General features: G+C 43.3%; 2 protein-coding genes across 2 annotated transcripts; both read right to left on the minus strand.

Moving 5' to 3' along the window:
* Positions 1 to 2,142: 2,142 nt before the first annotated feature.
* LOC126484769 (probable cytochrome P450 6a13) lies at positions 2,143 to 42,563 on the minus strand. The gene is made up of 7 exons (XM_050108366.1): positions 42,341 to 42,563; positions 37,006 to 37,244; positions 24,511 to 24,773; positions 19,893 to 20,086; positions 11,490 to 11,711; positions 3,245 to 3,496; positions 2,143 to 2,312 (listed from the first exon to the last, which is right to left on the minus strand). The coding sequence occupies exons 1-7, from the start codon at positions 42,561 to 42,563 to the stop codon at positions 2,143 to 2,145; spliced, it is 1,563 nt and encodes a 520-aa protein (XP_049964323.1).
* Positions 42,564 to 103,202: 60,639 nt separating this feature from the next.
* On the minus strand, positions 103,203 to 197,485 carry LOC126484583 (mitoguardin). Its single transcript, XM_050108146.1, has 7 exons — positions 197,292 to 197,485; positions 172,893 to 172,994; positions 125,876 to 125,988; positions 124,798 to 124,966; positions 124,475 to 124,708; positions 113,645 to 113,815; positions 103,203 to 105,596 (listed from the first exon to the last, which is right to left on the minus strand). Exons 1-7 carry the CDS (start codon positions 197,481 to 197,483, stop codon positions 105,423 to 105,425), a joined length of 1,155 nt encoding a protein of 384 aa, XP_049964103.1. The 5' UTR covers positions 197,484 to 197,485; the 3' UTR covers positions 103,203 to 105,422.
* Positions 197,486 to 288,358: the final 90,873 nt, after the last annotated feature.

Below are 288,358 nucleotides of genomic sequence, written 5' to 3' on the forward strand. Positions count from 1 at the left end.
ATGCCTGCAAAACATATGACCTGTTGATATCCATTGATCACACAGGAGGTAAAATCATTTGATTCAGGTTATAAACATGTAGAGGAATCGTCATATATGTTCGAACAAATAGTTGACCATGGTCTAGAAAAGTACGTACGGTCCCTAGCTAAATAATTAAAGATTATAGAGATTCACATGGCAACGTCACGAACGGAAGGTCAACAGACAGAGTTTATGACGGCATTGAACAGGTAACTTACTGTGTAAAAGATGACGTAAATCTAATAATCATAGAAGATCGAAGCGTTATAGTAGGAAACGGATAAAAGACAAGGATATGGAAGAATATGGGGTTGGCAGTAGGAATAAGAGAGTAGAAAGACTCCTTGAGTTCTGTAGTAAACTTCATCTAGCAGCAAAGTCGCCAGAGAAGAGGATGTAAGTGGGAAAAGCGTTAGGACACGTGAATATACCAGCTGGTTTGCATCTATGTCAGACAGAGATTCCCAAATCAGATATCGGTTTGTAAGGCGTTCACAGGAGCAGATATAAACTCTTACGACAAACCTTAGTTATGCCTGTATCTCTCTGATGACTTCTAAACTTCACGGAAGGTCTCCTGGGTAAGCCGCTGAAGTAGCAAACGTATTGAACATTTCGCTGCAGATTGAAAGATTTGCCATCAAATGAGAATGAACTCTGGTTCTAAGTATTAAAAAGAGACATCAGGGAAAAATGGTGCACATTTTTATGGAGTTGGAAGTAGAAGTTGCATGGTTCAAGGATACATTACAACAGATATTAGGACTGGCAGAACAACATACAGAAGCTGACTAATCGGACAGCATTGTACTATTGCTAGATGTTGATGGAGAAGTGAGAAAAGACCACGCCTGTTGTGAATTACAACAATTTTGGCAGTCCATTAGGCTTGTCTGATGGAGAGCCTCTATTCGAGACTTCCATTCTGGATGTTATAATGAAGTCTTTTGGTGCAGGTGGATCCTTTCGACCTGCCACCAGAAGAGCCGTCTTCCATGACACTTTCTGTTTGGTTGTCGCCAACCCTCTCGTCTTCTGGTAAATTTTACCAGCACATGTGAATGAATTAAAGTGCTACCTTCTAAAACAATGTCTAAAATATAGAGATAATTAATGTACGTGGCAAGGCGATTCTGAGGTAATCTGGTGATAATGGGCAACATAAACAAGCCATGGTTTACGTGAAGTGTAATTTCATTTTACTTATTTTCACTGAAGAAAGAAACAGAAACTCTCTGTAACTGTCGACTGAAAAAAAGAAAAATTATTAAATTTATTTATACAAGACCCAAGTGTATATCTGCTGTGCGGCACTAAAAATGTATATAATTGCTGCGCTGGCGATGAAGTTGATTGTAACTGGTGTTCCAGGCTATATCTATGTCACTGTGAATGATATTACTGTATTAAATTTTCTCATAGGTTGATCAGCAAGGCTCTACATGTTTCTTAGTTGACTTACGAGTTCAAGTTCCTCTGTGGGACCTGGAATGATTACCTCCACTCACTTAATTTAAATCTTAGACTTTAATACGCATTTTACTTGGCGGTAATTGTTACTTCTACTGCTTCGTCAATCAACAACCTTTCTTTGTGGTGATTCTGAAATAAGTTACTTCTGTTTTCTATTTCATACTGGTTTATACGCAATTCATCATCTAACAAGTAAGAGCACTGTTCGCAATTTGGTGTAACAGGGTTACATTGTATTTGATGCGCTGAAGAACATACGTTTACATACTTTTACATTACTATAAAAATAGTCCACCCAGAAAATTTAAAATCACCCATTGAAGATGTTTGTACGTCGTTGGCTGAAAATAAAATTGGTCACAGTGTGCATAACATCAAGTTTACACTTGCAGCCATATTTCATCCTACAAATCAGTCACAAAATTTTTGTGTTGTGATGAAGATAACTGTGATGTTTATTATTCACATTGTTGTAGGCATTCATTATCGACGATAGCTATATAGTTAACAATTTAAGCATTGGCGTTTAAAACCGTGAAAAACAAGCAGGATATTAATGTTTAGAGATTTATTAAGGCTATACATTGTACATTGAAGTGGAATATGTGGTCTTCTCCTAAACCTTTTTACACCGAGAATTAGTTTTCACACAGATCTCCTCTTCGCTCTGAGATGAAGACCGGTCGCCGGCATTAACACTATGGATAGCGGATCGTATTCGATAGGAATTTCAGTCTCATCACATTTCTGGAATTCGATCTTTGACATGAGGTGTGCAAGACCGATTTTCGCCTGCAAGAGACCAAGTCGCATGCCTGTGAACAAAATAGAGGTGTTTAAGTATTTCATTCTGCAATGTGTGCACAAGTTATGAGATGTGTGAGAGGTCCTATCACTGGTTAATTTTTCTTTATTTTTTTTCGTTTCGGCCGGGCCCGCAACGTAGAATACGTCACAATATGTTATTTATAAAGAACGATTCTAGGCAAGCAGCACATAATTATTTATTTCTGATTTCTGCTACCAGTTACTTTTTTATTTTATGTTTAATCCAACATAATACAACGCGTTTCGAACATGTTCTGTTCATCTTCAGGCGTTTATACATACGTACATACATATATACAGAGGAATGTTACTTAAAAATAAACAGTCTTTAACTAGATTAATCTAGAACTCTTTCTCCATTATCTAGTTTAAGGCTGATTATTTTTAAGTAACATTTCTCTGTATGTATAAACGCCTGAAGATGAACAGAACATGTTCGAAACGCGTTGTATTATGTCAGATTAACCGTAAAATAAAAAAGTGACTGGTAGCAGAAATTAGAAAGAAATAATTATCTTGCACAGTCACGGTTCACAAACAGCACATAGTTCAATTTGCTGTGCTTCTTGCTTACTACCAGCTTATTTCGCCTATAGCCCTATTCTCAATCAACGTCTAATTGGAATAGACGGCCATACGGCATCAGTGAATAACTGTTGACTGTTTGTTGCTAGATTGTTAAAAGTAACGTAATTTCTATTTGTGTAGAATTTTTTCCATGAAGCACTTTTGACAGCCAGATTGTCAGTTTATACTCGTTGATGCTTTGTATTTAAACATGTTCACATTCTTACATTTCATCACTGCACATTAAAAGAGATATTCTGTAAGGCGTTATTCACCTGCTCAGTATGTACATTATAACTGCCACAAGTAATACCAAGTAATGGAAGTGAGCACAGGAAATGCTGATACTTACCCACGCAATTGCGTGGCCCCTCACCAAACGGGAGGTACACATACGGGTGCCTCTTGGTCTTCTCCTCCTCCGAGAAGCGCTCGGGGTCAAACCGCTCCGGGTCAGGGAAGTACCTGGGGTCGTGGTGCAGCGCGTAGATCGGAACGGCCACTGCGATGTCCTTGTCGACCACGGCTTTACTGCCTGGTATCTGATACGAGCGGGTCGTCTTCCGTGGTAGTATAGTTATCGGTGGGTATTTCCTCAAAGTTTCTGCAATAAATTCGAGATGTGTGACAAATTCCTACATTATTCTCTGTGATAGTGCTACAACTAAAGCAGTAAAACGTCCAAGACGTACAGTGGTACGCAGTACAAGTGTACAGTAGGTCGCAGGTTAGTGGGATGCAGCACGCTCTTTGTATGAGCGACATTACAACTTGTAACAGAGAAGTAGGGACCAATATGTTGCAATTCACCATCAACACATACGCTACACTGGTGCCCAAGTCCACAAAACAATGTTCACTAGTGACTTAGGTACAGTCTGAAAAAGAAGATAATAGAAAGAACAAAGATAGCAGTCACTGAAACTTAGTATCAAGACTTCCCTACAAACAGGAATTGTGCTAAATGATACCTCCTTATCGACTAACAAGGTGGGACAAATAAAGGTGGCCCGGAGAACAGAGGTCTAGTGTACAAAGAAACACTGCAGAGGAAAGGAAATACAGTACTAACTTGACTATAACAGATGTTGGGCCCTGGTCAGCAAGTTTCTGGAGGCGGATCGAAGCTGGACTGCTGGAATTGCTGCAATCGCATCCGAAATGTTCTGCTGCATTTCTTGAAGGCTATGTGGGTTTTTGCGATACACCTTAGACCTGAGGGCTCCCCACACAAAGTAATCGCATATGACAGATCAGGTGATCTGGATGCCCACCTAGGGCCACGACCAGACTGTCCTCTGCCAACAGCTCTTCAGGCGTGACGACAGTGTAAATGTGCTTTAAGGTTCGGCCGGCTATATGGGCAGTTGCTCCATCCTGTTGGTGTTTTCCTTCTGATTATATGCATACGTTCACGGCCAAACGTGTCCACTCCTCCGAGGCATTTTAATTTGCCCCAACCTGTATTCTGGGTAAACTAGCAGCGGTGCCCTGACTGAGTTCTTTGGCGCCCTACGAGAGCGAACGTCTTCTGGATGGGTGCTCTGGAGACGCCGCGTCAGCGCAAAGTAAAATGTGGGGCTCGGCCGGACAGTGGTGGTCAGTTCACTAGCGGCTCGAACACGCGAAGGTTGCCCTGGACAGTGGAGAGCAACAATGTGCAAATGAAAAAGGTTTTCCTCTTTAGAGGTGGATACGTGAAGGACAGACAGAGAGCCAATGTCTTCGTTTCCTCCGTGGCATCTCCACTGCTGGTGTGGAAAATTCAGTCCGACAAAGCAACGTTATTTGCTACGGAGGCGTTGCTAGGGGACCGAGTGGCCGTTACGATAGTCAGACAACGAGTTAATGGTGAGCTCCCGTCCGCTTATTGGATAATATCTGAGTTGTCAAACGCGACTGAACTTAGTGGCCCTCGTGGGTGTTCCATCGCCCCATCACTGGTGAGTAATTTTATTTTTCTAAGGGGGTATCAGCGCTAACTTGTGTGTGTTTTGGCTGATTTAACTATGCCAAAGTGTTGCACTACCCGAGAGGTATTTTGTCGTAAATGGCGTCTGTTTGAAACTTCTCAAATTAGTATTCGCTTAAAGGCATGCTGTTTGATAAAAGAAGGTATATAATAACCTATTACTGACTGGTAAATTTATTCATGTGATTAATCGATGCTAAAGAGTCAAGGCTAATTCCTTATCTTAAATGAATCGTAATTCGACGAGTTGTAACATAGTTGTTTTTCTGCTCTAGAGCTCTAAAAACTAACTGTTTTTATTCCAACTATGAACAAATTATCGCCGGCCGCGGTGGTCTAGCGGTTCTGGCGCTGCAGTCCGGAACCGCGGGACTGCTACGGTCGCAGGTTCGAATCCTGCCTCGGGCATGGGTGTGTGTGATGTCCTTAGGTTAGTTAGGTTTAAGTAGTTCTAAGTTCTAGGGGACTTATGACCTAAGATGTTGAGTCCCATAGTGCTCAGAGCCATTTGAACCATTTTTTGAACAAATTACCGGGATGGCCTATTGGGACAAATGTCGAATGTGACACCCAATAGTCTGGGGTAAGACTCTTGGGGCGAGGCCTTGGCGTTCGTCATCTACTGGGTGAGGATTTTTGTATAAAGCAAGCAGGATCCCAATAGCACCACATGACTATCATGTGAGAATGGAATCGATGATTTCAAGAGAATCATACTCAATACCATGCCGGATCTCAGTGAACCCACAGAATTGTCGTGTGAATATGGGATCGATGAGTTCAAGAGGGTCATAGACAATGTAATGCTGGATCTCAATGGCCCCAGATGACTGTCATATGAATATGGAATCGACGCATTCAGGAGGGCCGCATCCAGTACCCTGCCGTATCCCAATGACCTCAATGGCCCCAGACGACTGTCATGTAAATGCGGGAAACAATGCCTTCAGTGGCCCCACACAATGGTCATGTGAATACGGAATTGGTGGGTTCAGGAGGTTCATACTTACTGCCATGCAGGATCTTAGTGGTCCCACACGACTGTCATCTGAACATGGAATCCAATGGCTTAGAAGGGCTGTGCAGGATCTCAATCGCCCCACACGACTTTCGTTCGCTGGGTTGTGCAGGATCGTCCAACCACATTGCTTAGATTCAGTCAAGGAATGGATTTTTTTTTTTTTTTTTTTTTGTGCAGCAAGATAGGTATCTACATGGACAGTGCGACGAGGAACGGAACTACATACACTGTCAGCATGAGAGTCATTTTTGCAGTTTCTGTTCACGTGACAGCAGAGAAGAAAGTTGTGAGCCCAACGACAACACTGAACACAAGAGTAGCACCACGTCGTCTTTTCCCTACATTTCTGCACAGCATGACTATGGACGTAGTCATGTGCCGAGGCTTCGAGAAGAACGAACGCTGCGAGATTGGGTTGATCATAGTCATAGCGACCCATTATCTAGTGTAATGGTATGGACTGGCATTGGGCAAACAACATGATCACACCTCCGCTGGACATAGCCAGTAATTTAGACAGCATGCTGTACATTTATGACGTGTTAAGCCTGGTGGCTGAGCCCTGTCTTCGAGGTCACACTGGTGTTAATCTTTCAACAATGTAATGTATGACTGCATGTTGCCCGTGCTTCCTGACCCACGATAATGAAGAAGGTGTTCGAGATTTGCCCCGGCAAGCATGTTCTTCACATCTCTCACCCACTAGAAACATCTTGTTGTGGTTTGCCCAGTGACTGACTCGCCACCATCGTCAGCCACTACAATTGATGTACTCTCATAGAGCTGAAACAGCATGGAGTGACATACCTATATCGATCATTCAAGCTCAGTTGGGCTCTATGCCCAACCAGTGTTATGACCATTGTTGTTGCCAGCGGTGAAAGACGTGTGTACTAATTTTTCTCCTTGTGTATCCTTACGTCACCTCTTAATTTGATACCTATATCGATCATTCAAGCTCAGTTGGGCTCTATGCCCAACCAGTGTTATGACCATTGTTGTTGCCAGCGGTGAAAGCCGTGTGTACTAATTTTTCTCCCTGTGTATCCTTACGTCACCTCTTAATTTGATAGTGTGTTCTTCCTAAGGAAATCTTTCTTATTTCCTATGGTTTCTGGCATTGGAATTTTAATGGCGACGACGTTATATTAATAGAAATGCTGTCTGTAAACTGAAGAGCAGCAGCGCTCGTGGTGAGGAAATAACGTTTCCCGGAAGAAGCACAGAATGTACTCGCAAGATACGAGCACCGTACCACCATATCTACACAATTTGCTGGAAACAAATGAAAATTTGTGTTGGTAGTCTCTCCCCGTTCAGGAATCACATCACTGCGACAGCACTGTGGACAGCGACAGTGGGACATATGGAAGTTTAGGACTCTCCGTGAAGTGTGCTCGGATAGCCGAAGCAGTTAAGGGGACCGCTCGAATAAACGGGAAATCCGGGTTCGAGTCCCAGTTCAGTACAAATTTTCATTTGTTCCAGTAAATTTTATAGCTGTGGTGTCACCGTATTCGCAATTTGCGAATACATTTCATACTTTAATATGGCTGTCAATCGCCAGCAGCAGTCAATCACAGACACTGCATTAATGTATCCCGTAGGAAGGTTACAACTGCTGTAGATTCACATAAGTCTAACACTGTAGTGCAAGGCAACATGATGTTTTTAGAGTCTGTTGCGGCGCGTTTCATGTGTTAGTTACACCAACTCATCGCGTTAGTTCATTGATGTGTTTGCCAGTAAAATGTGTATCTCCCTAGTAAAATCTTTGCTGGTTATGTAACATAGGGTGTTGTTATCAACAACGAGAAAAGTGCCCAAAGAGCTGTAATAAAGAACACTTTTATTCACATGCAGTCAGTAAATCCATATTTCGGTTACTATTCACCTGATTCAAAGGCATGTACCTTTAATACTTCCGCAATAGCTATGCTGTAAGGTGCTGAAAAATCTACATCATATACTTGTTCTCGATCTGCAAGCGAAAACTTCGAGACATGGTAAGAATTCCGCTTTTGAGTGTATCTCATCGTATCACACAGTGACATCCAACAATTCAAAAAAATGTAGTAATACTTTCATATTCTTAGGAATAATTGCACTGTACGGTGTGGTAAACACTAACGAAATACATCCATCCATTTGGGAGGAGATAATGCAGGTTCAGATTCATTCAGATGCATTATGTTGTACTAGAGCGTACTGAAAAGTAATGCCTCCGATTTCTTTATGCGGAAACTCTTATGGCTTTTTAAATAAAGCAAACTTTATTAACATTGTACACAGTTATTCTTCATGTTTACATATTCATTTCTCAGCATCACCCTGGCGATGAACAGATTTCTGCAAACGAGACACCGGTTTGTTGATGCCGTCACTATAGAATGTTTGATTTCTTTTGACAGACCCACAACCATACCTCTGCTCGCAGGTTCAAAAAATGGCTCTGAGCACTATGGGACTTAACAGCTGTGGTCATCAGTCCCCTAGAACTTAGAACTACTTAAACCTAACTAACCTAAAGACATCACACACATCCATGCCCGAGGCAGGATTCGAACCTGCGACCGTAGCAGTCGCGCGGTTCCGGACTGCACGCCTAGAACCGCGAGACCACCGCGGCCGGCTCTGCTCGCAGGCTTCATCACTATCAAAGTGAGGTCGTTCCTTAAGTTTTGGAAACAGATGAAACTCGTGTGGGGCCCAGTCGCCACTGGTGGACGATCAGTGACAGAGAACCTAAGGCATCTGATTGTTGTTGCACAAGTCGCAGCGATCGTGTGTGTGGTCTGCCAGAGTCGTGCTGAAGGACACGGAGCTCCACGTGTGGACGAACTCTTCGAGTTGGTACTTGCAGTTTTCTGAGGGTCACAGAGTACACGACCCAGTTGCAGACTACAATTTGGAGCCCTCTGGCGACAGGGGATTGCTGCTTGCTTCAGCATAGCGAGATAGTCGACCGAATAATATGCATGACATGTAATATCTTAGTCAATCTTGAGAACAGAATAAAAAAATTCGGAGGCATTACTTTTTCAGCCCGCCTTCGTCTGTACCCGTCAGTCCATGAAGTTCGAGGCTGGATTAATAAAAAAACAGAGAAAAATAAAAAAGTGGTTTATTGCTTCAGGTGTTCTACACAGCCTCCCCTCACTTGAGTAAAGCGCGCCGAACTTTCATGAAACCACGTTGAATTGTCAGAAAAGTATTTTTTGTGGGATGTTCAATTTGAGTATCACATTGGCTTCAATGTCCGTTACGTCGACAAAGATTTAACCTTCCACATAAATTTCTGCATTTTGTCATTTTGTGGTGGGTTCGTAATGGGAACACCAAGTCTCGTTACCCGTCGTGATATATTCCAGGGCACAATTTTCCAAATTTTGCATTTAATTAGCGTGCGCCAGGTTTCTGCGCGTTTTAGTTTCTAGTTTACGAGTCAAGGTGTGTGGGTCATACTTCTCACAAAATTTTCTCTTTTCTAAACATTCTGAAGAATGTCTTGAACAGGTGATATTTTTAGATGTTGCCCCATTGCAATTAATACTTCCTGCTCCTCGCAACTGACTGGTTGAATGTACATCTGTTATATGCAGTTGTTATTTCAAGCCGTCGCCCTCGTTCCTGAGCTGACGTTGCTTTTCTTTGGAAGAGATTTCAAAAACCCTGAGAAAATAAGATTTTCAGTCGAGCAGCAAGACACCTGCTCAACGCTTCCATTACGTCTTCATCGAAGGTGAATCGATGGGGTTCGAAACAGTCTTTAAGTGGATCAAACAAATAGAAAACCGACGGTGCGAGATCAGTACTCTATGTAAGGTGCTCCACATGCATATCGTGAAGAGTTTAGACCTTGGCGGCCTGCGATATGTAGACACGCGCTGCCATGTAAGAAAAAAAAAATAACGCTGATTGACAATAGATCTCGACGTTGTGTTTGTACTAGTTGCTAAATGCACCACGGAGCGTTGGCTGGTTACTGTTGACTCCTTTTATAGGTAATGTTCCAGAACTGACCGTTGTGAGTCCCAAAAAACTGTGATCATCGCTTTTCCTGCAAAGGATCAACTCTTTAATTCCTTTTAGGCTGGATATTCCAGAGTGTTTCCATTCCATACTCTGGGGTTTACTCTCTGTTTCCGCCAAGGCTTTCTTTCGGAAAGATTTCACCTTCATTAGCGCGATGGTGAAGTAGCTGCCAACACATTCTCACAACACTGCGCTGGCTTTCTTTGTTGAGCTGTTATGGGACCCATTCTTCGCAAATGGATGATGTCATATGCGGAACGAACCGCGCATTTGGTTTGCACTTCATCAGCAGTCACTCCTCGATTACTCAAAATCAGGTCACGGACTTGCTTAATGTTGGCATCAGTGGCGGATGGGACTTGACGTCGTGCTCCTTCCTCGTCCTTCACGCTTCTTCGGAGGCTCGTGAAACACTTCGCCCAGGTAAAACATTGCCTCCATATTGTGCTGATAGTCTTCTATGGACCTCAGCTCCTATTGCACCTTCAGACCGCAAAAAAACCGGTTATCGAATGGTGTTCTTCATTCGTGCAAACGTAGACTGAAGTGGCAGTGTTTACTTCAGAAGAGCGCAAAGCCAACTGATGTGGCTACGCCTAAAACCAGGTGAGGAGAAAGGCGTCATCTGGCCGTAGGACTTATCTGACCTTAAGAGTCACTTTAGAAAATCTCTGAAACAAATAAAGGAAAATCAGTTTTATGGGTCTGTGGTATCCTCTGTTGTCTTGTAGTCAATAAATGCTGACTGTGTCAAAACATTCAGAAGAGAAGCGGCCGATTACTTGCAGCGTGATACCGACTATCTCGACAAACGATTTGACTTTGAAGAGAGCGTGCATAAAGCTTTCAAACCATTTCCACTATCAGGGAAACAGTGCCCAGTTTCAGAATTCATAGAAGTGATTTCTCGGTATGAACTTCGTGTAGACGAGGATTCGACGTTCGAAGAATGTGTACAATTAAACAGCTCTCTCAAGGAAGAAGAGAACTTTTTTAAGCTGAAGTCAGATGATAGGTGGATAAAACTTTTTCGTAGCTATGAAAACTGTGAAAACCTATTCGCAGTTGTCTGTTCCGTGTTTTCTACCCAGCATTCCACTGCTGCTCTAGAAGAAATTTTCAACCTTATGAGTAAAACTTGGCGAGCTCAGACAAACCGTTTGCCAGTGGCTACATTAGAAATTTAACTAGCAGTGAATATGAATTACTCATTTTCGTGGCTGTAGTTTCGTTGTTTTCTCAACGGAGAAGAAGGGAAGATCATATTGAGGAGGTTGAAAAGCGAGCAGCAATATCAGTAAGGCAAAATGCAGTGCTTTCTTACGTTGTATTTCAGCCTCTTGCGTTTTGTCTAGGTTTCGTAAAAAAATGCTGATTTTGCTTAGAAAAAACCTGGCTACCCTAATCTAACGACTAGCGACGACACTAAGTCACACTGCCAACGTGAAGACTATTACAGCGAAAGTGCAGACTGACCCTTGTTAGCAGTTGAACGATACGTGATGACGATCGTTCTGCGGTGGCGTCTCAGGAGTAGAGACAAACGTGCTCCCAGCCGCCAGCACTCACCTGAGATGACCTTGTCGAGGTAGGGCATCCCCATGACGGCGTCGTACGTGAAGCGGCCGCCCGTCCTCTGCAGGGTTTCGTCCACCTCCTGGTGGAGCCGCCGCTGCACCTCCGGGTTGAGGGCCAGCTCGTACAGCGCGTAGCTCATCGTCGTCGACGACGTCTCGAAGCCCGCCGAGAAGAACAGCATAGCTTGGGCCGCCAAGTCTCCGTCGGATAGCTCTGCAAAGCCACAGGCAGATATTGAAAATAAGAAGTTGTGAAGGGATTAACCGACAGCTAAAAAAGAAAGTCTGCAGCATAGTCGAGCTTGATGGCAACAAGATATATAACTGTAGTTATACTGACAACGGAACGATTGATAGAGCTGTAATAATAGTAGGGCGACTTGGAAAAAAATGGCTCTAAGCGCTACGAGACTTAACATCTGAGGTCATCAGTCCCCTAGACTTAGAACTAAGTAAACCTAACTAACCTGAGGACATCACACACATCCATGCCCGAGGCAGGATTCGAACCTGCGAGCGTCGCAGCCTCGTGGTTACGGACTGAAGCGCCTAGAATCGCTCGGCCACAACGGCCGGCTGGCGACTTGGAGGCGAACCATCTAATCTCTAACAGTAGTCATCGAGCGTCGCAGCCTCGTGGTTACGGACTGAAGGGCCTAGAATCGCTCGGCCACAACAGCCGGCTGGCGACTTGGAGGCGAACCATCTAATCTCTAACAGTAGTCATAGTGACAAGGGAACGTTTGATTGGTTGGTAGGCTGATTGATTTGAGAGGAGGGGAGCAAACGCGGATTTGAACCGTCGCCCTCCCGAACGCAAGTCCATTATGCTAACCACTGCGCCAGGTCGTTCGATAGGAACGACTGATAGAGCTGGAATAATAGTAGGAAGACTTGGAGGGGAACCATCTTCAAACAAGGTCCGACGACGACAATAATGATGTTGATGATGATGATCATCATCATCATCATCAACAGCAGCAGCAGCGTAACTTATTCGTAATCATATGCTCCACGGAGGCCTCCCCAAGATTCCTCCATCCATGAGTCTCCACCTTCATGCATCCGTGCTGCTCGTACCTGTTTTCTCAGTTCACCCTTCAATCAGTCAGACCCCGCGCAAAATAAGGTGACTTTTGCGCAGAAACGTATTTCTGTAGTGAGCGCTGGTCGACTCCATCTCGTTGTACAAAGAGGCGGTCACCTCATTTGCCTTCGCACTTCGAGTGTTCTGCTTGATATCCGTTCAGTGTGTAGCAAGGCACTGCAGCCTCCACGCACCATAGGTGGATGGAATGTTCTTCATAATCAGGCACTTGTGATTGTAAACGAAGCGATCAAAACTTATATCGGAAGAGGAGAACGAGAAATCAAAAATCTCATTGAAAATCGCGTGGGCGATAGTTATTCCAATTACACAACAAAGAGAATAAAGAAGGAAGGGGAAAAAACAAATCCTGGAGTATCTGCCAAGGCTTCATTACCTCTGAAAGATGTGAAAGAAAGAAGAAAATTTTCTTCTAAGGAAATATTAACGAACAGGGCACTCCCACATGATTTCCACGTCACCATCGTATTTTTATTTTACACTAGCGAACCTGGAAATGCTTCACAACAGCTAAATATCAACGGGAATAGGGCATACGTTTGTCTTAATATCCTTCTCGCCCCTCTCTCTCTCTCCCTCTCCTCCTCACCCTCTCTATGTCCATTGCCTTCCACCCCTTCTCTGTCCATCTGCTCCTTCACCTCTTCCTGATCTTGAGCCTTGTTAATTGTTATTGCCAAATCATATTCCGCAGTAGTATCCTGTTCATAATGTGTAAAAATGTCGTGTGACTAGGGCCTCCCGTCGGGTAGACCGTTCGCCGGGTGCAAGTCTTTCGATTTGACGCCACTTCGGTAACTTGCGCGTCAATGGGGAGATAAAGCATAAATACAACTTTTCTGTTTACTGTGAAAACCGACTGCGAGAAAGAAATCGAAACCGCACATATTAATAGCAGGGCAAAGCGCAGTATTTTCTTTCTCACGGTAGTATCTGTCGAACAAAATTTAAAGTAAATTGGTCAATAGCTTTTCATTTTTCGTTAACAATGTTTCCCTATGACCGATCGTTTATTCGAGTAACAAGTAAAAATCTGAAGTAAGCCAGTCAAGAACTTTGAGTGATTTTGGAAACAACGTTTCTTCTTTATACGTTACATATGTACTTACATGTAATATATATGGCCTAGGTCCGTCAGAATGCCCATTAGAATATCTAGCAAAAATCTGAAGCAAATTGGACGAGTACATTTCGAGAATTTTGGTAACAACGATTCTCTTTTCTATATTAAATATGTATTTATAAATTATGAGATAGCGCTCCCTTGCGTCAAAATTTCAAAGCAATCGATGCAGATCTTACGGAGATTAAAGATTTTGTTCAAATAAATACTTACATTTTTATTTATTTAGACTGTCAATATTGTAGTAAACGATGTTGACGTCAGAGCTGCGTTTTTATCGCTTCTTGTGTTTTATGAGACTTTCCTTCGGTAGCTCTTGGTTTGAATTGTTTCGCTTTGGTCTGTCCTTTGTTTATGTGACTATTTTCGATACTATGCTTCTATTCTCTCGAGGAGTTCCTTGAAAAATTAAGCTGATTCTTGTTGTACTGTTGATTGCGTTTACTTAAACTAATGGCTTGACTTTTTTCGGGTTCATAAACAATTTATTTTTATCTGTTATTACTTTTATGTTGTAATTTCATGCACTGACACGTTCCATGACGTTGGAGATTTGACCCTCAATTTGGTCCTACGGAACTTGACGTGTAAATAAATAAATAAGAAACTATTGCCTTTCAGGGTCTATATCTGTCGAATATAATATGTCAATACGATCGTTTACAGATTCTTAATAAAGGGACATAACGCATCTGTGCATAGGCTTCAGCTGTCGAACTGCACCTTCCCTCTGACACGGTGGCCGTTACGGATGGAGGGAGCCCCCATCATTAGTCAGCACAGGATAAGATGGCTGATGCACAGTGATCAGTTTTCGTCCAAAGCGCTGAGCGAGTTCACTCGTCTGTTCAGAAGGGCGGGCCGACAGTGTTCGCCAACTTTCGCCGGTCAGCGATGACAGAATCGAGGCGCAGGCCCTGCAATCTTTCTCAAACGATTTTACAGAAACCATTCGGTAAAAAAGTTATTTGTACATTACTCATTGCTTTATTGTGTCAGCTTCATGGTGATGTGTCCATCATTTCGTTAGTGGTCACTGTCATTGTGATATTTGCGTGTAAATAAGGCACTGCTCTAAATTCGAAAAGGCGCGCCGGCCGTTGTGGCCGAGCGGTTCTAGGCGATTCAGTCCGGGACCACGCGGCTGCTACGGTCGCAGGTTCGAATCCTGCCTCGGGTATGGATGTGTGCGATGTCCTTAGGTTAGTTAGGTTTACATAGTTCTAAGTCCAGGGGACTGATGACCTCAGATGTTAAGTCCCATAGTGCTTAGATCCATTTGAACCATTCGAAAAGCCGCGCGGAGTGGCCGCGTGGTTTGAGGCGCCGTGACACGGATTACGCGGCCCCTCCCGCCAGAGTTTCGAGTCCTCCCTCGGGCATGGGTGTGTGTGTTGTTCTGAGCATAAGTTAGTTCAAGTGAATTTAACTAGCGTGTAAGTCTAGGGACCGATGACCTCAGCAGTTTGACCCCTTAGGAATTCACACACATTTGAAAATTATTGAAATTAGAAAAAAAGTTTGCAATGAGTAATTGGGGTCGCTATGATTTTGCGTTCAATGCATATAACAAACCGGTAACATGTTGCTGCGTATGAAATGTTTAACATATCGAATTTTTCGTTAGACTTGGCTGGACGTCTCTATCTATCACCAGTCTCGAGAAAATTGATCTGACGTAGCGTGATCATTTGCGATCGCACCGCCAGACCGATAAAGCCAGAGTGAAATATCCACAACATTCCTCACGTTTCATAAACAGTTTGAGGTATTCAAATAAAATTTTGTCAAATGATTGCAAGCAAAGAGCAGAGTATTTTGCTATGTGGTTATTACATTCTCTGAAAAGAACACAGACAATTTCTTTCCACTTTGTTCCCTACCCCGATCTTGTTTTCTATCTCTAGTGACCCATTCGTCGACGAGACGCAAAAACTTTCATCGTTCTTCATTCCTATTTTTCTTCCTTCGGAAAGTATTTTCGAGCTACACGAGAACTACTGATGTGTCCAGAAGACGATGTAATGAATATCATCTCAAAAAGCTGCACCTTGCGTCAGCATATGGTCCTGAGTTTTGATGTAGTACAGCAGCCCACACTGCAGGTATTACGCGAAGGTGGCAGCATAGATGCAGTGTTGTAAAATTCTACCCATCGCTCCTTGCACGATAATCACAGTGTCAGAGGGTTAAACTCTCCACAGTATCTAAGCAAAATTCACAGGAATTCCAATTTCAAGCTTTAGATAAGCCGTAGTACGAAAAACACCTAACTAGCATCATGTACGCATACACAATACGTATCAGTTCTAAGGATGTGTAGGCACTATGTTACAATATGAGGAACATACACTGAACAGCCAGAACATTATGACCACCGACTTACTATCGATTAAAGCACGTCCAGGCGATAGCAGAGTCAGCTTGCAAGGAATGGCTTCTAGTCAGACGCACGCACGGTACACGTAGTATCAGGAAGCGTTGTGTCCGTGTGTAATATGTGCCAGGGGCGCGATCTACCTTAGTCTGTCCGAGGGCAGATTGTGGTGGCCCGGAGCTCGACGGCACAAGCACTTCGGAGACTTCAGGACTTGTCGGCTGTTCGAGGAATGCTGTGGTGAGTGTCTTCAACACGTGGCGAAACCAAGGTGAAATCACGTCCAGACGTTGGGCTTAGGCTGTTTGGGGGAAAGAGACCAAACTGGCGAGGTCATCGGTCTCATCGGAATAGGGAAGCACGGGAAGGAAGTCGGCCGTGCCCTATCAAAGGAACCATCCCGGCATTTGCCTGAAGCGATTTTGGGAAATCACTGAAAACCTAAATCAGGGTGGCCGGACGCGAGATTGAACCGTCGTCTTCCCTAATACGAGTCCAGTGTGCTAACCACTGCACCACCTCGCTCGGTCACGTCCAGACGTCGTGGGGTTGGGTGGTCATCCCTCATTACAGACGTTGGACGTCGTTCGCTGTGCCGACTGGTAAAACAGGACGGGCGGTGAAGTGTTGCGGAACTAACACCAGACATTAATGCTGAGTAGAGTACAAATGTGTTTGAACACGTAGTGCACCGAACATGTCTAACGACGCAACTAGCGACCCATGCATGTGCCAGTTTTAATACCACGACATAGGAAACTACTACTGACATGGGTACGTGACCATCGGCACTGGAACATTGGCCTAGTGGCAGAGCGTTGCATGGCCTGAAAAATCCCGATACCTTCTTTTTCATGCCGATGGGAGGGCGCGAAACCGTCGTCTTCCAGGAGAACATCTGCGTACCACCTGCCCTGGCGGCGGCGCACTTTGCTCTGGAGAACATTCACGTGGACATCCACGGATCTAGTGGAGCTCTGCAAGGCGCCAATGCGGCCGAGGAGTGTCGTATACCGGTTGCAAACCACGTACACCCCTTCATGACGATCATGTTTCCCGGCAGTGACATTTTTCATCAAGACAATGCTTGTCAGAACGCCAGGAGTGTGATGGAGTGGTTCGAGGAACGCAGTGGCGAGTTTCAATTAATGTGCTGCCCTCCTCCCCCCCCCCCCCACCCCCAAAATAATTGCCGGATCTGAACCCCATCGAACACATCTGGGATGTGACTGACCATGGCGATCATCGCCCCCCTCCCCGGAATTTATGGGAATTAGGTGACTTGTGTGTGCAAATGTGGTGCCCACTTCCTCCACTGACCTACCAAGACCATGGCATGACGCGTCGCTGCCGTTATCCGTACCAAAGGTGGACAGACCAGGTATTAGGTAGCTGGCCATAATGTTCTGGCTGATTAGTTCATGTATTCAGTTTATAGTACAAGGAGTGCAAGACCACAAAATTTATTTACTGTATGTGAAATAATGTCCATAAAATCTAGAAAAGAGCAAGTATCAACATTAGAACAAGAGGGAGTGCAAGAAATCCTACAGCTTCTTCAGCAATCAACCTAAAAGTAATGTATGAATATTTATCCTTCTGCAGCTCCAGGCTGGAAATAGTATGCCGTTTATCGTTCCTCAACAAGTTTTCAGAACTGAAATTGAACTACTTTAACTGTTCATTACACAGGCCAATGATGGAAAAACTTTTTTGCTGAAAATACCTTATTCTTACGTTTTTTTGGAGTGGGAAATCCAGATATGATACTTAAAACACTATATTACCCACGATTTCTTCACATTCTACACTTAACTTTATTAAATAAAGCGATTTTTTAAAGAATGTAACAGATTTTATATAGTTAAAATAATTTAAAAAGGAGGTGTAATGAATGTAGATGACTTCGGTAGCACTGCTGAAAAACATTTGTTGACAAAGAAAAGGTCGATTCTATTTTTGTGTTAACAGATCATGTTTTGTTTACTGTCAACCTAACCTCACTTTCCCATTTCCTGAACATGCGCTCAGTACAATGTCTAATCGTGGTTGTAAAAGCTCTTCTGACAGTTTTTGTTACATTTGTGATGAATTGGTGATTAAAAAAACCCAAAGAAACATTACAGACTTTGTGAAAAAGGTTTATCTATCTTACTTTGGATCTAAACGTGGTGATCAAGATAAATCTTGGCCGCCGTATGAGGTATGTTATGTGTGTGTTGAAGATGTGAGAAAATGGTCCATAAAGGAGAAAAATGTCTTTAGATTTGCTGTTCCTATGATATGGAGGGAGGAAAGAAACCATTCCAATGATTGCTACTTTTTCAGTGTTGACGTTACTGGTAATAATTCGAAAAACAAGAAGGTAATAAGCCACCCTAACCTTCCGTCCGCCATCCGACCAGTAGGGCATGGTGTAGATTTGCCGGTTCCTGAACCACCAGATGATTTAATTTCTATTCCAACAGAAGTATTTTCAGATGTACAGTGTGATTTAGATGAACCAGATGATGAATTCCATTGTAATACAAATTGTTTACTCAGACCGAGCTTAACGATTTGGTTAGGGATCTGGGCTTAACGAATGAAAAAGCTGAATTACTGGCTCTAGGTTAAAAGAACTGAACTTATTGGCAGTTGGGACCAGCATGTATATGTATAGAAGGACATAGCTGGAATTTTCCAAGTTTTTTCAACAAGAAGGTGATTTAGAGTACTACTCAGATATTCCGAGGCTGATGAGTGAGTTTGGTATTGAATACAAAAAGGAACTGTTTATTAATTCATCTAAAACTAGTGATGGAAAAACGCTACGAAGGCCGCTGGAACACCAACATGATGGGGGATTACTGTTGGTCACTTCACCGAGAAGTTCAGCAAGCGACTCACTGTAGAAAAGGTTCACAAGAAGCTTCAAAGAAAAAAGAGAAAGAAAATACAAACCAATTCCAGCTGACAAGTGAAACCTATATTAACACATATCATTGTTTTAAGTAGCTTACTGTAAATACAAACCATGCTTATGTTGTAACAAAGCGTTTCATTAATTTCCCCGTTTACTGTATAGCATAGGATTTTTATACTATATAATAAAAAGCATACTGCTCGAAAACTATGGATGATGCAAAAAAAGCTCATAAAAATCTATAAAGATGAGCTATCAAAGTAAAAACAGTTTTTCAAAAACTTTTTTTCATTAGCCTATGTTATTAAACAACGCCCAGCTGTATAAATAAGCCGCTCTACGCCATGTCCAATCTTGCAGCGACGCTAGTTATACACGTTAAGACGAATTGCCTTTATAAACTTCAAACTTGGACAGTTTAAAGTCTTGGAACGTTGTTTCAGAAGGGAAAGTCTGGCGCACAGTTAACTGCGTCTAGAGGAATCGGCTGAAACTTTCTTACTGGACGGATACTGTGCAGCACTTGCAGTAGTTTATTACGTCTCTTTCCATTAGTTGGCTGCTACATATGATCAGTTGCTGAACTCTATAACCTGTTTAAACTTCAGTGACGGTCTTCCTTGCTTTCTGATAAGTGCTCCAGAAAATCTTACATCGCTATGCACGACTCTTGATTCTTTTCTTTGAAAGTGAACTGCGTGAACAAGGCATGACCCAGCACATGTATGGTGGGAGTTCCGTGGTTTAAGCACACGGGGGATCAGGAATAGGATCAGTTATATTATACGGATTTACTGAATTAAATTCCTAGTAGGACTGAAAGAACGTAACACTGAAGTAAAGTAACTCGCATTATTCGTTAAAAAAGACGTGAAAACTTACTCCAGTTACTGATGTCGTCATCTTGCGCCTTTGCGCTGGAAGACTTGTCATCGTCTACGAAGCCCCTGTTCTTGAGCTGTATCAGCAGGTGCATGAAGTCGTTGCGCACAACGTTGTTTCTCTCTCGGTAGCTCACTGTATCCTTCACCATGCGCTCAAAATAATGCAGAACCTCTTTCCGGCCTATAATCCTCCTGCAACATACCCAAATCACACTGACAACATTAATCAGATAAGAATGTTAGAAAATCTAAAATTTCTGGCGCAGTTGTTATCGGTGACATTCATTAACTTAATTCTGTCAAATACCTCTTTATGGCAAACTCACTTTCCATTTCCGGACATATGTTATCATGAACTCCTTTATTAATTTCCCTGTCATGAATCAACTACTAAAGTGTCTTCCCTTATTTAACATTCCCCCCGTGTAACTCCATAGGTGATCCACAGCGACCTTCTGTGAATGTTCAGCAGACGCGAAGGGGCGTACAAATCATCAGATAGGGTTAGCAGCACTCTCAAACAATTCGCTGGTGCTACTCTCGTTGATAGATGTTTGTATAGAATCTCATGACGATTTGACACTACATCTATTTATTGTCAGTTTCCTTGTGATTGATTGCATTTACAAAAAATGGTGCAAATGGCTCTGAGCACTATTGGACTTAACATCTATGGTCACCAGTCCCCTAGAACTTAGAACTACTTAAACCTAACTAACCTAAGGACAGCACACAACACCCAGACATCACGATGCAGGGAAAATCCCTGACCCCACCGAGAATCGAACCCGGGAACGCGGGTTGCATTTACAGTAACGCTGAAACCATAAGCCTAATTTTTTTTCAGCATAAGTAAAATGTCAGAAATACGGTTATAATAAACGAGTTATCGTCTGCGATAATGTGCTGGATGGACAAGGTAGCCATGGGAACATCACACGTATTCCAGCAAGACTGCACCCCTAAACACATTAGCAATTTAATGCAAACATCGTTTCGTGGTAACTACACTCTATGGCCGCAAGAGTTCATCAATCGGAATTATTGCGCCTGGGTTTCTTGATCATTGTGCGGTAAAAAAAAATGGGATTTCAGTTTGTAGCTGTTTACAACGAGAATTACTTGGTTACCTTCTTATGACGAACGAAAGATCAGCCTGAAGGCGTTCGAAACTTGTTACTGTGTTACATAATTACATACCCCACAAGACTTGATACAGTTATGGAAATTTTAGTAAATAACATCGTTACAATGAAGACGTTGTTATCAGTGACCATAAAACTGTGTTGCACACTTGTTACACCATTGAAGAATAACTAAATTCAGCAAGGCGTGTGGTCTGATAAGCCGACTATGGGGGAGTTCATAACTTGGTCAAATCTGAACATTCATTTATGCTGAAGAAATTGTAGAAAAAGCGACCCGCCAGGTTAGCCGAGCGCGCTAACGCGCTGCTTCCTGGACTCGGGTAGGCGCGCTGGCCCCGGCGGATTAACGAAGAGGGCCAGTGCGCCGACCAGCCTGGATGTGGTTTTTAGGCGGTTTTCCACATCCCCCTAGGTGAATACCAGGCTGGTCCCCACGTCCCGCCTCAGTTACACGGCTCGCAGACATCTGAACACTTTCACACTATTCCATGGTTCAAATGGTTCAAATGGCTCTGAGCACTATGGGACTCAACTGTTGTGGTCATAAGTCCCCTAGAACTTAGAAGTACTTAAACCTAACTAACCTAAGGACATCACACACATCCATGCCCGAGGCAGGATTCGAACATGCAACCGTAGCGGTCGTGCGGTTCCAGACTATAGCGCCTTTAACCGCTCGGCCACACCGGCCGGCTATTCCATGGATTACACTAATCGCAGACAGTTGGGGTACACTGATTCCTTCCCGGGGGGTACGGGGTGGCGGCAGGTAGGACATCCGGCCACCCCTTCAACTAACATTGCCACATCCGATTAATCATGCCGACCCTGCGTATCTGTGGGAAAAACGGCACAAGCAAAAGAAAGAAAGAAATTGTAGAAAAAAAGCGTTTCAATTTTAAGTATGTATTTCGTTAGACACTGAAGCTATTCGTTTTCGACACACGAGGCTAAAGAGTGTTTATGGTTAAGTCTTAGGTTAATAATACGAGGAGTGTTCAATAAGTAATGCAACACATTTCTTTTTCTCGGTCAATTTCGGTTGAAAAAATGCGGAATTTGTTGTCGAACATTGTGGAATATTTCCGCTCCAGCCCCTATAGTTTCATGAAGTTCTGATAGGTAGTGGCGCTAAATGTATCCTACAAAATGGCGTCTATAGAGGAGGTGTGTTCCAAACAGAGGGCTGTCTTTGAGTTTCTTTTGGTGGAAAACCAGAGCATCGCAGATATTCATAGGCGCTTGCAGAATGTCTACGGAGATCTGGCAGTGGACAAAAGCACGGTGAGTCGTTGGGCGAGCCGTCTGTCATTATCGCAACAAGGTCGCGCAAACCAGTCCAGTCTCTCTCGTGTCGGTCGCACACAACTGAGACTCCTGCAATATTGGAACATGCGGACACTCTCATTCGAGGTGACAGACAAATCACAATCAAACACCTCTCTGCATAAGTGGAGGCCTCTATTGTTAATACTGACACACTCGTCCAGCAGTTGGTGCACTCAAAGGTGTGAGCCTGCTGGTTTCCTCACCACATAACACATTATCATATAGGGCAATGAATGACCATCTCTGCGAAGTTGTCTGCTTGTTACGAGGCTGATCGTGATAATTCTTTGTCAAATGGGTTCATCACTTCCAATCGGAAACGAAACAGCAGTCTATAGAGTGGCGCCACAGCGCCTCTCCTCCGGATAAAATTTATAAGCTGCACCCACAGCCTCCTGAGACTCTGAAGGGGTTATTCTGTTTGATGTCCTCCCTCATGGTGCAACTATCAACTGTGAAGTGTATTTTGCTATCCTCAGGAACTTTATGAAACGACTTCAGCGTGATCGTCGCTCAAAAATGGAAACGAACTTCTCCTCCTCCATGACAAATGGCTCTGAGCACTATGGGACTTAACATCTGTGGTGTCACCGCCAGACACCACACTTGCTAGGTGGTAGCCTTTAAATCGGCCGCGGTCCGTTAGTATACGTCGGACCCGCTTGTCGCCACCGTCAGTGATCGCAGACCGAGCGCCACCACACGGCAGGTCTAGAGAGACGTACTAGCACTCGCCCCAGTTGTACAGCCGACTTTGCTAGGAAAGGTTCACTGACAACTACGCTTTCATTTGCCGAGACGATAGTTAGCATAGCCTTCAGCTACGTCATTTGCTACGACCTAGCAAGGCGCCGTATTCAATTGATATTTATTATGTGAAGCATGTATCATCAAGAGAGATGTTCTACAATTGTGGATTAAAGTTAAGTATTACATCATCTACGTACTTTAATTGAAATTCTCAAGACATTGTCCTGTTCCAGACCTCACGCCAGTCAGCGTGTAATTAAACGCGTGCATTTCGGCCTCCTCTGGGGGCACGGTGTTGGCTCTTCTGCCAACACTACAACATCCTCCTCCATGACAACGCAGGGCCTCACACAAGTGAGCTCCCTAGACGAGCTCACGAAACTTAATTGGACTGTTTTTCCTCATCCACCCTACAGCCCGGATCTCGCACCTTGTGACTTCTCTTTGTTTTTGGCCCATTGAAGTATGCACTCCGCGGGAAGCAGTACTTGGATGATGGGGGGATTATTGATTCAGTAAGTCGTTGGCTCCAACGTCGATCAGTACAGTAATATCATGCGGGCACACAGGCCCTCCAAATAAGGTGGCGTAAGGCCATCACACTGAACGGAGATTATGTTGAAAAATAGGGCTTTGTAGCCAAAAGACTGGGGAATAATACGTAGTGGTGGAATCCCAAATAAAACAAACCCGCTATTAGAAAAAAAATGTTGCATTACTTCTTGAACGTACCTCGTAGGGTAATAATATTGCTGATGAGTTAACATTGTTCCGTACTCGAGTTCGCTAACGCACGCTTGCTAGATGACGTTCGATCAGCAGGAAGCCTGTTGGATTGCTGGTGGTGTGATACATTTTCATCTTCAGTATGTGGTCTGCAATGGGACAAGAAGTGGTGGCGTAAACATCTCGTGCCAAAGTCCTGGATTAAATTCAAAATAGCTCTTCCTGATGGTGGGTCCCTCATATGGGAATTTGCAAGCAATTCAAATTGGAGGAAGGAAGGAAGATTATGGTTCACGATCCACGAATTCGATGGCGACGGATTACAAGATAGAATTGGAAAGGGCAGGGCATGAAATCGACTATCGTCTTTTCAAAGGAACAACCCAGTTGTTCGCTTTAAGTGATTCAGGGAAACTATGGCAAATCTGGACGGTTTTGAAAGGGAACTTTCTGAAAGCTGAACCTAGTTTACCTGCCATGTAGGGCACATGCATAATTCTGCTATACACCACAACGAGACCTAAACTGTAAAACAACTATAAACCGTCAAGCTAGAAGCTGCGAGCCTAAACTGAAGTAGTATTTTAAATTTCAAAGCATCATTGGGAATATCCAGCACAGACTGGTTACGGAAGGTCTTGAGATGGAGCTACTAAGACTTACCTGTAGAGCTTTGCCGTAGGGATATGGATGGCGAGTAGCAGATGTTCCACCCTGTCTGACGGGTAGAATTCGAAGATCTGGCGTCCCCACTGTCGGAATTCAGCGTCCGGGTTGCGCTGGCAGTTGCACTCGACGCCGAAGGCGACGCTCCCGATGACGTCAGTCGTGAACCTGGCCGAAACGTCGCGAACCTCTAATACTTGTCCGCTCAGCGCTGCATCGTCCAGGACTTCCACCATCTCGCGCCCACATCTGTCCATCGTCTGCAGGCAACAACATAAATTGCTACAACGTTATTATTCCATCAGTGAATTGCAGCGCGCACGAATCTAAGGAACTTCATGATGCCTGTAAATCGATATAGACTGCATAGGATATACCTGAAAAATTAAAAAAAAAGAATCCTACGAAATCTATGTAGACTTTTCGTTAAGACCCTAAAACAATTTCGCCTTTACCCTTCTGCTTTTTATTTGGAGATACATTCTGTTCTTCCTGCTCAATTTATGAAGACAGTATACCTTATTCATTGTTATACAGGGTGTAATGGATATAAGTGTTGATATTTCAGTTGGTGACAAGACGGTGTACTGAGCAACACTACACAAGTATTTAAGTCATTTTTCTGGCCAATAGTTATGGCCATTAAAAGTCTTATGTTTTTGGGTTGATTACTACATCAAAGTACATGTGGCAAGAGTAAGCCCTTAATGCTTATTTTCCCCTAGGAACCAGGTCAGGCGTTGATGTGTGGGTGTGTAGACACAATACATATAGTCTATACTGACAGGCATAGTCCACTTAGTGGTGCAATATATTTGTGCAGAAAGCATCAGGTCGCAAAATTTATATTGTGTTTACAGGGAACTGTATCACACAGAGAAGAAACAACCGACATAATGATGTGTGTAGTTATTTAGAAAACAAAAAATACTAAATTCCTCCCGAAGAGGCCATGAAGGCCCAACGGTACTGACCGGCCGCAATGTCATCCTCAGCTCATAGGCGTCACTGGACGCAGATACGGAGAGGCATGTGGTCAGCACACCGCTCTCCCGGCCGTATGTCAGTTTACGAGACCGGAGTGTAGATATTAAGGTACCGCATATGAAATGATCAGGACTTGTACCGATTATCATACTATGACCATCAATTTATTGCACATGGAGGGTCATATGCTACACGTACCAATATCTGCACTATCTTTAACATACTGTAATGGCTATTTAACAATTAAAGTGCCATTGCACAGTGTCTATAGCTGCAGCTGCTGGAGTAACATGCATTTGAGTCTGTGCATTGTAAGCTTCTGGTCTGATAGAAATCATTGTATCATAGGTGTCAGCAGCTGGTTAGTGTACCTTTGTCGGTAGACGTACATAATATTAATTTTCCACTACATTTTGTTACCAGTTATTGAAACGTCATAAACGAAAGTATTCAGAGAATATAGAATACTTTTTTTTAAATACGACTGGGAGAATGTTTAAAATACAACCGAAATCTCTTTTTTGTTTGTTCATACGACAGTACTTGAGCGAGAGCCGGAAAAAAATGTACCCTGATCGATGGACGTATGATCTGTGAAGTTTGTGATGGAACTAACACAAGTGAGCCGATTGCAACAGTTCCCCAAGGCTACAGAGGGAAGCACCTCTGATTCGGCGTACCTCGTAAGAGTCTGAAAATCGAACTTTTTGAAAACAAATTAAGGAATATTTATTTCTTCACAACGAAAACGTAATAGATACATTTATCTGTCATGTACCGCCTGGTCGGATGAATAACGTTTCTTGTTACACAAGGGCGATGGTCGAGGGTCGTGTCCGGATAAGCCGTCATCCAAACAAGCGGCTGCTCGATACGTGCGTGGACGTAGTGTTATGCCGTGGGTGTCATTCCCCTGGCGTTCTGTGGGAGCTGTGATGGCAACTGGAGGCACCGTGACAGCTGTTGACTGCGTCAACATTATTGCGGACCACCTGCGTACCTTCATGCATGAGGTCTTCCCCAACGGCGATGGAAACTTTCAGCAAGTCCGTATCAGAAGGCCAGAATCGAGTTACAGTGCGTTGAGGAGCTTGATCGGGAGCTCACGTTGGCCTCTTGGCCATCAAATTTGCCTTATCTCTACCTGATGGAGCACATCTGAGATGCCATAGGGCGCCAGTTTCGCGCATACAAACCACTGACCAGTAATTTATGGAAATTAAGTGACCTATCCGTAGACTTCTGGTGCCACATACCTGCGGAAACCTACCACTGACTTGCTGAACCTCTGCCACTGAAAATAGCTGCTGTACCGGATGTCCCAGAAGTCTTTTCCTGATTACAAACATTCATAAGGCATAAAATATGACACACAGATAAATACTTTTTACCTTGAATTGCATGTGACGTATACAAGTTTCTGTGTACATACGTACTTACAGTTACTTTGTTTGTTACGAGGCCCAGTGATGTAACAACAGCGGAATCGGACACGATTTGGAAACAACATGTACTCAAACAAGGAGAAAGCCCAGTAAGTCCTCCGGTACCACGAGACACAGTCAGCAAAAACAGTCCAGAGAAAATTCCGGGCGACATATTACAGATAGCCATTTGTTGTTAAAAGCATCAAGACGTGGTGTGCGAGGCTTAAGGAAAGAGGGAGCGTCTAAGATCTCTCTGGAACAGGCACGTCTCGACATAGTGTGCAACCTATTCACACGGTGACAGATGTCGTCGCGAGAAGCGTCAAGAAGCCAGTGGGTAAATGCTCATGTCAGCTGCAGATTACGAAGACACCAATGCACCGCACCTTACATAAACAATTTCTTTTCCGTGAGTGCGAAGTCCAGACCGTGTAGTCTCCCAAACGAACGGATTACAGTGCTCGTTATGAAATTGCTGTTGCCATGCTGGCTGAGACTGAAGAAGATGATGACTATCGACAACGTGTCTTCTTCTCACACGAGGCCACATTTTACTTGAATGGTGCTGTCAGCCCTCACATTGCTAGGATCTGGGGGTCCAAGAATCCCCAAGCTGTCTTCCAGATCGTCAGAGTCAGCCCGAAGCCCGACGTTTGGTGCGCTCTTATGCACAGTAAAGTCATAGGACCTCTTTCCCTCAGTGAAATGACAATCACAGCCAATACCTATCTTGATATTTTCCGGTCATTTGATTCACTGATTCAGGACATCCCGGACTTAATTTTCCAACAAGATGGTGCGGCACCTAATTGCTGGTTAGATGTTCGTGTCTATTTCGATGCAGCATTTCCGGGAAGATGAATCGGGCGTTGTGATCCCATCATCTGGTCTCCACGATCACCGGATATGACATCATCGGATTTCTTCTTTTGGGGTTACGTCAAGAACCAGGTTTACCGCCGGCCGGAGTGGCCGTGCGGTTCTAGGCGCTGCAGTCTGGAACCGAGCGACCGCTACGGTCGCAGGTTCGAATCCTGCCTCGGGCATGGATGTATGTTATGTCCTTAGGTTAGTTAGGTTTAATTAGTTCTAAGTTATAGGTGAATGATGACCTCAGAAGTTAAGTCGCATAATGCTCAGAGCCATTTTAACCATTTGAACCAGGTTTACCAAACTCCAGCGAACGACATCGCACCATTACAGCGCAGTATTACTAACATCATAGCACCCACTCCTCACGAAATGTTGGCCATCACATGGATGGAATTGGAATGCCACACGGATATCCTTAGCGTAACGAAAAACACGCACGTCAACATTTATTTATGGTGTATGTGTATATAAAAACCTGAGTATGTTACCTGCACTTCAAGATAATAGATATGTTTCAGTATATCCATTATGGATGACGAACTGCAGCTGTTGAAACTCGTAATTTATCTGGGTATGAATATGCAATGTGTCGCTTTTTTGGATTTTAGATGCGATTTATTTTTGTACAATTAATTAGTTTTCATGGCACTGAAGGCTCATCATCAGATGGAGGTGTTACAGGGGCATTATACCGTGGACCGTGTGTAGCTAGAAGCTGTGGCGATTGTGGTTGGCAAAAACGATGGAAATTTAGTAATCGGTAACGAAAGGTTTATGAAATGATGTTACTTTTTGGCTACTTACAGTTCACTGTATTGTGGTATCCACAGCAAATCCATTTCCATAATGTATATTATTAGAGCGTACACGCAAATATACACAGTATTTAGCTCAATTTGGTTTCACACTTATTTACAGAATGGAAACACTGCATGTAAATATAAAGAACATGTATCCAACAGACATAGAACTTCGCTACATCATGATCTTCGGCCTGAGATGCATTGTATTACAAAATAAATGTTTATAAGTACAGATAATATATTTAAGTGGATCTTGTTTGCTGCAGGTGTGTTCTTATATTGGCAATATACAAGTAACATGGATCTATTGCATAGATATTCTTTATATTTGCAGCCATTGTTTACATTCTGTGAATAAGTGTGAAACCAGGTGCAGCTAAATACTGTGTATATTTGTGTGTATACATGATAACGTACATTATGTGAACGGATCTTCTATGGATACCACAATGCAGCGCACTGTAACTACCCAAGAACGTAACATCATTTCCGTTTCATAAACGTTTCGTTACAGATTACTAAATTTCCCTCACTTTCACCAACCCTATCACCACAGCGTCTAACTACGCTTGGTCCACGATATAACATGCCTGCAACACCTCCATCTGATGATGAGTCTGCACTGCCACGAAAATTAGTTAATAGCACAAAACTAAGTCGTTATATATTCATCCCCTGATAAATCGCCAATAAAAGATTTGTGTGTGCGTGTCATATTTTCTGTTTTGTGCATATTTGTAATCAGGGAAAGAGTTCTGAGACACGCTGTATTGCGTTAAAAACGCTATTAAGCAGATACTCGTAATGTTTTGACTCTGTGATGTGAAAGATGTTACATTAAACAGCACTTCCTTTTCATTCGCCGTCTTGTTTTCTTTAGATCGCAAAATAACTTTTGAATTCTTTTCTCAGAGATATCTCGTAATCGGTATCGACAGGTCGTGCAAAAGTCTTTAAGTTATCTCTTTGTGAGGCAGCGGCAGTAGAGCGTTTCACCTTTGGTGGGTCCGCCGGTCAGCCGTTAGGCGGTTATCTTGGACCATGCAGCAGACATTAAAATTACTCTTTTGTTATGGACGTAGAGTACATGAGTTGGAAGCTGTTCAGAGGCGGCGGTTCCTGTATTACAGTTTTTGCAGTGGTTATTAATACCGAATTTTACGGGTAATGAGACGGCTCGGACTAAAAGATGCACCTTAAATTTTAAGAAATTTTTGAGAAAATAAAATTTTTTCCATTCTTATCATTAGATTGCGAAGCCAAAAAATTTTCGTTTATAAAAACGAACTGATCTTTAAAATCCTTGAAAATTGTCATCTGAACTTTCTTCTTTATCTTCATCGTCATCGTCATATATAGGACGGTCTTCACTGCCATCGAGAGCGTTACTTATGCAGCACTTCTCGAAAGATTTAAAAATAATGTCTTCTCTCACTCTAGACCACGACTGTTTTATCCACTGATACACCTGATTGATCTTATGTCGTTTTAAAGTTCACTTCGTCCTGAATTCACGTTGGGTTTCATCCATCATCCATTTGTTCCATACCTCTCTCATATACGCTTTAAATGGTTTATTTATCGAGACATCAAGAAGTTGCAATTGTGGATTACGTTCTCCCGGAATAACAGCAAGCTCTGTATTTCCATGTCTCAGTTTCTCTTTCACAGAATTTTTCAAATGACCGCTAAAGTAATCTAGCACAAGAAGAGACTTCATCTTCAGTAAAGCACCTTTACTTCTCTCCCACTCTATGTTAATTCATAATTTCATACCATCCTCGTCCATTTACGTGAACAACAGCACCTGGTGGTACTGCAAGAGGTCTTGGCATTGTTTTGCGATTGAAAATGATCATACCGTCAACACAGCATGAAAGGACAACAAAGTAGTGCATTTTTTCCATGTCCACTTGTTTTTATAGTTACAGTTTTAGCAACTACAGGGCAACAGTTGTGTTACTCGGCACATCAAATGTCAGAGGAGTGTTGTCCATGTTCGCTATTTGGCTTAGTTCCATATTGGTTTTGTTAAGATTTTGAAAAATAAAGCGATGTAAAGATAATAATCTCTCTTCATATTCTCGTCGCATTTTCTGAGATATTAGGTTTTGGTTCGCATGCTAAGTCCATGACGCTTCATAAACCAGTAGCACCAACCAGAACCACCTTTACAGTCTGTTCAGTTCCACTGTAGCACTAGCTTACGAGCGCGTATTCGAATCATTTTTGTATTGATTCCTATGCCATTTTGACAGTGTCCTTGAATACAATCCATTTCAATATGTCATGTTCTAGTTTTGGCCATTTTGCATTCTGTTCTCTATTTGCACATTTAGTCTCCCTCGTTTTTTTTTTCAGTTCGTCTTTACTAGCTCGCCAGTCGGGAATGGTTTTTTCTGTTGGTGTAGGGCCGAAATGCTGTTCAGCTGCTCTGTTTCCATGTCATTCTGCGTATGCTATTACTTCCAATTTATAGTCCGCATCATATGAATAGCTGTTTTTTTTTTCATTACAAAACTAGCTACCAAAAAATTATTGTAATGTTACCGATAACACAAATCACTTTCAGTTCAAGTTCGCTGGCATTGTAGACTGCAATAACGCATCATGCGCTAGACAGTATTCTGGGTTTGTGATGGCGGGGCCGGAGAAAGAGTGTTAGCTAGCTTGTGGATCCCCACAACTCATGTTCGTCGCATCGATGCACCGCAGCTGCCATTTGAATCCTATGTTGCCAGAAAGATAGAGATAACTTTCCCACGGCATCGAATATATGGCCATTATTAAGACTGGTGGGATTTTAAATAGAACTCTGGACATTTTTATATTAATCTCGAGTTTAAGACGGACCTAAATTTTGGAGGAAATTTTTCGAATAAACCCGTGCGTCTCATAATCCGTAAAACACGGTACGTATCGTCTAAGATATTTAACTTGGGTGATATTAGTATTTCACATTTAAATTGCTATCATTTCGCATGCTGACTTGGTGATGAGTTGCGAGTGTGGTCTTGCAATTAGTCGCGTGGTACTACAGAGGCTTCGAGATCGATCACTACTAGTCAGTTGGAAGCTAATTACAGAACCGTGTCATAATTATTCAGTCTAATGCATTGTGGACTTAGTTCCGTCATTGTCTCTCGCACTTCAGATTGTTGAATGCATTATTGGAAAACATGTACAGAAAGCTTGTGTTACTGTGATTGCTGGAAATTCATGTTCAAGTGCATTGTAAGGCCCACTTGGTGTATATTTACTGCTTGATTATTTTGACGTTAATACAGAGTATCAGTTCATTATTGTTGTTACTCGTTTATGCTCTCGTAATGTTGATACACATATTACGCGATGCCATCTTGGACACGGCTGTTAGCAACATTCCCTTTGTCAACTCAGTGATCATTTACGATACAGATCATAAAATAATTCATATACAGTCTCTCTCAAGGTTTACTGATAAATATCCCGCTGTCTGCATGTACAATGTACAGATTGCGAAAGATAAGTTTCGTCGATGACGCAGGGATGAAAATTTGCTGGGCAGATTTATATAATGTATAAATTGATATTTCCATGCAACGATTTGTTCAGGAGGGCTACAGCTTTCACAATAGTGCGTGCACAATTATTTTGTTCTTGAACTACATTATTATTCAATTGCTGGTGAGGTGTTATCTCCGCTAGACCCTTTTCAGATAAAATTTTTGTGATTACGTTCAAGGGCATCAGTCCATGGCACTGTGCATAGCCACCTGCGTACCACATTTGATATCAGTTTCACGTTGTGCGTTTTTTCTGTAAGTGTATACTGCAGTGATTAGTTCTTTTGCTTACTTCGTAGTCAGATAACATTTACAAAATTCATTATTGGACCACAAAACAAGCCATAGCTACAGTAAATTAGCACGTAGCCTATCTACTCGTGTTAGTATACCAGCTCCTAACACAGTTCTTAACATACTTACAAGTGTATGTATTGCTAATGCTAAGGAGCGAGATGAAACGGGAGGAGCACGTAAAATTAGTAACAGGTAAGCCAAATAGAAGGTCTGTGGGAAAGGACAGTTGATGCTTAAAATAAATCGCTTACAAGACGCTGACGTGGCAAATTCACAGTCCTCGTCAAACAGACACGATAGAAGAAGAAGTCGAATGAATTCAGAGACACGCCGCTGGGTTCGTATCTGGACGGTATGGTCCACAGGATAGCGCAAGGGAGGCGCTCGCATAACTTAGATGGCGGTCTAAGAGACGCTATGTTGTTCACGTGATACCTTATTGGGTAAATTTTAAGAAGACTGTACGACAGTTATGCTGCCGCTATCGTATACCTCATATACATCCAGAGAATGAGAGAAGAGAGAACAGGGCTCCTAAAGGGGCATGTAGTCATTTTTCCGTAGAATGAAACTTGAAAGCAAAAAAGCTGCTAATGGCTGCTGCGAAATTCGGCGCGCTACTCAGTGTACAGAGTGTGGGACATATGTTTAGGAACTGATTTCGATTCTGAAACTAAGAACGACGACATCCCTTCAATTGTGGGGTGACGTGTAAATCAATCAGGAATCTGCAATGAATGAAACATGGCATTTATCATAAGCAGGATGAATTAGCAGGTGGAACATTCATAGTAAGTGTCGGTATATCACCAGAACCGTCCACCTCTGTAGCGTAGCGGTGGCGTTACCGCCTACCACGCAGGGGGTCCGGGTTCGATTCTGAAGACAGCAGTTTTGGACCCAAGCAATGAAGGAATGGAACTAACCGACATCAAGTCCAAAGCAATGGCATTGTATGTCAAACGAACGTGGAGCACAATGTGTAACGATTCAGGATGTATTACAGCAAAACTATACGACATTGTCAGGACAGAAAGTAAAATACGTTTTAAACTAAAACATATTAGGGAATATTATCTTGAACTAAGCTATCTCAGCAAAAAGCTTTTAAACTCCAAAAATGTAACAGCGAAGGCGATTTTAGCTGAAAGACGGAAACACGAAAGGAAAAATAGCATAGAAACAAAATATGCTGGAATAGCATGGAATGTAGTCTGGAAAAACATCAGTAGTGATGTTCTTTCGTCTGACGTGAGAAGAGCGTGATGCAAGGTAGTCAATAACATCATCAGCACTAATGGGCGTCTCTTTGCCATCGGTTTAAGTGACACTAACCTCTGCAGCAAATGCAACCTCGTTGATAGTGAGCCTCATCGTCACACATTTGGAGATCGGATTAATAACTGGAGGTGGACCAGAGAGAAAACTGCTCAAATAACAAGAACTTCACCAAACAATGTACCGACTAACATTTTCTTCAGACCAGAAGAAAGTTACTACCCTCAGGCAAAAAATAACGCAGTGATTTGGTTAATGGGCAAATATGCAAGTAATATTTTTAACAATATTGGGAGCGATGAACATATTGAATACACGATGTATATGGAAAATGAATTCGATAAAACACTTAAGTATCAGAATCACAATAAGAAATATGGTAGCATGCTCCGAATTGTCTTCAACAGAATCGGTATAGGCTAGAAACACGTAGATTCCTCGTGGAGAGGGGATGGGTTGTGCCTCGTTCCCGACCCTAACCTCACCTGCAAGTCACACATGAAAAATAAATCAATAGTACAGCAGAATACAATAATATCACGGCGAACATCTGGGGTCTGTTATAAAGGAAGCTCTTGAACTCCCTATGGATGCGTTTGGAAGGCTGGAACTGACAAAAATAACAAGGCAGTGAAGTAGTTTGTGATGTCTCTGTTCAGGACTGCTCTTCTCTCCACGTAATTTACCCTGGAAGGAACACACATCAGCCCGCATCTCGTGGTCGTGCGGTAGCGTCCTCGCTTCCCACGCCCGGGTTCCCGGGTTCGATTCCCGGCGGGGTCAGGGATTTTCTCTGCCTCGTTATGGCTGGGTGTTGTGTGCTGTCCTTAGGTTAGTTAGGTTTAAGTAGTTCTAAGTTCTAGGGGACTGATGACCATAGATGTTAAGTCCCATAGTGCTCAGAGCCATTTGAACCATTTGAACACACATCAAGGATTTACTGAATGATTAATTTGGGTATGGGAAATGATGATGACGAACCTCAGGCTGCAGAAGAAGAAAATGTGCATGCTGAACTGCCACCAGTTGGAGGTGACAGTGAAGGTTCTAAATGTGTGCTACTGCTAAAGACTGCACATCATTCCTCATTCTTCGATTGCTGTAACTTATGACTGAATTATCTGTCACCTTATTTATATCATTTTATTGTAAGCTATCCATTTCCGTTACTGTTTTTGTGGGGAAAAAAATTCCCAGCAGGTACTGTGTGTTGTGTCCTTCTTCATCATTTTCATCCTCATTGATTGGCAAGTCGCCGATGTGGCGTCAACTAAAGAGAAATGGGGCCTCCCAGCCAACAATGCCATACGATCATTTTTTCCATACCAGAACTAATTGGAGCTAAACTGCTAAACTTTAGTAATGTGATTGTCAATCAGCTGGGCCATGGAGATTGAACACCATAAGCAATGTAATATATGCGGTTCTGTCACATTAAAGTGACCACCGTGTATGTTCGACGTCAACGTGCAATAACTACTCACAGTGTTGGCACCACCAACAGTGGAAAGCGTGTCGGGGGGAGGTGGGGGGGGGGGGGGGGGGGGGGGGGAAACAATGCAGTTGTCGTCGTAATTCGGGAACGGAGCGAATTATCTGACGTCCAAAAGGGCATAATCGTTGGCTTTGGGACAAGGATGGAAGCAATTCCAAACCGGCTAAGTCTATGAACTGTTCGCATGCCGCCATGATTTAAGTATAACTTGCATGGCAAAATGGCTCTATCCAAAATTGGGGTCGAGGCAACTGTGGTGCACCTCAGGCCATAGATGACAGGGGAGAACGACGGCTGCAGAGATGTGTAGGCGCGAATAGACGTGCAGATGGACTACCCACAGTGTCTCCTCAAAGACCGTTCAGCGAACTTTGTTGCATATGGGCCCCTGTAGCAGGCACCTGGTTCATGCACCTATGCTGACTGACGTCCTTCAGCAAAGGAGGCTGGAATTTGCACGCCAGTACCGCAACTGGACGTCCATTGAATCACGTTTTCTACTCCACAGGACAGATGGGAGTTGGCGTGTACGGTGTGAAACGTCTGAAAGCAAACAGTCTGCAACAACCGTCTGAAGGATCCATGCTGGAACAAGTGGCGTTATGATCTGGGGGATGTTTTTGTGGCATTCCTTGAGTGATCTTGTCATTCTAGAAGGGACAGTGGGTCAACGCAAGTATATATATATATATCCTTGGAGACCATGTCCACCCATACATGTAGATTGTTATTCCTCGGCACAAAACATCTACTAGCAGGACAGTGCAACTTGTCACACAGCTTCCAGTGTATGTGCGTGGCTCGAAGACCACCAGAATGAATGAGATGTTCACTCTGTAGCGGAGTTTGCGCTGATATGAAACTTTCTGGCAGATTAAAACTGTGTGCCGGACCGAGACTCGAACTCTGGACCTTTGCTTTTCTCGGGCAAGTGCTCTACCAACTGAGCTACCTAAGCACGACTCACGCCTCGTCCTCACAGCTTTACTTATATCCTTTCTTTCAGGAGTGCTAGTTCTGCAAGGTTCGCAGGAGAGGTTCTGTAAAGTCTGGAAGGTAGGAGACGAGGTACTGGCAGAAGTAAAACTGTGAAGAAGGGGCGTGAGTCGTGCTTGGGTAGCTCAGTTGGTAGAGCACTTGCTCGCGAAAGGCAAAGGTCCCGAGTTCGAGTCTCGGTCTGGCACACAGTTTTAATCTGCCAGGAAGTTTCACCACCAGAATGAGTTTACGGTGCTTCCCTGGCTACCAAACCCTCCGCATTTAAACCCAATTGAGAATCTGTGGGACCACCTCGATCGGGCTATTTACACCATGGATCCTCAACCGAGGCACCTAGTGCAGCTGATCACTGCACTGGAATCGGCTTGGTTCCACATCCCTAACGGTACCTTCCAGAACCTCAATAAGTCTCTTCCTGCACGTCTCGCAACGGCCAGGCCTGCAAAAAGTGATTACTCAAGCATCTGACAGGTGGTCACATTGATGTCAGTTGACAGTGTAATTCGAGAGGCAGTGAAGGTATTTACATTCCCCAAAAGCTTGCGAAAAGGAAAGTGCACAAATTTCAGAGTATTAAAATAAATATGCCTGTGGATTGTATGGTTCAAATCTACCCGGAATCATTCGTACTAAGAAACTTAACCCTCAGGAGAAATGGAAATTACTTAGATCGTTTGTTTGTCATTCAGTCTTACATAGTTTTACAAATTAGTTACGTTGCACAGAAATTTGTCACTGCGAAGCACTTACATTCTACATTCACCGTTTAATCACTTGAATCCGCTCACCTCGAACATCATTTTTAGCTTTCCAGAGGTGAACGCCGGGGTGAGCTTGGAGCGCAGCCTCTTCCACTTGCTGCCGTTGAGAAACAGCAGGTGCTGGTTCAGCGGCTCGCTGTCATCGAACGGTATGCACCTGTCCTGGAATGCGTCGAAGTCCTTGACCAGAATGTCGCGAATGAGATCGGGGTCCATCACCAGAAGAGCCGGCGTATGCAGCGCGTAAATGCCAAGGAAGCGCTCGTCTGTGGCAACACAAAACAGTTTTGAGAAAACGTTGAGTTGTAGTTCCCTGTACCGTGGTGATTAGACGCTGCAGGCAAGCTGTAACACTTCTTGATGTTATTTTAAACAGTCTTGTCCCAGGGGCAGCTCAGTACCAAAGTGAATCTGCGTCCCTGGCAGAATAGCGAACCCCCCCCCCCCCCCCCCCCCCGCGCCCCCCGTCCTACCACTTTCACCACCGTTCCTGTTTCCAATTTTTTCTCCGTAGATTTAGAAAATTTTATAATTTTATAAGTGAGTTTAAGAAAAATGAAGCAATAGTGCAACTGTTACTTAAACTACGTTGTGGGAAACAAATTACAAATTTTACAAACTGTCTAAAAAATTGAAGTAGCACATAATCTGTATCTTATTGTTTACTGGCTGATAACCTGGTGTTGCCTGGGTAAGTATTTTCACACATCAGAAAAGGTTTTGCATCAGAACTCATGAAGATAGGCGTTGACTGTGGATATTGTATCACAGACACAGTCCCTTTGACTATTCAGAGATGTCAGTAAAGCCGCCCAAAGATATAAACAATTATGCATGAGCAGCGCCCATTAGACGGAGGGGGTTCGACAGCCGATCAGTTCCAATCATTCCACCAGGAAGGAGGTACATGGCCCGTGTTACCTATAGTTCAACCATGCCTAGACGGTCAATACCGCGTTCGATCGCGTCCTCATTGTTACTTTGTGCCAGAAAGGGCTCTCATCAAGGGAAGTGTCCACTCGTCTTGGAGTGAACCAAAGCGATGTTGTTCGGACATGGAGGAGATACTGAGAGACAGGAACTGTCGATGACATGCCTCGCTCAGAGCGCCCAAGGGCTACTACTGCAGTGGATGACCGCTACCTACGGATTATGGCTCGGAGGAACCCTAACAGCAACACCACCATGTCGAATAATGCTTTTCGTGCACCCACAGGACGTCGTGTTACGACTCAAACTATGCGCAATAGGCTGCACGATGCGCAACACTCCCCACCTCCATGGCGAGGTCCATCTTTGCAACCACGACACCATGCAGCGCGTTACAGATAGGCCGAACAACGCGCCGAACGGACGGCTCAGGACTTGCATCACGTTCTCTTCACCGATGGGTGTCGCATATGCCTTCAACCAGACAATCGTCGGAGACGTGTTTGGAGACAACCCGGTCAGGATGAACGGCTTAAACACACTGTCCAGCGAGTGCAGCAAGGTGGAGGTTCCCTGCTGTTTTGGGGTGTCATTATGTGCGGCTGACGTACGCCGCTGGTGGTCATGGAAGGCGCCGTAACGGCTGCACGATACGTGAATGCCCTCCTCCGATCGATAGTGCAACCATATCGGCAGCATGTTGGCGTGGCATTCGTCTTCATGGACGACCGTTCGCCGCCGCCCCCCCCCCCCCCCATCCGTGCACATCTTGTGAATGACTTCCTTCAGGATAACAACATCGCTCGACTAGAGTGGCCAGCATGTTCTCCAGACATGAACCATATCGAACATGCCTGGGAGAGGTTGAAAAGGGCTGTTTATGGACGACGTGACCCACCAACCACTCTGAGGGATCTACGCCGAATCGCCGATGAGGAGTAGGACAATCTTCATGAACTTGTGAATAGTGTGCCACAATAAATACGGGCATGCATCAATGCAAGAGGATGTGCTACTGGGTATTAGAGGTACCGGTGTGTACAGCAATCTGGACCACAACCCCTAAAGGTCTCGCTGCATGGTGGTACAATATGCAATGTGGTTTTCATGAGCAATAAAAATGGCGGAAATGGTGTTTATGTTGATCTCTATTCCAATTCCGGAACTCTCGGAACCGAGGTGGTGCAAAACTTTTCTTGATGTGTGTATTTCAATTCTAGTAGACCATCTCCTCCTTCCCCCTCTCTATCTCCTCAGCCCCCCTTCATTTGGTGAACATATTGGTGCAGGATTCACGCCGATGTGCGACAGTGCATGACCCCCATCGTCACAAACTTGTGAAGTGAAGACCTTCCTAGTGGAGCACACAAACAGTCGGATGGAATGGCCCCCATATTCTCCAGACCTTATCTGCATTGAAAATGCGTGGACCATACTAAAACGAGCGACTGGCTATCGTCCTGTCACACCAGAGACTACACAGAGGCCGCTGTGGAGGGATTAGCAATAGCCCATAGGCTAATCTAGACAACTTGGTAAAGAGTATAGCTCACAGCATTCTTAAGTGTCTCCAGTTACGAGTAGTGCCAAATTATTCACAAAACAATGTGTTATGCAAGATGACAGTGAGGAGAAGCTGCAGCGTTTGCAGAGGAACCTTTGGTAAGGATTTATGAAAGGGGAAATGTTTTTATCTTCTTTATTTGTGTCCTGTTGCGATTGTATCTGATAGAACGAAACAAGTTTTGTTTCCTACTACGTCCAGTATTAACAATAAAGAAATATGCGACATTTAGTTTGATCACTGTAGGTCGCACTCTAACATGTAACTGGCCGCGGGGAGTAGCCCGCGGTCTGGGGCGCCTTGTCACGGTTCGCGCGGCTCCCCCGTCGGAGGTTCGAGTCCTCCCTCGGGGCTGTGTGTGTGTGTGTGTGTGTGTGTGTGTGTGTGTGTGTTGTCCTTAGTGTAAGTTAGTTTAAGTTAGGTTAAGAACTGTGTAAGCTTAGGGACCGATGACCTCAGCAGTTTGGTCCAATAAGATCTTAACACAAATTTCAAAATTTCTAACATGTAACTCATATCCAGAATATACAAAACAGAAACTAAAATCCTACAATGCTATTTTGACGAAACTATCTGGAACGGCATGGGGTTGTGGAGCGAGCACGTGGAGGAATTCGGCACTAGCGCTTGTCCACAGAGTGTCTGAATACTGTGTCACCAGTCTGGATGAGAAGTGCACACGTGGCTATAGTGGACGTCGAATTGAAGAAGACAATGCTGATGATCTCGGAACATTCAGGGCCACCTCCTGTGCCTGGCTCCCCGTCCTAGCAAATATTGAGCCTCCTGAAACTATGCAATCACAGATAGCCACAAGATCATACAGCAAAATCCTAGACAACACAGAACTCCCCATATACCTAGCACCTATAGAAATCCAAGTCATCTTTATGGAAAATCGTCGAAGAACTGCAAGGCTGCACTCGAAAACGGCTTGGAAAGAACTATGGGCTGTAAGTGGACACAGGAACCGAAAATTGTTGAACGACCCCAACTAGAAGGTCGATGGATATAGCCACCCGAGGAAATTGTGGACAACTCTGAATCTTGTCAGGACGAGTGTTGGTAGGCGCAAGCAACTAATGAACAAATGGAGCCTATCAGACAATCCTGAATATGAGTGGGCAGAAATCCAGTCAGAGGACCATTTACTTCTGTGTGAAGTGCATGGCTATGAGGGTGATCTGATGAACATACACAGACTCTCGGACTCAGCCACAGAGTGTCACAAGAATATTTGTAATATTATACAGCATTATAAGAATATATGTAAAGAATATTTTAACTCCGTACAGAGCTAACAGAATATTTAATTAATACATTATCTGATGAATGGCTTTCTAAATACCGAACGGGCAAGTAAGCAAATAAACCACTGTAGATGAAACATGGGTTCATCATTCTGAATCAGAGGAAAAACGCTAGAGCATGGAATGGAAATGTCTCGGAATGCCAGCCAAAATAAAATGCACGAGTCAACCCTCTACGGGAAAAATGGTGCTAACAGTTTTTTGGAATGTCCACCGAACAATTTTGGGAACACTTATTAGGAAAAAGTGTCAGGAGAAAACACCCGACCTGCAAATCGAAAAACGCACCGAGGTCTGTAGTCGAACGGCATTTTTTTCATTTATTTGGTCCAATTAAAGATGTTTTAAGAGACCATCGATTCACCTGTGATGAAGAAGTGTTTCAAAATTGATTTCATTCTTGGTGTGTGTATAAGCGACATCAGCGCAGTAACTACGGTGGCTTCTGGAATTAACAGATGTAAACAACAGATACGCATTCGACCAGTCAGTTGTGGGCAAGCAGTGTTAAGCACAGGATGTGATGTGTGGCCATAGTGTGCCAACGTTGTTGCATCACAAATCGCTGCAGAACATCTCTAAATTAAGTGTTCGAGACATCCTCCAGAACGTTCTGAAAAAGAAAAAAGCGTGTGCAAAGTTTGCACACAGACTGTGACTCCCAAACAAAAACGACAACGCGAAACCTGCTGCAACGTCATTGAAATGAAAAACGGCGGTTATAGGCGCTACATTCTGGAACCGCGCGACCGCTACGGTCGCAGGTTCGAATCCTGACTCGGGAATGGATGTGTGTGATGTCCTTAGGTTAGTTAGGTTCAAGTAGTTGTAAGTTCTAGGGGATTGATTACCTCAAAAGTTAAGTCCCATAGTGCTCAGAGTCATTTGAACCATTTTTGAAAAACGCGGACAGTTTTTTCTGGAAAATTTCATCACGGGTGAGGAAACTTGGTGTTACCAATACGAACCTACCACAAAACGACAAAGTGCTTAATGAGTCCCCGATGGTTGGCCAAAACCGAGGAAGGTGCGAATGTGACGAAAGTTGAACACCATCCCAAAGAAGAACACTTTCAACTGTTTCGGGTGGTTGTATTAAATAAGATGCAGGGGAGACTACATAGAACACCTGAAGCATTAAAACTGTCATCTTAACTTTTCTCTAGTTTTTACTAACCCAGTGTCGAATTTTTTTGGACTGATGGGATACGTGGCTCGCCATGCAACCGAAGATTTTAATTGAATGTATTGGAGAGCTTACACAACTTGGGACAAACTGCGCTGCAAAGCAGGGTTAACATGTTTATAAATGATGTTATTGTAAATTTTTCACTGTTATTGTAATGAACTAGAAAAATGTTCCGCAGATAGTCTTGATGTGTTCTCGTATACGCACACGACAGTTACAATTCATGTAGATAAACATTCATTTGAAAAGTTTATTACGAAAATTGAAAAACTTATGTAACACTTAAGTGACACTGAATTACTGTATTACAAAGCGAGAGGTGGTCGTAACCATATGTAAGGGAAAATAGTACAAAAGTTTATTACATACCTCGGTATCGTTCGTAGATTTCGTGTATTTTAAACTCTACTCGCATCTTTCCCAGAATGGTCTCCTTCCCGATACTCCCGTATGGGAAGACGGCCTCGGCGTACGGCACGCCCCTCTGTCTCCAGTAGGTGTACCAGTAGAGGAACCAGAGGTAGAACGCGGCGAACAGCACGAAAACCGCGAGCACTGCCTCGCTCCACCACGACTCCAGCAGCATTGCCATGGCGACGGCGCTAGCAGCGGCGGCCACAGGTGAAATCACCCTGGAGACCACGGCCTGAGAGTGCCAGAGACGATGTGACCATCGTGAACAGGAAACGCATTGAATCCGATCGTCTTATATATTGTTTCGTAAGATATTTCATCACACCCAACACATTAATCTTCATCTCATTCATCATAGTCATTTCAAACACGAACTGAATAAAATTAGAAATTCACCTCTCACAAAACATGTGGAACGTTACAGGATCGCACAGACCGATAATGTAGCAGATAGCAGCAAAATTTGGCTGACGACCAATGGGGGAAAACGGTGTTTCGCGAATGGTAGAAAACGTAGATACCATTCACTGACACATGATGAACCCTACTGTATGGGAAGCGCACAGCAGGTTCAGTTTCGAAAAGAAACTGTGAACGGCAAAAAAGGAAAAAATATCTGCATTACCACCAGCATATATGAAGGGTTTATTTCAATAGTGGTGCAAGTCCATTACCTCCACTTTTCTGTCTATAATTCTTCTAAAATTAATGATCCAAACAAACAGAAAGAAAGGTTCATCTCTAGCAAGAAGCCATATGCTTGATTATTTCTGGTGTCTCAAATGCAGATTGTTCAGCGCTCATTTAACTTTAGGACTCTGTATCTCAAAATGAACAAAAATGGACTTGTACCACTATTGAAATAAGCCCTTCATATGCTGACATGGTTAAGTTTAGTTTGAATGGGTGTAGCACACGAAAGATTAAGCCTCACGAAGTAGGAAAAAAATTGACTCTGAAATAAAAAGAAAACAATAGTGAAAATACACTGAGATGACAAAAATGATGGGACACCTCCTAATCTCGTTTCGGACCTCCTTTTGCCCGGCGAAGTGCAGCAGCTTGACGTGGAATGGGCTCAATAAGTCGTTGGAAGTCCCGTACAGAAAGACTGCGCCATGCTGCCTCTACAGCCGTCCATAACTGCGAAACTGTTGCTGATGCACGAGTTTGTGCAGAAAATTACCTCTCGATTATGTCTCATAAATGTTCGACAGGATTCATGTCGGGCGATCTGGATGGCCAAATCATTCAGTCGAATTGTCCGGAATGTTCTTCGAACCGCTAGTGAACAATTGTGGCCCAGTGAGATGGAGCATAGTCATTCCACCGTTGTTTGGGAACATGAAGTCCATTAATGACGGCACATGGTTTCCCAGTAACCGAACATAACCATTTCCAGTCAATGATCTGTTCAGTTGGACCAGAGGACCCGTCCATTTCATGGCAACACAGCTCGCACCACTACGGAGCCACAAGCACCTTGCACCATGCCTTGTTAATAACTTATGTCCATGGCCTCATGGGATCGGGGCTACACTCGACCCTGCAATCACCTTTTACCAACTGAAAGCTGAACTCATCTGACGAGGCCACGGTTGTCCAGTCGTCTAGGGTCTGAAAGATGTAGTCACAAGCCAAGGAGAGGTGATGGAGATGATGTCGTGCTGTTAGCAAAGGCACTCGCGTCGGTCGTCTGCTGTCACAGCCCATTAGTGCCAAATTTTGCATTACTGTCCTAACGGATACGTTCGTCGTACGTTCCACATTGATTGCTGCGGTTATTTCACGCAGTGTTGCTTGTATGTTAGCACTGACAGTTCTACCCAAACGCTGCTGCTCTCGGTCGTTAAGTGAAGGCCTTTGGTCAATGCGTTGTCCTTGGTGGGAGATAATGCCTGAAATCTGGTATTCTTGGCACACTCATTACACTGTTCATCTTGGAATATTGAATTCCGTAACGAATTCCGAAGCGGAATGTCTCATGTTTGTAGCTCCCATTACCATTCCGCGTTCAGAGTCTGTTAATTCGTGTCATGCGGCCATAATCACTTCGGAAGTGTTTTTACATGAATCACCTAAGTACAAATGACACCTCCACCAACGCAGTGACCTTTTATACCTTGTGTGGGCGATATTACCGCCATCTGTGTATGTACATATCGCCATCTTATGACTTTTGTTACCTCAGTGTAAAGGCAGTCTGTTTGAAAATTGCATATCTTTGCACATCTGTTAAATCTTAATCTTGTGCTACTTCATATTTCTTCAGGTGTAAGGCATTTGCTTGTTATGTCCTCTTTTCGTGTGCCAGTATTGGCTGCTGTTAGTTTCTAATCGATTTCTCCACCTCTTTCTTGGTGTATCTGTTGACTTCTTCCCCATTGATCGATAATCCACTATTATTTTGTGCATTCTACTTTCACTTATTCATTTGACAGGGTCACTTCATTGATTTCTATATTCCTTGATCTGTTCAGTTAATACTTTTAGGTCCTGGTTCTTGTCTGTTTGATGTAGTCTTTATACTATCAAATAATCTAGCAGGTGCTCTTCTCAAAAAACTTAGTGCCGCAGTTTGCATTCTTTGTTCATTTCCAGCTGTTATAGTCCAGTGTTCTCTATGTGGTCCCAGCAACGTAACTAAATCTTTCAATTTTCTTGGTATTTCTTTCTCGTTTGTGGAGGAGATGCCATTTCCCAAGAAGTCGAGTTCTTCTACTCTGCCTTCTAGCTGTTTATTACAGTTTTCTTTGGGGCCAGGTCTTGGCCTTTAAAAGCTGTGATTTTTGTTTCTTGAATCGAAACGATTTAGTTCTAGTTCTTGCCAGTTATATTTAATTTATAAATCGCTTCTGGAAGGCTGCCCTCAGTCAGATACAAATTTGGTCTTCGCCAAAAAGTGTTATTATCTAATTTCGTCGGTTAATGTTATAAATGTGGAAAACTTTCTTTTTTTTGCCATTGTTTCGTCACATTGTAAGTGGGCTGCTTCTGTGTTGGCAGCGTTGTGTAGCGCTTTGCATTGGATCTCTGACTGCGCTTTCTTTGTAAGAGACTCTGTGGCTTGTTGGACTCGCTGGAAGTTAGTCGCCAGCAGTGATGGAAGTACTGTTGGGCATTTGGAGGTGAACAGCCAGCAGTGATGGATGTTAGATGTGAGAAGTTAGCATGGATGGAGGGTAGAGGTCTGAAGTGTTAGCGTAGGCGGTAGTTGGTTTGCAACAAAATCTTTCCTTTGCTAACCACATGGCTTTAGTAGTTAGAATCTTTTATTTAGCTGGCAGTTTTGACGCTCGCTGTACTGCAGTAGTTCGCGCAATGAAGATTTTTGTGGGGTAAGTGCTTAATGAAATGTATACGTTGTCAGGACTGCTTCTTATTCATGGCCATTTCTTTGTATTAATTATTTGAAGTCAGGTTGTAATTTATTTATTTATTTATTTATTTTGTTTTGTTTTGAGCAGTCAGATTGCGTTGCGCTAGAATATTGTGAGTCAGTGTTGACACGATAAGAAAAAAAAGGGGAAGTAGGCTCAGCACGTTCAGTTTTACTCACCTGTTTCAGAATCAAATAACGTTGATGCACACATTTAAGTAAAGAAGTTTCAACATCATCAAGACAAAGCACTGGAGACAAACTGAATCCTTGCCGTAAGCCTAGATTTGTCATTATAACATGCTCCTTTCCGGCAATGACGATTGTTGAGTTTTGCTACATTTGTGGGATTACTCTTTTTAAATATCTAGGATTTCCCAAAACATTGTGCTCTCTACATTATTAAAGCCTTTTATGTCGTCAGTGAACTGAAGGTGTGTTTCTCTGTTAAATTCTACATGCTCTGTGATTATTTATCTAATGACAAATGTTTTTTTCTCAGCAGGACCTACTCTTCCTGAACCGAGCTTGTTCTTTCAACAAGATATTTGCGAAACTTACTGCGAATCTGTGATATTATCCTAGAAAATGTTGAACATCCAGTGTTGAGTAGAGAAGTGCCCATATAATTCTCATAGCGTTTCTGTCTCCTTTCTTAAGTATAGTCGTTACTATGGCTAATTTCCATGTGTTCGGCATGTCTTTCTTTGTCCAGAATTTGTTGATGAAGTGAAGGAATTTTGTCATTTCATTCTGTTCACACTTTATTGTTCCTTCCCTTCAGGTGTCACAAGCTGTACTCTTTCGTCCTAATTTTTTATAGTAATCCACATCTGCTAATAGTTCGCATTCAGTACCTTCTTGCTCTACCCTGAGCGTTATAATACGCTATCTGATGAAAAGTATCCGGACATTCGTGTTCAATACGGTACTGAACACTATATGTCGCGGGAGGCTGCCCGTCCGGTATAAAAGGAGGCGTAGAGTATTGTATTGTGTTGTGTTGTGTTGTCAGTACGGCAGCAGCAACAGTACAATGGTTCGTAAGGTTGAGCTCAGTCACTTAGAACGTGGAATACTCATTAGAAGTTATATGAGTAACAAATCCATCAACGACATTTCCACCCTTCTAATGCCGCCCTAGTCGACGGTTGGAAATGTGATTATTAAGTGGACACGCTAAGATACATCCACAGCCAAGACAAGAGCAGACAGACCTCACACACTGATGGACAGGGACCGTTGAACATTGCGGTGGGTGGTTGTAAAAAGCTGCATGAAGCCACGAAAAAGGAATTCGTGAGTTCCAAAGTGCTACCACCAGTCCAGCTAGCAGCAAGACTGCGTAGGGAGTCTCTGGTGTCGACACCACGAAGATGCTCCTGGCTATCTTTTTTTTTTTTGCATGTTGGTATTCCGGTTGCTATGGATTTATTGAGATACTGTCATATTTATTTCTAGTTACCTGTGCTATGTGAGTTTACATCTTGTCGTTTGGTCATTTGGAAATAGTGGATGGAGCTGTGGACGCTAGAAAATGGAGTGCGAAGTGGAGGAATTGGAACATTTGCGGCAAATTATTCTGTCTGAATTCAATAGAGCTGTGACAGCAACGGAGGAAGCCAGGAACATTAGCGCCGTGAATGGGGATAATGCATTGGACAGGACATTGCAAGTAAATACACTCCTGGAAATTGAAATAAGAACACCGTGAATTCATTGTCCCAGGAAGGGGAAACTTTATTGACACATTCCTGGGGTCAGATACATCACATGATCACACTGACAGAACCACAGGCACATAGACACAGGCAACAGAGCATGCACAATGTCGGCACTAGTACAGTGTATATCCACCTTTCGCAGCAATGCAGGCTGCTATTCTCCCATGGAGACGATCGTAGAGATGCTGGATGTAGTCCTGTGGAACGGCTTGCCATGCCATTTCCACCTGGCGCCTCAGTTGGACCAGCGTTCGTGCTGGACGTGCAGACCGCGTGAGACGACGCTTCATCCAGTCCCAAACATGCTCAATGGGGGACAGATCCGAAGATCTTGCTGGCCAGGGTAGTTGACTTACACCTTCTAGAGCACGTTGGGTGGCACGGGATACATGCGGACATGCATTGTCCTGTTGGAACAGCAAGTTCCCTTGCCGGTCTAGGAATGGTAGAACGATGGGTTCGATGACGGTTTGGATGTACCGTGCACTATTCAGTGTCCCCTCGACGATCACCAGTGGTGTACGGCCAGTGTAGGAGATCGCTCCCCACACCATGATGCCGGGTGTTGGCCCTGTGTGCCTCGGTCGTATGCAGTCCTGATTGTGGCGCTCACCTGCACGGCGCCAAACACGCATACGACCATCATTGGCACCAAGGCAGAAGCGACTCTCATCGCTGAAGACGACACGTCTCCATTCGTCCCTCCATTCACGCCTGTCGCGACACCACTGGAGGCAGGCTGCACGATGTTGGGGCGTGAGCGGAAGACGGCCTAACGGTGTGCGGGACCGTAGCCCAGCTTCATGGAGACGGTTGCGAATGGTCCTCGCCGATACCCCAGGAGCAACAGTGTCCCTAATTGGCTGGGAAGTGGCGGTGCGGTCCCCTACGGCACTGCGTAGGATCCTATGGTCTTGGCGTGCATCCGTGCGTCGCTGCGGTCCGGTCCCAGGTCGACGGGCACGTGCACCTTCCGCCGACCACTGGCGACAACATCGATGTACTGTGGAGACCTCACGCCCAACGTGTTGAGCAATTCGGCGATACGTCCACCCGGCCTCCCGCATGCCCACTATACGCCCTCGCTCAAAGTCCGCCAACTGCACATACGGTTCACGTCCACGCTGTCGCGGCATGCTACCAGTGTTAATGACTGCGATGGAGCTCCGTATGCTACGGCAAACTGGCTGACACTGACGGCGGCGGTGCACAAATGCTGCGCAGCTAGCGCCATTAGACGGCCAACACCGTGGTTCCTGGTGTGTCCGCTGTGCCGTGCGTGTGATCATTGCTTGTACAGCCCTCTCGCAGTGTCCGGAGCAAGTATGGTGGGTCTGACACACCGGCGTCAATGTGTTCTTTTTTCCATTTCCAGGAGTGTAGTTTTCTCGTTTTGAAGAGGATCGTTTTGACCTTAGCGACTCTCCACGTTCAGGAAAACGCTCGGGGTTTGATGAATATTGAATCCACACTGATCCACGTCGAGAACTGGCCAATGTGATGTACAGTTGTCATTACAACATCGTGCGACTTTTGCATGTAATATGGAAGGTTCAAAAATTGGATGTAAGGGTACTGCATACACTAAGCCAAAATTACAAAAATCAGCGTGTGGGCATATGTGCATCTGTGCTTGTTCGTCATCAATTGACACCTGAACGACACTGTCCATTCTTATCCTGTATCGTTAATGGAGACATGAAAGTGTTCTTATGCTAACATAGGAAGAAGAGAGGAATGGTTGGACCCAGACGAAGCAGCAACTCCCCGTACATCCAAATAAGATAATGTTGCGTATCTGATGGAACAGCGACGTCGTGGTGTACTATGAACACTTTCCCGGACATGTAATCATCAATGCTTACATTTACACTATTGGCCATTAAAATTGCTACACCACGAAGATGACATGCTACAGACGCGAAATTTAACCGACAGGAAGAAGAGGCTGTGATATGCAAATGATTAGCTTTTCAGGGCATTTACACAAGGTTGGCGCCGGTGGCGACACCTACAACGTGCTGACATGAGGAAAGTTTCCAACCGATTTCTCATACACAAACAGCAGTTGACCGGCGTTGCCTGGTGAAACGTTGTTGTGATACCTCGTGTAAGGAGGAGAAATGCGTACCATCACGTTACCGACTTTGATAAAGGTCGGATTGTAGCCTATCGCGATTGTGGTTTATCGTATCGCGACATTGCTGCTCGCGTTGATCGAGATCCAATGACTGTTAGCAGAATATGGAATCGGTGGGTTCAGGAGGGTAATACGGAACGCCGTGCTGGATCCCAACGGCCTCGTATCACTAGCAGTCGAAATGACAGGCATCTTATCCGCATGGCTGTAACGGATCGTGATGCCCCGTCTCGATCCCTGAGTCAACAGGTGGGGTCGTTTGCAAGACAACAACCATCTGCACGAACAGTTCGACGACGTTTGCAGCAGCATGGACTATCAGCTGCGGTTACCCGTGACGCTGCATCACAGACAGGAGCGCCTGCGATGGTGTACTCAACAACGAACCTGGGTGCACGAATGGCAAAACGTCTTTTTTTCGGATGAATCCAGGTTCTGTTTACAGCATCATGATGGTCGCATCCGTGTTTGGCGACATCACGGTGAACGCACATTGGAAGCGCGTATTCGTGACGCCATACTGGCGTGTCACCCGGCGTGATGGTATGGGGTGCCATTGGTTACACGTCTCGGTCACCTCTTGTTCGCATTGACGGCACTTTGAACAGTGGACGTTACATTTCAGATGTGTTACGACCCGTGGCTCTACCCTTCATTCGATCCCTGCGAAACCCTACATTTCAACAGGATAATGCACGACCGCATGTTGCAGGTCCTGTACGGGCCCTTCTAGATACAGAAAATGTTCGACTGCTGCCCTGGCCAGCACATTCTCCAGATCTCTAACCAACTGAAAGGTCTGGTCAATGGTGACCGAGCAACTGGCTCGTCACAATGCGCCAGTCGCTACTCTTGATGAACTGTGGTATCGTGTTGAACCTGCATGGGCAGCTGTACCTGTACACGCCATCCAAGCTCTGTTTGACTCAATGCCCAGGCGTATCAAGGCCGTTATTATGGACAGAGGTGGTTGTTTTGGGTACTGATTTCTCAGGATCTATGTACCCAAATTGCGTGAAAATATAATCACATGTCAGTTCTAGTATAATATATTTGTCCAATGAATACCCGTTTATCATCTGCATTTCTTCTTGGTGTAGCAATTTTAATGGCCAGTAGTGTACTTTGCATACTTCCACTCTCTGATGTCATACGGAATAATATTCTGGGGCGACTCAACACTTAGGCAACCGGTATTCACTGCTCAAAAGAAAGTAGTTAGAATAATGTGTGGGGTTCATAGTCGCACGTCTTGTAGGCATCTGTTAAAAAGGTTAGGAATTCTTACAACTGCTTCACAGTACACTTACTCAGTAATGAAATTTTTTCCCAACAACATGGGCCAGTTCAAAATCAACAGCGACATTCATGATTACGATACCAGAAATAAAGAAAGACCTACAGTATGTTTCACTTAACCTATCTTTGGCACAGAAAGGGGTAACATATGCTGCTATAAAACTTTTTGATAAATTACCAGATGAAATAAAATGTCTGACAGACAGCAGTAATAGTTTCAAAAGCAAATTGAAATCATACCTCCTTGACAACTCCTTCCATACCATAGAAAAATTCTTGAATATGAGTAAATAAATCTGGAGATATAATATATGCATTTTGTGCCATTTAAGGGAATGGGATAGATAATAGAAATATTTAGGTATAACATTATAATGTAAACAAAAAAATCTTGTTTCCTGTGCGCATTTCTTATGCATTTGACACGTTCCACATCATAACGGTTTTTCCGTGCTATTGATCAATGGAACACCTAACTAACTAACTAGCACAGGTACCGCTCGCGGTCAGATCCAACAGTGCAACCTGCAGGCTTGGCTAGCATCTGCGTCTATGTTCAAGCAAGCATTTCTCGCGCTGTTCCCACATTTCTGTCCAACTGCTGCAAGTTGGTGTGGAATGCGGGTCTCTATTTAGAGTCAGTTCTTCGATGTTTCGTGTCTCAAGACAGCGGCTGAGCGTTCGTCTGACATCGCTGTGGCGTACAACAATATGGAGGGCAACTTCTCGTACTGACGAGTCATCTTGCCGTAAATTGACAGCGCGTGCACAGTCTAAGCTTGTGATTAGTCTTCCGCGCCTGTTAACAGACTGAACAGTCTACCCAAGTCGCACTGTGCACGACTGGAGACACAGGGCGTTCCACTGAAGTGCACTGACAATGCAGCTGTCTTTTACCTGTTTGGCACGCATATTGCGTTCCAACATTATTAAATACCCCGACAAAACTATTTATTTACGCATAGTCAGCACGTATTCAGAAAATGTCTTTTTATGAAACACAACTAGCTACGAGGAGCGACAATAAAGTAATGAGACTGATGTGAAAAAAAATTATGCTTACCGTTTTAGTCAAGTTTAGTGTTGTCTCCCTTAAAATAGTTCCCTTCTGACTGCACACACTTTCCCAACGTTTCTGCCATTGATGGTAACATTTCTGGAACTCATCTTCTGTAATATCCTCCAAGACCCTCGTAACAGCTTTTTGGACATCTTGTGTTGTTTAAATATGGTGTCCCTTGACCGCCGTTTTGACTCTTGGAAATAGAAAAAAGTCGCACGGAGCGATATCTGGTGAATAACGTGGCTGTGGTAGTACTGAAATTTGTTTTGAGATTAAAAATTGCTCTACTGACAGGGCAGTATGGGATAGCGCATTATCGTGATGCAGAATCCAATTATCAGCAATGTTGGCACGGATGCGAAGAACTCTTTTACGAAGTCTTTCTAAAATTTCTTTGTAGTAATATTGGTTAACTGTTTGTCCAGCAGGCACCCACTCTTTATGAACAATTCCCTTGGAATCAAAGAAGCACACAAGCATGCATTTCACTTTCGACTTTGACATGCGAGCTTTTTTTGGTCTGGGTGATCCCTCTGAGCACAGTTGCGAACTTTGGCGTTTTGTCTCTGGGTCGTACTGAAAAAACCAACTTTCATCACCAGTGATAACACGGCTCAACAATTCTGAATTGATTTCCGTTTGCTGTAGCAGATTGTCTGCCACATTTTTCCGTGTTTCTCGCTGTTGTGGTGTGAGATTTTTGGGGACCATTTATGCACAAATCTTTCTCATACCAAGATCTTCAGTTATTATTAGACGAACCGTTTCTCGATTGATGTTCAGTTCTCCTGCAATCATTTTCATGGATAGTCTTCGATCAGATCCTACGAGTTCACGCACCCTGGCCAAGTTGACATCCGTCCATGAGGTTGATGGTCGTCCACTGCGGTCTTCATCTTCAACTTTCGTTCTGCCTTCATTAAACATTTTATGCCAACGAAAAACTTGAGATCTTGACATAACCTCCTCTCCAAAAGCTTTCTGAAGCTTACCGTAAGTTGTCGCGTTTCACTCAATTTAACGCAATAAGAAATGGCATACCGTTGCGAAATATTATGCGGTTCCATTTCCGTGACGAGAGAGACAAACACGTGTTAAATTATTAGAGCACAACTCACGACTGAGCAGTTGCATCGATGTGTTACTTGGACTAGAAGCAGCTTATAGACCAAGGTCAAAGACATTGTGCCTACGCAAGCCTGCAGGATTACCACATCTTGCAAAGAAAATCAGTCTCATTACCTTATTGTCGCACCTTGTATTTGTTCACACGAAGTGATGAGTGCTTTCGGCAGTGGATCTGAAATTTGTCTCCATAATTCTAGATTTCCAGAAGGCTTTTCACGCTGTTCCTCTCAACAGCTTTCTGATCAAATTACGTGCCTGTGGAGTACCTTCGCAGTTATGGGACTTTATTCGTGATTTCGTCCCACAAGGGTCAGAGTTTGCAGTAACTAACAAAATCACCGAGTGAAACTGAAGTGATATCTGGCGTTCGGCGAGGAATTGTTATATCCCTAAGCTATATAAACGATTTAGGGGCCAATCTGTGCAGTCCGCTTAGATTGTTTGCAGATGATGCTGTCATTTGCCGTCTGCTATTCACCAGAAGATCAAGAGCAACTGTCAAATAATTTAGACAAGATATCTATACGACACGAAAAGTGACAGTTGACTTTAAACAATAAAAAGTGAGGTCCTCCACATGAGTACTGAAAGGGACGCGTTAAATTTCGGTTATACGATAGACTAAAAAAATTTAGAGGCTGTCGGCACAAGTAGATACCTATGGACAACAGTTACAAAAAGCATAAGCTGAAACGATCACGTAGATAATGTTGTGGGGAGGGCGAACCAAACACTTCCGTTTATTGAAAGAACACTTAACAACATGCAACAAAATCCAACCCTACAATTGTCCATCCTCTTCTGGAGTACTGTGCTGTGAGGTATGGGATTACTAGTAAATTTGACTGACGGGTGACATGGAAAAAACTCGAAGAAGGGCCTCTCGTTTTGTATTATCGTGAAATAGGGGAGAGAGTAGCACGGATATGATGCACAAGAAAAGCGGCAAGCATTAAAACGAACGCGTGTTTCGTAGCCGGCGAGATCTTTTCAAGAAATTGCAGCCACCACCTTTCTCCTCTGAATGCAAAAATATTTTGCTGACTTCCACAGAGGGAAATTACCATTGTAATAAAATAAGATAAATCTGAGCTTGCACAGAAAGACTTACATGCTCGTTTTTTCCCACGTGCCATTCAAGAGTAGAAGGGTAAATAAATAGTTTGAAAGTTGTTCGATGAACACTCTGCCAAGCTATCAAGTGTGAATCGCAGAGTAGTAATGTAGATTTTGATGTAGGTCTCCATTAGACAGGTAGCTGCTGTACACAGCGTCTTGCTGTGGCCAAAAGAGAACTGAGAAAGGTCTTTCTATAGAATAATAGTAACAACAACTCCATCTATGCAAGTCATGAGTGTGGTGCAAAACGTTTTTCTGGTACTCATACTGAACTCTCACTTTTGAAAGAGCTATAGAATCTATATCTCTCTTATATACACATATATAAAATGGATTTTGTGTGTGTGTGTGTGTGTGTGTGTGTGTGTGTGTGTGTGTGTGTGTATTTACACTTTTCCTACTAAACGACTGGATCGATTTCAACCAAATTTAGTGCACATAACACTTATTGTCTGGTAAGAAGCACTGTGGGGATAAGGCCTACCTAATGCCAATTGGGATTGGGTTGGGTTTGGAGTAAAGTAGTGATAACGCCTGACATCTAGGCTGCCTGTATGGTCAGTGTATTGTGTGGGTAGGCCTACTGCCAGAATGTTTTTGAGGGAATGTGTGTGTGGACTGGCACGACTGACTGAGCAGAGAGATGGGGGGGGGGGGGGGGGGAAGATGTATCGTCACAGAGATGGAGGATGAGATGGACAGGGACAGGGAGAGGAGAAGATGGCAGAGAGAGGTGACTGGAAGAGAGATACAGAGAGAGAGAGGGGGGGGGGGGAGAAGAGGTGGATGGAGAGATGTTGGGAAGGAGGAAATGAACAGAAACAGGGGGATGGACAGAGAGAAGGGAAAGAGTAGATGGACAGAGAGAGAATTGAGGAGGAGACACACAGAGAAAGAGGGGGTGGGGAGGGGGGGAGGTGATGGGATAATAGAAGATAGGAATAAATAAATACCCATGCAACACTAGGTTTCTCAGTTAGTACATGTGTGTAAATATGTAGATATGTACTGCACCTTCTCCTAAACCACTGGATCAATTTCAACAGAACGTGATACTCACATCCGTTATTGTCTGTAAAGAAACACTGTAGGTTAAGAGCCACATACCTCTCATTGGGGTAGGGGCGAAAACAATGTGAACAGAAGATGGACACAGAGAGTGGGAGGAGGAGATGCACAGAGAGAGAAGGGAGGAGGGAAATTAAATGAAATGATCGCGTGGCAGCGATGGCTGGGAGACCCCTTCTGGGGGGAGTTTGACTGCCGGGTGTAAGTCTTATTTCAGGTGACGCCATACTGGGTGACTTGCGCATCGCTGATCATGAGAGGATGATGAGGACAGCACAACACCCAGTCCATGAGTGGAGAAAATCTCCAACCCGGCTGGGAATCGAACCTGGGCCTGCTGCATGGTAGGCAAACAGGTGGACAGTGAGGAGGAGATGGACAGAGACGTGGGGAGGAGGGGGAGATGTAGTACCCAAGTGTCAGATGGAGAAAGGTAGTTAGGAGGTGGAAAAAGAAGGTGCAAGGAGGCAGATGAAAGATGGGGCGAGTGGTGGTGACATGAAAGAGGGAGAGGGTGTGAGGAGGCAGTTAGAAAATGGACAAAGTGTGGGGATGAAGGTGGTAGAGGGAAGGGTTGTGAGGAGGCAGAGCCGGCCGCTGTGGCCGAGCGGTTCTATGCGCTTAAGTCTGGAACCGCGCGACCGCTACGGTCGCAGGTTCTAATCCTGCCTGGGGCATGGATGTGTGTGATATCCTTAGATTAAGTAGTTCTAAGTTCTAGGGGACTGATGACCTCAGATGTTAAGTCCTATAGTGCTCAGAGCCATTTGAACCACTTGAGGAGGCATGCAGAAGAGGAAAATGGGAGAGAAAAATAAAGGTAGATTAGGGGAGAGATTAAAATTTTTCCTGGTTGTGATGATGAAACTATTTCAACTAAATTTGGTGTATACATGGCTCATTTATTGTATGAAAGGAATTTTGAAGTAAGTACCTCTTCTGTCCCTAGAGATTCCCTAGAGATGGGGGTGGGGACGGGTTGGTTAGTTGATTTGGGGAAGGGGAACAAACAGCGAGGTCATCAGTCCCATCGGATTATGGAAGGATAGGGAAGGAAGTTGGCCGTGTCCTTTCAAAGGAACCATCCCGGCATTTGCCTGAAGTGATTTAGGGAAATCAAGGAAAACCTAAATCAGGATGGCCGAACGCGGGTTTGAACGGTCGTCCTCCCGAATGCGATTCCAGTATGCTAACCACTGCGGGGCGGACGGGGATGAGAAAATGGGCTACATGTAAAAATGTCTTAAACTGTAGGTTGATATTTCTTTCCCATCTTTAGTTGGTTTGGAATGCTTTAAAAATATTAAGTGCTATTTCTCTCTTATCTGCGGTGATCGGTGTCTCAAGGAAGCCGCGAGAATGAACATTATAGCAAGACAACATTTTTGTCAACATGTTCCGGGATCAAAGATGACGCCGCACGGCTGTATATCACTGATAAATTTAATACCCGCTTTAGAGTTATGTGGTGTAAAACAACAAAGATTCATACATACAAATGTGCAATATATGTGACATATGCATACTTGGGGGCTGTCTCAGGTAAAATGCTAGTGACTAAATAAAACAACGAGTTATAATATTTAGTGTCACCGCAGGGAGCTCTAAAATATCGTGGCTCTGCCTCTATAGATATTCTGGTTCTTTGATAGCCACGGCCGCTTCGCCGACAGACAATGAGCTAGATCATTTTCATTGACTCCTGCATCAGATTGATACATAGATTTTCTTCTCTCTTTACCTCGAACTCCCTATGGAAGTGTATAGGGCTTGATATTATAGAACTCGGCTCATCGTATAGCTCTGTCCTTTTTAGCTAATTACCAGATAGATGAGGGTGGAATAAGGTGGGAGGAGTCTTCCGATTTGAAACAAAAATTTATAAGTACTTCCACCTACATCCGCCTAACGTGAGAAAGAGTCCCCGCGCACACCACAGACTGCGTGTAACAGGAACTACTACGGATGGTCGTTTGGCGAAGTCAATCACATCCCTTACTCATAGGTGATATCCGAAATAGTCTGTGCTGAAAGCGCCACCTCCGGCAGAAGGTACTGTCTTGCTGTTTCGCTCAACAAAGGTCAAGCGTTACCGTCCACCCGCCTTTATACGAAGCGGGGGCAGTCGTCGTCGTCCAGGTTTCGCGTGAAAATGTATCCAATCGAGTAGCATCAAAAATAAATTAACCGTCTACGTATGCCGATAAAACATGATTTGAAACTTTTCCTTCGAAAGGTAGGGCAGCACTCAGTGATTAATCGGTTTATTTACGAAGGGAGAGCGTAATTACACGTGATATCAGAGAATATAGTAGTATTATCATTCTCAGTAGCGTCCATTGGCGAGCTGTATCATTACTTGAACAATTAGTAAGGCTACTGAGAACTGTTATAGGGTGATAGTTAAGTTTTGAAAAAGTAATATAGCAATGACAAATTCCATTGTGAATGTGGAACTAATTTAATTGCTAATATGAGTACGAATGCGTCTAGACATTGTTAGGAAGCGTGTTACTAACGAACTCAATAAACCAAGTAAATGGTCCTTTAGAAGTAAACTTTTTCACTTACAACTGAAGGACTTTAATATTCGTAAAGAAAAGAGATACGTCTTCGCTTTCGCTCTGCTGTAAATTGTCATTTACGGGACCTTCCACAAGAGAAACGAAGCTAAAGCAGGAATTTTGTTTGGATACCAAATACATTATCTCATCAAAAGCATCCCGAAACGTGTTAGTAGATATTAATGCAGAGTGTGTATAACCTTCGCTGCTATGACTGAACTCTACTGGGGACGCTTGCAGTGAAGTTCGTGAATGTTCGTGGAGGAACGGCAGCCCATTCTTCGCCAAAAGCAGAAACCAGAGAAGGCAGTTTGTGTTGAACGCTGGGTTTGAAGCGCAAACGACGTTCTGACTCATCTCAAAGGTACTCCATCGGGGTCAGATCGGGACTCTGGGCTGGCCAGTCCGTTGTAGGAATGTTACTGCTCAATAACCATTGCCTCACAGATTCTGCTTTGTTTTGGGGGAGGGGGGGCATTGTCATATTGATACAATCATCGTCCCCGAAGTGCTACTCCACTGTACACAGTAAGCAAGATAAAGAATGTGTTCATATTCTTCTGCAGTTCCGTATCTACATCGATGCTCTGCAAATCACGCTTAGTCGCCTGGCAGAGGGTTCATCGAACCATCTTCACAATAATTCTCTGTTATTCCACCCCGGAACAGTGCGCGGAAAAAACGAACACCCGTGGGAGCTCTGATTTCCCTTATTTTATTACGATGATCGTTTCTACCTGCGTAGGTCGACTTCCACAAAATATTTTCGCATTCGGAGGAGAAAGTTGGTGATTGAAATTTCGTGAGAAGACTCCACTGCAACAGAAAACTCCTTTGTTTTAGTGGTGTCCACCCCAAATCCGGTATCATGTCAGTGAGGCACTCTCCCCTAGTTTCACAATAACACAAAACGTGCTACTCTTCGTTGAACTTTCTCGCTATACTCCTTTAAAATCCTATCTGGTAAAGATCCCAGATCGCGCAGTAGTGCTCCATAGGACTGACAAGCGTAGTGCAGGCAGTGTCTTTAGTAGATCTGTTACAGTTTGTAAGTATTTTGGCAAAAAAACGCAATCTTTGGTTTGCTTTCCCTACAACATTTTCTACGTGTTCTCTACATTTTAAGTTGTTCGTAATTGTAATTCCTAGGTATTTAGTTAATTTACAGCCTTTAGATTAATCTTTTGCAATTTGTTTTCATCTTCTGATGACTTTATTAGTCGATAAACGACAGCGTCATCTGCAAACAACCTAAGACGGCTGCTCAGATTGTCTCCCAAATAGTTTATATAGATAAGGAACAGCTGAGGGCCTATAACACTAAATTGGAGAACGCCAGGAATCATCCCTGTTTAACTGATGACTTTCCGTCAGTTACTACGAACTGTGACCTCTCTGGCAGAAAATCACGAATCCAGTCGCGTAACTGAGACGATATTCCTTAAGCAAGCGATTTGACCACAAGCCACTTATGTGGTACAGTGTCAAAAGCCTTTGGGAAATCTAGAAATACGGAATCAATTTTATATCCTTGTCAATAGCACTCCACTTCGTGTGTGTCTGTAGAGCTAGTTGTGTTTATCAAGAACGATATTTTCTAAGTCCGTGTTGACTGTGTGTCAACAGACCGTTCTCTTCGACGTAATTCATAATGTTCGAGCAGAGTTGGTGTTTTCTTAACCGCAATAATGGCACCACACCCTAACCTCGAGAAACCACCTGATACCATTACACCACTTCCTCCATTCCTCACTGTTAGCGCTACACATGACGTCGGGTAACGTTCTCCGGGCATCCGTCAAACCCGAATCCTCCCATCGGATCCCGCAAAGTATAGCGTGATTCACTTTAAATTAGCCGTGTCCACTCACGCACCCCAAGCGTCGCTTAGCACTCACTACAGAAATGCATGGCTCATGAGATGCTCGATCATTGTACACATTCTTTGTAACCCCCTACCTACAGTGACAGGGAAATAGACTGCTAGTAACACTTTAGAACTCACTATTTATTCCTTCTGTTGATTTCAAGACTTTTTTTTCTCAATGACCCTTCACAATGCTAGACGGTCTTTGTGATCGGGTCTGCCTGGTCTCGGCTTAGCTGTGGGTGAGTCAGATGAAAACCTTAAATATTTTTTTAATTATTATTTATTGTGCAGAAGTGGTACAAAGCTGTATCACTTTTCAACATAATCTCCCCCACGCTCAATGCAAGTCCTCCAGCGCTTACAAAGTGCATAAATTCCTTTAGAAAAAAATTCTTTTCGTAGTCCGCGCAACCACTCAATCACCGCGTAGCATACCTCTTCATCAGAACGGAACTTCTTTCCTCCCAAAGCGTCTTTGAGTGGTCCAAACATATGGAAATCACTTAGGGCAAGGTCTGGTGAGTATGGTGGATGAGGAAGACACTCAAAATACAAGTCTGTGATGGTTGCAACTGTTGTACAGGCAGTGTGGGACCTTGCATTGTCATGTTGCAAAAGGACACCTGCTGACAGCAATCCACGTCCCTTTGATTTGATTGCAGGCCGCAGATGATTTTTTAGGAGATCTGTGTATGATGGACAGGTGACAGTGGTCCCTCAAGGCACGAAATGCTCCAAAATGACGCCTTTTTCGTCCCAAAAGAGAGTCAGCATAACCTTCCCTGCTGATGGCTCTGTTCGAAATTTATTTGGTGATGAGGAATAGCGCCATTCCTTGCTCGCTCTCTTCGTTTCCGGTTGGTGGAAGTGAACCCAGGTTTAGTCCCCAGTTACGATTCATGCAAGGAAGCCCTCACCTTCTCGTTCAAAGTGCCGAAGAAGTTCTTCACAAGCATCCACACGTCGTCCTCTCATTTCAGGAGTCAGCTGCCGTGGCACCCACCTTGTAGACACTTTGTGAAACTGGAGCACATCATGCACAATGCGGTGTGCTGACCCATGACTAATCTGTAAACATTCTGCAATGTCATTCAGTGTCACTCGGCGGTTTTCCTTCACTATGGCTTCAACTGCTGCAATGTTCTGTGGAGTCACAACTCGTTGTGCCCGGCCTGGACGAGGAGCATCTTCCACTGAAGTCAGACCATTTGCGAACTTCCTACTCCATTCTTAGACTTGCTACTGTGACAAACATGCATCACCGTACTGAACCTTCATTCGTCGATGAATTTTAATAGGTTTCACACCTTCACTACGCAAAAACCGAATAACAGAACGCTATTCTTCCCTGGTGCAAGTCGCAAGTGGGGCGGCCATCTTCACACTGATACTGCGACGGTATGTGTGCATCTGCACTATGCTACCACCTACAGGCCATCTTGCACACTATTTGTAGCATGCTTACCAACTTACAGGATAACGGCGCGAAATTTCGATTTTTTATTACAAATTTAAGTTTTTCATTTGACTCACCCTCGTACAATCGACATGGGCAGTTTTAGAAGGGTTGAAATATCCCTGATGGATCTGTTGCTCAGGTGACATCCAATGACTACCAGTTCACCTTGTCACTGAGTTCCCCTTGACCGAACCATTCTGTTGTTACTGCTGTTTACTGACGGTGTATGTTCAACTGTTGGTTGTAGCCTTCAGAGCACGAGCCCTGTAAGTCCTCACGCGATTGCTTTGGTCTCTTCCATTACTGAGAACATTCGTTTGCCGTGAGGCACCACAGAAGCTCAACTGCGTTTTATATCTGGAACAACGTATCAAATCATCTTTAGTAAACTCTCTGTTAGTAGATTTTGATTACTCTTGCTGCAGCCTAACTAAACTGTTCATGATCGAAAAATATGTCGCATACAAATGCGGCACGTGAATTAGTTGCATAATAACGCGAGGAGCTTCGTTCCTCTTTTGTCAGACCTCCTACATTGCACCTCCTGTATTTGCAAAACATTTTTTCTGCAGAAATGGAGGCAGTAGGATTAGTAGATTTTTTTCTATCGCTTGAATAACATGATGGTGATGAGGTCCCATACTCCGACGAGCGTTGGGGACGATGCGGTAGACCCGCACCGCCTAACTATCCAAGGTCCTAATGGAGGTGGTTTGCCATTGCCATTCTCCGACCATAATGGGGATGAATGATTATGAAGACGCCACAAGGACACCCAGTCATCTCGAGGCAGGAAAAATCCCTGACCCCGTCGGGACCCCATGGGCGGGAAGCGAGAACGCTACCACAAGACCACGAGCTGCGGGCTGAATAACATAATTGGGTGTGAAAATTGATGTTCACTCTCACCGCTGCTCCATCGACAGTCTAACAAAAAATTTCAGATAGTTAATGAAACGTAAACAATTTTGTAAAACGATTAGAGTAGGCATCATGTGAAGGAAAGCAAGAGACTTCTTAACTTCGCTTTTTATGAGATCAACAAAAGTAGTCTAAACCGATTGCCAGAAGCACCCGTCAGCAGAGATGTAGGTTTGTACTCACCACTAGGACGTCGACAACTAGGAATCAGATACTGCTTCCCAGCGACCTCGCAGTCAGTATCACTGGCGTTTTCACGTACGTATCGGGGAATCTCACTGATACCACGACACGAAGGTCAGCTCTTGTACTCATATCTTTCAAGGTTGCTCAGCAATCACAGATTCCTGGCGTATCAGGCGCTCATCAGATTATAAATATTCAAATTGTCATGTTCCCATTATGCTGCAACCAGAAAAATGCCACTGCCGGTGAGCAATTAAACTTACAGTAACTACAGTTTTGGTTTTAGAGAGGATGTGGCAGAACAGTACGACGTTCGTTTTGGAAACATTTCCTTTGGCTGTTGTATGCAGATTTTGTACAGTGTTGGGACTTACTGAATCTACAGATAACACCCGTCTGCTCTGACCAAAAAAAAACTTATCAAAATCTAATATGAATAAAATACTCAGCATAGGAAGCATTATAGTTACTATCATGACAACGTATTCGTTGGTTTTGTCGGCTCATAGCCATTAGTTACCTTTCAAGGTATATTAGGCCTCCAGTCCTCAGCTTTCTGGAGTCGCGGCTCGTCACGCCTCACAGTGCCTAGAACTGCCAGTAGATGTCACACTAGGCGAGTCGGTCTTTTCCAGTCTTAACGCAATGTAAATACGCGTAGGTCTCTACTTAAGCTGGGTAGGTCGCGCATAAAGCCATATAGCAGGTGAAGAATGAATTTATGGATAACAAAGGATGAATGATGCGTTTGGGAATTATTTCCACCTTCAGAAATCCAAGTGCAAAGCAGCAAACGGACAAGAGCGTTACCAGTTGTGAATGTAACGTAATATGACGGACTAGTAGCCAGCTTAATTACAGATCTGCCCATATTTACAAGAACGGGTGCTAGCCTCCCGCGTGACTGTGTCAAACCTTTACGACAAGAATCTATTTGAATTGTTGTCGGATTTGTTACGCACTCTGTATGTGTTTCCACACACATTACCCAGGAGCTTGTATAGATTTTACGCCTTTGAGTGTATGTATGAGCTTTTAGCTGGCAAGGGAAACCCCCCTCCATCCTGCTTTTTTTTCCCACCTGCCCTCTCTCTGCCTCCCCCGAGTCCTTTTGCGTTTCCTTCCTCTGCCTTTCCCCATTCCCTCTCGCGTCTGCCCTGCTCCCTCGTTCTGAGTCCTCTCCCTTCGTCGTCGTCCCCCCTCCCCCCCCCCCCCCGCCTTTCGTTTTCCTCTCCACCCCCCTTTTTCTTCGCCCTCATCTGCCCAGGTCCCCCCTCCCATCTGCCCTTGCCTGTGGTGTGTCATCTTCGTGCCGACTTTTTAGTGCAGTGTTCCCAGTGATTGTTAATTGCTGTGCGTCTTTTCCGAAGTGTTGCAAACGGACATCATGCTGTCGCATGGTGTGATTTTTTTTAATCTCTTACGAAAAGAATCCAGACTCTCGCCGTGTTTTTTTTAATTGTCTGTCTTCTTTTTCCCTGTCTGCTTCCTATGTATTTTATTATCATTGCCCACCATTTGTTTTATGTTTTAACTTTCCACAATTTTCCGCCCTTTTACATTTTACGTCACCATTTTATCGCCTGTTTTTATTGTTTCTTATCTTCTTATATGCTTTAAAAATTCTGTAGGCGTACTAAGCTGCTGCCAGTCCGCCCCCTTCGGGAGGTGGGGGAAATCGAAATCCAATAAAGGAAAAAAAACCAAGGGAAATTTATGGTCTGGCCTTTTCGATTTTCCTTATGTATATTAACAGAACGGAATTTAAAAATCTCTGCCTAGATATCAGTTTTCTAAAAGAGGGCGTCACAATTTCAAAAAACAAAAAGTAAAAAAAATTGCCTCTAAAAATGATAGTTGTGTTAAGTACAAAACAGTTTGTTGATGTTAGACAGATTAATACAGTTGAGTGAGTAGCGTCGAAGTCTGGTAATCGAGGAGTCTGTGGTACTAGTCTCCTGTACAGCAATTTTGTCTTACTTTCATTTAAATTCTATATTTTATGTCGAGCTGAAATTATACTAAACGTGCTGGTGAAAGCTGTCGCCAGCACTCCGAGAAGAAAAGATTTTGCAAGAATATCGATAGTAGGCACCGAAGCAAGCAAGATTATCAGTAGAGAGGCCAAAGACAAACTTGCAAGAAATACGCCTCCAACACCCCCTCGACCGTGAGTATTTAGATCGCCGCCACAGACCAGAGGAGCCAGTCAGTCATCCAGTGAGTCAATGAGTCGAGTCATCAGTTGTAGCCAAGTGGGAGTCAGAGTTGCAGCTAGCTCAGCCTCTAGATCAGAGTCACTCAGTATCTGGAGACCAGAGTAGTGTGCATAGTGGGACTTTTACTTCACCAGCAGTGAGGCTAACGTGGACTATTACAAAGGAGCTTGTACCACAACACCTGGACTATCTTCAGTAACGTCTTGTTCTTATGAACAGATAACCCTGTTAATAGGTAGGTACTGTTTGTGTTATAGAAGAGGATACCAGCCACCAAACAACATCTTCTTCTTGCTTCCCGTGGTATACTCCTACAGTGACAACGAGATGACATAATAAAATAAATATAGAGTCATAATTTTCTAATGATAATCATTTTATTTTCAGTTATGGGTTACATGAAACAAATTCTAATTGGATACAGACATCTGAAATGACTTATATACAGCATTAATAATCCACAATGAATTTTCACTCTGCAGTGGAGTATACACTGAAATGAAACTCCCTCGCAGCTTAAAACCAGATCAATCTGCCAGGAACTTTAATCAATAATACTGGTACCTTTTGTAAGGTCGTTTCTATACAAAATGAAGAAAGACGAAATTATTGGGCATTAGAAGTAAACAGAGATAGAGAATATCCAGGAAAAAATGGATTTGCAGTTGACCAGCAGATCTTTCTGTAGATGCAGTCTACATTTTTGAATTTTTATGCACTAGAATCTACTAGAATGTCTTATTTTCGCATTCGTAACTGGCTCCTTTAGCACTGTTTACTGCAAATAAGCGTCTGCTTGAAGATATTTTGCTGAACAAAACGGACTGACATTACTTGACATCGTAAGCAGGAGATCCCGGGTTCGAGTCCCGGTCGGGGCACACATTTTCAACATGTCCCCAATGAAATATATCAACGCCTCTGTGCAGCTAGGGTGTCCATTTAATTATCATTTCATTCTAGCAATAGCTGCATGGTCATCAATGGTAACTTTTCTTTCGGGAACAGATGCTACCGTCATATAAAGTACAATCTTAAAATGCCTAAATTTTTAGTCCAAATTCTGGTTACTCAGTTTGTATATTTTGCTTATTTTTTTCATAGTTCCACACAACTTCTTCCTGTTTTCTCGATTGATCTGTGCAGTTTCTCAAGGCCTATCCACTGTGCCAACTTATAACTAAATCTGAAGGGGGTGCGATGGGGAGGTGCCCTTGTCAATATACTGAGCCATAGTCCGCAGTTTGGCCACGGTAGCGACACAGTCGGGTGAGAAATGCAATTGTGAAGAGCTCCGTGACGAGATGTTAATACCATTCCGCCTCCCTCCATCAAAAACTGTGGCGGGTAGGATACATTGCGTATAAAAAAAGGCTTAATTTGGCGTCGTGAGGTGCACATTTTGTATCGATTTGATGCGTCCATCTCGGATCATTCTAAATAAATCGGAGCTCTTCACCAATTTTAATTTTTCTCGATTCCAGCGCCATCTGTCAATAGTTTAAAAAATGTTTCAGACAAAACTTGATTACTTTTTTACGAAGAATCCGAATCTGCAATAAAAAATGGGGGTTTCCATTTAAGATTTAAAAGTTGCCCCCCACACCACCCAAGGGAGCGGGAGCTGGGGTTCACGTGTAGTATCATTTATGAACTTCCCTTACCCACTAGTTTTACCCGATGTGTAGTTTTCGCGATAATCTGTATATAGACTCGCTGGTTCAGTCTATATACATAAAAATCATTTCTGTATGATAATTTTTTTTGAGACCACTAAAGTCTCTGAAATTTCGTCATTGCATTTGTGTAAGTACTTGCACCTGTGTTTCAAGCTGGATCTCTCATTTACGTTCGATGCTGAGGAGGGTGTTCCAGAACATGGAGAGCCTTGGCGGTTCTGTTCGTGTGTAAGGGGGAATTTAAAGTAGACTGCAGCAGCACCGAGATTTGGATAGAGGAGGGAGGCATGTCAGGATAATCCGTGCAGTTCTGTAAACCGCTGTGCCGAGGAAGCTTAGTGGCTAACACACCTGCCTACTAAGCAGAAGACATGGGTTCGATTTCTGGCCTTGGTACAAATATTTTGGACAAGTTTAATACTTCGTAACTGCATGGTTAAATACACTCACGCTCTCGATAACATATGATAAAGGTAAGGACTTTATTGTATGTATCATTTCGTCGACAAACTGCTATCCCACCTGGCCTCAGACAGAGCCGTGCATTTGCAAAGTATGTGGGGCAAGGCAACTAGTGTGACGTCGCCAGTTCGTTGTGAGGCCAGTACTTCCTGCGGTGTCCCACCACGTCTCCAGGAAGCTCAGGATTTAACGTCGCTTGTAACATGGTTCTGCAGCAAGTATAACTTGTTTAAAGGACGTCGTATTCCACTTATGGCTGTAGAACTTTTTTATTTTGCTGTAGTAGTTTCGGCGTTACACCATCGTTACGCATTTCCAAAATAATTTTTAATAGCAAAATAAAAATTTCTGCAGTCATAGGAGGAATATGACGTCCTTTACACAAGTAATACAGTATGTTCCAGACGCTATCTCACTATCCGTGTCGAGAGGCCTCCTACGCAAATGAACCCAGTTCCTGATTGAAGATAAGCGTCTTGTCTACACCATACCACACGGCCGAGCAAACGATACGCCTGTCCTCTCGTGTGGGAAGTGTCATCGAAATCCTCCCTGACCTTCAGTATATCCCTATTAAACATAGTGATTTAATTTTCTCGTGCCATTCACAAAATATCGACCAAAGTGAGCAGCAATATCGAGGAAAAATAAACCGCACTCTCGATAGTCCACGGTCCCATCGCTGTGGAATTCCAACACCTGCGGGAAAACCTTTCTCCTCCTTACGAGAGACCTAACACGTTCTTCTCGCAAACAACACGCAAACGCAGTTTCTGAATGAGAAATCAGTTGCGTAATTTGTCCTTAGGTACCCCTAACTGCATTGTGCAGCTTCATTGACGTCTTCCTCATTTGTATGTCCGAGTATGTAGTGCACTTGATGATAGCTGCATTCTGCCTTTATGGTGTTTCAGTTTTAATAGTCGGCTTTTATTTTATTATCGCCTATAATCGTCTACTTTGCCTGTATCCCTCTTGACACAGAAAGAATATTAAAATGTTTTATTATTTCTTGTAATGTTTCGGGGAAAGTTCCCTAGTAAAATCTTTCTCAGCAATTTTTCATCATGACACAGAATGCCTGTAGAATAGCACTTCTCCAAAGGAAAAAAAACTTGCAGGTGTACAATCTATGTAATCTATTTTTATTTTCCTAAGTGCTCTTACATCTGTCTTAGAAGTAAAATGATATTAAGGCGGGTAGGATCTCAAACAGGCGACTTGGAGCAGGACAGGCACCACAGGACATTTTAATTTCCACTGTCTATACTTTTACAAATATATTCATAAAACCGTCAGCATGACCAGGAAGGATTCAGGATTCACTCTCATAGCAGTGAAAGCTTAAAAACATAACAAAATACTTTTTTTACGTTTGAAGTTTCACCATTTTTCACTTACTTTTGGCTGCATTTGTTGCTATAGGTACACTTTTCTTTATAAGTAAGAGATTCTTCGATGAATTTTGCACTGCTTATTAAACACAAACTCCTTTACGCAAAACTCTAGAATTTTCCAAATCTATTAAAAACTATGGTAAAAATTGAGATAATTAACTACAAAATTTGAATTTTTTCTAAACATGAAGTCTAAAATGTAACAGCACATTCATTTTTTCATAAATTAAATAAATTCTAGAATTCTATACACCTGTAAGTATGGTTTGTATGCTGTGCAAAATTCATCGAAGAATATCTTTTACTTATGAAAAAAGTGTACCTGTAGCAAAAAATGCAGCCAATAGTAAGTGAAAAAATTATGAAATTTTACATGTGAAAAAAATTATTTAATTATGTTTTTGAACTTCCGCTGCTATGAGCGTAAATCCTGAATCCTTCCTGACCATGCTAACAAAGTTTTATGAATTTATTTGTAAAGATATAGGCAGCGGAAATTGAATTTTTCCTGTGGTGCCTAGCCTGCCCGAAGTCGGCCCGTTTTACGTCCTACCCCCACACCCCCACCCCCTTTTAAGGAAATCCATTGTGAATGAAGAGAATCAGAAATCCAAAAGTTCAATCGATATTTAACAGTGTATTACATTTTACTGCATTCACTTGTTGCTCTTAATCCCATTTACACTGACAAGGAAGTGAAGCATCTAGAGGGGTAGGAGGAAACGAAACGACATTTCACTTTTTCAGAGGGTCTATGATTTTATGTCAGTGATTACAAAATCGAGTCAAATTTACAACTAAGCTCACCCTCGGGCCTGGATGCATGCACTAAGGGTGTCATAAGGCTGTTCTATCCGCTCCTGGAGCAAGCTCGTCCATAAATGTTGTAACTTGTTCTTTATAACCCAGATACTGGCACTGGGGCAGGGTTGTCGTCCGAGTTCGTCCCACACTCGTTACATTATGGAGAGCTCTGAGGACGCTTCTGGCCACAAGAGTTCCTCAATATTACGCAGACACTTCAGAGACACATGCCGTGTGTGGACCAGCGTTCTCCACCACACACCACATGAAAAGCAACACACGAAGCTACAGGATGTCCATGATACATATTTGTGCCATCAGGGTTACCTCAGTCACTAGCAGCCATGACCTGTGGTCACACCTGATGAATCCCCAGATCATATGCCAGGAGAAACATCACTGTGCCTCTCTTAAACACTGGAAGAACGGCACCTCTCAGCAGGTCACCACAGTCCTTGCAGACTAAGTAAGGTCACTGGGGGTAGTGCAGAACCGCCACCCATTGCTCAACACAATACAGCGCCATTTATCAGCAGTCCATGCTTCCTCACCGCAGCACCATTCCAAATGAAGCTGCGTGTGGTGTTGTGTTAATGGCAGCCTACAAATGGGATGGTAATTCTGTAGCCCAACTGCTGCTAGTTTCTGACCAATGGTTCAGGATGACACGATGTTGAAGGGAATCCGTAACTTGTTCTTGGACGACAGGCTCAGATGCAGTGCGGTTACTATGTTCAAGCTGCATCATACAACGATTCTTCCTTGTGGTGGTCAGACATAATTAACCAGAACCTAGACCACGATTGTGACAGCCTTCATCTTCCCATGCGGTCAAACGACCAACCACTGCCACTGTTGAATGGCCCAAAAATATGGAAGTTGCACAATTCAACCAGCCAGCCAAATGGAGACCCACAAGAGACCCCTTTCAAACTGCCAGATGCTGATAACGCTGTTTCGCACAGTTACACAAAATCTCCATATCCTTCAGCGAGATCACTAAACATTTGATGTTGTTCATGCTCCTTACACATGGGGTAAAAAAAAAAATTGATATCGACGACGCTTAGTATGTTGTATGGGAATGTACACTGATCGCTTTCCAAGAAGGGACCCATATCCAGAAAAGCTGAGCACTGGAGAGCATCAAAGTCTGAGATGGGTGTGCATTCCACACTACGTCAATAAACCCAACATGAGTGACATCACATTGTCTACATTACAGATGCGCTTCGAACTACGTATGTCTCACATTAATGCAGAACCTACATCAGTAGTGCTGAGCTTCACGCACATCAACCAATAGAGGCAGTCGCCTTTGAAGTATTTCAAACACTGCCTGAACTCGAGTAGTAAGGTCATTTACTGATGCTGCAGGTATACCGTATACAATACTCTTCATAATACCCCACAGAAAATAGTCAAGAAGTATGAGATACAGTGACTGTGCTGGCCATGAAACTGGTCCACCTCTACCACTCCATCGACTGAGATACATGATACTGAGGTGATTCCACACGTCGCCATCAAAGAATGCTGGAGCTGCATAATGATGCAGCCATGTCCATCCAAACATTTAGCTGCACTACATCCAATAGGATTCGCACCCGTGGTCTTAGGGTGGCGACTTTGATTCATAATCAAAACATCTTCGGTCCCGGGTGCGAATCCCGCCACTGCTTAAATTTTGATTAATAAGTAGCGTTGGTGGCCGAAGACTTCCGGCATTAGAAGTCACCCTCATTCTGCCAACGGCCTTGTCATAATGGGCGGAGAAGCGGACATAGGTTCAGGGCACTCTCTTCTCATAGGGGTGCGAAACTGCCCCTGAAGGCGGAAGAATCAACAAAGAACAATGGTATGAGGATGCAGAAGGCACTGGAAACCACGGCATTAAAGACACGTAACGTGTATCCACAGTACTTGTGGCCTGTAACTGAAGAAGTGTCATGATGATCTCTTCTTTAACAAAAGATTATGGAATAGTCCCCCATTCGGATCTCCGGGAGGGGCCTGCCAAGGGGGAGATTACCATGAGAAAAAGATTGAATAATCAACGAAATAATAACAGTTGGGGCGTGGAATATCAGAAGCTTGAACGTGGTAGGGAAACTAGAAAATCTGAAAAGGGAAATGCAAAGGCTCAATCTAGATATAGTCAGGGTCAGTGAAGTGAAGTGGAAAGAAGACAAGGATTTCTGGTCAGATGAGTATAGGATAATATCAACAGTGGCAGCAAATGATATAACGGGAGTAGGATTCGTTACGAATAGGAAGATAGGTCGGAGTGTGTGTTATTGCGAACATTTCAGTGATTGGGTTGTTCTTATCAGAATCAACAGCAAACCAACAACGACAACGATAGCACAAGTGTACATGCTGACGTCACAAGCTGAAGATGAGAGAGAGAAAATGTATGAGGATATCGAAAGGGTAATACAGTATGTAAAGGGAGATGAAAGTCATGGGGGACTGGAATACAGTTGTAGGGGAAGAAGTAGAAGAAAAGATCACAGGAGAATATGGGCCTGGGACAAGAAATGAGAGAGGAGAAAGACTAATTGAGCTCTGTTCAAGAATCACAAGAGGAGGAGGTATACTTGGAAAAGGCCAGGTGATACGGGAAGATTTCAGTTAGATTACATCATGGTCAGACAGAGATTCCGAAATCAGATACTGGATTTTAAGGCATACCCAGGAGCAAATATAGACTCACATCACAATGTAGTAGTGATGAAGAGTAGGCTGAAGTTAAAGAGATTAGTCAGGGAGAATCAGTACGCAAAGAAATGGGATACGGAAGTACTGAGGAATGACGAGATAGACTTGAAGTTGTCTAAGGCTACAGATAAGAGCAATAAAGAATAGCTCAGTAGGCAGTACAGTTGAAGAGGAACGAACATCCCTAAAAAGGGCCATCACAGAAGTTGAAAAGAAAAACATAGGTACAAAGAAGGTCACTGTGAAGAAACCATGGGTAACAGAAGAAATATTTCAGTTGATCGATGAAAGGAGGGAGTACAAATATGTTTCGAGACACTCAGAAATACAGAAATAAAAGTCGCTGATGAATGAAATCAATAGGAAGTGCAGGAAAGCTAAGACGAAATGGCTGCATAAAAAATGTGAAGAAATCGAAAAATAAATTATTGTCGGATGGACAGACTCAGCATACAGGAAAGTCAAAACAACCTTCTGTGACATTAGAAGCAAGGATGGTAATATTAAGAGTGCAATGGGAATTCCACTGTTAAATGTAGAGGAGAGAGCGGATGGGTGGAGAGAATACATTGAAAGCCTTTATGAAGGGGAAGATTTGATGTGATAGAAGAAGAAACAGCAGTCGATTCACTAGAGATGGGGTATCCAGTATTAGAATCAGAATTTAAAAGAGCTCTGGAGAACTTAAGATCAAATAAGGCAGAACGGATAGATAACATTACATCAGAATTTATAAAATCATTGGGGGAAGTGACAAGGAAACGACTATTCACGTTGGTGTGTAGAATGTATGTGTCTGGCGACATGCAGTCTGAATTTATTGTCGACCAGGAAAAAGCATTCGACAGTGTAAAATGGTGCAAGATGTTCGGAATTCTGAGGAAAATAGGGATAAGCTATAGGAAGAGACGGGTAATATACAATATGTCCAAGAGTCATGAGGGAATGATAAGAGTGGACGAACAAGAATGAAGCGCTCTGATTAAAAAGGGTGTAAGACAGGGATGTCGTCTTTCACCCCTACTGTTCAATCTGTATATCGAAGAAGCAAAGATGGAAATAAAAGAAAGGTTCAGGAGTGGAATTAAAGTTCAAGGTGAAACAATATCAATGACACGATTTGCTGATGACGTTGCTATCCTAAGTGAAATTGAAGAAGAATTTCATGATGTGCTGAATGGAATGAACAGCCTAATGAGTACAGATTATGGATTGACAGTAAAGCGAAGGAAGACTAAAGTAATGAGAAGTAGCAGAAATGAGAACAGCGAGAAACTTAACATCAGGATTGATGGTCGCGAAGTAGATGAAGTTAAGGAATTCCGGTGCATAGGCAGTAAAATAATCAATGACAGACAGAGCAAGGAGGACATCAAAAGCAAACTAGCAATGGCAAAAAGGGCATCATTCCTGACCAAGAGAGGTCTACTAATATCATAGTCCTTAATTTGAGGAAGAAATTTCTGAGAATGTACGTCTGGAGCACAGCATTGTATGATAGGAAAACATGGGCTGTGGGAAGACCAGAACAGAAGAGAATTGGAGCATTTGAGATATGGTGCTGCAGACGAATGTTGAAAATTAGGTGGATCGATAAAGTAAGGAACGAGGAGGTTCTGCACAGAATCGAAGAGGAAAGGAATATGTGGAAAACAATGCTAAGGAGAAGAGACAGGATGATGGGACATCTGTTAAGGGGACCTGCACGTGAAATGACAAATTTTCGAAATCATTTTTTGTCGCCATCTGAAAGAATTTTATCACGTTTCAAAAATGTAGTTTTTATCTAGTTTTCAGTTGTTGATTTGCTCTTAAACGCTCTTTGGACAAATGTCTGCAAACCAGCCACACTCATGCGACAGGCAAGGAATATCACCATGAACATTTCTTGCCTGCCACATTCATGGAAAAAAGCCAATATACAGGGACCTTGCAGATACAAAATTACTTGGCAAATGTCTACATAGCCGTACACAAAACCCTAATGAGAGTTTCAACAGCTGCGTACGGCAACGAGTACCAAAAACAATGTGTTGGATGGACAGTACTCGAAATGGGTGTGATGGATGTTGTCATCTGTTTCAATGATGGTGTAATCAGCAGGACAAAAGTAATGGACAAATTACGCATGCATCCAGGCAGGAAATAATATGAGAGCTGCTCTGAGTGCCATAGATCGTCAGCGACTATCTGAAGCTGAAAGGGCTGTGGAAGCCACCACTAAAGAGTCCAGAGCAAGGAAAAGGATCCTGAAGAAGTCTACAGAGGATAAAGAAGCAGCTGACCAGCAAGATTCTGTTGCTGGAATGTTCTGAAAGAGACATACGGTGAGTCAAAAACACTGAACATTCTTTTGTCATTCTCTCGAAACTACATTTTCAGAACATTACGTACATGTAACTTCACAATGGTTTTATCCATGTTCACCAAATTTCTCTCAAGTGAAGAATGGAATAGTATCTTTGTATTATGCCTAATGCATCGCAGAGATGATCTATGTTTGTCATTTTGTATATAATTTTAGCGGTAATAAGCGTTTTTCTGTTTCCTCAGATATACTCCAAACTACAAAACGAGGGGCATAATGTGTTCCTATGAATGTTGACAGCAGCCTGCCACAGTTTGAATGCTGTTACACTGATGATGGAGCAGAAAATGATACCAGAATGCGAACGTGTGTCATAAAAACATGTATTAGGCAAAATACTGTAATTCTTAAACTATAACAGATATTTCAATATATTTCATTTTGCAGCTTGAGTTAATGTCATTCATTTTTGGTAAAAAACACAGCTTCCTCCGCATTGAAGATCAAGAGTAATGTGCACTGAGAGCGATGTATAAAAATGCAGCCCCTTCACGTCTAGGTCTCCTTAAGACGTGAGGGAATGACTTCCATGATACTAGAGGGAGCTGTAGAGGGTAAAAACTATAGTGGAAGCCAGAGATTGGAATACAACCAGCAAATAATTGAGGACGCAGGTTGCAAGTGCTACTCTGAGATGAAGAGGTTGGCATAGGTGAGGAATTCCAGGCAGGCCGCATCAAACTACTCAGAAGACTGATGGGAGGGGGGAGGGGGGGGGGGGGAAGAGCTTGACAGTCTGGCGAGCGAGAAGAGTGGCGGTCATAATAACTGACACACACAGATGGCGGAACACAGGGGCTTCCCTCATGGAATGCGTGTCCCCAGTCACCACACAGAGGGTCCACCACACAGCGAGAAGACATATGCCAAAAATGCAAGCACTGAAACGACATCATGGGTAGGGAGACATACGGCTTCATGTCACATCTGTAGCACAGAACCCTAACTTCCTCTGGGAGGGTATCTCCCTCGAAAGCCAAAATGAAGTTACGGTTGCCTTTACTACCCTTCTGCACATGTCAGACAAAATGAATATCACGTCGCTCCAGATTAGCCCAGAGTTCCTCAACAGTTTTTAGGATGAGGTCCCATTGAAAATTCACTCGATGGGCGATATTTGGAGAATGGTGGGGGGTAACAGACACTGGGATGGTCACAAGCACGAAGAGCTGCAGATTAGGCAGCAGAAGCAGCTTTGATTAACAGATAGCCCAACCATGTCTTATTGAGAGACTCCACCAAACTTGTCTCAATATTCTAGACAAAAACAATGGCTTTGTGGTGATGAGTGTGTCAGTGTCTGTCCCAGAACAGATGAGGTAGCGAGGAAAGTATTTCGTCCCAAGACGGCAAGCCTGGCTCTCCTCCCAGGGCCCAGGGAATGGCCAGAGAAGGGAGGCTGCTGGGTCATATGAAGAAGTTTTCAATGAACCTTTGCTATTCCAAGAGACAGCCATTTGAGGACGGCTATATTTTTGCAGCTTGATACGCTTCATGTGCCAAGCATCCACCCTCATGCCATTCACTCCAACCAGGGCTGTCTCCACGGGTGCCACCCAGCCATACCAAGGACTACCTGGCATGGTGGCTGTTGCCGGGAATTCTGATGCTCCAGGAAGACAAGCAATCACTCCTTGGCATGCATGGAGAGGGAACAGCTCAGGTATCAGTAATGTGATCCCTGTATTGTCAGGGGGCTCAGCCAGAGGGATGAAGGGGGGCTATGGTGGGGAAGAAAGAGGGGAAGGTGGGAGAGGAATTCACATTGTAGACGCTAGGGAGGGAGTTCTTCCCCAAATGGCCCACACTAAAACAAGAAAATTTACAAGTAGAGATCAAACCCCAAGTGGGGACCTAAACGCCAAAAAGGATGAAAGAGAACAGGCAGGAAAAACAAAATTGCAAGCCATACAGGGAACCATGTGGATAGCCAGGTCGACATAAATCAGAACACCAAGAGAGGGGAAGGAGGGGGCAGCAAGGAAGGAATGAGGAAAGGGAGAGAGGGAGGGACACAATGAAGGAAATGCAGCCACGGAAGGAAAAATAGGCTGCAATAGCTAGGGGCCCTGTGTGCGCCATGCACAAACTCGCAAAAGAACCGTGAGCCTTTGGGGGGTGGGGGGGGGGGGGGTGGGGGTGGGGGGAGGGGTCTATAATTTGAGTTAAATTATTAACTCCACTTTTAAATGATAGAGAACAACAATCAGTCATCCTTTTCTTGCAGGTTTTATTAGGCAAATCGAGATTTCGGCTAGTGCCTAGCCATTATCAATGCTCCATTTCATAGTATCAGTACATGTTCTAGTATGATGTCAGTGCCCTGTTGATTGTGCATCTGTCTCAGCTCTTTCACGACTACTATATAAGTACACAGTGGTCTTGAAAGAACTGTGACGGACGCCTAAACAACAGGGGACTGACGTATTACAACATGTATTGACACTATGAAATGGTGCACTGATAATGGCTAAGCACTAGCCAGAATCTAGATTTGCCGAATAAAACCTGCAAGAAAAGGATGACTGATTGTTGTGCTCTATCGTTTGAAAGTCACATTACGGTTGTTGAATGCACTGACATTCCTAATGGAAGGTAATCAGATGAACTCCACTCTTGTAAATGTACGTTAGTACAGAAATTACACCTTCACTCATCAACTCATTGCAAAAGTAACCCAAGAAGGAGGCTACACAAGATTTTAATACTTTAACTGAAATACCAACACAGCCAGAAGAGACCAACACAGCCAGAAGAGTTACTGATTTTAGTCCCCTAATAGTGTTTGTGATCTGTCTAACAGATGAAATGGCAAAACTATGTCAGGTGGCAGTATGCAATACATTCTAAATAAATGTAATGGCTCTGCCTTTAAGAACCTTTTCTTGTCTGTCTTCCTCTATTGTTGGGAAGAATTCACTGTATTTCATGGTCAATAATTGTAATTTAACAGCATCTTCCCAATACTGCTGTCATCAAGGGAATGAATATAGTCTGCTTTGCTGAGTTTATTCATTTAATGCCAAATAACACTCCACATTGTCCTTGTCTCATTCTTGGTATTGTGTATTTTTTGTTCATAGTACATCTCATTCTGGTTTCAGAGTGTTGTAAAAATACTTTTTGAAAATAATTTAATCTCTGAGAGAGTTGGTTTTTTAAATAAATTAGCAGTTCTGTTGCACTATATTCCTCTGTCTTTCTTTGGAATGTTACTGTGTGAATCCAACAAAAACTGGAAATGACCATCACTAACTCAAGGTATTTTTCCAGAGAAACTGAAATATTATTATGTTAAATCCCTCTGTAATAAAGGTGATAGGAGGGACGTCAGTAACTACCAATCTGTTTCACTACTGATGTTATTTTCCAATTTTTTTGAGAAGGTGATGCATTCAAGACTAAATATTTCTTCTGTGCAACAATAACATCCTCAGTAAATCACAGTTTGGATTTCAGAAGAGTTGCTCTGTTTAGAATGCCATTTACACAGTCACTCACCAAATTTTACAAGCATTAACTAACAAAATAGCACCAGTTGGTGTTCTCTGTGACCTGCGTAAGGCATTTTATTGTGTAGCAAACAATGTTCTCCTAGTTAAACTGAGATTTTATGGGATTGATGGTACAGCCAAGCAATGGATAATGTCATCTGACCAAAGGAATGCAGAAACTTGTACTTAATAATTCAACCTATGTCGTCTGGGAACATTATTCTGGCTGGGGAGAAATCTCACATGGGGTCCCCTGAGGCTCAATTTTAGGTCCGCCATTGTTCCTCATATACTTAAATGATTTTCCATCCATTATACAACAAGCAGAATTAGTTCTTTCTGTGTGTGATTAGTATTGTAATCAATCCAAGCATACAAACAGCAACAGACAAAGTGATAAAACTAAATTCTTAAAAGTATCATTTGACTGGTTTTCTGTGAATGGTCTCACACTCAGTTTTTAGGAAATCCAACATATTCAGTTCTACACATCTAGAGGCACTGCACCAATGATAAGTGTAACACATGGTGGGTGAATAGTAAATAAGGCAGAAACTTCAAAATTCTTACATCCACACTGATGAGCATTCAAATTGGAAAAAGCACATTTTGGAACTCTTACAACAACTTAGTTCAGCCAAATTTGCAGTTACAATCACTGCAGACCTTTGAGACACACAAATCAGTAACCTGACATATTGTGCACATTTTCATTCAATAGACATTGAAGAAATGTATGATGAAGTAAAAGAAATTATTCAGATTGTGAAGGGAACCGAAAATTTAATAGTCATGGGTGACTGGAATTCGGCAGTAGGAAAAGGGAGAGAAGGAAACGTAGTAGGTGAATATGGATTGGGGGTAAGAAATGAAAGAGGAAGCCACCTGATAGAATTTTGCGCAGAACATAACTTAATCATAGCTAACACTTGGTTCAAGAATCATGAAAGAAGGTTGTATACATGGAAGAAGCCTGGAGATACTGACAGGTTTCAGATAGATTATATAATGGTAAGACAGAGATTTAGGAACCAGGTTTTAAATTGTAAGACATTTTGTAATGTCCCCACAGAAAATAACCTCTACCACGCACCAATTAATCATTGTCAATCAAACCATCCACATTCATTCACTTTGGAAAAGTATCCGATCTGATTTTTCTCGTAACATATGAGGCGACAGCTCGACAATGCCAAAGTATTTTCTAGTGCGTTTATTCTTTGAAATAACAGAGATGCATATATGCATTCTCCATGGTTGTTGGAGTGGTAACTAGGACAGCTTCTGGAGTATCGATGGAGGGATCGACGTGTTTCTGAGAGATACATATTCTGCTTTTCTTCTCGTAAAAGCGAGCCAATTAACATTTGTGCCGCAAGCGGTTTGTTTGAAGAGAAAGAGACTGTAAAAGGAAAATAATTAAGACGTGGAATCACCAGAGATCTGGACATGTAATGGAGATGGATTTAATACACAATTTCCTTCATAAATAAGGTTTGTGATTTTTTGTTCTGGAGTGAATGAACGAATGAGTTTTCTGAATCATTTGATGATCACGTTGGCCCTGTAATTAGTGGGGAAGTTTCAGCTGTGTCGAAGAGAGCCTGCAATCACTGAGTCTGTGTTAAATCGTCCAAAAAGGCTTCGTACACATCTGGAATTCGCAATCTTTTGTAAAAGGAACAAATTGTCCACACGATTGATTCTCCCGACTGAATGCAGTGTTTAACAGTGTTAAAATTTCCAGGGGCAGATGTGGATTCTGACCACAATCTATTGGTTATGACCTGTAGATCAAAACTGAAGAAACTGCAAAAAGGTGGGAATTTAAGGAGATGGGACCTGGATAAACTGACTAAACCAGAGGTTGTACAGAGTTTCAGGGAGAGCATAAGGGAACAATTGACAGGAATGGGGGAAAGAAATACAGTAGAAGAAGAATGGGTACCTTTGAGGGATGAAGTAGTCAAGCCAGCAGAGGATCAAGTAGGTAAAAAGACGAGGGCTACTAGAAATCCTTGGGTGACAGAAGAAATACTGAATTTAATTGATGAAAGGAGAAAATATAAAAATGCAGTAAATGAAGCAGGCAAAAAGGAATACAAACGTCTCAAAGATGAGATCGACAGGAAGTGCAAAATGGCTAAGCAGGGATGGCTAGAGGACAAATGTAAGGATGTAGAGGCGCATATCACTAGGGGTAAGATAGATACAGCCTACAGGAAAATTAAAGAGACCTTTGGAGAAAAGAGAGCCACTTGTATGAATATCAAGAGCTCAGATGGAAACCCAGTACTAAGCAAAGAGCGAAAAGCAGAAAGGTGGAAGGAGTATATAGAGGGTCTATACAAGGGTGATGTACTTGAGGACAATATTATGGAAATGGAAGAGGATGTAGATGAAGATGAAATGGGAGATATAATACTGCGTGAAGAGTTCGACAGAGCACTGAAAGACCTGAGTCGAAACAAGGCCCTGGGAGTAGACAACATTCCATTAGAACTACTGAAAGCCTTGGGAGAGCCAGTCCTGACAAAGCTGTACCATCCAGTGAGCAAGATGTATGAAACAGGCGAAATACCCTCAGACTCAAGAAGAATATAATAATTCCAATCCCAAAGAAATCAGGTGTTGACAAATGTGAAAATTACCGAACTATCAGTTTAATAAGTCACGGCTGCAAAATACTAACACAGATTCTTTACAGACAAATGGAAAAACTAGTAGAAGCTGACCTTGGGGAAGATCAGTTTGGATTCCGTAGAAATGTTGGGACACCTGAGGCAATACTGACCCTACGACTTATCTTAGAAGAAAGAGTAAGGGAAGGCAAACCTACATTTCTAGCATTTGTAGACTTAGAGAAAGCTTTTGACAATGTTGACTGGAATATGCTCTTTCAAATTCTGAAGGTGGCAGGGGTAAAATACAGGGAGCGAAAGGCTATTTACAATTTGTACAGAAAACAGATGGCAGTTATAAGAGTCGAAGGACATGAAAGGGAAGCAGTGGTTGGGAAGGAAGTGAGACAGGGTTGTAGTCTCTCTCCGATGTTATTCAATCTGTATATTGAGCAAGCAGTGAAGGAAACAAAAGAAAAATTCGGAGTAGGTATTAAAATCCATGGAGAAGAAATAATAACTTTGAGGTTCACCGATGACATTGTAATTCTGTCAGAGACAGCAAAGGACTTGGAAGAGCAGTTGAATGGAATGGATACTGTCTTGAAAGGATGGTATAAGATGAACATCAACAAAAGCAAAACGAGGATAATGTAATGTAGCCGAATTACGTCGGGTGATACTGAGGGTATTAGATTAGGAAATGAGACACTTAAAGTAGTAAAGGAATTTTGCTATTTGGGGAGCAAAATAACTGATGATGTTCGAAGTAGAGAGGATATAAAATGTAGACTGGCAATGGCAAGGAAAGCGTTTCTGAAGAAGAGAAATTTGTTAACATCGAGTATAGATTTAAGTGACAGGAAGTCATTTCTGAAAGTATTTGTAGGGAGTGTAGCCATGTATGGAAGTGAAACATGGACGATAAATAGTTTGGACGAGAAGAGAATAGAAGCTTTTGAAATGTGGTGCTACAGAAGAATGCTGAAGATTAGATGGGTAGATCACATAACTAATGAGGAAGTATTGAATAGGATTGGGGAGAAGAGAAGTTTGTGGCACAACTTGACTAAAAGAAGGGATCGGTTGGTAGGACATGTGTTGAGGCATCAAGGGATCACCAATTTAGTATTGGAGGGCAGCGTGGAAGGTAAAAATCGTAGAGGGAGACCAAGAGATGAATACACTAAGCAGATTCAGAAGGATGTAGGTTTCAGTAGTTACTGGGAGATGAATAAGCTTGCACAGGATAGAGTAGCATGGAGAGCTGCATCAAACCAGTCTCAGGACTGAAGACCACAACAACAACAACAACAACAACAGCAACAACTTCATATGGAGTAATGTTCTGGGATAACTCACCTTTAAGAAAGGAAGTCTTTATTGCTCAAAAATGGGCTCTAAGAATAATGTGTGGTGCTCAACCATGATCATATTGTGGACATCTCTAAGGAATTGGGCATCCTGGCTTCTGCTTTACAACATAAACAGTCCACTGCAGTTCAAAAGGAACAATGATGCATCCACATTTATAAAATAATTTGTATGCGAATAAAAAAGTCTCAGTCCAAATTCTACCAATTTATTGTGCAAGTGATCCATGGAACATGAAGCTAACTGACTAAGTGCTCTCGACAACACTACATAACTGATAAACAAATGATGAAATAACCACATACAATAATTTGTGAGTTATTTCAAAGTTCCATTAATACTATCTCTAAATTTTTTATGGAGTCCAAAAGAATTCCTGTTGGGATCTGTGATTGTAGTGTATTCCATGTTTTTAAATCTGTTACTGAAGCGCAGCACTTGGAGCAGTTGATTTCAGTACTCATTACGGTAGTTCATTCCACCTTTATGTATTCAGCTACTCCCACCAGATGAGGCCAGCAATAGTAAGATAACAGTTTTTCCCAGTATATAGAGTGTTCCACAAGATTTTGGAATTCCAGCTAAATGATATCGACATCTTGACTTGACATTTTGCCTAATAACAAAGCCATCTTCAAGTGAATTTTATTACTTCATTACTATGGCATGTTGATTTGTTTGTACCATACACTGGCATGGTGCCACATTCGATATCCTAAACCTATTTTTTTAACGACAGTAAATATTTTCAAGAAATTGATGGAATTGCTAAGGGCATTTCTCTGTGCCTTGTGGTAGGAAATATCCTGATGAGCCAAAACATTATATAGCTAGTTGGTCCACCTTTGGAATGCAACACAGCACCAGCTGGGGTGGCCGAGCGGTTCTAGGTGCTACAATCTGGAACCGCGTGACCGCTACAGTCGCAGGTTCGAATTCTGCCTCGGGCATGGATGTGTGTGATGTCCTTAGGTTAGTTAGGTTTAAGTAGTTCTAAGTTCTAGGGGACTGATGACCTCAGAAGTTAAGTCCCATAGGTCTCAGAGCCATTTGAACCATTTTGCAAGACAGCAGTGATTCTGTGTGGCATGGATTGAACAAGTCCTTGGTAGGTTTTTAGAGGTATGTGGCACCAAATGTCTATGCACAGGACATGCAATTTCCATAAGCCATGGGTCAGCACTTTGTGCACATGGATATAGTGTCCAGCAGCAGTCCATCAGGTTGAGATCAGGCCAATTTGACAGCCATGACATCAACATGATTTCACTATTGTTCTTCTCAAACCACCGCATCACAATTTTCACCTTGTGATAAGCCTAGTTATCTTACTAGAAGATGTCGATGCTGTCATGGTGCAATCGATTACAACCACAGATTCCACCAAAGCCCAGGTGAATGTATCTGATAGCATGAAACTGCACTCACCAGCCTGCTTGCATGGCATATCCAGACAGCCATCAACCTGGTGTAACAAGAAACGTCGTTCATCTGACCAGGTAATGCATTTCAATTGATGTCAATGACACAGTGCCCACGGCAGTCATAATTGATGAGGTAACTGATGATGTCATTGAGACAATATGGAGACACACAAAGACCATCTGCTGCAGAACCCAAAGTTCATCAAACTGCACTGAATCATATGCTGTTGAGCACATGTACTTGACCAGCATTGTCATGATTAACGAAGAGGGTAAACCTCCTACGTCCACTTTTATGACTAGGCATTGCTGTCCAACACCTAGTTGCCTACTACGGTTTCACTGTCCTTCAACCACTTTCAGTAGTTGCTCATGACAGCGACATGTGAACAGCTGACCAGTTTTGGCATTTCAGAGATGTTTATTCCTAGGAACTAGGCCATAACAATCTGTATGTTGTCAAAGACACTCATGTTAGTAGATTTCCTCATTTGTTGCCCAAATGATTGCTAGAATGATTCCCCACTCATCTCTGCTCCACTTAAATATTCTCCTTAGTGCATCACATGCCCACAACACCTTCAGGCAGCACCCAGTCTTGCACTGGGCAATAATCATAATATTTTGGTTCATCAGCGTGGGCTTTATGGAATACATTAAAGAGAGGCCATTTGAGTCATTATAAATTAAACCATATTCAAGGTTTGTAGGTGAAACTTTTCTAGAAAAGCTTCATGGTGACAAAAATATATTCTGATTTTTACATCTGCAGTTAACTCACGTGAATAACCAGTTTGTAGTGGATGTTGAAAAAGATGGTTATCTACCTTTACTGGACAATTTATCAGAAAGCAGAGGATTTGTTGGAGCATGCCTTTTACCAGGAGACCAAACATACAATTTAATGTGTCAGACTAGTTTACTATTCAGTTCTTACAGTTCTTATAGGCACAGGCGTCAACTCCACGAGGCCTGAGGGGGCCCGAGCTCCCTCAAAAATTCGTCTCAAAAATTCGTGGGGGAGGGGGGGGGGGGGGGGAGACCCCCCAATTTAAGAAAATTATCAATTCTATTATATTGGAATTTTTTATTTCCTTGTTTAACAATAGTTACCTTTTAAAATACATTCAGTAGTGAGCAAAACAAATAATTATTATGGAAGTAAGCAGGTTAACTGAAAACAAGTGGTGTGAATCATGATAGTCTTATGGTGGTGCGGGCACACTTAGAATTTGTCCCAGTGCACAAACCTTCAGGTAAAGTCTGGCGCCGGTGGGCCAGTGCTGCAGCCGTGGTGACATCAAAAGGACTGGAGCAGAAACACCTGGAACCCTCCACCTCGCGTCGCCTTGACGATTCGAGACATTACAACGCCTAGGCTATAGAAAGCCAACCCTGCTGTGGCAGTCAGTCAGTGTGGATAGTTTCATTCAGTGCATGCTGCAGACATGTTTAGTGTTCCAACTATAGTGTCTAGTGGACTATTTTATATGACTATATTTTAATCATTTACTTTAGTCTCTTAGTGTATTGTGAATTAAGTTTGCAATGGATAAATTTGTTACCAAAAAGACACGCTTGGAAGTTGATGATACTGCAAGTCAACCTCCAACAATTATTGTGTCGTCAATTGCTTTGCCATCTTCAGGTGAGAACTGTTCACAGCCAAAACCTACACAATCCAGTAAGGGAAGATCATTTCAGAAGTCTTGGTTGATCAAATACACATGGCTAGAATATGAAGCATCTACCAAAGAAGTTTTTTGCAAAACCCGCAAAGAGGCAGATGCTAAGAATCTATTATAATTTTCTTTAAAAAAAAGGGAAAAGAGCTTTTGAAAAATTCTGTCTTCATGAAAATACATTTACGCATAAAGAAGGTGTTCTGAAACTAATTTCTATCACTAACCGGAGTGTGGCCTCCCAACTGAATGAACAGTTAGATAGTGATATGAAGAAAGGCCGTTTAGCTCTTGACACAATTTTTACTACCATGCAATTTCTATGCTGACAAGAACTAGCAATTAGACAGCATAAAGACATAAACTAACATTTTTTTCAATTGTTGGAACTCTGAAAGAATGACATACCTGAGTTTAAAGACTGGTTATGGCATTCGGGGTATAAGTGGACGTCCCACTATATTCAAAACAAGATCATTGATCTCCTAGGGAAGTCTGTGTTGAGAAAGGAATTGGCTTCAGTCAATTTTCCTATTATGGTTGACAAATCAAGTGACTCTTTGATTCATGAACAAGTGCCATTTTATATTCATAATGTCGATGACTCCTTAATCATCAATGAAGACTTCATTGGCTTATATGAGACCCTCAGCATTCAATCATAAGCTCTGTTTGATATTTTAAAAGACATTTTTGCTTGTCTTGATTTGTCAATGGATAACTTAAGAGGACAGTGCTATAATGGTGCCTCAAATATGAGAGGTACGTTCACAGGACTAAATAAGTTAGTTTTGGATATACAACCAAAAGCACTTTATGTGCACTGCACTGTTTAGACTTGGCAGTTGTAAACCCCTTTGCCCAACTCGATAGATTATGTGAGCTTCTAGTATCTTGAGAATATTAAAAAACTTTGAAGAACTTCTAGAGTTTTTGGAAACATTTGCTGCAGAGGACAAAGCAGAGGCAGGTTCAAATGTGCAGGTCACATTGAGTCAATGTTACAGTTCAAGACTGATTTCTTTTTAAATCTTTATTGCCATGCAATGAACCCAGTAGAGTATGTCAATGAAAAAATTCAATGCCCTGATCTAAGTGTTGCTGATCTGCAAAACATATATGAGGGCTTGATTTGTATATTGAATGGAAGACATGATGTTATGAACACTTTTGGGAATTGTGTTTAAAAGAAAAGCCTTCACAAGTTGTTGATCCTTTGATTCCTCAGAATCTAAGTATACCAAAGAAGTATGTAAACAACAAAGCCACCTCACTACACACTTTTAAAACCCCAAAGGAATACTACGAAGCTATTCACATTGAAGTTTGTGAAACAGTGCAATCTTGCATTACTGAGCAGTTTGCTTCAACTGGACTCACACAGGTCATTGCAGTTGAACAAAAGTGCTTGCTTTTAGTAAACAGAGGTGAAACAAATTTGAAAAATCAACTGAGTTTTTCAAAAATGACCTAGACATTGAGAGACTGCACTTATACTTGAACATGTTAGCTGATATCGCTAATAAAAAACAACTGATCTTAAAAAACATGCATGATGTAAGAAAGTACACTGCTCAAGAATCAGAAGTTGGAGAAATGTTATGGGAAGTAGGGAAGTGCATTAAGCTTCTCCAAGTGGTTCCAATCATGACAGCAACAGCAGAACAGTCATTTAGCACCCTTAGACGTCTTAAGTCATATTTCGAACAACAATGGGACAGAAGCAATTGAACAACTTGGCTGTTCTTCATGCCTACTGAAATTTTTTGGATGAATTGGATATCTGACCATTCATCAATGACTTCATGTTCAGTAATCCAGTCAGACAGTCGACATTTGCACTTTTCTAAAGACATTCTACCCCTAATAATGGCATTTAGAGCAATATTAATAATCTTTATAAAATAGAGAATTAAATACATGCATAAGTTAAATTTTCAGTTTCGAAATATTAGTGATAGTTTACTACTGTATTACTAGATTACTGTATTAGTTATTTTCAAACACTTAAATATTTTTAGGGTGTAAGACCCAATTAAAACCTGCTATTTACATACCTTTTGACTGAAAGTATTAGGCTTATTGTATTAACTTTAGTAACTGTATTTAAGCATTAACTTTGAGACATTGTTTTTATTTAATGAACCCTGACCCTTATTCAAAGTAAGCTTAAATTAGCTATTTCACTTATTAATCAAAGTGCTATTAGTGTGTGACAGCAATATATATTTTGTATTCCTTTAATGATAGTTTAGGATTTATTTAAATATAATTTCAGTCTCTTCACAACTATATATTCACTGCTCTGTAATAGTCTATAAGCATGATCATTACTGTAGATTAAATTAGCTTTTTATGAAATATCATGGGTGTTTATGTTTTCAAAGCCAAAAAATGTGTCAGGCTTGTCGAATTTCCCGGAGCGTCAAGTTATCAAGAGTCCAGTTTTCAGGGTTCTGAAGTTGATTATATGACTCTAAAATGCTTAAAAAACTCACTATTTTTCATCTAAAATTTAGAAAATTTCCTGGGGCAAGTCCCCCAGTGTGCCCCCCCCCTTTTGTTCTCCTAAAAAGTGTGATAAAATTTTATCATTCCCCACTCATTTTGCTGACTGCTGAACTGAGAAAACATTAAATGATTGGTTATTTAAATGACATGTGTAGCACAAATATGGGGAAAAAGTCATCCTTGATTATAAATGATCTGCTTCCAATAAGAGAAGGCTTAATGTACTGACTGCAACCAGGCCACCAATGGCCAAAGCAGAGCCTCCTGGCCTGGTGAAACATCCATCAGTATTCAAGTGGCATTGAACGTGTTAAAGATTTGTGCCCACTCTGCACGACTGCCACAGGAAGGAAGTATGACTTTTGCTACACTTGTTTATTGGCCTCTCATTAGTGACAAATGAAAATAACATGGCAGCAGAGATATATTTTGCTCAAGTGAGAGACTAATCAATTACAAAAGACACAAAATGAAAAAATAAATAAATCTACAGCACTACTTTCAATCACAAAGCCAAACAAACTGTATTATGTTGCAGCCAGATGAGATGTATAACAGAAGAATAGTTCTGTGCTCTTCTTAGCTTGGCAAAGGGTTTTTGGATTTGGATAGATGATTAGATTCAAGTCTACAGAATACTGTAGCAAAGACTACACTGGTCAGACCACAAACATGCCCAGTACATAAAAGGTGCATGCAACATAGTTGTCATACTTCCCTTTTGCAGTCCACAGTTGAGCACTGCCTTTGTACAAGGGACATTCTACAGATTATTCTGGCATGAAAATCCTGGTGTAGATGAGATCCCGTGGGAATTTGTTTAGTAAGGAATCTGTGGTATAATGTTTGGCAGAAAACTATATCAGGTTGGTGACTCAACTGGATAAGGCATGTGACCTGGTTGTTTCTTTAATTGATTCACGAAGAAGTTCAAATGTATTTTGATTGTTTCTCACTTGGCTTAAGAATCATAAAAGAAGCCTGCACATATGAAAGAGATTTGGAGACACCAAAGGGTTTCAGATTGATTATATAATGGTAAGACAGATATTTAGCAACCAGGGGCAGATGAGGACTTTATTGGTCATAAACTGTTGATTAAAACTGAAGAAACTGGAAAAAGGTAGGAAATTAAGGAGATTGGACCTGGATAAGTTTAAAGAACCAGAAGTTGTTGAGAGTTTCAGAGGGAGCATTAGGCAATGGATGACTAGATCAGGGGAAAGGAATACAATAGAAGCTGAATGGGTTGCTTTAAGAGATGAAATAGTGAAGGCAGCAGAGGATCAAATAGATAAAAAAACAAGGACTAGTAAAAATTCTTGGATACTGCAAGAGATATTGAATTTAATTGATGAAAGGAGAAAATTTAAAAATGCAGCAAATGAAGCATGTGACCCAAACATTTAAAAAACCAGATTGATAGGAAGTGCAAAATTGTTAAGCAGGAATGGCTAGCGGACACATGCAAGTATTTAGAAGCATATTTCACTAGAGGTAAGAGAGATACTACCTACAAGAAAATTAAAGAGGCCTTTGGTGAAAAGAGAAGCAGCTGCATGAATATCAGGAGCTCAGATGGTAAACCAGTCCTAAGCAAAGAAATGAAGCTGAAAGGTGGAAGGAGTATATAGACAGTCTGTACAGTGAAATGAACTTAAAAGCAATATTATAGAAGGAAAGTGGACATAGATGACGATGAGTTGGGAGATATGATACAGTGAGGAGAGTTTGGCAAAGCTCTGAAAGATCTAAGTTGACACAAGAGTAGATAATATTCTGTTAGAACCAGAACTGCTGATAGCCTTGGGAGACAGAACTCTTCCATCTGGTGTACAAGCTGTATGACACAGATGAAATGCCTCAGACTTCAAGAAGAATGTAGTAATTCCACTTCCAAAGAGAGCAGTTGCTGACAGGTTTGAAAATTACCAAACTATCTGTTTAAAAAGTCATGGTTGCAAAATACTTACACAAATTATTTGTGTATACCTCAGGGAAGAGGAGATTGGATTCCAGGAGAAATGTAGGATCACATGAGGCAATACTGACCCTGCAAACCTACATTTATAGCATTTGTAGACTTAGAGAAGTGTTTGACAATGTTGACTGGAATACTCTTTCTCAAATTCTGAAATAGCAGGAGTAAAATATAAGGAGCAAAAGGCTATTTACAAATTGTACAGTAACCAGATGGCAGTTTTAATGAAATGAAAAAAGTACTGTATTATGGGTAGTGCCTTACAGTTATCTAAGACATATTTGACAGAGAGAGAAAAATGTTGTCCTAACATCAAGAAAGTTAAGGGGTATGAAAGGGAGGCACTTGTTGAGAAGGGAGTGAGACAGGATTATAGCCTATCCCCAATGTTATTCAATATGTACATTGAACAAGCAGTAATGGAAACCAAAGAAAAATATGAAGTAGGAGTTAAAGTTCATGGAAAGAAAAAGGCTGAGGTTTGCCAATGACATTATTGTTATGTCAGAGACAGCGAAGGACTTTGAAGATCAGTTGAACAGCACAGACAGTGTCTTGAAACGAGGATATGAGATTAACATCAACAAAAGCAAAACAAGCATTATGGGATGAAGTCAAATAATATCAGGTGATGCTAAGGGAATTAGATTAGAAACAAGACTTTTAAAGTAGTAGACGAGTTTTGCTTTTTGGGCAGCAAAATAACTGATGACAGCAGATGTAGAGAAGATATAAAATTTAGACTGGTAATAGCAAGGAAAGCATTTCTGATGAAGAGGAATTTGTTAACACTGAATATAGATTTAAGTGTTAGTAAGAGTCTCATGTAGGATACGGGGTAGCATGGGAAGCTGCATCACACCTGTCGTCCGACTGAAGGCCGCAAGAACAATTCTTTACACTGTCAAGGCAGCTGCTTTTCGTTTCTCCATTAATTTTTGCAACTTTGTGTATACTAATCAACAGCTCTGTCTTTTGGAAAAATATGTCCTAACAAAGATCTAGTGGAAATATTGGAAATGATGAGGATTGAATAGATAGTCGCCTGGTTACTTATCCATGTACTCTGTTACCAGAACCATTCAGATTTAGACAATCTTATCTACATATCCCACTCCTTGGGAGAGCCAGTCCTGACAAAACTCTACCATCTGGTGAGCAAGATGTATGAAACACGCGAAATACCCTCAGACTTCAAGAAGAATATAATAATTCCAATCCCAAAGAAAGCAGGTGTTGACAGATGTGAGAATTACCGAACAATCAGTTTAATAAGCCACAGCTGCAAAATACTAATGCAAATTCTTTACAGACGAATGGAAAAACTAGTAGAAGCCGACCTCGGGGAAGATCAGTTTGGATTCCGTAGAAATACTGGAACACGTGAGGCAATACTGACCTTACAACTTATCTTAGAAGAAAGATTAAGGAAAGGCAAACCTACGTTTCTAGCATTTGAAGACTTAGAGAAAGCTTTTGACAATGTTGACTGGAATACTCTCTTTCAAATTCTGAAGGTGGCAGGGGTAAAATACAGGGAGCGAAAGGCTATTTACAATTTGTACAGAAAACAGATGGCAGTTATAAGAGTCGAGGGACATGAAAGGGAAGCAGTGGTTGGGAAGGGAGTAAGACAGGGTTGTAGCCTCTCCCCGATGTTGTTCAATCTGTATTTTGAGCAAGCAGTAAAGGAAACAAAAGAAAAATTTGGAGTAGGAATTAAAATCCATGGAAAAGAAATACAAACTTCGAGGTTCGCCGATGATATTGTAATTCTGTCAGAGACAGCAAAGGACCTGGAAGAGCAGTTGAACGAAATGGATGTTGTCTTGAATGGGGGATATAAGATGAACATCAACAAAAGCAAAACGAGGATAATGGAATGTAGTCGAATTAAGTTGGGTGATGTTGAGGGTATTAGATTAGGAAATGAGACACTTAAAGTAGTAAAGGAGTTTTGCTATTTGGGGAGCAAAATAACTGATGATGTTCGAAGTAGAGAGGATATAAAATGTAGACTGGCAATGGCAAGGAAAGCGTTTCTGAAGAAGAGAAATTTGTTAACATCGAATATAGATTTAAGTGTGAGGAAGTCATTTCTGAAAGTATTTGTATGGAGTGTAGCCATGTATGGAAGTGAAACATGGACGGTAAATAGTTTGGACAAGAAGAGAATAGAAGCTTTCGAAATGTGGTGCTACAGAAGAATGCTGAAGATTAGATGGGTAGATCACATAACTAATGAGGAGGTACTGAATAGGATTGGGGAGAAGAGGAGTTTGTGGCACAACTTGACCAGAAGAAGGGATCGGTTGGTAGGACATGTTCTGAGGCATCAAGGGATCACCAATTTAGTATTGGAGGGCAGCGTGGAGGGTAAAAATCGTAGGGGGGAGACCAAGAGATGAATACACTAAGCAGATTCAGAAGGATGTAGGTTGCAGTAGGTACTGGGAGATGAAGAAGCTTGCACAGGATAGAATAGCATGGAGAGCTGCATCAAACCAGTCTCAGGACTGAAGACCACCACAACAACAACAACAACAACAACAACAACAACAACAACAACAACATCCCACTCCATTGAACAACTCCTGAAGTTATGCATTTACGTGTTGAGCAGAATGCTTTATCCACAGCTTGTCTTATAGCTCGAAAACTGACGACCATAATATACACATCGTGGTAACAATGAACTATCACTATATTGCATAATACTATTTTTGCTTGCATCAAGTAAATGTAACCCAATGAATTAACAGGACAGCTGCTACCTTGAGTGAAAAGCTAAAGCTTCCTTAAATATTCTCTACTATTTAATGAAATGAAAAATTACTGTATTATGGGTAGTGCCTTACAGTTATCTAAGACATATTTGACAGAGAGGGAAAAATGTTGTCATAACATCAAGAAAAGGAAAGTACTACTCAAACTGGAGAACTATCTCACAGATGGTATCACACATTCAATATGAGACCCAATCCTTTTTCTTTTTCACATAAAAGTCTTAAATATAAATGAGCATTCAGTTTTATTAGCTGATGCTACATCAGTATCGATAGAAAATAAAGATCCGGGAGAAATTCCTGAAAATGTCATAAAATTTGTAGAAAAGCTATATCTCATGTTCTGTGTAAATAGCCTAAAATTAAATATTTCAAACACATAGCTGATACAGTTTACGACAAACCAATCTAAAATAAATGATATTCAAGTAACACAAAGAAGTCTGGAACTAAACAAGATAGATGTATTAAATTCTTATGAATGCAGTTGGACAGAAATCTATCATGGTTGTCACACATGGCCCATCTAAACTAAACAGCCTGTCCTTTGTCTATGTCACTGTAAGCCAATGTCACTGTTATATACATAAAAAGAGAAAGTACCATCACTAATTTGAGGCAATGGTGAGATCCAGTATTGTTTTCTGAGGAATTGTTAGCAACTTGACAAGAATATTAACTTTGTAGAGAAATTGAAGAGGCAATAGGAAAAGTAATGGTGTCACATTTTTGTCAAAAATGAGCTAGGAGCAACAATGCACAGCTGAAGATGAGTAAAATGCACATACAGCATTATACGGCAAGAACACTGATAGTTGTTTAGTAATGACCTGAAAATTACCTATGAATGGAAATGTTGCTAGATGTCAATTGCAATGTATGGGAAAATGACAACTGTCATTCCTGCATGTTTCCGACTCTTTCCTATAGTCTGTATTCTGTATTCCTTGAAAAAACTTTTGGCAACCCTACTTTTATTGTTCTCAGTCTTTTGTTTTCAGAATTATTATTCTGTGGGTGCTGTTTATTTGCAAGAATATAATATGTGAAGTGTGGAAGATGACGTAGATGATATTCAAAATGTATCTAACACAGAGGAGTCTTCTGAGAAGAGAAACAGCTATGGCAAAATGTACAAGGTAATGAAGACACTGTTTATCATCTCATGAGGGCAGACATGACTGTATGTGCAAGACATTAAAAGGTTTTGAAAATGTGTCTCCTGTACAGATATCACAATCAAATGAAACATTAGAATGAGCAGAATACCTACTTCTTTAGACTGATGTCCATAACCCCTGTAAAGCAACATAGGCCTAGACAAGATTTGGACCATGCAGAGTTCCATGGCAATGCATATTCTTATAAAGTGCATGTCTCAGATGGTCAAAACGTGACCAAGATATCTGTCTGTGTTAAAGCCTTCATTGCTATCCCAGGTATCACATCATGAAGAGTACAGACTTTGCAAACCTTAGGTAAGACTCTAGGTGCAGCATTAAAAGATATGCATGGAAGATACAATCATTTGCATATTAAAAAAGTTCCTGAGGTGTTTGAAGCAGTTAAATAGCACATTGCCTTTTTCAGATGTAGGCCAAGTCATTACTGCTGCAGTTTAAGTAAGAAACTTTATTTCTCTACAGGCTTGAATGTTAGGAAAATGCATCAAATGTGTGTGCATAAAAAAGGTTCTGTAACATACCTTATAATATTATAGAAGTAAATTCAATTCACAGTTCAATATAAAATTTGGTTTTCGCAGAAGCGATACCTGCAGCACTTATGACAAATTTCAAGCAGAAATGCAAGTCATTACCCAGAGACTGAAGAAAATTACAAATGAAGAAGCACAACTGGAACTTCAAATATAACTAATGCAGAGAATGATGTACACAGAACAAAAGCTGAAACTTTCTGCAGAATAAAAAAAAGCTACGAAACTTAGGAGTATGAAACAGACGAGTACGAATGAATATTCACAAAGTTGGCACCATAAGTTAAGCTGCTAGACATTTTCCATGATGTATGCAGCAGGCAGAATAAAATTTATACTATTATCAGCTTCTCCCATTGTGTTGTCATAATGGCCAAAAGGGGCTGGGGGGACGAAAGGGGTCAGCTTTCTTGGTAGGATATCCCACATTCCAGGGCATGACCATAGGTAATCAGAGCCCTGATAAAGGGTTGGTTCAGTTTTCCACTCTGGAGTAGTACTGAGAGACAAAGGGGGGCAGGGGGGGGGGGCACTCCTCTGTAGCTGGTTCTTGGGGTTGGTGGGAGGATTGGCAGTGTGTGGGGAAAATGGCACAGGTGGTCTGGTTGTGGACCAGATCTGGGGGTTAGTGCCTGTCTGTGGAAGCATTGGTGAGACCCTTGGCAGACTGGGCTAGGATTCGAACCTGCAACCGTAGCGGTCGCGCAGTTCCAGACTGTAGCGCCTAGAACCACTTGGCCACCCCGGCCAGTGGCAGACTGGGCAAGGGAGTTCTTGACACTGTAGACATACTGTCCCCAGGTGACCAAGCTGTATGGGAGGGATTGGTGTTGAAGGAATGACAGCTGTCGAAATGCAGGTATTGTTGGTGGTTGGCAGGTTTAATGAGGACAGAGGTGTGGATGGAGCCATCAGATAGAATGTCAACATCCAGGAAAGGTGGCATGATATGTTTAGGAGGATCAGGTGAAGCAGATGGAAGAGACAGTGTTACAGTTGAGAAGGAATAATGATAGGATGTCTTGACCCCGAGTCCAGATAATGATGACATCATAGGACCTGAACCAGACTATAGATAGGTTTGGTGATTTGAGAGACTAGGGAAGTCTTGTCTGGACAGACATCTTTCCCCTTGGGGATTCTAAGATTAACTATTTGGAGGGTTTAGTTATCGTGATTGTGCCAGAATGCGTGTGGGACAGTGAAGGACACAGCTCATTTAAGGAGAGGAGAGTTATGTTATGAACTATAGAGCTGAGTGGTAGAACCAGGGATGTAGAGGAACTGATTGAGCAATTGTGGCACAATATGCAATGCCCCATAGTATGGTAGGTACTGGACAAATGAAGTATGTTTGACCACTTCTCCTGTTTATGCCACTCTGGAAGAGATATTGGAAATTGCTCAGGGAAGCTATAATACAGGGCAACCAAATTAGAATATTACAGGCTAGATATGCTGATTACATAGAATGGTTAGAGGAGTTGGAAGGTGTTGATCCTTCAGAGGAAGAGCACATAAAGGAATATGTAAAAAGCGTGGGTGACAGGCTCTGTGGCACAGGGCAGGTAACAGTGGTTGACTGGCACAGTAGTACAGGCACCCAACAGCAGAAATTGTAAATAATCAGTGAGCCTACAGATTTGCTGAGGCTGAGGTAACAGGAGAGAGGTTAGTTGGTGGAGCACACAATCCCAGATCAATTGTTCATGTACTTTCATAATTGTTTTAATTTATCATTAGATTACACTCAAAAATTATTCAGTTTTTGTATTTTATCATAGGTTTTCAACAGAAAGCCCATGTGGCAGATGAAGATCTAGAGATATTAAAGTTAGTAGCTGTTAAAGCTAAATGTGATTTGTTGAAGCATTTTTAGTGATAACATGAGAAGGGAGTACAATAAGTCAGTTTAGCTTGGAAATAAGCCAAATTATCAAACCTGTCATTGCAGGAAGACATTTACAGGGAATATGGGAGGGAAGACGTTTATCATGAATCTATCATTAGGCATGTGGATAGAGTTAGAAAAAGTGTGTTGGCATTGTGTTTACCATATCCTGAAAAGCAAATCTTCAAACACATCCTCCATGGTTCAAAGCAATATTTTGTAACATCCCTCAGACCTGGGAACAGTTCGACAAGTTGGTGCAAAATGTTTAAGCAATGTGTTATACATATTTTAGAAGGGAGAAGTGGAAGCCTGTTTCAGGACAGGGGAACAGTCAACAAAATGAAGAATATGGGGCAATCAGAATGGACAGTTTCCAGTTTTGTTATGCTGACCGTCAGTTTACAAGATATTCCCATAGAAGACCAGGCATAGAACCAGAATCTCACAAAAAGGGGAGAAAGTGGTAATTTGTTGGATAGAACTTGGTTACGTAAGTACAAACTGTCTCATGAAGGGAGAGGCTCAGGAGATTGGGCAAATACGGTCACAATGGAAAGGTTAAGAAAAACAGTTGTTTATGGATTCTTTGTGGTAAAACAATTCCATACTTAAAGATGAATAACAAGTGCACTATTTTATTTCTACTGATTGTTTTATTTCTTTCTAACTATCAGGTCATTTTCATAAAACAGCTTACCTGAATCAAAGGGGCACTAGTTCTTAGGTAACCAAACATTGTAGGCAAAGATGCAATCGCTAGCACGGAGTGTTCTGCATCAAACTTGCTTCTTAACGTTGAAATTACACTGTATATAATGGGTAATGTTAAGCACAATAACTAATTAAACTATGCAAAATTACAGGTTAAATGGTTATAATGCTAAATTTTGTGAGGTCTTGACAATGGCTGAGAAACTGTTACACTAAGTATTTGTATAGAGTGTAGCCATGTATGGAAGTGAAACATGGACAATAAATAGTTTGGACAAGAAGAGAATAGAAGCTTTCGAAATGTGGTGCTACAGAAGAATGCTGAAGATTAAATGGGTAGATCGCATAACTAATGAGGAGAAGAGAAGTTTGTGGCACAACTTGACAAGAAGGGACCTGTTGGCAGGACATGTTCTGAGGCATCAAGGGATCACAAATTTAGCATTGGAGGGCAGCGTGGAGGGTAAAAATCATAGAGGGAGACTGCACTAAGCAGATTCAGAAGGATGTAGGTTGCAGTAAGTACTGGGAGATGATGAAGCGTGCACAGGATAGAGTAACATGGGAGCTGCATCAAACCAGTCTCAGGACTGAAGTCCTGAACAACAACAACAACAACAACAACTCTTCATTTATAATGTGCAACAAACATGTTTTTTTAACATTAAACTATACTTTAGGTAATAGTCTTCAGTCCAGAGACTGGTTTGATGCAGCTCTCCATGCTACTGTATCCTGTGCAAGCTGCTTCATCTCCCAGTACCTACTGCGACCTACATCCTTCTGAATCTGCTTAGTGTATTCATCTCTTGGTCTCCCTCTACGATTTTTACCCTCCACACTGCCCTCCAATACTAAATTGGTGATCCCTTGATGCCGCAGAATATGCCCTACCATCCGATCCCTTCTTCTAGTCAAGTTGTGCCACGAACTTCTCTTCTCCCCAATCCTATTCAATACCTCATTAGTTATGTGATCTACCCATCTAATCTTCAGCATACTTCTGTAGCACCGCATTTCAAAAGCTTCTATTCTCTTCTTGTCCAAAATACTTATCATCCACGTTTCACTTCCATACATGGCTACACTTCATACAAATACTTTCAGAAACGACTTCCTGACACGTAAATCTATACTCTATGTTAACAAATTTCTCTTCTTCAGAAACGCTTGCCTTGCCATTGCCAGTCTACATTTAATATCCTCCCTACTTCGACCATCATCAGTTACTTTGCTCCCCAAATAGCAAAACTCCTTTACCACTTTAAGCGTCTCATTTCCTAATCTAATTCCTTCAGCATCACCCAACTTAATTCGACTACATTCTATTAACCTTGTTTTGCTTTTGTTGATGTTCATCTTATATCCTCCTTTCAAGACACTGTTCATTCCATTCAGCTGCTCTTCCAGGTCCTTTGCTGTCTCTGACAGAATTACAATGTCATCGGCAAACCTCGAAGTTTGTATTTCTTCTCCATGGATTTTAATTCCTACTCCAAATTTTTCTTTTGTTTCCTTTACTGCTTGCTCAATATACAGTTTGAACAACATCGGGGAGAGGCTACAACCCTGTCTTACTCCCTTCCCAACCACTGCTTCCCTTTCATGTCCCTCAACTCATAACTGCCATCTGGTTTCTGTACAAATTGTAAATAGCCTTTCGCTCCCTGTATTTTACCCCTGCCACCTTTAGAATTTGAAAGAGTATTCCAGTCAACATTTTCAAAAGCTTTTGCCAAGTCTACAAATGCTAGAAACGTAGATTGGCCTTTCCTTAATCTATTCTCTGAGATAAGTCATAGGGTCAGTATTGCCTCACGTGTTCCAACATTTCTGTGGAATCCAAACTGATCTTCCCCGAGGTCAGCTCCTACCAGTTTTTCCATTCAGCTGTAAAGAATTCGTGTTAGTATTTTGCAGCCGTGGCTTATTAAACTGATAGTTCGGTAACTTTCACATCTGTCAACATCTGCTTTCTTTAGGATTGAAATTATTATGTTCTTCTTGAAGTCTGAGGGTATTTCACCTGTATCATACATCTTGCTCACCAGATAGAGTTTTGTTAGGCCTGGCTCTCCCAAGGCTGTCAGTAGTTCTAATGGAATGTTGTCTACTCTCAGGGCCTTGTTTTGTCTTAGGTCTTTCAAGGCTCTGACAAACTCTTCATGTAGTGTCATCTCTCCTATTTCATCTTCATCTACATTCTTTTCCATTTCTATAATATTGTCCTCAAGTACATCACACTTGTATAGACCCTCTATATACTCCTACCTTTCTGCTTTCCCTTCTTTGCTTAGAACTGGGTTTCCATCTGAGCTCTTGATATTCATACAAGTGGCTCTTTTCTCCAAAGGTCTCTAATTTTCTGTAGGCTGTATATCTTACCGCTAGTGACATAAGCCTCTACATCCTTACATTTGTCCTCTATCCATCCCTGCTTAGCCATTTTGCACTTCATGTCAATCTCATTTCTGAGACGTTTGTATTCCTTTTTGCCTGCTTCACTTACTGCATTTTTGTATTTTCTCCTTTCATCAATTAAATTCAGTATTTCTACTGTTACCCAGGGATTTCTACTAGCCCTCGTCTTTTTACCTACTTGATCCTCTGCTACCTTCACTATTTCATCTCTCAAAGCTACTCATTCTTCTTCTACTGTATATCTTACCCCAATTCTTGTTAATTGATCCCTAATGCACTCCCTGAAGCTCTCTACAACCTCTGGTTCTTTCAATTTATCCAGGTCCCATCTCCTTAAATTCCCACCTTTTTGCAGTTTCTTCAGTTTTAATCTACAGTTCATAACCAATAGATTGTGGTCAGAGTCCACATCTGCCCCTGGAAATGTCTTAAAATTTAAAACCTGGTTCCTAAATCTGTCTTACCATTATATAATCTATCTGAAACCTGTCAGTATCTCCAGGCTTCTTCCACGTATACAACCTTCTTTTATGATCATATATCATCTTAGAAAATGTAATTCTTCAGTTAGAAATTAATAAATCAATTTTAAGCTCTTCAGTGCACTTGTGCACATGTCTTTAAACTGTACAGTATGCCTATATGGGTAGCACAGGTATCAAAAAACATTGCATGTAGAATAAATGTGCCAAGCTGACAACTGGTTATCATCCTACAGTTGTTAAGTTCCTTGCAACATTTCACAAAAATTATAAAAATTTTGAACACACTCATTCACAATTTCCATAGTCTGACAATAGGCAAATTTACTGAACATATTTCAGTGTTCGTGATTTGATTAAGAATGGTTTGGTTCGAAGGACCAGAGGCTCGGGGACTCTCCACCCCCCTCCCTCCTACCCACCCACCAGCCCACCCCCACTTAGTCTACCACTGCTGCAGTGTAAAATCATCTCCGTAATAGGATACAGATTGCTAAATGGAGTGGCTGTTCTAAAACTTGAGAGCAACTCAACAGTTGTGAACAAATGTCTTGTGTTTGCCTGTATTGAAAGCTATCATCAGACAAAAGAACAAATAATCCCATAACCTTTGACTTCACTGTGAAAGGTGATCAAAACAGCTCTCAAATTTCTATTAAGATACTCCACATGAGAGGGATTTTCAACATTAAGGAGTACCTGCAGCCCTTTGTAAAACATGAAAGGCCTACAAAGGAATCCTAAGCTCATGATTCTTGACAATCATGAAAGCCACACAAGCATAGCAGCAATATCATATGCAAAAGAAAATGGAATTATTTTCCTTACTTTGCCTCCTCACACAAGCCATAAGCGCCAACCTCTGGATGTGCAAGTTTTTGCATCTTTCAGGAAGTTCTATAATACAGCATGTTGTGATCTTATGGCAGATACAGGAAGATCTATCAATGTATGATGTTGCTGGACTGGTTGGCAGAGCTTTTCCCCTTGCATTCACTAGCCGAAATATATGCAGTGGTTTTAGGACATGTGGTACTGAACCACTAAACAGAGACTTTTCGGACCTGAAGACTATCTCCCAACTTATTTAACTTATCAGCCTTTGCCCACTGAATCTAACCAGAGAAATGATATGCCATCTACTTCCAATGTTGCTGTTTTTGACAAGACCATAACTACAGATTTAAATATTCCTCAGCCTTGTAAAGAAGTTAAGATGAATGGCAACAGAAAACTGAACCAATCTCTCCAGAAGACACTTGGCCTCATCCCAAAGCCCCTCTTCCAAGAAAAACCAAGAAATCAAAATCAATGATTCTGACAGACACACCCATAAAAAACATTCTTGAAGGAGAAGTTAGATTAAATGAAAAGAAAATGAGGAAATCTAATAGGATGATATGAAAGAAGTCTGATCAGAATAGGAGACCAAAGAGAAAGCTCTGAGTTGGAAGAACTGAAGAGTCTGAGGGATCTCTTCTCTATGAAGACAGTATGGTGTATTCTTCAGGAAACACTGTGATTGTGAACGTTTATGGTAAAGACTCTACTACTTTCAGACATAACGTTGCTAAGGTTCTTAAAGTCCTAAAAGATGGAGCGGAAGTGTCATTTTACAAATGCTTGACGGGAAGAATGAAATTTATGACAACAGATGAAAGATGTTTTGTACCAGAGACTGATGATGTATTGAAATTACCTAATCCATTTCAATTAAAATCTGCTCGATATGCAAATGCGTGTTCTTTCAATTGTGATTTCCGTAACTTCACACTGTATTAGCTGATTATAGTCTTGTTGACTGTTTTGAGTATCTAATTAATTGTATTCATTTCTTCATCCTGTATTACTTAATATGAAGCACTGACTATTTAATGTGTGTATTCAGTGAATACCAATAAATGTCAGTAGTCCAGTTAACCACACTGAATAGATCAGTTACCCTCCTCCAGGGGGTTAAGTGGACCACTTGCAACTATATTACATTTTGACCTCTGCTTTTTAAAATATTTTGGTTGGGCTCTTCATATTTTTTTTGGAAACATTCGGTAAATATCAACAAAAATAATGGTGTGCTAAATGTTTACTTATTCTGCAAAATATAGATACAAAAATGAAAATGTAAGAAGTGGTCCAGTTAACCAAACTTTACCCTGTACTATGTAGGCTAGACACTAAGCAATGTGTAGTAGCAACATCTCCTCCCCTCCCCCCAAAATTTTCCAAATTATTGAAACAAAATTTATGCATGAAGCATCTGGTGATGCTCTGACTTAGCACTACAGAATCCACTAGAAATTTATGATGAGTCTGATTAGAAGCAGGTGTTTCAAGAAATAGAGAGACATCATGAGCATCTATGTGCAGCCTACATGAGTGAGGACATTGCTGCTAGATGGGCAGCCCAAGAAATCCTTCAATAGGACTTCCGTGAGTGATTCCTCTGTATGTCACTTATAATCCAATGCTTTGTGAACATTTTCATCTCCGTTGCATCAGATGAGAGAAGTTTTTCTAAACTGAAACTTCACTCTTCGATGAATCAAGAATTACTAGCCAATCTCTCCATCTTATCAACTGAAAGAAAAGTTTCCAATTAAATAGGTTTCAACAACATAATTGAGAATTTCAGTAAAATAAAGTTATGAAAATATGTATCAGTACATTGAGCAAGTTTTGGAGAAAACTAAGGATAAATATAGTGAAAAAGAAACAAAAAATCTGAGGTTTTCTGATGACATTTTATGCTGTCAAAAATGGCAAAGGACTTTTAAGAGCAGTTTAATTGAAAGAATGGTATCTTGAAAAGAGGTTTCAAGATACATGGTGATTGATGGTTATAAGACAAACAACGGAAGTGATGAAATGTAGTCAGCTTAGATCAGATGAGGTTGATGTAATTAGATCAGGAAATGAGATACTAAAAGTGGTAGGGGTGCGTTGCTATTTGGGCAGCAAAATAACTAACAATGGCAAAAGTAGAGATGATATAAAATGCAGACACACATATGCAAGAAGTCCTCAATTTAACTGCCATAAAGGAATTTATGGTGGACTGTTATATGACATCCTAATACATCAAGAAATTTGGAACCATATTTGGTAATGGAGGAAAGTGGAGAGAGGAAGGAGGATGGGGAGGTAAGGCAAAAATTATATTGGAATACAAAACAAGAATACAATAGGCAGATCCAAAAGTATGCAGGCTGCAGTAGTTACGCACAGAGGAAGAGGCTTGCACAAAATGGAATAACATTCAGGGCATCCAATGAATCTTAGGACTGAAGACTGCAACAGACAAAAATAGGAATGTAGGATTGTTAGATGGGAAGCAATGAACTTTTTTCAACAAAAAGGTTTTTTTTATAAAAATTAATCTAGAACCAATTCTTTAATTATCATTTTATTTAGATTAGCACTAGCCATAATTTCTTGTTAGTACTCTTTAGAAAAACAGACTGCAGTGAATGCTTTGACAGTTAATGTGGAAGTTTACTTGTTCCAGTAATAATGGGACTTACATGTGAATGAATGGTGTAGCATGGAACAGCTTTAAGTGAGGGACTGCCAGTATGGTCTCTGCTAAGCACCCTTAACAAGCCAATGTAACAATATTACTGTTGTATGGGTTATCAGCTACAAACTTCAATGCCTTAAGAAAAATTATATATGAAAATTAAATACACCTCTTCTCACCTACTGATGACTGGTGGATGGTGCACCAGCACAAATGTGATCTGTAAGTCTATGTCCGCAAGGGACTGACTATCTGACCATAATTGAATATGAAATGTAAGTTACGACAGATTATGTTGATAACTTTCAGTATGGCTGTATTTTCACCATGCTGACATTTGTTTCCCTACACCACTTTAGACAAATTGTAAGTGTGTTCATTTGGCAAATTAAATTTTTATTTTCTTCCCCATTCTTTTTCAGTTATTTTTCCACTCTGTGAAGTCATGACCACAGAATTTTAAACTGTATACCAGAAAGATAAGAAAATGGTAAAGTTTACCAATAGTTTGAGATATTAAATATTAGTATCTTTGGTTTTAGTTTTTGAATTTGCTCAGTAGGATGCAATTACTATATTTACAGACAACTTACTGGGAAATTGGTCAATGGCATTTTAAAATTGAATAAGACTTCTTCAAAAACCAAGAAATATTTAATACATTACAAGCATAATACAATAGTTTGTAGCTGTAATTAGGTACCAGTAAATGATACAAGGACAGACACACACATTACCCCTGAAAAGTATATTTGCTGACCAAAGCTTAAGTAATGGAATGTAATCTTGCGATTATTTTCAGTACTCTTCAGGAAATCTTAGATTAAAACTCAGATCTCAAATAATATAGAGAGAATTGACTCTTACTAGAGATTGGAGTAATGACAAATGATACATTTGAAGCTCAGCTATCACAACTCTTAATCTGAACCATTTTGTTTTTGTTGCCTCACAAAATATGCTGCTTCTCTTCATTACATGGAATGGAAACTTCTATTTAGCACACTGCTATGTCAAAAACATAATTCACAGCAGATGATGCAGCATGTCAATACTATACTGAAAGAGTGACAAATGTCACTTTTCACTTTTAAAACTTCAGATGTATTATTTTATTCAATTTTTTTCAGTTTCAATACTAGATTATTTTTTGCAGATATGAATACAGAGAGGGAGAGAAGTTTAACAAAAAGAGAAAGTCTGTCTCATGGTGAACAGGCAACTGTTTTGCACTACACCCATTCCAAATGCATTCCATTTCATTTTAATGTTCATTCCCTTGCAATGCAATTTCCCCTGCAGAACTGTTTCCTCTTAGTTCCACTACTTGGGAATGGATGTGCGATTCAGAAGGCTTTAGATAAATATTAAATACCCAGCTTTAACTTACTCTCTTAATTATTGCTATAGTCAAAAATGGAACACTTCACAGAAAGCAGTTTGCACTGCCCTTACAAAAGTTTCAAAAATAAGCAATTTTGTCATACAACTGATTTGTTTTGAACTATTTCCTTATACACCAAAATTTTAATTACATTTACATGTTTAGTCAAATGTCATCAATGTAAATGTTTTGAAGGAAATGTGCTGTTTAAGAGAAATGTTTGTTGCTGGAAGTTTTTTGCCACAGCCTTACATGAGAAACAGATAAACACAAAGAAGCATTTCTTTGTATGCACTGCAGTCTCTTGTTTCACCTCTTTACAAACAGTGTTTTTGTAAGGAAATTTATGCTACCTTTTTTCTATTAAATGAAAGTACCATATATCTCACAAAAGCCCAAAAAATACCTACTCTAAGGCATAATGAACGTTGACCAAAATGCAACACAAGCATTGCTGATGTTAATAAAGAGTTAACCAGTCTTTTTTCACTGCAATAAAACTTACACGTAAGACTGGCTGCTTTGTCTTTTATGTCAGATTAGTGCTTTGTCATTTCATTAATACCAATTTTCATATAATTTCTTATATCTTAAGACAACCTCTTCGACATCAATTTTGTTTACAAAATGCTAAAAGCAGTTTATTAATAATATGACAGCACAGCACAACAATATGAATCACACACACTAAGATACTGATGCGTAAGTGCTAATGAATTATTGCTCGTGAACACCTCCACTCCACAGACATCCATCCTACCAAAAGAATTACAAATAAAATGTGTGACATGTTACAGTTTCTTTCCTAAAGTCACTTACAGTACTAGGCATGCTACACCAGAAATTGTAATACTTAATTCCAGATAGAAAATAATATTACAGAAAAGGTAGGCTGCAGAGAGGCAGAGAGAGAGAGAGAGAGAGAGAGAGAGAGAGAGAGAGAGACAGAGAGAGATAGAGAGAGATAACAGGAAGAAGAAGAAGAAGAAGAAGAAGGGAGAAGAGACCTGATCAGCTGAAAACCAGTTCTATAAATGTCTGCAAAACCCTAAAAAATAAAAATAATTTGAGAAAAACAATACATTTGAACATGTCACTAAATAGTTATTCCATACAATTTTCTGTAAAAGTTTTAAGAAAAAACAAAAAACTGAGATTCCACTTAATTCACAGATTCTTGATGTCACTTTCACATAATGATGAGAAAATATGAATTATGTACTTTAAACTGGAATGATTGTTCATAAATCATCATACAGCCAACATCACAATCCTAACATGGAAACAATTTGTTTGCACATCCTACATTTTCACTTATCAATGCAGCACCACACTGTGTAGAACATACAGGCGAGTATTGGTGACTAATAGTTTCACTATAACAATTTCTGTTAATAATAAATGTAATACTCTAAGTTGTCAAATACTGTTAAACTTCATCTAAATGACACATGACATCCATTAGGATCTATGACATATTCAGTTTATCTACACCTATTTGTTCTTGTAAAGACATCTTTAAACTTAGACTTTCTGCTCTTCCTTTTGCATATTTTAATACATCTTCAGCAAGCTCCTCCACAGTTGTAAATCGAGATTTCTGGAAACTAAAGATGTCCACAAGGAATCCAACAACATGGTCCTGGGAACAGAAGAAGTAATGCTGAGTATACAGTATATGTAAAAATTGAGCAATCAGTAATTCCAGCTAGTAAAATGTTTAATAACAAGCACAAACAGAAGGGTAACAGCTGCATCCAGCTTTCAAAGTGGAACAACGGACACTGTGCAGACAGATCACCATAAAGTTCAATTTACAATATTTTGTAACATTTATATTTTCTTAGAATAAGCTATTCCAAAAGTGTTCCATCAATGAGAGTGCTCACTAGCGCAGCCCTGAGCAGCAATTAACTCACTGCCCTCTTGTTAAATGATGATGAAACTGATGTTCACTGTTGCCCTTGTGTTGACAGAGGCAGCACCATAAGATTAGACATGGACCCAAGCTCTCACAACCAGTACCCATGCTCTCAAAGTGAGTTAAGAACAAGGAAAAGATTAACCAAGACAGTTAGCAGCCTATCTTTGGGAGGACATACAGTGACACCAAGATTTATGAAACTTGTTGCTCTACAATGTTTTAAAACATGTTGATACAGACTGTTCACTGTGGGATCTGTACTAAGAGAATCAGATGTCTGAGTAACCTATAAAATTACTCTCACTATAGCAAACAGGGATAAACCTGAATTAGTGGCATGTCTTTGATAATATTTCCAGATGGAGGAGAGGTGGGGTGGGAGTCAGAGGAAGAGAGAGAATTTCATGCAAATTAATGCATTTGTCTACCGAAGCAAACACTATATCTGATATATATGTATATAAAGCAAATGTATGCATTTTCTTTTAATTATGCTTGACAAAAGTACACATACCTGGCTTCACAGTTTTCACTGTATGTATAGTTCTCAATTATAAAACACAAAGCTGTTTACAATCTATAGAAAAATTTACTGTCATAGCAGCTCAGTATGCATTTATCCACATATGTAAGATCTTACATAAGGCATTTCTGCATAACTTTTTTAGCTTCAGAGGGATTTCGAGAAGGACACTGACTTTTCACAAATGCATTCTTTATCGTGCAAGACAACAAAATCTCAAACTTACAAGTGCTCCAGATGAATCAGGTAGCAGATTTAACAAGCTGCCAAAATCACTTAAACAAAAGGAATCGATTTCTTTTAAATTGTTTAAATGTGTATTTCACACAGATATGTATATACAATATGGGTGGTATTAAATATCACGATAAATATTATACGTTACATTGTAATGGAAAATACGTAACAACCTCTTGCGTGTATAAAATTGAATCCTATTTCCTTTACTGCACATTTATTTTACACACACTGTACAAGAGCTGTTCAAAAAATTCTGGAACTTTGTCCACAGATTTTTTCTACACTTACAGGGTGTTTCAAAAATGACTGGTATATTTGAAACGGCAATAAAAACTAAATGAGCAGCGATAGAAATACACCGTTTGTTGCAATATGCTTGGGACAACAGTACACTTTCAGGCAGACAAACTTTCGAAATTACAGTAGTTACAATTTTCAACAACAGATGGCGCTGCGGTCTGGGAAACTCTATAGTACGATATTTTCCACATATCCACCATGCGTAGCAATAATATGGCGTAGTCTCTGAATGAAATTACCCGAAACCTTTGACAACGTGTCTGGCGGAATGGCTTCACATGCAGATGAGATGTACTGCTTCAGCTGTTCAATTGTTTCTGGATTCTGGCGGTACACCTGGTCTTTCAAGTGTCCCCACAGAAAGAAGTCACAGGGGTTCATGTCTGGCGAATAGGGAGGCCAATCCACGCCGCCTCCTGTATGTTTCGGATAGCCCAAAACAATCACACGATCATCGAAACATTCATTCAGGAAATTAAAGACGTCGGCCGTGCGATGTGGCCGGGCACCATCTTGCATAAACCACGAGGTGTTCGCAGTGTCGTCTAAGGCAGTTTGTACCGCCACAAATTCACGAAGAATGTCCAGATAGCGTGATGCAGTAATGGTTTCGGATCTGAAAAATGGGCCAATGATTCCTTTGGAAGAAATGGCGGCCCAGACCAGTACTTTTTGAGGATGCAGGGACGATGGGACTGCAACACGGGGCTTTTCGGTTCCCCATATGCGCCAGTTCTGTTTATTGACGAAGCCGTCCAGGTAAAAATAAGCTTCGTCAGTAAACCAAATGCTGCCCACATGCATATCGCCATCATCAATCCTGTGCACTATATCGTTAGCGAATGTCTCTCGTGCAGCAATGATAGCGGCACTGAGGGATTGCCGCGTTTGAATTTTGTATGGATAGATGTGTAAACTCTGGCGCATGAGATGATACGTGGACGTTGGCGTCATTTGGACCGCAGCTGCAACACGGCGAACGGAAACCCGAGGCCGTTGTTGGATCACCTGCTGCACTAGCTGCGCGTTGCCCTCTGTGGTTGCCGTACGCGGTCGCCCTACCTTTCCAGCACGTTCATCCGTCACATTCCCAGTCCGTTGAAATTTTTCAAACAGATCCTTTATTGTATCGCTTTTCGTTCCTTTGGTTACATTAAACCTCCGTTGAAAACTTCGTCTTGTTGCAACAACACTGTGTTCTAGGCGGTGGAATTCCAACACCAGAAAAATCCTCAGTTCTAAGGAATAAACCACGTTGTCTACAGCACACTTGCACGTTGTGAACAGCACACGCTTACAGCAGAAAGACGACGTACAGAATGGCGCACCCACAGACTGCGTTGTCTTCTATATCTTTCACATCACTTGCAGCGCCATCTGTTGTTGAAAATTGTAACTACTGTAATTTCGAAAGTTTGTCCGCCTGGAAATGTACTGTTGTCCCAAGCATATTGCAACAAATGGTGTATTTCTATCGGTGCTCATTTAGTTTTTATTGCCGTTTCAAATATACCGGTCATTTTTTAAACACCCTGAATCTTTTACTTATTGTGCAAGGTCTCCTTTGAAATACTCTCCTCCATAATACACTACTCTCAACGCTGTTTCCACTTCCAGGAGCAATCTTGGTACACCTCTTGCTGAAGCATGCAAAGTGCCATTTGTGAATTATTGTTCACCTCATCTATAATTACAAATCCTTGTCCTTTCAATGGGGGTTTCCAACTTTGGAAACAAAGGAGAGTCCACTGAGGCCCGGTCCAGAGACTGGAGTATCAGGCAGCATAGTGATTTAGTTTTCTGTAAAATAGTGACGCACCAAGAGGAATGAACGTGCAGGTGCATTATCATGATGCAAAACCATGAATTGTTTCATCAAATCTCAAGCCGTTTCCTTCTCACATTTTTTTTGTAAGCGTCGCAGCACATTCTGATAGTACCATCAATTAACAATTTGTTCCTATGGCATGAATTCTTGAAGAAATAATCCTTTGAGGTTATAAAGAACTATCAGCATGGCTAACATTTGACCCGACCTGACGACCTTTTTTGGTCTTTAAGGACCTGTCCCAAACCACTGAATACTGAACCTTGGTCTCAACATCATAACCATAGATCAACATCCCATCACCAGTTACAATTGTCTTAAGGTACATCTTGTTTTCATTTGCATGGTCCATAAGCTCTTCACAGATTGAAACTTTGTGGCAGATTAAAACTGTGTGCTGGACCTTTGCCTTTCACAGGCAAGTACTCTACCAACAGAGCTACCCTAGCACAACACACAACCTATCCTCACAGCTTCAGTTCTACTAGTACCTCGTCTCCTACCTTCCAAACTTCAAAGAAGCTCTTCTGTGAACCTAGCAGAAATAGCACTCCTGGAAGAAAGGATACTGCAGAGACATGGCTTAGCCACAACCTGGGTGATGTTTCCAGAATGTGATTTTCACTCTGCAGTGGAGTGTGTGCCAGTTCTGCTAGGTTTGCAGAAGATCTTCTGTGAAGTCTGAAAGGTAGGAGATGAAGTACTGGCAGAACTGAAGCTGTGAGGACAGGTCATGAGTCGTGCTTGGGTAGCTCATTGGTAGAGCACTTGTCCGCGAAAGGACAAGGTCCAGAGTTGAAGAGACACACACACACACACACACACACACACACACACACACACACACACACACACACACACACTGCTGCAGCAGCAGCAGCAGCAGAGTGAAAATCTCATTCTTCACAGATTGAGAGGCACAAGTCTTTCTGGTCTTGACTCATGAGCTGTAGGATGAACTTGGCCACAGCATGATGCATTCCAAGATGCTGTGTCAGGATTTCATAACATGATCCAACTGAAATGTTACATTTTCCTGCAATCTCTCTGACAGTCTTTGATTAGCATGCACAATTTCGTTGATATTCCTGACATGAGCATAATCAGTAGACGTCGTAGAGTGTCCCAAACAAGGGTCATCTTTAAGTTCCATCCTGCCATTTTTAAACAATTTGAGCTGCCCGTAGCACCAAGTATGGCTTAATCACTTGTCACCATTGGGATCCAGCATCATTTTTTGTGTGTCTAAAGGTTTTCTTGCGTTTCATGCAAAATTTAATGAAGACGTGTTGCTCTGCCTTCTCGAATTCACAAACTATGTGACTTAACACTCTACTCAATGCAGCACTGACAACAGACATACAACAATGAAAAATCCGGCAGTTACACATGACACACAGGCAAGTGCAGGGATGCCAACTGCATTTCACTCCAACACACTATTGGCACAAAATTACAGATGTTCCAAAAGTTTTTGAAAAGGCCTTGTATCAACACATTTATGTAATGTAACATGGTAAATGCAGTTAGAACATATGTTCATCTGTCTTTGTCTTATATAAAATTGTATAATGCTCCCTATACTCTCAGCCGAAAATGATCAACTGGAGTCCTTGGACAAACAAACACAAATGAACGAACACACAGGCAGGCATGAAATGAGTTGCAGGGAAAAGGTACAAATTTTCTAGTGAAAGTGTACTGTAAATCATCAGATCAAAGTATTTTTGAACGATAGAGAAGTGGGATACATGAGCATACTTTACTATAGCACTGTGTCATAGCTTAGTTGACAAAAATCTCTCTTTCCTTTGACATTCACAAGTAAATTGATCATTCTCTCCAAATGGAAGCACAAGCAATGTAATACGTGTATGAGCAAAATTGTGCATCAGACTTAGCATTCTGAGAAGACAACTTCATTTTTGTCACTATAAATTTTTGAGCAGCTAATAATTTACATGCACAATGAATCTACAACTAAAAGGCAAATCAGCAATCAAAAATTAACATTATTTTATCATGTAACTTGCCTAAAATTACAGGAGGGTGTTGCTCTTTGTTACTACCAAAGCAACATATACCATTTAAAACATTTAAATAATGAACAGGAAAGAAAATATTCAGCATACTTTCACAACTTCAGAAAATGATTTAATGTCATCAAACTAGTTTTAAGTTTTAGAATTTTCTGAATCCACATTTGCTGAAAGGTACTATAAGACACAAAATTCATCATCTATTACTTTTTTTCGATGTCTTTTTCTGAGATATATGCTGCTCATGCAAATATTCAGGACAAAATTTTACTATGAGCAGCTTCTCATTTATTAAAAAATAAAAAGCAAAAACGATAATTTCTTCAGAACAAAGAAGAGTACCATATTTGTGTACAGACTATGGGAAGAATGATTACGTAAACTGTCTGTGCACACTAATTAGTCTTGTCTTGCAGTCACTGTGGGAGTGATACACCAATCAGTCAGAATATTATGACCACTAACCCATTATCAACATAACCCCATACAGGCGCTAGCAGCATCACCTGTGATGAATGACTGCTAGTCAGATGCATGCACTGTGCCTGAAGTTTCAGTGATCATGTTGTCCTGAGTAGAATGGGGAATGGGTGCGATCTGAGTTTGACCAAGGACAGATTGTGGTGGCCTGGAGGCTTTGCACAAGCATTTAAAAAACTGCATGACTTGTCTGGTGTTTGAGGAGCGCTGTGGCATCTTCATCACATGGCAAAACCAAGGTGAGACCACATCCAGATGTCTTGAGGTTGGGTGGCCACCCATCATTACACATGTAAGATGTTGTAGGCTTGGTAGACTGGTAAAACAGGATAGGCAGTGAACTGTGGTGGAATTAACATCATCAGACTAATGCTGGGCAGAGTACAAGTGTGTCTGAACACACAGTCCACCAAACACTCTTAACAATGGGCCTATGCAGCTGACAACACATTCATGTGCCAATGTTAACACCACGACAGTGACAACTACAACTGAAAAGGCATGTGACCATTGGCACTGGCTGTTGGCACAGTGGTGGAGGGTTGCATGGTCTGATTAATCCCAATACCTTCTTCATCATGCCAATGGAAGCGTGCGAATCCATCATTTTCCAGGGAACAGTTCCTTGACACCTATACTGCAGGACAGAAACAAGTTGGCAGCGGCTTCATTGATCCAGTGGAGCTTGTGCAATGCACCATGATGGCCACAGATGTGGTGCCAACTCCCTCCAGTGACCTACCAAGGCCTCATTGCTTCCACGCCATGACATATCGCCAGTGTTATCCATGCCAAAGGTGGGTACACCAGCTAAGAGGTAGGTGGTCATAATGTTCTGGCTGATCAGTGTACATGGGACAGTGGTATATTCCCAAATTTCTCACTACTGGTTCTTGGAACTTTTTAAGCAGGCTTTTGCAGCTGATAATTTGTATTTTCTATTACATCTCAAGTTTCAGAAAATATATTTAGTACCCTTAGTTTCCACACATCTGTATTTATTGAATTGCATACTGATTACACTATTTGGTGCATAATGAGGGCATAGTTGTTCAATCCTAGGACATTAGTGAGCCATGTTTTTAATATCTTCATCATACTTCTGGCCCACTTGCTGAGCAGCTTTAATGGTTGAGGTACAGAGACTGTCAGCAATCAGGTAAGCCTGGAATGTCACAGTACTTTCAGAATTTTGCCACAATTAGAGACTGGATTTATGCAGAGAGGTACTGAGGTTGCCCATATTGGTCACAGCATATTTCTCACCAATTAGATGCAAACACCTCACAATCATAGCTAAAAGTCAGTAGACCTTTTACAGATTATAGAAGTGCAGAGATTTCTGCAGTAATGAATCTCAATCCTTGTCTTCCAAACAAAATATAGAAGGGGATTTTGGGGCGAGTGCAAGTAAAATCATTAGAATTTTGTATGATGCTTCACATGAATATTCCTTTATATCTATCATGAATTGAGCAAATAATTTACAAACTACAATGGACTTCTGCAATTCATATCCGAATCAAAATCTGAACTTTTCAATTCTTCATTCTATGAGTACATGAGGACTAGTTTGAATCTTATACATTGTAAATATTCACAGTACTCAATACAGATCACAAAAGAACTTTCACTTGTTACATCAAAAAGACAACCAGAAAATCTTTAGCACAAATACTGTTGACATCATTCTTTATCAAATTATCAAATGATTTTTGTATAAACAATTAAATGGTGATCTGTACTCTAAACTCCTCCCAAATACACATACTTTCCAGAATAATTTACAAGCAACATGGTGTCTGATGTGGTTGCAGGTATGGCATATTTTTCCTTGTTTTTCCTTAACAAAATTATTTTTGGTTTATGAATTGATAGCAGAAGCCCAATTATGTGGCCACTGTGATCTTTTTCTTTTGTGAGCATGTAAAAGACCCTGTGTTCTCAAGAGCATTACACCACCAAGAAGTGATACTAGAGACAATTTGCAAAGCATTCCAGTCATTCCCAGATGCAGACTTTTCAGAGTACTCAAAGGAGACTAAAGTGAACTTAACTGTGCTTTGAATAATGCAGGAAACCTTTAAAATAGTGGATGGTGATGTCTTGCAAGTTTCATAACAACTCTGTACTGTGTACACTAATTTTATCTTAAATCAGTAACCAGCATTTCCACCTTTCTATTTAACCTTAAAATAATTTCCTCTGCTTAAAGTTAAACAGGTCCTTTAATTTATCACAGATCACTGCATGGAAACTTATATAAAATATTGAAATTAAGTATGTGCTGTGCTGTGCTAAATGTAACAATATAGAACAGAAACCACATCATTAAGAAACTAGTATCATTACAAACCTTGAAAGCATGGCACATTTCTCTTAGATTTTCATCAGGACCAAGGTATCCCCAGGCCATGAGTGGTGAAACCTGTTCTGAAATTGCATAGAAATGAGCCATGAACCCATAGGGGAACTTCAGTATCCGGCGTTTTGCTTTCAATATTGACCACACTGCAGTAGCAAGAGCCTGTAATTTTGCAAATTCCATTTATTAGTGAAGAAATATTTACAAGAATAAATGAAAAAATGCATAACACATGTAGCCTATTCTTTGCAGCAATTCTTCAGGAAAGCAGGAAATATTTCTGTTTACATTAAAATTAGCAAATCTTTAAAATAATATTTAAATTAGGAATAATGATCACATAAGACATTATCAGGAATTACACTCCTGGAAATTGAAATAAGAACACCGTGAATTCATTGTCCCAGGAAGGGGAAACTTTATTGACACATTCCTGGGGTCAGATACATCACATGATCGCACTGACAGAACCACAGGCACATAGACACAGGCAACAGAGCATGCACAATGTCGGTACTAGTACAGTGTATATCCACCTTTCGCAGCAATGCAGGCTGCTATTCTCCCATGGAGACGATCGTAGAGATGCTGGATGTAGTCCTGTGGAACGGCTTGCCATGCCATTTCCACCTGGCGCCTCAGTTGGACCAGCGTTCGTGCTGGACGTGCAGACCGCGTGAGACGACGCTTCATCCAGTCCCAAACATGCTCAATGGGGGACAGATCCGGAGATCTTGCTGGCCAGGGTAGTTGACTTACACCTTCACCTTCTAGAGCACGTTGGGTGGCACGGGATACATGCGGACGTGCATTGTCCTGTTGGAACAGCAAGTTCCCTTGCCGGTCTAGGAATGGTAGAACGATGGGTTCGATGACGGTTTGGATGTACCGTGCACTATTCAGTGTCCCCTCGATGATCACCAGTGGTGTACGGCCAGTGTAGGAGATCGCTCCCCACACCATGATGCCGGGTGTTGGCCCTGTGTGCCTCGGTCGTATGCAGTCCTGATTGTGGCGCTCACCTGCACGGCGCCAAACACGCATACGACCATCATTGGCACCAAGGCAGAAGCGACTCTCATCACTGAAGACGACACATCTCCATTCGTCCCTCCATTCACGCCTGTCGCGACACCACTGGAGGCGGGCTGCACGATGTTGGGTCGTGAGCGGAAGACGGCCTAACGGATTGAGGGACCGTAGCCCAGCTTCATGGAGACGGTTGCGAATGGTCCTCGCCGATACCCCAGGAGCAACAGTGTCCCTAATTTGCTGGGAAGTGGCGGTGTGGTCCCCTACAGCACTGCGTAGGATCCTACGGTCTTGGCGTGCATCCGTGCGTCGCTGCGGTCCGGTCCCAGGTCGACGGGCACGTGCACCTTCCGCCGACCACTGGCGACAATATCTATGTACTGTGGAGACCTCACGCCCCACGTGTTGAGCAATACGGCGGTACGTCCACCCGACCTCACGCCCCACGTGTTGAGCAATACGGCGGTACGTCCACCCGGCCTCCCGCATGCCCACTATACGCCCTCGCTCAAAGTCCGTCAACTGCACATACGGTTCACGTCCACGCTGTCGCGGCATGCTACCAGTGTTAAAGACTGCGATGGAGCTCCGTATGCCACGGCAAACTGGCTGACACTGACGGCGGCGGTGCACAAATGCTGCACAGCTAGCGCCATTCGACAGCCAACACCGCGGTTCCTGGTGTGTCCGCTGTGCCGTGCGTGTGATCATTGCTTGTACAGCCCTCTCGCAGTGTCCGGAGCAAGTATGGTGGGTCTGACACACCGGTGTCAATGTGTTCTTTTTTCCATTTCCAGGAGTGTATTTTAGATTTAAGTTGGGAATGAAGTGTAGAATTCACATTTTCTCCTATTATCTGTTTCTGGGTAGGTAGCCATAGAATGCTATATAAAGTATCTATGTGATAATACTATTAAAAATGAAGAAAATTTATAGTTTTCAATGTTGTATCTTTTCCATTCATTTGACATTATTAGTTGTGACATGAATAATTTCCACAGTTTGTAAAAGTGTATTAACTGATGGGGAACGAATGGATATCTGCATTTTTGTCTTGTTTCCAGTCTTGTTTCTTTAACACCCATGTTTTGCATTCCATTACTCCTCTCACTTTTAGATTCAAAGTCCCCTTTACTAGGTGAATTTTCATTATTTTCAGCATTTACTCCCATTTTTCCATACTCCTGAACCACTTTTCTACACCCCACTACGTATCACCATACCACCTTTCCTCCCCCTTTCTTCCTGGCACTCTACTCTCCCCAGCATAGATGACTACCACCACTCCTGCCAGTCATATCTTAGCATCAGGTATGTATCAACCTGCATAAGTCACCATCTGGCATTAAGAAGAGTTAGAAATATACTAAAGTATGTTTCTATCAGTATACTTACCAGGAGGAATTTAATGTTAGAATGCACATCTTGAGAAATAACTTCACTGAATTTCCTCTAAAGCATGCCTCAAAAGTATCGGATTTAAACACTTCTGGTGTCACAATTCTGTGGCCCTCAAGTGTCTTAAGACACTGACAGCCTAGGACATTTTGGAGAACAGGCCAGTAGGCTGAGTATGTATGGTGGTTGGGCCTTCTGTTCACAGTTTATAGCATCTAGGCAATGTGGTAAGCCTGCAGCACCAAGCAACACATGAAGAGATGTTTCACATGATATCTTCCACTAAAATGGAAATAATGATACCTCTTAAGAAAATGGAATGGCTATTCCAGCAGCTAGTGATGGAACAAGGTGCAACCAACAACACACTGTGGAGCACATTGGAACAATAAGTGCATATAGTTTGGGGTCTGAGGACATATCTATGATTCCAACAATTGACATGGAAAATTAAGAGGAGCCACCTTATTCGTGGAATTGTTCCCAGAACTGGTTGGAGCCCTCTGGCTCTAAACTGTGTAGAAGACTTGGTTCTGTGACAAGGTAGACTGCAACTTTCTGGACTTTGGTCTCAGTGTTTAAATTGGGCAACTCTCCATCCAATCCAGATAATGATAGATCGCAAAGTATTAGTCTAAGACTCAAAGAAATGAGCCCTACAAATGGAAAGTTTAAAATCCTAGTGATCAACTCACTAAGCAATTACAATGAAGGTTTAAAGTTTTATGCTGTCCTAAAAAGCAGTAGAGCTTACATTATGCTGGGCACAAAGCTAGTTATAAATGTTAACTGGTACACACTTAAATTTTCCTCAAAAATCCCTGTATCAGAAGGACAGGCTAACCAGAAATGGAGGTGATGCATTTTTCATATTGGACTAGAATCTCAAATCCAGTAAGTTACGAACTGAAGCTGCATGCAAGATTGTTTGGCTAAGACTCAGTATAAAGGATCCTACTAAGCACCAGACTCAGCCCAGATGTGCTCCGAAACTTTACACAAATCCTCATTTTGCTAGTACAAGTGTTTCCAATGCTACTGTCTTAAGTGGAGGAGAATTTAATGATCTAACAATAAATTGGATTAATTACAGTTTCAGTACTGATGGATGCAAAAAGACATTCTGCAAAACATCACTAAATACCTTCTCTGGAAATTACTTACAACAGATAGTTGAGAAGTCCAATCATGACAAATATTCTAATTAGACCTAATGCCAACAAATAGACCTGACCTCTTTGAGGAATTCCGTATTGAAACTGGTATCAGTGATCATGAGGCAGGTGCAGCTACAACAATTACTGAAGTACAGAGGGCAGCTAAATCAAGTAGAAAGGTTAATAAGTTTGGTAAAAGGGGGGGCAAACATGCCATATCTCAAAGAGGAACTCAAAATATTTACTTCTGAGCAGGAGCACGCAGAAGAACTACAGCCCAAGTGTAAAAACAATTATGACCATACACTGGCTAGATATGTACCTAAGTGGAACAGTTAGAAAATATTAATAGTTATTAATCTTTATATATATATGCCTCAGCATTGTATGCAAAAAACAATATAGCAGATTTTGAAATTAGGGAAAAAATACACCACCATAATGCCAGAGGCAAAACAAAATTAGACGTACCTAGGCACAGGCTGACGAGAACAGGGAATTCCCATCTAATCAATAGTCTAAAAATATTTAATAAACTTCCATTTTCTTGTCGGTCAGCTCACATAAGTAGCTTCAGGAGCAAGCTACTAAACTGGTTACTAATCAATCCTTTTTATAATATAACCATTTATGAACATAAAATCAAATGACATTAATTTTTAAGGATTTCATTATGTGATGTCACTGACTGTATTTATCTTATGTTATGGTGTTTGTTATCTATGGGCACTATTTGCAATGCTCATTTAGCTTTAAGGTGCTATTCAAGGAAAATGTTATATGATGTCCATGTAAATTGCCTATTCCACCTCAGGTGGTCAATGGTGAATAAAGAATCTGAATCAGTGATATAGAATCAGTGTGAACACACTTCTAAAGAAACAGAGACTATTGCACAAAAGTGTAAAACCAAGCATAGCGCCACGGCTAAACAAATGCTGGATGACATATGTATGTCAGTCAAGAGGGCAATTCATGAAGTCTTCAATGAGTACTGTAGCAGTCTCTTATTCAAAGAACTTTCATATAGCCAAAAGAAATTTTTCGAATTTGTTAAGTTTGTAAGTGGTACCAAAGTCCGTAACCAGATGACACAGGAATCAAAATAAGAGTTTAGCAAAGCAAATGTATGAATGCTGAAGTAAATTCTCTAATGTTCCTTAACTAAGGAAGCTACAGAAGTACTACTATATTTCTTCCATAATTGGAAAGATAGATAGATGATGATGATATTAATGTTAGCAACATTGGGTAACAGCTAAAATTATGCAAGCCTCCTGGTCCTAATGGAGTGTCAGATTCTACAAGAATTTGCAGCTGAGCTGGTTCCCATTTTAATTAAAGTATACTGTAGAGCACTTTAGCAAAAAATTGTGCCTAGTGATTGAAAGAAAGCACACATCACACCTCTCTACAAGTAAGTTAAAAGAAATTATATACAAAAGTAACATCCACTCTCACTGGCATCCATCTGCTTTAGATATCCTATAACATATTCTGAGCATGAACGAGGTTATGTATGCCCAACAGCATAGGTTCCAAAAACATCACTCCTGTAGATCCCATCTCTCACTTTTCTCACATGACACCCTTTAGGTCATGTATAAAGGCCATCAAGTTTATACAGTATTTCCTTACCTCACTTTACTTAGTATCACATCAATGTTCATCAACAAAATTGAGATTTTATGGAGGGGGGGGGGGGGGGGGGTATTAAAAATTGTAATTCTTATTGGGCAGAACACAGCATGTTACCTTGGATGAAGAGACACTACTTAATATCCAGTTTACATTATGTAGCACACGTTTTATATGCAACTGCCTTATTTTTGTGCTATAAACTATTTTCATCTAGATCCACAGAGTGTACAGAAGGCATGTTTCTTGTTGTTTTGGTCCTCAATCTAGAGACTAGTTTGATGCAGTCCTCCATGCTGCTCTTTCCTGTGAAAGTATCTTTATCTCCAAGTAACTACTGCAATGTACATCCTTTTCAATCTGCTCAGTGTATTCATCTCTTGGTCTCCTCCTCCAATTTTTACCCTCCATGCTGCCCTACAATACTAAATTGGTGATCCCTTGATGCCTCAGAACATGTTCTACCAACCGATCCCTTCTTCCAGTCAAGTTGTGCCACAAATTCATCTTCTCTCCAATTCTATTCAATACCTCCTCATTAGTTTTGTGATCTACCCATCCAATCTGCAGCATTCTTCTGTAGCACCACATTTCTAAAGCTTCTATTCTCTTCTTGTCTAAACTATTCATTGTCCATGTTTCACTCCCATACATGGCTACACTCCATACACATACTTTCAGAAAAGACTTCCTGACACTTAAATTTATACTTGATGTTAACAAATTTCTCTTCTTCAGAAACACTTTCCTTGCCATTGCCAGTCTACATTTTATATCCTCTCTACTTCGACCATCAGTTATATTTCCTCATCTAATTCCCTCATCATCATCTGATTTAATTCAAATACATTCCATTATCCTCATTTTGCTTTTGTTGATGTTCATCTTACATCCTCCTTTCATGACACTTGCCATTCTGTTCAGCTGCTCTTCCAGGTTCTTTGTTGTCTCTGGCAGAATTACGTCATCAGCAAACTGTAAAGTTTTTATTTCTTCTCCATGGATTCTAATTCCTACTCCAAATTTGTCTTTTGTTTCCTTTACTTCTTGCTCATTATACAGATTGAATAACATTGGGGTAGGCTACAATCCTGTTTCACTCCCTCCTCAACAACTGCTTCCCTTTCATGCCCTCAACTAAAGGCAAAGAGTTTGGGCAGAGATGTCAGTCGAGGTGGAAGTACAGAGGCAAAGATGATGTTGAATGACAGGTGAGGTATGAGCAGCACCAACTTGAAATTAGTGGAGGTTGAGGCCTGGTGGGTAACAGGAAGAGAGGATATATTGAAGGGCAAGTTCCCATCTCCGGAGTTCTGATAGGTTGGTGTTAGTGGGAAGTACCCAGATAACCCGGATGGTGTAACACTGTGCCAAGATGTGCTGGCCGTGCAGCAAGGCATGTTTAGCCACAGGGTGATCCTCATTACCAACAAACACTGTCTGCCTGTGTCCATTCATGCGAATGGACAGTTTGTTGCTGGTCATTCCCACATAGAAAGCTTCACAGTGTAGGCAGGTCAGTTGGTAAATCACATGGGGGTGCTGCCAGATCTCCAGTTGCTTTCTAGTTCACCCTTATCTCTGCCCATATATTTTTATTTTTATTTTGATTTTCATTTTCATTTCAGCCTCATATTACAATTTCCACCTTCTAATACCATGTCACCCTCAACATCCCCACAATGACCCCATTAAGTTTTGTTAACATTCCCTCCGCAAACATGCCTTCGCCCTAGCCAGATTACGTTCCCATATTTTATTTACTCAGGCTTGTCTGACATTTGGCGTTACCCCCAAAGGCCTCATACTTAAAGTTCCCATCTCTGGCTGTAGCCCTTCTTTCCATCAGCCCCTATACCAGTTCCAAACTGAACAACCCATAGCCCTCACACACCTAATCCTTCACCTACACATCAACTCAGCCAATGAACACACCCGTCAACTCCTATCCTCAATAAAAGTCCTCAATCTTTCCTCTCCCACATCCACACCGGCTGATCAGAGCATCCTCGTACAGGCCAACCGCAAATTAGAACAGCATGCCACCCTCCACCTCAAAAAGCTATCCAATCTCCAGGTTTCCCACCTCCGGAAAGGCAGCTCACTCACCCTCCAGAACCTTTCCAGCAAACCTCAACCTACTCTCACTGCACTCAGACCCAGTCTCTCCTATCTACTCAATCTCCCACTTCCAGCTCCACTCCCCCCAAAACCTCAAAATTCTAAACAACACAATCTGGAACCACAACACCCTAATTCAGTAGTTAACCTTTCCCCCAAACCTCTCTCCCACTCCGAAACTTCTGTCCTATCCAAAGGCCTCACCTTCAGCCCTACTCCCCAATTCAACCAAACAGCCCTCGTCAAAGATCTACTGTCCTACACTCTTACTCTCTGCTGGAAATATCACTTTGCCACGAAGAAAAATAATCCTAACCCTACTCCTAATGATCCAACTCCCCTAGACACTATCCAAATTGAACCCTGCCTGGAACAGCTCCGTCCTCCGTCACAGCGGGACCCACCTCCTCTTCCTCAAAATCACCCTCTCCAAACCTTCCAGGAATTTCTCACTTCCAGCCTTGCCTCTCAGTCCTCCTTGAAAAACCTTAATCCTACTCCCAGCATCACCACTGCTGAAGCCCAGGCTATCCGCGATCTGAAGGCTGACCGATCCATAGTCATTCTTCCGGCGGACAAGGGTTCCACGACCGTGGTACTTGATCGTCGGGAGTATGTGGCTGAGGCACTGCGTCAGTTTTCAGACAACACTACATACAAAGTTTGCCAAGGTAATCCCATTCCTGATGTCCAGGCAGAGCTTCAAGGAATCCTCAGAACCTTAGGCCCCCTACAAACCTTTCACCTGACTCCATCAACCTCCTGACCCCACCGACACCCCGCACCCCCACCTTCTACCTACTTCCTAAAATTCACAAACCCAATTATCCCGGCCACCCCATTGTAGCTGGTTACCAAGCCCCCCACAGAACGTATCTCTGCCTACATAGATCAACACCTTCAACCCATTACATGCAGTCTCCCATCCTTCATCAAAGACACCAACCACTTTCTCAAATGCCTGGAATCCTTACCCAATCTGTTACCCCCGGAAACCATCCTTGTAACCATTGATGCCACTTCCTTATACACAAATATTCCGCATGTCCAGGGCCTCGCTGCGATGGAGCACTTCCTTTCACGCCGATCACCTGCCACCCTACCTAAAACCTCTTTCCTCCTGACCCACAACTACTTCACTTTTCAAGGCCAGACATACCAACAATTAAAGGGAACAGCCATGGGTACCAGGATGGCCCCCTCATATGCCAACCTATTCATGGGTCGCTTAGAGGAAGCCTTCTTGGTTACCCAGGCCTGCCAACCCAAAGTTTGGTACAGATTTATTGATGACATCTTCATGATCTGGACTCACAGTGAAGAAGAACTCCAGAATTTCCTCTCCAACCTCAACTCCTTTGGTTCCATCAGATTCACCTGGTCCTACTCCAAATCCCATGCCACTTTCCTTGACATTGACCTCCATCTGTCCAATGGCCAGCTTCACACGTCCATCCACATCAAACCCACCAACAAGCAACAGTACCTCCATTATGACAGCTGCCACCCATTCCACATCAAACGGTCCCTTCCTTACAGCCTAGGTCTTCGTGGCAAACGAATCTGCTCCAGTCCAGAATCCCTGAACCATTACACCAACAACCTGAAAACAGCTTTCGCATCCCGCAACTACCCTCCCGACCTGGTACAGAAGCAAATAACCAGAGCCACTTCCTCATCCCCTCAAACCCAGAACCTCCCACAGAAGAACCACAAAGTGCCCCACTTGTGACAGGATACTTTCCGGGACTAGATCAGACTCTGAATGTGGTTCTCCAGCAGGGATACGACTGCCTCAAATCCTGCCCTGAAATGAGATCCATTCTTCATGAAATCCTCCCCACTCCACCAAGAGTGTCTTTCCGCCATCCACCTAGCCTTCGTAACCTCTTATTTCATCCCTATGAAATCCCCAAACCACCTTCCCTACTCTCTGGCTCCTACCCTCGTAACCGCCCCCAGTGTAAAACCTGTCCCATGCACCCTCCCACCACCACCTACTCCAGTCCTGTAACCCGGAAGGTGTACACAATCAAAGGCAGAGCCACATCTGAAAGCACCCACGTGATTTACCAACTGACCTGCCTACACTGTGATGCTTTCTATGTGGGAATGACCAGCAACAAACTGTCCATTCGCATGAATGGACACAGGCAGACAGTGTTCGTTGGTAATGAGGATCACCCTGTGGCTAAACATGCCTTGGTGAACGGCCAGCACATCTTGGCACAGTGTCACACCGTCTGGGTTATCTGGATACTTCCCACTAACACCAACCTGTCAGAACTCCGGAGATGGGAATTTGCCCTTCAGTATATCCTCTCTTCTCATTATCCATCAGGCCTCAACCTTCGCTAATTTCAAGTTGCTGCCACCCATATCTCATCTGTCTTTCAACAACATCTTTGCCTCTGCCCAAACTCTTTGTGTTTACAAATGTCTGCTTGTGACTGTATGTGCAGATGGATGTGTGTGTATGTGCGAGTGTATACCTGTCCTTTTTTCCCCCCTAAGGTAAGTCTTTCCGCTCCCGGGATTGGAATGACTCCTTACCCTCCCCCTTAAAACCCAGATCCTTTCGTCTTTCGCTCTCCTTCCTGATGAAGCAACCGTTGGTTGCGAAAGCTTGAATTTTGTGTGTATGTATCAACCTGCCAGCGCTTTCGTTTGGTAAGTCACATCATCTTTGTTTTTATATATATATATATATATATATATATATATATATATATATATATATAAAACAAAGATGATGTGACTTACCAAACGAAAGCGCTGGCAGGTTGATACATACACACAAAATTCAAGCTTTCGCAACCAACGGTTGCTTCATCAGGAAGGAGAGGGAAAGACGAAAGGATATATATATATATATAAACTGTGGTATGATGAAATATTCACTGAAAGGAACATAAAAATTAACAGTACTCTCATATAAATACTCTATTCTTGTTCAACACTGTTACTACACTGTTTAATCAAAGAAATATATTGATCACTACAAAAACCATTCATGTTAAGGTCATACCATATTGCTTCCCTCCTCTAGCCATTTTGATCAGGGTTTTACATACTTTTACCAAATAATTGCATATTAACATTAGAAGAGTTTTGTCTCCCTTCCTTCTCACACCAGATGAAGCACCCCCATCCCAGTTACCAAATATGCCATTACAAGAGATATATGTGCAACAATTTGCAAATTTGATGAGAAAATGTTTGCTGTTACAATATTTGCACCAAGTACATAGCTGGTAGCCATATCATATGAAGTAAAAATCATAATGGGTTCCAGAGAAAACAATTTTATTTGTGCATCCCCGGAAACAGAGGAAAACAATGCCGTAAACAGATTTTAATTTCTCAACTACTAAAAGATGCATAACTCAATAAATGTGACAGTTAAGTCAGTGGCAGCTAGAAAGTAAACAAATGAGACTACTGTGTGTGAGAAAGAGAAAAAATTAGATCTTACTGTTTCTTTAAATCCATTTGAGAGCCATCTGTTCTGGACAACTGCTGTAACTGAGGAGGGTGGAGAATCCAGGTCTTCAAAAGCATCCATCAAAATATAATCAAGCACTATATCGTAAAATGTCATGGCTTTAACTCCTTTCAAACTCAGTTCCTGCTCAACTTCAACCCAGTTGCTTTCATTATGTAAAAATTCTAACATACTCTCATAGGCAACCAAGAATTCTTTTGGATCCTGTGAAAATACAGAAGTTTTTTCCAGTTATTTACAACAAGGTAATATTAGTTAAAGCCTTATTACAATTAGCTGATAACAATTCTTACCCTGTCTGCAAATAAAATAAGATCAGTAAGAACTTGCCGACCCGTATCAGCAAACCATCGAGAAACTCCTGGGTCTCTAAACAAATACTGGAAAGCTAATCGTATACAGTGAAGTTTGCACAGATACTCTACATCAGATGAACAATGTACCATTTCAGTTCGTAAAGACCTGCAAAGTAAGCAAAAGTGTAACATTACACAAATGTTTTTAAGTGTCATTCCTGGGGTGAATTACCAGAAATCACAGTTAGTTATTCATATACCATACAGGGTGATTCAAAAAGAATACCACAACTTTAAAAATGTGTATTTAATGAAAGAAACATAATATAACCTTCTGTTATACATCATTACAAAGAGTATTTAAAAAGGTTTTTTTTCACTCAAAAACAGGTTCAGAGATGTTCAATATGGCCCCCCTCCAGACACTCGAGCAATATCAACCCGATACTCCAACTCGTTCCACACTCTCTGTAGCATATCAGGCGTAACAGTTTGGATAGCTGCTGTTATTTCTCGTTTCAAATCATCAGTGGTGGCTGGGAGAGGTGGCCGAAACACCATATCCTTAACATACCCCCATAAGAAAAAAATCACAGGGGGTAAGATCAGGGCTTCTTGGAGGCCAGTGATGAAGTCCTCTGTCACAGGCTGCCTGGCGGCCGATCCATTCTCTGTCAACTGTTTATACCAACGTTTAATACACCACCTATCAGGAGGTTTAACACCATACTTCGCTCGAAATGGACGCTGAACAACTGTCGTCGATTCACTTCTGCCGTACTCAATAACACAAAAAGCTTTCTGTTGAGCGATCGCCATCTTAGCATCAACTGACGCTGATGCCTAGTCAACAGCGCCTCAAGCGAACAAATGTACAACTAAATGAAACTTTATAGCTCCCTTAATTTGCCGACAGATAGTGCTTAGCTCTGCCTTTTGTCGTTGCAGAGTTTTAAATTCCTAAAGTTGTGGTATTCTTTTTGAATCACCCTGTATAAGCTTTGAACTTTACGATTTGTAATAAACAAGATTTAATTTCTTGACAAAAATAAGAACTACAGATGTACCAACATACCTGTAAGGAATACCAGATTCTTCAAATTGTTTTGTTGCTGACTGATACAATGCAAGACTTCCTATGTCAGGAAATATGTCAACAAATTCTTCAAATTCTCTCAAGTCAGCTACCTGAAAAAAAAAGTAGTATTAGTAGTAGTAGTAGTAGTAGTAGTAGTAACAATAATAACATAATGTCGGAATGGGAAGGAATCCTAATGTGTGGTAAAATGCTAAGTACATTCTGCCGTGCATGACATATAGCTTGCAGACTATAAATACAGATGTAGAAACGAAAGTTCTGCTGTTTACCTTTCAAAAATTAAAAATTAAAGAAAAATCAGTTGTTTAACTGTAAACAACTTCTTGCAAGATATGAACTAGAATACACATCCACTTTCAGTAAACAGGAAATAATATAGGTCATTGATTCAGCATCAAATCCTATACTGAAAACAGAAAATGGGCAGTAAGGCATACATAATAGCAGTTTCTTTATTACTAACTCATATACTCAACAGCACCTTAGAGACAGATCTCTATATCTTTGGCACCTTTTTCTACCCAATTATTGTGATAATGCTTCATAGTATGACTTCAGGAAGCCTTTTGATGGTTTATAAAATTTATATCTATTGCTAGCTGTGGGTAGCAAAATAGGTCCCAAAAATGGGACACATTCCTTAAGAGCTAAAGGAAACAGAAAAATGAATTCCTAAACCAGAAAGCGATCTCCATAACCTCTCACTAGTTCTAGTTATAAACTGTGAAACACAATGATTCTAAATAAAATTAGTAAAAAAGATGCGGAGAGCATCCCATATCAACAAGTGGGTTGTTAAACAAGTCCGACACGTATAGATCAAGTGCAGTGTCTCCAAACTGTTACAGAATCAAGCTTTAAAGAATACTTTAACACAAGTATTGATAGTATTAGATATTACTCATGTTAACACCTAATCCACTGGTATCTACTGAAAGGACATTGACAGATGGTCTAAGTCTTATGACACTGGTATCTTAAGTGGTAATGGGTTGGTTGGTTGGTTTAAAATTGGCGAGGAGGGACCAAACTATGAGGTTATCGGTCCCTCGTTTCTAATAAAACAGTGCCACAAGTGTGTGAATAAAACAGACAAGACATATAACACAAAACGGAAAGAAAGTAAAAACCACAAGAACGAAGGAAAGGCAATGAACACTAAAAGGAACAAAAGAGGACAAGAAAACAACATAGGTGCTAGAAACAGAAGAGAGTTAAACAAGAAAGAAGATTACAGTGGCTGGCCGGCCACAGCACTAAAGGAAAAGCCAGCCACTCCGCAACACATTAAAACCTCCACTCTAAAAGCACTAGGGTGGAGGACACAGGGGGACAAAGGACATGTGCTGAAACTTAGATCAAACGTAAAACCCACCCTAACAAATAAAACTTAAAACTAAATGCAAAGCCAACATTACCATCAGCCATCGAGCTGTTGGTGTAAGCCACTTCAGAGTCCCGGAACACTTCAAGAATTGACAGGAAGTGGCAATGGAGAGCCGCAGGGTTAACAGAGTCCTTAGGACCACATGAAAGATCCAAACGAAGATTCGGCCTACAGCTACACCATGGAGGTGTACGTGAATGGACCTCGAGGAGAGGTGGTGAAGGGAAGGACTCCAGTTCAGAGAAAAGCAATCGCATACAAACCTCAATCGTTAGCCCTGACCTGGGCCGCCTATGTGGCGGGTGAACCGGTGTTGTTGGGAAACGAAGACAGTAATTAGGATGTTCAGGAGAGCTATGAATGTGTGCATCATAACTGACGAGCAGTTGTGCACGTCTGATCTTCAACAGAGGGACTCCAGCCTCCACCAGTACGCTTGTCACCAGACTTGTCCTGAAAGTTCCTGTCGCTAGTCTAACTCCACAATGGTGCAATGGGTCGAGCAAACGCAATGCTGATGGCATCGCCGACACATAAATCACACTCCCATAATCAAGGCGGGATTTAACAACGGCTCTGTAGAGCTGCAGCAGTGTGGAGCTACCTGCACCCCAAATGGTGTTGCTCGGGCAGTGGGAGGCACTGAGGTGCTGCCAACACTTCCATTTAAGCTGACGAAAATGAGGAAGCCAAGTCAAACGAGCGTCGAAAACCACACCTAAGAATCGGTATGTTTCCACTTCAGCGAGTGGATCGTCATTAAGGTAAAGTGCTGGTTCCAGATGAACGGAACGACGCCGACAGAATTGTATTACACACGTCTTCACGCCGGAAAACTGGAAGCCATGGGCTAGAGCCCATGACTGCGCCTTGTGGATGGCTCCCTGTAGGCGACACTCAGCATCACCAGTACTGGAGCAGCAGTATGAAATGCATCGTCTGCATACAGAGAAGTTGAGATGGAGGGCCCGACAGCTAATGCTAGACCGTTAATGGCCACTAATAAAAATAGAGAGAGACTCAATACAGAGCCCTGCGGGACTCCCTTCTCCTGGATATGGATGGAACTGAGAGGCACCAACTTGGACACGAAAGTACAGAGCGACAGGAAGTTTTGGATAAAAATAGGGAGCAGGCCCTGGAGACCCCACTCATACAATGTGGAAAGGATATGTCGTGGCCAGGTCGTGTCGTATGCTTTACATAAATCAAAAAATCGGCAGTCAGGTGTCGGCGCCTGGAAAAGGCTGTTCGGATGGAAGACTCTAGAGACAAGATTATCAGCGACCCTGGCGGAAGCCACCCTGACATGGAGCCAGTAGGCCACGTGACTCCAGGACCCAACCCAAATGCTGACACACTATACGTTCCAGCAGTTCACAAAGAATGTTGGTAAGGCTGATGGGCCGATAGCTATCCACATCAAGCGGGTTTTTACACGGTTTGACCACCGGATTAACGGTGCGCTCCTGCCATTGCGATGGAAAGACTCCATGCACCAGATCCGGTTGAAGATAACGAGAAGATGTCACTTGTAGTCAGATAAGAGATATTTAATCGTCTGACTGGATCCGATCTGGCCCAGAAGCAGTGTCGGGGCCATGTGCAAGGGCACTGAGCAGCTTCCACACTGTAAATGGGGCGTTATAGGATTCACTGTGTCGTGTAGTGAAAGAGGACTTTCCCTTCCAGCCGCCGTTAGAGTGCGAAAGGCTGGGGGGTAATTCTCCGACGCAGAAGCTCGAGCAAAGTGCTCAGCAAAGTGCACGGCAATCGCGTTTGCATCGGTAGATAACACGCCATTTATGGTAACACAGGGAACACCTGTTGGGGTCTGGTACCCGAAAAGACATTTGACTTCCCAGACTTGGGAAGGTGACGTATGGCACTCAACGGGCGGGACGTATCTTCCGTCGTTTGATAAGTTGGCAACCCTGGCATGGAGTCGTTTGAAAGCTATGAGGTGCTCCAGGGAAGGGTGCCACTTATGCCGCTGTAGAGCTCGCCGACGCTCCTTAATTGCTTCAGCGACTTTCCGCGACGACCTAAGGGACTGCCTTGCGCCAGGAGCCCCATAAAGAGCGAGGGATCCGGTTTTCTGCCACAGAGACAATTGTTGTGGTCACCTGCTCAACCATCACATCGATGTTATCATGTAGGGGAGATTGAACAGTGGCAGCAGAGATCAAAGTTTCCCAGTCCGCCTTGTTTAAAGCCCATCTGGGCAGGCGTCCGTGGGCATGACGGTGGGGCAGCAACAGGAAGGTGGGGAAATGGTCACTACCACACAGGTTGTCATGTGCTCTCCTGTGCATAGATGGGAGAAGTCCTGGGCTGCAAACTGATAAATCAATGGCCGAGTAACTACCATGAGCCACAATGAAATGCGTGGTGGCAGCAGTATTTAAGAGGCAGAGGTCGAACTCAGACAGTGAAGTTTCGACATATCTGCCTTGGCCAGTAAGCACAGTGTTACCCCACAAGAGGTTATGACGTTAAAATCTCACAAAAGTAGGAAAGGTTTAGGGAGTTGATCACTCAGTGCAGCTAATACGTTCAGGGGTACTGGACCATTTGGAGGAAGATATACGTTGCAGATAGTTATTTCCTGCGTCATCCGTATTCTGACAGCCACAGCTTCAAGAGGGGTTTGAAGTGTCGCTATAGACTCCGTTTAGTACATAAACGGACACTCCACCTGACACTATTATAGTCTCTATGGTTCCTGTAATATCCCTTATAGCTGCGGAGGGCAGGAGTCTGCATTGCCAGAAACCAGGTCTCCTGGAGAGCAATGCAGATAGCAGGTGTAAAGCTTAACAGTTGCTGTAGCTCAGGCAGGCAGTGGAAAAAAACCGCCGCAATTCCACTGGAGGATGACGTCACCGTGCGACTGGGAACATTCATTAAGGCAGTTTACGCCTCAGGGTCACGTGATGCATCCGACTTATTGCCTGAGCAGTCTATATTCATTGTGTCTGAGGGTCTGGCGAGATCTAGGTCCTCAGCAGACGCCAGAATCTCCACTCCATTCTCATATGCAGAGCTCGTAGGTAGCGGTGGTGTGGGTGACAGCAATTTCCTTGGTCTTAGGGGTCTTTTTAAATTTCTCTTGCTGCTCCTTGGGTTTTCCTGTTTGGGATGACTTCACTGGCTCTGTCTCTTGGACTGAGGATGAGCATGAAGCCCTATGACCAGCTGATTTTGAGCTCTTCAGTCACTGGTGGGTGTCATCTTTCCCACCTGGGAAGTGAGTGACCCAAGGGATCCCTTACTAGCGAGAGAAGCCGAAGAAGACTTACGCTTCTCCAGCTTAGAAGTGGGGACAGACGTCCCTGACGGTTGGGGGCGGGGGGGGTAAGTGTTGCTCCTAAAGTAGATGGTGCGGGAGCAACAGGGAAATGCCGCCCCCCCCCCCCCCCCATCAAAGGGGCAGGTGCAGTCTTCCGCCTAAGAGGTGGCTGGGGTTGGCAGAGCTGCTGGTGCCAGAACTGTTGTAATAGCGGTGTAAGACGATGTCATATGTAGAGGATGCAGATGTTCAAATTTTCTCTTAGCCTCAATGTAGGTCAGTCGGTCCTGGGTCTTTTACTCCATGATTTTCCTTTCTTTCTGGAGAATCCTGCAGTCTGGCGAGCAAGGTGAATGGTGCTCTCCTCAGCTGGGAGGCGTGGCACATGGAGTATTGGGATGTGATAGGCATCCGGAATCTCGACATGTGACGCTGGAAGTACAGCAGGAAGACATAGGGCTGAACTTCCAGCTTTTAAAGCACCGCGTTGGGGGAGGGGTATAGGGCTTTATATCACAGTGGAAGACAATCACCTTGACCTTCTCAGGCTCTGTATCACCCTCGAAGGCCAAGATGAAGGCACCGGTGGCAACTCGATTATCCCTCTAATCCCGGTGGACACTTCAGATGAAATGTACACCTCGCCACTCTAAATTGGCGTGCAGCTCATCGTCAGACTACAAAATAAGGTCTCTGTGAAATGTGATGCCCTGGACCATATTGAAGTTCTTATGGGGCGTGATGGTTACAGAAGCATCCCCCAGCTTGTCACAAGAGAGTAACGTCCGTGACTGGGCAGAGGATGCTGTTTTGATCAAGACTGATAGAGATCTCATTTTGGACAATCACTCCACCTCGTAAAACTTGTCCTCTAAATGCACAACAAAAACTGAGGCTTCATCGTTATGAAAGATTCCCCATCAGCTCTCGAACATACAAAGTACTGGGGTAGATAAGATCCGCTGCCATCCTTAGCCTGACGTTCCTCCCATGGTGTGGCCATGGAGGGGAATGATTTTGGGTCATACTTCTGTGCGTTGAATTGAGCTTGTGAATGCTTAGAGACTGCTGGTGTTTCACCACCAGCAAGAGGTGATGGACTACGCTTCATCACGTGTCATCCGCCCTGATGCCACCCACTCTGACCAGGGGCCATCCCCATTCGTGCCACCCAGCTGCAGCAAAGGCCACCTGGCAGGGTGGCCATTGCCGGGGGTCGAGGCATACATGAGGAGTTAACGGCACAGGCATCAGCAGAGCTATCCCCGTGTGGTCAGGGGGCTACAACCAACAGGGTACATGGCAGCTCTACCACGACGGACTAGCTACCGTGCTGGGTATCAGGTGCAAAGAAGTCCAAGGTCATCGTCGACGCAGAAAGCGACACTGCACAGTGCATGGTGGAAAATGCATCCAGGAAAGAGTCCTCGCCTAAGAGATGGAGAATGAGCAGGACTGAAATGCGACGACGAGAAAGTGGACTAAAGATCTCAATGCACTTCCCCACTTGGCTCGCTCTACATGAAAATTTGGAAGAATGATGTCAAACCCTACAGGGGACCATCACATAAAGGTCGAAACGTGTGAAACTCCTTTTAGTCGCCTCTTACGACAAAGAGGAATACCTCAGTCCTATTCTTACCCTGAGACCTGCATGGGGATCTTAAGTGGGGACTTAAATCCATCCCAAGTGAAACAGAAATAACGGATGGATGGAGTTAAAGGAACCAAACTGAGGTCACCAGTCATTTAATCCCTCTTGTGTCAAGCTGGGAATAGCCCCAGAGAGGAAGGAAACAGAACACAAACCCCAATGGATTTTATTGTATCTAAGTATCAAGCAAACCAAGAGACAGAAGTGTTAAACAGGGGTAAATGGGTGAAGATGGGAGAATTGCCACACCCAGAAAGCAGTTGTAGATCACTGGGACAAACTACCCAAGCAGAGACATACGATCTGCATCTGACCGCTCGTTTCACACTATTACCACAAAGCAACAAGCTACATGGACAAGATAAAATCTCAGAAAAGAGAAAACGAGTATGTCAGCCATCAACAGATGTAGGGGAATAAGAAGAATTAAAAAGGTTGGGAATGGCAGGAGCAAGGCCAGAGCACCAATCTTGGGCAGACATGGGCCCGTAGAGTCAGTGACAGGCCATTACTTCAAACCCTCAAGCAGCTGATTACAGTGCCTTACATAATGAACAGGAGTAAAAACCACTTCCATGGGTAAAACGTAAAACCAAATGAGCCACATTGGCATCGTCCGTTAGCATCACAGACAATGTGCCAATAAGTTTAAGGCTTCACTGTAAGGTGAGCAAATTAGGGCAGTCCAGTAGGATGTGAGCCACCATAAGAGGGCACCACATCCACAGTGGAGTGTATCCTTGTGGATGAGGATGTGGCTGTGTGTCAGCCATGTGGGGGCCTTGTGAAGCCAATAGAAGACAGTTGATTGCCTGTGAAGCACAAAAGGAAAACTGTCACATGGTCGTGGTCTATTTTACAGTTTGCATTTTACTTGGAGTAACCAGGACACACCAATCTGTGTTCCAAGCCTCCAACAACTGCCAACAGAGCCTATCAAAAATTCAGTTCTGGTACCCCCTCCCCCCCATCGCTAAAGTCAGCATCCTGGTAGCCAACTTGGCCAATCGGTCAGCATCTTTGTTCCCTGGATTCCTAATGTCACTAGGGGTTCATACAAAGATTACAAATCTTCCAGTATGGTCGGGTTCATACAGGAGAGACTGGATAGTCACAACCAAGTTGCATCTAGAGTAGCAGTGCTAGACAGCCTGAACACTACCAAGGAGTCACTGCATATTAAGAATGACTCACCACTGCAGGAACGAAGGTGGCTGAGGGATCAAGCAATGGCCACCAATTCTGCAGTGAATAGACTGCATCCATTCAGCAGGGAGTGTAGTTCACAGCACCTTGTATGTGTGCAGGCAAAACCGGTTAACCCATTCATTGTGAAGTCATTATGGTATACCATGCCTGAACCCAGAAATGTGTCAAGGGTATCCAGGAACAGATGATGAAAAACCATTGTCTCTCTTGAGTCGCTAGATAGAAAGGAGAGGTTGAGGTAGATCTGAGAATGGAGTACACACAACATGGGCACACCCTGGCAAGAGGTGACAGTGGGGATGCTGGAGTTCAGAGCAGAGATTGTACACAAGCTGCGATCATGACTCGTCACCTTATTCCTTGCTGTGGGAGCAAGATCTCCCTGTCAGCAGAAAGGACAAAGTAGTTTGGATCCTCGTGGGAGAAATGAATGTTTATTGCACAGTTGGGCAGCAGTTGACAGGGACACCAGTCTGTTAGCAGGCTTTTCCCCAGATCTGGTCCAAAAGGTGCCTATCCCAAGTCTGATTCCACAATGGTGGAACATGCCCAGCATCCACAATGCTGAAGGGGATGCCAAGCCATACAGCATGCTCCCATAATCAATACATGGTAGGATCAGAGCTTTGTAGAACTGCCAAAGTGCAGAGTGTCTGCACTGTAGCCAGTGTTACTGAGACAGGGTATTAAGGTGTGACCAGCACATCTGCTTAAGTTGCTGAAGCTGGGGAAGCCAGATCAACTGAGCATCGAAGATCAACCCCAAGAAACGATACGGCTCCACCATACTGAGAATTTGGACATTGAGGAATAGTTTTTGTTGTAGATGGGCAGTACAACAGCAACTATCCATGACACATTGTGATGGTTGAAAACTGGAAGCCTTGGGGGAGAGCCCATCCCTGCTTTTTTTAAGGCACCCTGTAGGCAGCTTTCAGTAAGACCTACAGTTGAGGAGCAATAGTAGATGAACTCATCAGCATACAGCTAGTGTAACACAGCAGACTGCACAGCTGCAGCTAAACCACTGATAGCCACTAGAAAAAGGGGCAGAACCATTATAGAGCCTTGTGGAACACCACTATCTTGTGTATTGGGAGTACTGTGGGAAGCACCAACTTGAACCTGGAAAGTAGGGCAAGATAAGAACTTCGACAAAAATTGAAAGTTGGCCCCAAAGATTCCACTCATGGAGGATAACAAAGCTGTTGTGATTCCATGTGGTTTCACAAACCCTTTGCAAGTCAAACAAACAGCAGCAAGATGTTTATGCCGGACAAAAGCTGACTGAATAGCAGACTCCAGGCAGTGCAAATTTTCAGCAGCAGAACAGCCTTAACTGAAACTGCCCTGTTACAGAGCCAAAAGACCCCATGACTCAAGGTACCAACACAGCTGTTGGCTCTTGGTACGTCCAACTGAACTTGCAGAGAACGTTAGTGAGGCCAATTGGGCGATAGTAGGTCATATCAAGGGGAGTTTATCTCCTTTCAGAACTGAGACAGTCATGCTTTCTTGCCATTGAGAGGCAGACTTGCCATCACTCCAGATGTGGTTGAAAATGGCAAGGCTGTGACGCTGGAAATCCACTGATAATTGTTTCAGCATTTGACTGGATGCAGTCTGGTCCTGGGGCTGTGTCAGGGCAAGGGGACTTAGGAATTCCCACTCACTGAATGGAGCATTATAAGGTTCCAGATGATGTCTCGGGATGCAGCAACAAATTGACAATGATTCTGTCTGTAATTCTGAGTCACTGTTCTCTTGCCCTCTACGTAAACGTGATTTACTTGCGCTCTTTCTGATCATGTAAGACTACTTGCTGCACGAGCAGTTCGAAAAATACGAGCTAGATTTTTACATTGACCCATCAAAATAATATAGCGATTAATTACTGGTTTAACGTAACAAAAAGTTGCAAGCCCAACTGTAACGTACGGAAATAACTACGGTGATTCTTTAAGAGCTTTTAATTAGGAACAAATAGACAAATAGGACGTAGATATGGGTTTGAGATTTCTCTAATTGGTAAATTCCATTGTTGTAAAAATATATAAATGCAATATGTCACAGTACAATGAAAGCATTACTAGGTCTGGTTTAAGGCTTTAGTGACCAGCAGCAGCTTCAAGCGCCAAGCTGAAAAAGACTCCAGAGGCAAGTGCAAAATTTGTACACAGGTTATCGTAATTAGCACCGAAAACTGATACGGGTGAAATTATATGATAATACTGTAAAGCAAAAATGTTCCAGTAAATGTGGATGAAGGCATACAGCAATAGAAGCAAAAAAATTTAATAAACGGGGGTCTGCAAACGAGCTGTTAGCAAGGTAATTACTGCTGTGTGGTTACGAACCGACAATGACTTCAGTACGAAAATTATCCAATTGTTGAGCCGGCCTAAGAAGTTCCCTGACAGCTCGCAGCTGTGTTGCCAGCTTCCAACTGCTAAGGGCTAACGGCTGGAGGCGAAATCTGAAGCTCTCCACACAGCTTCACAACACGGAGGCCTTGCGATAGAGGCGTTTACAAAGCCGCATTACCTTATTGGTTGAGGTAAGCCCACGAAGCTGTCGCGCCCTCCCCATTGCAGATGTCAGGGACTAACTTCCGCCGACTGAACTATAGTTGTCATAAATGAGTTTGAAATGTCACTTATTCTTGTCTGCAGTGAGTTAGGAGAACTGTGGAAAACTTTCCTCGAACAGACCTTGAGCATTACACAACCTGTAATCCTTGTCTGGGACAATGGACAAAAATAAAATCTTTCCCACCCTCAGTCAGGAAAGTGTTTTCGAAATTTTTACTTTGGTCATCAGACAAATGGCAAAACGAAACCACCTCTCAAATATTTCCGGCTGGGATATTCTCCTCTGCCCCGGTCCCAGTCTGCTTGCAAACCTATTTGGATGAAAGAAACCAAACTGTATAGTGGAGATTGGCAAATTCGTTCGTCCTTAGGAACTAGTTCACTGGTGATCTCCCTTTTTTTGGGAACCGTTCATTTTTACTCGCTCGCCGTTCATTTGTGCTTGTTATATGGTTCTTATGAAAAATTAGTAGCATAGGTGACAGAAGATGGAAGGCGCCAAAGGAGGGCACTTGCCTTCCCCTGGAGTACAGAGTTTTTATAACGGAATTCTCACACAATTTTCGTGATTCTGCAAAACTTCTCGTTTAGCCAACTGTAGCGTTATGTGGCTGATCGCAGTGAAACAATGTTAGGTGACGCACGAAAAACCGGCCCCGAGTACAGACTGCTCCCCAGTTACGCACGATTTGTTGACGCTAAGAGCAGAATAGATGAACACGTAATAATTAGGCAGTGAATAAATAGCAAAAAAGCTAATGCAAACAACAACAACAACAACATGATTGGTAGGAGACAGTGATCAGTCTAGTACTCGGGGCAGATTTTTCGTGCGCCATCCTGTACCATGGAAATAATATTGTAGAAGTTATCATATTGTGTTTAGAAAATGTGATACCCGACACTATTATGGAGCGCGGGCTTCATTCGGTTGTAAGTCGGTCTGCCTTCCATAACAATGGACATGCCCTTTTACCTTGGATAAAAAAAAATAAAAAAAAAGACGGACAATGGCCACTCGTGTGTGCCGTGCCAACTTCCTTTGCATTTGTAATAAAAAATCTTGCCTTTTTACAAGTATTTCTTCTGCTATTTATCGAAATAGGGAAGAAAGTTGATATCCCGCTTCGTTACGTGAAAAACTGTATGTATTAAATACCACGTTATTTTTATGTAATTTGCGTAATTATAAAATACATTATACTTACCGGTCATTGACGCTGGACAGAATACGAAAAAAAAAATCAGAAGTTCAGAGTTCAAAAAAGGTTTGAAACAACCAGAATGGGCGTGCGCAGCAGACGAAACGAACAACAAGAACTACTACTCTATACTGAACTATGAGCAGTCGGCAGTGGAACTGCGACGAGTGGCCACGCGAAGAAGGAAGAGTCCGGCCGAGCGAGACCGAGACAGACGGGAACGGTACCGAGGCTGGAACGAGACCGGCCGACGTGCCGTTGCGGGAACGAGACCGACTGTTTCCCGCTCCCAGGAACTATAAGAAGAAAGCTGCGACCGAAGTGAACTATGAAAGACCTTTCCTTAGAATTCGTTCCGTTTATCTTGGCGAAACGTTCCTTTGGACCCGTTAGTTCGCGAACGACCCATCTCTACTGTACAGCAGTCTAGCTAGCTCTCCTGAATTGCGGGGAGGGGGAGTGGGGGGAGGGGGCGTGCGGTCGAAAGGCTCATATTATTTGTATGTGAATGTCGTTGTTTTATTCGACCTAAAAACACTGAGCAGTACTCTTATTCCTTTCCAAAAAGGAGTTTCCCTACAGTTCTCTCCTATGGACTATTAAAATAAATGTCGTTTAATCCCACTCCCTGCTAGGAACAGGTAGATGAGCTGGTGTGGCTTTATGTATATAAAGCCACGGCACTTCACCAACCTGTTCCTAGTAGGGAGTGGGATTAAACAAAAGTCAACAGATTAGTCAGTTCAGGAAAATTAATTACTGGCAGGCAGTTCTCTAAACGTCACTTGGTTCCGAATTTGGTCTTGGCCGAGTAGTCCTGGAAGAGGAAAACTGTATTTTCTATTAACCTCTGTTTACACAAAACTAAATGATGCCGAAATGTACATTCTTAACATGAAACCTGGCCCTCAGCCGACCGCCCTCGTGATTAAGTTCGTGTTATTAACATAGGTGGCCGCCCATCAGATTTATAAGTCCAGTAATACGCACAGTTTGGCAACACGGTAGAATACGCAAGTGTCTGGAGGTAGTGTTGTCCTCCTCGAGTTGTTACCGTGTCATTCGCATTTCGAACCTTTGCTATGGTTATTAGTATCATGGACCCTCAAAGATAATTCACTTCACTGTCTAGCCCCTAGTAATAGCAAAATTTTCGTGAACAGTTCCGCAAAACAGCTTGGGGCTGAGAAGATCAGAACAGTATACACTAGTGAGTTTTCACGCCTATCGCGGCCACCGGCTACAAGCAACCGGCCACACGCCATTCGGCGCCTCAAGTACTGTCCGACAATGCGACCGAAAGGTGTCTCAGTAGTTGGTAGAGCACATCATCTTTTTTGAAACACCAGATGAAAAACTGTGTTGACACCGCCATTTGCTCGAGTACATATGTTGTTGGGGCTCAACCGCTAATTTCTTCGTAAGAGGTTAACATAAATGCATCTTAACTTGTCATGAGTCACAATATTCCGCAGGGATGCTCCATGAGCGAATTGATGGCGTCCATACAAATATGCCGTAATATTAACCATTTTAGATTTTGTTGTTTTGGATTAGAGCATGTAGTAGTCTTAAACCCCACTTGTGAAGCTCGCCTGTTGAATGCAAATATCTGACGACGGTTAAATGGTCGCTGTTAATCACTTATGTCAGTTACCGAGACTTCCTGAACGTTGAAAGCCATTCAAGACATAACTTTTCTTCAAACAATATCATTTTCTGACGCTTTGCCGAAAGCACTCACACCTCACACAGAATACAAAGGATTCGAACTGCCACCACTGCCTTTACCTCTATATTAACCCAAAGCGAACGATGTCACAAATGTGAGACTTCCCACTCGCAGCTCTGTTTTACAGCACTTAAACGACGTTCATGAGTTTCAAGTACGCAAAATCCAATACATAACTTCAGGATAAATAGTAGAACTTCAAAGAAATTACCTGGTCGGGCGGGACTTTTTACGTGAGGCGGTGGGCGATGTGCGCCCTGTTGACGGTATCCGGTGACCGCAGCAGGGCGAGGAAAGTCTAGCGTATACTGCTCTGAACTTGCACTAATGAGCTGTTTTGCTGAACAGTTTCTGAAAGTTTTTGCTGGTACTGGTAGGTTAAAAAGTGAAGTGAATTTTTTTTAGGTTCCATTAGACATAACTTTAGCAGACAGCTCAAATGCTGTTTAAAAAAGCAATGTATATGGACTAACTCGCGACTTCGTGACTTCCGCTTTCTACTGTGCTGTCAAATCGTGCAAATGGCCGAATTTACAATTCTGAGGGCGGCCATTTTATCAGCTGTCTTAAGTGAACGACTGACAGTCCTTTTGGCGGCCAAGTTTTATGTTTAAGACCGTACATTGGAACCAACAGACATGAATTACTGTACCTCATTTCAGTGAAAGTTTTCTGTGCGAACATGATTCTACTGCTTGCGAAATGACTTTGAAAAGTTTGTGAGGGTAATTTGCAAGACCTGAGAAATCACAGAAAATTTGAGACACACGAATCGCATGATACTGTGTTATATAGTTGTGCAGAGGAAAAAGCCTTTCTTGCGGAATTTTACCGGTTCCAAATGATTTGCGACCGTTTTACGCAAACTGGTGATTGTATTACGCATTTAGTACAGGCTTAGGTGAGGCAAGCAGTCATTTCTGGACTGGAGACTGGAAAGACTGAATCTAAATCGCACTCTTACTACCTTCACATCCAAAGTACAAGCAAAATGCCTGTTCAGGCTCCATCTGGAGAGCTCTCAGCCGCGTCTTCCAACATTTCTTAATCCTTTAGGTCTATTCTCTCAAAGGCCTAGGTAGCCTTCAGTCCTTTCTGCTGGTATCATCGCATTTCTTCCAACTTTGTGTTATGATTTTAAACACATCTAATTCTTTTCGTCTCTTAACTTATCCTAGCCAACCTAGAGCATCCCTCCCCAGTTCCTTAGAATCTCATTTTCCGCTGTTTGGATATCGTTCGAATCCCTCATTTCACATCCACATATCAGACTTGGCACAACCATTACCAATTTTTTCCCTAGTGTCTTCCCTAGACTGCTTATTCAGCGATATGCTGCTGCTCCCACACACTACGTAAGCGTTGTACTTTCATATCTACATCTCTCTTTTAATTTACTTCGGTCTTAAATAACCAAGGTTTAGTATATGTTCAATGGAAGTGTCATGATTAACTATGTGTGTCTTTGGTGTGACGAGCCAGTTACTTTGCAAACAGTCAATTCTGGAAGTAATATGTCTTGGTCTTATTGTTCTGAAATGTGTTCTAATTTGTGAACGGACTTTCGCATGTTTGTTTTTTGTATAATCTTAATATCAGTGGATATTCTTATTCCGGCGTTTATCACTTTCTTCCTTATGCCCATTTTTCAAGTACATTAAGAACGAATAGGGCTTAATGTCTCCTTGAAGTTGTTTGAAACATCGTAAAGATATGACTAGGCTGGTGCTGCTTAATCGAATGCGAATTATTTACTTGGCCCTACGCCGACAGGAAGCAAGATAGACAACATTCCAAGCCAACACTACGCTTCCCCTATCTGTAGTCTCCTTCAACTAAGGGACCTAATTTTAGAAGAGTATACGACAACCCCCCTCCCCTTTTTCTCGATCTCTCCCATTACATGGATAATCCGCCTCTTTGAACTAGGCTTTTGTTTCCCAAGCTGACAAACTAAAAACCATTACCTTGTCACTTTGACAAATATAGCAGGTGGATGTTAATACGATGTTAGTAATTGGGCAATGCATGTATTACAAGACAATCTGGATTGACCTTCACTGAGTCACTTTCGAAAGGACGGCAGAATATTCCAAACTTCTAACGCGCTAAATTTTAAGCAATACGTAATGTATTTTGTAATAAATATTTGGTTAATTTGAAACAATTCTCTACGATAATTACGATGTTACCTAATAAAAGAAGAAAGTAATGTAAAACCGGTGCATCTGGTGAAATTAGTGTAGTTTATCTTTAGGTTCGTGATAAGCACCTTAAGATGCCACAAATCACATCTTATATTAGCATAATTTAAGAAAAATATGTTCCTAGTTTTTTTTCTAGATTATATGAAATTTCCGTTTTTCAAGAAAGCATGTGATTTTAAATGGAGTTCACCTTACGAGCTGACAGGCTAACTCCCGTTGTAGTTACGACGTCCATAAATTTTATAGACGGTTAAGGAGAATTTGAACGCCCTATGTAGTCAATATTAAATTTGCTGACTATCTCTGCAACTGTAGCAGCTAGAACTTTGAAATTTTGAATTCGACATGCATTGTTAGCTCACTGAACTAGTACGAATGCTTGTTGGAACAATATTTATATTTTTACCCTTATATTTGAGGATATTTTTATAAAACTTCCTGTGATTAGAAAAGTCACGATTCTAGTTGAGTAGTCCATTTTACTATTGAGTACCCTATCTGAAAAACTGAATATTAGTGATTTAGTGGTTCGTGAGATACATTTCTCACCTGAAAATTTCGAAAGTTAACACTTGCGATTAGAGTAATTTATTATGAGAACTCTCAAATGTTTTTGTTTTGTAGTCAGAAGTTGTCTTGCCGAGTAATAATTCTTTTCCTTGCACTCTTGGTATTAAAATTCAACTGTGTTTTGACTATTGCGTATTGGCACTTGGTCCAGAAGCTGAAGACTTCATAGTATTAACATCAAGAACAATGGCACGCGTTTTCATGACCAATAATCTACCAAGATAACCATCATTAAATGAAACAAAATCACTGATCACCAGTTCAAAGTTTTTATCCCAATAAATACCTATTTAGACATATTAATGCTTGTTTTTGAGCCTGGGTACAATTACAAAGTAATTTTCTGAGAACGTTTGGTTGCCCCGAATCTGTGTATATTACTTTAATTACTTCTATAACAGCCACTGGGACAATTTTTATGTTAATAAGGAACTCTAGTAGCTTGCGGTTTTCTATATATGCACCACGAGAGGGGGTCGCCTGGAAAAGCGAAATCGAATGGCTTATCATTAGTCAATGATCGGCGTAACTATGTTGCCATACAGCTCACCTCATTTCCAGCAAATTATTTACATTATTTCTTATTGCCATATCATAGTATTGCTGAAGTTCGGTTATAATTTTATCTGGTAAGCGACCTACAGGGCTACTACAAATGATTGAAGCGATTTCATAAATTCACTGTAGCTCCATTCATTGACATATGGTCACGACACACTACAGATACGTAGAAAAACTCAAAGTTTTGTTCGGCTGAAGCCGCACTTCAGGTTTCTGCCGCCAGAGCGGTCGAGAGCGCAGTGAGACAAAATGGCGACAGGAGCCGAGAAAGCGTATGTCGTGCTTGAAATGCACTCACATCAGTCAGTCATAACAGTGCAACGACACTTCAGGACGAAGTTCAACAAAGATGCACCAACTGCTAACTCCATTCGGCGATGGTATGCGCAGTTTAAAGCTTCTGGATGCCTCTGTAAGGGGAAATCAACGGGTCGGCCTGCAGTGAGCGAAGAAACGGTTGAACGCGTGCGGGCAAGTTTTCACGCGTAGCCCCCGGAAGTCGACGAATAAAGCAAGCAGGGAGCTAAACGTACCACAGCCGACGGTTTGGAAAATCTTACGGGAAAGGCTAAAGCAGAAGCCTTACCGTTTACAATTGCTACAAGCCCTGACACCCGATGACAAAGTCAAACGCTTTGAATTTTCGGCGCGGTTGCAACAGCTCATGGAAGAGGATGCGTTCAGTGCGAAACTTGTTTTCAGTGATGAAGCAACATTTTTTCTTAATGGTGAAGTGAACAGACACAATGTGCGAATCTGGGCGGTAGAGAATCCTCACGCATTCGTGCAGCAAATTCGCAATTCACCAAAAGCTAACGTGTTTTGTGCAATCTCACGGTTTAAAGTTTACGGCCCCTTTTTCTTCTGCGAAAAAAAAAAAAAAAAAAAAACGTTACAGGACACGTGTATCTGGACATGCTGGAAAATTGGCTCATGCCACAACTGGAGACCGACAGCGCCGACTTCATCTTTCAACAGGGTGGTGCTCCACCGCACTTCCATCATGATGTTCGGCATTTCTTAAACAGGAGACTGGAAACACTAGCGTTGCGGCTTCCCTTGACGGTCGGAAAACACGCGGCTCAAATATCTGTGGTCGGAAACACCACGTCGACACCGCAGGTCGCGAAAGCCACGGTCGGAAACACCACGACACCGCTCGGGAGTCAATGGTGCGATCCTTGCGTGATCAGGGGCTAAACACTAAGTATAATTGACGACCCTCCAGAAGGTTGGTTGGTTGGTTTGTGGGATTAAAGGGACCAGACTGCGATGGTCATCGGTCCCTTTGTCCAATAAAATTAAAACCACCCAAAGAGAATAAAAAACGAACAGCAGGAAAGACGTCAGACGACACAGGACGAGAAACACTCTGACAGAGATCAGACAAAACAAATTAAAACACACAGAGTGTGACGGTGGTTGGCTGACCATACAGGAAAAAAAAAAGAGGAAAAGCCAACCACCAAGAACACATTAAAAACTCAGTTTAAAATCAGAAGCTAAAAGCCAGAATCAACACTAAAAAAACAAAGACTCAGATTAGACTATAAAGACCCCCTGCCCGAATTAAACGCAAAACTAAGTCCACCATGGCAGAGACATCTAGTAAAAGGGCAGGGAGCGTATCAGGCAGCGCAAATGTCTGCCTGAGCACAGTTAAAAGCGGACAAGTTAATAAAATGTGCACCACCGTCAAAACCGCCCCACAGCGACAGAGAGGCGGGTCCTCACGACGCAATAAATAACTGAGACAGTCGCGTGTGGCCAATGCGGAGCCGACAAAGAACAACTGAATCCCTGCGAGTGGCTCGCATGGATGACTGCCACACACGCGTCGTCGCCTTGAGAGAAAGGAGTTTGTTTGGCGTGGGCAGATTGCGCCATTCAGTGCCCCAAAGCGAGAGAACTTCGCGGCGGAAGACTGCCCGCAAATCAGTCTCCGGGAGGCCAATGTCCAGGGTGGGGTCACTGGTGGCCTGTTTGGCCAGGCGGTCAACACGTTCATTGCCCGGGATACCGATGTGACCGTGGGTCCACACAAAGACCACAGAGCGGCCGCAACGCGCAAGAGTATGCAGGGACTCATGGATAGCCATCACCAAACGAGAACGAGGAAAACACTGGTCGAGAGCTCGTAAACCGCACAGGAAATCGCTACACATAATGAAGGACTCACCTGAGCAGGAGCGGATATACTCTAGGGCACGAAAGATGGCGACCAGCTCAGCAGTGTAAACGCTGCAGCCATCCGGCAAGGAACGTTGTTCGGAATGGTCCCCTAGAGTTAGCGCATACCCGACACGACCAGCAACCATCGAACCGTCAGTGTAAACAATTCCAGAGCCCTGATACGTGGCCAGGATGGAATAAAAGCGGCGGAGGAAGGCCTCTGGAGGGACGGCCCTGTGCCAAGTCGAACCGAAGGCAAGGGCGAGGAACACACCACGGGGGTGTACGCAGAGGTGCCCAGAAAGGAGGTGGAACAGGGAAAAACCCAAGCCCGGAGAGAAGCTCCTTGACGCGTACGGCGATCGGACAACCCGATCGGGGCCGACGGTCTGGCAGATGGACGACTGACTGCGGGAACAGGACACGGTAATTTGGATGCCTGGGCAAGCTAAAAACATGGGCAGCATAAGCAGCCAGTAATTGTTGGCGTCGTAACCGCAGTGGAGGGACACCTGCCTCCACTAGTATGCTGTCCACAGGGCTGGTGCGGAAAGCACCAGTGGCAAGGCGTATCCCGCTATGGAGGATTGGGTCCAGCACCCGCAATGCAGATGGGGAAGCTGAGCCATAAGCCAGGCTCCCATAATCCAGACGAGACTGGATTAACGCCTGGTAGAGCCGGAACAGGTTAGATCGGTCGGCGCCCCAGCGGGTGTGGCTCAAACATCGCAGAGCATTGAGATGCCGCCAACACGCCTACAGTACGTCGCCGGCAGAAATGCATAACGCAGGTCTTGGCTGCCGAAAACTGGAACCCATGAGCTACAGCCCAAGACTGCGCCTTGCGGATAGCGCCCTGTAGCTGACGTTCAACAGCTGCAATGCCAGTAGAGCTGTAGGAAAGGCAGAAGTCGTCAGCATACAGGGAAGCGGAGACAGAATTTCCCACGGCCGCAGCGAGCCCGTTAATGGCTATTAAAAACAGGCAGACACTTAAAACAGAACCCTGCGCCACACCGTTCTCCTGGACGTGGGAGGAACTATATGAGGCTGCGACTTGCACGCGGAAGGTACGATACGACAGGAAATTGCGGATAAAAATCGGCAGAGGGCCCCAAAGACCCCATCCATGAAGCGTAGAAAGGAAGTGATCACGCCATGTCGCATCGTACGCCTTCCGCATGTCGAAAAAGACAGCGACCAGGTGCTGACGGCGGGCAAAGGCAGTACGGATGGCCGACTCCAGGCTCACCAGATAGACGGCGGCGGAGCGGCCTTTACGGAACCCACCCTGAGACGGAGCCAGAAGGCCCCGAGACCCCAGTACCCAATTCAAGCTCACCATCCGTTCGAGAAGCTTGCAAAGAACGTTGGTGAGGCTAATGGGGCGGTAGCTGTTCACCTCCGAAGGGCTCTTGCCCGGTTTCAAAACGGGGATGACAATGCTCTCCCGCCATTGCGACGGAAACGCACCCTCGACCCAGAGACGGTTGTAAAGGCCGAGGAGGCGTCGCTTGCAGTCCACTGAAAGGTGTTTCAACATCTGACAGTGGATGCGATCGGGCCCAGGAGCGGTATCAGGGCAAGCGGCAAGGGCACTGAAATTCCTACTCACTGAATGGAGCATTGTAGGATTCAGAAGTGTTTGTGTGAAAAGAAAGACTCCGACGTTCCATCCGCTCTTTAATGGAGCGGAAGGCCTGGGGGTAATTCGCAGAAGCGGAACTCATAGCAAAATGCTCTGCTAAGCGGTTTGCAATGACGTCGGAGTCAGTACAAACTGCTCCATTCAGTGAGCGCAGGGACGCTGGCAGGGGTCAGATAGCCGTAGACGTGTCGAATCTTGGCCCAGACCTGCGATGGAGTGACATGGAGGCCAATGGTGGGCACATACTGCTCCCAGCACTCCTTCTTGCCTTGGCGGATAAGGAGGCGGGCCCGCGCACACAGCCGTTTGAAGGCGATAAGGTGGTCTATGGAGGGATGTCGCTTGTGACGCTGGAGCGCCCGCCGGCGATCTTTAATCGCTTCAGCGATCTCAGGCGACCACCAAGGCACAGCCCTCCGCCGAGGGGACCCAGAAGAACGGGGAATGGCAGATTCGGCGGCAGTAACGATGCCGGTGGTGACCGATTGAACCACCGCATCAATATCATTAGAGAGAGGCTCAATAGCGGCAGTGGAGGAGAACAAGTCCCTGTCAGCCTTATTCATAGCCCATCTGCTAGGGCGCCCAGAAGAGTGACGCTGTGGTAGTGACAGAAAGATCGGAAAGTGGTCACTACCACACAGGTCGTCATGCACACTCCATTGGACAGACAGTAAGAGGCTAGGGCTACAGATCGAAAGGTCAATGGCGGAGTATGTGCCATGCACCACACTGAAGTGTGTGAAGGCACCATCATTTAAAATCGAGAGATCGAGCTGCGACAATAAATGCTCAACGGTGGCGCCTCAACCTGTCGCCACTGACCCACCCCACAGAGGGTTATGGGCATTGAAGTCGCCCAGTAACAAGAAAGGTGGTGGCAATTGGGCTATCAGCGCAGCCAGGACATGCTGCGAGACATCACCATCCGGTGGAAGGTAAAGACTGCAGACGGTAACAGCCTGTGGCGTCCACACCCGAACAGCGACAGCCTCTAAAGGTGTTTGGAGAGGGACAGACTCGCTGTGCAGAGTGCGAAGGACATAGAGGCAGACGCCACCAGGCACCCTTTCATAAGCTGCCTGGTTCTTATAATAACCCCGATAGCCACGGAGGGCGGGGGTTCACATTGCTGGAAACCAAGTTTCCTGAAGAGCAATGCAGAAGAAAGGGTGAAGGTTGATAAGTTGTCGGAGCTCAGCTAGATGGTGGAAAAAAACCGCTGCAGTTCCACTGGAGGATGGCATTGTCCATGTCTGAGAAAGGCGTGACGGGACTGGGAAGGCAGATTACGCTTCTGGGTCACCTGCTGCCTCCAATGGAGCACCCGTGCAAGTGCTATCCATTGCGTCTGAGGGACCGGCGAGATCGAGGTCCTCAGCGGACGCAAGGATCTCCACCTCATCCTCAGACGCAGAGCTCTTAGGTAGCGGTGGAGTAGGTGCCACCGCAGGTGTCTTGGTCTTACGGGTCTTCAAAGTCGTTTTCTCTCGCTGTTCCTTTGGTTGCTGTTGTTGAGAGGGCTTATTGGAGTCAGTCTCCGGGACCGAAGAGGATCGCGAAGCCCATCGACCAGCGACCTGTGGCTTCTTCAGCCACTGGTTGGTGTCTGCTGTGCCGCTGGTAGGAACCTGGGAAGGGAGTGATCCAAGGGATCCCTTCTGAGCGAGAGAAGCCGAAGAAGACTTACGCTTCTCCGGCTTAGAAGTGGGGACGGGTGTCCCCAGTGGTTTAGTGGGTGCTGCTCCCGAGGTAGATGGTGTGGGAGCAACAGCGAGAGAAGGGGCCCCATCGTCAAGGGGGCAGGTGAGGTCCTCTGACTCAGAGCTGACTGTATATCTTGCAGCTGATGGAGCTGGAGCAGGAGTGGCAGTGGAGGCATAAGATGACATCATGCGCACGGGATGTAGCCGTTCAAATTTCTGCTTAGCCTCAGTGTAGGTCAGTCGGTCCAGGGTCTTATATTCCATGATATTGCGTTCTTTCTGTAAGATACTGCAGTCCGGCGAGCAAGGTGATGAGGCTCTCCACAGTTGACACAGACGGGAGGCGGAGCACATGGAGTTCGGGATGAGATGGGCGTCCACAATCTCGACATGTGAGGCTAGAAGTACAGCGAGAGGACATGTGACCGAACTTCCAGCACTTAAGCACCGCATCGGGGGAGGGATATAGGGTTTGACGTCACATTGGTAGACCATCACCTTGACCTTCTCTGGTAATGTATCACCTTCAAAGGCCAAGATGAAGGCACCGGTAGCTACCCGATTGTCCCTCGGACCCCGATGAACGCGCCGGACGGAATGTACACCTCGGCGCTCTAAATTGGTGCGCAGCTCGTCATCAGACTGCAAAAGTAGGTCCCGATGGAAAATAATACCCTGGACCATATTTAAACTCTTATGTGGGGTGATGGTAACGCTAACATCCCTTAACTTGTCACAAGCAAGTAACCTGCTTGACTGGGCAGAGGATGCCGTTTTTATCAAAACTGACCCAGAGCGCATTTTGGACAAGCCCTCCACCTCCCCAAACTTGTGCTCTAAATGCTCTACGAAGAACTGAGGCTTCACGGATAGAAACGAGTCACCATCAGCTCTGGTACAGACGAGATACCTGGGCGAATACACGTCACTGTCATTCATTGCCTTTCGTTCCTCCCATGGTGTGGCCAGGGATGGGAACGATTTGGGGTCATAAACGTTAGCTTTAAAATGAGCCCTCGAACGCTTAGAGACTGCTGGTGGCTGGCCACCAGCGAGAGATGATGTACCACGCTTCATTGCGGGTCATCCGCCCTGATGCCACCTACTCCGACCAAGGGCCCTCCCCGCGGGCGCCACCCAGCCGCAGCAATAGCCACCTGGCAGGATGGCCATTGCCGGGAGTCCTGATGCCCCAGGGAGATGGGCATCTACTCCTTGGCATACGTGGGGAGTTAACGGCGCAGGCATCAGTAGAGCGATCCCTGTGTTGTCAGGGGGCTACAACCAACAGGGCACATGGCGGCCCCACCACAATGGACTGGCTACCGTGCTGGATCTTAAGTGCAAAAATGTCCAAGGTCGTCGTTGCAGTTAAAAGCAACACTGCAGAGTGCAGCGTGGTCATCGCACCCAGAGACGTATCCTCGCCCAAGAGATGGAAAACGAGCGGGACACCATTGCAACGACGAAAAAGCCGGCTACAGGTCTCAATGCACGGCGGATACAGTGCACCATGTAAGGCGCCCTTCCCCAATTGGCTCGCTCTTCGGAATAATTTAGAAAGATGGAGGACAAACCCGAAAGGGGACCATCACGTAAGGCCGAAACATTTGAGACTCCTTTTAGTCGCCTCTTACGACAGGCAGGAATACCGCGGGCCTATTCTAACCCCCGAACCCGCAGGGGGCCTCCAGAAGGACCGGGTACCATTGCCGACCCCCTGATTCCCTCCCCAGGGCCTGAACATTCTGTAAAAGTTTTGGAAAGGTGAAGGTCAAACAGATTTTGGCACGAAACGTAAGTTAACCAAAATGTTTCTTGTAAAATAATGGTAAAAAAGTAGGTTGTCAATAGGAAATCTGTTCAAGAAAGTAAGTTTGCGAAAAGACACAGGTAGTCAAATTTCAGCACAGGAAAGGAGGAAGTACCGTACTGCACTTGCTTGGAGCCCCACGCTCGCCCAGCGCATACTCTGGGTTGTGAGGCCCTGAGGGTACGTCGGCTTTGCTTTTACATATTTCTGAATGGCATAACATCAAAGAGATACATTTAGCGTTCCATTAAAATCTATACTGTCGCACCTTTAACGAACTCCTTTCACAGTGTGCGAGGGAAATTCACGAACAACGCTGAAGTTGTATGAATTTAGCTTTATTACACTAGTACGTTTTTGTTTTTGTTATTGAAATGAGCTGCATTTGTTGACAGTAACTGGCTGCCAGTAAAATTTTCATCCTGTGTTTGGGAACCTTCACACTCAATTTAGCAGAGCTTATATGTTAGCACTATTCCAAGGCCATATCTAATAAACGACACTAGGCCCCCATTCTGGACGTAACAGATGTACTTCTCAGTATAACGGATCGGCTTGCTCTAGGATTCTGAAAACTGCTGGCAATGTGTGCGAATCTCTAAGGTGGTTGGCTGTGCACATTTTTTAAAGACCCATTTATTTAAGAAAGTATTTAGGCTGAATTTTACTAAGGATGTCAACGCACTACGCTTTTTTGAATCATATAGCAGATGTACGTGATGCGGGATTTACATCTACATAATACTTTCTAAGATAAATCTTAGGGTCAGTACTGCATCACGTGTTCCAACATTTCTGGATTCCGGAGAAATGTTGGAACACGTGAGGCAATACTGACCCTACGACTTATCTTAGAAAATAGATTAAGGAAAGGCAAACCTACGTTTCTAGCATTTGTAGACTTAGAGGAAGCTTTTGGCAGTACTGACGAATACTCTTTCAAATTCTAAAGGTGGCAGGGGTAGAATACAGGTAGCGAAGGGCTATTTACAATTTGTACAGAAAGCAGGTGGCAGTTATAGGAGTCGAGGGCATGAAAAGGAAGCAGTGGTTGGGAAGGGAGTGAGACAGGGTTGTAGCCTATTCCCTGTGTTATTCAATCTGTATACTGAGTAACCAGTATAGGAAACAAAAGAAAAAATTAGGAGTAGGTATTAAAATCCATGGAGAATAAATAAAAACTTTCAAGTTTGCCCATGACACTGCAATTCTGTCAGACAGCAAAGGACCTGGAAGAGCAGCTGAACACAATGGACAGTGTCTTGAAAGGAGGATATAAGATGATCATCAACAAAAGCAAAACGAGGATAATGGAATGTAGTATTAAATCGGGTGATGCTGAGGGAATTAAATAAGGAAATGAGACGCTTAAAGTAGTAAATGAGTTTCGCTATTTGGGGAGAAAAATAACTGATGACGGTCGAAGTAGAGAGGATATAAAATGTATAAAATGTAGACTGGCAATGGCAAGGAAAGCATTTCTGAAGAAGAGAAATTTGTTATCAAGTATAGATTGTCAGGAAGTCGTTTCGGGAAGTATTTGTATGGGCTATAGCCATGTATGGAAGTGAAACGTGGACGATAAATAGCTTAGACAAGAAGAGAATAGCCTTCGAAATTTGGTGCTACAGAAGAATGCTGAATATTAGATGGGTAGAACACATAACTAATGAGGAGGTATTTAACAGAATTGGGGAGAAGAGGAATTTGTGGCACAACTTGACTAGAAGAAGGGATCGATTCGTAGGACATGTTCTGAGGCATCAAGGGATCACCAGTTTAGCATTGGAGGGCAGCATGGAGGGTAAAAATCGTAGAGGGAGACCAAGAGATGAATACACTAAGCAGATTCAGAAGGATGTAGGTTGCAGTAGGTACTGGGAGATGAACCTTGCGCAGGATAGAGTAGCATGGATAGCTGCATCAAACCAGTCTCTGGACTGAAGACCACAACAACACTCCGGAGGGTACTTCTGGTATCAGATTCCAATAGCGAATGGCGTTATGATCGTCGGGAACCCTGTCTATTACCTCTAATTTTATCGCCGTAGTCATTTCGCGAGATGTATGTGGGAGGAAGTGATATATTGTTCTACTCTTCCAGGAAAGTGCTCCAGAAATTTCAATTGTAAAGCTCTCCGCAATGTAACATCTGCCACCGGCATTTATTGAGCGTCTCTGTAATGCTCTCGCTCCGACTAAAGGATCCCGTGACGAAAAGTGCCCCTTTCCCAGATTGACGCATTCTCCCCAGAATCGGTTGAACAAGCTCCTTTTACGTCACTTCCTTCGCGGGTGAGTTACATGTTTGTGTGCGTGGAGGTGAGAGGAGGGGGAGGAGGGGGGCTGGGCGCAATATGTTACATTTATATTCAGACCCAACTGCCAGAGCCAGCACTGTTCATCTATCTTCTGCTGATCAGTCTGGAAATCGATACTGTCTCCTGCCGTTGCTACTTTCTTATTGACACTCCATCATCGGCAAACAAGGACCTTCCGTCGCTTTCTACTATAACATTTAAATATATTTTAAACAGTAGCTGTCCTATAACACTTGCATTTGTTACTCCGGAAACCACCGTTATACTGTAGATTTTGTTATATTTTATTACGCAACAATGGCAGGATTTATTGGTGACATTGTTTACATCTACCAGTAGGCCTATTGTTTCGTTAGCTTATAATTCAGTTTCAGTTGAATACTGGTAAAGCCTCATTTATGACAATATCAACGACCATTTAGAGCCAAAAGCATCTTCAAGCCAAGGAATTCGACAGAGTTACAATGCGAGCTTCAAACAAAGTTGTCTGTGATGCCAAAGCCCAAATCAACCGAAGCTGGAAGAAAGTATGGACTGAACCGATCTAAGGTGCGACGTTGGGTTGCTTCAGAAAAAATGGAAGAAGGCAATTTTAGCGAGAAAATCGTTGAGGGGGCCGAAATGTGGCAAGAGTCCGGAACTTTAAGCTAAGGTTTTTCCTGTCTGCAAGATAAGAGGAAAGATGTGATGCCTGTCTCACGAGGAATTTTCCAACTGAAGGCACTGGAAATCGCGAAAGTCTTAAACGTGCCACAAAGAGAATTTTGTTGCGAGTATTGAATGATGTCATCTGTTTACGCGGGTTAACGGCCTTGCTCCCCAAGGAAGTACTACGGTAGCACAGAGAATGGCGGCAGATTTCGAGAAGAAGTTATCAACTTCCAGCGTCACGTCATCCAGTTGCGAAAGTGTCATTCGCGCCCTTTTCAATCAAATTGGCAATTAAACTTCCTGGCAGATTAAAACCGTGTGCCGGGCCGAGACTAATTCGAGACCTTTGCCTTTCGCGGCGAAGTGCTCTCTCTACCATCTGAGCTACCTAACCACGACTCACGCCCGGTCTCGAGTTCGGGTCTCGGTCTGGTTTTAATCTGCCAGGAAGTTTCACATCAGCACACACTCCGCTGCAGAGTCAAAATTTCATTCTGTAGATTAACAATGCTGACGAAACGCCACTATTTCTTGACATGCCGAGCAATTCGACATAAGACGTGAAAGGGAGGCAAGAAGTACCTCAAAAAGAGGAACCAGGAATGAAAAAAATATAGTAACTGTGATATTAGCTATTACAGCCGATGGGGTAAGTTACCCCCTTTGTCATTCCGAAGAGAAAAACCATGCCCAAGAAAACTTTCCTATGGGTTTGGTGATTCGTTGCCAAGAAAAGGACAATGACAATGCAACTGACGGTTGACTGGTTGTCAATAATTTAGAATCGCAGACCTGGGGCACTGCTTGCTAAGACATCCATGCAAGTTTTGTATACGTTTGAGGGACATCTAACCGCTAAAGTGAAAAACTTACTGCACAACAGACAGATCGTGTCGTAAGACCCGGAGGAACAGCTTCAAAACTGAAGGTCCTAAATGTGAGCGCAAAGAAACCGTTGAATGATAATCTGCGGAAAAATATGTATTCAGATTGACTCCTGGAAAAATATGTCCTTATACCATCTGCTAACATTAAGAAGCCACCAGTCATCCTTTTTTTGCGAGTGTTCTTGTTTCATGGTCCTCAGTATCATCAGAGTCGATCCGTCATCAACGGGTTAAAGAAACACTGCATATAGAATGCGCTGGATGGCAGTGAGGATGACGTAATATGAGAACAAAAAAATGGCTCTGAGCACTATGGGACTCAACATCTGAGGTCATCAGTCCCCTAGAACTTAGAACTACTTAAACCTAACTAAACTAAGGACATCAGACACGTCCATGCCCGAAGCAGGATTCGAACCTGCGACGGTAGCGATCGCGCGGTTCCAGACTGAAGCGTCTAGAAGCGCACGGCCACCAGCGCCCGGCAATATGGGAACAGAATGGAGAAAATTATAGGAGTGAGTGATGCAGTGAACACCGATACTGATAATGATGACATGACAAAATGTTGCCAATGTGTTGTTTCAACTGTCTTACTTTTAACTACGTACATATAAATTTTTGGTCATTTTTCTTCTCTCAGTATTCAGCTTATTTACAGGAAAAAATATTTGTTTTGCTTCTTCCTCGAAATTTAGGAGTGCGGCTTAAATTCCATGTCAGCTTTTTTAGGGCCAATATGGTAGTACTTCAGTGCTCTAAGAAATATTAGGGATATGTTACGTTACACCGATAGCTTAAAGGATGAAGCAAGAAGTTACCAATTACTTTGTAACAATTTTTTTTAATTCAGATATTTGTAAAGAATAGTGGTCTTTTTATCTTGACAATCACCATATTTAATTTCATTATCATGTATCAAAGATTACATTCACCATTTAAAAGAAAAATTTAAATCCCCTATCGTAAGCCATCGATAACAAGACCACTTGTGCAAAGGCACAATTGTAAATAAATTAATGCATGGTTTCACAGCGATGTGCACTGATAAAATTTTCTCGTGCTTCCAGCCATGTCAAGTGGTTTAAAATCCACGAGATTTCGGGAGAGTGCATCTCAGCCATTGTCAGGTGGTGACTGTCACCACTTAATGGCAGATCAGTACTCAGGCGAAAGCTTGTGCATTTTTAACCACTTAACGTGGCTGGAAGCTAGAGAGAATTTTATAAATAGTAAATACAATGGTATTGCGTACATCAGAAGAACCGGGGTGACAAACTTTGCCGCTATGGGAAAGTAATTTCACGAATTTTATCGGCAGCTACTGTGTCGATAAACGAGTAGAATTTTAACAGACTGTAGAAACAATATACTGACTGTAACTACGCAAACAGAATACTCAAAAATTAACAGCATTAAAGTAGCGAATGTAGGAAACCATGCTCACTACTCATATTTACATAACATCCATAGAAATGGGCTAGAATGATTAATAAACAGCACCAAAAAGTTTGAGGACACTGAATTTGTTTTATTATGATCTTAGACAATTGTGCAAAGGAACAGTTAAGAGATTTGACACGACCTTATCAAACTTAAGACTAGAGAAGTACAAAGAACTAGAGCGACAACCATAGATATATGCCAAAACAAATTTGGAAATATCTCCATAAATAATAAAGGACACGAATTCTGTAATTCAAGTAGCACATTAATCAATAATAGCAGACACATATCAGAAGAACTGCAGTGGCCAACCAATGCCATACACATAATTACAATCAATACAAGACAAATATTTAGGGAAGACCTCTTTTTAGGTATTTTACACTATGGATGCGAACAACGCCAAGGCAACCGCAAGGGTTGGGGGGGGGGGGGGGGAGAGGAGGGGGACTGGGCGGGGGCGGGGGGCAAGATAGATGTGCATATGGGTAAGAAACAGCCTGAATAATAAGAATCTGATGCGTAATTAACAAGAGAAATGAACGGGACAAATATGTTACTTGATAACAGACAAGAAACAGTTATTGGACCCATCATTCATTCACTATAACAGCTTTCTCAAAAAGACCTCTAAAGAAGAGACTGCAAATCAAATCCCTAAGAGTACACCCACAATAGCAGAAATACAAAGTACGATTACATTCACATGGCAAAATCTTCGCATGATTTGTCTTTACTCTTCGGTCAGGACTCGTATGAGAAGGGACGTATTCGATTCCTTGTTATCACTATACATGTATCACCCTAGGAGATATCCCGAGTACACATGTCACCCTGCAACAGCCACGACAGTGTTGGGAGGTACAGCCCCTGTACAGCTGACACACCAAACTCAAGAGGCCCTAATTAAGACAGTGCTGTATGCCGACGACAGCGTGTTCTGAGTCAGCCCCTCGATCGAAGCGCTGTCTGCAAGGGCTGACCGCTACATAACCACGTTATAAGAATAGAAAAATGGCGCATACGCCGAAACCCACCCAAGTCGCAAGTAGTTGTACATTGAAACATTTCATTGTAAACGACACCCAGCTAAAGGGCAGCAGTCAATTTAAGGGGAAAATAACACAACTCACAGCCTAGTATCTTCAAATCACCTTAGATCGACTGCTAAATTGTAGGGACACCACCACGCAGAAGATCGCTGCAGCAAACAATGAAACAGTCAAGATCAATGTCATACAATACATAACAGGTGGGGCAACAGTACCAGTAACGTTGCAGATGTACGGAAATGTTCCTGAGGCCAACTCTGGAATATGATACACAGGTATGAATGGATCACTGTGTGTGGTCAGCATAGATGGCTGCCATGTGGAGGACCCTGGTTCGATACCTGGTACTGCCAAGGATATTTCCAAGAGGGGGACTGGTACGAGGTGCACTCAGTCACATAGTGCCAACTGAGGGGTTTAGTAGTAGGGGCTCCGCGATCGGGGAGTCTGCAAAGCGGCCTGGTGAGGGATGTGTTGACCACGCGCCCCTCCATACGACATGCGCAAGACGCCGCAAGGCGGCCGGTAGAAATCGTTTGGATCGTAACGACAGGGAAGAGGAGCTTGTTTATGTAACGGACTTTAGCCCCTTACACAAAATTATTTAAAATAATTCGTCCCTTTCAAATTTGGTTTCTCTTCTATAAATTATCCTCTGCTTACTAAAGTGAATTCGCAGTAACTGTTTTGTGGGAGATGACTTCCATAAAACAATCCACCTAAATTTGGTACAAAAACACTGTTCATCTTGCTTCCCAAAAAAGTGTAAAAACTCTTGAAGCATTTTTTGTTTTTCAGTGGTGCAGGACGTCAAAATACGTAACATCTGATAACTAGTATCACTTAGATTTTTATTATTAAAGCGATGCTTTTTTGTGTTTTAGAATTTTCCACCACTCAAAACTTTAATAATTTGCATGTGATCAAGAACGGCAGTTTGTAATGGATTCCAAATGTAATTTTGATGCACTGAACTATCTGTATTATTAGCCACTGCGATAATTTAAATGACAATTGAGTCATAAGACCCACCATCACTGACGCAAGGCTTGTGTGGCGCCGTGGGAATGACGTCATTAGCCCTACAATAATAGCAGCAGTCTCATGTGAAGGGTTGTCTTTACTGTCAGTGGCACCTGGGTTGACGGTGGTTGTGAGTTTTCACAGGCCCTTTAGATGATGTGTTTCCAGGATAGCACTGCGCTGTTTTGGATAGGATTAAGGTGGCAATACTGACTCCCTAAGGCAGCAAGATACTTCAGGCGTTTGGTGCAGCGATCTCATGCTGACGAACAGTAATAATGAAGATTAGATGTAGTGTATGTTATTTATAAAGCTGCAAGATCAACTCGGACATAGATATGGAGCTCAGACCTGCAACCCTGCACAACCAACGACTACAAGATAAGTATATCCACAGTAGCGGATTTGGGAATCCACGTTATTAGTGGGGGCTCTGAAAAATGTCATTTACTGTGAAAAAAATCTCAACCGCACACCAAGTAAACAAATCATGTCAGCAGGCTGAAGGATGCTGCGAACTACAGGAAAACTGTCCTTGATAGACTGATTTAGGAGTCTCAGAAATATGGACTAAACACTGAAGCCCCAACTACTAACGGAATCATCATCATTGCAGCTATCAAAGACTAGGATCAAGCACCCATATCCAACGCATAGCATATCTGTAATTCATTCTAATTTACAGTTTTAGCCCGATATTGACGTCATTTTGCACACTTTACCTTCAAGACAAGAGGAAGATCACTGTTCGCATAAGATTTCAAAATATGACTTTCAACGTACATTTATGTAATAATGGGAAAAGTTACCAAAAAATCTCGAAAATTGCCAATTTACTTCGAATTTCTGCATTCAGATGAAATAATGGACAAAATTAATGAAAAATTAAGTGTCTAACAAAGTACATTATCGCTTTAAGCTTTTCTACCGTGAGAAATTTTAGTTCCAATATCCGTCTTGGGTATAATACTATCAGAAGTGACTAGATCGCGGGCCGATCAAAATATCGAACAGAACCCGAGATTTCCGGTACTGTGACAAACTGTTCGAATAGTTCAAGCCGTGTTCAGAAAGAGCCCTACTTGAAACAGTGAAAACCGAGCTGAAACAACAGAACGAATTCTCCAAAATATACAATGAGATACTTATCGCAAAATGTAATAACTAATTTTTTCATACAGGTGAAGACATTCATTCGTCACGTTCTGTTGACACCTAGTGATTCAAATACGCCCTTCGATTTAAAGCGATTGTAGTTTCCCCAAGTGGCTTGCTTTGACTATGAGTATCAACAAGTCCCAGGTCCAGTTACTTTGTGTGGCAGATATTAAACATTCTGGGCAACACCGGACACGGCAGCTAGTACTACATAAAAAGGAGCAAGTAAAACGTGAGCATATCATGCCAATAGTTAATATCACAGTCAAGGATGCACACTTACAACAGCACTATAAAAGTAAAGACAGGATAAAAACGGAAACGCAACAAGAAACAACAAACGAGATACTACTCCCATCCCAGCTGGGGGTTTGCGAGAGGTTTCCCACTGACGACATCCAAACGCTGGAGTTGGGTATTTCTTCTCGCGACGGAACTTAGGCAAAACAAGCGAACCTAAGGCTAGACGGGATATTAGGTCCTCCAAAAGCTCGCCCGCTTTCCTCCAAACTTGGCGAGGGAGGGAGAAAGAGGACGTTGCTGAACATGGTGTGTAATTGTGGAGGTATTCGCAACCGGCACGCCGCGAGGAAACTTAACGGTAGATTAGAGTAGAGGGTAGACTTACCGGGGCGAGCAGCGCGGCCATGACGGCTGCGGCTCCGGAGCGTCCCTCCAGCAGCTGTTAGCCGGCCGTTCCTCTACTGGCGGCCAAATCGCTCTCTGCCCACCAACCCTGCGGTACGCCGCTTATCGCAGCGACCTCTACACTCCAGCAAACCGTGCCGGCGTCTCGCGCCCGTAAACAGTGACTTCTCCATTTCGCGGCACGCGTCCAGTCCTTCCCGACATCATACGATGCAGAGGGTGGTCAAAACTAAACTAGACGAGTGCAGGCGTTTTGACTGACAGATCGACGAACCTTCCTTGTCTGGTTGTTGGGCGAGCTCCTACGACCCGACAGCTGACACCCCCACCACCACCCCACCCCATCCCATCCCATCCCCAACAAATCGTGCCAACCGCCAGACAAAAGTTCGTATTTTGTCACTGTGCGCGCGATTGAATACGTTCTAACAAGGGAACCTCCCCATCGCACCCCCCCCCCTCAAATTTAGTTATAAGTTGGCACAGTGGATAGGCCTTGAAAAACTGAACACAGATCAATCGAGAAAACAGGAAGAAGATGTGTGGAACTATGAAAAAAATAAGGAAAATATACAAACTGAGTAGTCCATGTAGAAGATAGCTCAGGAGCGCCGTGGTCCCGTGGTTAGCGTGAGTAGCTGCGGAACGAGAGGTCCCTGGTTCAAGTCTTCTCTCGAGTGAGAACTTTACTTTTTTTGTTTTCGGAAAGTTATGATCTATCCGTTCGTTCATTGACGTCTCTGTTCACTGTAATAAATTTAGTGTCTGTGTTTTGCGACCGCACCGCAAAACCGTGCATTTCGTAGAAGAAAGGACGTGCCTCTCCAATGGGAACCGAAAACATTTGATCGCGAGGTCATAGGTCAACCGATTCCTCCATAGGAAAACACGTGTGATATATTCTATACGACACGTGCGTCATATGACAGGAATATGTTGTCGACCCACCTAACTTGTACACTTGGCGAATGGGTAAAAAGATTCTTCTACCTTGCCCGATTTAGGTTTTTTTGTGGATGTGATAATCACTCCCAAAAAAGTGATGAAAACATAAGAGTTTGTCACATAAACTGCAACAAATGAATGCAACAGTTTCACAGTCGCACAGTTTTCCCTGTGCTCTGTCAAAACCTATGTTTTTAACGTTTTCAAATTTTTCCGTGTGTGGACCGTCAAATACTGCATTGTCCAAGCAAATCTGAACATGTCCTGGAATTTTGGAGAGCGAAGTTGATTATGTGTGAGTGCCTGAACTTTGATAATTGCCTGAAAATAAAAAATTAAACTTTTCACTCGATCGAAGACTTGAACCAAAGACCTCTCGATCTGCAGTTGCGTATGCTAACCACGGGACCACGGCGCTCCTGAGCTCACTTTGTCCTTGATGTTGCTTATCTTGCGCATAGACTACTTAGTTTGTATATTTTGCTTATTTTTTTCATAGTTCCACATAACTTCTTCCTGTTTTCTCGATTGATCTGTGTTCAGTTTTTCAAGGCCTATCCACTGTGCCAACTTATAACTAAATCTGAGGGGGGTGTGATGGGGAGGTTCCCTTTTAAGGTACGTGACAGGGTAGGAGTCGGACGAAACTCTAGGGGCAGAGTTTCGGAAGAAATGCAAGGGGGGGTAGGACGCCAAACGGGCCGACTTGGAGCAGGAGAGGCACCACAGGACATTTTAAGTTCCACTGTCTATACTTTTACAACTAAATTCATAAAACTTTGTCAGCATGACCAGAAAGGATTCAGAATTCACACTCGTAGCAGCGGAAGTTCAAAAACATAACAAAATAATTTACATGTGAAATTTCATCATTTTTTCACTTACTATTGGCTGTATTTGTTGCTATAGGTACACTTTTCCTCATAAGTAAGAGAGACTGTTCGAGGGTTTTTGCACATCATACAAACCATACTTACAGGTGTCTGAAACTCTAGAATCTATTTAATTTATGAAAAAATGAATGAGCTGTTACGTTTTAAACTTTATGTTTAGAAAAAAATCAAATTTTGTAGTTAATCTCAATTTTTACCACAGTTTTTAAGAGATTTGGAAAATTCTAGAGTTTCATAAACCTGTAAGTTTGGTTTGTATGCTGTACAAAATTCATCAAAGAATCTCTCTTACTTGTGAAGAAAAATGTACCTATAGCAACAAATGCAGCCAACAGTAAGTGAAAAAAATGATGATATTTATTATGCTATGTTTTTTCACTTCCACTGCTATGAGTGTGAATCCTGAATCCTTCCATGCAATGCTGACAATGTTTTATAAATTTATTTGTAAAAGTATAGACAGTAGAAAATAAAATGTCCTGTGGCGCCCCTCCTGCTCCAAGTCTGCCCGTTTGACGTCCTACCCCCCCCCCTTAAAGACTTTAAGACTGCAGGTGTTTGTGGAACACGCCGTGCAAGGCGTACAACACTATAGACGCAAGAAACAAGTACTTTTTTAACTATTTTTTTTAACGAATCCATAAGGTTTTCGTGTGGCACATAGAATAAAAGTCCAACAACCTTCAACGTTCCTGTTTTTAGATTTTATTTCCGATACTTATCGGAAATGAAACGTAAAAACAGAAATGTCGACATTCAACGAGCCTTAATACATAAAATATACTTGCTTCATTGTTATAACTGTTAATAAAGTCCAGCCTATATCCAAGCCCTCTGCTATGAAGAGCAAAGTGCTGGATTTTTTAATTTTCTTATTTTGTATAGTTCTAACAGTTACTATAGTCCGATGGAAATGGAAATGAGCGTTTGGCGTCATTGGCCGGGAGGCCCCTTGAAGGGCAGGTCCGGCGCCTTGGTGCAGGTCTTATTACAATCGACGCCACATTGGGCGACCTGCGCGCCGGATAGGGATGAAATGATGATGAAGACAGCACAACACCCAGTCCCTGAGCGGATAAAATCCCCGACCCAGCCGGGAATCGAACCCGGGCCGTAGGACGGCAATCCGTCACGCTGACCGCTCAGCTACTATAGTCCGATTAAAACACTTTATAGTTGGTGTCTGTCACTTGCCGCTACAGGGTTGCCCCATCCGCTGCTGGCTACCGCTCAGTTATAGGCACGGCGAGTCGCTTCACAAATGCAGTTAAATGGGTAACCCGGGACGAAGTTGGAAGCGGCCGCCGCGAGGTATGACGGAAATGGGAGATGGTGTGTCTACAGCTGATTTAAAGTGCACAGTGACTGAACTGAGGCAGACGACGCGTTGCGTAGCCCTGAATTCACACTCATGTCCCAATCTAACGACAATCTCACGATCTGCAAAGTATCCGAGAAAACGGTGATCAGCTGTCTGCGGCAGAACTAAATCAAGGTCACTTTGTTCACAGCGTTTAAGGCTAACCTCTACGAACGACTCAAGACAACAAAATTTTCGTGATATTTGTTTACATAGCCATGTTCCGCAGCTAAATTTCGGTTTGGTAAAAGCAAACTGTAATTTTTGGCTACCACCGTATACCTGAAACTATCCTCACGCTGGCTAAACGGGATGTCAATGAGCAGTCCCGGTTGGCACTTGCAGATTATAGGCGACACTAGCAGATTTCAAAGAAAGAAAAAAGAACGACAGGAAGAAAAGTAAGAGTAAACAAAAAAGTCAATGCGATGATGAAAATGACGCGGCAGCGTATTAGAAATAAAAACTATTACATTTAAACCAGTTGATTAAATAAAAATGATAAAGTCTTCTGATAAGATTTAAAAAATAAAAACTTTCGCAACATTTGATGGGATTCGAACCTGGGACGTTTTATAGTCTAATTACAACGCTTACCACCACACCACGGCATTGCTCTGCAGAACGTTGGTGTATTTATGACTCTGGTGACCAGTAGCAATGATTAGTTGCTGCTTTCAAAAATTCGGCTTCACGCAATGTCGTGCGAAGCTTATCTAATGTAAGCCGATCTCTGTGATAATAATAACTGTATATGTGACGCAGAATCACCCCTTGGGCCGAAGGTCCCAGTTGTGTTTGGTTAGTGTTATGTATGAAATGTGTGTATTTCGTTAGCATCGTTGTGTGTGTGTGTGTGTGTGTGTGTGTGTTTTTGATGAAATACGAAATATAACGGCCAGACGGGATCCAAACAAATCAAGGAGGAGGCCGGACAAGGAATTCGAAGTGAACTATTTGTTCTGGCAGTTTGGCAACGGCGAACAGTTCGGGAGTACGAGGTGCATTCAAGTTCTAAGGCCTCCGATTTTTTTTCTAATTAACTACTCACCCGAAATCGATGAAACTTGCGTTACTTCTCGACGCAATCGCCCTACAGACGTACACATTTTTCACAACGCTGACGCCATGATTCCATGGCAGCGGCGAAGGCTTCTTTAGGAGTCTGTTTTGACCACTGGAAAATCGCTGAGGCAATAGCAGCACGGCTGGTGAATGTGCGGCCATGGGGAGTGTCTTTCATTGTTGGAAAAAGCCAAAAGTCACTAGGAGCCAGGTCAGGTGAGTAGGGAGCATGAGGAATCACTTCAAAGTTGTTATCACGAAAAAACTGTTGCGTAACGTTAGCTCGATGTGCGGGTGCGTTGTCTTGGTGAAACAGCACACGCGCAGCCCTTCCCGGACGTTTTTGTTGCAGTGCAGGAAGGAATTTGTTCTTCAAAACATTTTCGTAGAATGCACCTGTTACCGTAGTGCCCTTTGGAACGCAATGGGTAAGGATTACGCCCTCGCTGTCCCAGAACATGGACACCATCATTTTTTCAGCACTGGCGGTTACCCGAAATTTTTTTGGTGGCGGTGAATCTATGTGCTTCCATTGAGCTGACTGGCGCTTTGTATCTGGATTGAAAAATGGCATCCACGTCTCATCCATTGTCACAACCGACGAAAAGGAAGTCCCATTCATGCTGTCATTGCGCGTCAACATTGCTTGGCAACATGCCACACGGGCAGCCATGTGGTCGTCCGTCAGCATTCGTGGCACCCACCTGGATGACACTTTTCGCATTTTCAGGTCGTCATGCAGGATTGTGTGCACAGAACCCACAGAAATGCCAACTCTGGAGGCGATCTGTTCAACAGTCATTCGGCGATCCCCCAAAACAATTCTCTCCACTTTCACGATCATGTCGTCAGACCGGCTTGTGCGAGCCCGAGGTTGTTTCGGTTTGTTGTCTCACGATGTTCTGCTTTCATTAAACTGTTGCACCCACGAACGCACTTTCGACACATCCATAACTCCATCACCACATGTCTCCTTCAACTGTCGATGAATTTCAATTGGTTTCACACCACGCAAATTCAGAAAACGAATGATTGCACGCTGTTCAAGTAAGGAAAACGTCGCCATGTTAAGTATTTAAAACAGTTCTCATTCTCGCCGCTGGCGGTAAAATTCCATCTGCTGTACGATGCTGCCATCTCTGGGACGTATTGACAATGAACGCGGCCTCATTTTAAAACAATGCACATGTTTCTATCTCTTTCCAGTCCGCAGAAAAAAATTCGGAGGCCTTAGAACTTGAATGCACCTCGTAATGTTGAGCGCTCTGACTGGAGGAAACCAGCTACAATGCTTGAAGTGTCAACTATTAAGTAATTTTTATCGGAATATAAAGCTTCATTTCTTATGTATCTGTTGTATTTAGTAGTATTTCAAATGAGTTTCTGAAACTTTTTATGCTTTACACATAAATGAATTAAAAATGTTTACATGAACATGTTTTGTTTCATTTATTTTGGTTTACCGTGATTTATTTGCTTACTCAACTACAAATCTTTTTGCAGGTTTCAGAAATCGTTTTAGTGAATGAATTTGAGGTCCTCTCAACTTCTGTCAGTGGCTAGAAATCATAACGAAGCTGACAGCCTCTCCTCGTACCTTACAGCCTCTGTCATGACTATACTGCTTTTCGTTAAGAATGGTTTGATGGCTTAACTTCGTGTACAGCGGAGCTCGTTCGCGCCGCGCGGACGGTTTCGTACCACGTGAGGCCACACAGCGCGGGTGTCGCCGGCGCCAAAGCTTTAAAACTTGTGATGTGAATGTGAAACCACACTGTTTAGTGTCGGACTGGTAGTGGTGAGCTACTCCCGCAAAACATTCGCGACAGTACTGATAAAAATCACACACCACTGCGATGAGTGAATTTACAATGAATATCATGCTACTTGTACAACGCACGTTTTGGAAATAACTGGGATATTTTTCTTGTACGTACATTTATCCTGTTGTTGTAACTTCAGTTTATCGTTCTTTTTTCTTTTCAAATTTCTGTTTCGAATATTTCTCATTTAAAAATCGTTTTCACTGTACAGCATCTTGAAATTGTAAGCCCTGAGCGAGTGATTAATACCTCTCCGTGTGAGTCCAGCCGGCTGGAAATGAACGAAATGTTAGAAATCGGTAGTTGCAAGAAACTAAAAGTGTTTCACAAATAAGCCGTTCATTTACATGTTGGTAGCGATACATAAAAACGTATTTCATCATACTGGATTGGTGCATGAGTTAGTAAAGTTTTTCTGTAAGTTTAATAAACACAACAGATACAGTAACGGATAATTTAGTCGTCAATAATATATTCCCCTTCACTATCTGCAACAGTCTGCCAACGCTGGGGTAACTTTTCGATTCCGTGACAGTAGAAATCAGATGATTTTGTGGCGAAGAAGTCGTCGAGCCATTTTGGGAGCGCGTTTTCGTCTGGAAAGGAAGTTGCGTAATGGTTGTTCGACAGAGAGTGGAAAAGATGAAAATCTGAGAGCGCAAGATCAGGTGAATAAGGCTGCTGCGGAATGACTGCCCTACCCAGCTCCTGTATAGTGTTTTCTCTTCAGTCTACCAGAACGCGGGCGGGCGTTATCGTGTACGAGCATCATTTCACGCAGTCTTCCTGGCCGTTGTTCCTGGGTTGCGTGCGCAAGACGTCTCAATTGTTGACAGTAACTGTAAGCAGTGATGGTTACAGATTGGGAAAGCAATTCGTAGAACACCACATCGTCGCTGTTCCACCAGATGCATAACATTATCTTTTGCTGATGTGCACAGGTCACTGTACGGGAAGTTGCTGCTTTGTTTGGACCCAACCATTCCTTTCTTTTCCTTACATTAGAAAAAAGACACCATTTCTCGTCACCCATAACGATACAGGGTAGGAATGAATGGTCATGTTGTTCACAGGCCAGCTGATGAAGAGCAAGCAGAGATGCATTTACGGTCACAGGCAGATTTTTGTGATTTTGGCTTAGAGCATGCGGTACCCAACCACCAGATTTTCGAACCTTTCCCACTGCATGCAAACGTCGCACGGTAGGGAAATGATCAGAGCTCATCAACTTTGACAGTTCTCGACTGTTCTGACGTGGATCGTTGTGGATTAATGCGTTTAAACGATCTTCATGAACACCGAAGATATTTTGGAACGTGAAAAGTAACTAATGTCAAAAAGATCCTCGTTGAGCGGAGAAAACAATTTTATGCCGTGTTCTGTCCAATGGTTTATCCCCATACATGGCAGAAAAGTTTCTGGCTGTCTCCGCGGCCGTCACCCCACTTCTGAACTCAAACAGAAGAATATGAAGGAAATGTTCCGATTTCTACACTTGGAACTCCATTTTCTATCGTCCACAGCTTCACTCACCATCTCCAAATGACAAAATGTAAATTCAAATAGCAATAGTGCACTACAGACAAATAAATGACAATCGGTAAACAAAAGCACAGCAACCGGAATACCAATAAGCAACACAAAACGCTACCAACTTACGCATCAACCTAATAGAATTGCGAACCCAGCAAACCACCATCTACTGACTTTAGAAAGTGATGCATGTCATTTTCCTGCCTTCGTATTGTACTGTCGCCGAGGTCGGCGCCCTCGTCGTTAGTGGGTTGTGTTACAGTAGAGTCTCGATTATCCGATCTTCGGTTATCCGGCCTTCTGTGTTATCCGACCCTTTCACCGCGCCGGTCGTGCGCCAGCCGATGACAGGTCAGTGACTAACGTGTTGTTTGTTGATAGTCAGTTCACTGTCGCCGTCTGCTACTCCTCACTCCTCAGTGCTAACTTAGATCTGTTGTGGAGTGGACGTGTTGCACTTTGTGTATTGTAAAAATTTGTGGTGATGGCTTCAAAACGGAAAAAGGCGGTCGTTTCAATGGAAGAAAAACTTAAAGCTTTAAAAAGAATAGACAATGGTCAAACTTTATTAAAAGTGACGCAAGATTATAATGTCGGGAAAAAAACAGTTCGAGACTGGAAAAGGAACCGCAATGAAATTGAGAAGTTGAATTCTCACCGAGCAACCTCGGCAACCGATCTTCCAAGATCGGAAAACCATGAAAAAATGTGATTATGACAATGCAAGTGAAGCTTTGTTCCTATGGTTTACTCAACATAGAGATAAAGGTGTACCCATGTCGGGACCTTAAAGTTTCATAACGACCTAAACGAAGGTGAATCATCGAGTAAAACTGAAGTGATATCATGTGTTCCCCAGGGAAGCGTCCTGGGACCTCTGCTGTTCCTGATCTATATACATGACCTGGGTGACAATCTGAGCAGTTCTCTTAGGTTGTTCGCAGATGATGCTGTAATTTACCGTCTAGTAAGGTCATCCGAAGACCAGTATCAGTTGCAAAGCGATTTAGAAAAGATTGCTGTATGGTGTGGCAGGTGGCAGTTGACGCTAAATAACGAAAAGTGTGAGGTGATCCACATGAGTTCCAAAAGAAATCCGTTGGAATTCGATTACTCGATAAATAGTACAATACTCAAGGCTGTCAATTCAACTAAGTACCTGGGTGTAAAAATTACGAACGACTTTAGTTGGAAAGAACACATAGATAATATTGTGGGGAAGGCGAGCCAAAGGTTGCGTTTCACTGGCAGGACACTTAGAAGATGCAACAAGTCCACTAAAGAGACAGCTTACACTACAATCGTTCGTCCTCTGTTAGAATATTGTTGCGGGGTGTGGGATCCTTACCAGGTGGGATTGACGGAGGACATCGAAAGGGTGCAAAAAAAAGGGCAGCTCGTTTTGTATTATCACGTAATAGGGGAGAGAGTGTGGCAGATATGATACGCGAGTTGGGATGGAAGTCATTAACGCAAAGACGTTTTTCGTCGCGGCGAGATCTATTTACGAAATTTCAGTCACCAACTTTCTCTTCCGAATGCGAAAATATTTTGTTGAGCCGAACCTACATAGGTAGGAATGATCATCAAAATAAAATAAGAGAAATCAGAGCTCGAACAGAAAGGTTTAGGTGTTGGTTTTTCCCGCGCGCTGTTTGGGAGTGGAATGGTAGGGAGATAGTATGATTGTGGTTCGATGAACCCTCTGCCAAGCATTTAAATGTGAATTGCAGAGTAATCATGTAGATGTAGAACCTGGTTTCACAGCTATTATAGGCTGGCTCGATAGATGGAAGAAAAGACACGGAATTCGGCAACTTAATGTCTGTGGTGAAAAGCTTTCAGCAAATTTTGAAGCTGTTCAATTATTTAGGAATAAACTTCACAAGGTATTGGACAAGGAAAACTTAACAGTCGATCAGATTTTTAACTGAGACGAGACTGGTCTCAATTACAAAATGTTACCGGAAAAACAAGCGTCAAAGGCCGAAAAGGCAGCGCCACGCTACAAACGTAGCAAAGAAATGGTGACAATTCTTGCATGCAGTAACGCCACAGCAAATTTGAAAATGAAACTGTCTAAAAAAACCGAGAGAATTTAAAAATGTATCTAAAAATACTTTACCGGTGAAATATTACAACGCAAAAATGCTTGGATGAGCTCAGACATTTTTAAAGAATGGTTTTTTAACGAGTTCGTGCCACAAACTGAAAAGTTTTTGAAAGCCAACAACTTGCCCCGCAAAGCACTGTTGCTTCTAGGCAATACCACTTGTCATCCTAATGAAGATGAACTTCAACACCAAGATATAAAGGCCATGCTTTCGCCTCCAAATGTCACATCCTTATGTCAGCCTATGGACCAAGGGACCTTAGAGACACTGAAGAGAAACTACTGCAGAAACTTGGTTTCCTCTTTAATTAATGCTATGGACAAGGGAGAAGACACGCTCGAGCAATTGCGCCGTATTAATTTGAAAGACGTAGCTTATGACGTGGCCCAATCTTGGGAGAGTGTTGGAGCAAATACAACTGCAAAATCCTGGAAAATTTTGCTACAAGAAAATCAAGAAAATTCTCCAGATGATGAAAATCTACAGCAGCAGACCGAACCAGAAAATACTATCCTGCTTTCATTGTTACGAAAAGTTCTGGGATGTGCTGGCGCCACAGAAGATGACATAAATGAGTGGATTGTCTAAGATGAAGAATTTGAAATGACAGATGAAGAAATAATCAACATGGTAAACGAAAAAGAGGAAGACGTAGAAGCGGATGTAGTGGAGGAAAGTGCGCCCAAGATTTGTTGTCACAACGAAGGACACAAGGCCTTAGAAACTGTTTTAAAATATGTAGAGCAACTGGAGGAAACATCGTCTACCGACGTTTTACTTCTTGAGAGACTACGTGATTTAGCAGCAAAAAAACGGCAAACAGCAGGCAAACAAAAGACAATTACTAACTTCTTCACACAGTAAATATCTGTTCAGTCTAATTTGATTTGTATTGTATTAAATGTTTAACTCATTTGGCCTTCTTTAGTTTGATTTTTGTGATTTTTGGATTATTTTCCGTGTTATCCGACCTTCCCGCTTATCCGACCTTGCCGCGGCCGGTTTAGGTCGGATAATCGAGACTCTACTGTTATACTGGAACAAATAAGCCCTCGGTCACAAATATTAAGTCAAAATTGACCAGGTTTCGACGCTACTATGAGCGTCATTTTCAGAATTAGGCAACTGTTGTAAAACATATTAAGTATATAAGATATTAATAAAATTAAAGTTTGTACTGACTGGAAAAAGATGCAGTACTTATAAGACACATATTAAAAAAGATCTAAGCCGGAAAGGCGACGTCATGAATAGTTGTAAGTAAGATGGCGAGCCGCTAAGGGCTGTTCGTACTTTAGTGAACAAGGGTTGCAACAAGACTGAGGTGCCCCCGTTAGAAAGTGTGGGCAAGTAAGCATGGTGTTGCTACGAGCGCCATCTAATAGCCGCAAAAACAACTAGGCTACTGTACATTCAAAATTAGACGCATGAAACTGTGATGCAGCTGATTCAGGCATAACGTAAGCACTAATGATAATAGGATGAAGTTACATATTTATCTGCTTTAAACAGAGATACATTTTGTAACGTAAAAAAAACGTTAGTTATGACATACAGGAAAACAGCAAAGATGTAACAGGAAAACAGCATTTCGGTAAACTGCATGAGGAAATCTGAATCAAAGATCAAGCAATGGCTTTATACAGTCGAAAAAGTTTTTATTTCGCAAGCTGCAGCTGTTCGTTGAGAATGAGGCCATCATGACGAGAGAGATGTTTGAAAATCTCCAATTCCTCTAAAACATCTAACCTACGCCCCTTATTTTCGGTATGCAGAATATTGTTATTGCCTATGACTTTAGGCACGTGTCCAGTAATTAAGAGATGATCGGCAAAGGATGAATTTAGGGGACCGGTGCCGTTCTTTCTCAAAAGATGTTCTTTATATCTGAATCAGCTGCATCACAATTTCATGTGTCTGATTTTGAATGTACAGTAGCCTAGTTGTTTCTGCGGCTACTAGATGGTGCTCATAGCAACACCATGTTTACTTGCCCACACTTTCTAACGTGGGCACCTCAGTCTTGTTGCAACCCTTGTTCACTAAAGTACGAGCAGCCCTTAACGGCTCGCCATCTTACTTACAACTATTCATGACGTCGCCTTTCCGGCTTAGATCTTTTTTAATATGTGACTTGTAAGTACTTCATCTTTTTCCAGTCAGTACAAACTTTAATTTTATTAATGTATTGTATACTCAATATGTTTTAGAACAGTTAGTCTAATTCTGAAAATGACGCTCATAGTAGCGTCGAAAACTGGTCAATTTTGACTTAATATTTGTGACCGAGGGCTTGTTTGTTCTAATATAAATCTGCCACGCTCACTGAACTTTAGCAGCTATGTTCAAAGTTTTCTACATCTACATCTACATTGATACTCCGCAAGCCACCCAACGGTGTGTGGCGGAGGGCACTTTACGTGCCACTGTCATTACCTCCCTTTCCTGTTCCAGTCGCGTATGGTTCGCGGGAAGAACGACTGTCTGAAAGCCTCCGTGCGCGCTCTAATCTCTCTAATTTTACATTCGTGATCTCCTCGGGAAGTATAAGTAGGGGGAAGCAATATATTCGATACCTCATCCAGAAACGCACCCTCTCGAAACCTGGCGAGCAAGCTACACCGCGATGCAGAGCGCCTCTCTTGCAGAGTCTGCCACTTGAGTTTATTAAACATCTCCGTAACGCTATCACGGTTACCAAATAACCCTGTGACGAAACGCGCCGCTCTTCTTTGGATCTTCTCTATCTCCTCCGTCAACCCGACCTGGTACGGATCCCACACTGATGAGCAATACTCAAGTATAGGTCGAACGAGTGTTTTGTAAGCCACCTCCTTTGTTGATGGACTACATTTTCTAAGCACTCTCCCAATGAATCTCAACCTGGTACCCGCCTTACCAACAATTAATTTTATATGATCATTCCACTTCAAATCGTTCCGTACGCATACTCCCAGATATTTTACAGAAGTAACTGCTACCAGTGTTTGTTCCGCTATCATATAATCATACAATAAAGGATCCTTCTTTCTATGTATTCGCAATACATTACATTTGTCTATGTTAAGGGTCAATTGCCACTCCCTGCACCAAGTGCCTATCCGCTGCAGATCTTCCTGTATTTCGCTACAATTTTCTAATGCAGCAACTTCTCTGTATACTACAGCATCATCCGCGAAAAGCCGCATGGAACTTCCGACACTATCTACTAAGTCATTTATATATATTGTGAAAAGCAATGGTCCCATAACACTCCCCTGTGGCACGCCAGAGGTTACTTTAACGTCTGTAGACGTCTCTCCATTGATAACAACATGCTGTGTTCTGTTTGCTAAAAACTCTTCAATCCAGCCACACAGCTGGTCTGATATTCCGTAGGCTCTTACTTTGTTTATCAGGCGACAGTGCGGAACTGTATCGAACGCCTTCCGGAAGTCAAGAAAAATAGCATCTACCTGGGAGCCTGTATCTAATATTTTCTGGGTCTCATGAACAAATAAGGCGAGTTGGGTCTCACACGATCGCTGTTTCCGGAATCCACGTTGATTCCTACATAGTAGATTCTGGGTTTCCAGAAATGACATGATACGCGAGCAAAAAACATGTTCTAAAATTCTACAAGAGATCGACGTAAGAGATATAGGTCTATAGTTTTGCGCATCTGCTCGACGACCCTTCTTGAAGACTGGGACTATCTGTGCTCTTTTCCAATCATTTGGAACCCTCCGTTCCTCTAGAGACTTGCGGTACACGGCTGTTAGAAGGGGGGCAAGTTCTTTCGCGTACTCTGTGTAGAATCGAATTGGTATCCCGTCAGGTCCAGTGGACTTTCCTCTATTGAGTGATTCCAGTTGCTTTTCTATTCCTTGGACACTTATTTCGATGTCAGCCATTTTTCCGTTTGTGCGAGGATTTAGAGAAGGAACTGCAGTGCGGTCTTCCTCTGTGAAACAGCTTTGGAAAAAGGTGTTTAGTATTTCAGCTTTACGCGTGTCATCCTCTGTTTCAATGCCATCATCATCCCGTAGTGTCTGGATATGCTGTTTCGAGCCACTTACTGATTTAACGTAAGACCAGAACTTCCTAGGATTTTCTGTCAAGTCGGTACATAGAATTTTACTTTCGAATTCAATGAACGCTTCACGCATAGCCCTCCTTACGCTAACTTTGACATCGTTTAGCTTCTGTTTGTCTGAGAGGTTTTGGCTGCGTTTAAACTTGGAGTGGAGCTCTCTTTGCTTTCGCAGTAGTTTCCTAACTACTGTAGTAGGTCCGGCAAGCTGGCGAGGCGGCTGGCAGCGCTGCGATGTGAGAACCTGGTGGTACGTACCTCATCCTGGGCGGAGACGAAGGACTCTGGGTTGGAGGTGTACGTCGTCATGGACTCCCCGTACAGCCGCGCCGAGCTGTCCGTCCGGAACAGCACAGACCTCTGCAACAGCACAGGAAGGCGGGCCGGTCAGTGTCAGCGTAAACGTGGCGCGGATTGTTTACTAATGCAGTCGTCTCGTCTAACGAGTACGACTGGTGCGCGCGTCCCGCCGCCAAGGACGCCTCGGAGCTCCTACGCAGGTGCCGGCTGCTCTCTGCAGCCTCCGATACTACTTAAAAAGATATGTTAACAACTCCTTTCATGGAACTTGCATCGGGAGGTGGTCACAGAATAAAACAAACAAGAAAAGAATTCTCACAAACTCCTCCATCTTTTACATGTACACAGCTTTATAGTACCCCAAAGGAAGGCCTCTTTCCAGCCATCATTGTGAAACGCTCCTTTCAGTCTCTCTCCGGTATCGGGGATTACAACTGTTATACCAGGTGTATCGGTATGAAATGAGCGTTAAGATACAAATGTGTCGATATGGAACATTTGTTGTGAACGAGACTTAATTTTTTTTTGTTTGGTTGGTATGACACCAGTCAAAGATATTTAGTATACATCAAGTCATGGAACAAACAACATCATATGTTTTCATCGTGTTAACAATGTCCAATTTTGTACCAGAAAGTGATGATTTGCGGAATGCATTAATTTTTTATTTTCATTTGAAAATAAGTGCAGCAGAGTCGCATCGAATACTTGTCGAGGCATATGGTGATCATGCTCTATCAGAAGCAAGATGCAAAAGATGGTTTCAACGGTTCAGAAATAATGATTTTGATGTAAGAAATAAAGAACGTGGAAGACCACCAAAAAAGTTTGAAGACGACGAATTGCAAACAAAATTGGATGAAGATGATACTTTGCCGGCCGAAGTGGTCGTGCGGTTCTAGGCGCTGCAGTCTGGAACCGCGAGACCGCTACAGTCGCAGGTTCGAATCCGGCCTCGGGCATGGATGTGTGTGATGTCCTTAGGTTAGTTATGTTTAACTAGTTCTAAGTTCTAGGGGACTAATGACCTCAGAAGTTAAGTCCCATAGTGCTCAGAGCCATTTGAAGATGATACTTTGAGTCAGAAGCAAATGGTAGCAATGCTAAATGTTGCACAACAAACAATTTTTGACCGTTTGAAAGCTATGGGAAAGATCCAAAAGTGTGGAAAATGGGTGCCACATGAAAGACAGATGGAAAACCGAAAAACCATTTGTCAAATTGTGTATGAAAGACATGAAAGAAAATCAATTTTGCATCGAATTGTTACTGGCGATGTAAAATGGATTTATTTTAAGAATCCTAAACGGGAAAAATTATGGGTTAATCCGGGACAATCATCAACATCGACTGCAAAACCAGATCCATTCGGCAAGAAGACAATGCTCTGTGTTTGGTGGGATCAGAAAGGTGTGGTGTATCATGAGCTTCTAAAACCCGATGAAACGGTGAATACTAATCGCTACAGACAACAAATTATCAATTTGAACAATGTATTGATCGGAAAAAGACCAGAATGGGCCAGAAGACATATCAAAGTAGTTTTCTTACACGACAATGCACCTGCACACAAAGCAAAACTGTTTCAGGTTACAATCAAAACACTTGGCTGGGAGCTGCTATTCACAGTATTCACCAGACTGGGCCCCTTCCGACTACCATTTGTTTTCATCAATGGGACACGCATTGGCTGAGGAACACTTCGATTCCTACGAAGAAGTCGAAAATTGGGTGTCTGATTGGTCTGCTTCAAAAGACGAACATTGCTAGTGGCGTGGTGTCCACAAATTGCCAGAAAGGTGGTCACAAAATGTATAGAAAGCAATGGTCAGTACTTTGAATAAAAGGTTTTTACTTTTCAATTCAAAATTAGTGTTTCATTTTCACAAAAAAAACGCTCATTTCATACAGGTACACCTGGTAATACACATGAGGCGCTGAGAAACACAGGGTCCTAAGGCACACGGTCGTCGATTCTCAGATTGTAGCATGTACGCATGCTCCTGACATCCGTTAAGAAGACAATAAACTCCCTCAAGAATAAAATCTCACATGGAATTGATGGCACTTCCAGTAGGATAATAAAAGCTTGTTCCAAGAGATAAGTGGGAATCTTAGCCACATGCTCTCTGAAGCAGGGTATTTCCCCAGATAGACTGAAGTATGCCATTCTTAAACCACTGCATAAAAAAGGGGATACGTCTGATGACAACAACTACCGCCCAATCTCTCTTCTGACTGCCTTATCCAAAATTCTTGAAAAAGTAATGTACTGTACAGTAGCTTCACACCTTTGTAAAAATAAAGTTTTAACAAAATGTCAGTTTGGTTTCCAGAAAGATTATTCAACGGAAAATGCTTTGTATACTTTCACTAATGAAATATTAAATGCTCTGAGTAACTGGAAGTCACCAGTTGGGATTTTTTGTGGTCTCTCAAGGGCTTTTGATTGTGTAAATCATGGAATACTTCTACACTACTGGCCATTAAAATTGCTACACATCGAAGATGACGTCCTACAGACGCGAATTTAACCTACAGGAAGAAGATGCTGTGATATGCAAATGATTAGCTTTTCATAGCATTCACACAAGGCAGGCGCCGGTGGCGATACCTACAATGTGCTGACATGAGGAACGTTTCCAACCGATTTCTCATACACAAACAGCAGTTGACCGGCGTTGCCTGGTCAAACGTTGTTGTGATGCCTCGTGTAAGGAGGAGAAATGCGTACCATCACGTTTCCGACTTTGATAAAGGTCGGATTGTAGCCTATCGCGATTGCGGTTTATCGTATCGCGAAATTACAGCTCTCGTTGGTCGAGATCCAATGACTGTTACAGAATATGGAATCGGTGGGTTCAAGAGGGTAATACAAAACGCCGCGCTGGATCCCAACGGCCTCGTATCACTAGCAGTCGAGATGACAGGCATCTATCCGCATGGCTGTAACGGATCGTGCAGCCACGTCTCGATCCCTGAATCAACAGATGGGGACGTTTGCAAGACAGCAACCACCTGCACGAACAGTTCGACGACGTTTGCAGCAGCAAGGACTACCAGCTCGGAGACCATGGCTGCGGTTACCCTTGACGCTGCATCACAGACAGGAGGACCTGCGATGGTGTACTCAACGGCGAACCTGGGTGCACGAATGGCAAAACGCCATTTTTTCGGATGAATCCAGGTTCTGATTACAGCATCATGATGGTCGCATCCGTGTTTGGCGACATCGCGGTGAACGCACATTGGAAGCGTGTATTCGTCAACGCCATACTGGCGTATGAATCGGCAAGATGGTATGGTGTGCCATTGGTTACACGTCTGGGTCACCTCTTGTTCGCATTGACGGCAGTTTGAACAGTGGACGTTACATTTCAGATGTGTTACGACCCGTGACTCTACCCTTCATTCGATCCCTGCGAAACCCTACATTTCAGCAGAATAATGCACGATTGCATGTTGCAGGTTCTGTAAGGGCCTCTCTGGATACAGAAAATGTTCGACTGCTGCCCTGGCCAGCACATTCTGCAGATCTCTCACGAATTTAAAACGTCTGGTCAATGGTGGCCGAGCAGCTGGCTCGTCACAGTACGCCAGACACTACTCTTGATGAACTGTGGTATCGTGTTGAAGCTGCATGGGCAGCTGTACCTGTACACGCCATCCAAGCTCTGTTTGACTCAATGCCCAGGCGTATCAACGTCGTTATTATGGCTAGAGATGGTTGTTCTGGGTACTGATTTCTCAGTATCTATGCACCCAAATTGCGTGAAAATATAACCACACGTCAGTTCTAGTAAATATATTTGTCCAATGAATACCCGTTTGTCATCTGCTTTTCTTCTTGGTGTAGCAATTGTAATGGCCAGTAGTGTGGATAAGCTCAAGTGCTGTGGTATGAATGGGACAGCGCTCAAATGGTTTAAATCATACCTAACTGGAAGAGTGCAGAAAGTTGAAATAAGCAGTTCACATAATATGCAAACAACTGGTGATTTCTCAAACTGGGAAACAATCACGAATGGGGTGCCGCAAGGTTCGGCCTTGGGTGCTCTGCTGTTCTTAATACATATTAATGACTTGCCATTCTATATTCACGAGGATCCAAAGCTGGTACTATTTGCCGATGATACAAGTATAGCTATCACACCCAACAGACAAGAATTAACCAATGAAATTGTAAACGATGTTTTTCAGAAAATCATTAAGTGGTTCTCTGCAAATAGGCTCTCATTAAACTTCGACAAAACGCAGTATATACAGTTCCACACAGTAAATGGAATGACATAATTAATAAATATAGACTTCGATCAGAAATCGGTAGCTAAGGTAAAATATTCAAAATTTCTAGGTGTTTGCATTGATGAGGGGTTGAACTGGAAAAAGCACACTGAATTCGGATCATTGCAAATTTTGGCGATATACATCTCAGTAAATTAGCTTACCACGTCTATTTCCATTCCCTGCTTTCGTATGGCATCATATTCTGGGGTAACTCATCATTGAGTAAAAGAGTGTTCATTGCACAAAAGCGTGTAATGAGAATAACTGCTGCAGATCATCCAAGATCATCCTGCAGACACTTACTTAAAGAGCTAGGGATCTTCACTGTAGCCTCACAAAATATATATATATATATATATTCACTTATGAAATTTGTTATTAACAATCCGAAAGAATTCAAAAGTAATAGCAGTGTACATGGCTACAACCCTAGGAGAAAGGATGATCTTCACTACTCAAGGTTAAATCTAACATTGGCTCAGAAGGGGGTAAATTATGATGCCACAAAAGTCTTTGCTCACTTACCTAATAGCATCAAAAGTCTGGCATCTAGCCATATAGCATTTAAAAGGAAATTAAAAGAATTTCTGAATGGCAACTCCTTCTACTCATTAGATGAATTTTTGGATATAGTAACTGGGTAATTTCCCCAGCCCCCACAAAAAAATATTAAGTGTCTTGTAATATTCTGTGTACCGTAATATCTTGTATAGACACCTTTTATTAACCTGACACGTTCCACATCATTACGAAGTGCCGTATTCATGATCTATGGAACAAGTACTAATCTAATCTAATCTCGCGGTGAACCAGCTTTATCAGTGCTCTACCCCTACACTGTGTGTATGAACATTTGCGATAAGCTGTCTTTACCATTTCTCTGATATTCATTTCCATATGGGTCCAACACACACATCTTCATAGCTGTAGGAACGCTCATTGACTACAAGGGCTCCCCTTTCTTCATAAAAACTGGAAGTACTTGAAGGAACGCCCCACAGTAACCTCACATTTCGTGATTTCGGCATTCCAGTCTGCAAAATGTACGCTGAGGACTTCAGAACCGTTTAAGAGTGTCACCGACCTCACTACCAAACTAAAAATGTATATTTGTGCCAGCAGTGCACATTTCAGAAATTTTACATCGATGAAGTTTTCAACAGGTTGCCATGATCTGTTGTTTAAAATAGCATAATCTTCACTGAAGTCGTGGGACCCCACAATTTCCTTCAAGTCACATACAGGCGGACCACAATTTGTTATTTCACTACAGTTTGTAGATGCCTTGCAAAATCTAGTGCCCAATTATGAGGGTGAAAGGCAAATTTGTTATTTCACTACAGTTTGTAGATGCCTTGCAAAATCTAGTGCCCAATTATGAGGGTGAAAGGCAAATATCAATCTTGGAAACCAAGGACTTAATAAAACTGCTAAATTACACTTGAAACACATAGAATTAAAAAAAACTACTACGTATCGTGACTGAGAGTTTTACCTGAATCTCAAGCCAGAGAACATGCTTAGTGAAAAGATGTTAACAGGCACCATGAAATGTTTGTACAGGTCATAAATGGGTGTGTGGTATATTTAGTACCTGAGCTTTACGTTCTGATTATAGTTTCACATTAATTACCAACGACACAGTAGTGAAAAAGATACTATTGCCACTAGTCTATATACGAAAATTTTCTGGATTAACATTAATAATAATAATAATAACCCTAAGTATTAAAATTTAATAACATAAAGCGAATACATTATTTTCTACAGGAAACATACGATTCTGGCACGTGGGTAAAAACCAAGTCAGTACTACGAGACTGGTGATACGTCTGTAAATTTGATTTTCACAGACGTGTATTTTTCTCAAAACTTCGTGTCTATGCTTTCGACCTTTATTGTTCTCAGTGCTTTATACGTATTACTTTTGTAATAGATGCGTTAGTGCAAATCCTGGGCTGAATACTGGGTGTTTTTACTACTGTAGGTACAGACGAGAATGGGGGGCAGAGGACAATGAAATGAGCAAATAATCCTAATAAACATAGACCTCGAAACAAATGGTTTCCCTCACGGTTTGCACAAGTGCAGTCATGCCAATTATTACAACACTGGTCATGTCTAAAAGGCTACGTTTATTTCGAAGCACCGCAAGTGAAGCGTAAATTACACAGGGATAAACTGTCCTCGTTTGATTTTATCAGCATTCCAGATACCTAAGTACTGGTAAATAGCGTTTCGAAAACAAGTGTGTCAGTGTCTCGCCGATATTACCTCCCAGGTCCAGCGACTTGAACGTATTTGATTTTTTTGTGTGGGGATGTTTAAAAGCTTTGGAGTTCTCCAGCACTGTTGATAGCGTCGATGCGTTCCGGGAAAGCAATGTAGATCGTTGTCAGTGAATTCGGAGCACGTCTGGGATTCTTTAACGTGTACGATCAGCGACGAGGACTCGGCTCATGTCAGCCTTCACATAAAAGGAGGCCATATGGAACACTTGCTGGAATGTATTTGTCCTCAAGTGCGTATCTTTAGTTTGAATTCTTGGGGACTCTGTTTTAAGATGATCAAGAGCTCAGTAATAACACGTGGTATCGGTGAAATCACTGGTTACCGAACCTACGTTTGTTAGGATTATCTACCTATATTAGTCAAACATCCTAGATAAACAAAGCTACGATCAAAGAGAATCATTCGCCGTATGCGGAAATCATTGGGCAACGGATCGGAACATATATATAAGAAGCTCAATATCGTTATAGATTTTCGCATACGCTGAAGAGCAGTACGAAAACTGAATCTCTGTGCGCTGAAGAAGAATGCAAGTCCAGCTTCTTATTTATGTGCGAGTACACAGATCAATGCTTGTTCTGTATAATGGATAAAAATAATTATGTCTTTTCTACTATAGTCATTTCTGAGCGTCTGATCCAATAGTTACGTCAATAATTCAAAAAATCTAATTTCCTTAATACGAATGTTTCTAGTACGCAGTTATTCATTCACTGTTCTATAACGCACTGAAACGTAAATATTTCATAACATCCCATTCTCTTCTGTTTCTGTTCAAATGGCTCTGAGCACTATGGGACTCAACTGCTGAGGTCATTAGTCCCCTAGAACTTAGAACTAGTTAAACCTAACTAACCTAAGGACATCACAAACATCCATGCCCGAGGCAGGATTCGAACCTGCGACCGTAGCGGTCTTGCGGTTCCAGACTGCAGCGCCTTTAACCGCGCGGCCACTTCGGCCGGCTCTGTTTCTGTGTTCCGATTTTTAAGTACGTATTTGTCATGTCACACACATAGCCTATTTTGACAGATTTTTCTATCTAAATTAGCTTCAAAGTCATAAATAACGTCACAACCTAAGTAACAGAAAAATAAATTGAATAAAACAAGTCAATTATTTCCACAAACCATTAATCATTCTCCTCCCATATCTAATTAATCTTTCCACATTCTACTCAGCGGAAAATGTAACGTCTTTTAAATACTTTTTTTTTATCTGCAATTACTTTTCCTCCATACTCTTTTTTCAGTGAATGGTTAACTTCGTTCCGACTTCAGCATATATCCCAGCATGCTTTCCTTTCTTCTGACTCAGACTGTCCGGACATTATTTCATCGTTTATTCTTTTTCGCGCCTTCGCTTTTTGCACTTCATCACTGTATTTAATGTTTAAATATTTCTTGTAGATGCATAATTCGGCTGTGTAACTGCATCATCACTCGCACAACCTTTTGAGTGAGAAATTCCGATAGAAACAAGAATGATCTCGTCCAGTAGTGGCATACCTTCCCTAGCAAGCTATTACTGTAGCTGCCACTGTGCTTAAGTAGAGGATATGCTGCACTACTTCGTTTGATAAGATAGACGTTGTCATCAGAAAAAACAAAATTGTTATTCTTCGGGTAGGAGCATGGAATGTTAGATTACTTACTTAGGTAGGTTGGTTAGAGAATTTAAAAAGGGAAATGAATGAGTTAAAGCTGCATATAGTGGGAATTAGCGAAGTGGTGTGCAGGAAGAACGGGACTTCTGGTCAGGCGAACACAGGGTCATAAATATTAAAAAAAAAGCAGGGATAACGCACGAGGAGGTCAATACTAAATAGGAAAATAGAAATACGGGTAAGATATTATGAAAAGTATAGCGAACGCATTATCAGAGCCAGGTTATACATGATGCTAGCACTCACCACAATAATAAAAGTTGCCTGCTAGTTCCGCAGCAGAGGAAGAGAATAAAACAATATATGATGAAACAAAAGTAATTATTGAGATAATTAAGAGAGATGAACATTTAATTGCGATGCGCGACTGGAATTAGATAATAGGAAGAGATGGAAAAATAATACGAATACATGGCATGGAAGAAAAAATTAAAAAGGAAGCTGCCTGGTAAAATTTTGGGCAGAGTGTACATTTTGTTTAAGAATCACGAAAGAAGGTCGTGTACATAGAAGAAAGATGGAGACACCAGAAGGTTTCAGACAGGTTATCTAACGGTAAGGCAGTGATTACGAAACCAGGAGCAAATGTGAACTCAGAACATAACTTATTAGTTATGAATGGCAAATTAAAGTAGAAGGAACCGCTAAACTATAGGAAGTTAAGGAGATACAACCTACGTAAATAGAAAGCATCGGAGGAAGTTTAGAGTTTCAGAGGGAGTATTGGGCAACAATCGACTGAAACAGAGGAAAAGAACACAGCAGAAGACGAAGGAATAAGATTGAGAGATGAAGTAGAGGAGATGGCAGATGATAAATAGAAATGAAGACAAGTCCCAGAAGAATTCCTTGGATAACACTGACGAAGAAAGAAAACATATAATTGCAGAAAAAACAGTCAAAAGGGAATTTAGACTTCTAAAAAATCAGATTGACAAAAAAAGCAAAATGACTGAATAATAACAGCTGAAAGACAAATGAAGTACTCAAGAAGTATGCAGACTAGAGGCAAGACAGATGCTGCATATAGCAAAATTAAGGAAACCTTTAGAGAAAACACTTGTACGAATAATGAAAGCTCGAATGGCACGCCAGTAATAAGCAAAGAAGGGAAAGCCAAAAGGTGTAAGGAATATCATATAGAAGGGCTATACAAGGGAAATGAACTCCAAATGGTTCAAATGGCTCTGAGCACTATGGGACTTAACTTCTGAGGTCATCAGTCCTCTAGAGTTTAGAACTACTTAAAACTAACTAACCTACGGACATCACACATATCCATGCCCGAGGCAGGATTCGAACCTGCGACCGTAGCGGTCGCACGGTTGCAGACTGAAGCGCCTAGAACCGCTCGCCCACTCCGGCCGGCGAAATGAACTCCAGACAGAAGAGGAAGTAAATGAAGGTAGGATATGATACTGCGAAATGAATCTGGCATGATAAAACTATTCCACCTGGTGTGAAAGATTTGTGAGGTAGCCGAAATACCCACAGGCTTCAAGAAGAATGCTATAATTCCAAAAGAATGCAGGTGATGGCAGGTGTATTACCGAATTATCAGTTAATAAGTCATGGTTGCAAAATACTGACACGAATTATTTACAGAAGAATGGGAAATCTGATAGAAGACAGTCTTGGGGAAGATCAGTCTGGGTTCCGCAGAAATGTAGAAAGACGCGAGGCAATGACAACCCTACGACATATCTTAAAATATAAATTGAGAAAAAACTTGTGAGAGTCGAAGGACATGAAAGGGAAGCAGTAGTTGGGAAGGCAGTGAGACAGGGTTGTAGCCTGTCACCCACGTTATTCAATCTGCACACGGTGCAAGCAGTAAAGGAAATCAAGCAGAAATTGGTAAAAGGGAATTAAAGTTCAATGAAAAGAAATGAAAACCTCGATAGTTGCTGATGACTGTGTAAGTCTGTAAGAGACGGCAAAGGACGTAAAAGAGCAGTTGTAACGAAATGCATAGTGACTTGTAAGGAGATTATAAGACGAACATCAACAAAAGTAAAATGGAACTTAGTCGAATTAAATTAGGTGGTGCTCAGGAAATTCAGTTAGGAAATGAGACACTTAAAGAAGTAGACGAAGGACTGCAAATTTGTGGGTAGAGAGGGATAACAGACTCGGATTAGAGTAGGATGGGGAAAGAAATTGACTGTGCCCTTTCAAAGGAACCGTCCCGCTGTTTGCTTTAAGCGATTTAAGGAAAACAGACAAAACCTGAATATGGATTTCCGGACGAGGGTTTGAGCCTTTGTCCTCCAGAATGCGAGACCCGTGTGCTAATTACTGCGCTACCTCGCTCGGCAGAAGTAGATGAAGTTTGCTATATGGACAGTTAAATAAGTGATGATGACAGAAGTACGGAGGAACTACAGACTGGCATTAGCAAGAGTAGCATTTCTGAAAAAAAAAGAGAAATTTTTAACGTCAAATATAAATTTAAATGTTAGGAAATCTTCTCTCAAGGCTTTTGTATGGAGTGTAACCTTGCACGTAAGTGAAACGTGGACGACCAGTAGTTCAGACACGGAGGAAAAATGAAGGTTTTGAAATGTGATGATACAAAAGAATGCTGAACATTAAATGGGTAGATCGAGTAACTGATGAGGAGGTACGGCACCGAATGCGGGGGGGGCGGGGGGGGGGACCTTACGGTACAACTTGACAAAAAAGGGAGCGGTTGATAGGACACATCCTGAGGCATCAAGGGATCGTTAATTCAGTTGGTTGGTTGGTTGGTATGGGAGAGGGGACCAAACAGTGAGGTCATCGGTCCCATAGGATTCGGGAAGGAGGGGCAAGGAAGTAAGCCGTGCCCTTTCAAAGGAACAATCCCGGCATTTGACTATTAATTTAGTAATGGGTGACGCGTCGGCATTAAAAATTGTAGAATACAGCAAGCAGGTTCAAAGGGATGTAGGTTGCAGTAATTATGCATAGATGAAGAGGCTTGCACAGGATGGAATAGCATAAAGGCTGCATCAGACCAGTCTTCGGACTAAAGAGCATATCGTCACTCATTAATTTATTTATTCATTTTCTTTTTTCCTTCTGGTTTAAATGAGCGTCCATTAGTGTGTGTATGTTCATTGAGAACTGGTAGCTTCCTTGTGGCGTTATCTCCTACCTAGTAAGGCCACTGGGTGCTTACAACGACCCCTATCATCTGGATACCTTCCAAGTCGGCGTATCAGTAGACATGCTGACCTTCTTAACTGTCCGTAGACACTTGATACGTTCTCCTTGAATCTTTTCAGAACTTACAACTCTTCTGGGTAGTCACTGAAGCAGCAGGGTGCAAAATTTACTGAGACAAGAAATATTCTTCTATATTATTCGTTTTACAGACTGTCTAGTCTCTGGAAACGTTTATTGACTGAACTGCATCTCCGTAATCCATAATCGATCTAATTTAGGTGCAGAATATGCTAAGTCCGCAACGGATAGATAATTAATTCAGATCTTTCACTCAGCAAAAGATGCAATGGTCCGAAGCGTTGCGCTGTGTTCTTAAAAATTTCAATAATGTACTGTTGACAAGTCAGTCGTGTGCACAGGGTGACTCCTAAGATTTCCAGTTATCGCCCGCTGGATGGGTTCCCAAAATAGATGTACTGGTTGGCAGGCGATCGTCGGCGTTTTGCGAAGATCATAGCTTGACTCTAGGCTGCGTTGAAGTCGATGCGCCACTAGGGTGGCCAGATTTCAGTATCTTGATGAGCTTATTAAAGCCTATAGTGTTCTGTCTGTGGCCACCAGCTTCTAGTGAAGAAGACTGTGTCATCTTCGTAGATGGTTCTGGTAACTTGTAGTATCTGCGAGTGTTTCGCTGTATAGGCAGAGTACAACAATAGCTCTAGCATTATTGTTTCTTTGAAACCAGTGCCACACCAGCCTATTCGTATACTTCTCCTGCTCGTACTACAAAAACGCGATCCATTGTGTAGGTGGCTAATAGCTGCACCATGCGTCCCACCGCGAAGAGCTTGTACAGTCATGCTCTTAAATTAAGGATAACTGCAGAATGTGGTGCCACACAACGTGGCACTACACAAAACTGGCGCTAATAGCATAGGCACATACGGAACACACACCACACAGATCTGTAAGTCCACAGTATTGGTGATAAGTTGAGAAAACCGTCCCGAAACACATGTGCTACAAAACGCCACTGTTCCCTGTGCATGTACTCTAACATCAATATGGGATATGATGACCATGCACATGTGCATGTACACAGGCTGCACAATGGGTTGGCATACTCTGGATCAGGTGGTCGAGCAGCTGCTGGGGTACAGCCTCCCATTCTTGCACCAGTGCCTGTCGGAGCTCCTAAAGTGTCGCAGGGGTTTGAAGACGTGTAGCGATAGGTCGACCGAGAGCATCCCAGATGTGCTCGATGGGGTTTAGGTCTGGAGAACAGGCAGGCCACTCCATTCGCCTGATATCTTCTGTTTCAAGGTACTCCTCCACGATGGCAGCTCGGTGGGGCCGTGCGTTATCATCCATCAGGAGGAAGGTGGGACCCACTGCACACCTAAAAAGGCGGAAATACTGGTGCAAAATGACGTCGCGATACACCTGACCTGTAACAGTTCCTCTGTAAAAGACATGCAGGGGTGTACGTACACCAATCATAATCCCACCCCACACCATCAAATCCCGACCTCCATACAGGTCTCTTTCAAGGACATTAAGGGGTTGGTACCTGGTTCCTGGTTCACGCCAGATGAAAACCCGGCGAGAATCACTGTTCAGAATATACCTGGACTCGTCCGTGAACATAACCTGGGACCACTGTTCCAATGATCATGTATTGTTCTTCACACCAGGCTTTACGGGCTCTCCTGTGACCAGAGGTAAGTGGAATGCACCTTGCAGGTCCCCGGGCGAATATACCATGTCTATTCAGTCGCCTGTAGATTGTGTGTCTGGCGACAACTGTTCCAGTGGCTGCGGTAAGGTCCATAGCAAATCTACCTGCAGTACTCCGTGGCCGTCTACTGGCACTGATGATGAGGTATAGATCTCCTTGTGGTGTTGTACACTGTGGACGTCCCGTGCTGTAGCGCCTGGACACGTTTCCTGTCTGCTTGAATCGTTGCCATAATCTTGAGATTACACTTTGTGGCACACGGAGGGCCCGTGCTACGACCTGCTGTGTTTGAATAGCCTCCAGTTGCCCCAGTATTCTACCCCTCATAACGTCATCAATATGTGTTCTTTGAGACATTTTCAACACTTAGTCACCATAGCAAGTCTGAAAACGTCTGCACACTTACTCGCTGCATCCACCACACACCAACACACCTCTGCATATGTGGACTTCTGCCAGCGCCACCATGCGACGACCGCAGGTCAGATGCACCGCATGGTCATACCCCGAGGTGATTTACACCCGCAAACCGCCCACCAGAGCGTTGTTTCACCACGTATCAGCATTATCCTTAATTTATGAGCATCTCTGTATAATAGCCCAATGTGCAGGACTACGTCTAAGGCAACGGGGATATCTCCAGGAAAATCGTGCAGCAAGATTCTTTGCTGCTAAAAGTCATTTTAACTTCTTTAACAAACAACGACACAATTTTGTGGTGAAGTGGCCTGCCCGAAAACCGAACTGCTCCTCAAATAAGATGATTTCCAAAACAGGCTCTGCAGACGACTGCCACACCAGTCGAGCAGTCACATTACGCGTAGTCCATGGCCAGCAAGGCCGCCCAGCGAATTCAACGTAGGACGACGCACTGAATATCGCCAGCAGTTCAACAGTGATTCGTCCGATAGTTGCTGATGACTCTTCTGGGCTGTGTGGCCGTGGCCGAAGAAAGTTTTCGTTTCTATCAGAGCTGTGCTGGACCTCTTCGGAGGTGCTCCTGGCGACGTTGAGTATTGACTGACAAGTCGGACGTCGGAGAGCGACATAAATGCTTTGTAAAATTGGAAATTTGTGGTAAGGTCTTATGGGACCAAACTGCTGAGGTCATCGGTCCCTAAGCTTACACACTACTTAATCTAACTCAAACTAACTTATGATAAGGACGACAGACACACTCATGCCCGGGGGAGGACTCGAACCTCCGACGGGGGAAGCCGCACGGACCATGACAAGACGCCCTTTGACCTGTCCGGCGCGACAAAATGCTATGTAAAGCGGGCGTCGTCGAGTTTACACGTGATGTTTGTCAGAGAAAAACTTAACTATCGCTTGTCGTTTGTCAAGGATAAAGACTTATCTATCGATTTTGCTGAGCCACTGTGCGTGTGTCACTGAGTTTCATGGATTCTTCTTTTGTGTTAAAATTATCACTGCTCTTATATATTGCGATTGCTTCTCTATGTAGTCGTGGACAAAAGTTTCTCACAGCATAAAATTTTGGTTTCGGAAAACTTCACTTCATGATTTCTTGACTGGAAAGCATGCTCTGCTACAGCTGTTTTTCCTAGTCGGCAAAGACTTTTACGTTGTTTCAGTCATGCATTGAAACTTCTCTTTGTAGTTCCGATTAGACCTTTCCATAAGCACACGGAATCTCATACACTCCACTTTCTGACAGAGGAGAGCGTTTGTTCTTTACGGATAAGAATGCTTGACATATTTCTTTACTTGGTCTAAAAACCGAAGACGGAAAACAAAAAATTCAGCTGTAGCAGACTACAGACTACGCTCTTCAGTCAGGGAATCATGCAGTGACGGCTCTGAGCACAATGGGACTTAACATCTGAGGTCATCAGTCCCCTAGAACTTAGAACTACTTAAAGCTAACTAACCTAAGGACATCACACACATCCATGCCCGAGGCAGGATTCGAACCTGCGACCGTAGCGGTCGCGCGGTTCCAGACGTAAGCGCCTAGAACTGCTCGGCCACATCGGCTGGCCACAAAACTCAGTGGTATATGGATAATGGCTCTGCAAAATCGAGAGATAAATTATTATCCTTGGCAGGCGACAACCGATAGGTGAGTTGACAAAGATTATCTCTGCTGATCACGCATAAAATACACCACGTCTATTCTACACAGTATTTCTGTCGCTCTCCGACCTCCGACTGGTCAGTCAGTAAGACTCAGCGTCGCCAGAAGCACCTCCGAAGACGTCCAGCGCAGCTCTGGTCGAAACATCAGGAACCGGAAAGTTTCTTCGACCACGGGCGTATAATCCCGAAGACTCATCAGCAACTATGAAATCCGGTCGTGAACCCCGTCACTCTACGATTCTTGATGGATAGTGAAATGATTCAGCCCAGACGTTATTCGACGCGTTCATTGACCGGGACACACACTACACTTTATTCCAATGAAAGACCACTTCCTTCCAGCTGTAGCTTTTGATTTTTTTATGTTTATCTCTTCTTCTTCTTCTTTGTGGCCTCCGTAGGTAGCCTCTTCATGGAGTTATTCTCCTCCCATAACCTCTTCGTCATTTTTCTTCTCCTCTTCCTCTCATCTTCCAAGACCTTCAGTATCCTCTTCCCTCGTATGCTCCAGTAGTGACTATCTATCCTTATCCTCTGTCCTCGTACTCCACTGGGTCTCTACTTGCTCCTCCAATTTTCCTTTTCTGCCACCTTGATGTTTATCTCATGTATGTACAATCGATTTCAAGACAGTACTGTCCCGACTTCAATTATCTGTTAGACGTGCTTCATGAATCTAATATTGTTAGTACTCAAACTGTCGTTCCACCAAGAGAGTCGTCGATAAAATTTCGTTTCGACGCAGAAAATAGCAGGTGTTCGACACGTGCTACCAAGCTGTATGGCAGACTATTATAGGCGCTTCCCTTTATGGAACAACAGTCACAGTGCCTACGGCATTCGATTTATAAGGCACAGCTAAGGCGTACATGAGACAAACATAAAAATAAAATAAAAAATACATCTGTAACAAAACTAACTGTCACTGGAATAAATAAATGACAGCTGAAAGACGTATAGAAAATTGGTACGTAGCCGACTCCACGAAAAAAAGATGGATAGCTGTTTTTAGATGGCAGTGTCCGGTATTGCGGTGCCGACCTAACAGTACATTTGCTCTGAGTGCCCATTTCATGGTAGTGCTGTCCAAATAAACAGGACTGTTTCGCACTATCAAAATTCTACAGACGTCTACTTGTACTGTGAACGAGGCTTCACTCGTGACAAAACAGATTCTGACGACGAAACGTCAGTTGTCTTTTCATTCTGGATTGGTACACAAACGGCTGGTTGTACATAAACAAATACCAATAGAAGATTAACAATTCTGAGTTTTAACAGCCAGACTAATTTCCATAAGTGCCTAGTAAAAACACTTATTTTATTTATTTATTTAGCGTATGGCTAATACAGACATATCATGAAATTAAATTACTTATACATATGTACATATTGACACACAAGAAACTTAAGTTTGTCTTTATAACTGAATATCCAGTCCTTCAATCCAGCGCACTGCATCTGGAGTTGCTAGCAGGAAGTCCTCTTTGGCGCCGTGATAGGCTCGAATCCTGTATTCACTGACAATGTGGTGAACAGTATGGTATGGAGCCCCGCAGTCACAAGCTGGATCAGGCAGCTTCTTCCACTTAAAGAGAGCATCCCTGCATCGCCCATGGCTGGTACGGATTCTGTTGAGAGTAGTCCAGGTCTTGCGTGGTAAGTCGAATTGACTTGGAAGTTTAGCACCTGAGAAGAAGTTATGCAGGTGCACATCTGTCACTGCTTCCCACCGACCTTTCCATTCTTCAAGAGATTTGAAATTCTTAGCAACCATGTCAGCAGCATCGCACAGAGTTGGATGGCGTGATTTCAGTCTCTTGCAATTTAAAAGTGGCAGGTCGCTATGCACGGGTAGGTTAGAATTCCTGGAGATCTTGTGGAATTCTCTCATAAGGGCAGTACATCTGCGTAGATCAGGAGGCATTATACCGGTTAACAGTGGAAGCCAATACACTGGAGTAGATCTGATTGCCAGATATTATGCGCATTATCATATTCAGGTGGTTACCAGCAAACCTTGTATGATGACTGTTCGTCCAAACAGGTGCACAATACTCAGCACTTGAGTACACCAAGCCCAGAGCTGAAGATCGCAGGGTGGTTGCTGAAGATCCCCAGGTAGTTCCGCGTAGCTTATGGAGGATGTTGTTTCGAGTCCTCAACTTTTGAGCTAAGTTAAGGTGTTGTTTGAAGCAAAGTGTACGATCCAGGATGACACCAAGATATTTTGGGTTCCAATTATGACGAAGAATTCTGCCTCTGAAACTTACTTCCAGTTTTACGTTCGCCAACCGGTTATTTAGATGGAAGCAACACACTTCTGTTTTACTCACACTGGGTTGGAGTCTCCAGATTTTGAAGTAGTTATCTAATGCAGACAAGTCATTGGCTAGAATCTCTTCTGTTGTCTTCATTTTCTGGTGTTTTACGGCTAGAGCCAGGTCATCGGCTTAGCAGTGTTTTCTGGACGAAGTGTCAGGTAGATCAGATAGATATAGGTTGAACAGCAAGGGTGAGAGAACTGATCGTTGAGGCTATCCGTTGTTCAGCTTCCTCTCCTTACTTATGTTGCTTCCACTGATTACCTGGAACTTCCGATCACTTAGCATGCTGTTAATCAGTCGAGCCATTGTTCTGCAGGGTATGATGCGGAGAAATTTGTAGATAAGGCCTTCCCTCCACACAGTGTCGAAGGCGGCAGTTAGATCAACAAATGCCACATATGTTTTCTGCTTCATTTGGTATCCTGACTCTATGAAGGATGTGAGAGACACTACTTGGTCACAGCAGCTACGCCCTGGTCTGAAGCCTGCCTGATCAACTGGAACGTTCGCCGGCCGAAGTGGCCGTGCGGTTAAAGGCGCTGCAGTCTGGAACCGCAAGACCGCTACGGTCGCAGGTTCGAATCCTGCCTCGGGCATGGATGTTTGTGATGTCCTTAGGTTAGTTAGGCTTAACTAGTTCTAAGTTCTAGGGGACTAATGACCTCAGCAGTTGAGTCCCATAGTGCTCAGGGCCATTTGAACCATTTGAACTGGAACGTTCTCTCGGATAGCGCTACTTATTCTGTTATATATTAGCCTTTCAAAAAGCTTGCAGCAGCAGCTGAGTAGGGAAATGGGGCGATAGTTTTCTACCTTGTTGCTGGGTTTGCCAGGTTTCAGAACAGATATTGTCTTCGCCTCTTTAAACTCTGATGGAAGTTGACCAGTCAGCAGGATGTCAGTGAAGAATTCTGCCAGCCATTTCTTAGCTTTTCCCCCCATATGGATCAGGAATTCTGGATGGATACCACTATTCCCAGCAAACTAATCGCCACTTTTTATCTTCTTCACATGACCATCCACCGGCAAAGAAACTAGTAATGGAGCAACAATATACGAGTATGTAACAGCAGGATAAATGCTTCATGGATATGCTCCGGCGTCGCATTTGTATATCATAACAAGCTTTTGACAGCTTCCTCTTCATCATCGTAATGAATTACCCGCAGGCCGTGTAGTACTTTGCTTCCGAGGGGCGTTCTATAAGTAATGCAACACATTCGTGTTCTCGGAGATTTTCGGATGAGAAAATGTGGATGGAATTTATTGTGGGACGTCATGGAATATTCTCGCTTCAGCCCCTACACTTCCGCTACATTGCATTTCATTTCCTGAAGTTCCAATAGGTGGCGCCGCCTCCAAAATGGCGCCTGTAATGAAGGTGCGTTCCAAGCAGAGAGCTGTCATTGAGGTTTTTTTTTCCACAGAAAACGACAGCATCGCAGATATTCATAGATGCTTGAAAAATGTTTACGGACACCAGGCAGTGAACAAAAGCACGGTGAGCCATTGGGCGAGGCGTCTGCCATCACAGCAACAAGGTCACTGAAACACGTCCAATCCCCCGTGTGCCGGCCCGTTGCGCACAGCTGTAACGCCTGCAGTGTTGAAATACACGCACACTATCATTCGAGGTGATCACGGTATCACAATCAAACATCTCGATGCACAACTGGACACCTCTGTTGGTAGCGCTGTCACACTCGTCCACCAGTTGGGATCTCGGAGGTTTGTGCCTACTGGGTTCCTCGCGGCCTAACGAAGGACTATAAGGACCAACAAAGGATCATCTGTGCGGAATTGCTTGCGCGTTAACGTGGCTGATCGTAACAGTTTTTCGTCGAACATCGTCACAGGCGTTGAAAAATGCTCACAAAACTTCACTCGACCGCTCTTCCTCATCCACCCTACAGCCCAGATCTCGTATCTTTCCACGTCCATCTGTTTGGCCCAATGAAGGATGCTCTCCCGGGATACAGTATGTGGATGATGGAGAGGTTATTGATGCAGCAAAAAGATGGTTCCGACGTCGACCAATAGAGTGCTGCCACGTGGGCATACGGTCCATACCAGTAAGGTAGCGTTGAAAATAGGGCTTGTAGGCAAAACAGTGTGGAATAATATGGTGTACTGGAATCCTGAATAAAACCAACCTGCTTTCAGAAGCAAATGTGTTGCAATCCTTACCGAACGCCCCTCGTAGTTAATAACGGAAATAAATTGCCTCAACGAGACTGCTATTGTTGCCTATGTTTTGTGACTAAAACCGTATTCCTTGCTTAATATATCTTTTTATTTATAACGCCGTTTCGGCTACTGCCATCATTACATCAGAACTGAGAACTTGTAAAACAAGCTTTGTGTCATCTTGGGGTTGAAGCACTTATGTCCGTGTTTGCCTTAGCAATACATGTGTTTTTGAATGGAGTCCGCCTTATAGCAAAACAGTTTTGTTTTTTATCCCAAACATGTTTCACTGAACTTGCAGCACCATCAGTGGGCTTTTGTTTTATGAATGTTAGACATACGAAATAGTCTTTACTGTTTGTAAATATTAGTTTTCAAAATCGTAATTACAGATTTTCGAGCCGGCTAGATTGGCCTAGCGGTTCTAGGCGCTACAGTCTGGAACCGCGCGACCGTTACGGTCGCAGGTTCGAATCCTGTCTCGGGCATGGATGTGTGTGATGTCCTTAGGTTAGTTAGGTTTAAGTAGCTCTAAGCTCTAGGGGACTGACGACCTCAGAAGTTAATTCCCATAGTGCTCAGAGCCATTTGAACAGATTTTCGAAGAAACACACAAAATTATGAATTCACACCTTTTTAACACATGGTGTGGTATTCCTGATGTGTTACGTTTTTACAGTGACAGATTTCTTTCACAGTTTGTCATCTGACACCAAATACAACTTCTATATACATCACTGGTATGGCCTGTATGCCAATGACGTCGTTTTACATCGTCTAAATTATGATCTGATGATGGTAGTAGCCGCAATTTCGTTTATATAGTCATATATAAATTGAAACAAACGGTATTATTCACAAAACTTAATTTGGTTGGCCGGATTATGTCACGGAGACATTTCGAAGTCGCGGAACTTACTTATGCTACCAGAGATTATGTTTGTGTCTATGATGGAAGAACGCAGCCAGCAATGCCCATTTCGAAAGATGATGGAAGACTCAGCTTATTTCTCTGTCTCCTTGCAATATCAGCGACCTGTTACCATGTGCTGCTAAGCGTATAGCCGATCTCGTGGTTAAAGTAGTTGTTTCACACTTTGATCTCATCGCTTGCTTTGAGGCTGAAGCCCTGTAAATATATACAAATCTGAGGCGAGCATTAATCCATTAAGCATTTATCCGAGAACGTCACTTCGAAAAACGATGTTCTCACATACTGTGTTATTCATAAGTACCTCCATGATTTCTAAAAACGACAAGACACCTACAGGATAACTACAAGATATACAGAAAAATGACACACGTCACTGGCTAGAGCTTCTCACCAATTTTCGATTCGTAATATGTGCTGTGGCATAATTGCAGAATGCACCACTAGCAGGCAGGCGTGTCAGGCAAATCATCCACTCCATATTGTTGCAGCGAATTAGTTCTCGCTTGCAGATAGGCAACCTAAAGAACAGGCGGGCTGCCTTCGTTGCGCCTTCCTGGGCAGCAGCGGCAACTACTGCAATGAAATGCACGCACGTGCCCTTCCGTTTGTATTGACGTTTGCAGCATGACGAACGGTGTCCATACAGAGTATCAGCAATGTGAGTTAAAAATTATCACTCCACTGAATCTATCTACAATGCCGGAGAGAAAAATTAGTACTCCTGGGAAGAAGACGTCAATTTTGATCCGATGACAGCATATGCCACCTGGGGGATAGTAAATGTACTGACAATGGTTTCAGCGTTATCCGCCAATAGACAGCGTAATGACGTAGCTTCCAGGGCGCCATCTATGTCCGTCCTTTCATAGGGAATGCTCACAGCCAGAAAACTCAGTGTGGTGCAAACATGTGAAGCAAGCAGGCAACCTGCCAAGGAGACGCACTCGTGCTTCCTTCAGCCAGCAGAGCGAGTTTGAAAGGGGTCAAATTGTGGCCTTCCGAGTGGCGGGACGGTGCTTTCGGAGAACTGCCACAGAAGTTAGCCGTGCTACATCAGTTGTGCAACGATGCTGGAATCAGTGGTCACGTGAACATTCGCAAACTCGTAGACGCGGTTTTGGACGTAAGAGCAGCACAGACACCCGCCAGGATCGCCGTGTTGTAATGGCAGCAAAGTCAGATTATACGTCTACGACAACACAGATATGAGTGCTTGTGAGCCCAGACGTGTCAACACGAACTGTTGCGAATCGGTTATTGCCAGTGGGACTACGGATACACACACCTCTAGCCCGTCTTCCACTCATGCCAGAGCATCGACATGTATCGCTTGACTGGTGTCGTCAGAGTCATTTGGAAGATGGACTGGCGCGCGGTGGTTTCCACTGATTAAAGCAGGCTATGCCTGCACTCAAGTGACGGTCTCTGCGGCTACGACGTAGACCTATTGAGCGCTGTCTCGCAGAGTGCATTTTTCTATGAAAAACTGGTCCCACCCCAAGCCTGGTCTGGGTTGTGATAAGCCACAAATATCGTTCATATTTCGTGTTTCTGGAGCTAACGCTAACCGGCAATCGGCTTGTGCATACCCATTCTTTCAACAGAATGGTGATGTGTTGTTCCAACAGGATAATATTTCCCACACACTGTCCATGAAACTCAATGTGCTCTGTAAGACATGCAGCAAGTTCCCTGGCCAATATGATCTCTGGACTTGTCTCCAATCGAGCACGTGTGGGATATGAATGGACGAGAAGTGACTCGCATGACTCATCAAACAGTAACTCTTACAGAACTACGTGAAGAGGTCGGGTGGCCTTGGGATAACATATCCCAGGGGAAAATTCGCCATTTGTTCGATCGACTGGATGCCAGAGTCAGCGGTACATTGTCGCCTGTGGAGGCTACACCACGTACTAATATGGTTGTTTCAGCATGGATCGATACCTCGCACTTCAGAACCACTTGTGCTATTGATCTGTAAAGCCGGCCGAAGTGGCCGTGCGGTTAAAGGCGCTGCAGTCTGGAACCGCAAGACCGCTACGGTCGCAGGTTCGAATCCTGCTTCGGGCATGGATGTTTGTGATGTCCTTAGGTTAGTTAGGTTTAACTAGTTCTAAGTTCTAGGGGACTAATGACCTCAGCAGTTGAGTCCCATAGTGCTCAGAGCCATTTGAACCATTTGATCTGTAAATGTCATCATTTGATGTATTCCACATGCACTGCTGTAGCAATAAATCTTGAATGGAAGGAAACCTCTAAAAAGTATACTAACTTTTTTTCCAGACTGTATTTGCTATAAAAATGGCTCTGAGCACTATGTGACTTAACATCTGTGGTCATCAGTCCCCTAGAACTTAGAACTACTTAAACCTAACTAACCTAAGGACATCACACACATCCATGCCCGAGGCAGGATTCGAACCTGCGACCGTAGCAGTCGCGCGGTTCCGGACTGAGCGCCTAGAACCGCTAGACCACCGCGGCCGGCAATTTCCTATACATCTACTAGTTTTCAAACAGTCGTCTCCTGAAACATTGAGGACTTACAAATGCCGGCCGCGGTGGCCTAGCGGTTCTAGGCGCTCAGTCCGGAACCGCGGGACAGCTAGGGTCGCAGGTTCGAATCCTGCCTCGGGCATGGATGTGTGTGATGTCCTTAGGTTGGTTAGGTTTAATTAGTTTTAAGTTCTAGGCGACTGATGACCTCAGAAGTTAAGTCGCATAGTGCTCAGAGCCATTTGAACCATTTTTTGACTTACAAATAACCCTGTATAATACAGGGTGGCGCACGAAATGTGTTACCATTTTGCTTTTGAATATAAACTTTATTGTCAATACAATCTGAAAGGAACATATACTACAATGAAGAGCTGTCCATGGAGATTTGTTGTAACTCAGCACATGCTCAATATGTCCACCATTTCGTTTCCTAACTTCCTCCAAACGAGCACTGAAGTTAGTGATTACCCTACGGCACATGTCTTCCGCAATTTCACCGCAAGCTTGAAGAGTAAGTCTTCTGAGCTCCATTAAATTACGTGGACGTTTCGGGAAATTTTTTTCCTTTAGGTACCCCCAAAGAAAAAAGTCACATGGATTGAGGTCTGGACTACTATGGGCCAAGTTTGTCCGTCATTGAAGCGACCTGGAAACCTGAGTGAAATGATCCGCATGTCGAAATGCTCGTGTAAAAACTGCAACACAGTGTTTGCAGTATGTGGCCTTGCTCCATCTTGCATGAACCACTGCGTGTTGAAGGGCAAGGCAGTAGCAAGAAGCTGTGGAATTTAATTGAGCTCAGAAGACTTATTCTTCAAGCTTGCAGTGAAATTACGGAAGACATGTGCCATGGGGTAATCACTAACTTCAGTGTTGGTTTGAAGGAAGTTAGGAAACGAAATGGTGGACATATTGAGCATGTGCTGAGTTAGAACAAATCTCCATGGACGGCTCTTCATTGTAGTATATGTTCCTTTCAGAATGTATTGACAATAAAGTTTATATTTAAAAACAAAGTGGTAACACATTTCGTGCGCCACCCTATAGTTGTCTGAAGATACTGAACAAGCGGCAGACTTTAGGGCATTAGACGGAGGACACCAGAGCGGCTTTAGACTGAGTGGGCGCTGTGCAGACGGGACGGAGAGACAGAGATGAGCAGGCGGCGCACCTGGTCGAGGAACATGGTCTCGCTGTCGGCCTGGAGGCGGTAGGCGGCGTCCAGCAGCTGCTGCAGCTCCCGCGCGAACTCCGCCTCCTCCTGCGAGGGCAGCGCCAGCGGCCCACCCCCGCCGCCGCGCTCCACCGTGTACGCGGCCAGCGCGTCCTCCCAGTACGACACCGCCGTGTCCAGAGCCTCCATGCCTGTAAACAACAACAACAACAACATAATATAGTCGCTCAGTCTCTTTGGTCATCATTATTAGTACTTTGATCGACGTTATATCCAGTGAAGTAGTTACACCGCTCAATCTCCTCTTTCCCTTTCTACTCTTAACACGTGTTCCCACAACAAGAAACTTTCTTTGTAGTTTGCTCCCCAATACACAACTCCCTCCCGCTCAAACTTACTTGGATTCCCAATAACACCCTTAAACACATCTGAGTTTACTCCCACACTATCTAGAAAACCTACCGAGATTCGATGCACACTTGAGTATGAAGGCACCCACTAATCTTTGAACATTCCAGCGATATACAAGGGTTGGAACTTGAGTAGTGACAACTATTTATTTACAACTTATACAAAGCAGATATACGTCTCAAAGTTTTGCTGTTCTTCAAAGTAAACGCCATTGGTGTAAAACCCGTTGCCAACTATGTGGAAATCGTAGACACTCGTAGAAGCGCCATTTGTGTGAATAGTGAGAGTGGAGCGTTCAGTTGCCCAACTAGTCTCTGCAATAGTTCTGAAGCGAATGCCATAAGAGTTACTTTCAATTTAGGAATCAACTTGAAGTCACAATGGTTTAAGTCCAGGGAGCGTTGTGGGTGGTACAGCACTTCCCAGCCCCAACGATCGAATAAATCAGTCACAACGTGCGCTATACGCATCCGAACGTTTCCCTGAAAAATGATGGACGGTTTCTGCAGAAACTTTTGCCGCTACTTTCTCTCAGTTCGTCGCAGTCTGTGTTCCAGAAATGAACAGCTTAGACGAAGAAGCGCCGACAGTTTCTCCCTTCATTGTGCAAGTCAATGCTCGGACTATATGGTGCAAATTGTGACTGATTCGTTCGATCGATGGGCCTCGGAAGTGCTGTACCACCTACCACACTCCTCGGACTTAAGTTCTTGTCAGTTCCACTTGATTCATAAATTGAAGGAAATACTTCGTGACATTCATTTTCGGAACTGTTAGAGTGTCGGCTGATCACAGACAGCTCCACTCGAACTATCACACACCTGCCAGTGCTAAGGGTATCCTACGACTTCCACATCGCTGGAAACGGGTTACACATAATGCTGGTGACTACTTTTAAGGACGTGGTACGACAATAGTTGCCACTATTGAAGCTTCAACCCTCGTAATTAACGAATATCCACTCCATTTGCTAAAAAAGTTCTTTATTTTTCTCGGCGGTCGGTTTCAGCATTTACACTATCTGATCAACACTATCCGGACACTCGTATGTAATAGGAAACTGATCACTACATGTCACGAGAGGCGGACCCTCTAGTACGAAAAAATTCGGGGAGTATTGCGTTCTCAGTAGGGAAGAAGTAAAAGCAGAATGGTTCGGTCGGGAGAGTTCAGTGACAACATGGTCTAGTAGTCTTAGTAACTAACGACACTCGCTTCAGAACTGTTACAGATGCTTGGGCAATAGACCGCCCCAATATATCAACACTACAGGCGCTGCTAAGGGTATCCTACGACTTCCACATCGTTGGCAAAGAGTCATACATTTTAATCTTAATCTCAGAATTAGGTTTATAAAGAGCTATGTGCAGTCAGTACTTCTGTATGGCGTGGAAAGTTGGACGCTGAAGCTAAACGCTATGAACATGCTGGAAGCATTCGAGATGTGGTTATACCGAAGAATCCTTAAAATTCTGTGCTATGATGTATCATGCAATACGACAGAAAGCAGCGTGACTTGACGTGACGGTGCTAGAGAGAGAGAGAGAGAGAGAGAGAGAGAGAGAGAGAGAAAGAATATTCTTTATTACTCTGTGGCGGTTAGCGCTCAGATAATTATTCTTAGTGTAGGAAGCCTTTGTTTTTGTTAAGAAGTAATTCATTAGGAGTTTTTCATTCTTCTAAAGTAGAAATCGACGCCACTGCAAGATTTTGAAGGAAATTGTATTATATATCTGTATATAAGCCAGTGAACAGATAATTCATGTTACGAGAAGAATTTCATTGACACTAAAGTCAATAAAAGATTGTTCATTTCGAGAAGGTGCGTGTTTATTCCACAATAGACGTATACTTCAATTATGATCTATTAATGAATACCAGCTCGAGACCATTTCCGACGGGAGCGTTCAGATGTAATTAAATAGTTTAAGGCTTTCTTCGGAAAAGGGGTAATTTCACGGACCATTTAAATCCACCAATGTTGGACATTTCTAAGAACTGAAAACAAATCTGACTGCTATGAAACAGATCCCAGACGAATATTTCTCCGCAACTTTTATTAACACTCTCAGCTTCAATACAGCGTCTGCAGCAGCTGGAGCAGATCGCTACAACAACGGAAGCGTGTAGTGTGAAAGCAGTTTCACACATCGCCCTGTATTAAACCAACGGTGTAGGTATTCAACATAACAGAGCACACACAGTCAGTCACACATATAAAGACTAACACAAGGTGGTGTGGGAATCATATAGTGAGAGACACTCAGTCAATATAAGTGCTCATCAGAGAGACTTTATAATGGACAGCAAGGAAAACAAATGAAGAGATCTTGAGATTAGTAAAAAGAGAACTGCTAACCAAAATCAAATGTAAGAAAATAGATAGCTTATATCACGTGATACGAAATGAAGGTATCACTCTCCTCAACTGATAATCGAGGGGAAGACTGAAGGCAACAATGTCTGGCAGTGGACTGGAATAAGAAATGCGGAGGACTTGATCCATACTGGAAGAGAAGATAGGGGCTAATGTGCTCGTAAACATCCATTACTGGATTTTCAGCAGAAGAGGAAGAGTACCAAATCCATCAAGGAAATTTCAACCCTTCTAAAGCTGTCCAAGTCGACTGTTGGTGATATGATTGTGAAGTGGAAACACGAAAGAACAACCACAGTTAAACCAAGACAAGGTACATCTCATGTACTGATAGATTGTGTACGTCGAGAGTTGTAGAGGGTGGCTGCAAAGAAACTGCTCGAAATTAGCGGAAGGAATCACCCATGAGTTCCGTAGTACTACTAGCAGTCCAGCTAGTATAATGACTGCACGTAGGGAGCTAGAAAGAATAGGTTACAAATGTCTAGCAACTTCTCATCAGCCACACACATTTCCGTAGTCAATGCTGAGCGACGCTTCAGGTGGTGTAAACAGTCGCTGACAAGAAACGAGTGAGCCGGAACGACGAGTCACACTATGCCCTGTGTCAATCCCATGGAAGGCTTTGGGTTTGGCGAATGTGGATATCGTTACCTACCGTCATGTGTAGTGCCAACAGTAAAGTACGGAAGAGGTGATGTTAACAGTGTGAGGGTATTCTTCGTCGTTAGGATGTTGTCCCCTTATTGCGCTTAAGAAAATGCTCAGAGCCGAAGGATACTAATAATTTTACAGCAAAGTGTACTGCGTACAGCAGCGCAGCAGCACGGAGATAATGACTGCTGTATCACCATGACAGTGGGCCCTGTCATAAAACAGCATCTGTTAGGCAATGATTTGTGGACAACAACAGCCCTGAAATGCACTGTACTGCCCGAATCGCGACATGAACCCACTGGAACACCTTCGGGTTGAGCCAGAACGTCGACTTCGTTCGAGACTCCGGCATCCTACATCACTACCTTCTCTGGTTTCATTTAAATAATGATAATAAAATCCCCGATGTTTATTCTTTTAACATATGCCACCAGGTTCGACAAGAAATGGTGTCATCTTCAGACCTCAAGCGTAACCTGCCATCCACAACCGTTTTCATGTGCGATGAACAGAATCGTATGCAACGAGACAAAATTAATTGCATTCCACACTTTCCGTGGTAACAACAAGCCCAGCGTGGACTTCCATCAGATCGCTTCACCTCCACAATACATGGTCGTTTGGCGAAAACGCAGGCATTAATACCACGGCATAGTCTTAGGTATGTAAGGCCTAACTGCAAGTCGAAGGAACCCTGCCATAATATATACAGGCAGCGTTGGAGAATTAAATATGACAATGAAAGTGGTAGTCTTTTCAGTTTCTCCATTGCCCCTTCGTATTCGTGGCTGTATGTCGCCTATCCCCTGGGATGCCCATCCTTGTTTCAACTCCACTACGTCCACGTCCATGATTTCATGGCACATTACCACACCCTTGCTTGAGAGAGTTGTGCAACCCAGCAATGATATCATATTCACCCAACATGTATGATACCTTGAGAAGTTCTACTTGCTTTCATCTGCTAGTTTCGACCAACAAGGAATCATTACGCATTCGTTTAGTAAATTTTAAAGTGCCAGCAAGTTCTTCCAAAACCTTATGAATATAGAAGAGGGGACACTCTTTGAAACGTCCCCTACTTCCGTTTTATAACCAGAAACACATTATGATTAATGACTCCGTGAGACCTGGTCCAGGTTTCTTTGACACACACAGATCCACAGCCGTGCCACACGGTGGTCACTGAAACATGCCCAGAGATTATGGTGACAGAGGACTGGGGGGCGCTTACCAGCCCCCAGCTCAGGAACCCCAGGGTTGGCAAGCCTGTACCCAGTAAACGAGTGCTGACCGACTAAGTAGACGTGGCAGAGACATGGTAGTAGAGTGGCAGGCGTGTGAATCGACGTCAGTAGAAGTGGTTTGGCATTGGTAAAGTGTTACCGTGTCTTCTTCCGATGCTGAAGGTGTTCTGGCTCTAATCAACTTAATGTTAATGAACGAACGTTTAAAATGCACTTTTTTAAAAAGACGCTCAACCAAGGAATTATTCGAATGGGACGGAAATCGAGGGATGTGATGTACATGTACAAACAAATGATTACAATAGATCAGAAAAATTGGATGATTTATTCAAGAGAAGGAACTTCACATATCGAGCAATTCAATAACGCGTTGGTCCACCTCTGGCCTTTGTGCAAGCAGTTACTCAGCTAGGCATTGACTAGTAGACTTCTTGGATGTCTTCCTGGGGGATATCGTGCCAAATTGTGTTCAACTGGCGCGTTAGATATTCAAAATCTGAAGATATTCAAAATCCGAGACGGTTAGAGAATCCTACCCATAACGCTCCAAACGTTCTGAACTGGGGATGACCGCGACCTTCCTGGCCCATGTAGGGTTTGGCAAGCACGAAGACAAGCACAAGAAACTCTCGACGTGTGGTGGTGGGCATTGTCCCAATGAAATACACACCCAGGATGGCTTGCCATGAAGGGTAACAAAACGGAGCGTTGAGTATCGTCAACATACCGCTGTGTTGTAAGGATGTCGCGGATGACAACCAAAGAGATCATACTACGACATGAAATGGCACCCAAGACCATGACTCTTGGATGCTGGGCTGTATGGCGGTCAACAGTCATGTTAGTATCGCACCGCTGTGCGGGGCGTCTACAGACATGTCTTCGCTCGTTCAAAATGGTTCAAATGGCTCTGAGCACTATGGGACTTAACTGCTGTGGTCATCAGTCCCCTAGAACTTAGAACTACTTAAACCTAACTAAACTACGGACATCACACACATCCATGCCCGAGGCAGGATTCGAACCTGCGACCGCAGCGTCTTGGCTGGTCATTGAGGCTCATTTCGAAGCGGGATTCATCACTGAAGACAATTATACTCCAGTTAATGAGATTCCTAGTTAAAGACGTATCTGGAGATGCCTCAGACAGCGATGGGATACCAGTCCCACTGTCACCCGTCATACGGCCCGACATCAAGGAGTGATGGTTTGGGGTGTCATTTCATTTCATAGTAAGACCCCTCTGGTTGTCAACCGCGACGCCTTTACAGCACAGCGGTACGTAGATGATATTCTACGTCTAGTTTTGACGCCCTTCATGGCAAGCCATCCTGGGCTTAAATTTCAGTAAGATAACGCCGCTCCGCACAAGGCGAGAGTTAATACTGCTTGTCTTAGTGCTTGCAAAACCCTCAACAGTTCCATCAATCAATGCCAAACCGAATAACTGCTTACATAAGGACCAGAGGTGGAGCAGCGCGTTATTGACTTGCGCAGTCTGTGAAGCTCTTTCTCTTGAATGAAGTTTACAATTTTTCTGAATTTATAATCAGTTATTTATAGATACATGTACATCACATCTACTGATTGAGACCCAGTCGGATAATTCCTTCGTGGTGCGTGTTTTGCGAACATCTTTACTCGTGCGCTATTGTGAACGAAAGCGATTCTTTTAAGATGTTTACAGAGTCTATATGTATCGCTAAAAGTTTTAGTCATTTTACAGAATGAGTAGGGAGACGTCATATGTTAAGAACAAACACTGGATCATCAGTTTCGAAACAGGATACCCCCCCCCCCCCCCCAATGAATGCAGAGTCATCACTGCAGCATAATGTGGACCACCTTACAGAGAACTCTCGCTAAAACCCAGGAAGCCAACAGAGGCCTACAAACAACGCAACGGGTTTGAGATATCGGATTCTTTCTTAGCCCACATGAAGCATTGTCTTGGCAGAACAAAGGATATATGTGCCTACCTAGCGGAAAGATCATATATTAAATTACATCCAGTAAATAAATAAAAACAATTGCAGAGAAAATTTCTAGACAAACCACATTACATACTCGTCGTGTTTAGTTTTATGTCTTCCTTCTCCACAAATAAATCAAATGAGTTTCTATAACTACTCTTGCCGTCATCAGGACTGCTATGATCATAAATACCTGGACCTTTCTCAACAAGATACAGTGTCCATCATTATTTTGTATATGAAAATTTTATTTTCTTTAAAGACAGAGAGGTTACCACTTAAATATAATGTTAAATCGCTGACGCCAGTCCCTCGCTTAGCGCTTGTTTCACGATCTGACGTTCTTTTTGCTTATCTGTAATAATTTACTCCTCTGGCCTGAGGCTTCATACGAGCAGGACGTATATTTTGACTGCTCCTGTTATTCACATTTATCGGCCTACTTATATATAAAACTGCATGTTGACTGAATGACTCATGAACACATCTTTCTTGCAATGTTGACGTTTTACCAGATAGCTAATTAAATGAGATAAAAGTTTTCGTTCTCGTGTACCTAATTGTAGTTGACCTTTGTTCACTCATTATTACTAATGTTCTACGTCTTCGACTTGATTTAGGGACGCAAAGAAAAGTTTTGAAGTTGCTATGGCATTTCCAAGGAAATGAACTGCATGAGAGCGAGTAATTTGCACGTAAGCATTATCATTCTCGCAGAATAACTTGCATTGTGGTGTGCTAAACAGAACCGGCTGCATACAGAGAGACACAAGCTTTTGCCATTACATCATGCCAACAATATTACACACATCAAAAAAGTTTTGTATCACCTCGGTTCCGAGAGTTCCGTAACCTCTACAGAAAATTGGAACAGAGATCAACACACACATCATTTGCGCCCTTTTTATTGCTCATGAAAACCACACACTGCATGTTGTACCACCATACAGCGAGACCTTCAGACGTGGTGGTCCAGATTGCTGTACACACCGGTACCTCTAATACCCAGTAGCACATCCTCTTGCATTGATGCATGCCTGTATTCGTCGTGGCATACTATACACAAGTTCATCAAGACGCTGTTGGTCCAGATAGTACCACTCCTCAACGGTGATTCGACGTCGACCCCTCAGAGTAATTGGTGGGTTACGTCGTCCATAAACAGCCCTTTTCCATCTATCCCTGGCATGTTTGATAGGGTTAATGTCTGGAGAAGATGCTGGCCTCTCTAGTCGAGCGATGTCGTTATCCTGAAGGAAGTCATTCACAAGATGTCACGATGAGGACGCGAATTGTTGTCCATGAAGACGAATTCCTCGCCAATATGCTGCCGATATAGTTGCACTATCGGTAGGAGGATGGCATTTACGTATCGTACAGCCGTTACGGCGCCTTCCATGACCACCAGCGGCGTACGTCGGCCCCAAGTAATGCCACACCAAAACAGCAGCGAATCTCCACCTTGCTGCACTCGATTGTCTGGTTGAAGGCATATGCAACACTCATCGGTGAAGAGAACTTGACGCCAATCCTGAGCGGTCCATTGGGCGTGTTGTTGGACCCGTCTCTACCGCGCTGCATGGCGTCGTGGTTGAAAAGATGGACCTCGCCATGGATTTCGAGAGTGAGGTTGCGCATCATGCAGCCTATTGCGCACAGTTTGAGTCGTAACACGACGTCCTGTGGCTGCGCGAAAAGCATTATTCAACATGGTGGCGTTGCTGTCAGGTTTCCTCCGAGCCATACTCCGTAGTTAGCAGTCATCCACTGAAGTAGTAGCCCTTGGGCGGCCTGAGCGAGGCATGTCATAGACAGTTCCTGTCTCTCTGTATCTCCTCCATATCCGAACAACATCGCTTTGGTTCACTCACTTCCCTTGTTGAGAGCCCTTCCTGGCACAAAGTAACAATGGGGACTCGATCGAACCGTGGTATTGACCGTCTAGGCAATGTTGAACTACAGACAACACGAGCCGTGTACCTCTTTCCTGGTAGAATGACTGGAACTGATCGGCTGTCGGACCCCCTTCGTCTAATAGGCGCTGCCCATGCATGGTTGTTTACATCTTTGGGCGAGTTTAGTGACCTCTCTGAACAGTCAAAGGGACTGTGTCTGTGATACGATATCCACAGTCAATGTCTATCTTCGGAAGTTCTGGGAACCGGGGTGATGCAAAACTTTTTTTTATATGTGTATTATTATTATTAATTATTATTATTTATAATCATTATACTCTATATTTATTTCTTTTATTTTTAGAGGACGCCACAAAGATTAAGAAAATGAATATTGAACCTACGATTGTCTCTCATTTTTCTGCTTACAGAGACAACTGCACAACCAAAGCTCAAGTTTTTCTAAACTGTCACTAGCACATTTCAGGCATCACCCCTCACCACGGACAACGTAGTGGCCGACGGTCATCACTTAACGATCGAGAGCAGCGGCGTTTGCGTAGAATGGTTAGTGCTAACAGACAAGAAAAACTGCGTGAAACAACCGCAGAAATCAATGTTGGACGTACGATGAATGTATCCTTTAGCACAGTCCGGCGAATAGCGTTAGTGGGGTATGGCAGCAGAGGACAGGCACGAGTGTCTTTGCTAACTGCTCGACATCCCCTGCAGCGCTTCTGCTGGGCTCGTGACCACATTGGTTAGATCCTACACAACTGGAAAACCATGGCCTTGTCAGATGGGTCCAGATTTCGGTTGGTAAGAGCTAATGGTACGATTTGAGTGTGGTGCAGACCCCACGAAGCTATCGACCCGAGTTATCCACAAGACACTGTGCAAACCGGTGGTGGTTCCATAATGGTGTGGGCTTTGTTTACATGGAATGGACTGCGTCCTCTGGTCCAAATGAACAGATCACTGTTTGGAAATTATTATGTTCGGCGACTCGGGGAGCATTTGCAGCCATTCAGCGATGGAATTGTTATGGATTACAATGCGATGTGTCACCAGGCCACGATTATTGTTCGCAATTGGATTGAAGAACATTCTGGACAGTTCGAGCGACGGATATGGCCACCCAGATCGCCCGACATGAATCCCATCGAGCATTTATGGAACATAATGAAGAGGTCAGTTCGTGCACAAAATCCTGCACCAGCAGCACTTTCTCAATTATTTACGGTTATACACACTCGACAGCATGAAAAACTACGCTGTTTAACTATATAATTATCATCAGTTTTACTGGTACCATGTACTGTATCTCCTTCAAAGATCATACGAGGCTTAATGTAAATTTCATCCCGGACCACATTAACAAATGTTCATGATCTTTCAAAAATTTCTTTTTAATCTTCAGATACTCTATCCTACCATCCACATTTAAAATATTTAAATGAAACTTGGAGGCACAGTAGTATACGCTGATGTTCAATGTATATAAAATGAAGCTGCCAATAATAATGTATTCCCACTGCCATTGTTGTCGTTTTGAGTTAGAAACTGGATTTGTTTCATTATCAGTTGCTGCTGCGAACATCTGTCAACTTCAAAACCCTGTTCTGAGATATCCACTATGTACTAAATCATAACATTCTTGTTCAAGGTATTTTCTTTCGACACTATTGACTCAGTATATTTAATTAGTTTATCCAAAGCATGCTTAGAATTTACTGACACACATTCATGGGGCACTTTATGCTGAAGAATTTTATTCTTTCTGAAGGAAAGGAGGATACTCAGATCGGTCTTAACAGATACTGATCGAATATTGTTGCATATTTTATCACCAATGTCAGTAAAACGCAATAGTATTCATTCTTATTGCAGCACCACTGTTTCTTCTTTGTGAAGGTAGCACTCAGAAAATATTTGTTTAGTCTCCCAAATTGTCACCAGCATTCTGCTCTTAGCACTGTCTGTGACCTTCAAAGCCTATTATCACTGCTTTTTCAAAATTTTCGCTTACTGCATCATGTAAATCTCTGTATGAGAATACAGCTATCGCCAAGGATCGTGGTAACTTATGGAAAATTGATGGCACTGCATCTTGTTTCACCTTTGGGTAACTCCTTACAAGTGTCTTCACGTGTGCATCAATTATAAATTGTTACGTTTGTACTAGGGACTCTTCACTAAAATGCTTTATGCGTGATACAGCCTTCTTTAAATTGGGGAAGTAAATGAGCAGCCACTTTTTTCTTTAGTTCTTCATCGCTGGGTAAAGAAAATATACTGAATGTTTCATTTCATGATTTGTAAATTACTTTTAAAGCCAGCCACATTACAGCACCTCTGCATTTTAATATCTGAGAAAGGACTTTCAGTACACAAAGTTATTATAAATGATTGAAGCGATTTCACACTCTCGCTGTAGATAAATTATTTGGCATATTGTCACACGGCTTTGCACACGTATAGAAAACCGCAAAAAGTTTTTTGGCATATTACAAGTGCTCCACATGAGGCTCCGTACTGATTCTGCAGATATAAGTCGATAATCAAGTTTTTACTACGTTTGGCGCAGCACGTCGCTGTTAATCTGTTCAAAAGCACTCTTGATGGAAGCTCCCAGTTCTGGCAGGTTTGTTGGTAGAGGAGGAGTAAACACCGAAACTTTCACATGACCCCATACAAAAAAACTTCACAGGGCGAGGTAGGGAGAGGGTGGAGGCCATGACATGAATTGCTGATCATTAACCCCCGCAATGATCAATCCGTCTGCTTCTTCATTTCCTGTTTAAGAATTCACGAAGATTATGATGGGGTGGAGCACCATCCTGTTGGCAGATGAACTCCACACTGTTGGTTTACAGTTATGGAATGAGCTAATTTTCCAGCATGTCCAAATACACGTGTTTTGTAACGGTCTTTTCGCAGAAGAAAAAGGGACAACAGACCTTAATCCGTGAAACTGCACAGAACACATTAAGTCTTCGTGAATCTCGAATGTGCTGCATGATAGTGTGGGTATTCTATGACCACCCAGATTCGCACATTGTGCCCGTTCACTGTGCCATTCTAAAGAATCTTGCTTCTTCACTGAAGATGAGTTTCTCACAAAACTCACCTTCTTCCATAGGCTACTGCAACTATGCTGAAAATTCAGAACGTCTGACTTTCTTATTCAGAGTCACGCCGCGCGGTCCAGGGCGTCTTGTCACGGTCCGCGCGGCTCCCCCCGTCGGAGGTTCGAGTCCTGATTTGGGCAAGGGTGTGTGTAAGTTAGTTTAAGTTATATTAAGTAGTTTGTAAGCTTAGGGACCGCTGACCTCAGCAGTTTGGTCCCATAACATCTTACCACAAATTTACATTTTTTTTTTCGGAGTCACGGCGTGTAGCAACTGCAATCAGTCGTTTCCTTAAAACACTCCAAACTGTCGGTTGTGTTACGTTCGGTTCTCTGCTTGCTCTGTTAGTTGAATCCTGTGGGTTACGTGCGAAACTCGCTCGCACGGGAGGCTGACACTTTGATTTCCCCTTCCATATGCTTTCAGAAGCTTTAAACTGCACATACTATCGCCGAATAGAGTTGGCGGTTGGTGGATCTTTGTTAATCTTTGAAGTGCCGTACGGCAGAGTGATGCAAAGGCATTTAAAGCACAACATACGCTTTCTCAGCGACTGTCTACATCTTGCCTAACTGCTCATTGCTGCGCTCCAATGGCAGAAATCTTAAGTGCGGCTGCAACAACTTTAGGTTTTCTATATGAGTGTCAAGTTTTGTGACTATATGTGAATTAATGTAGCTACAGAGAATTTATGAAATCGCTCCAATCATTTATTATAATGCAAATATACACAATTTCCAAAATCATTTATACAGGATGCCCAAAAAAACTCCGACAACGCTTGGTATGTTGTGCGGGAAGGTACACCCATCGGTTTCCAGGGAGGAACCCGTATCCGGAAACGCACGGCTTGGGCACTGCGGAGCATCGAAATCTGAGATGGGCGTGCGTTCCCCACTGTGTCAATAAATTCAACATGAGTAACCACATCACGATGTCTACATTACAAACGGAGTTCGAACTGCGTAGTCTGTACGTCGGCGGTGCTGAGCCTCGTGCACATGAGCCAAAACGTGCTGGTGACTTTGAAGTACGTCACTCGCTCCGTGGACTCGAGTAACAGGTGTGCCATACACAATACTCTACGGTGTCAGATCTCGTGGCCGTGCTGGCCATGGAACTGGTCCACCTCTATCAATCCATCGATTGGGATATGCGACGTCGAGTTGATTCCACAGATGGGCACAAAGTGTGCTGGAGCTCCATTGTGTTGCAGCCACAAGTCCATCCGAACATCTAGTGGCACTGCATCCAATAGGATAGGCAAAACATCTCTAATAAATGAAAGATAGACCGGTCCTGTTAGTTTGTTTGACAGCAGATATGGCCCAATGATATGGTCACCAATTACCCCGACCCAGATGTTAATACCGACCCTATGTTGGTGATTTTGAATCACCTGTGCAGCGGATTTTCGTCCGCCCAACCATGCATGTTGTGCAAGTTTAATGTGCCGTTTCTAGTTGACGTGCATTCATCCGCGAATAGCACCGAGCTATTGTGGCTGGAGTGTGCATTGTCGTAAATACCACTGCGCAGACTGTACCCACTCTCCTCCCGTAATGCTTGGACTTTCTGCACATGATATGGATGGAGCCGGTGATCATTGACAACACGCCACATAGCACTTTTATCCGTGTTCAGCGCGTGTGCCACATGCCGAGTGCTGGTGGCTGTGTCATCTTCGAAAACTATCAGCACGTCCTCCTCCATCTGTAGTGTTAGAGCCGAGCGTGGGCAACCCGCATCACGTTTCGGCACCTACCAAAGGACCATCAGTAGACTAGGGATAGTATTCGCAAGCACCAAGCACGAAGTAGTACTACTTTACTGTACAATGGAGACACCCCGAGCAGAAAATGCCTACGTGCAACTTTCCGGGTGCCCTGAGACGTCTCTTGATGCCCGCGAACGTGAAATTACGTGTAGTACGTCTGTTTACAAAACGTTCCGCATACGGCCTTGCAACAGCTCTCCCATTGCAGTCGGCTTTGTCGTATGCAAGCGTCATGTCGGTCATTTCCACAGCTGTGTACTGGTGCATGTTGCACTGCTGTTAACAACGTTACTGCACTGGCGGCCAACACAAGGTCCACAGTAGGATGCACACAAAGGTTGTTTGGAAGACTGTAGCGCATGCGCAGGAATGTTTTTACGTTCGGGTCGTCCGTCTGCAGTAAAATGGTTCAAATGGCTCTGAGCACTATGGGACTTAACATCTGTGGTCATCAGTCCCCTAGAACTTAGGACTACTTAAACCTAACTAACCTAAGGACATCACTCACATCCATGCCCGAGGCAGGATTCGAACCTGCGACCGTAGCGGTCACGCGGTTCCAGACTGAAGCGCCTAGAACCGCACGACCACACCGGTCGGCCGTCCGCAGTACAATATGACTAAAAGGTTGCATATCTTCCCTAGTCAGACACCAAAATGAATCAGAACGAACTGTCACAACCGTTCGTTCTCAGATTTCGACGGTCTCCAGCGTCCAAGGCTTGCGTTTCCGGATGTGGGCTCCTTCTTGAAAACCGATCAGTTTGCCTTCCCGCGCAACGTACTAAGCGCTGTCGGTGTTTCTTGGGACACCCTGGATAAATTTCATTAATTTATAGAAAAACCGACGACACAATCTTGACGCATAGTCGACATCTACATCTACGTGATTACTTTGCTATTCACAATAAATTGCCTGGCACAGGTTTCAATGGACCACCTTCAAGCCGTCTCTCTACCGTTCCACTCTCGAACTGCACGCGGCCGCGCGGGATTAGCCGAGCGGTCTGGGGGCTGCAGCCATGGACTGTGCGGCTGGTCCCGGCGGAGGTTCGAGCCCTCCCTCGGGCATGGGTTTGTGTGTTTGTCCTTAGGATAATTTAGGTTAAGTAGTGTGTAAGCTTAGGGACTGATGACTTTAGCAGTTAAGTCACATACGATTTAAAAAAAAAAAAAAGGCACGCGGGAAAAACGAAAAATTTTTCTGTGCCAGCCCTGATTTCTCTTATTTTATCGCGATGATCATTTCTCCCCATGTTGGCGAGTGCCAACAGAATGTTTTCGCAATCGGAGGAGAAAACTGGTGATTGATATTTCATGAGAAGATCCCGTCGCAACGAAAAACGCCTTTGTTTTAATGATTGCCACTCCAATTCACGTATCATTTCTGTGACACTATCTCCCCTATTTCGCGATAATACAAAACGAGATGCCCTTCTTTGTACTTTTTCGATGTCATCCGTCAGTCCCACCTGACGCGGATCCCACATCGCACAGCAATACTCCAGAACAGGGCGGACAAGCGTGGTGTAAGCAGTCTTTTTAGTAGACCTGTTGCACCTTCTAAGTGTTCTGCCAATGAATCGCAGTCTTTGGTTTGCTCTACCCACAATATTATCTATGTGATCGTTCCAATTTAGGTTATTTGCAATTGTAATCCCTAAGCATTTAGTTGAATTTACAGCCTTCAGATTTGTGTGACTTATCGCCTAATCGAAATTTAGCTGATTTCTTTTAGTACTCAATTTAGCTGATTTCTTTTAGTACTCATGTGAATAACTTCACACTTTTCCTTATTCAGAGTCAATTGCCACTTTTCGCACCATATAGATTCTTATCTAAATCATTTTGCAAGTCGTTTTGATCATCTGATGACCTTACAAGATGGTAAATGACAACATCATCTGCAAACAATCTAAGACGGCTACTCAGATTGTCTCCTATGTCGTTAATATAGATCAGGAACAATGGAGGGCCTATAACACTTCCTTGGGGAACGCCGGATATTACTTCTGTTTTACTCGATGACTTTCCGTCTATTACTACGAACTTTGACCTTTCTGACAGGAAATCACGAATACAGTCGCACAACTGAGGCGATACTCCGTAGGCCCGCAGTTTGGTTAGAAGACGCTTGTGAGCAACGGTGTCGAAAGCCTTCTGGAAATATGGAAAAAATATGGAATCAATTTGACATCCCCTGTCGATAGCACTTTTTACTTCATGAGTATAAAGAGCTAGTTGTGTTTCACAAGAACGATATTTTCTGAAACCGTGCTGACTATGTGTCAATAAATCCTTTTCTTCGAGGTCCTTCATAATGTTCGAATACAGTATATGTTCCAAAACCCTACTGCAAATCGACGTTAGTGATATGGGCCTGTAATTCAGTGGATTACTCCTACTTCCCTTTTTGGGTATTGGTGTTACTTGAGCAATTTTCCAGTCTTTAGGTACGGATCTTTCTGTGAGCGAGTGGTTGTATATAATTGCTAAATATAGAGCTATTTTATCAGCATACTCTGAGAGGAACCTGCCTGGTATACAATCTGGACCGGAGGCCTTGCCTTTATTAAGTGATTTAAGCTGCTTCGTCACTCCGAGGATATCTACTTCTATGTTTCTCATCAGTCTGGTTATTCGTTGAAAATACTCACTGACATAGGTCGTTTAGAAATTACAATAACTACTTATGCTAGCAGTTAAGAAACACCGTTGTCAGAACTGTAGTTTTATAATGTTCACTTTTGTGTCTGAAGATAACAAAGAATAAATAACATACACTCCTGGAAATGAAAAAAAGAACACATTGACACCGGTGTGTCAGACCCACCATACTTGCTCCGGACACTGCGAGAGGGCTGTACAAGCAATGATCACACGCACGGCACAGCGGACACACCAGGAACCGCGGTGTTGGCCGTCGAATGGCGCTAGCTGCGCAGCATTTGTGCACCGCCGCCGTCGGTGTCAGCCAGTTTGCCGTGGCATACGGAGCTCCATCGCAGTCTTTAACACTGGTAGCATGCCGCGACAGCGTGGACGTGAACCGTATGTGCAGTTGACGGACTTTGAGCGAGGGCGTATAGTGGGCACGCGGGAGGCCGGGTGGACGTACCGCCGAATTGCTCAACACGTGGGGCGTGAGGTCTCCACAGTACATCGATTTTGTCGCCAGTGGTCGGCGGAAGGTGCACGTGCCCGTCGACCTGGGACCGGACCGCAGCGACGCACGGATGCACGCCAAGACCGTAGGATCCTACGCAGTGCCGTAGGGGACCGCACCGCCTCTTCCCAGCAAATTAGGGACTCCTGGGGTATCGGCGAGGACCATTCTCAACCGTCTCCATGAAGCTGGGCTACGGTCCCGCACACCGTTAGGCCGTCTTCCGCTCACGCTCCAACATCGTGCAGCCCGCCTCCAGTGGTGTCGCGACAGACGTGCTCTAGAAGGTGTAAGTCAACTACCCTGGCCAGCAAGATCTCCGGATCTGTCCCCCATTGAGCATGTTTGGGACTGGATGAAGCGTCGTCTCACGCGGTCTGCACGTCCAGCACGAACGCTGGTCCAACTGAGGCGCCAGGTGGAAATGGCATGGCAAGCCGTTCCACAGGACTACATCCAGCATCTCTACGATCGTCTCCATGGGAGAATAGCAGCCTGCATTGCTGCGAAAGGTGGATATACACTGTACTAGTGCCGACATGGTGCATGCTCTGTTGCCTGTGTATATGTGCCTGTGGTTCTGTCAGTGTGATCATGTGATGTATCTGACCCCAGGAATGTGTCAATAAAGTTTCCCCTTCCTGGGACAATGAATTCACGGTGTTCTTATTTCAATTTCCAGGAGTGTATAACTCAATGTGAAAGTTCTGAACTACGCATAAGAACACACTGATCACCTCACATGCAACAGATCTACTCATGGGCAACTACTTTGCTTACGTCACAAAGAAGTATAAAGGGAGAGTGTATTTAGTCAGACCGTACGACTCATTTACTTCACGTCAGTCCGGTAGACGCAGTCTATTGTATTGCCTGTGTCACATTTGAAACTGCCAACTAGATGCGTGCCTTCTTGTACCACGCCACGCTACACATCACTTGCTACGTCACTCTGGAGGGCGCAGTATCACCCGTAACATTGAGCGAACTGTGAGACATGACTGAAGATGGTTCAAATGGCTCTGAGCACTATGGGACTCAACTGCTGAGGTCATTAGTCCCCTAGAACTTAGAACTAGTTAAACCTAACTAACCTAAGGACATCACAAACATCCATGCCCGAGGCAGGATTCGAACCTGCGACCGTAGCGGTCTTGCGGTTCCAGACTGCAGCGCCTTTAACCGCACGGCCACTTCGGCCGGCTCATGACTGAAGAGCTCAGGACATGTACAGCGAGCGTTTCGCTGCACGAAAATGTCCGCATTACCGCTCATTTACTGCAATCCACGTTCTATTGGGCAACACTGGCACACTGATTCAGTGTGCTGGACGGTACGTACACCTACCTCTGAGGAAGACATTCTGTTAAAGCTTTGAGAACAAGCCGAGGTGTATAGGAGCAATAGCCTCTGAGTTGGGCGATCAGCAAAGTTTAATATGGAAACTGTTGCGAGAACAGCTGCTTCATCCTCTTCGTCCCACCATAGTACAAGCCTTGCGACCAAATGATTAGCCATTTCGAGTTTGTCCGCTCCTTTCTGCAACAGACTAACGAAGACCCTATTTCTAAAGCTGTTCCTTTTAGGGATGAGACTCAATTTACTCCGGGAGTCGCATACAGTTGCCGTAACTCGCTTGTATGGGCGGATGCCGACCCACGTACAACGGTTGGGCGAGGTCATCAGAGACAATTTGCAGTAAACATGTCGACCAGCATCGTGGGCGACTACTCGACTGCGGTAGGCCCTACACTCTGTCTCCTCGACGCAGACTGTTCTTAGAAGAGCACCTGCCGACGCTACTGGAGGATATAGCCGTACGTATCAGACGAAGGCGCACTTTGCAGAGCCAATACAAGCAGCATTAACTTAAGCAATCAGCCGGGGTTAACCTATACATTGTCCACCCCTGGTAGCTGAGTGGTCAGCGCGACGGAATGTCATGCCTAACGGCCCGGGTTCGATTCTCGGCTGTGTCGGTGATTTTCTCCGCTCGGGGACTTGGTGTTGTGTTGTCCTTATCATCATCCTTTCATCCCCATCGACACGCAAGTCGCAGAATTGGCGTCCAATCGAAAGACATGCACCAGGCGAACGGTCTACCAGACGGGAGGTCCTAGCCACACGGCATTTCCATTACCTATACATTTGCTATAAAATCCCCGTACCTTACTCCATTACATTTCATTTTATGGGATACATGATAAGCGACGTGTATTCTACCCTGTGGACTCAGAAGAGCAATTAGTTTCAAGAATTGGTTGGTTGGTTGATTTTGAGGAAAGGGACCAAACAGCGAGATCATCGGTACCATCGGATTAGGGAAGGATGGGGAAGAAGGTCGGCCTTACTCTTTCAAAGAAACAAATGGTTCAAATCTTTCAAATGGCTCTGAGCACTATGGGACTTAACTACTGAGGTTATCAGTCCCCTAGAACTTAGAACTACTTAAACCCAACTAACCTAAGGACATCACACACATCCATGCCCGAGGCAGGATTCGAACCTGCGACCGTAGCGGTCTTGCGGTTCCAGACTGCAGCGCCTTTAACCGCACGGCCACTTCGGCCGGCTCATGACTGAAGAGCTCAGGACATGTACAGCGAGCGTTTCGCTGCACGAAAATGTCCGCATTACCGCTCATTTACTGCAATCCACGTTCTATTGGGCAACACTGGCACACTGATTCAGTGTGCTGGACGGTACGTACACCTACCTCTGAGGAAGACATTCTGTTAAAGCTTTGAGAACAAGCCGAGGTGTATAGGAGCAATAGCCTCTGAGTTGGGCGATCAGCAAAGTTTAATATGGAAACTGTTGCGAGAACAGCTGCTTCATCCTCTTCGTCCCACCATAGTACAAGCCTTGCGACCAAATGATTAGCCATTTCGAGTTTGTCCGCTCCTTTCTGCAACAGACTAACGAAGACCCTATTTCTAAAGCTGTTCCTTTTAGGGATGAGACTCAATTTACTCCGGGAGTCGCATACAGTTGCCGTAACTCGCTTGTATGGGCGGATGCCGACCCACGTACAACGGTTGGGCGAGGTCATCAGAGACAATTTGCAGTAAACATGTCGACCAGCATCGTGGGCGACTACTCGACTGCGGTAGGCCCTACACTCTGTCTCCTCGACGCAGACTGTTCTTAGAAGAGCACCTGCCGACGCTATTGGAGGATATAGCCGTACGTATCAGACGAAGGCGCACTTTGCAGAGCCAATACAAGCAGCATTAACTTAAGCAATCAGCCGGGGTTAACCTATACATTGTCCACCCCTGGTAGCTGAGTGGTCAGCGCGACGGAATGTCATGCCTAACGGCCCGGGTTCGATTCTCGGCTGTGTCGGTGATTTTCTCCGCTCGGGGACTTGGTGTTGTGTTGTCCTTATCATCATCCTTTCATCCCCATCGACACGCAAGTCGCAGAATTGGCGTCCAATCGAAAGACATGCACCAGGCGAACGGTCTACCAGACGGGAGGTCCTAGCCACACGGCATTTCCATTACCTATACATTTGCTATAAAATCCCCGTACCTTACTCCATTACATTTCATTTTATGGGATACATGATAAGCGACGTGTATTCTACCCTGTGGACTCAGAAGAGCAATTAGTTTCAAGAATTGGTTGGTTGGTTGATTTTGAGGAAAGGGACCAAACAGCGAGATCATCGGTACCATCGGATTAGGGAAGGATGGGGAAGAAGGTCGGCCTTACCCTTTCAAAGAAACAAATGGTTCAAATCTTTCAAATGGCTCTGAGCACTATGGGACTTAACTACTGAGGTTATCAGTCCCCTAGAACTTAGAACTACTTAAACCCAACTAACCTAAGGACATCACACACATCCATGCCCGAGGCAGGATTCGAACCTGCGACCGTAGCGGTCACGCGGTTCCAAACTGACGCGCTTAGAACCGCACGGCCACACCGGCCGGCTTTCAAAGAAACCATCCCGGCATTCGTCTGAAGCGATTTAGAGAAATCGCGGAAAACCTAAATCAGGATGGCTGGACGCGGGTTTTAGCCGTCGTCCTTCCGAATGCGAGTGCAGTGTGCTAACCACTACGCCACCGCGCAAAGTTTCAAGAATTATTGCAACGTCCACACACGAACAGAACACGCCACTTTTTTCCACCGGACACCGGACTCCCTGCTACGTCCATACTGGTTCTCCGCCAAAGTTAATGGTGCTCATTTTGAACGTTTATTGTAACATTGATCAGAAAATAAAGGACTGAAACACATTTAACATTGTTTTATTCTCAGCCACACCCAGTGACCTCCTGGACACTCAGTACTCACGTAATATGCATTTCCGACGCCAGGCTGCCGTAATATATACTCGTATTTTTTCCTATCTCTGTCATCATATCTGTAAGTTTGGGTAATGAATTTTTAACTCTCTGTACACCTTCTCTCTGCAGAGCACTGACAGAAATGCATTTTAACACGTGAACAATATATGAAAAGACACGTTAAAAATTTTCTCAACGCAGTGTAATGCCCTAATTGGTGCCAAATATACAATAATCGTGTTACCATGTTACCTATAAACTCCATGTTCCGATATGCTTTACATCAAAATGGCGGCAACGACAGTGCTTCCTATTACCCACCCATGCAAATGGTTCAAATGGCTCTGAGCACTATGGGACTTAACAGCTATGGTCATCAGTCCCCTAGAACTTAGAACTACTTAAACCTAACTAACCTAAGGACAGCACACAACACCCAGCCATCACGAGGCAGAGAAAATCCCTGACCCCGCCGGGAATCGAACCCGGGAACCCGGGCGTGGGAAGCGAGAACGCTACCGCACGACCACGAGATGCGGGCCCACCCATGCACGATGCTTGCACATTGGTTGCAAACCTGAGCAAAGCAAAGCACTGAAACTTTTCATTTGTACGCGCTTCGGGGCTTCCGTAGTGTCGCGCCAAATCATATCCGTGGTCGCGGCAGAATCAACGCATTGTTAGCGTTGTACGGCGTGCGAGACCAACTACACACGTATCCGTCTGGCTGATGTGCTTCTCTTTGATAACCACAGCCGTAATGGCAATACTGCTGCAAACGTTATGTTTACAAAACAGACGGCAGTGTTTTTGCGTCAAGGGGCTGGCTGTTTCAGACTCTGAGTTCTACTGCAATAAAATAGTTCAATCCGCGGCGACAATCTTCAAAAAACTCTGATTCGTGAAAAACGTCTAGCGAAATGACATTGTCATTTTTTTTCTATTGTGGTGGTTCCGTGTGGTCTAACCAGGGGGAACGTTTGGAATATATGGGCACTTGAGGCACAAAGTAATGACAGTGTCTAGATAGCTTTGTGGAAGTAAAGGATGGACACTTATGAAACAACAGACGACAAAAGTAGAGAGACCTGGAATGAGCGGGGTAAGTTGTAGGACTGCTGTTACTGTTAGGAACATTAGTGAACACGTTAGTAAGAATCTACAGATTTGTAACAGTAACGAGGAACTAATTCAATATCGAAAAAAGTGAAAGAATATTCGTCAAGAATGGAAAAATGACTCTGACCGCTATGGAACTTAACATCTGAGGTCATCAGTCCCCTAGAACTTAGAACTACTTAAACCTAACCAACCTAAGGACATCACACATATCCATGCCCGAGGCAGGATTCGAACCTGCGACCGTAGGGGTCGCGCTTTTCCGGACTGAAGCGCCTAGAACCGCTCGGTCACAGCGGCCGGCGTCAAGAATGGATGACGCAGTATTTCTAAAAATGTTGCTCAAGTACATGCCGAAATCCAAAAGAAAGAACAGAGGACGAACGACAAGGAGATACTTCGATCACGAGTTTTGAAAGCGGAACAAACCAGGAATAGTTCAATCCTTCAGCTTCAGCTAAGCGCGCATCAAAAACTTACCTCTCTGAAATTCTGCGACGCCTACTGGCACCGAGGTTAGTACATTAAACTCCTATTCGGCTCAAGGATTCAGATTCCTACCCTACCGCACCGTAATTTAAGTTTCCCGGGATTTGCGTGACACACGTGAATGGAATGCTGCGATGGTTCTTGCCACAAAGCAGCCACTCCGTGTTCACGTAGGTACTGTTCTGTCTGCTCGGAGTCTTTCGCGACGGCATACATGAATAAACCGTTCTCGGTTTTCCAGCCGCGTCAATTCGAATAAAATCCTCGAGCTTTCGATGACCATATCCGCCATCGTCGTCAGGAGTTCACTGACTGCCGGGACTGCTGCTGTTTCTCGCTTATATGGGCATGATAACATCATCAGCAGTCAATCAGGTAGACTCAATGTGGCCCACACGCGTAAGTCGACCCGGGCAGCTAGCGGAGCTATAGCCCGTGGCAGCACCGGTGACGTCAGGTGGCGCCAGGGGCAGGCGCCATGTTTGGAACTGCCGCTCCCGCGTCGCGCATCTGTCTCTGCTTTCTTTCGATGTCCAACGCCCGTCCCTATGCCCTGCTGAGTGTGTATCCCTGGTCTCTGTTGAAATTCTTGCTGTCTAAACGAATCTCGGCCGCTTTCTTTATAACGGAGTCCCAATATGTAGAAGCATGAGCCAACACTTTTGTATTTTCGAATTATACAATGTCGCCTTTAACAGGGCGCAACATATCTCATATCTTGGGGGCGGGCAGGAACACTGGTCTCAGCCCATGTTTCTGCAGCAGACGTCCTAACTTACAGCTAGTTTTCCACAGTATGGCAGGAATGCAGTCCGTTTGGCCTCGTCTACTGATTCACCAGGTGTCTTTCATCAGCGGCCCTTGAAAACGTTAGCGATGTCTCTGTTGCTGTATCCATTTTCCTTGTAAACACGTTTTAAGTTCTGAAATTCATACTGTAGGTGGTCGTCGTCAGAGATAATCCTGGCTCTATGAACCAATGTGTTCAGGACCGCTTTCTTGTGTACAGGGTGGTGGAAACTATTTGCGTTCAAGTACCGATCAGTGTGTGTTGGTTTCCGTTACACTGAATGACCAAGCTGGCCTCCTGCCTTCCGCTCAACCAAAACATCCAAGAATGGTAGCCTGCCGTGCTTCTCCATCTCAGAGTAAATTTAATGTTGGGATGGACACTATTCATGTGATCGACGAACTGCTGTAGTGTATCTTCACCATGAGGCCATATCAGGAAGGTGTCGTCAACGAATCGCAGAAAGCAAGACGGCCGTAATGTCGCAGTTTGCAGAGCCTGCTTCTCAAAGTGCTCCACGAAGAAATTTGCGACTGCTGCAGACAATGGTGATCCCATGGCTGTGCCCGTCCGTCATCTCATAGTACTCATCACACAAGATGCGAAGCACAGTCGTATGCGCTAATATGGTTTCATGGGCGAGCTCACGAATCGTATGGCGTCGATCTCTGTCCACTAACGTGGCAACAGCATGCACTTCTTCTTCAAAGACGCTAGGACAACCTGCCCGATGCATGCCTGTCACAGTTTTCCGACCTTCGTTGAAGGCTTATACTCAACGTGCCACTGTTCTGTACGGCAATGCCGATTCCCCGCACGCCTCTTGAAGACCTTGATGACACTTTTGTGCTGTACGACCTCTGGCACATTCAATCTTGATCCAACTCCGTTGTTCCTGTTTCGAAAACATAGTGACACTGTTAGGTTAGACTGCTCGCTTACAAGTGACTGTGTTTCCCTCGATTGTGCGCCCGTCGATGACGTGATAGTTGCTTTATACTACCCTTACAGAACTCTGTCACATGAGAGCTGTACAAAATGCATAAGAAAGTTGAGATATTGCAATGAGATGCTATGTATGCTGTCGTAAAGTATGGCACGTCGTTGTATTTTATAGTCCTCATGTGATAGAATGATGTAAGCATTGTATGTTGTAACTATCACTGCCGATCTTATGGATCTGAGGACGGCAATATATATTGCAGAAACCGGTAAAACTAGTAATCCAGTAATTGTGTTAACATAGAGATCTTGAGCGAATGAACTGGTTTTCAAAGGAAGACTACGGTACAAAACAATTAGTAACGTGACTCTTCCGTTAGTTTGTCAGTGTGGTAATACCTAACTCAGGGCTACAACAGGAAGAAAAGGACTGCCAAAAGGCGATGCTCATTAAAGGCCAGGCTACGGCAGGTGTAGTCACGAGTTGCTGAGGGGAAGCAGAAAGAGGCACAGGTGTCGTTCTGACAATTCGATACTATGCGCAGCGCTTTAGGTTTCGTATTGCCAGACAGCGCGATCCACAGCAAAATCGGCGTAACGCGGACGTTAAAAGCTGACGGCAGCGGCGGGTGATCGGGTTCCACTGTGCGACTGTGCCCTGTTTTATGTCGATCACTGCGTCTGGCCCCGGCCGTGGCAAACAGCCACGCTCTGTGCGCCATTACGTCCGCGACTATAAACACGACTCTGCTGTGTTACTGGGGCACCGTACCTACCAGTCGTGGACCGGTGGCGTCGGATTATGGATAGAGTTGTAAAGCTACCGTAACCTACCGCAGAAATCGTAAGTAAGCGCAGGCCTAGTAGCTTTGGTCAGTTAAAGTTGGACCCGCATTATACGTATGTTAGGTGTGTTGCATACGTATCAGGCGCTAGCTCAGACAGATCGCTTTCTTTATATGTGTGATCACTGTCGCATAAGATGTTAAGAATGAAAACCTTGTTCAGATAGGCTGTATTCTTTTTATTATCAAAGCAATTGGCAAATTTCAACCATGGGCCATTTCCAAGCATATATCTTAAGCTTGCAGCTTTATTTCACATAGTAATACTTGGCTGGTACATGTGGACAGGCCTATGTCGTATTTCTGTGCGTAGGTGGCACTCAGTTCCCCTATGAACCAGCAGCAGTAAGCCATCTACAAACTGGCTGGGGATATAAAAAGGACCGAATAATGTTGATTTGTAATGTGAAACAGAGGGTTATTATTGTAAAAATAAAGAAAACACCACAGATAAAACGCAACTTCTCAACGAAAAGGGGAAAAAACCGCAAAACAAAAATATATCAGATATCGCTTCAAAACTTCGTCGAAATTATATAAAATATGTTTCTGTTATTCATAAACACCTTTCGCATTTAGGAAACTATCGCCTTTGATCATGATGAAGAACGTTCTATTGACTACAAAATGCCGCGCGGGATTAGTCGAGCGGTCTAAGGCGCTGCAGTCATGGGCTGTGCGACTGGTCCCGGCGGAGGTTCGAGTCCTCCCTCGGGCATGGGTGTGTGTCTTTGTCCTTAGGATAACTTAGGTTAAGTAGCGTGTAAGCTTAGGGACTGATGACCTTAGCAGTTAAGTCCCATAAGATTTCACACACATTTGAACATTTTTTTGACTACAAAATAACAACTATATATATATATATATATATATATATATATATATATATATATATATATATATATATGTGTGTGTGTGTGTGTGTGTGTGTGTGTGCTTATAATTAAACTTTCAAAACGTTGTAGAAATAACACCACAGGTCAGAATGACGTCGAACTGCAACGGAATATTCTCGGAAAAGGGGAAAAACGTATGGCAGAAGAAGAAAGATAGTGTGAAAATTGATCAACAGATGGCACTGAATGTGTCAGAATACGTAAATGAAAACACCTCTCATGCGCACGACCCACTGAACTTGGTATAAACACGTCGGGAACACGGCTTTTCCTTCTTTCGCGTCTGGGACGTTCGCCATGACTGCCTCAATGCAGGATCGCGTTGTGCTTGTAAAGCAGAATGATGACTGTGCACACGTCGCTCTGCAGAAGTTCCGGAAACTGAAGAATTTGAAAAAGAGGCGTTGGTCTGATGACTGCCGTGAATCTAGAGAATATGATTCGGAAAATCGAAAAGACGTTTTCTTTCGGCGTGCAGTGTGATAGAGGGAGAAAAGAATTGATTCGACGTCAGATGAAGCAGTGGCCAGAGCAATGCAGGAGGAGACGAGTGGTAGTGTGTAATCATGTAGTGCGCGGAGAATTGCCCGAACATGGACATACCCGTGAGCACGGTGCATAAAATGCTGCGAATCATCCTTTGCTATCCACTCAAAATTACCCATGTGCACGACTTGCTTCCTGTTGACCTGCCAGAGAGACCTTTGCTTTCGAATTTCTTGCTCGCATGTAAGTGGACAAGATTGGCCGTGGAAGATTTTGTGGACAGACGAAGCCCACATCCATCTGACAGAATGTGTCAATACACAGAATTGTCGAATATGGGCAACAGAAAATCCACACGCAAATCAACCAGTACCATGTCATCCTGAAAAGATCACCGTGTGGTGCGGGTTTGCGGCATCATTTAGCTAATGGCCATATTTTTTCTAAGAGACGCTTCCGGTCCTTTTACCTGTACCGTCACTGGTAAGCGCTATGAGTGTCTTTTGCGAAACCACGTCATCATAGCTCTCCAATAGCGTGGATGTGTGGAGGGGATCATTTTTATGCAAGATGGCGCACTCCCGCACATTGCAAATCCAGTTAAGCAGCTGATGAAGCGCCATTTCGGAAATGCTAGAATTATCAGCCGCAATTTCTCTACAACCTGGCCGTCCCCATCACATGGTCTTCATCCGTGTGACGTCTGGTTTTGAGGCTATCTAAAAGATGTTGTGTTCAGTGTTGCGATTGCATACTTGGCTGCATTGAAGACACGCATTGCGCAACACATTCTGAAAGTGACCCCGGAAACACTTCGATCAGTTGTGGAACATGCTGTTTCTCGATTTCAACTTGTTGCAAAAAACGATGGACAAGATATTGAACATGCTTTGCGCCAGTCACACAGAAATTAATAATTAGATTTGATTTTGATTGATGCTTTTTATGCGGTTTTTATCCACAGGACAACTAAAAACCGATGTGAATGGTGCTTTTTAAGTGGTTTTTGGTTTCAGGACAATTAAAAATCGTTTTTCCCCATCCGATGTGATATGACCTTGCCATGGTGGATGGGCTTACGTAACTAACAGTATTACAAATGTATCAACAAAAGCAAATCGAGGATAATGGAGTGTAGTCGAATTAAGTCGGGTGATAAACAACCATTCATGAGCAGCGCCAACTGGACGGAGGGGATCTGACAATTAGATTAGGAAATGAGACACTTAAAGTAGTAAAGGAGTTTTGCTATTTGGGTAGCAAAATAACTGATGATGGTCGAAGTAGAGAGGATATAAAATGTAGACTGGCAATGGCAAGGAAAGCGTTTCTGAAGAAGAGAAATTTGTTAACATCGAGTATTGATTCAAGTGTCAGGACGTCGTTTCTGAAAGTATTTGTATGGAGTGTAGCCATGTGTGGAAGTGAAACATGGACGATAAATAGTTTAGACAAGATGAGAATAGAAGCTTTCGAAATGTGGTGCTACAGAAGAATGCTGAAAATTAGATGGGTAGATCATATAACTAATGAGGAGGTATTGAATAGAATTGGGGAGAAGAGGAGTTTGTGGCACAATTTGACTAGAAGCAGGGATCGGTTGGTAGGACATGTTCTGAGGCATCAAGGGATCACCAATTTAGTACTGGAGGACAGCGTGGGGGGTAAAATCGTAGAGGGAGACCAAGAGATGAATACACTAAGCAGATTCAGAAGGATGTAAGCTGCAGTAGGTACTGGGAGATGAAGAAGCTTGCACAGGATAGAGTAGCATGGAGAGCTGCATCAAACCAGTCTCTGGACTGAAGACCACAACAACGACAACAACAACACACCCATGCACACTGAGCAGTAGTTTGTTTAATGTCACACGTATACCTTAGGCATTGTTGTATGATTCATTTGTTATTTGTAGTCGATCACTGTTAAAGTATGATGCTTACACCGCCATCTATTACTACATTTTGTAACTATTTATTTTTGTTCTGCAATACGTTTTCCTTCTTATTTGACGTCATTCTGACCATTGGTGCTATTTCTACAGCGGTTTGAAAGATTAACTTTATATATATATATATATATATATATTGGTATGTTTACATAAGAGCGCAGAAGTAACTTGATCAACTAACTTTTATTACTTCTGAAATGCGATTTATATTCTGGAAGGATATAAAATATCCAATGGACTAACACTGAATGATGTGCGGTTCTAAATATGTCGAAAACAAACAAACAAACAAAAAAGAGAGAAATCGTCGGTTCCCAATTTCTCTCTTTTATATATTAATTTCTGTGTCTTTCCCCACCAATATTAGCAATACTACCGAAAATCCTACCATTTACTATGTCATTTATGCAGTATGCCAAAGCTACCGAACCGTACTTTCTGCAGACCGCAATTCTAATCGCGAGCGAAATAAATAACAAAACCTCTGGCTCCGGTAGCTCTGCTCACTTGTACGAACACGTCGTAAACAAAACAAATGACAGCGAATTCACGGCCCAAGTGTAGATGAGAGACACTTTACTCTCTTTCTGTGATGCTATTAAACCATCTCCCGGCGAGAATTTTACTTAATGCTGACCACGTAGCCACACACACTTTCAGTTATGTGTAATATGGTCTACAGACATTCTTAAACACTCGTGGCAAACGTCAGGAAGTCGAACAGAATAAAGATATAGAAAAATTCTCTAAAGTAGAGATGTAAGCCTACTACATGGTAGCTAAAAGATTCTGTAGCACGTCAAATATCGAGAGCGTCCTCTTGCGTAATAATAATACCATTTATAACTAAAGGGAAATTTGTATGATCTTGCTGCTGTGGGCGTTGAAATAATGCAACAGTTGCACTTGAAGATTTGTGACTCGGCCCGTTCTCGACCCCGGATTCTCTACTTACCGCGACCAGCCGCCCTGACCGCGTCGGCCATTCGTACTCACTTTCCGTCCGACTAAAATTCCCAAGTGCTGCTGCCAGTGGCACTGTAACCCCGTTCATCTTCCCGTTGCTCGCAGCCCAACTATATTCACGCCAGGGGTCGATCGATGGTACGTATCCGGCAACTATATTCACGCCAGGGGTCGATCGATGGTACGTATCCGGACTGAAGGAGTCGTTTTGCCTGTCGAGGCGTATCTATACAATTATATGTTCGGAAGAACAGACATCACACATATAACTTTATAGGTATGCCTTGACGGGCAGCATGACTATTTCAATGCGGATGCATACCATCGTCCGACCCCTGGCGTGAATACAGTTGGGCTGCGAGCAACGGGAAGATGAACGGGGTTACAGTGCCACTGGCAGCAGCACTTGGGAATTTTAGTCGGACGGGAAGCGTGTCCGGATGGCCGACGCGGTCAGGACAGCTGGTCGCGGTAAGTAGAGAATCCGGGGTCCTGTCCTGGTCCGGTCACAAATTTTCAAATGCCGCTGTTGAATTACTTCAAGGTCCAAAGCAGCTACGTCATACAAATTTCCCTTTAGTTATGAATATAAAGGCTGCTTAAGTCGATCATTGATGTCTGTTCTTCCGGACATGTATGACAGAACAGACACCACACATATAATAATTAATATCCTTTAATTAACAATAACTAAAGGGAGATACTCGTTTAATTAAAATTTTGATCTGCTAATTACTTTGGTTCGGGGAAATTTTATGACCGAATTTGTCTTGTCATGTTTAGCTTTGTTGGACTGAGCAACGAGAAGTATCAAGACCATCCTCAGGTACAGAAGTACCTGTATCCAAAGTTCAAGGTTGATGGCATAAATTAATTAGCATCCACAAGACGGTGGCTAATGAGAAGTAGCCGTCGCTCGTTTGAATGCTGCTACCTCTTTGAGCCTTCCCTCCTCCACGCACAGTGAGTGCCAACTGGACGCAGTTCCAACGGTCCCTCCCTGCTTTCGTCGGCAGCTGCAGTCACGGACGCCACCTGTGCTAGCAGGTTGGTAACATGCAGATTCGGCAAGTCGCCGGTATATATATGTATATATATATATATATATATATATATATATATATATATATATATATATATATATTTTAATGAGATACGTGCCTCATCCTCATTCTGAGGGTTCCGCGCAAACTTAATTATGTATCTAGATAATAATAATTATTAATATTATTTCGTGTGGCTCAATGGTCTGTTGAAAGTCTTTGTATTGGACGCCACTTCGGCGACTTACGTGTACCTAACCAAACCCAGTAATCCAACCAGGGAAAGGAAACCTACAGTTTCACGAGGAATCGGAAGCACATGTTGTTTCTGGCGACCCACATCGTTGAGAGGGTGAAGTATAAGTTAAAACTAAGACTGAGTTTCGATCGCGTAACCTTTGGACTTCCAGACCCGCACTTTACTGCTAGACCACCAGGACCGACATATACACACATCAAAAAAGTTTTGCGTCACCCCGGTTCCCAGAACTTCTGAAGATAGACGTTGACTGTGGATATTGTGTCACAGTCCCGTGCCTGTTCAGAGATTGTCACTAAACCCGCCCAATGATATAAACAACCATTCATGAGCAGCGCCAATTGGACGGAGGGGATCTGACAGCCGATCAGTTCCAGTCATTCCACCAGGGAGGAGGTACACGGCTCGTCTTGTCTGTATTTCAACCACGCCGAAACGGTCAATACCTCAGTTCGATCGCGTCCGCATTGTTACGTTGTGCCAGGAAGGGCTCTCAAGGGAAGTGCCCAGGTGTCCCGGAGTGAAACAAAGCGATGTTGTTCGGACACGGAGGAGATACAGGCAGACAGAAACTGACCATGACATGCCTCGCTCAGGCCGCCGAAGGGCTATTACTGCAGTGGATGACCGCTAACTACGGATCATGGCTCGGAGGAACCCTGACAGCAACGCCACCATATTGAATAATGCTTCACGTGCAGCCACAGGACGTCGAGTTACGACTCGAACTGTGAGCAATAGGCTGCATGATGCGCAACTTAACCCCCGAATTCCACGGCGAGGTCCATCTTTGCAACCACGACAACATGCAGCGCGGTACAGATGGGCCCAACAACATGCCGAATGGACCGCTCAGTATTGGCATCACGCTCTCTTCACTAATCAGTGTCGCATATGCCGTCAGCCAATCGTAGGAGACGTGTTTGGAGGCAATCCGATCAGTCTGAACGCCTTAGACACACTGTCCAGCGAGTGCAGCAAGCAGCAAGTGCTGTTTTGGGGTAGCATTATGTGGGGCCGACGTAAGCCGCTCGTGGCCATGGAAGGCGCCGTAACGGCTGTACGACACGTGAATGCCATCATCCGGCCGATAGTGCAACAATATCGGCAGCATACTGGCGACGCATTCGTCTTCACGGACGACAATTGGCGCCCCCATCGTGCACATCTTGTGAATGACTTTCTTCAGGATAACGACAACGCTCGACTAGAGTAGCCAGCATGTTCTCCAGACATGAACGCTATCGAACATGCCTGGGATAGAGTGAAAAGGGCTGTTTATGGACGACGTGACCCACCAACCACTCTGAGCGATCTACGCCGAATCGCCGTTGAGGAGTGGGACAATCTGGACCAACAGTGCCTTGATGAACTTGTGGATAGCATTCCACGACGAATACAGGCATGCATCAATGCAAGAGGACGTGCTACTGGGTATGAGAGGTACCGGTGTGTACAGCAGTCTGGACCACCACCTCTGAAGGTCTCGCTGTTTGGTGGTACAGCATGCAATGTGTGGTTTTCATGAGCAGTAAGAAGGGCGGAAATGATGTTTATGTTGGCCTCTATTCCAATTTTCTGTACAGGTTCCGGGACCCTCGGAACCGAGGTGATGCAAAACTTTTTTTGATGTGTATAGACTGTCAATCCGCAGGTTTTGATGAATGAGTTTGCTGGTATCAAAATATGTGACATATACGGCCGTATCTTTTTGTTGCATTGTCTTAGAGCTTAAATATTTCACAACGAGAAGGGACTGTGGACTTTAGTATTTGACATAAATTTCAACTTAATACCTCCAGTCCCTCCTAAGAGAAAGGAGACTTAACCATTGGGCGGACGGACGGACAGACAGATAGAAAGACAGATGGACCGACGGACAGACTACAAAATAGTCCTATATGCGTTCCGTTATCGATTGAGATACAAAAGTCTAAAAATGAAGAGGCATGAGGTGAGTACAGGTTATCAACCAATTGTTAGCACTACGGGACATTTAGCATAGTTGATAAAAGCCAAACATTAGTCAGTAAATACCACAGCAAATCCGCGACTAACGCAACCAGAGATGGATAGGAATTTAAAGTTCGTCTAACTCTGATTGTTCAGCTGAAACCATTATCTTCAGCCAATTTAAATAGTAACTGCACTCTTTTAACATTAATGGGCAACTTAGTCTAAATGCACCACACTCATCCGCGCGCTCGTCGCTGATCTGCTGTCGTTTCATGGCCATTGCTCCACGGCAGTTGTCTTCACTGAAGACTTCTCCGCCAGGGCTTACGCCAGTCGAAATCCTGGGAGAACCTATCCCATGGAGTGGGACGGCGAAATACCTAGGGGTTACCCTTGACCGCAGGCTCGCCCGGAAGCATCACATCCGTGATGTGAAAGGGAGAGCAATAGGACGCCTTCGCGCCCTGTATCCGCTGCTAAACCCGCAGTCGTCATTGCCACCGCAAAACGGCATCACGCTATACCTAACATTCGTCCACCCACTGTTACAGCATGCGGGCGTGGTCTGGGGGTAACGATCTATTGATACGTAATCAGCATGGTTTCAGAAAACATCGTTCTTGTGCAACGTAGCTAGCTCTTTATTCGCACGAAGTAATGGCCGCTATCGACAGGGGATCTCAAGTTGACTCCGTATTTCTAGATTTCCGGAAAGCTTTTGACACCGTTCCTCACAAGCGACTTCTAATCAAGCTGCGGGCCTACGGGGTATCGTCTCAGTTGTGCAACTGGATTCGTGATATCCTGTCGGGAAGGTCGCAGTTCGTAGTAATAGACGGCAAATCATCGAGTAAAATTGAAGTGATATCAGGTGTTCCCCAGGGAAGCGTCCTGGGACCTCTGCTGTTCCTGATCTATATAAATGACCTGGGTGACAATCTGAGCAGCTCTCTTAGGTTGTTCGCAGATGATGCTGTAATTTACCGTCTAGTAAGGTCATCCGAAGACCAGTATCAGTTGCAAAGCGATTTAGAAAAGATTGCTGTATGGTATGGCAAGTGGCAGTTGACGCTAAATAACGAAAAGTGTGAGGTGATCCACATGAGTTCCAAAAGAAATCCGTTGGAATTCGAATACTCGATAAATAGTACAATTCTCAAGGCTGTCAACTCAACTAAGTACCTGGAAAATTACGAACGACTTCAGTTGGAAAGACCACATAGATAATACTGTGGGGAAGGCGAGCCAAAGGTTGCGTTTCATTGGCAGGACACTTAGAAGATGCAACAAGTCCACTAAAGAGACAGCTTACACTACACTCGTTCGTCCTATCTTAGAATATTGCTGCGCGGTGTGGGATCCTTACCAGGTGGGATTGACGGAGGACATCGAAAGGGTGCAAAAAAGGGCAGCTCGTTTTGTATTATCACGTAATAGGGGAGAGAGTGTCGCAGGTATGATACCCGAGTTGGGATGGAAGTCATTAAAGCAAAGACGTTTTTCGTCGCAGCGAGATCTATTTACGAAATTTCAGTCACCAACTTTCTCTTCCGAATGCGAAAATATTTTGTTGGGCCCAACCTACATAGGTAGGAATGATCATCAAAATAAAATAAGAGAAATCAGAGCTCGAACAGAAAGGTTTAGGTGTTCGTTTTTCCCACGCGCTGTTCGGGAGTGGAGTGGTAGAGAGATAGTATGATTGTGGTTCGATGAACCCTCTGCCAAGCACTTAAATGTGAATTGCAGAGTAATCATGTAGATGTAGATGTAGCTGTAGACATATTCTCTCTCCCCTAGGAACTGCAGGAATGACCAATTTTGTTCAAACTGAACCGAGCCAAGGATAGGCTCGTCTTTTCGGCGTCAGCGTCAGCCATTGCTCCACAGCGGTGCATTTCCGACATGTGGTTGTCTGAAAAATTTCGCTCTATTCGACGTCTTTTGCTCTGATGTGACCCCAGTCACGTCGGTTCTCTCTACGCTGTATTAGGCGCTACGGATTAGTTTGGACGTACCTCGGGACCCTGTACACATTCCACACAGGAACTGTACGCCGCCACCTATTCTCCCCTCGCTAGCTAAATACTGGGGATGAAAACGTGTTCCATTACAGGCTACCGCTTGGTTGACCGCTACCGCAGTAGCGCCTGTGATGTTTTGCACTTAGGTATTTAAACGGTGGCACAAAGTCGAGAGGTGCACCCTAATACTGTAATCGAATACTGGGCGATTTTGTACACTTCATTTGGTTTAAAATGAATATCCTCCACTGCCAGTGGGAGTGAAATGGGAAGCGGTCACGAAAGAGGATCCGGCAGAGAGGAGGCAGACTCCCCGGTCGCGCCCACCCACTGCCACCCCCGCAGAGCCAACAGATGACGTCAGCGGACGCGGCCGTGACCCGCTTCCGCTTCCTAGGGCTACCGGGCCTCCCGCAGCGCCCCTGGCTTTCTGCGGCCGCTCGCGTGGGGCGCAAATACCGACAATGACTCGTCCCCCCCCCCCCCCCCCTAAGTACAGGGTACTTCAAAAAGAAAGAACAAATTTCAGTTGTTTACTGCAGACGAACTATAAAAGGAAGAAATACATTGCGCATGTCACCGAATAGAGGAAGGTTTAAAGTTCTGTTTGTCTGTAGCAACATGCTACTGTACCAGAAGAGAAATCGTTTTGTGTCTTGGAATTTCCACCAAGTCAATTCACTCTTCAAGTGCAAAGTGCAGCAAGACGCAGCCTTGCACAGGCAGAGTTATTACTGGAATACAAAATTCTTGGAAGATGGTTGTCTACGGAAATGGAAGAATACTGCTGGGCCACACACCTCTGACGAAAATGTCGAGCGTATCCGGGATGCGTTCATCCGGAGCCCTCGTAAGTCCACAAGACGGGCAGGCCAGGAACTTGAGCTACCTCAAACAACGGTGTGTCGTCTCTGAAACGACTCCAGCATATGAAGCCATACAAGTTGCAGTTACTGCTGCAGTTTGTAATATTATTGGATTTCAGATACTCTGCATGTGAGATATTTGTCAAAAAAGAAAAGGACAGCCAACGAGCTGTAGTTCGTAAAAATGCTAAGCATCACAGCGCGAGAGTAAAGAGACGAAATATTTTTTTTTAATGTGCGCCTATGCCAAGACGCTCGTCCAGCGTTTAAATACCCGGTGATCAAAAAGTCAGTATAAATTTGAAAACTTAATAAACCACGGAATAATGTAGATAGAGAGGTAAAAATTGACACGCATGCTTGGAAAGACATGGGGTTCTATTAGAACAAAAAAAATTCTCAAAATGTCCGACAGATGGATCAAAATGGTTCAAATGGCTCTGAGCACTATGGGGCTTAGCATCTGAGGTCATCAGTCCCCTAGAACTTAGAACTACTTAAACCTAACTAACCTAAGGACATCACACACATCCATGCCTGAGGCAGGATTCGAAACTGCGACCGTAGCGGTCCGCCGTTCAAGACTGAAGCACTTAGAACCGACAGATGGTGTTGGACAGCAAAACTGCTACCGTGACGGAGAGAGGTACGCCGATATGTTACAGAATCGCATCATCCCCAGCCTGGCTGATAAACACCTGCTGGAACGTACGATGTTTATACAGGATGGCGCTCCACCCCATATTGCTAGACGCATGAAAGCTCTCTCATGCGTCGTTTGTTGATGATCGTGTGCTCAGCCGCCACTTTCGTCATGCTTGGCCTTCCAGGTCCCCAGACCTCAGTCCGTGCGATTATTGGCTTTGGGGTTACCTGAAGTCGCAAGTGTATCGTGATCGACCGACATCTCTACGGATGCTGAAAGACAACATCCGACGCCACTGCCTCACCATAATTCCGCACATGCTTTACAGTGCTGTTCACAATATTAATCCTCGACTACAACTATTGTTGAGGAATGATGGTGAACATATTGAGGATTTTCTGTAAAGAACATCATCTTTGCTTTGTCTTTCTTTGTTACGCTAATTATTGCTATTCTGATCAGATGAAGCGCCATCTGTCGGACATTTTTTGAACTTTTGTATTTTTTTGGTTCTAATAAAACACTATGTCATTCCAAACATGTGTGTCAATTTTTACCTCTCTATCTACATTATTCCGTGATTTATTCAGTTTTCAAATTTATACTGACTTTTGATCATCCGGTACTTTAAATAACGCTACAAACCGCTGGGCGCAGATATTTAAAATCATTGCCGCAGCGCTTGATAGCAAGAAGCTGCGAAACAGAAGAAAGAACAATCTATCTTTTGCTAAGAAATATTCTAGAGACTTCATTATCCTTTGTACTTTTGGCCGCCGACATGTTAAGACGTACTACATAGCATTGCTACAAGTTGTATTTTTATTTTGTGCAAAAATAATGTGAAACGACGAACAAACGTTTCAGTAACTCGGGTGAAGATATAATGTACTTACGCGCACGCAAGGACATTTAATTTTTAAGAAGGAACGGACTGACAAAGCAGCGATTATTAACTGCGCCATGTACAAAAGAAATATCAGATGTAAGTCATGTATTTATTGTGTATTTGTCAATGTCTAGAAGTTTAAAGCCAATTTGTTCAAAATATATTAATATTTTACGATGCAGTAATTTTCTTCTTATTCCTTCCTTTCTAACCAAAAATGATTTCAAATGTGTATGAGCTTTGTTACAGGTTCGCTCTTTATCACGGTGTCTCAATTGTATTTGGGAGACCACTAATGTCTTCAACTTCCCATCTTTGTCTTACGAAATTCCATTAATTTGCTTTCCATTTTCATATTCAAATAGGTCCCGTAGCTATTTTCATCGATGATTCTGGTTGCGTGAAGGCAATCCGGGTCAAAAGAGCAATTAAGAAAACCCCTTCGCGCAATCAATCCATACGTCTCCTGAACACAATCGAGAACAGACGCATCGGTGATCAATTAATAATCTCTTTCTTTTCAAGTCGTACTAAAAAACCGCCACACAGGATAGCCGTAAGTACGCAATTTACTGTTCGGTTGCATTTTTCCAGTAAATATTACCAACCAACAGTGACAGCATCATTATTATTATTTACTACTATTTCTTATACAGAATAAGCAAGTTCCTAACGCCAGAAATTGCGTCTCGGCGACCATAACAGATGGTAGGAATTTTGCATTTCATTTCTCCACGATATGGCAGAGCACAGTTTTTCCAAACGACTCATCTTTTCGGACGAATAGACGTTTCATTTAGTGGGTGAAATTAGACGCCTTAATGTAAGAATTTGGGTGTCACGGAATCCTAGCTTTATGGCCCAATATGAAAGAGACTCACCAAAACTGAATGTGTTTTGTGCCACTTCTCTCGGCAAAGTTTACGTTTTTTTTTTTTCTTTTTTTTTTTCCACAGGGAACAGTGACGGGAATGTCACACCTGAACATGCTGCAAAATTGGTTGTTTCTTCAACTACACGAAGATTACAGTGATTGCGTTTTCACGCATGGTGGCGCCCCGCCTCACTTGTAACCTTCAGCTATGTCGTTATCTTCTCAACACCGTCCCTGAACGCTGAACTGGAAGAAGTGGACAAAAGATGCTGTTCATTGCTTTTGGCTTCTCACGTCACCCGATCGTAAACCTTGTCATCTTTTTTTCTGTTCGAGTGGTAGATAAACTACATAGTCTTTGCCCCAACTATGGTACTGACTCTTCAACAGATGAGAAATCTAACTGTAGAGGCGTCGATTCAATAAACAGGGACCTGTTGATTCGTGTGTGAAATGGACTACCGTTTCGATGTTTCTGTCTGTGTGAACATAAAACTTTAACCTTCCTCTATCCAGTGACATGCGCAACGTGTATTTTTCGCATGTTGCCTGTAATAAATAACTGAAAACTGTTCTTTCTTTTTTAATGGCCTTGTGTTTATCAGGGGTTGTCAAAGTTTTCATTATCACCTCAAAACAATAAAGTTACGTAATTCATTCTTTGGTAGCTGTACATCTCTATGTGGTACCGATTAAAATCCCCGTGCCATGGTACCGTTAGCATACCCGCTAGAGGAGCCAAAACAACATGGAATAGCTCCTCAAGCGGCGTGCTAGCGTCAGGCGTGGATACAGAATCCGGTTTTGGGAGGTCACAGACCAACAAAAAATTATTTGTTATAACTCCCACATTTAAAGTGCCACAGATACATGTTATATTGATAACAATAACAACAAAATACATAAAACATTGCAATATAATCATAACAATTGATAACGTCAGCGCGGGAGGGACGTAGGGGCACCCCCCTCCCGGAAACCGCGCCTGGTTATAGTCTGTCGGTAAACTGAAGAGCGAGCGCGCGAGTCCCCACTCTGCCAACCCAGCTACGTCACAGGGCGCTTCTACAGGCTGTTCCATGGGCTGTTCCACAACGTAGCACAGTCCCTGCCGCGGCACGCGCTTTAAATCTGTGACGACGCCGTGTACAGATGCGTCCCGTCTGCGTTTATTTTTAGACAAATGCGTTAAGATTATAAGGAAAACGAAAGACGACAGCTTCTTCGAAACAAAACATTATAGAGTGAATAATATTAACATAAGAACGGAAGTCAGGATTCTACTACAAACATTGTACCGAATGCCTATTCATATGAATGTATGTTCCTTTATTCGTAAGACGAACCAGATATAGTGCAATCAGTCTGTAGAATTTAAGGCTTGTTCTTACTTTGTGTTTCAACTGAAAGGTAGAAGTTTTCTTTGAAGGGCTGCATTAAAACTTAACGATTCTTGCAACACGTAGAGTGTTTAAAAAGTAACCGGAAATTTATAATTACGTGTGTTGTATTAGTTCGATTCGCACTGCTTTTTTTGTCATTGCCTTCGTAAACATGTCTGAAAAGTATTTCTAGGTAAATCCCATTTCACGCAGTGTCTTGTGTAAAACATCTTTCTGCAACGAAAATGTATTTTTTGTTTCACGCCATTGAGTAATTTCCGTAATGTGGGCATTATTTTTTGGTTTATGTAAAAGTCCTCCATCGTTTGTCGAATGACCGATTTTGTGAAACTGTCTATAACGATGGGTTTCCTCCCCAAATTATTAGTTTTCCTTCGCGGCGATTCCAGTAAACCATGCGGCTTGTTTTCGCGTTCCTTCCTTATGTGTCCTATTATGGCGAGGCTGACTTTTGCGTAAACTGCAGCCCTTTGATTGGGACTGGTAATATTAGCCAACAGTTCTTTTTGTGTCGTCTCCTTAACACAAGCTGTAATAACGTTAGAGACGATCGATCGCTCGTTCTGCGCAAATGTCTCCTTCGTATTCTGCACATTTTCATGCGATGCAGGGCGATTATCCATCACTTCCAGATACTGAAGTATATCAGTGAGTACACAAAGTCAACTGACTGAGATTGGCAACAAAGATCCCACGAACAGAAACGACGTATATCACTGCACGCCGAACTACACCGCTAGACAGGTAACGTGCAACTGATTTTGGGCTGCCCTGTAGGCCAGTGGCAGGGTTCTTCAGGGAAAGACCACTTCCCCCTACCAAAAGCACTGCTCGCTCTTGAGTTTACAGACAGACTATACGGTATTTGTGCAGGGATTTTAACGAGGACTGCAGACATGTAACTGAAAACTAGCAGACAGGGTACAGAAAGCACACTGCCCAAGACCCCGTAGTAAATACATGTACGTCATCAACTGTTCGCCATAATCTACCGTACGATGTGTGGCTGAGGAGAGGTAGTGAATCAGTTTCACTTCCTCCCGTTCTTGTTATATCTAAGGTCAGTGCACAGGAGAACTATTGATGGACTTCGCTGTATAGACCCGAATATCTCTAAATTTACCCTTGTGACTGTTATGTGCCAAGTATCATGAAAGAAGTAAAACGTTACATGTTTATTTTCCAACTATGTCACAACGTACCTTGATATCAGGACATCACTGTCATCATTATGAAAACCATCATCAAAACCATTAGCATCAGCTACACTGACAGACAACAAATCCCAGTACCAATAAATATTTAATGTACAGTGACACAATTTCGGGAATACACTTGTAAGACGTGTATATTTCTATTGTCTATTGCCAAACCAAAATTTATGAAAGATGTTTATATTTTATTAATAGGATTAAGTAGGAATAATTAATATTTGTCATGTTGGAAATAATTGTGGTAGCAGGGAATGTCTGCACCAAAGTATTGTTGGCAGGAGAGACCGCACATTGATATAATTTTAAAAAGGGCGGGAGAGACAGCGTATGGATACATTTTAAGAAAAGAGCGGGAAAGACCGCGCATTGATACATTTTGTAATGGTGGCAGGGATTGGCTGCAACAGAAAGCATTGTTGGCGGGAGAGACCGCACTTCAGCGTTCGTAGGAAGTCAGTAGTAAGCGAGATGTGAAGCGAGTCGGTAGCAGGTCTGAAGCGAGAGGTTAAGAGGAGCGGTGTGCCTGCCCGCCACCAGCTATGACTTACAAGAGATTATAAACGGATGTACAGAGACATCAGCTAACTATTATCATAAGAGGAACTAATATTATTGAATTATTTTTTTGAGAAACTCAAGACTACTGAAGGAATGTTTGCGCAATGCTAGTTGTAAGATTATTGTAAAAAGTAAGTCCCATCTGAACGTTTGTAAAATTATTTCATTCAGAATATAATTAATTTTTGCCAGCAATATTGCATTACTGAGTATAACTCATCCCAAAAACCATCAACGTAAAACTTTGCAAAATTTAATTATTGTCAAGAAAAAGTTTGACTATGAATTACGTAACTTCAGTCAAATTAATTAAAGAATAACGTCCGCTTTGCTATTAAACAATAACGTCAGCTTTGGTAACAAATACAGCCACTTATTATGACAGCCCACCAGCAGCTAATAGAGTATAGTAAAACAGAGTAAGTATAGTCATGTCGCAGTTCGATGTAGCAGTCAGATGGCGATCCAGCAACAGTAAAAAAGGTAAGGAACAGTTTTGGGTTATTGCAGATAACGACTGAGGGCCACGACGACGACACATTCTATGTTTCGTCGAAATAATCAGAAAATCACTTTTAACAAGCAGCATTTAAATTTGTATGCGAAGATTGAGAAAGAGAATTAATTTTAAAGGGAAGATTTCATTTGTTATTATTAAGCAAGAGATAGAAATCCTAAGGGAAGGTTTCATAGGTTATTGTAGAAGGGAAGGTTGCGTAAAACAAGAGAGATATAGAGGAGACGGGAAGGTTTCACACATATCTAGGTAACACATTTAATTCATTAACATTACAAAATCACAGGTTAACGTAAGCGCAAGAAAAGCAATTCCAAATGTGAAATGCTGTTATGTCAATAACTGGTGTAATTGCCAGAATTCTTAAAGCAAGCATGTAAAAGTGTATAAGTTGTGTCGTATAGGTGCCGGATGTCAGTTTGTGGGATGTAGTTCCGATCCATGCCTGTTGCACTTGGTTGGCCAATACAGGGACGGTTAATGCTGTTTGCGGATGAAGCTGAAGTTATATTCCGATGATGTCTCAAATGTGCTCGATTGGAGAGATGTGAGATCGAGCAAACCAAGGCAACATCTCGAACTCTGTAGAGAATATTGGGTTATAGCAGCAGTATGTGGGCGACCGTTTCCTGTTGGAAAATACCACCTGGATTGCTGTAAAACATGTCCAATCACCAGACCGACGTACAAATTTGCAGTCAGAGTGCGTGCGATAACCACGAGAATGCTTCCGCTGTCATACAAAAACGTATACGGTAACACCAGATATAAGTCTAGTGCGTCTAGCACACAGACAGGTTGGTTGAGGCCTTCAACTGGTTTCCTCCTAACCAACACACGGGTCATCACTAGCACCGAGACAGAACCGACTTTCATCAAAAAACACGAGATACCTGCACACCTCCACTCTCGCTTGTCACCATTGAAGTCCAAATGTCGGTGGTTTGGGGTCAGTGAAATACATGCTACAGTGCCTCTGTCTCGGAGCTGTCCTTGAAGTAACCGATTTTACACAACTCGTTGTGTCACTATGGTCACAATTGCTACTCAAGTTGCTACTGCAGATGCAGTAAGATGCGCCAGACCCATACGCCCAACACGGTTGTCTTCTCTCACCACCGAGTGAGGTGGCGCAGTGGCTAGCACACTGGACTCGCATTCGGGAGGACGGCGGTTCAATCCCGCGTCCCGCCATCCTAATTTACGTTTTTGTGATTTTCCTAAATCGGTCCAGGAAAATGCCGGGATGGTTCCTTTGAAAGGGCACGGCCGACTTCCATCCCTGTCCTTCCCTAATCCGATGAGACCGATGACCTCGATGTCTGGTCTCGTCCCCCAAACAACCAACCCCCCCCCCCCCCCCTTCATCCTTCTCCTAGTGCCACGTGGCAGTCCGAAGCAGGGTCTTCTTACGACCGTACAGTCTAGTGACCACCGTTGCCAGAACAGTTGCTACATTCCTGCCAGGTCCTTCTGCAGTATCGCAGAAGGAACATCCAGCTTCTCGTAACCCTATTACACGACCTCGTTTAAAGTCGTTGACCTATTGATGATGGCGTCTTCGTCGTCTTAAAGGCGTTCCTGTCCAACATCAACTTACTACGTCCAATGTCAAATGTACCTTTCCGGCGGATATTTAAAGTAAATCTGGTTCGCATCGTCACAGTGAAGCTACCAGCACTACTTTTGTGTGTCTGGAGCGAAATTTTAATAGACGTCATCTTTCAGATGTGGAAACACGCCTAATAACTATCGTTTATCTCACACAACTCTTTCCTATTGTTGGTTTTTTTCCGTTAGTATATGTAAGCCATCTAACATCAACTGGAGAAAAAAGGCCTCCTCTACAAGTACGGTGTTCAACTATAAACATCTATATTGTTCCTGTATGTTTTGTAATGTCGCCTCATGCCGAACACTCAGACAGGGTGACATGACGAATAGAACGCGGTCGAATAACTAAATGGTTCAAATGGCTCTGACCACTATGGGACTCAACTGCTGAGGTCATAAATCCCCTAGAACTTAGAACTACTTAAACCTAACCAACCTAAGGACATCACACACATCCATGCCCTAGGCAGGATTCTAACCTGCGACCGTACCGGTCGCGCGGTTCCAGACTGTAGCGCCTAGAACCGCTCGGCCACTCAAGCCGGCGCGGTCGAATAACTCACAGCTTTAAACTCCGGCAGAAGGACGGCCCTGCCTGTGATGTCTGCGGTGTACAAATCACCGGCCGCTGTGGCCGAGCGGTTCTAGGCGCTTCAGTCCGGAACCGCGCTGCTGCTACGGTCGCAGGTTCGAATCCTGCCTCGGGCATGGATGTGTGTGATGTCCTTAGGTTAGTTAGGTTTAAGTGGTTCTAAGTCTAGGGGACTGATGACCTCATATGTTACGTCCCATAGAGCTTAGAGCCATTTGAACCGTTTGTACAAATCACTGCACGGTATATTTTAATCGAATGCATTCAGTGGTTTTACCGAGGAGGTAGAAGTAAATTTAAGTGGGCCACGCCTCCTGGCGAGGGGACGAGAGTGCTAGACTTTTTAGCACTTTTTGTAGGGGCCGTACTCCAAACTACACTTTGGGGCTATACCTTCAGCGTTTTTGTTAGTTCATGGTCACCACATGCATCACGTATTATTTTAGTTCTGTTAACGAAATTACTCTTTGTTACTGAAAGCTTCAGAACTGATTGCAGACACGATTTGAAGTGTGTGTGTGTTATATTTTAATTCTTGCTGACTTTTCATAATGTATCAGTTCTAAGCACGGTGTAGCAGGGTCGGCGAAAGAAGATCCGTGACATATCTTCTGGTGAACCTTCGCACTGGTCTCGGCGCAGTTGCCTCGCACGTCTGCCTGAAGCAGCCACGTAATGTGATTTTGTAAACATCTCGATAACAACGCCTCAGTGTTGTCGTAGCTCTATAGACGACAACACTTTCGGCTGCAGCCACTTGCGCGTCGCTGTTGAAATCTAGAGGCGCCTTCGCAGACTCCTCCGTAGTCTCATAACTATTTTAATGTGGACGCTAAAGACCTGACTCTCGTGCTCCCAAAACAGAATTTCGTCGTCATCGTCATCTCTTTTGTAATTTCATACATCAAACTTACATTAGGTAATCTCTCTCTTGTCTAGTGCAATATGTTGCTGTATAAAGGCTTTTCCAAGCACTGGTCTCGGCGCCACGCCATCGACTCTGCTTCCGTATTTTTTCCGATGTCGTCTGCGTACCATCCACCAAGTCGTCGTCTCAGTCTTACAGCACGAAATCCATCTACCAAGCATTCACCTGTATACGTGCCCTCTCCACGGTCACTTCACTTTCATTACAGCCATAACAATGCCTTCCACTCAAGTCTGTTCCCTGTTCCAAATTGTTTGGTATTCTGTCGCCCTTAAGTTACAGGTCTAAATTTCTCGCTGAGAGACGGTCAGTTTCTGAATGGCTTTCGCACAGATAGCCATATCTCTCTGCCATAAATTACTAATATAATTCGTGAAAGTATATTTTTAGACACATCGGAAATTTAGTTTTGTTATCCTCTTAAGTACACGGAAAGTACACTACTGCCAATCCCTTCTGTTTTACATCCAGTGGATGTCTTAACTGCCTGAATAAAAAAAGGCGTCAGTTACATCCATGATTTCACTGTTAATTTCTACTATTTTGTTTTCTATATGTTGGTGAGTCATTATTTTACTCTTAGTGTAACTGATTTTCAGAACTACTTTCAAATTTATTTTCTTGCAATATTATCGAAGTTAATTTGCAACAGAGGTCATAAATACAATGAAATGAGCGTGTGGCATTGTTGGCCGGGCGGCCTCGTCCGGGGAAGTTCGGCCGCCGAGTGCAAGTCTTATTTCAGTCGACGTCATATTGGGCGACTCGAGTGCCGGTGATGAGGATGAAATGATGATGAGAACAACACAACACTCAGTCCACGAGCGGAGGAAATCTCCAACCCGGCCGGGAATCGAAGCTAGGCCCGCTGTATGGGAGGCAAGCACGTTACCACTCAGCTAAGTAGGCGGACCATAAATACAATGTCATCAGCAAAAGGAAGCTGATTCAGGTCTGTTCCACTAAAAAGCATTCCTGTTTTCATTTCAGCATTTCGAAATTTTGTCTAGGACTGCTGCGAATAGTTCTGATGGTAAATTATTCCCTTCTCCGATTGCTCTTTCAATTCTGAATTTCCCACTACGCAGATGAAGTCGAAAGGAAGTCGTGTTATTGACGCGCATTTATTCTTTAGCAAACTAACAAAGGTTGAATTAGTGCCTTCTTCTGAAGAGCTGTCATTTCAGATTTTGTTGAGTGAAAAACTTTATGAACGCCAGACAAAGTCGTAACTCATACTGACTGTGTAAGGGTGTTCGTGACTTGTAATTGTTCCGTTTAGCTGTATCAACTGTTACAGCCAGCTCGTTGCTTCGTCTGAATAATATATTTTTTCTGCGCGACTTTGCCCAGAACTCGCTATATCAGAAAAAATCTATTTCGTATACCTATGAATTATTTTTAAATCTGCCACATCATTATTCTTATTATCACTGTTAGTGGCAACAACAGTACAAGTACTGCCAGTATTAACTTTAGTAGTTCATAGTCAATATTATTAATTCACATTGCTACTATAGACACTCGTATCATTTTAATACTATTTGTCATATTAAAATTGTTGTTTTTAGATAACTCTGACGTAAAGAAGGTATTGTATGTGTGAAACCCTGGTATGAAAGGACTTGATGGTTCTAATCAGATCAAGTTAAATAAATCAATGAAAATAAATAATTTCACTAAATATCTTGTGCATTACGAAGAGGAGGGTGATCGGCCTACAGTTTCTTTTATGCCTTATTAGAACATAATAACACTGAAATGGGACGCATTTAAAATGTATTCCACTCACTGGCAGATGAATGACGTACAGAAATGATAGATTACATTTTCAGCATAACCGGAATGTGTACATGATTGATGTTAACATTAATGACACTGTTTTGTCCTACTCTTACAACCATAGTTGAAAACTTATCAGTATGGGAAGTTTTCGTTCATTTAACTTTTCTGTTTATGGGTTTAGCTTGTGTTCAGTAGTGATGGCACTGGGTGACAGACAATCACCATCCCGGAGGGCACAGGGCATTGCGCCGCAAAGCGCGAATCGGCAAGCACCCGTAGAGTGAAATGCTTCAATTGTGGTCTGACGACAGGCGTTCTGTCGGCACCATTACAAGCGGCACAGATTCTGGCACATTACTACGACCATTGCAATTATTCCAAGTATTCAGGTACTTTTAATCATCATTACTTTCTATTATCTGTTGCACATGACAATTTCCCTTGAAGGCTGTCAGAATTTTTATTGTTTGAATCTGAAACTGACATTACCCAGTATACGTAAAGAATGCTACGAGGATGAGTCAAATGAAAACCTTAAATCTGCAATAACAAATCTAAATTTCACGCCGTTATACTGTAAGTTGGTAAGCATGCTACAAACAGCGTGCAGAATGGGCTGTAGGTGGCAGCATAGTGCACATGCACACATACCATCGTAGTATCAGTATAAAGATGGCCGCCCCACTTGTGACTTGCACCAGGGAAGAACAGCGTTCTGTTATTCAGTTTTTGCGTAGTGAAGATGTAAAACCTATTGAAATTCATCGATGAATGAAAGTTCAGCACGGTGATGCATGTTTGTCACACCAGCATGTCTACGAATGAAGTACGAAGTTCGCAAATGGTGTGACTTCAGTGGAAGATGCTCCTCGTCCAGGTCAGGCACAACGAGTTGTGACTCCACAGAACATTGCAGCAGTTGAAGCCACAGTGAAGGAAAACCGCCTAGTGAGACTGAATGACGCAGTGGGAGGAAAGAAGTTCCACTCTGATGAAGAGGTACGCCACTCGGTGCATGAGTGGTTGCGCGGACTACCAAAAGGATTTTTTTCTAAAGGAATTTATGCACTTTGTAAGCGCTGGAGGACTTGCATTGAGCGTGGGGGAGATTATGTTGAAAAGTGATACAGCTTTGTACCACATATGCACAATAAAGCCGGCCGGTGTGGCCGAGCGGTTCTAGGCGCTTCAGTCTGGAACCGCGCGACTGCTAGGGTCGCAGGTTCGAATCCTGCCTCGGGCATGGATGTGTGTGATGTCCTTAGGTCAGTTAGGTTTGAGTAGTTTTAAGTTCTAAGCGACTGATGACCTCAGATGTTAAGTCCCATAGTGGTCAGAGCCATTGGAACCATTTTTTTTTGCACAATAAATAATATTTTTAAAAATATTTAAGGTTTTCATTTGACTCACCCTCGTAGAAACACAGTGGTAATACGGTAATCGAACTGCAGGAGCAAAATTCTAATTAATGGTGGCAAACGCATGAATGACTGACGAAAATAACGTAACTGTCTCACACGTCATTCCTGCCATTGGCTGACATTCTCACCATATTATCTTACTCCACTGTCAATGTCTGCTGTAACCTAGTGTACTTGATAGTGGCAATTCGCTGTCAGATTGGTATCCCACCACTGTCTGTGACGTCTCCAGACACGTCCTTGACCTGGAATCTCACTGAATGGAATAAAATTGTGTTCAGTGATGAGTCATCCTTCGATCTGAGCGAAGATGAGTGTGGAGATGCCCTGAACAGTCGTGGGATACCAACCTGACTGTTGACCGTCTTACGGCCATTTCTTTTCATAGCAGAATCCCTTTGGTTGTCATCTGCGGCACACTTACAGCACAGCGATATGTCGACGATATTCCACGTCCCGTTCTGTTACCCTTCATGGCAAGCCATCCTGGGCTTACATTCTAGGAAGATAATGGCTGCCCACGCATGACTACAATCCCTTTGGTTGTCATCTGCGGCACACTTACAGCACAGCGATATGTCGACGATATTCCACGTCCCGTTCTGTTACCCTTCATGGCAAGCCATCCTGGGCTTACATTCTAGGAAGATAATGGCTGCCCACGCATGACTACAGTTTGTATGGCTTCTCTTCGTGCTTGAAAACCTTACCTTGGCCAACAAGGCCGTTGAATCTCTCCTCAATCGAGAACGTTTGGAGTGTTATGGGCAGGGCCCTCCAACCAGCCCTAGATTTCGACGATCTAACACACCAGCTGACACAATTTGGCACGATATCTATTAGAACGACATCCAACAATTCTATGATTCAATGCCAACCCCAATAACTGCTTGTATAAGGACCACAGGTGGTCCAGCGCGCTACTGACTTGCTCAATTTGCGAATTCTTTCTCTTCAATAAATCACCAACTTTTCTGAAACTGCAATCATTTGCTTCTCTGTATATGTATGTCACATCTAGTGATTTTCGTCCCATTCGGGAAATTCCATCGTGATGGTTAAGTTAATTTTTGTCTTAGAGTGTATTTCAACAAGATAACGCAAGACTGCATTTTGCTAGTGCTCTCATGAACTACCGCGATACACACGATATTCGAGTACTGCCCTGGCCAGCTCGTTATCCAGGTCACTCGACCGTTGAAAACACGTGGTCAGGGGTTGGTGAAGGGCTGGCACGCCACCGTTCACAAGCCACTACGATCGGTGAACTCTGACATATACGTGAAGCAGAATGGAATGCAAGCTCATTTCGCCTGGAAGCCCAGCCGAGTTAGAACCGTTGTTCTGCCAGAGGTGGCAGCTATTTACACTAATTTTCACAAACTATTAACCCTTGAAATGAGACGCAACCCTCGAAATGAGACGCAAAATAAATAAAATTTCATTATTTGCTGTCCTTCCTGATGTTGCAATCATTTGTTTATCTGTACAAGTATGTCAGATCTAGTCATTTCCGTACCATTCAGAAAACTCCATCGTGGTGGGTAAATGCAGATGCAGCTGCACGATTTTGACAGCACTATGGGACTTAACATCTGAGGTCATCAGTCCCCTAGACTTAAACTACTTAAACCTAGCCGTGCGGGATTCCGTGCGGTCTCAGGCGCTGCACTCTTGGACTGTGCGGCTGGTCCCGGCGGAGGTTCGAGTCCTCCCTCGGGCATGGGTGTGTGTGTGTGTGTGTGTGTGTGTGTGTGTGTGTGTGTGTGTGTGTGTGTGTGTGTTGTCCTTAGGATAATTTAGGTTAAGTAGTGTGTAAGCTTAGGGACTGATGACCTTAGCAGTTAAGTCCCATAAGATTTCACAAACACTTAAACCTAACTAACCTAAGGACATCACACACATCCATGTCCGTGGCAGGATTCGAACCTGCGACCGGAGCAGGCGCGCGGTTCCGGACTGAAGGGCCTAGAACCGCTCGGCCACAGCGGCCGCTCTGATGCTGCAGTTTAATGTCCAGCACTGTACTTGAACAGCTCGAAAATGCAGATGCAGCTGCACGATTTTCACAGTACCTCTGGTGTTCAGGGACGTCGCATTCCTCTCTACTATTACTCAGCCAGCAGGCTGGATATCCATTGTCAACAAACTTCCCGGAACTTGACTTCACAAGGGATAAGGGGGCGGCAATATGTTAATCAGTATCAACGGAAACGCCAAAGGCATGCGCCATGCCACAGACTCTTGGTCGGCGGTTCGTCTTTATCGCAACCGCAAACAGACGATTTGTGGACTTGTCTGTGGAGCCACACACTCGCTGCTCCCACAGGGGCGTCAAGGAATTGCCGACAGACAGTGTTGCGTGTACAAAAGCGCCCATTCTCCGCTGTGCGGTCAGTGGTGTGCATTCCTCAGCTGTTACGACTTTCATCACTGTTCGCTATTGTTCTTAGATGGGCGCCTCATTACACCAGCTATCTCCACCGTAATGCCGTCCGTCTACAGGTGAGCCTAATGGAAAAACTTCTACCACAGCGAATTCGTCACCAACTGAGCTCGCACGTTTACAAGATAACTGAGAACGCATCATGTGGCGTACTTCGGAGAAATTACTCTGATTTAGCTGAATGTAGCTGAAGCGTTCCATCAGCAGGGCGTGAGAGTTCTGAATGAGCCGGGCGTTGTGGCCGAGCGGTTCTAGGCGCTTCAGTCTGGAACCGCGAACGCAACGGTAGCAGGTTCGAATCCTCTCGAGCATGGATGTGTGTGATGTCCTTAGGTTAGTTAGGTATAAGTAGTTCTAAGTTCTAGGGGACTGATGACCTCAGATGTTAAGTCCCATAGTGCTCAGAGCCATTTGAACCATTTTGAGTTCTGAATGACACCACTAAATTTGGAGTAAGACAGTTATCAGTTTAATGCTCAAAACAGGGAAAGCCTACTTCCTACGTATTATGATTTCCCCCAAAAAATTTATCGTGCTTTGGAGAATGAAACGTCACTGAAGATGACTGTTTCAATAATACAATACAAGCAGTAGAACTTGCTACTGTTAAACATGAAAATAAAAAAAACCATAGCTGCGCCTTTTAGATAGAACTCCCTTATAACTCATGTACACTGAGGTGACTTTCGATAGCGACATGCACTTATGTCGGTAGTATTTCATACACACGGTACAAATGGGCAGTGCGTTGGCGGAGCTGTCATTTGTACTCAGGTGAGTCATGCGGAAAGATATTCGACGTGGTTACGACCGCACGACGGGAATTAACAGACTTTGAACGAGGAATGGTAGTTCGAGCTAGACGCAAGGGACATTATACACTCCTGGAAATGGAAAAAAGAACACATTGACACCGGTGTGTCAGACCCACCATACTTGCTCCGGACACTGCGAGAGGGCTGTACAAGCAATGATCACACGCACGGCACAGCGGACACACCAGGAACCGCGGTGTTGGCCGTCGAATGGCGCTAGCTGCGCAGCATTTGTGCACCGCCGCCGTCAGTGTCAGCCAGTTTGCCGTGGCATACGGAGCTCCATCGCAGTCTTTAACACTGGTAGCACGCCGCGACAGCGTGGACGTGAACCGTATGTGCAGTTGACGGACTTTGAGCGAGGGCGTATAGTGGGCATGCGGGAGGCCGGGTGGACGTACCGCCGAATTGCTCAACACGTGGGACGTGAGGTCTCCACAGTACATCGATGTTGTCGCCAGTGGTCGGCGGAAGGTGCACGTGCCCGTCGACCTGGGACCGGACCGCAGCGACGCACGGATGCACGCCAAGACCGTAGGATCCTACGCAGTGCCGTAGGGGACCGCACCGCCACTTCCCAGCAAATTAGGGACACTGTTGCTCCTGGGGTATCGGCGAGGACCATTCGCAACCGTCTCCATGAAGCAGGGCTACGGTCCCGCACACCGTTAGGCCGTCTTCCGCTCACGCCCCAACATCGTGCAGCCCGCCTCCAGTGGTGTCGCGACAGGCGTGAATGGAGGGACGAATGGAGACGTGTCGTCTTCAGCGATGAGAGTCGCTTCTGCCTTGGTGCCAATGATGGTCGTATGCGTGTTTGGCGCCGTGCAGGTGAGCGCCACAATCAGGACTGCATACGACCGAGGCACATAGGGCCAACACCCGGCATCATGGTGTGGGGAGCGATCTCCTACACTGGCCGTACACCACTGGTGATCGTCGAGGGGACACTGAATAGTGCACGGTACATCCAAACCGTCATCGAACCCATCGTTCTACCATTCCTAGACCGGCAAGGGAACTTGCTGTTCCAACAGGACAATGCACGTCCGCATGTATCACGTGCCACCCAACGTGCTCTAGAAGGTGTAAGTCAACTACCCTGGCCAGCAAGATCTCCGGATCTGTCCCCCATTGAGCATGTTTGGGACTGGATGAAGCGTCGTCTCACGCGGTCTGCACGTCCAGCACGAACGCTGGTCCAACTGAGGCGCCAGGTGGAAATGGCATGGCAAGCCGTTCCACAGGACTACATGCAGCATCTCTACGATCGTCTCCATGGGAGAATAGCAGCCTGCATTGCTGCGAAAGGTGGATATACACTGTACTAGTGCCGACATTGTGCATGCTCTGTTGCCTGTGTCTATGTGCCTGTGGTTCTGTCAGTGTGATCATGTGATGTATCTGACCCCAGGAATGTGTCAATAAAGTTTCCCCTTCCTGGGACAATGAATTCACGGTGTTCTTATTTCAATTTCCAGGCGTGTATTTCAGAAATCGTTAGGAAATTCAATATTCCGCGATCCGCAGTATCAAGACTGTGCCGAGAATACGAAATTTCAGGCATTACCTCTCACCGTGGATGAAGAAGTAAACAACGGCCTTCACTTAACTACCGAGAGCAGCGGCGTTTGCGTAGAGTTATCAGTGCTAACAGCCAAGCAACACTGAATGAAATAACCGCACATATCAATGTTGGAACTACGACACACGAGTCCGTTGCGACAGTGTGGCGAAATTTGGCGTTTAATTGGCTATGGCTGCAAAAGGCCGACGCAAGTACCTTTGCTAACCGCACGACATCGCCTGCAGCGACTCTCCTGGGCTCGTGGTCGTATCGCTTAGACTCTAAGCGACTGGAAAACCGTGGCATGGTCAGTTGGTAAGAGCGGATAGTCAGGTTCGAGCCTGGCGCAGATCCCACGATGTCACTGACCCAAGTTGTCACCAAGGCACTGTGCAAGCTGACAGTGGCTCCATAATGGTGTGGAGTGTGTTTACATGGAATACACTGGATTCTCTGGTCCAACAAAACCGACCATTGACTGGAAATGTTGACGCTCCGCCACTTGGAGACCATTTGGAGCCAAAAAATGGTGAATTTTTTGGATGATAATGCGCCATGTGACCAGGACACAAATGTTCGCGATTGGTTGGAAGAACATTCTGGACAATTCAAGCGAATGATTTGTCCAACCAGATCGTCCGACAAGAATCCCATCGAAGGTCAGTTCGTGCAGAAAATCCTGTACCGGCAACATTTTCGGAACTGTACACAGCTGGAGAGGCAGTATGGCTCAGTATTTCTGCAAGGGATGCCCAACGACTTGATAAATCCATTCCACTTCGAGCTACTGAACTACGCCGGGTAAAAGAAGTCTTCGACACGATATTAGGAGATATCCCACGACTTTCGTCGCCTCAGTGTAAGTCAAAATGAAATCGAGTTATCTTAAACAGTTTCGGAAATATTTAAGGTTGATAGCTGAAGCAAGTCAGTCTGCATATCAAGTACATTGGGGGGTTAAGTTCATGCAAGAAGCAATTTTTCTATCCAGCAAAACGGATACGAAAATCTTAAATGATGAATGACGAGAAAAATATATCCGGAAGAAACTTAGTAAGTGTGACATTAATACATTCAATTGTGTTCGCTAAACGCTGACTGAATAAAGAGCTATCAGCACACACAGGAAAGAGCACGATGTAACGTCTCATCGACGAGGTCGTTGGTTATGCAGCTCCACGTCGGATAGTACAAAGGGTGGGAAGGAAATTACCCGCCTCCTTTTCAATGGAAACATGCGAGCGTTCGCCTTTGTTAATTTATGGAAACCAAAGAAACCCTTATCTGTATGACCAGACAGGGAACTCTGACCCTCTACTCCTGAACGCCGGTTCAGTTTTGTTAGCCCACTGCACGACTTCGCTCGACAGTAGGGAGACTAGAGGCAGAATGGGATAGCAGGCCACAACGAGATTGTGCAGTTTTCTACACTAGAGATTGCTACAACCTATTGTACTGACATGTAGCTGTGTCTCTGAATGAAAGGGAAGACGTGAAAGTCATTTTGACTTGGTTTTGAATGCGACTTCTAAGTGAACGGTTGTCCTTCACGTTTCCAGTCGTGTTTTTATAGCTTTTGGTGAATTTAAACGCAAGATTAGTCGTTAATTCATAATTGCATGCTCTTAAGTGACTTACAGTCTTAAAGTGCATGCCATTCTCTACACGTTACATAACACGTTTAAACCCGTAAGTTATTATGCTCGATAAAGCTTAACAACCTCAAATGTGCTCTTAGGATGTAACTGGACGGGGCAGAATGGTATAGTGCCCCGTTCTGCTCCTTCATTTTCTGATGAAACTACATTTCAAACTATGTATTTTCTTTTCTTCCTTGCTTTTTCCAGATGGTGTGAACTTACATTACAAAGAGTGATACACGGCAATTGGATGTGAAATCAATTGAAATGGCAGTTTCAACCGTTTTATCTTCTTAAAATGGGAGTTTTAAAAGCGTATAATGAGTTAAAGGTACGCAAATCAATTTTGGTAAAGTTAAGAACTATCCCAACTTCAGAGTTGACAGTTAAGATGGAAAATTTTAAAATGTTTGCATTCTGAAAAAAAGACGAGCTGGTTACATGAATGAAGTCAATGGACACCAGACTTTCTATTCCAACTATGAAACATCTGATTAACCTACCAGCTATCAGAAAGAAATGCTTACCACACATATTTTACAAAGGAACTTGTCTACCTGGGCAGGAATGGGTTACAGGATTTATTACTACGTGTCCTATGTTGTTTGTTCGCAAGCCCGAAAATACATCTGTTACACGAGCGATGGGATTCAATAAAGTAACAGTAACAGTTACTTGGTATCAACGATTAAAATAATTGTAAATTTTTCAAAATGACATTAAAATATTTTTTAATTTGTAACTTTTTTTTTAAGATTCCATATCGCTTAGTCTAAATTGTACATTAAACAACTTTACGTTTTAGTTTTAAGATAACATTCGTAAGAATTTCAACAAAAAATTGCCTTATCCCATTCTAACCCGCTGGTGGGGCAGAACTGGTAACAAACAAGCATTTCTATGACAAAATGTAAAAAATATACACACTTCAAAAAACGTTTTGCATCACCTCGGTCCAGAGAGCTGTGGAACCTGTACAGAAAATTGGAATAGTGATCAATATAAACATAATTTCCGCCCTTTTTATTGCTCATGAAAACCACACACATTGCATGTTGTACCACCATACAGCGAGACCTTCAGACGTGGTGGTCCAGATTGCTGTACGCACCCTTACCTCTAATACCCGGTAGCACGTCCCCTTGCATTGATGCATGACTCTATTCATCATGACATACTACCCACAAGTCCAGATTGTCCCGCTCCTCAACGGCGATTCGGCGTACATCCCTCACAGTGGTTGGTGGGTCACGTCGTCCATAAACAGCCCTTTTCAACCTATCTACGGCATTTTCGATAGGATTCATCTGGAGAACTTGCTGGCCACTCTAGTCGATGATGTCGTTATCCTGAAGGAAGTCATTCACAAGATGTGCACGATGGGGCGCAAATTGTCGTCCATGAAGACGAATGCCAAGCCAATATGCTGCCGATGTAGTTGTACTATCGGTTGGAAGATGGTAGTCACGTATCGTGCAGCCATTATGGCGCTTTCCATGACCACCTGCGGCGTACGTCGGACCCACATAATGCCACCCCAAAACGGAACCTCCACCTTGCTGCACTCGCTGGACAGTGTGTCTAAGGCGTTCAGCCTAAAGGGGTTGCCTCCAAACACGTCTCCGATGATTGGTTGAAGGCGTATGCGACACTCATCGATGAAGAGAACGTGATGCCAATCTTGAGCGGTCCATTTGGCCTGTTGTTGGGCCCATGTGTACCGTGCTGCATGGTGTCGCGGTTGCAAAGGTGGACCTCGCCATGGACGTCGGGAGTGAAGTTGCGCATCATGCAGCCTATTTGTCACAGTTTGAGTCATAACACGACGTCCTGTGACTGCACGAAAAGCATTATTCAACATGGTGGCGTTGCTGTCAGGGTCCCTCCGAGCCATAATCCGTAGGTAGCGGTCATCCACTGCAGTAGTAGCCCTTGGGCTTACTGAGCGAGGCATGTCATCGGCAGTTCCAGTCTCTCCTCCATATCCGAACAACATCGCTTCGGCTTAACCCGAGACACCTGTACACTTCCCTTGATGAGAGACCTTCCTGGCACAAAGTAACAATGTGGACACGATCGAACCGCGGTATTGACTATCTAGGCATTGTTGAACTACAGACGAGCCGTACACCTCCTTCCTGGTGAAATGACTGGAACTGATCGGCTGTCGGACCCTATCCGTCTAATAGGCGCTGTTCATGCATGGTTGTTTACATCTTTGGGCGGGGTTAGTGACGTCTCTGAACAGTCAAAGGGACTGTGATACAATATCCACAGTCAACGTCTATCTTCAGGAGTTCTGGGAACCGGTGTGATGCAAAACTATTTCTGATATGTGTACAATGTACAGTATTAAGTGATTGTCAAGTAAGGTACGGTAGGTGATGCTACGAGTTTATTTTGTATGCCTTTAGTATGTGTTTTCTTGTGATCTTTTATTTTATAAAAATTGTTAAACATTAAGTATTCTGTTCGGCTCCAAGTTACCTATGCACAATCTTCTGGAGTAACCACAAGCGCCGGAACGAATAGGAAGAACGGAAAACCAGAGAAGGTGGTGAGGAAACGTCAGCCAATAGCCCGCTAACAAGGACCGCGCCGCGCCAAAAGTGACCTCTGGAAGAAGTGAATATAAGCGCAGCTCCCACCAGTCTCGGCCGCTCTGATCGGCTCAGTATTAGCGCGACGATATCAGATTGTAGTGATCTGCATCAAGTGTTTACTTGGACTTTGACTATAGCCAAGACTACTTGTTTGCATGTCACTTTCGACACCGACGTAACTCCAAAGTAAGTACTGTCAATTGCTTTATAGAAATAAAACTACTAATGTTATTTGTTTGAGTTGTTGTATAGCATTCCGGGAACGCAGCGTCCTTTAGGCACCCTATAAGCGACGAGTGGGCAAGATCCAACACACAATGTTGGGGGGGCTTGAAAGTGTTACAGACAGCTAATAGGAATAGAAAACAAGATACACATTAATATTTTCCCTGTAAGTAAGTTCCTGTGTAAATAAAATTATTTGGCAACATCATGCATTCAATAAGATCACTGTTGTGCACTTGCATAGTTAGCTGGCGTTCATCGTTCACAAATTTTGTATGATTTCATAGGTTTTATGCTGTTTCTGTTATCAAATTAGAAAACATTAGTACCAAAAAAGCTTATTTTATGGATGATGACGGACAATGAAAAGAGTTGACAGGGGAATTTTTTTTTCTCAGTACCAACTCCGAGTGAAAGTAAAACTGAAAATAGCGATGAAAATTAAATTTGTGCCAGTAGCAATAACTTCGAGAAAACCCAGAGTGAAAACGGTAATCTTATTGTTTCAGAAGTAAATGCTTCAAATCTACGTGTGACTTCAAATGAATCTGGTTGTGCCCGGCAGTCAATGAATGCAGGCATCTCAGTAGTTACAGCTGGCACTTCAAGTACAAGTGGGTATTCTCCTGGAATATCTGTGCAAGGTAAGACATTAGCTACAGTACACATAAAGGAAATGTGAAGTATATTGCGGAAGATTGGAGAGATTAAGTGTGTAGAGCAACATTTTCTTGGAAGAGAAACTTTACCAAATGAAATATTGACCAAGGAAACTCCAGATGAGTTCTTTTCACATTTGTTTCCTCGAGATATTTTGGAAACGATTTCACGAACATCTAAGCCTTCGAGTACTTAGATGAGTTAGTCTAAACCCTGCAATGTTAGTGTAGAAAATATTTGGGAGTTTTAGGTGTTTGTATTTTTTCTTGTCTTGCAAAATCGAAGAATTTGAGGACGTACTAGAATACTGATATAGGCCCATAAATCCTACAAGAGAGTATTAGCATGAACAACTTTGAACAAGTGAGGCACCTCTTGGACTTTCAAGACAATTTATGAAATGCTCTTTCACAAGACAAGCTGTGAAAGGTAAGACCAATTTTACACATCGCAATGAAAGATTAGGTTCAATTCCAGTGGAGGAGTCATTAACTGTGGACGGACAGATGCATACTACTAAAGCTAGGCACCATCTGTAAATGTATATGCCAGGTAAACCACACACATATATCTATAAATTGTTTTCATTGTGTGATGTATCTGGGTACGTCTACAAAATGGAAATGCCAACAGGACATGAAAATGAATGGGATAAGAGTCATGCAGAGCTTGATCTTGGAACCTATAGCAATGAGGTTGTTAGATTATGCTGGAATATATCTGAGAACGTAAATCACAAAGTTTACTTTGATAATTACTACACATCAATACCGCTGCTACATTAGTTCAAGGGAAAAGGCATTTTATCTTTAGGAACTGTTAGAAAAAATAGAGTTCACCACAATCAGAAGCTCCTAGATGACAAGTCCTTAAATAAAGAAGAAAGAGGTACAATACTGAAGTTCACTGGAAACTATGAAGGAACAGAGATGTCAAATGTACTCTGGAAGGAAAAAAAGACAGTCATGTTGTTATCCACGTTTGTACGAAGTGATCCTGTAAGCAATGATAGAAGTAGGAAGGGACATATTTTTGTACCTTGTCCAAAGATTGCACAAATAATAAGCATATGGGAGGCGCGGACCTTCTGGACTGTCTCACTGGCATGTACAGAATGATAATGCGGAGTGAAAAGTGATACTTCAGATTATTTTGCCATCCTGTGACATAGCTATAATCAACACCTGTGTTCTGTATCGAACGGTTAACAGCATCCGCATTCCAGAGTCTACCAGTTAGAAAATTTTAGGACTGAATTGGCTAAAATTTTGCTCAATATTGGTTTCAGTACTACACCAAAGAGGGATAGACCAAGTTATATACGATTTATACACCACCACCAACGATTCAGAAGACAGGTCCACAAGACACAACTAAAAGTGTCAGATTCGATCAGGTCGAACACTGGCCTGTTCATTTAGATAAAAAACAGAGATCCGAACATGAAAATTGCGAAATTTATACGATTGTTAAATGTGAAAAATGTAATGCGGGGGTGCCTTAAACAAGAACAATAACTGCTTCACTAAACACCGAACGCAGTAATTTTAATGTCTTCAGATTTATTTCAAAATTTCAAACCAGTACCTGTCTTTTACGTCACTGCAAATCAATAATAAGACATTTAAATTCAAAACTAAACATCTCACAAAATGTTTGATTCATAAAATGTATTTGTTCAAAGGTTTTCTTGTTTAATGTGCTCTTGTGAAACAGTTGTTTGTTGAAGAGTAAGTTGTGTCTGAATGCATGATGTTACCAAACGGCAACAGGAAGTACATAATGTGTATCACGCAGTTAAATGAGTTATAATTTTTTCAATATTTTTCCCTGTGACTGGTGAACACTTTTTACCACATATATTTTTCTGCAGCTAAAATTAAAATTCGCGCAGTGTTGGTTGCAGAAGAAGACATTAATGCACCAATTTTCATTGGAAGGAAGTAAGGAAGGGATACTTAAGTTTTAACATCTCGTCGACGACGAGGTATTTAGATACATAGCACAGTGTCGGACTCAAGTAGGAAATCGGCATTGCTAAAAGATGTGTACAGACAAGATAACTTAAAACGTTAAGCAGTTTTCTGAATACACACTCACGTAAAGTGTCCAAATAGACTACAACACGTTACACAGACTACCGTACGATAGAGACAAACTATCAAATACTACGAGATGAACGGACAGAGGTAGGGGTGATACCTACTTCCAACACTACCTAATACTAGTTGTGATTGCCATTTATTAATGAGAAGAGAGCGGTTCACAAATGAACATCAATCAGCTATTGCTACTACAGTCAGTTCCACAAGAAAGTGTGCGCCGTTATCTGTATGAAATAACAGACACTATTATAAATATATGTTTACATGGAAATACATGTTATTACTAATTGCACAATTACCTAATAGTTAATTCAATCGCAACCATTATCGGTTATAACTTGGCACTTTTTTGGCACGCTTTTCACGAGATTTTCTGCATATTCTCTCGGTAAGGATCTCCATATCGTCCTGATTTTATATGACAGCTGCTTCAAAGTATATACTGGCTTTTCTTTAAGCTGCCTATTAATGTACGACCAAACATCGATCGGATTTGCATCTGGAGACATTGCAGGCAAATCCATCGTGGACATCCCATTGTCTTATTTCCACGTTGCACAAGGATAGCTGCGATGTTTCGGATCATTATGCCCTTGGAGCACCCAGACTGCCTCGTTCGAACCAAATAGCTTCTTAACGGACGTCAGGAAACATTTTTGATAAATACTTTGTTGTCGCGCACGTTAGCCCTATCACCGGTAAATCATCCACGTTTCCAACCTCTAAATATCGTTTGACTCACTTCGCAATGAATGTCTTTGACTTTCTGAGAATTTTAGCAGCTGCTCCATATGAAAGCATTGGCCCCTTTGAATGGTTTACAAGGAACACTGCCTTGTGATGCTTCAAATATTTTGCACTTATTTTAAATGGCAACGGACAAAACAAAACATTCGATCTCTTGCTGATTATACACTGTGCAAAAGCGCATTGATTACAGATTCGAGATCACCACCAGAGATGTCGCTGCAGACGTTACATTTAAGCGTTCACTTTCTTGTGGAACTAACTGTATAACACTGTAATTAAGTGTGGGCAGCAGGCATTCACTTAACCCGTACTGTGAGACAAAAGACCAAACGAAAAACTCGTTCTTACTGCTTCTACAAACTGCAAATACAGTATCCGGTCGGATCAAATACGAGGGTCACTCCAAAAGAAATGCACACTATTTTTGTAAAAATACAGTTTTCATTCTGCATGTGTGAAAGTTTTACAGTGTGTAGATACATCCTTCCCGCTTGTTTTTAAACTTAGTTGAACCTGGCGCCGTCACAGTATGTCTTCGAGATGGCTGCTACACTTGACGTTCGTCAGAAGCAACGTGCTGTCATAGAATTTCTGTGCTGTGAAAACGAAACACTGGGAAACATCCACAAGAGGTTGAAAAAGGCGTATGGAGATGCTGCTGTCGATCGCAGTACAGTTAGTCGATGGGCAAGCAGGTTACATGATGAAAGCGGGCACGGCAATATTGAGGACTGTCCTCGCAGCGGCAGGCGTCGTACTGCACATGCTCCAGACAATGTGCAGAGAGTAAACGAATTGGTGACTGCTGACAGACGCATCACAGTGAACGAATTGTCACGCTACGTTGGGATTGGGGAAGGAAGTGTTTGTAGAATACTGAAACTGTTGGCGTTTAAAAATGTTTGTGCCAGGTGGGTTCCCAGGATGTTGACAGTGGCTCACAAAGAAACAAGGAAAACGGTATGCAGCGAACTTTTGGAACAGTACGAGAATGGTGGAGATGAGTTTCTTGGAAGAATTATGACAGGTGATGAAACATAACTCCATCATTTTTCACCGGAGACGAAGAGGCAATCAATGGAGTGGCATCATGCAAATTCACCCAAGAAAAAAATTCAAAACCACACCTTCTGCTGGGAAAGTTATGGCTACGGTGTTTTTCGATTCCGAAGTACTCTTGATTGTGGACATCATGCCAAGTAGAACCACCATAAATTCTGATGCATATGTGATTACGCTGAAGAAACTTCAAGCTCGACTGAGTCGTGTTCGATCACATCGGCATAAGCAGGATGTTTTGCTGTTGCACGACAATGCACAGCTACATGTCAGTCAAAAAACCATGGAAGCGATCACAAAACTCGGATGGACAACACTGAAACACCCGCCTTACAGTCCTGACCTGGCTCCATGTGACTATCATCCCTTTGGGAAACTGAAAGACTCTCTTCGGGGAACAACGTTTGAAGATGATGACTAACTTGTGCACGCTGCCAAACAGTGGCTCCAACTGGTTGGCCCAGAATTTTACCGTGTGGGTATACAGGCGCTGGTTCCAAGGTGGCGTAAGGCAGTTGAGAGGGATGGAAATTATGTGGAGAAATATTGTTTCTAAAGGAAGTATCTACACACTATAAAACTTTCAAATATGTAGAATAAAAGATGGATTTTAAAAAAATAGTGTGCATTTCTTTTGGAGTGACCCTCGTACATTTAACACTATGACGTAAGCAGAGTCAGCCAGTGATTACAAATAAAAATCCGTTTAGCGTGACGACCTAACACAGCGCGTCCATAATTTAAGTTCTAGTTTAAAAACGCTGTATTAAGAGAACCACTGTTCAGAATGTCAAATTTGGAAAGCATGTTATTGATGGAGGGGGAAACAAAAAAATTGAAGAAAATTTTAGCAATAAATGGCGCTGTAAGCATCAGAATATGCACACCAAAACACGCGCAGTACAATGCCGTTCCTCAATTTGTGTCCGAGACGTCCAACATGAGTGTCTCCATGAAGATCACACGCTCCTGGTGAAGCTTTACAAGAACGGTGATAGTGCGACAGTAGCCTTGCAGAATTTCCGGACACTCAAGGGTATGAAACAAGGCATTGGTCCGATGTCCGCTAAGGGTCTGGAGAAAATGATTACAAAATTCTAAAAGACAGGTTCTTTTGAAGTGCATTGTGGCAAAGGGAGGAAAACAGTAGACTTCTGTCGAAGATGTGGCCGCAACATTGCAGTTGGTATCCAAACAAGCTGTGCACGGGGAATCGCCCGAACGTTGGACACACCTGCGAGCACGATGCGTAAAATCCTACGAAACATCTTGCATTGCTATCTGTACAATATGACCCATGTTCAGGAGTTCCTTGCTGCTGCCCTGCCAGCTAGACAAATAGAATTTCTTGCTCGCATGGAAATAGTCGCCGACCCGTGTGGCCGAGCGGTTCTAGGCCCTTCAGCTACTGTCGAAGGTTCGAATCCTTCCTCGGGCATTGATGTGTGTGATGTCCTTAGGTTAGTTAGGTTTAAGTAGTTCTAAGTTCTAGGGGACTGATGACCTCAGATGAAAAGTCCCATAGTGCTCAGAGCCATTTGAGCCATTTGGAAATGGTCAATGAATGGTCATGGAACATGATGTTGACAGGCGAAGCCCATTTCCATCTCCAAGGACATGTCAATATGCAGAATTGCAGAATGTGGATACCAGAAAAACCGCACGCACATCAAACGGTACCACTTCACTCTGGAAGATGACAATGTTGCATCAGCTGACGGTATCGTTTATCCTGTGGCCGTGTTTTTTCGAGGAGATGAGTGCTGCGGGCCCTGTCACCTGTACCGTCACTGGTAAACGCTATGAGATTGTTTTGCGCACCAACGTCATTCCAACCCTTCAACAACGTGGATGTGCGCGTAGGGTCATTTTTATGCAAGGTGGCGCACAGCCAGTGAAGCGGCTTCTGCGGAGGCATTCCGGAAGTGCTAGAATTAACAGCAGTCATTTTCCTACAGCCTGGCCGTCCACATCACCTGATATTAATCAGTGCGACTTCTGGCTGTGAGGTTATCTGAAAGATGTTGTGTTCAGTGCTCCGTTACGAACGAAGCTGAACTGAAGGCACGTACTGACCAACTCATTCTGAACGTGACTACCCGAGTCACTCCGATCTGTTGTGGAACGTACCGTTTCTCGATTTCAACTTGTGGCAGAAAACAGTGGACAGCATACTGAACATGCCTTGTGCCGGCCTCACGACAGTTAAAAACACATTTCATTGTAGCTTTTTATGCGGTTTTGGCCTCAGAACAGCTAAAAACTGATTTCCCCATCCAATATGGTACGAACTTGTCCTGGTGGATGGGCTTACCTAACTAACAGTGCCAAAACTGTTGACTGCTGGACTTCTGCAGTCATACGCACTGAAAAGCAAGAATGGTGTAATGTGCTACTGACACCATAGCCCTCTTAGTCATTTGTAGACGACCCCCTTTAGGTTTAGACGGTTATGGTTCATCTATTAGCAACATTTTCGTTTTTCCCCCATGACGTTGCCCCCTGCGTCAACAATACAGGTAGGCTCTTCAAATTTGACGTCAGTCTGAGCAGTGGTTCCCTCTCTCAAACGTTTTGAAACTGGAACATTAATTATGGACACCATGTACATAACATTGTAACGAGACCATTGTTAAAACTACACAGTTGTACTGCAGTGTGGACAAAATAATAATGACCTGGAATACTGGAAATTGGAAATTTGTGGTATGGACTATGGGACGAAGCTTGAGGTCATTGGTTCCTAGCCTTACACACTAATTAATCTAACTTACGCTTAGGACAACATACATACCCATGCCCGAGGCAAGACTCGAACCTCCGACGGGGAAGGGGGGGGGGGGGGGGGAGGAGCCGCGCGAACCTTGGAAAGACGCCCTAGACCGCGCGGCACCTGAAATAATACCTACAATAAGACTAACCTGTGATTGACCCTTGTTAATGAAAACCGTAGAAGATGCTAGAAACGGCTACTTGTTGACTTAGATGCAGCGCTGTACTCGATACATCGGAGTGTGAGACGCGCGCTGCAGCTCTGCTTGAAGGATAGCAGAAAAAGCATTTCCTGTGGCCTGCTATAGCTCTTCCAGGGTGTGAGGATTATTTGAGTACACTTCAGTTTGTCGCCAGGTAAAAATCGCAGAAAAGGGCGTCTGGCGATCGAAGTAGACAGGAGACTGCAATGCCTCTGCTGATTGTCCTCTCATACAGTGGTGAAAGGTTGTCAAGACTGTGTACATCGTTGCTTCGTCTTGCTAAAAATACGCACACAGTCGTTCATCTTCTGTGAGTTGATCCACACATGCATTAAACAGTTTCTGGACATAAGGTTAGTCACTGTGCGCTGCATACCAATTTTGAAATTATGCAACGGCTCTTCAGTTACAGGGATTTTGTGATATTTATTAATCAAACGAATAACGACTTTAGCTGCTAGTGGGTACTGAAATAAGTGAGTGGGAAACTTGAAAATTTGCGCCGCACCGGGACTTGTACCTGGACTTTCCGTTTCACGATAACGGTAGCCCTGACTGATCCAGATTTCCAACTTATCTACACACTACTGCCGCAGTGCCGTTGCCCACCATCCTCACTGCTCTTAGCGAGTGCTGACAAGAAAGCGACCCGTTCGCGAGAAATCCGGCTTCGAGTCTCGGTCCGGCACAAATTTTCAACTTTCCCTATTGATTTATTTCAGTGTCAACCACCAGCTAATGCCGTTATTCTAAAGCTGCAAGGTCAACGATGGCGTGTTTTCTTTCCGACATGTCTGAAAGAACGGATACCATATGTATATTCTCTGATGTGTTGAGGCGCATGTTATGTGAGTTCGCGTACCCTGAGAAGCTCAGCCGGACCTCACCCGAAGAAATGAAAAACTGAGGATAGGGAACTCCTGATTCTACTTCACTCAAAAACCACCAGCATATCTCAGCACACGAAAATTCACCCGGTCGGTCCACCTAACACACAACAGGCTACAGGCTACAGATTATGGAAATATCGTGTGGCTAGGGATACAGATGAGGGTTATTTTTGATAATGTTTCGACACGACTATCTCTTTACTTCTACTTGCACAGACGAGGAGTATTGACACTTCGTCGGAATTTGCTCCAAGCTTCCCTTCACTCGAGCAATGTTTTCTGGTGTTTGAAGTCTTTTCTAGATAGTTATGTTTTTATTGAATACAGAGCCTGTTTCGTGGCAATTTGCCACTAGGTTTTGCGTTGCAGACTCTTCTGAGAGTTTAACCGAAACACTTCCAGACTTAAACTCATGTGCAAACTATCTCGCACGCATTTCTCTAAGAATTGTGCCTCCTCTCACTCATTGAACCGTAATGGCACAGCAGTATACTCGGGACAGAGCATGTATGATATGCATCTGCGCAGAAATGTAGCTCCAACCGATTGGTGTATGGAAACCACGGTTCCAGCATTTTCTGTGATGAGCGATGCCCTGTTCCTTAACATCGGTCACTTCCGCGTCAGCCTTATAAATATTATGTGGGCCAGCCTCATTTTGTCCATCCTGCATTAGACTATTTCGCGTCTTCCATATTCACTGTAGAGATCCCACTTGAGCACCAATTAATTGCATGGTCCAGTCACATTAATGTGAGCACCGCCTATGTTCGTCAACGCACAATAACAACTCACAGACGGCAGGTGCAAAAACAGCAGTGGAGGGTATACAAAGTGGGGAATGAGGAAAACAGTGTAGTCATTCTTGTAATGCAGGAACGGGGCGGTTTATCTAAGTCCAAAAGGGCATGATCATTGGCTTTCGGGCAAAGGGTGGAAGCATTTCCGAAACGGAAAAGTTTGTAAACCGTTCACGTGCACCCACGATTGAAGTATAGCGCGCATGGCAAGATGGCGCTATCCAAAACAGGCGTCGAGGCAACAGAGGTGCACCACGGGCCACAGATGGCAGTGGTGAATAACGGCTGCCGAGATATTTACGAGCGAATGGACGTGCAACATTTTAGCACCTCATCGCCCAGGTGAATCAAGAGGCTACCAACATTGTCTCCTCAATGACCATTAAGATGCGTATGGGCCTCCGCAGCAAGCATGCTCACAGCTGCTCACCTGCGACGAAGGCTGGAATTTGCACGCCAATACCGAAACTTGATATCTAGATATCCACTAAGTGGCGGCAGGTGGCCTTTTCTGATGAATCACGTTTTTTGCTCCATCGGACAGATGGCCATTAGTGTATAAGGCATGAAACGCATGGAAAAAAGACCCTGCAACAATCGTCGGAAGGGTTCAGGTCTGATGACATGGCCTGAGTAATCTCGTCCTTCTGGAAGCCACAATGAATCAACACAGATATGCATCTATCCTTGGGGACCTTGTACAGCCCTATTTTATTCTTCTTCGACACTGTTGCACCTACCAGCACAATTGCAGTGTGTCACAGAGCTCACAGTGTACAAGCTTGGTTCGAACAGGATGAGTTTACCATAATCCCCAGCCCACCAAATTCCACGGATTTAAACCGACTCGAGGCTCTGCCGGACCACCTAGATCGGACTGTTCACGCCTCAACCGAGAAACCTACCGCAGCTGACCACGGCACTGGAGTAGCCGTCGCTCCAAGTCCAGTCGTTACCTTCCAGGACCTCATGGACTCTCTTCCTGCAAGTTCCTCGGCGGTCCACGCTGCGAAAGATGGTCATACATGCTTTTGACGAGTGACCGCGATAACGTGACTAGACAGTGTATAATTTTTTGAAAATTTATGGTAAGGTCTTATGGAACCAAACTGCTGAGGTCATCGATCCCTAAGCCTGTACACTACTTAAGTTAACTGAAACTAACCTACGCTACGGACAACAAACACATCCATGCCCGAGGTCGGACTTGAACCTCCGACGGGGGGAGCTGCACGGACTGTGACAAGGCGCCCCATACCGTGTGGGTACCCAGCGCAGCCGAGAGTGTACAAGAGTGAGAAAATATTCATTAATGAAGCAACAACCTTTATGGAACTCTTCCTACATCTATGAGTGGAGCATTATTGCACCAGTATTCAATGCAAGGAAGAAAGAAAAACTGGGATTTAACGTAGAGTCCACGCCATAAAACACGAATTATCGATGACTGGACGGGGTCTGAATTTCTCTTCTCCCGAACACGAGACCAGTTTATTATCAATACGCCCCCTCGCATTATTTCACTGGAATCAAATGGCACCAAGTCCCTAAATAGAGTTTACTTTTATCTGGTTATAATACGAATTAATAGAACGAAAATAAAGGATAAATCAATCCAGCGAATGATCCGATACAGGAAATTGGGCACGCTACAGTAGTAATGGTTCAAATGGCTCTGAGCACTATGGGACTTAACATCTATGGTCATCAGTCCCCTAGAACTTAGAACTAGTTAAACCTAACTAACCTAAGGACAGCACACAACACCCAGTCATCACGAGGCAGAGAAAATCCCTGACCCCGCCGGGAATCGAACCCGGGAACCCGGGCGCGGGAAGCGAGAACGCTACCGCACGACCACGAGCTGCGGACTCTACAGTAGTACAACGTTCAGAAAGCACACCAGTCAAACCGCGCAAAGACTACAGCTGAAGAAGTTAACAAGACGGACGACACTTGAAAAAGGGGGAGCCCAACTTCCGCCTCCACTTGAGTTCGTCCATCGATCTCATAGAGCGAGTCACCACGGGTCGAGACAATTGGCCTCCCGCTCTTCGCAGTTTCAGCGGGTGGTGGTTCACGCCTAGCATATCACCACGCAGACCTTGACCGATGGCGTAGAAGCAGAGTACACCATCCAATGAGTCACCACAACTACAGTAAGTAGAAGTGTTTTAACTTACTACACAAGGTTGCGGAACAGGCCTGAGAACATCATACGATTTAGATACTCCAACTATGTGTAAGTGCTCTAATATTTTCTATGACTTCACCACTCGCAGTTCTTTCATTTGTTTCTGGTCAGTCAACATCACATAATTTGCGTTACATTTAAACAGAGAATTAAAACACTGAAGGTGGAAACATGGAACTGACTTTATAATCACCTGAAGATGGGCACAGGCACGAAACCGACCTTGTCTAACATAAATCACCTACAGATAACACTGGTAACCGATTTTATTCCACACCCTATAACGAATAGTCACGGAGTTCAGCAGCATCCATCATGGATAAAAATTCACTTAATTATACGATTAACTTAACACGCCCTTATCACAGCTTAAGGTTGTTAAATAACAATAATCCAGTGATATCTATGAAGATTTTTGCGGTATGTCTGCGCAATGGAATCTTTACTGCCCGACAAAGGGTTTGAATCCTCGTCAGATAAACAGCTGTTACTTGTCACAAGAGGTCATCGCAGTGTATACTTGCCAGAGAGCAGTGGTAGGAAATTTACATAACTTACTTCAAATAACCATTAAAACTTTACTTCTTATAGCTCATGAAATATCTTGGACGGAAATTTCCATACACAGAAAATACCTAAGCTGCAGGGGCAACCGTAAATTAAAGAAGATGGAAGATACCGGTACCCAGATTGACATCGTGTTCCTTGCATCTACATCTACATGGTTAGTCTGCAATTCACACGTAAGTGCCTGGCAGAGGGTTCATCGAACCATTTTCATACTACTTCTCTACCATTCCACTCTCGAATGGCGCGTGGGAAAAAGGAACACCTAATCTTTCCGTTCGAGCTCTGATTTCTCTTATTTTATTATGATGATCATTTCTCCCTACGTAGGTGGGTGTCAACAAAATATTTTCGCATTCGGAAGAGAAAGTTGGTGATTGAAATTTCGTAAATAGGTCTCGCCGCAAAGAAAACCACCTTTGTTTCCGTGACTGCCACCCCAACTCGCGAACCATGTCAGTGACACTCTCACCCCTATTGCGCCATAAAACGAAACGGGCTGCCCTTCTTTGCACTTTTTCGATGTCCTCCGTCAATCCTACCTGGTAAGGATCGCACACCGCTTCCTTGTGCTACGTCCGCATTCAGTATACACAAGCTGACGCTGTGTCCGTTGTGTTATTTCCGCATTCAATAGCTACAAGCTTGGCGGATTCTCCAGGGGACGTCGCCAAGCGGACACTATTCACGCTAGGCTCCTCAAAGTTCCAGATAATAGTCGCTTAGATTGAGTTCCCGTACTGGAGCTACTTCATGCTTTTGCTGCGGGTCCTTCAAAATCCGCCGGTAGTGATGTCAGCTGCCAAAGGGGACGCTGAAACCGGAACTGCTTTCATCAGCGAGCTCTCAGTTCCAGGGTTATTCAGCCGGCCGCGGATAAATGAGATGTGTCAGTTCCTGCAGTTTCACAGTTACAGAACCAGTTCCGGTTCCTGTAGTTCGTCCGTGCCACAGTTCCAGAAGACGATGGCCAGCAGTTGCCGCCGTAACAGCAAGCTGCTATTTGTAAGTTATCAGTTAAGCACCGAGTGTCTACTGAATCACAGATTCAAAGACTGCCGACGAAACAGAACTCTATGAATTAGATAGTTAGCTTTCGATATGTCAGCTTAGTTAAAGATATATATACAGGCTAAATAAGTTTATTACATGTTCCATACAGTGTTGCCAATGTTTATCGCTATTATTATTTATTTATTACTAGCTTAGCGCCGGCTGCTTCGCTCGCGTTATTGTTTGATCTGCACAGTATTTTTCTTTTTTTGTTTTTCTTTGATCGAATTTTTATGTTGTTCACAAATTGCAACACCTTCCAAACTTTTCACGTTAGTTAAGGCCATAGAAGCATGGCTCCCCTCCGAACAAAAAGCGATTCGAGTAACTGGACTGCAAGGTTTTTGTCAATCATGCCTCTTGCATTCTTATGGTGATACTTCCGTAGAGACTTTCAACCCTGAACACACATTTCTTTATATCTAAACGAGAAAAAAGCAGCAATTTTCACATATTTCGCTTTAAAATTTTTTTGATGTAACGAAATACAGGGTGCATCGAAAAGAATCATCCGATTTTTAAAAAAATGTAAACTATTATGTTATTTGAGATATGTACGTGAACAATGTACTGTTGAAAAGAGAAAAAACTAGAGTTTCACATGGTTCCCGCTAGGTAGCAACAGCGTACGCCCACTCCAATTCTAGTAAAAATGGTGTCGGGACGACAGAGAGAGTTTTGTGTTCTACGTTTTGCGCACTGCAGCTCAGTAATAACTATTCCGCATGACTTTCGTACTAAGCATGGTGTGGATCCTCCTACAGCACAGAGCATTAGACGATGACATGAACAATTCCGAGAAACAGATTGTTTATGTAAAGGCAAATCGCCGGGCCGTCCCCGAGTTCCTGACACAGACGTCGAATGCATCCGCCACAGTTTCAATCCCGTCGGGTAGACCGTTCGCCGGATGCAAGTCTTTGGATTTGACGCCACTTCGGCGACTAGCGCGTCGATGGGGATGAAATGATGATCATTAATGCCCCCAATGTCCGTCTGGCATGTGTTGCGTCGACGTTTGCACGTGAAACCATACAAAATTCAGCTACTGCAAGCTCTTCGTGAAGGTGATAAAAAAAAGTGTGTGGAGTTCTGTAATTTCGTTCTTGGCAGGATGGAGGATGATAGTTTTCCTCCACGCTTAGTGTTTAGAAACGAGGCAACATTCCATTTAAATGGAAAGTTGAACCGTCATAATGTGAGAATATGGGGTGCGGAACAACCACATGAAATTGTACAACGTGAGAAGGACTCCCTTCCATTTTTCTTTGCCGGGAACACTGCTACAGGAAGCAAAGATCTCGATATGCTTGAGAACTTCCTTTACCACACTTGGAGATTGATTCGAAGGGCTTCATTTACCAACAGGATGGGTCACCGCCACAATGGCCTCTGGAAGTGCGGGAATTTTTGAATCAAAGGATTACTTAACGATAGATCGGTCGCACTGGACGAAATGATTCAAGGTCACCGGACCTGACTGTAGGTGATTATTTCTTGTGGAGTTTATAAAAGACCCTGTTTATGTGCCTCCCTTACCAACAACAATGAATAAACTGAGACATCGCATAACAGCAGCTGTGGAAGCTGCAACTCAAGATAATTATGCTGCTTGCAGTGTGGGAAAAATTTGAATAACACGTTGTCATATGCAGCGCATCATCTCAAGGGGTGCACGCTGAACACCTATGAAAACGTACTAAAAAAAAAAAAAATCCTGAGTTTCTCATTCATCAAAGAACAAAATTCATTATATATGTTTATTAGTTTCAGAAATATATACGTGCCACATCGTATGATTCTTTTTGAATCACCGTGTATTTTATAATTTTCATCCCCTTAGGAATTGAATTTCCAAAAAAATGAAACAAATATTTTTTATATCTAAGAGAGAAACCAAATACAGATTTTTACAGATTTATCTTTGAAAATGCTTTCATGATTAAATAATTTAGTATCACTTCTTATCGCCTATTTCACTCCCTAAGAGGGTTGAATTACCAAGAACACAGAAAGACGTACTTTTTTTATTTTTAACCGAGAATTCGAATACCAATTTTCATAGGTGTAGCTTTATAAATGCTTCACTAGTTCTTTAATAATGATTTATTTTAAAAAAACTTTCACCCACTATTATAACCTCTTAACGATGAATTTCAAAAAAATGAAGAAACACCTGTTTTTTTTTATTTATGAGTGAGACATCAAATACCAATTTTAGTAGTTCTAGCTTCAAAGCTGCCTAAATAGCGATATATTTTCAAAAGGCTTCCATCCCCTGCTTCACCCCCTTTGAAGTGGAATTTCGAACAATTCCTTCTTAAGCGATGCCTACAGAATAAGATCCACACCCTCTCCAAATTTACAATTTCTGTTTTTGACTGTTTGGGCTGGACGATGGTGAGTCAGTCGTCTGTCCCTATTCCGGCCCCTTAGGGGTTGAATTTCCAAAAACAGTGAAACACATATTTTTTTACTTCTAATTGAGAAGCCAAATACTATTTTTCGAAGTTTCAGCTTTAAAATGCTTTAGCAAAAAAGATTTTCATAAAACATTTCATGCCTATTTCAGCCCCTTAGAGTTGAATTTCCAAAAACAGTCAAATGAATATTTTTTTATTTCTAACAGAGAATTCAAATACAAATTTTCATGATTTAGCTTAAAAATGATTGCATAATGAACAGTTTTCGTAAAAACTCTCATTCCCTATTTCACCCCATAGGAATTAAATTTCCAAAAATGCCGAAACACATTTTTCTTCACCGAGAAACCAAATGCCAGTTTTCTCATGCCTAGCTTCAAAACTGTCTTAATAACGTTATATTTAAAAAAAAAAAAAAAAAAAAACCTTTCATCACCTATTTCAACCCCTTAGGGGTGGAATTTCGAAACATACTTTCGCAAATGACGGCTACAGTGTATGATCAACGCCCTATCCAAATTTTAAGTGTCTATCCGTAGCTGTTTGGACTGGGACATGATCAGTCAGTCAGTCAGGATATTGTTTTTACGTTTTCTTATACGTGGCTAGAACTTCGTTAATACAGCACAATAAAAAAAACAAAGTTCTGTCAAACACTGCTGATTTTCTGTTAAATGGACCATAAGCTCCAGAATTCCGCTGTCTCAGCAAGACTTGCTGACTACAGGTTTGTGGTACAAGAATCGAGTAGGTTTCTGCAGACCAGGAGATCTCGTGGATCCTGCAGGTCATCACACTCACAGGACTATCACAAACCCTCACTTCCTGAGGTTCACCTTGCGCCGTGACACTCCTGTCCTCAACTGGTTTACTGCCTTCTGTGTCACATACTGCAGATGAAAGCCCACAGCAGGTTCCTCTTTGAAGTTCTCCCCAATCCTTTCGGTCAATAAATTTCGCGATAGCTCTGTTCGGCGAGTTTCCGATGCTGCTGGAATAGCTGATGTGTGCATGAAGCTTCTCCTTGATTTCGACCTTAATCGTTCATAATACAACACTGGGTGTCTAGGATCGATCTCCTCATTCTTTTTCTCCGTTCTTCTACGGGTGTCAGGTGGCGGTATACCCACAACCTGACAAATTTTGTTAACAGGTCATAAGTAGCCAGTCACATTGGTTCCTGTCTCACTCAACGCCATTTCCAGGTGTTTGAAACACGTGGTATTTCGCCAGATTGGTGGTGCGTATTCTGCTGCAGAGAGACATAGAGCTGTGGCATGCAAGCAGTGAGGCCTTGGAAGGTCGCAAACACAAGTCACCTAGTTCTCGTGAATTCCGGGGAGGGGAGCGATGAGCTCTGACGCCACGTTCAGTCACATCCTAGGTGTGTTCGATCGGGTTCAGATCTGCCGAGATGGGGGACCAGCACATCAATCTGAACATGGAGCTGTGTTCCTCAAACCACTCCATCACACTCCTGGCCTCGGGACATGACGCATTATCTTGTTGAAAAATGCCACTGCCGGTGGAAACATATTCGTCATGAAAGAGTGTACGATACTCCTTGGCGGTAGTGGCGTCTTGCACTAGTTCCACAGGACCCACTTATTACAATTTGTTAAGTCCAACCAGCTGTAATTTTTCTTGCCTGGTGGCCGCAAACGCCCCAGTTACCTGCCCTGGGGGTTAGTGTATGTAACGGCAGTGTACGTTTCCTCGCCTTGCCGCTGTTGTACGGTAAGTTTTGACAGCTTCCTTGATTGTGGACCGATTTGTGGTTCTTCTACTCTGGTGATAGTGATTTCCTTTTCGTTCTGGGCGCTCTAAACACAGTATTCTGGGGACGTAGTGCAGACCGCCGGTTCCGGCTTGGGCGTATTGTTCCAGCGTTGCATTTGGTTTATCGGACGTCAGGTAGCTTCAGCAAGATTATCATTAGTCATTCGTTAGACTGCCACTAATCTGAATTACCATCTTGTGATGCGTATGCAACTCTTGGCTGCCTATTTCATCGCTCGCGAAAGTGTTTTGTTGCCGGACCTTCTCAGAGGATTTGAGGAACGATTTGAAGTGGAATGATCATATAAAATTAATTGTGGGTAAGGCGGGTGCCAAGTTGAGATTGATTGAGAGAGTCCTTAGAAAATGTAGCCCATCAACAAAGGAGGTGGCTTACAAAACACTCGTTCGACCTATACTTGAGTATTGCTCATCAGTGTGGGATCCGTACCAGATCGGTCTGACGGAGGAGATAGAGAAGATCCAAAGAAGAGCGGCGCGTTTCGTCACAGGGTTATTTGGTAACCGTGATAGCGTTACGGAGATGTTTAATAAACTCAAGTGGCAGACTCTGCAAGAGAGGCGCTCTGCATCGCGGTGTAGCTTGCTCGCCAGGTTTCGAGAGGGTGCGTTTCTGGATGAGGTATCGAATATATTGCTTCCCCCTACTTATACTCCCGAGGAGATCACGAATGTAAAATTAGAGAGATTAGAGCGCGCACGGAGGCTTTCAGACAGTCGTTCTTCCCCCGAACCATACGCGACTGGAACAGGAAAGGGAGGTAATGACAGTGGCACGTAAAGTGCCCTCCGCCACACACCGTTGGGTGGCTTGCGGAGTATAAATGTAGATGTAGATGTAGATGTAGGTCGATTCCTAGAGCACCGTCTGTGACCCCTTGGTTCTTGTAAGACGTGTGTTCTAAAAGGATGTCTGATGACCAGTAGTTCAGTGTAACGCTCCTTCAGTCCACGCTTTCTGCGGGTATAATCTGCCTCAGTATCCTTTAAGGAACTTATGCCCTCTTCAGTCGTAGTTGCCAATGTCGTGCTCTGCCCAGCGTTAAAGTCTGATGTTAGCTGCGTCACAGATCGCCGCCTGTCATCTTTTACCAGTCTGCCCAACCTATGACGTCAGACATCTGTAATGAAGGGTGGCCGCCCAACCCACGACGTCTGGACGTGGTTTCGGCTTTTGTTGAAGACACTCACACATCACTCTCAGAACACCCGACAAGTCGTGCAGCTTCGGAAACGCTCGTATCGAGCCTCCAGGCCATCACAATCTGCCTTCGGTCAGACTCAGATAGATCGCGCGCCTTCCTCATTCTACTTACAGACAGCACACTCCCTGACATTACATGCACCGTGCGCGTGTTTGTCTAGTAGTCATTTCTCGCCAGGTGACGCTGCTATCGCCTGGATGGGTTTATTTTAACAATAGGTCGGTGGTCATAATATTCTGGCTGATCAGTGTGAATGAAGATGTAAATGGTAGGATTACCGGCAGTAGTGGTAGCACTGGTAGGTAAAGAAACAAAAATGAATACGTAAAGAGAGAAAATGATAGCCGACGAGTATTCCTTTTTTGTTTGGTTGTTTGTTTTGTGCGTAAATAGAACCGAACACCGTTCAGTGTTAACTCACTGTGTATTTTATATCCTAACCGAAAACAAATTGCATGTTATAAGTAATAAAAATTAGTTTATCGTGTAGCTTCTGCGCTTTTATGTAACCACAGCAAATACTTTTGAGGCAAGTGCAGTTTACATGCACAAACTTAAAAAAATGTATATAATTATTGTTATTTTGTACCCAATAAATGTTCTACATCACTATGAAAGGCAGGAGTTTCCTGTTATTATTGATAAACGCAAAAGTTGTTTATGAATAACAGAAACACGTTCCGTACGAGTTCGACGAAGTATTGAAGTGGTGTTTGATATATTTTTTTGCGGTTTTTTATTTTACTTTTTATTTTTAAGGAATTGCATTTTGTGTAATAAATCTGTATTGTGTGCTTTATTTTTACCACAACAACCCTCTATTTCACGTTACAAATCAGCTATTTTCGAATAAAACTTGAATTAAACATTGATGATTTCAGTTGAGCTATAAATACTGCTTATTCTTAAGTAACAGGCAGGAGGGTAATTATGTAGAACAAAATTGATCCCTACATTACCTGCCTCTTTATATATCCTCACTCAGTTTGTAGATAGTACCCTTCTTCCGGTTTCTAGAGGAATCTAGTAAGACACTGATCGAATACGCAAAGAAAGCAATCGTTATGAGGTAATGCCCGGTAGGTATGCAGAACACTCAACATACGTGTAATGCAGGTGCTACCTTAACTGCCCAAAGCTACTAGAAAAACTATTGTAGTATATCCTTACTTAGGACAGCCTACGGTAGTTTTACAACCCTAGCTGTAAGCCACAAATGGCGTCTGTAAGTTTAACGGTGATGTTGCTCCAGGCAAATAGTTTTAGCTTTGTTTCTTGGCAATAATCTTTCAATGTGAGACTACGATCCAACTTTACTCTCAGGTATTTTGGTGTGTTGTAATGGCAAAGTTGTTGCCCTCTCCAGGTAATATTTAACTTCCTGCTTGCTTCCTGGTTTGTCAGATGAAAGGCACAGACCTGCATCTTTCTAGGATTTGTCTTTAGCAGCTTTTCATTATAATACTTGCTGAGATCTTCAAGGACTGGTGTCAGCTTCATGTACACTTCCTCTAAGATATTATCTTGGGCTGCAATTGCTGGGTCTGCAAAAATAAATGTTCTTCACTGGTTGTCGTTTAGATGTTGTACAGTGGGACTGTCAATACACTAACCTGAGAGAGACTGTTCTTCACTGCCCTCCATCGGCTCTTATCACATACGTTGCGAAGTGTGCACACAATCTTCGATGTTGGGCGCTAGCCTTGCTTCAGTGTATACAACAACTTGTCTAACAAGTACATTTTTTATTGTACAGCTGGGAAATTGGTATTGAAGGTCAAGTCTTATGAACTTGAGGGTCCTGAGAAGGACATCTTCGGGTAGATTTCCTCCGTCGCTCTGAACGAGATATCGTTTAAGATAGTTTCGTCTCATCTTGATAGTTGTTGCTGGCTTAGCACCACGTGGGGAGCACGTGCAGAGTAACAGAGAGGTAATACCTGCGGAAGTGTCCGCGCCCGGTAGCTGAGTGGATCGCCGGCACGGTAGCTCAGCGTGTTCGGTCAGAGGGTTAGCAGCCCTCTGAAATAAAAAAACTGAGTTAATGGATAAACGACGAACTGAAACGGGTGTCTTGCGACGTCCGCCCCGAGCAGATGCAACGAACTAAAACGACCAAAATGAGATTTTAAAAACAGTGGTCAGCGCGACGGACTGTCAATCCTATGGGCCCGGGTTCGACTCCCGGTTGGGTCGGAGATTTTCTCCGCTCAGGGACTGGGTGTTGTGTTGTCCTAATTATCATCATTTCATCCCCATCGACGCGCAAGTCGCCGAAGTGGCGTCAAATCGAAAGACTTGCACCCGGCGAACGGTCTACCCAACGGGAGGCCCTCGTCACACGCCATTATTATTATTATTACCTGCGGAAGTGAACAACAATGGCCTTCGTAGATCTAACTGGAGCCTATGATAAATAAACAAGCAGACTACAAACGTAACATCAAAGTTAGAGATCAGACTGTTGGATATTGCGGTACTCCAAAATACCTTGTGTCACCCAAGGCAGATATTCGAAATACAAAATCCATCTCCGGAATGTGGCAGTTATCCAATCAAAACTGCGAACAATATACTTCAGAAGCTTACACGAACCGCCTGGGGCCTCAATGTAACAGTCCTCAGATCATCAGAGCTTTCATACTGCTGTTCCATCTAGCTAAACATGGCTCACACTAAAATAATTGACACACAGCTCAGTTAAGCAATGCGCCTCATTACAAGATGTATTCGTCCCACAATGCACGCACTTCTACCGGTTCTTAGTAATATTCCATCATCATCAATACGAAGATCACAGTCACTGCTGAGAATAAAAAGCAACCCAGAATTACCAATTCCTTGAGAAATTTCATCATCTATTAATCAAAACTCCCTGGGAGCGACCAGCAGATTTTGATCTATCCTGACGACACTGGTGCATACTGAATCGGATCATAACTGATCGGAGCAGCTGTGGTGCACTGCTACACCAATGGGAACGGAAGTCGTCCCCTGAATATGACGGCAGTGAAGAACAGCAAACTGTTCATCACATAGTATTTGAATGTTTCCTCAGGGCACTCAGAGGGACAATGAAAGACCTCCATAATTTGTCTGCATATGCTTCTGACTGGACATCCAACATGGACTTAGAGCTGTGGACCCGTTACGAACTTGAGATCGTGTGTAACGGTGTAGAAATGAATGTAGTTGTTGTTGTTGTTTTTGTTGTGGTCTTCTGTCCAAGGATTTGTTTGATGCAGCTCTCCATGCTACTCTATCCTATGCAAGCATCATCATCTCTGAAAAACTGCAACCTACATCCTTCTCAATCTGCTTACTGTATTCAACTCTTTATCTCCCCTCCCCCCCCCCCCGCCCCCCATCCCCCAATACGTCCCTGCAGTACTAAATTGGTGATCCCATGATGTCTCAGAATATGTCCTATCATCCGACGTCTTCTTCTAGGCACATTGTGCCACTAATTTCTTTCTTCCCCAATTCTATTCAGTACCTCCTCATTAGTTACGTGATCTGCCCATCCAATCTCCAGCATTCTTCTGTAGTACCACATTTCAAAAGCTTCTATTCTCCTCATGTCTAAACGGTTTGTCGTCCATTTTTCTCTTCCATACAAGGCTCCACTCCAGACAAATACTTCAGAAAAGATTTCCTAACACTTACGTCTATATTCGATGTTGACAAATTTCTTCTTTTCAGAAATGCCTTTGTAGCCATTGACACCCACATTTTGCACACTATCTACTGCGGCCATAAGCAGTTATGTTGCTGCCCAGTTAGCAGAACTCACCTACTGTTTTAAGTGCCTCGTTTCCTAAGCTAATTCCCTCAGCATCGCATGATTTAATTCGACTACATTCCATTATTCTTGTCTTTCTTTTGTTTATGTTCATCTTATATCCCCCTTTAAAGATATTGTCCATTCCGTTCAATTGCTCTTCCAAGACCTTTGCTGTATCATTCCCTTCTTAACCGCTTATAACCTTTTATGTCCCTCGACTCTCATAACAACCATCTGGTTTCCCTACAAATGGTAAATAGCCTTTCGCTCACTGTATTTTACCCCTACCACCTACAGAATTTCAAAAAGAGTACTTCAGTCAATATTGTCAAAAGCTTTCTCCAAGCCTACAAACGCTCTAACTGTAGTTTTTCCTTTCCTTGACCTATATTTTAAGACAAGTCGTACGGACAGTGTTGCCTCGCATGTTCCTATATTTCTCCGGTACCGAAACTGATCTTCCTTTCCCCGAGGTCGACTTCTAGCAGTTTTTCCATTCTTCTGTAAGGAATTCGAGGTACTATTTTGCAATCATGGCTTATTAAACTGATAGTTGTGTAATAAAATTGAACACATACAGCCGTCCTTATTATGTTATTTATCATATGGATATCAGTTTCGGTGCTTCAGTAAGCCTTCTTCAGGCCTTCACTGACGGTGAGGAGTTTAACTCCAATCGTATAAACGATTCATCAGTGGCCAGCACCTGTGAACTGGTTTTTGCAGACTACCTGTAACAACCATGTTCTGTCTCCAATCGTCAACTACCAAGTTGAATTGGTAGATGATGCTTGGGGACACAACATGATTGTTACAGGTAGTTCATATGGTTAAAATGGCTCTGAGCACTATGGGACTTAACTTCTGAGCTCATCAGTCCCCTAGAACTTAGAACTAAATAAACCTAACTACGCTAAGGACATCACACACATCCATGCCCGAGGCAGGATTCGAACCTGCGACCGTAGCGGTCGCAGGGTTCCAGACTGTAGCGCCTAGAACCGCTCGCCCACCCCGGCCGGCTGTTACAGTTAGCCTGCGAAAACCAGTTCATAGGTGTTGGCCACTGGTGAATTGTGTAACGAGTGGAATCAACGTCCTCAGTGTCAGTTAAGGCCTGAACTGATAGTCATTTAAAAAGTAACATCGTAAGGACGGCTGTAGATGTTCCACTTTATTACGTAAGTTAACGGCTGAAGTCACTCAAACCTCCAGACAGAAGGATGGCTTACAAAAGCTGATAGTTCGTTTATATTCACACCTGTCAGCACCTACTTTCTTCAGAATTTGAATTATTATGTTCTTCTTGAAGTCTGAGGGTATTGCGTCTGTAACATACATGTTGCACACCAGATCGAAGAGTTTTGTCATGGTTGGCTCTCCCACGGTTATCAGTAGGTCTGACGGAATGTCGTCTGTTCTTGGGGTCTTGTTCCTACCTAGGTTGCTCAGTGCTCTGTCAGTTTCTTCTCGCAGGATCATATCTCCCATCTCATCTCCATCAACATCCCCTTCCATTTCTATCATATTGCCCTATAGTTCATCTCCCTTGCATAGACCCCCTGTCTACACTTCTCTGTCGTCTTATCATAAATAAAATAAATTATTTTATATTAAATGCCGTTATAAATCTCGCTCTTTGTGGACTTAAACTCTTGTTTCCCCACCTCTCATCGCTACTCAACAAGTACAGGGTGGCGCACGGAATGTGTTACCAATTGTTTCTTTCACAATTTACGACGCACATTAGATATATACAGCAGTACCAGCAGAGCTTGGAAAAACAAATGAGTTACGAAATGACGTGTAATTCACGATACTGCCGCTAGGAGACTAGTAAGCAGCCATGGCTGACAATGGAAGACTGACGACACAGCAACGATCGGCAATAGTGTTACTTTTTCATGAAACGAAAAGCCTTGTTGTGACTCAGAGGCGTTTTCGACAACAGTTTAACACACGATGGGTCCCTTGCAAGAAGACTATCCACAGGCTGTGCGATAAATTTGTACAGGAAGGAACAGTATTGGAAGCGAAGCGACCTCGGCCTAAGCCTGTTTCTTCGCCAGAGAATATTGAAGCGGCACGAGCTGCTGTACAGAGAAGTCCCGGGAAATCGTGTAGAAAGGCAGCAGAGCAACTGGGAATATCCAGACGCTTCGTTCAACGCATTCTTTAAAGTGACCTCCATATGTACCCATACAAGATGACCTGTGCACAGAAGCTCACTAAAGAACACAAGCAGCAGGGACTACTGTTTGCTCAGTGGTCGAAGGATAGGGAAGAAACTCTCAACAACGTTTGCTTTTCAGACGAGGCGCATTTTCATTTAGACGGTGTGGTTAACAAACAAAATGTACGCTTTCGGGCCACTGAAAACCCACAAGTGCTTCATGAACGACATTATGCTCCGAGGATTACAGCGTGGGCAGCAACTTCCAGTCACGGACTTATTGGACCCTTTTTCTTTGAAGAAACTGTGAACAGCGAGCGTTATTTGAGCATGCTTCGCAATAGCTTCATTCCACAGCTTCTTGCTACTCCCTTGCCCTTCAACACGCAGTGGTTCATGCAAGATGGGGCAAGGCCACATGCTGCAAACACAGTGTTGGAGTTTTTACACGAGCACTTCGACATGCGGACCATTTCACTCAAGTTTCCAGGTCGCTTCAATGACGGACAAAATGGGCCCCCCAACAGTCCAGACCTCAATCCATGTGACTTTTTACTTTGGGGGTACCTAAAGGAAAAAAATTTCCCGAAACGTCCACGTGACTTAATGGAGCTCAGAAGACTTATTCTTCAAGCTTGCAATGAAATTACGGAAGACATGTGCCGTAGGGTAATCACTAACTTCAGTGTTCGTTTGAAGGAAGTTGGGAAACGAAATGGTGGACATATTGAGCATGTGCTGAGTTAGAACATTTTTGTAGTGTATGTTCCTTTCAGATTGTATTGACAATAAAGTTTATATTCAAAAACAAAATGGTAACACATTTCGTGCGCCACCCTGTAGGAACCGCAAGTCGCTGCTAATGGCGGCTAACACAGAGCCGCTGCGTGCCGGTCACACTTATGAATGAAGCGTGACGCGAGGCGGGGCCGCCTGGCGTAACGCAGCGTCCACGCACGGCGCGGTGCGTGTGTTCTCGGAATGTGGAGCATGATGTCAGCGGCGGTCTCCACCGGACAATTGGTCTAAGTGCCCGCTGCTCCGCGGTGATATGTGGGTCACCACGGCGGATCGTGACCGGCATGTCCAGGGGCGGCAATCACGCCTGCTTCCGTGCCCTGCAGCCTCCAGCAGCTAAACGGCCGCGTCCAGCGCTCTCTGGAACAGCCCGTCACGTACCACACGCTCACAGACTCATTCTACTCATGGCACCAAATATTCAGCGAAACAGGGTGGCCAGCCGCTGTTAAATAACGTCAATGTTTATCCGCGATTCGGCATCATGTTTATTCACGAGCCAGCAGTGGGAAAGGAGTACACGCCATGCTTTCAGATGAGGATAAGTATATATCAGTCGACTGCGAGCTCTTCTTCTAAGCAGTTCGGACCATATAGGGGAAGGCGGGGCAAGATGGGGAAGCTAACTTTAAACCCTTACAAAAGGGACTAAAATAAACAAATTCAAGTAGGTTTGATTTTCACTTGTTTACTTAACCATTGAATTACAATAGCATGCAAAAAACCTGAAAACTTGTTACATTTAGTTAGAAATATCTCGATTTGAAACATAAACTACCAATTCCCCGTCTTGCCCCATATGCGGGGTAAGATGGGGAACTAGCATGAATTCATCTCTAAAGCTTAAATAAGGAATGGAATAACGAAATCATGTGACGATAAGGTTTCGAAACATGGTTCTGCGAATTGTAGAATCAGGTATTACGTTTTATTTAGGTCTCTTTCTTTCACATAGTACACAAGTGTGGACAGCCTCGTCATAATCACTTTCTATCCCTACACAAGTGTCGTGGGCCCAGCGTCCGCAGCTAATACACCGTATCCAGCCTCCTTCAGAGAAGTCATAGCAGTATAAACATTCTTCACCCTCTTCCTCGTTGTCATTCGACCTCAGTGTATTATCCCTTGAGCATGAAGGGGTGGTTAAGACGTCAGTAACGTTCGTCATTTTTTCGTTGTCATTATGTCCTTTTGGTGGTATCCCAGGTTTATTATACGTCTTTGAGAAGAGTTTTCGTTTACATGCAGCAAGTTTGGGGACTCCTTTTCGTTTAATTTCTTCAGATAGTTCACTCCTATAAGGAGATTCGGTTAAAACAACGGGTTTTCCACGCCTATTAGATGGTTTCCTTTTGGTTTTCTTTATCCACCTTTGGAATAGCTAACACCATTTCAGGGCTGGTAACCTGAAAGTTAGACGAAACAGAGGCTTGATCGTCAGTTGTTAGTTGTTCAGGTGTTTTACGTCTTGACAACATCTCTGGTATTTGGTCTTCCGTTTCTGTAACTTCAGATGTGCGAGCCTAATGAATGTCTGTAGTTGAAACAGGGAAGGTAATCACTATCTTGAAACACATTTCTGTTTACAGGCCAAATGCCTGTTTTCCGAAACCCGTTCACTGCTGTGTACACTGTAGCTGAATGAATGAAGGCTTTGCCGAATAAACTTGCGGTCTGACGCAGCGTAACAACTTTTCCAGGATGGGTGCGAAGCCACGTTCTTACTTCATCTTCGTAAAACTTACTGAGAGGTTTCATAAATGCCACGTCCAATGGTTGAAGACGGTGTGAACAGTGTGGTGGCAAACACAGCAAGACAACCCCATTTTCACGGTCCAAATTCTTGGTGTGCGTTTTGTGGCCGTCCAGTATGAAAAGTATTGGTCTATCCTTTGACGCTCCAGTAAATGCAGTAAACTTCTTAAACCAAGTAAAAAATAGTTCTTTCGTCATCCAACTAGTTTCTTGGACTTCTTCCCAGGCACCAGGGGGCAGGCCAGTCTCAAACGCTTGTTGCATTCGTTTTCGAGGATAAATTAACATAGGTGGTACGTAGCACCCCGACGCTGAAACACAGATTTCTGCAGTCACAGTCTGGCCTCTTTCTGCTGAAGTAACTGCTCCCACCTGTCTGCGCCTTTTCAAAGCAACCACCTTTGTGTGACCGTTTGGAATGACTGTCAAACCAGTCTCATCGCAATTGAAAATTCTGTCTCCCGTAAACTTGAATGAGTCTAATTGACTCTCTAACAGATCGAAAAACCGATCTACAGCAACTCGGTTAAACCCCAGTGCTCGTGTGATTGATGTGGCCTTTGGTTTTCGTATTGTTAAGGTAGGATTTCGTGCAAGAAACCCATTTAACCAATCTCTCCCAGCAGATTTGGCTGCAGTATTAAATGGATGTTTGATGTTGTTTCGTTCAGCTAGCTGAAAAGCAAGTTCACAGAGTTCTTTAAGTGTTGGCCAAAATACTGTCCTTCCATTTGTGTTAAGTAGTCTTTAAGTTCTGCCTCTTGTTCTGGGGTAAACACACTAGTGATTGGTCCTAACCTTTTCACAACTGTATAGCCAGGATTAGCACGTTTCTTTGCCACATGTCGTTCAATCGTTGTCTGTGGCACGTTGAACTGTCGAGCAGCCCTGAAATAACCCATATGATCTTCTATAACAGCATTTACAGCGCCTTACATTGACTCCAATGACCGATCTTGCCTAGACGTTTGTCGCCGAGACTTGCGAACCATCTGAAATAAAACACGTGGAACGTACTATTGAGTCAGATCATTCCTGGTAATCTATATTATGTAGTAAATACCATATTTCCAATAGTCAGTCGTTAAAGCATAGCAAGAATACTGAATTTGCACGTTTTGTGTATTATTATTCACCATATAGCCTAAGGCATACTTTGTAATTAATTAGGAAACGTTGGAATAACGAATACCATTCTATTTACAATTGTATTCAACGTATAATGTACGTGTTTACGTGTTCAGAACCCGCAGTGAGGTAAACACATGAGACGATAAGAACGTAATGCTTGGACAATTTGTAGTGGCAAGACGGGGAAGCCCCCCATCTTGCCCCACCCTGTCTTGCCCCCTACCATGCTGTCAGGTTACGTTACGCCTATATGAACACTATTTAGTGCACATTGACTACTGACACAGCAGTTTACTGTTAATAAGACGTACTATTCAGTGCTATATACACAGTCTGGACAAATGTTCATGAAACACATGTTTTAGGACATCGAAAGATATAAAACATTGCAAATCAGTATAACAATTGTACGTACCTTGCAAAGCTCACAGAAACCGCCGCGAAACTACGGTTCAGCAATGTCAACACACTGGAACCTGTGTATTGATGATGTGGACGTAGCCATCCACAGATGGCACCACTCTAACTGTATCTTATAGCTCTTCCCCGTCTTACCCCACCTCCCCGTCTTGCCCCGCCTTCCCCTAATTAGCTTTGACGCAGTGTCCCATTTTACAAGGCCCCCTCCCGCAGAGTGTTTGGCACCAGTTGGTAATAAATTTCAGGTGGAGGTCACTGCTTTGTTTCAGCAAGCTCTTTCTTCGAATTATTTTATGCTCAATCAAGGATTTGTTGAGCAGACTGATGGGTCGCCATGGGAAGCTTCCTTTCTTCTCTGATGGCAAACTGCTTTGTGTATCAGAGGCACTGAAATGAGAACAGGACAGCAGCCACAATGGGACCGTGGAATGCTTCTATCCAAAAGCAATCACCATACGCGTTGAAACATTTGACCCACTGGGAGATGAGACGATCAATTCCTCTTCCGTCAAATGCAATCGGCCGCTGATGGATCCACAATGTGAAAATCACACTGTGAAGGATCTGGGCTGTACGGAAGATGCTGCAGTGTTTCCCAAACAAATCGGTTAAGTGTAGCTTTTGTCTGATTGGCCGTGTGGGGACGTGCGTTATCGTGCAACAGGATGACTCCGTCTGACAGCTGTTCCGGTTAGGTCAGGATGACTTCATCTTCGACTGTAAGGACACACTGCTCGTGTAGTTCATCAAATATGGAACAGCAGTCAACGTTCACAGCTCTGAAGGCACTTTGCAGAAACTGCAATGTACCATAAAGTTAAACTTGCCACGATTGCTGTCGAATGGAATCATCCTGTTGGACGATCACGTCCGCCCCAAAACTGCCAGTCGGATGAAGGCTACAGTTCAGATATTTGGTTGGGGACCACTGCAACGCCATACATACATCCCGGACCTTCCACCGTGTGATTTTCGCGTCTTTGACGACCTCAAGAAAGACAGGTGCGGACGTCGGTTTCAGTCGGACGAGGAAATGAAAGAGTGGCTGCGGTTGTGGACCTATCAGTGGCCGACTGATTTCTACGATTTGGGAACTGATTGTCTTGTCTCCCAGTGGAATAACTGTCTTATCAGGTGTGGTGATTTCTTTTGAATGGAATCACTCCATGGTCCGTTGTGGTGAGTGATCGGTTTTCATTTGACGCACCTTATAGGAATTTGAAGGGAGACCGTTTTAATCAGTGGTCCTTATAGCAACTGTAGTTTGTAGGTATGTGGGCGATACTTCGATAGTGTGACATCATTCAGATGGTTCAAATGGCTCTGAGCACTATGGGACTCAACTGCTGAGGTCATTAGTCCCCTAGAACTTAGAACTAGTTAAACCTAACTAACCTAAGGACATCACAAACACCCATGCCCGAGGCAGGATTCGAACCTGCGACCGTAGCGGTCTTGCGGTTCCAAACTGCAGCGCCTTTAACCGCACGGCCACTTCGGCCGGCGTGACATCATTAAAAAATCCCATCCATAACAGAGTTCAATTCATTATGTAAATAGAGAAAGATAGTTGTCTCCCTTACCTGGATGCTGTTGTTAGACCAAAGAATAATGACTTCGTTCAGTTTAACGTAAGCCCATTCATATCGATTTGTATTGACAATCGGCAGGTCGTCATCATTTGTTGCAAAATATGAGCGTGTTTAAAACACTTGAACACAGAGTTTACACAGCCTCGGATCCAGATATTTTGCCTGAAGAGTGCGCTCACTTACACAGTGTTCAGAAAAAAAAAAAATATTCTACCCAGCAGATTAAAGACGCACTATCCGTTACTATCAGCGACCAGGAAATCGATAAGGAGGTGATTACGCTGGTAAAATGACCAGCGTTTCTTTCCTTTGTTGACAATTTTTCATTCAAGACAGGCAGAATGCTCCAGAAATTTTAGGTTAAAGTGGTTTTCTGTTCACTATGTAACACTGTTGGCTCCTCTCCCTTTTAGCAACTGTAATTAATTAATTTCTTCTTACACTGCAAAGATAAAATTGTACATCGCCACTGTAATTATTTCAAAGCCATCGTTGCTGTGATTTTCATCTTTATAAATAACTGAAGCACGAATCGTCTCTTAGCTTAGTCTGCATTCTGATGTGTTGCATACTATAAACACGCCATTTTATTTGCTCGCTGCAAATTACGAAAATAGTAACCATCTTCATTAACTTTATACACGCTTTATTTATTGGAAATGATACCACTGTCCTTTACTAATGATATATAAAGTTTTTTATGTTTTAGCTCTAATTACCATGGGAAGCGATTGGTTTGGTGACGTGTCGGTTCGCGCGTCATCCGAGCGCCACAATATGCAAATTTGCACGTTGTGAAAGTAGAAACTTTTACTGTAAATTTCTTTCACAAAGTCAGATTAATATTTTCCTAATTTAACGCAAAACATTTTATCGCATTGTACTCCATCACGGTCCACCGTTATAGAAATTGCCTGCTCGGCAACAAAGGCTCTGAACCAACGACTACACACGCACGTGACAAAAGAAGTCTTCTTCGACTATCAGCAGCATAAGTTATTCGAGACTGAGAATATCTGAATGTGGCTCTCCATGTTCTGCTCCCGCTGTGTTCACTGTGATGCATCCCGACTGTGAACAATTAGTTTTCGGAGTAATTGAGTACACTCACTGCTTTTCAGCAATTTTTCATCTTTTATTTTGATACATTACACAACCAATCAAGTCTGCTATTTCTGTACGTTTAGATCTCCATCGGACATTCAAGGGAGTATGATAAAACAATAAATCTGGAAAAAGTAAAATTTCTTCGGATACCGTTCTTTAAACAATCTGTGGAAATACGCAAGGTGGAAAACGTTATGAAGCGTGAAAGCGGGTACCAGTTGGATAATGTGTGGAACCCCAGCATTTCCACGTTTTTTTTTTTTTTTTTTTTAAGACAACGGAGTAGCCAATGGCCATGGCGAACGACAACCCTGAGGGCATCTGATTGTGAGTTCCGAAATTCGACGAGCGAGGGCACAGGTAGTGTTGTTTATCTGCCAGCACTATGTTAACGCATACGCACAACACACACACAGGGCACAAACAAATTGCGGAACGTGGAAGTCTTCTACAGCTGACATCAGAGATTTGTGGACACGTAATGTTACGTAACAATATGCAGCGCAGTAGCGGCCGCAAATAAGGTGGTATTGTTTAAGCTGCATATAACAGCGACTTGCGAGCTCGCTCCTGTATTATTAATACAGATAAGGACGTGTGCGCTGGTCAAATGTATCAACGATGCTAAAAAATAAATGAAAGAGGAAGTTACACTTGTTCCTCAAGGGCAATTTTCTGAAACTGCAATCGTACCTACCACAGAAAACCATTATGACCACAAAATTGCTACCAAAAATGGTGTTTAACATGAAAAGGACAATTTGCTCAGATAATAGTCCACGTTTTCCAGTTTCTAAACAAGAAGAGTTGTTTGGCCTCAGGATATGCCTGAAATACTAGTGTAAGCAGCCATACATATTTTCGTACTTCACATTTAAAACAAAACAAATACCTTGTAACTCAGACAGAATTTTTTGAATTCCGTAGTATTGTACTACAAGATTCTTAGACATCATAAGTCTAAGCAATAATAATTTTATTTGACACCTCAGAATGTGATTAATAAATCACTGCCTGCGACACTAATTTCATTTCAAATATTACAACACAGTTTAAACTTAAGGAGTAACAGCAGTAATCCACATTCCAGCCGTGGAAAACTGTTTCCATTTCGAACAGGGAATCGTATGTCTACAATAACTGGTAGTCTGGAAAATATGCATCATAGTAGCAGCACTGATCAAAATACAAATCGGTGTATATTTAAGAATAATATTCCTCTTTGTTTATACAGTGTGCGAGAAAAACATTTACCTTTTTGAACACGGCCACTACCTGACAAGTGTGGTGTCCGAAAATGTCTGGCAAACCCAGCTGTCCGCATTTATCGGCATTCCTGTCTACAGCTACTGAACTACGTACCATAATGTTCTACAGTCAGTTTTTAAGTATGGCATGAGCCATTTGTTAGATATGTAATTAATTTAATAAAACCTCTGCTTGTCTAAAAATTGCTGAGATCATACAATGCAGGCTTTCACACCGGTATTTGTGAAGATGGTGAGTTTTGTTATATGGTCATTCCGTGGTGGTCCCAGGAATATTTCTTTCTTTGCCTAACATTTCGAGTCCTAATGCTGGTAACAGTATCCGAGGCTACAAAGACGCAGATACCAAACTTAAACAAGCTCATATGCCCATAAAACAAAATTTACCAAAGGCTAATCTATTGTGATTTTCATCATCACCACAGAAAATAGCAACTGGTCCGGTGTTGTTATTTAATCCTCGTAACACTTGGACAGTGAACACGAAAATATAATTAATAGTCGAGCAACTTTCCGGAAATTAAACTGTGATTCATGGGAAATCCCGCGAGGGAAATTCCGTCTTATACACGACACTGTTTTATAATTTTTTTTCTATATAGACATGACAGGTTTCAGCACTTTATGTGCTATGTTCAGCGGGATTATTTGTTTATTTTCTTTCTCACACGACGCTATTAGTTGCGTATCCACATAACGCTATTCGTTGCGCACGCTGACAGCTTTAAATCTACCGTATATTCTAAAGCGGATCACTGTTTTACCGTTGCTGTTTCCCTTGCTTGTGTCATGTTAAGGCACTTATTTTTTTAGATGTTGTCATTGCACAGTCATCTATTCGGATAAAAAGTTGCACAAAATACATATGTAAATTTGCTAGCAAGTAATCTTACTGAAAGTGCTGAAACATGTTGCTCGGAAATACGTTAACTACAAAATCCATAAGATGATTATCAGAAATTCTGTTTCGCAAGTTAAAATTCACCGCCGGCCAAAGCGGCCGAGCGGTTCTAGGCGCTTCAGTCTGGAACCGCGCGACCGCTACGGTCGCAGGTTCGAATCCTGCCTCGGGCATGGATGTGTGTAATGTCCTTAGGTTAGTTAGGTTTAAGTAGTTCTAAGTTCTAAGGGACTGATGACCTAAGATGTTAAGTCCCATAGCAGTCAGAGCCATTTGAACCATTTTTAAAATTCATCGAAGCCTTGAACGATCTTAAACACACGTCGTAGAATCGGTAACGCTGAATGTAT

This window comes from Schistocerca serialis, chromosome 6, assembly GCF_023864345.2.
Source record: "Schistocerca serialis cubense isolate TAMUIC-IGC-003099 chromosome 6, iqSchSeri2.2, whole genome shotgun sequence".
Taxonomy (NCBI): Eukaryota; Metazoa; Arthropoda; class Insecta; order Orthoptera; family Acrididae; genus Schistocerca; species Schistocerca serialis.

What these genes read in the sequence shown, in the direction of transcription:
- LOC126484769 (XM_050108366.1), bottom strand. Translation starts at nt 42,563, where the DNA reads ATGGCAATGCTGCTGGAGTCGTGGTGGAGCGAGGCAGTGCTCGCGGTT. An exon ending in CCTACGGCAAAGCTCTACAG is followed by an intron (nt 20,087 to 24,510) that starts GTAAGTCTTAGT and finishes GGTATGTTGCAG; the next exon opens with GAGGATTATAGGCCGGAAAG. An exon ending in CCTCGACAAGGTCATCTCAG is followed by an intron (nt 3,497 to 11,489) that starts GTGAGTGCTGGC and finishes AATTTATTGCAG; the next exon opens with AAACTTTGAGGAAATACCCA.
- LOC126484583 (XM_050108146.1), bottom strand. Translation starts at nt 197,483, where the DNA reads ATGGAGGCTCTGGACACGGCGGTGTCGTACTGGGAGGACGCGCTGGCC. An exon ending in GAATCTGGTATTCCTTACAG is followed by an intron (nt 124,967 to 125,875) that starts GTATGTTGGTAC and finishes CTTACTTTGCAG; the next exon opens with GTCTTTACGAACTGAAATGG. An exon ending in CAAATGGATTTAAAGAAACA is followed by an intron (nt 113,816 to 124,474) that starts GTAAGATCTAAT and finishes GCAAAATTACAG; the next exon opens with GCTCTTGCTACTGCAGTGTG.